Here is a 288,358-nt window from a genome sequence, read left to right as displayed (position 1 = left end):
TTCACTTGGTGCAGCAATTTCTTTTCCTTTCTTTTTCTTTTGTGTGTGTGTGTGTGTGTGTGTGTGTGTGTGTAGAAGTACAGGGATTTTTTTTTCAGTTGGTATTTGAACAGTAATTGTAAAAATGTAAAAGGTATGCTTCCTACCCAGCAAACACCCTGGATCTAGTTAGCAACTTGATTATTGTGGACAGAGAATTTAATTGTGTTACCATGGATCTATAAGGTGCTTTGATCCCCCCAGAGACTAGATTTATTTTTGGATGTTGATGTAAGGCAAATTCCACCTTCTCTTTTATAATTCACTTACTTGGCCAGGTTCGTACCTCACATTGCAGTGAGTTTGATCTCTTCCCTGTAGTGAACTAGAATATAAGACATTGTCTTTTTAATAAGGAAACGGGAGTACTTATTTTTGGTTGGCCACCATTGGCCAGTGAGTTGAAGGGAAGGAAAACTGACGCTGAGATTTGATTACTAAAAGTCAGTGGTTGAGTATACGAAATGGGACCCCAAGAGCACGACTGTGGTCCTGGTATTCTTACTCTTCCAGAAATGGGATCCCAAGAGCACGACTGTGGTCCTGGTATTCTTACGCTTCCAGAAATGGGACCCCAAGAGCACGACCGTGGTCCTGGTATTCTTACTCTTCCAGTTTCCACCACTCAGTTCACCTCAAGTTCATTGGTTTTAAAGGTGACCCGTTGGGGGTATGTGATATCTCAGACTTTATGGGATGGCTGTCATGAGATAGTTTAGAATGTTGTCCCTGTTTATGCTAGAATCTCTCAATAAAGTTATTCTCTAAGTTAAATTTGCTTTACCATCTTTTTATTTTTTGCTTTACCACTTTTTAATATATTTTCTCATAAAGTGAATGTGTTTTGAAAGCTCTATGGCTATGACTTACTAGGTGTTTCTCTGATAGTTTTCCTCTGATTTTGCTGACTTTCATTTTGTATTCTGTAAAAGGTAATTCATTGGTTTTTGTATGGGTCTATATTTAATCAAAAACTTGCAGATCCATATGATTCTCAGAACCACTCAAAATATGGCAGCAAATGTACTGCCTATATCTTAATTTTTTAAAAAAAATTAATAAATCTCATAATCATCCATATGAATTTTATCCTTAGTAAAATATTAACAAGGATGTTTGGGAATTAACTTTGGATAAACTTAAATTAACATGGAAAATATGTTTTATTTTGTGTTAATGCAGCATGAGAGAGAAACTTATGGATGACAATCTCTCCAAACTGCTTGAATCAAATTTCTTTTCATTCAGTGTGCTCTAAGAACAAAGCTTCAGGCTTCCCAGGCTTATGGTATTATCTCTGTCATTTACAAAGCCCATTGGGCAAATTTGATTGCACGTAGGGTATGTGTCTCAGTGCACCGCACACTGCCCCATTGTATACATGTAGCTCCAGCACCCCAAGAGTGTTCGTAGTGAACAATAAATTACATGATCAATCTAATTATGTGTCCTGGGCCACAATTTGCTCAATTATAACATGAGAGAATTTGACTACATGCCTTAATGACAACTTCCAACCCTATAACTCTACAGAAGAAATCTATGTTTATTCATGTCATCTTATTTAATATCTATACTACTTGTCTCGTAGGAGCATTACACTGTCGATGAAGAAGATACAGGAAGTTAGGCTAACTAGGTATAAGGGTCACTCATTCACAAAGAGGTTGTAGGGTAGAAATACCATTTCAAGTTGATTGCTTGGAAACTGGAACCTATTTTCCCCTATAAACAATTTTATAAATTATTATTAAATGACAAAGTGAATTCAAAATGTTTGTAGGGGGGCTACCCCAATAAAAACGTAAAGTGGTTATAGTAAAGCCAGCTTCCAGGGAAGGGCTATGGACGGATAGCTGTAAAGCAACTGCAAGCCAATCCCAGGTGAGGGTCACAAAAAATGGACAAAGTCTTAGAAGTCTCTGATGCAGGAAGAGCCCTTTGATTTCTTGACAGGATAATGACACAGCATGAGCTAATTTCCCCTGGGAATGATAACCAGATGCGTTTCAGAGTGTTGGTCCTAAACCCCTTGTGAGATGTGATTGATACGTTTATTCCAAACGCCAAAGAAGATAACGAAGTGGGGGGATTTCCAGCTCTCCCTCAACCCCCCCCACCCCCACCTCCTCCCTAATTGGTCCAATCACAGCTTGCCTTAGTTTGAACATTTGTATTTCTCCACCAGGGGATCTCAAAAAAGAGAAGATAAATAAACACCTTCAAAAGTAGTCCCTTCTTTCCAAGCTCTACTGTGGGGAAGAACCTTGATTTTGACCCGAACCTCTTCACTTGGCCAAAAGGACCTGGAAGCTTTATTAGTGAATGGTCCTTGTTGCTTTTTCTAGTAAGTGGAGCTCCACCTCTTTCCTCCCCTCAAGGGTTTCCTCCAATGAGAATAAAGCACAATGACCCACAGGAAGTTTCACTCTCTCCAGGGAGCCATTCCCCCTTATTTTAATTTTGGAATATTTATAAACCTGATGTTTTAAATCAGGGGATGTTTGAATTATGCTAGTTCTAAAATATAGCAAGGAGATTATTCTCATGATGAGTGGTGGCTATATTGGTTTCTCTGTGTGTTCACTTGACAGATCTCTGCTATGCATTTTTCTTGCGATTTGCCTCACTTCTAGGAAAATTAAAATTTGAATGTGGAGATTCTGGTTGCGTGTTTCAGATCCCTTGACTGCTTTATTTAATCAATCAAACTTATACCAAACCGATTAATCAAAGTTATAAATTGAAAGGTGAAGTTCCTGACACATGCTTCATCACGTTGCAGATCAATGTCCCTCTTTCCTCTCTCCTGCCACTAGCAATATGTTCATCCAACACGTTCCAGGAATGTGGAATTAGCTGATCTGAGGGGTGGGCAGATCCAAAATTTTGTCTTTTTTTTTTTAAGATTTATCTATTTATTTGAGAGAGCGAGAATGAGAGAGAGAGAGAGTACACGAGAGGGGGGAGGGTCAGAGGGAGAAGCAGGCTCCTCGCCAAGCAGGGAGCCCGATGCGGGACTCGATGCGGGACACGGTCCCGGGACTCCGGGATCATGACCTGAGCCGAAGGCAGTCGCTTAACCAACTGAGCCACCCAGGCGCCCCATAAACAATTCCAGTACCTACAGCAATCCTGGAAGAAGGAATAATTAATGATTTCTTTTCCCCGGTGAATTTTGCTGTGCATGTTTCTCCATAATGATTAGAACAATGTACAGTGTCTGCTACTCAGACCTATAAGATGAATTTAATTAAAGCAAGAAAACAAACAAAAATAAAATTCTCTTTAAGCTCCCAGGAGAGAAAAAAACTATGCCAGTTTGATTTGGAAGTACTTAGTACATTTGAGAATGTAGACACCTCTTTCTATTATGATATCCCTATTTAAAATAACTATTTTATCTGGAGACAAATTGTCTCTGGCTCTAATTTGAGTCAGGAATTATAGTGAGATGTCATTCAATTAACTAGTTGAGTTAGGTAGGATATTGACCTATGAAGTAGGATACTGGCCTTTTACTAAAATGATTTTTCATACTAATATTTCCACTTGAACATCCCACCTCCAAATGGAATCTGTTCTGTTCTGTTCTTCCTGTGCACTCCTGACACCTCAAAAACTGTTCCTTCCAGTGTTCCTTATTTTAATCGAAGACCCTACCTTCAACACAGTTGTTCAGTCAAGAAACTGTAGGCACCTTAAACCTCTCCATCTTAATTAGAGAAGCTGGTGAGTAAGAGAACGATGCTTCTTATTTACCACCATGAACAAGGCATTGTGGATAAATGTTTAAGTAATTTTGTGAGTATTCACCTGCATTTTCTTAGGAAAGACACCTAGCCTTCCTAAACACCAGTTTCTTCATCAATAAATTCACAGATAGATAGACATAATTCTGAGATCCTCTAATACAGTGTTGCAACTGCACTCACACAAAGCTTTTTCAACAAAACGTTGATAATCAGTTAGTTGCCAACACTTCTTACATGTAGTTTTCCTACAGGTTGATTTCCTATTCCATATGTTTTCCAAAGTGTCCTGTATTTGATTCTATTATAGGATTTACCATTCTCAAGTACGACTTTCTGTTTGGTATCTACCCTTCAAGTAGATGCTGAGATTTTAGAAAATTAAAATTCACATGTACAGACTATGGCCTTTATCACTTTATCTCCCCTTCCTAGCATAGCAGTTATCACACAGACTGTCCCAAATAGATTCAAAAGTATTTGAATCCCTCCATTCACACTGGCCACCCTAGTCTAGGCTACCTCCCCTCCTCAGGATGCCTGAGAAAGCCTCTAGCTGTCTGCCCTCCACCTCCGTGCCTCCTTCTCTCCCACAGAGCAGAGTGATTGCCTAAAACTCTTTCCTAGTTTCCTACTGCATTTTTATTTTTTTTCCCCACTGCATTTTTAAAAGGCTCTGAAGTCCTCATAGCTTTATACCTGCCGCTGCCTACCTGCCCAGTCTCAGCTGATACCACCCTTGCCTTCACTCTTCTGCTCCAAACACACCAGCCTCTTTTCAGTTCCTCCTCTCTGTCTCAGAACCTTTGGTCATGCTATTCTATCTGCTTAGAATCCATGGGAGTTGTCTCCCAGAAAAAGATATACAGATATTCCTGGGCTTCTGGTGGGGTTATGTCCCAATAAACCCATCATAAACGGGAAATATTGTTAAGTCAAAAATGCATTTAATACACCTAATCTACTGAACATTCTAGCTTAGCCTACCTTGAACGTGCTCAGAACATTTACATAAGCCTACAGTTGGGCAAAATCATTGAACACGAAGCCTATTTTATGATAAGGTGTTAGATATTTCATGTAATTTATTGAATACTGTGCTGAAAGTGAAACACAGAAAGGCTGTCTGTGTACAGAATGGGGCTTAGGGGAGGGGGTGGTTCACCCTTGAGACTGTGTGGCTGACTGGGAACTGGGGCTCCCTGCCATGGCCCAGCATCACAAGAGAGGATCACACCCCATATCTATGGCCCAGGAAAAGATCCAAATCCAAAATTTGAAGTATGGTCTGTATTGACTGCATATCGCTTTCACACCATCACAAAGTCCAAACATCTCAAGTCAAACCATTGTAAGTCTGGGACAGTCTTTATCTTACACCTTGAGTATTATTGCATGAAATCATCTTAACAAGTAGCGCGTCGGGGCGCCTGCATGGCTCAGTCGTTAGGCATCTGCCTTCCGCTCAGGTCATGTGATCCCGGGGTCCTGGGATCGAGCCCCACATCAGGCTCCCTGCTCAGTGGGAAGCCTGCTTCTCCCTCTCCCACTCCCCCTGCTTGTGTTCCCTCTCTCGCTGTGTCTGTCTGTCAAATAAATAAATACAATCTTAAAAAAAAAAAAGTAGCGCATTAACCCTTCTTAAGCTAAAATACTCAGAAGTTCTTTTCTAAAAATGATAAGAAGTTAATGATATTTTGCACTTTGGGAGTGTATTTGCAGTTAGCTAAAAGATCAAAAATCTTTCAAGTTTGAAGCAAGATTATGGTCCACTTCTGAAATGCAGCCACTTCTGGGATAAAATATCATAGTGCTTAAACATTATTATGCTTTACACTGAGATTAGAATTACCCATGAAGAACACCCAAAGGTTGTCACTTAATGCTGTTCTTTTTAGAAATCATAAAATATGCTTCTTGCCCTTAATCGGCTCACAAGATCATATTCTACTTCTAACAACAGACTGTATAGCAACATGCAGCCTTGTTCACACCCTGTAAAGCAGCATGATATTCATGGGGAAATTTCTCAGTGATTATTTCAAATATTTCCAGGAAGGTAACATCCCAAAGAGAGGAAACAATCATTGTGGCCTGGCGCTTTCTAGATTTGAAGATTTCAGGAACATATAATAGGTTAAATAGCTTTAATAAGTGCCTTTCCACTGCCAGTAAAATTAGAGTTGGGGTTTTTTCCCCTTGCTTAGAAAACCTAGAAATAGCATAGGCAATACTGTTAGTTTATTTATACTTAAAATCAAGTGTCCTTTCATGAGACAGAATACTATCTTTTACCAAGGCATTCTTGAATTGGAGGGAAGTTATAGGAGTTAAAAGCTATTGGAGGCTTCTTTCCAGGTATTTGTCCCACTGTTTTCTAAGTACTGACGCCAGAGGGATGCTCTCGTAATCACTAAATAATGGGGACTCTCACGTGTGCATAAACAAAGGCCGTGGCTTGAACCATCGGAAGCTTCTGAACCCGATGTGAATTGTTCTAAACTCATTATTTAGAAGTGGAAATAGCAAAGACATTGACCCTTGAAGTACCTGGGAAAGAGGCATGCTTCCTATGGGGTGCTCAGAGCCCCTGTGCGCTCTGCCCTGCAAATGCAATCATGTGTACATAAGGATTAGTTCTCCTGACAACTATCTGGGTTTTGATTTAGGAACTGAATAGGACTCCACCACAAAGAGCCACTGGATCACAGACAGTGTGTTCTTTTAATTTACTTCCATAAACAGGCCAAAATTGAAGGCAGCTGTCAGCAAAAACTAAATTAAAGAGCTGCGTGTCAGAGCCACAGTTGAATCAAGATCAGTTCCTGAGGTGGGGGTGTTGGGGGTTGGATTTTTAAGCATCCAAAGAAGATATGTTGTTAGGTACAAAGCTAAGACTTTCGCTTTAACTATGGCTTAGATGCACTGTGCCTTGTTTACTTTTCAAAAATTAAATTTAGACTGAAACTAATATCATTCCTAAAAGACTTTCCTTACTTAAATGATGTACATGATCTCAAAGTATAATACAATAAATGTGCAAACCGTAACCATCCCTAATATAATTATAGCAAATACAGCCCAGTGTGCTGGGCTTGTGGGCTGTGAATCTCCTTTTCATGGCCCATCCCAACTCCTAATGCTTCTTTTAATGATTTTAATGATTGCCCTAATTCTGTCTGGTATTTTTTGCTTCTCCTGTCATCTCACAGTGACCTTGCTTCTGTGCCAGTCTGCTGTGACAGGACATGGTTATGGTGACGGGGGAGAAATGTAGGCAAAATCTCAAGCCTAGAACTTCTGATCATTCAATAAGCAGTACACACATTTATCATGTGTGTTAAAGTAAGTGCAGACATCTGCGGCTGTGTGCAATGCCTTCAAACTCAGTTAGCAGAGGTATAAACGTAATTGGGGCCAATACGGCAGAGTAGTTAAAAGTACACTGGCTGTCGAGTCAAATCTGGGTCTGATTTGTGACTTGGTCGTTCACTTCTCTGAATATTAATGTTCTCATCTGTAACATCAGGATAATATTTCATAAGGTTTTTTAAAAAATGAAATATGATCATGTATATAATGTGTTTATATAAAGCCAGGAGTGTAGAAGGTGCTCAATAAAACAGTTATCCTCGTTGTTTGATCATCAGCTCAATGCAGCAAATAGATTCTCGGGGCCTGTTATGCGTCCAGCACCGCAGAACCCATGCAGTGCTCCTGTCTGTCCTGAAGAAGCTTATCATTTAGTTCTTTGTTTTAATTATGGAAATAAGCCTGAAAAAAGTAGGGTGTTATTCCATGGGGAAGTGTCTAAATGAGCAGGGAGAAAACAAGAGTACAAGAAGAAGTACAAGAGTACTTCTTGTACAAGAGTAAAGGAAGAAAACCAGAGAAAGAAGAGGCTAGGCTGAGTGGAAACCGTGCAAGTTTTACTGCATGGAAGACACCAGAATTACAACACATCTTGGAGAGTGGGCCCTCCCCATGTGGAGTGATGGAAAGGTGACAGAAATGAGCATGGCCTTTTGGAGGAATACACAGCTTCACCAGATAGTATTTGTGCTGGTAGTAAGGGAGGATCAGCTTGCAAGGGGCAGCATTTTCCAAAATGTTTCTAGCAAAGAGTAGTTTAACAGCATAATCAAAGGTCTCTGTCCTCTGTCTCTGTCTCTGTCTCTGTCTCTCTCTCTCTCACACACACACACACACACACACAGAGAGAGAGAGAGAGAGAGAGACAGAGAGAGAGAGAGAAAAGAGTATTTCTTGGGCAAAAGACTGTGAGATGTTGGGCCAAAGTGAAATCCACGTCTTCCTGGTAGAACTTCTGGGAGACTTTAAAATGCTACCATGTATAATAGACATGTAACTGTAGTGTTTAAGGGTAAAGCATTCAGTTGTGCCCTAAGTGTCATAAATCCCATCAGTGATGAAATGCATGGTATGTGCTTCTCTCTTTTCCTTGAAGGAGCTTGTAGTGAGGGAGGAAACGTTAGACTCAGAATAGAAGAACAAAGTTAATGGGGCACAGAAATGACTCTTCTGCTATGCAGAGTGAAATCCTGATTTGAATTCGGTGGCCAGGTTTGGAAAGGCCTGGATTGCTCTGCATTCAAAGATGCAAGGACTTGGAGAAAAGGAAGGTTGGGGGGTGACCTCCTGAGAACGTGGAGCTTGTGGGGATGGGGGTGATGAACAAGCAGCGTAACAGTTTTAAGAACAGTTGTTTGAGTTAATGCAATCTGTAAAATTCTCCTCTCCTGAAAGTTGAGTAAAATCTGTGCTACACCAAAGCCTCATGCATCAGTTAGCTTTAGCAATTAACTTCTTTATCAGTCAGGTGCTTGGTTAGCTGGAGGTTGGCTCAACCAGGATGGCTTCAACTGGGATGGCGCATCTCTGCTGCATGTGGTATCTCATTCTCCAGCTCAGTGGACCAGGCTTATTCATTCACCTGGTATTGGCAAGGCTCTGAGACAGAGCAGAAGCATTCAACATTTCTTGAAGCCTCATCTTGAATGGGCATTCTACCACTTCCCAGGTTTCTGTTGGCCAATACAAGTTACAAGTGCAGCACAGGTTCAAAGGGTATGGAAATTGTCTCCACTTCTGATGGGAGGACATTTACCAAAACTGACCTCGAAAATGTGAGCCACTTGTGAAGTCACCAAAGACTTGGAGTGAGCATTAGACTTTCCATAAGTCATAGAATGGGGCGCTGAGCCAATATTACCTAGCTCTTCAGGGACACTCTGACACCAACTTAGATGTGGGTCTTATGAATATACTAAAAGTTACTATAGGATATGGTGTGCTCCTAGTTGACTTGGCCATGGAAAAATTCTCTTGTTCACTATCTAGAGTCATCTTTTAATTGTGTAAATCTGATTAATCAACCTGATTAAAATAATTTTTTAAAGTAAATTCTAACCCCCTTACCATGGCTTACAAAGTCCTCCATAATCTTCCCTCTTCCAGTCTTTCCAACTTCCTCACCTCCCTTGCTCACACCAGTTTTCTTTCTGTGCAGCCCCCAGCCTCATTCCCAACTCACTGCCATTCCACCTGGCATTCCTTGAACCCTCTACTACAGATTTTCTTGCAAGACTGCCTCCCTCCTGTGCACCACTTGGGTTTTAGCTCAAGTGTCCTGTCTCTAGAGAGGCCTTCTTGAAGCATCCTAACTAAAGTGTCATGCCATCGACCTCTCTCACTCACCCTCCAGCCCATCGCTCTGTTTTATGTCCTTCACCGAACATAGCGCTATTGGAATTTATCTTTTGTATTCCTTTGTTCACATGTCCACCCCCACTCATGTGTTAGCCCCAGCAAGGGTTTCTGTCCTCTTCATAACTCCATCCTCCAAACTAAAACAGTAAATATTTTTGACTAAAATAATATTTAGTGATGACAGTGGCATTAGTTTTATCTCAAATGATGGAGGCATGTTTGTGTTAAGTAATTTAGCTGCAGTCACACAGATGGTGAGTTTGATCTTGGACAAGCCACTTATCCCCAGTTTGAACTCAAGACTCCCCAAGTCCAAATCCCATGCTTTTAATACCTGTGCCAAACTTTATGAAGTTATCATACCTCTATTATGTGTACAAACTGAACAATTCTACCCCACTCTCACTTCAGCAATAATTGACTGGATAAATTGGTATAAAGGGAAATACTTCACTCCCATGTCTTATTCTGGGTCTGAAGGGAAGAGGACCTAAATATTTTAGGTTGTCATAGAACTTTTCTTTTATTAAGGAAAACCTGTGGCGGAAGGCAGGGAGAAGAGGAAAGAATGTAAACTAAGACATTTTGAGCCCCTGCCATTTGTGAGGCATGTTGTAAGTGTTATGGTGATTAACGCCCTCATCATTTGTGACAAACACCACTGTACAGATGAAGAAATAGAGATCTGGAGAGTGAAGAAATACATGCAACTTGGACTTGGTTGTTCTATATAAATCCAAAGTCCATAAATTTTCCATGGCACCACTGGCCTAATGAGTGGTAGCCATGTTCTTACAAGTCAAATGTGAAGAGTTTTACTGTCAACACCACCTACATTTCTTCTTTTTCACTGACATTTGAATATTCCCAGAATATAATATGATATTTCTTTATCAAAAACCTAACTTCCCTCTTGTTCAGTAATAACAGAAAGTTATGCCAAATTAAATAGAGCCATATTACTTCAACAGGCTCACCAGAAACAAGCCAAAAGGCTGGACAGTGCTCAGCAGTGGATGCAATTTTGAATCTCCCAGGCAATTAAGGAATTTATTTTTCCCTAAGGCCATATAAAACATGAGCCATCTTCTCTTTTATAAAATAAATCAAGCCAGGTCTGTGTGCCAGTTTTACCTAGAAGTCTACAACTGGTCCCCACTCAGTAAAGTTCTTTCTTTAACTAAAACCCAGGTCTGAAGCTCCTCCTCCTTGCATGGAATGAGCACCAAGGAGCTACACACATGTGTCAAATGACCAGCCTAGAACCATCAAAACTTGAAATCAACATGGAGGAAAAGTCTTTTTGATGAAATATCCATTTTTGTGGTTTCTCAGGATTCCCAGTGAAGGTTTCCCTGTATTTAGAGATAACTGAGTGCAAATTGGCCTTGGCAAGGCTCAAGCTCTCCATGGAACCAGGGCTTGCAAAGCAGTGGCAAAGTGAACGTGATTTCAATGCCGTTCCTCAGAATTATCACGAGAAACGGGGTCGTATAAAAGGAGTCAGTCTGCAGTTGACAGCATCTCTCCCTGTCAGCAGCTTCTTGTTTCCTGACGAAGCATCCGTTTCCCCATCCTTCTGGGAGCAAAGCTCTTACTTCATCCACAATGTCTATCTTTTGGCAAGCTATTCACTCTGGACTTCGACTCTTTTGAAACCATTTCCCTTCTTCATCAGATTTCCGAATGAAATGACTTCCCTGCGAGTGCTCTCCTGGCAGCCTTTCTCTCTTAGCGGGTCCCATGCAAGACACATTGAGACATTCTGTTCCAGCCAGAAGATCACCCATGACAATAAGCAGCAAACGAAACTCAGATTTGAAGGCATAGAAGGGGGATGAAACACAACATTGTTGGCTGTTTCCCTGCCAGAACCAGCTGTTCCCTTCTTACAGTCCACATCCACACTGATAACCCGCAGAACTCTCCAGAGCTCTCTGCCTACAGCCAAGTGCCAGGCTTCTCTGGTGCTCTGGAGCACCCATCACACTTCTCTTCATGCAGGATTGCTATAAAACCCAAAAGGTACCACACGCTCTCTGCTCCTTTCAATGCAGTACCGTTCTTTCTAGGGTTTCTAAACACATGATGCTACAGTTGTGCTCTTCAAAGATCTTGCCTAACAGACAAACTCAGGGTTTGGTGTCTGGAGAAATGATATTGCTTTGCTGGTGTGTCTATAAAGTCTAGTCTTGATTTTTCCTATAAAGGATGGCATCATTTTGATCATGACTTAAAAGAAAATGCCATGGTCCTTAACCACTTCATCATCATCCTTCCCTGGTTTTTGAACTGAAAGCTGTCCTTGGGGGCTAAACTCTGTTCCCAACCTCCAAACCACTCAAAAAGAACCTAGATCCTTTCTTCGTGAACAAACAAGCCATGTGAATCTATCACATCTTTCCTTCTGGTCTGTACTTCAAATGTACCCTCCTCTCCTTCCTTAGCTTTATTAAAAAGTCTTTGGCCCTTTCTTGAACCATTTTCCCAAACATGTGTCCTTCTCAGGGGCAGGCCAAAGCTGCAGGTTGACTCAGCTGGTCTAGCCTTTGGTACAGCTTATCTCCAGACAACTTATGGTTTCTATTTTCTTCTGTAGTTTTCCAATTTTAGAATCTAAAGTATTTTGGTAGACTGGATTATCCAGATCTTGGGATACTATGCAGTTATTAAAGAGAATGTGTTCAGTAAACAGTGTGGGTACTAATGTAGAAAGCTGCCCAAGATATAGTAAGCTATAAAATAAAGGAAGTCGCAGGAAAAGGAAGTGGCTTATATTACACTTTTATCTAATTTGTGTTAAAATATACATGTTAATTATAAAAACAATACATCTTCATGGAAAAAAATTCAAAAAAATACATAGATGGCCACGGGTGGGAGAGAAAATTTAACTTTTCATTTTATACAATTTTGGTGTCCTTGAATTTGTACCATGAGCATGCATTTTTTAAAAAAAGAATTAGTGGGCACCTGGGTGGCTCAGTCATTAAGCGTCTGCCTTCGGCTCAGGTCATGATCCCAGGGTCCTGGGATCGAGCCCCGCATCGGGCTCCCTGCTCCGCAGGAAGCCTGCTTCTCCCTCTCCCACTCCCCCTGCTTGGGTTCCCTCTCTCGCTGTGTCTCTCTCTGTCAAATAAATAAATAAAATCTTTAAAAAAAAATAAAAAAAGAATTAGCAACAATAATAAATTGGAGGAGAAGGAGTTATGTCATAGTGAGATTGGACATAGACTAAGGGCATTTTAGCTTTTTTCTTTTGGGTCAGTAGTTCCATCTACTGTCAAAGTAGCGCCTTGTTGGTAAATGCTGACCCATGCATCTCCTTGATCTGCTGTGCATTTAGATAAACTGTGAAACTTCTTTCTACTTCTAATTCTAGGATATAGCATTCATTCTGCTCTGAAGGTGCTGCCACGTCACCTTCTTAATGGCGGTTCTTGCAATTTTCCCTCCCTTTATGCCATAAAGGTGAACTTTGCAAATCAGTTTCTTTCCTTTTTTTTTTTTTTAAGATTTTATTTATTTATTTGACAGAGAGACACAGCGAGAGAGGGAACACAAGCAGGGGGAGTGGGAGAGGGAGAAGCAGGCTTCCTGCTGAGCAGGGAGCCCGACGAGGGGCTCGATCCCAGGACCCTGGGATCATGACCTGAGCCGAAGGCAGACGCTTAACGACTGAGCCACCCAGGCGCCCCTGCAAATCAGTTTCTATCAACACCCCACTCCTGATCCATGAATCCATTCAGGGGAGTAGCAGAGGTCATTTCCTCTGCCTTTTCTAACGTGTCAGAAAGATTACCCCAGGGGCTGGCGAGCAGACCATCTGAAACCAGGCATCCCGAGTCGTGACCAGCAGAGAGGCTGAAGCTTAAGGACGGATCCCAGCAGAGCGAGAAGCGGGGACTCCTGAAAGGAGTAAGCAAACAGAGCAGGCTATCCAGGGGCTGTGGTGACAGCAGACAGTTTGAGCAGTGATTGAACAAAGTAGGGTGAGTGGTGCCAGAAAGTCAGGATCATAGAAGATTGGCAGCAGACCCCATGCTGCAGTCAGGGGACTCTGGGCTCAGAAGAGGTACCATCTTGGCTGATTATTAAGAAAAAGATGGGGGTGAGGGGTCTGTTATCAGGAGTAGAGCACAGGCTCAGAGAGGCACTAACAATAGGGCTGACTCAGGCTGAGCTGCTTCGTTGGCCAGACTCAGACACCTTTTAATCCCTCCCCACCGGGGAAGAATGGGTCATCCTGCTGCCTGAAACGAGACTGAGTCTATAGGTCAAGTCGGCCACATGGTGAGAGAGCAGAAATTTGGAAGTCAGGTTAGTCAATAATTTTGCCAACCAGGGTGGGGGGTGAGGGCCAGTTTAGGGCCATATAGCACAAACCACAAGTGGGGCCAATGTCAGCCTGCTACTGATATTAATTTAAAATTTTAGAAAAAGATAAAATCTATTCATTTTGCCTATCTTCTGCACATTTGCTGGATACTAGAACCTGAAATCCATGTCCTGAAAGTCTCAAGCTATGGAACAAAACAGACCAAAAAAAGGAAAAAAAGAAAAAAGAAAAAAAACTCTGAACAAATAAACAGAACACCAGAATGACATCCTGCAATCTTGATGGGAAAAGTGATGACTTGTGTGGAGCCCACCACGAGGCCCATCCACAGCCTTTAACCCTGGTTGCAATTTTCTTTTTATGTCTAGATTAGAGGAACACACCCATTTTCCTTAAATCACATTTAATTTGTTTCTTGGAAATTTGAATATGTTCCAAGAGAGCAACTTTCCCATTGGCAAAATCTCCTCTTTGCCTGATCTTTCTCATGTCAGGGTTTGAGGCATTATCTCTTTCACATCTCACACAGCGGTACTTACTTCTTCCTCAGATGGCCTGGATAGGTTGCAATGTTTTCCTATTTCAGCACTGAATTGTGACAGGAAGCTGACTGTTGGAAAGGGTGAAAAGAGTGGGGTGTGGGCAGGAGGTAGTTAGACTATTACATTCTTTCCTTTAGCTGCCAATAAAAAGTGTGGAACTATAGACAGTCCAACAGGGCCCTAGTAGAGCAGTTATACTCTGGGACCACACCAAACAGAGCTCAAACTCGTCGTAGTATTTATTTCAGTGATACAAACTGCAGGTAGAGAAACACAAAAAGCAGCTTTGGGCAAATTTAGCAAGCCATCTCTTGAGGCATTTGTAAATTGAACACCCAGCGAATCAAAATGTCTCCAAATGTAGCCCATATTAGAATTGGAAATAAAACTACACTCATTTAGCAAGAGTGCTTGGTACTGAAAGTCAATCTGCATTCCTGTTCAAAATCTAGCTAAATATACATAGTGCTGTCATTCCTAAGTTCCAAATGCTATTCTGACATTACCTCCCAGAATTCTCTCCTGATATATTTCCAAGACTTGTTCTTCAAGAAAAGTACCTGAGATTTTCCTCCCAATCCTATTTTCATGGGTTGTTATGGCTGATAAACAGATGATGGATCCCCTATCCTATTTAATATGCTGCTTCTTCACTCTTTTTGGCTACTACCTAGTAAGCCATTTTATTTTCATTTATTTAAACATTTATTCCATAAACATGTATTATCTGCTTAGCTTATGTGTGCAATCATGGTGCTTGGAGCAGTGAATACCAAGATACAAAAAGCAAGAGTATTTTGTACAAGATGATCACGATAAATATTTAGTGAGTCAATAACTATCATATTTTGTAGCATGTATCATAATTATAGCAATTTCACTGGTGGGGCAAAATGAGAATGATCAATTCGATTTGAACGGGTAAAGAAAGTTTTTAGAGATAAGATGCTTGCAAGTCTTGAAGGACGTGTGTAACATCTAGAAACGTGTTATGGACTGAATGTTTGTGTTCCCTCAAAATTCAAATGTTGAAGCCCTAGCATTTCCCCAACATGATGGTATTTAAAGGTGGGACCTTTGGAAAAGAGTTTTAGATGACTAATTATGAGAATGGGCTCTCATAAGGATATTAGTGCCCTCATTATAAGAGGAAGAGAGATGAGAGCTCTCTCTCTCTTGCTCATTGTCATATGAGGACATAGTAAGAACGTGGCCAGCTGCAAGCCAGGAAGAGGGGTCTCACCAGGAATTAAATTTGCAGCACCTTATGTTGGACTTCATCTATCAGAACTGTGAGAAATAAGTTTGTTGTTGAAGCCATCCCATCCGTGGTATTTTGTTATGGCCGCCCGAGCTGTCTGAGACAAATGGTAAGGGGAATGGCACTCCTCACGGAGGGAAGAGTTCAGCATTTGAAGGTGCAGGGATTTGCAATGGTGCAACCCCACTGAGCAAGGGGGGGTCCTTTATGCTGCTGCATCATAGCGGAGTGTGGGGATGTCAAGGGTCACCCCACCCCCGATACAATATACCCCATCCCGAGGGCAACACAATCTTCTGCCTCCCCCCGCCATGGTTAATTGTTGATTCTTGTGGGAATGTTGTAGGCTTCAGATGTTTTCAGGTGATTAATAAACATAAAAACACTGCTTTACAGGTTAAAAGCAGTTCCCACATATTTCCTAGCTCATCTGATTTGTTGCGCAACTGTTTGGTAAATGGAATTCTCCCCATTTTCACCTTTGGTTTGCCCAAGTCCACAGCAGTCAATCACTTCCTCCTTCCTTTCTCCTGGCATTTATAAGGAAGTGGGCTTCACGCCATCCAGGGGGTATTAGAATTCTTTCTTCACAGAGAAAAGATTCTGCCTCACATAAAGGTGAGAACCATGTCTTAGGCCCCTTTTGATCACCAGCAACAAATTACAGAACGGACATCTAAGAAGATGCTTAGTAAACTACTGAGAAGGGAATAGGCAGGCAGTCCTTTCATTCCACACCCCGAGTTCTGGTGGCTGCTGCCCCGCCCTCCGCTCCCATGCCCTGGGCGGGGCCCCACACCTGAGCACTTCCGCTTCCTGTTCTCCGCACGTGCTCCTTCTCGTGCACCTCACCGAGCTACTTGCCAAGTTCTTCGCTTCCTCAGTCTGAGAACAGCCAGGCACTAGCAAGCATTTATAATAAAATTCAGTGAGCTTTTCATCATTTAGTGACTAAGAGATAATACTCAAGCCTAAAACAGTTACTTGTAGAGATTTCGGGGGAGCTGCCTGTGTGCTGCGTGGCAACACCCCTTGCAGAGGGTCACTGGGGCCCTAGCTATCAAGACAAGGGGATTTTCATACTTGCTGCGTCACACCTAGGAGAAATGCAGGGGTCAGTTCTCCTGGTTCTGAAATTCCACTTGTATGCCATATTTCCGTTATAGTACTCGAATGTCACCTAACATTTCCTAATCTTTCCTCTTTCAACGCTCTTAGTATTCCAGATACATCTCACTCTGCATAATAGGTATGTTTCTAAAAAATGTGTATGTAAACCAAATCTAAGCTATTTTATGCTCTAGGAGAGAACACTTGATTTAAACCAAGGATCCAACAGATGTAAGACAAAAATGGCTGGATTTAATTTTTCTCACTTCATTACCACTTATTAAACGTGTTATTTAAATATTCAATATATTCGAGTAAATTAAATATATTGAATATTAAATATATTAAAATAAATTTTAAAAGAGGGAATTCAATCATTTTTATCTTACAGCTCTTGACTAGAAAGTAAAGTTCTGGAGGGAAAATAGGACAATATCTTGGGGTAAAAAGTCTGTTTTTCTTGGGGTAGAAGTCTCAGAAACTTTTCCAAAAAGCTATTTCTTTCTGTACGGATAAAGAAGAGAGGATAAAAGAGGCCCACCACACAGCTTGAACAGGCTTAAAACTTAACATACAGATGATCAAAGTATGCTGAAAAATAACTTCTTTCTTTAACTCATCTTATCTTGCTGATGGCAGGAAAAAACTCAAACTTGCCACCAAAAGGCCATTCTCCCAGTTTTAAAAAGGCTCTTTTTATTTCACTCTGGTTTAGTTTTATAAATATCGAGGCAACTCAGATTACAAACTCATTATAGGAGCTTCACTAATGTTGACACGACTGGGGAGATTTTCATTATGCATAAAGGAGAATACCACCCCAGAGGACACTTTGGGTCACCCTGTGTGAAAGGGGACCTCCCTGGCACTGGGACTCTCCCACAGCCACACTTCCCTGGCGCAAGTCAAATGGAGCTCACTTCTACACCCTTCCCTCCCCTGGCTCTGGGCTCTAGTTTCACACTTCCTGGGCTCAGGTCCTAAAAATCTTACTAACAGGGCAAACTTAAGCAAGTTATTTCAATCCTTGTCCTGCTCATTTGTAAAATGGTCAACTGCTTCGTGGGAATTAATGGCAAGGATTAAATTAAATAGCTCTCATAAAGGACTTGATGCCACTGCCTCTCAAACCATCTATGGTGAAGTTCTAGAGGATTTTAAAATTCCCAAACAGCTGTGGAAGATACTTTTTTAAAAAATGCAGGGATGCCTGGGTGGCCCAGTCACTTAAGCATCTGCCTTTGGCTCAGGTCATGATCCCAGGGTCCTGGGATTGAGCCCCAGTTGGGCTTCCTCCTCGGCGGGGAGTCTGCTTCCTCTGCCTCTGCCTCTCCCCCTGCTTGTGCTCTCTCTGTCTCTCTCTGTGTGTCAATGAATAAAATCTTTTTTAAAAATGCAACAAAATGAATTATTAGAAATCATATATATATATATATATATATATATATATATATATACAGGCAATATAGGCAATATACATACACAACACTTTTCTCTTTTTTCTTTATATAGGCAAATATATACACAATAGCAGCTCAGATTACTGCAAATCTTCTAGCCACTTTAATTTTTGTATTTATCTTGTCATCACCAGTGACAGTTTGCATGCTCTGGTTTGCTGGCCACCGTTTGAGTAGCACTGCCTTACACAGTATGGAGCACAAACACACACTCGACATTAGCTACTATTATGTGGATCAAGCCCCAGTAGAAAAAGCAGATAGAACATGGAGTAGTATGCACCTTAACTCAAGCTCAATGTCATCAGCTGATGAACAATAAGCATTCATTAAATTTGAAAGAAACATGAAAAGGTCCAAACCACAACCACACTTGTAACTTTTATCCACTTATCTTTAAAATAAAATAAAATAAAAATGCCTTAGAAATCATTTCATTTTACAAATGAGAAAACTGAGACCCAGAACTGGTAATGCCTAGCTATACATTAGAATTAGCTGGGAGAGTTTTAAATACTGCTGAACAGGTGCCACTCCAGACGAGTTAAATCAGAGTCTCTGCCACTGGGACATGGGCATGGAGATGCTCTAAAAGTTGCTCATGTATTCTAATGTGCAGGGCTTGGAAAAGATTTTCTGATAGAACCTATTGCTGGATAAGGCAGGACTCTTGTGTTCCTACCTACTATCGACAACACCAGATCACAGTTACGTGGGAGATCTCACTGCAGGGGAAGCATTTGTCATGGACGATTTAGATGAATAAACTTTGGAAAGATTAAATTTTGGACAGAGGAGGGTCTGTATTAAACAGCTGACTGATGAACCTAACTCATGACTCCTATAAAGGTACCCAACTTGCTTTCTCTAAATGCCTACTTGGGTGTTTTGTGAACCCCAGGAGGAACCATTGATTAGAAAGCCTGATGAGAAAGGTGATAGGGTGTACTCTGCATAACCTTTTAGATTCAGCTGGGAATTCAAGGCACACTTTTTAAAAGTGAGATATCCTATTTCCTCCCTATTTCCAGAATTGTGCTCAGAACTCTGACTTTTACGATGTATTATTTTTCTCATTTGGTTTCCCTTGGAAGAGAATGGAAACTCTGAGTCTTGGCCACACTTCCGTCCCATTCTGATTTCCCCATCTAGTGGGCCAGAGTGCTCCATGTACTTTCTTTAATATCAATGGAATTAAAATGCATTCTGTGGAAAATGTACAATGGAGATTTATAGACTTCAGAAACATAATAAAAATTAAGCTAAATGTTGAAGTTTTCTTAAAGGTAGAGGTGCTACATTTGATGTGCTTGCCAATATTTAGTTTGGGGGAAAAGAATTTAAACTTTCCAAGGATTCTTTTATTTTATTTGCATTCAAAATATTGGTTCCTAGACCTCCCCTGTAGTGTAGAGCTCACTCTGAGCTAGTTGGGAAGGTCTTAGGGAGATACACTAACAAGTGGAGGGAATTTGATCACATCCCTGGCAGAACTGTGTACTCTGCTAGTGCAGAAGATGGTGGCATGAAGGAGAAAAGATTCTGTAAGAATTCTGCAACCCATTTCTTGTTTTGCCTACTTCGTATTTCTCATTCAGTCCTACCTTATAGCTCCCTGTTTTGAGAGTTCTTCAGTAATTTCCCAAATCAGTTTGGATCTCTGTGTTGTGTTAATAGTATTTAAAGATTCTCCTCCATGGCACTTAACACAACTATATTTTGCTTAATGTATTTGTCCTGCTAGATTTTCAGCTCTGTGTGTGTCTTATTCTGTTTCTTGTACCGCAGTACTTAACACAGTGTGTGGTGCGGTCCTGTTCCATAAATTTTGCTGAATGAATGAATATGCTTCTTCCCACAGATACATCCCTTGCTCCCTCTCTTTCGCTCTCTCTCTCTCCCTCTCTCTCTCTCTCACACACACACACCTTGTTTTAGCGATTTTATATATTTGCCAAGAGTAGTGGAGAATATACTCATAATAAAACCCTTGTGAAGTCTTTAAGTCCTGCTTTATAAAACCCACAGACTACTCAAACTTTATGCCATTGTTACAAAATCTGAAACCACTTTTTAAGGTGGTTATAGAAGGGCTGAATCCTTAAACTTGGAGTCAGACTTGGACCAGGATCTTGGGTCTGCCACTTGCTAGCCATTTACCTAATTTCATAAAGCCTCAATTTTCACATACATAAAATGGCAAGCATTAATAATAATGAATAACATACCACGGGCTGTGGTTGTAAGGATGGACTAAGATAATATATAATTTAAAAGCTAGCAGCAGTTTTGGAACAGGGTCGGTCCTCAGTTAATGCTTGTTGAATCTGAATTTGGAAAAGAAAAAAAAAAACAGCAATGCCAATTTTGAATGGAAGTTTTCCTGGTTGCACAGGCTGTTTAAAGGTAAGAAGGCTCGGAATGTCACTCCCCATGACTGTTCCCTGGGCTCCTCAGCCACAGCTCCTGCAGGACTATCTTTTATTCCACCTGTGGTTTCTGGAGTCACATCAGAGGTTTGGGGTCATTTGAATTAATATTCCCTCTATAACAATATCAGGTAATCTGAAACTCCTATTTTTTGTCCTGATGATTTTTCAAAAATCAGACTCAAAATTATTCTAGAAACTACAGAATAAAATAATATATTGGTTTACTGTTTATGAAATTAGTTCTAAAAAGTTCACCTAATATTACACTCAGGAACTCACAAACTTTGTTTTACTTTGATCCCCTTGATTTACTTTGAGAGTACTTTGTACCTACTTTTGTTCTATGTAAGTCTTGCCTTTATCCAAAATCAATAACATTTTGAACTATTAACGTCATAACAACTTACGAAGGTTGTGACTTTACATTATTTAACCTCTTTGTGCCTAGTTTTCTTAACTCTTACATGGGAATAATAAAAGAACTTATCATCTAGGGTTGTCCTGATCATTAAATATGTTCATTCATGCAAAGCACGTTGAAACTGTCTGGCACCTCATAAGAATTTAACGAATATTTGCCACTTTAATAGTGCTGGGCTATACACGGACACACACATACGAAAGTATCTACAGTCATAAACAGTAATTACTATTTATAGTGACTTTATCTGAAAATATTACTGTATTAATTCATTGTGTTCAAATTGCATATTAAACTGGTATTTTCAAACTTTCATGTAATTGAGGACCAGTGTATACATCTTTAAAAATCTCATTAATGCACAGAAATATTCCTGAGTACTCTGGAGAGTTTCTCCAGCTGACCACCTACATCAAAATATTTCTGGTGCTTGCAAAGATGGAGATGACTGTGCCCATGCTGTCCTGTTGAATGAGAATCTGTGGGTATGGAGCCAGGGAATACACATCCTTAAAAAATTCATTAAGCAATCTCTATACGTGCTGAAATTTGAAAATATCTATTGTAGATATGACTTGTTCATGACAGTGTCATAATACCTTACTATAGTAGGTAACATAGAAAAAGGCACTGTTGGCCCAATTCACAGAAACCAAGGTCAATAAACAATTACTGAATGCCTCTATGTGTCAGGCACTAAGTGCTGAGTTTTTAAAGATATCTAAGGCCAGGTTTCTTCCCTGGAGATGCATACACTCTAGTGAAGTTGCTTTTAGTCTAGTTTCAGAAACTACTTCTTGAAATACACTCATAAAGTCTGTGTCAGATAACCAACATCCAGATCATAATAGCTACTGTGCAAATCTAATGATTCCTTTATGTAGAAATGGTATTCTATAATAAGTACACAAGCAGAAGAGAAATCCATTGATTAATCAACAAACAGATCACACAGCAGTATGTTGACAAATGTTAAGGCAAGAAGAAAAATAAAATCTCTTTGACGTGGAACCAAGGTTAACACTACCACAGAAGCCTCTCATGCGATATACCAGAACTCTGACCTACCAAAAAGCCAAGTACAGAGTTCTAGAAGGAGCACTTAGTTTTCCCTGGGGTGGGGATGTTCCCGGGTAAGGGTCGTAAAGCTAGTGTGCTTACCATTGTTCAGGGTTTCTTGCAACCTCTTATACTGAAATTATAGCTAACACTCAACAGTAAGTTGGAGGGAGCTCAGCTCTAATGGAAATCTCTCTCTTACATGTTCGAACACTTACATTTCTCTGGAACCTCAGAGATACTACTGGAGGCCACATGCACCCTGGTTCTCCACCAACTCATCCCTCCCGATGTTCAACAAAGCCCTGACTCAGTCAATCAGAAGTTTGTCAAGAACAGTCTGTAAGAGGAGCTGCAAAAGAAAGCTCTAACTAAAAGAATAAAAAAAAAAAAAAAAATAGGTCAGGTAGGTACAATAGCTTGAAACAATAAATCTTCCATGCTGGGTTGTCCTAAAGTGCATACATTTTTATAACACAAATATTGAACAGCCTGAGTCTAATAGTGAATAATCTCTGATATTTCACTTTTTCTCCTACTCCTCATAAAAAGAACAGATCTTTTTCTTATAATGTATTTGTTCTTATCTAAATCAACTGTGCTTTGTCTAGTTTAGATATTCAGAGGGACAACCAAGTGGATAGAATACACGAGACACATACTGAGCTTTCTCCAAAGCCTGAAATTTCTCTACATTAGAGTTAAAAAAAAAAATAGGAGGCATATTTCATTTGCATTTTTCACCCCTAATTGAAGAGCCAGTTTCTAATGGAAGAACATGAAATGAAAAGGTGCCAATAAAATAGCTGGGTTTCATAAGCCATGGGACTGCTTTTTCAGTACAAATAGCATTTGTGGTTTCAAACAGGGAGTCTCTGTGGCTGAGTTCAGTGAACAACAACTCAAATCAAACTTTGTGTAGCTGTTCTGACAAGCAGGAAATGTGTAAACATTCTCAAAACCCACCAAAGACTGTCAGGTAAGGGGACTGCCATGCTTCTGTTTTGCCACGGAGTGTCCCCCTCTTCGTTCCTTGCTCACCTGGTCAGTTTCTTCAATTCAGAATGTAGTCCTCTGTCATCCTAGGATGAACCTGAATTCAACATTTTATGCAAACTGTAAAAAATCATGCATATGCACACATACAATTGTCAGGCAGCACCAGCCCTAGTCTGAGCTATTGTTTTGCCTTTGAGCTCACTGAAAAGTCCTTTAAAAAAAAAAAAAAAAGAAAAGAAAAAGGAAGAAAGGAAGAAAGGAAGAAAAAAAAGGGGGAAAGGAAAGAAGGAAAGAAAGGAGTAGGAAGGAAAGAGACAAGACAAAAAAGAGGGGGGATCTTCAATGGGATGGTAAAGAGAAATATTGGACTACCCTATAGAATGCCCCTCTAGGTGTTTCTAGCTTTAAAGGGTGCTCTTTGTGTTCAAGGCAGACTCATTCTGTGACTGAGACAAAACCAAAACCCAAGTCTCAACTTTGGGGCTCTTCTTGTTCCAGCTATCTCCCACAAGGCCATGTAGAAGAGAGAAAGTGTTTATTTATTGCTCTATTATGACTGAAACCAGCATTATTTGGCAGTTATTTTCCAAAAAATTTAATGTCAAAACTTCAATTTCAGGAAACAATGGGTTTGGTCAAGGCCAAAGTTCTTTGAGAGTAACTTTTTTTTCTCATGATATTTCCATTGCTGGTGCTAGCCAAAACCCAAACTACATACCCAGATGAAAATAAGCATAAATCAGAAAACCCCAGAAGTGGTCTAAGCCTAGTGTGAAAAGTGAATGAATGATGACTTAGGTTAGCTTGTATTTTATCTGAACTAGATCCTTGATTTTTCTTTTCCTTTCTTTTCTTCTCTTTCTTTCTTTTTTTGAACTGGTTAGATCAGGATTTCTTTTTACTTCTTGTTGACTTAGACCCTTGATTTTTATACGAATAAAATTGTTATAGTACCCCCCCAAAAGAAATACCCAGAAATTTAGCCTATTCCATTAAATGTTAGATTCCAGTGACTGATGACATATCACAGTTATTTCTCCAGTTATTTCTGGTAAGGGGGTCCAACTAGGAATTGACCTTTCTTTATAATAATATACAATAATATAATAAAAGGAAACCCTGAGTCTCTACTCCCCAAATTACTTGTCTTTGGAGAAAATATGGTAGCACTTTTTGTGAGTTGTACCTTCATGTTAGAAGTAACAGAGCCAGAAATTCACTGGGTTATTACCATTTTATTTGTTTGTGGACTTGGTGACTTTTTTTTTTCTAATATGGACAGGATGAAGCACATAAAAGCATTTATTAAAGGACATATTTTTGCCTGAAAACAAGCCCTGTTTCTGCCCCCACAGGATGTTGGTGCTCTCCACAGACCTTGTGTTGATTACCCTCTGTGGGAAGTAGTGGTCAACTCTAATTAACTAATTTACTTTCAACAACTGTTTAATTAGGGCCTTTGCCCATATGTTGTGCTCTTTTGAAGATTCTTCACAATGTAGGAACTTTATTGTAATACTAAAGAATTAGTCTGGTTCTCTGACATGAGAGGACTTTGACCTTGTAGGAAGTAATGGGAATCAGTTGACAACTATCAAATTCAATAAATATATATATCGAACAACTTAGAAGGGCATTGAGCCATCCACCATGGGGATAAAGTACAGTGCCTTCAGGGAACAGAACTGAAGATGAATACCTGAAAACAAAAGTGCAATATTCCAAAGAAGCAAAATTATAATCACTGATGGTGGATTGAGAATAACAAATATTTTTTTCACTAGTAACCATGTATCGGATACTTTCTGCACTCTGTCTCATTTAGTGCTCACAAGAATCCTACACCCAAAAATCATCCTCATTTTTGGGGTCCTAGAATAAAGCCCCAAGTCCGGCTCCACGCTCAGCGGGAAGTCTGGGATTCTCTCTCTCCCTCTGCCTCCCCCACCTTGTGCACACTCTCTCTCTAAGGTAAATAAATAAATCTTAAAAAAAAAAAATCACCCTCATATTGTAAGTAAGGCAACAGAGAGAGGGAGAAGGGTTAACCGGCCATGGTCAGAGCTGACAGGCTGCAGATCTGAGATTTAAACCAGGAAAGTTTTAGGGCATGGCAGATGTACATTAAAGAGGTGCTTCCCAAAGATGTCTAGAGGAATCCCCAGGGAAGCTGGTGAAACTGCAGATTCTAACTCAGTGGGTCATGGGTAAGGTCTGAGAGTCTGCATTTTTAACAAGCTCTCCTTAATACTCATGCTACTGACCTTCCAACCACACTTTGAATAGCAAGGACTTAAAGGGACAATGAGGATTTCAGTAAACTAAAATAATGGTGAACATATCAGAGGCTATTGAGAATCAGAGAGCATCAGCAAGTTAATCAATGACATGGAGCTAATAAAAAAAAGAGAGAGAGAGAGCTTAGGATGGGCCCCCAGCTGGCTCTGTCAGTAGAGCATGTGACTCTTGATTTTGGGGTTGTGAGTTTGATCCCCATGTTTGGTGTAGCAATTACTGAAAAATAAAATCTTAAAAAAAAAAAAAAGCTTAGGTTCCAGGGCTAGACTGTGACTATAAATCCTTTACTCTTTCTCCCTTAAGCAGTTAGACTATGTGATTATAAAACACAGACATAGAGGAAGTAATGATTAAAATTGGAGCTTAACAATTGTCTCTTAGGATGGTCCTATCCTGGCTAAAACTGAATCCACACCACATTGATTGCCGTCCTTGAAGAGCAGAGCATAGGAAATGCAGTGTGCCTTTTAAACACTGCAAAAACTCTACCATCATAGAGCGGGTAAGAATGAACGCATTACTGGGGTGAGCTGAGGCGTTCTCCCCCAGAGGAGGCATGACGGGCAGGAGCAAAGTGCAGAGTCAGACTCTGTGGTTTGAATCCCAGCATCACCCACTTACTGTTTGACCTAGATTGAGTTACTTAACTTTTCTGTGCTTCTGTTTATCTGTAAAATGAAGATAATTATAGCACCTGCCTTTGAAGATTTTTCCAAGTATTACATGGGATATCATTGAAACGTGCTCAAAACACTTCCTAACATGTAATAAAAGCTAAGTGTTTCTATTAGGCAGTCTAACCTTGTTCTACCCGATTTGCTGAACACAGAATTAGCTCTGACATATCAGTGGAGAAGGAGCAATGGTAAAAATGAACCAAATTAAGGTAGAGGAAAAAAATCTTTAAAGCTCAGCTCTGCCAGTAATTCGCTGGCGTTGGACAATTCACTATATTTCCCTGGGCCTCGGCTTCCTCACCTGTAGAAGACAGAGTGTTGAGTGCACTGGAAATTTCAGACATTTCTCCCAGATATAATAAAAATCTATAATTCTATTATAGAATGGCAAAGGAGAGGAGAGACATGGGAATAAGAATTACTTGCAAATCTTATAATAAGGTTGTTCAACACCACTCCCCAGATTCCTAAACCCTCCTCCCACCAATTGAGTAAGTCTAAAAGAGACATAAAAACTAGCATTTTAATAAGTACCTCCTGTGATTCTGATGGATGTTGTCCCCATTCTTTGAGAAAAGCTGTCCTAGGTAATACAGGGGAAAAAATCCAGTCTAGAATTGCAGTTTTTGCAAATAATCCTTATATATGTGATCCAGATATGGATAAATGAAATATCGAAGGTAATGATAGCTTCTATTTACTGAGCACATACTCTATGCCATGCATGCAATAAATATGAGATATTTTATGTGTCTGTGTGTAAAATACTCGGTTTTCATAAAATCCCTGCAGATGTTTTAAGCTGGACTTCAAGTTATGTGAGCCTATTAATTTCCTTTTTTTTTTTTTTGTGAGAAGAGAAGGGAGGGAAGGGTGAGAGAGAGGGAGAATCTTAAGCAGGCTCCACACCTAGTGTGGAGCCAGACATGAGGCTGGATCTCACAACTCTGAGATCATGACCTGAGCCGAAATCAAGAGTGGGATGCTTAACCGACAGGGCCACCCAGGAGCCCCTATTAATTTCCTTTTTATTTAAGCCATGTTGAGTTGGGGTTTTGGTTCCTTGCAGCCAAAAATACCCTAACTAATTCACATATTTTATTCCAGTCACTGCAGGTTTAAATGAGTTTCCCCAAAAAGCTCAGTGACTCATGATAGAGGAAAAGAGTGTCAGGCTAGTAAAGTTGTGATAAGTTTGAAAACAGATATATTTAAGATGCTATGGAAACACTGGGGAGGAATGGCAAAACTTTAGGAGAGGGGAGCCTGAATTAATTCTTGAAGAATGAGCAAACACACTGAGTGAGAAGGGCACTGCAGGCGAAGACTGGCTTGTGCTAAGGCACAGATCCAAGAGAAAGCTGGGCTTACCTGCCTGGCTTGGTAGTATAGATTATCAGCAGATCTATTCAGGCAACAAAGAATGATTTTGTCTCCTCTGGGCACCATGTGGCAGATGTGTCTGGGATGATACTACCTTGAAGCTGACAGAACTGAGTTCAAGTCCCAACTTTGTGCCGTAATAGCTGTGTGAGCCTGAGTAAGGTCCTTAGCCTCTCCAAACCTCCATTTCCTTGCCTGAAAAGTGGGGTAAATGGTGCCTAAATTGCCAGTAGTTTAAAGCTGGAAGATAATGAGTATAAAGTGCTTAGCACATCATTTTTATTATCAGTTCGATTATGATTGCTATCTGTGTGCTAAGAATGCGAAGAGAATAGGACATGGTCCCTGCCTTTGAGATGCTTAACATTTAGTTGGCAAGAATAAAATGCAAGCAAATAGTTTGCTGAGAATGGGAATGCACCAGAGTATGAGAAGCGCACTCTTTTTGACTTAATTTGATTATAACAAATGATTAATTCATTCGAACATAATATGAACAGGTGATCAAGGTTTCATTTGAGATCGTGGTTTCCATAGCTGCGTGGAGAATTGATTGTAAGTAGAGGCAGCAGAGTGGGGAAGAGGCCGTCGCTGTGGAAGGTGATGAGAGAGGGTGAGCTAGGAAACAATGACTGGGTAAAGAAAACTCGTAAATTTGCAAGATATTTAGGACAATTGACTGGATTTGGATTTCATAGCTGAGCTACAAGTCTTGGGTGATGCTCGTATTTCCAGTTTGGGCATATTTCATATCGATGTCATCCTGGAGAATGCAAAAACTGAGAGGGAGAGCTAGAATCCTCATTGTCCTCACCTAATCCTCCTGACGCTTGGCGGGCAATTGATTATTCCTTCCCTGCAATCTGCGTTAGTAAAGTTCAACTTTTAGCATGCTGCATTATAGCTTGCCATTTGTGTGTAAACTTTTCTATATTCGGGGTTTCTCAAAGTTCAGTCCTGAAACTAGCAACCCCAGCATTATGTTGGGATGTGTTAGAAATGCAGATCCTTGGGCCCCATTCCAGAGCGACTGACTCAGATATTCTGAGACTGGGCCTCATGGTCTGGGATCGAATAGCTCACCAGGTGATCCCGATCCAGGCTGAATTTTGTGGAATCACAAGTCTACAACCTTCAGCACACCAGGTGATTTGTAACGTCCTGGTTTGTGTAAGAGGAAACATCTCCAGCTCCAGCAACCTTGTACCAGTTGCCAAGGAGAAGAACCATGGCTTTCTGATGGAGGGCAGTGGGGCAATGTAATGGAACCTTTCCACAAATTCAGGTAAGCTCCAACTGGGAGAACTGCAGTGAGTTTGGGAAGCTCTGTAGCTGATCTGGCACAACCTGGGTCTTCTTCCCAAGGCAAATTGCAACACCCAGAGTAGCCATGATATGTACTGCAAAACTATGTCAGGATTAGTCTGGTATCAAAACTCCCAACCCCATTAGGAGAATAATTGGGGCTGGTGGAATATGTGAGAGGTAATCAAAAGGAAAAGTGTCCCTCCAGCATGGTCTTTGTGCACACTGGGCCATTCCACTATTCTTACAGACAAAACTCAAACTCCAAGAGGCAAATATAATAGCCCGTCATGCCAGGTCAATAGGTAGAATTTCAAGGGTCAACAAGCCATAGTCTTAAAGGCTCCTACTACAACTAGGCCACCAGCCAGATGCTCAATTGTCTACTGGTCTCTGTGACACAACTCCATGCTTCTTGGAGAGAATGGGGAAGGTTCCTCGGCTCTTAGGGGAAGAGGATTAATCCCATCGTGACCCCTAGGTCTCAGGTCCCAACTACCCCGTCTGACTAAACGGCGTTTCTGGGTGGGCTGCAAAGTTTAACAATTGCTATAAAATCCCTTCCTGTCAGTTTTCAGAATAAAACCCTCTGGACAGAAGTATTTTCTTTCTCGTTAAATAACTTATTTCCTCACTGAGTGAGCTCTTTTGTCAAAATATTATTGAAAATATGTAATTTAAATTGCCTGTCCCTGCAGATAGAAAAACTACGGTTTGAAGATCTGCCTTCTCTAGTGACAAGAGGCTGTGCTGGACTATCTAGCTAACTGCAGCTGCTGATCATCGACGGTGCTTAGTTTCTTACAGTTCATCTCCTCCCTGACCCTCTAAGCTAATTACTCTCACAGCCCTGCTCACAGACATCCACGGGCAGGAGCTAGGCATGGAGGACTACCCAGAGGTTAAATGGGAGACTTTTCATTGGTTTGTTTTTCTCTAGCCTTAATAGGAATTGTTCAGTGCAAGTAGCCATCCAGCTAATTCTGACCTAGTACTGTGGATCATCCACAACAGTTTCCTCTACTGCATTGTCTTCCATTCAGCACTGTGGCCATCACCTCCGGACTCTCAGAATACACTAAGCTCTAACTGAGTGAACTTGGGCAAGCTTTTAATCTATGCAACCCTCATTTTCCTCTTCTGTAAGATGAGAGCAGCTGTGATGATTAAATAAAAGAATGCATGTAAAGGTTACTGTGGGATCTAGTGCATGGTGATGGATGATGATGATGATGATTGTAGTAGACCATTTTGATGCTCCCCCATATTGCCTGGGATCCCTTTATACCATTTTTCCGTGCTTTTTCCCAGAGGCTTTTAACCAATGGCTGTTGGATGTGGAAATATGGAAGCCCCAGGAGTCACTGGGACCACAAGGATACTCTGGAACTAAAGAAACAAAAAGTATCACAGAAATGAAGGAAAGTGATCCTCCTTGTTTTAACAGAATGGCTTTGGCATAGTTTTGTTTTGTTTTTGTTTTTGTTTTTAAAGATTTTATTTATTTATTCATGAGAGACAGAGAGAGAGAGAGAGAGAGAGAGAGAGAGGCAAAGGGAGAAGCAGGCTCCCAAGGAGCAGGGAGCCCAACACGGGACTTGATCCCAGGACCCTGGGATCATGACATGAGCCGAAGGCAGACACTTAACCATCTGAGCCACCCAGGTGCCCGGCTTTGGCATAGTCTTGATACTTCTTGACTTTATGGTGATTTACAGTGTCATTTCTCACATCAGTGCCAATGCTAGTGTGCATGCCAGCTTAACCTGATGAAGGAAGCCATAACCTCATGAATGACCCAGTAGCTTCAGGACCCAGGGGAGGGTGGGGGGGCGGCAATAGTAGGGGTAAATCATTGGTAGCCACAACTAGCCATGTGGGAAATTTGATAGAAATTCAGAGGACTTTGTGAACTCTATAAGTTTTTCCAGTATAACTAAGGAGTTTTCAAAGTGACCTAAAATTCCATTAATAGTAAATTAAAAAAACAATCAGAAAAATGTAGCATACTACTGAATCAGCATGAATTTTCTTCATGACTTACAAGATGTAAGAGTGGCCGCCATAAATCTTCCTACCTTCCCACACCTCCCTCATCTCACAGGACCCCAGAAGAGGAGGCAGGAGGAAAGGTTAGGAATCCTAGGTGGGCTGGCCAAAGGAGAACTCCAGATTCTTGCCCAGATCCTTCTTGTCCACTATAATTTAGCTGACTGAGAACTGGTCACCAAGAGTCTATGGTATGAAGTCGGCCCTCAGCAGTCTGTCTTCACATCTGACCCTTTCATCTCTATCCCTACCTCCTGTCCCCCCATTGCAGAATACTCTGTGTGAATTATCAGTCTCACTGGTGTGTGATATCAGGGAGTTTGCAATAAATTATTAATGCTGATATTTATTTTTCTATATCTACTCAATCCAGCTCAGCCCTACACAACCTGTAGAAAATCTAACTGCAACTCCTTTTTATGAGTTTTCCTCTCTTCCAATGACTGTCTAAGAGTCCTGGAACTTCCCAGTAAAAGAAGTCTCCAAGTCTATGAATTCTATTCTGCCATTTCCAAGAGACCACGCCCTTGTGGCTCATTTAAGGGCACTTTCCTATAGCAAACCTGGTCTCTAGGACCTTCCAACCAGGCTCCTAAAGCTATGGTACTCAATGCCGTAGTTCTTAATACCAGTTCCCCAATATGTGGTCACCTTATCTGACTTCCTGTCACCTTGAGGGTCCCATGTGCTAACCCTCTTTCCTCCAGCATGATTTCATTCACCCCTCAAATAGAATCATCCCTCTCTGTCCAACCCTTAAGACCACCTGATTTAGAAAAATCCAGCTCTAAGTTTTCATAATAATAATAAGAATAACAACAGTTTACATTTTGTGAACACTTCTATTTCCAATACTGTGGTGAAAACTAAAGTTACAGCGAATATATTAAAGAACTTACTATCTAATTTAAAAAAACAGAAAATATGTGGAGAACTATAACACATGCTACTACGTTCTGTCGTGGTAAAATTAATATGGCAAAAAAAAAACAGTAGTGTCCATTTTTTTTGAGAATTTACTATCTCCTTTGCATTGAGCCAAGCATGTCCACCTACGTAGTATATACCTCTTCCATTTATTCCTCATAACAAACTGTTTTAGGTACGTTTTGAGGTTTATGAGGCACAGAGTTCAAGTAACTTCTACAATGTCTTCAGATAATAAGCGTCAGTACTAAGACTTGAATCCAGATCTACTGACAAAATCTGCTTCATCTTATCCCAGTTCCCACCCCACCATGGGCACCGAACAAAGAGTATTGTATTCAGTCTTGGGGCCTAGGGAGAGCTCCCTCATGGAGAGGATGAAAATTATATTTTAGAGGAGACCAAAAGAATATTTAGGAGTTAGCCAGGCAAAATGACAAGTGTGTAGCTGTGTGTATGTGTGTCTGTGTGTGTGTGCACACACGTGCACACATTGGCAGTGGAGAGGGGAGATAAAGGGTTTCTGATAGACTAGCAAGTGCAAAAGTCCAGAGTCAACAAAGTACTAGTATTCATTACTAGTGCTGTCTGCTGGTACTTTAGAGATACAAAAGATTGGGAACTTCAAAAGCTTAAAAACTTAAACTGCTCTGAGGGTTATAGGAGCCACTGATAGGTTTTTAAGAAGGAATTAGCAAAATAAGATTTATCTTTTAGAAAGATTGTGTTGTATACAGTGTGGGGAATGGGCTATAGTTGGTATATCTGGAAGTGGGGAGTTCTCAATCTTCTCCCAATTGTACATGTGTCTTGCATGCATTTTAGTGTATAACTATGGTAGTACACTGTATCTTTGTGTTTTATCTTTGTGTACTGGATTCATTTATTCAACAAATACTTACAGAGTGTTCTCAGTCAAGGGCATTGCAAGAAATGAGAATTACAGACCATCATCCCTCATGAATACAGATGTAAACGTATTTAGCAAATCAAATTTAGCAATATGTAAAAGAATAATACATCATGACCAAAAGAGTTTTAATCCAGGTACTTAAGGTTGGTTTTGCATTTAAAAAAAATCAAAGTAATTTACTATCTTATCAGAAAAAAAGGGAAGAAATCATATGATTATTTCAATGAATGCATAAAAATATTTGACAGAATTCCACACCCACTCAGAAAAAAGAAATTTAGCAAGCTGGAAATAGAAGAGTATTTCCTCAACCTTCTAAGGACATGTACAAACATCCTGTAGCTACCTAATATTGGACTTAAAAAAAAAAAAAGACTGAGCACTTCTCCTCTAAGATTAGGAAAAAGGCAATGATGTACACTCTCACCACTTCTATTCAACGTCGTAGTGGATGTCTTAGCCAGCCCAATAAGAAAAGAAAGAGAAATAAAAGGTATAAATATTAGAAAGATATAATTAAAGTGAGCAAGTCCAATCACAACTGCTGGTCCAGATGTTTCTGCTGGCACAGAACACCTCCCCCCCCCCCACCCGGTGTCTGGAATAGAGCAAAACAAATGCTTTCTCTCTAGCTCAAAACCAGGAATCACCAAAAACAATTTGTTTTCACTCATCAGGGTTGCAGTAACTTTTGCTATTTTGCCTAGAATTAAGTAACCTCTCCAACTCTGATCCATAATTGAATTCTCAGGAAACTTGACTGTCTTAGCAGCCTACAGGATGCCGCATCAATGCTCTACATTTTTGACACCATTTTCATGGGCTCTAGAAAACAGGAAGTGGCAGATATTATAAATGTTTTTGTAGGACAGAAGGTAGGAAGTAAAACCCCCCAAAATGCAGGAATTTTCCACCTTGGTTAAATTTCTGGGGGTCCAGTAGTCTGGAGTATGCAGGGATTTTTCTCTCCAAAGTGAAAAATAAGTTGCTATACCTAGTGCATAGTCACTATATGTCAAAGCTAGTGATGTCATTTGTTAGACCTCTTTAGACTTTTGAGACAACTTAGAACATTTTGGTTAGTATTCTGACCAATGTACTAAGTGACCCAAAGGTCTACCAGTTTTGAGTAGAACCTGAGAAAGCTCTCCAGCTTGTCCAAATATAGACCAGGGGAACTCAGTGGAACCAATTAAATCAAAGCATTTTTGGAAAGATTAGATAGTTGTTTGAAGTCTCTAGTAAGCCCCAATAAGAGAATCACAGTAGAGGTTAGGAGAAAAACTATGCTCTTCTACAACTATTCCCCTTTTGAAGAGAAACAGCTCTTGGTTTGCAATTGGACACTGATAGAGAGTGACTGTGGAAAACAAGATGTCTATAGAACCCGAGCTATCCATTAAGGACTGGGTATTAACTGTTACACCAGCAGATAAAGTTGGTCATGTTCACACCACTCCATCTTCAAGTGGAAAGGTAACTGGGCAAGGCTTTGAAATTATAAAATGCTTGAACAGTTAGCTTGCATTTCCGTTGAAACCACTTCTGTGGAACTACTATCTCTTATGGCCTCATGGGGAATTCTATAAAATGGATGACCAAGAAAGAAGGAAATTGAGCTTAATTTGAATATTGTCCTGCTTCATGTGCTGGCATCAGCTTGAAATGACCAGGAATATCCTTGGATGAGATATGGGAGCGGATATCCTAATAGATAGAATCTTCTTACTATGCCTCTCTTTGTACAGTAGTTTGGGACTGTAAAAATGGCCATGTAAGATATAACTTTGAAAAGCAATCTTAATATTCAGTGGGAAAAGCTATTGTTGTTTTGTGTTGTTCTGTGACCTTTAATTTTTTTTTTTGACAAACAAAAACTTTCTCACTATCAGTTACAAATGTATGGGGAAATAAAAAATAGTAAAACTAATATCAATACACTGTAATTTTAAAACATTAGAAACATTGAAAATTTATTTCTTTATGAAACAAGGAAAAGCTTATCAGAAGTAGTTTAAACAGTGATCATCTCGTTGTGTAAATTATAAAATGGAGAGAGCCTTCTTTTCTTTGCGTTAGTGAATTGCCATACTCTTCTTTTAAATTTTATTTTATTATGTTATTCACTATACATTAAATCATTAATTTTTGATGTAGTGTTCCATGATTCATTGTTTGCGTATAACACCCAGTGCTGCATGCAGAATGTGCCCTCTTTAATACCCATCACCGGGCTAACCTATCCCCCCACCTCCTCCCCTCTAGAACCCTCAGTTTGTTTCTCAGAGTCCATAGTCTCTCATGGTTCATCTCCCCCTCCGATACCCCCCCTTCATTCTTCCCTTCCTACTTTTTTTTTTTAACATATAATGTATTATTTGTTACAGAGGTACATTGAACATTTCCCCTTCGCACTTAGAGTGTCATGAAGTATCTCTGAGAGTTCTTTTAATGTTTCTTATGTACTATTGTTTTTGGTCAGTATCACTTCCTTGGAATATCATCACTTCTTGTCACAACTACTTTCTTCATTTGTATCAGTAAGTTTGCCTTCACTAAGTTCCTCTAGCTATATATCTGGAGTCTCTCAAATGGCAAAAATGTCAACATTCCCAAGGTCAGCTGTTTCTTCTATAACTCCTTTTACATTTGATTTGAATTTCACTTCCAGCATTATCTTCTCCCATTCCATAGGTTGTCTTTTAGTTTTGTTGACTGTTTCCTTTGCTGTGCAAAAGCTTTTTATCTTGATGAAATCCCAATAGTTCATTTTTGCTCTTGTCTCCCTTGCCTTTGGAGTTGTGTCTAGCAAGAAGTTGCTGTAGCTGAGGTTTTGGAAAGGGTCATCTGGTCCCTTCAGAATGGGCCTGAAGTGTGAAAACAGTTTATCACATGTTAGTGTTCACTAACGGTCTCCTTTGTGGAAGAGACTCTCAAAAATAACATGAACAGGATGGTATATCGTGTGTATGTCGAGTCAACTTCATTCCCAGTCTCCCAAATGTTTGATCAGTGAACTCAGGAACAATGTGCCATGATTACAGGGATGTATGTATTTTATGCAAGATCAACAACATAGACTGCTCTCGCCAAGCCTGGCCAGATTACCCCCACTTTGGGTATACAAAGTCCGAAGACACCAGTCTGAGTCCCTAGAGACCCAGCCAGCTATCTGATAAAATGTTGATTATATTGCAGCCCTACCATTATTGACTTAGTCATTTCTGGCTACTATAACAAAATACCACAGACTGGGTGCCTTATAAACAATAAAAATTTGATTCTCACAGTTCTTGAGGCTGAAAGTCTGAGATTAGAATGCCGGCATAGTCAGGTGAGGGCCTTCTTTGAGGTCACAGATTTCTTTACTATTTTCACATAGTACAAGTGTCTAGGGAGCTACGTGAGATTTTCTACTGGAGACCTGATCACTTCCCAAAGGTCCCACCTCCTGATACCATCATATTGGGGATCAACATTTCAACATATGAATTTTAGGGGATACAACCATTCAGCCTCGGCAATCATGGAAGAGACAATAATTTGCTTTATGAAATAGGTATTTCTGGATTTAGATTTGCCTCTCCTACCAACGATGTTTCTGCTAAAAATAACAGCCACAACCTCATCTCTATCAGAGTATTCTACATGGCATAGCCTGACCAACAAACTCATTTTTCAGCCAAAGAAATGAGCCTGTGGGCTGATCCTAATGGAGCTCTCTAGTCTTACCATATACCTCATTACCCATATAAATAAGGTTTATCAAAGATGTAGTTACAGCACCAGTTGGCAATTAGCACCTTGCAAGTTGGCCTGTGGCATATATTCTGAGCCAGTGACTGAGATGAAGTGTTTTTTTCTCCCAATGTTAGAATACATGGGCCTGGAAACCCAGGAGTGGATGTAGGTGTGACACCTTCCATTATAGTACTTTATTACCCATTTGTAAAACATTTTTTTCACTGTCCCTAAAACTCTGAGCTTTTCTGGTTGGAGGATTTGGCACCCAAGAGAGACATTCTTCCACCATGGGATGTAGCAACTGTTGCATTGAATTGGAGGTTGAGACTGTCGCTTTGCCATTTTTAGGCTTCTCATGCTACTAGACAAACAGGAAACAGGGGTATGCTTCCCGGGTGATTGATCCAGATCAGGGGTCTGCACACTTTTCCATAAAGGGGTAGATAATGTATATTTCCATAAAGGGGTAGATAATGTATATTTTTTGGCTTTGTGGGCCATATGTTTTCTGTCACAATTACTCAACTCAGCTGTTGTAGTATGAAAGCAGCCACAGTCCATACTTAAATGAATGGGCATGGCCATATCCTCACCAGGCAGGATCAAGGCACAGAACCAAAAAAGGAAAGGGTCTCTTTCTCCTCTGGAGTCACCCCTATTTGATACATATAAGAGCAGATATCCTTTCAAATTCTCCCTGTTCCTGCCTGGGCCAATAAAACAGGAATTCCAACCCTTTGAGAAGTATTAGGAAGAATTCTATGATTTCCTTGCCAATTTTTCATTTCTACTTCTCTCAGGACTTGAAGAATGAGTGAGCACTGTACAAGTGTATGTCAGTTTCTACCAGCTCTTTCTTTGGGGAAGTTTCATACCTGTATGAAACTCCATATATACTCTGTGCTGCCCTGGTCTCCTCCATGTAGTAAGTTTATTGGGAGGTCAGACTTTGCAAGGGCAAGTAGTTGTGAAGGTAGGGAAGTCTGCAGTTTTGCAACTGCTTTTGCTTGTAACTGGTGGGTAAGCTTATGTTCTTCTTTAATACCATCAGTCCTTGTGCAAACATCATTGTTTATTCACTGACTTCCCTCTCGTAAACCTCTGCTACATTTCATGATACCCTGGAACAAATCTAAGACTTCTGCTCAAACAAAAGTTTCCTATAATATCTAAAGGGTCTTGTTATTGCATATTGTGTTTATATGATCCCTAAGTTTTAAGATCATTAACATGAGGATGGGAGAATATAAATTTCCCTTGTAATAGGAGAGTCAAGGATTCTGGAAGGGCAGGAACTCAATAACAATTTTTTAGATTGTCTAGACCTAGCCATTAAGCAAGGCACCTTAGATGTATTACCTCATTTAACCCTTAAAACAACCATTCAAACTTGTAACAACCTACATATTGCATTCCCACTTTAGATGAAAAATGGTAACCAGACATATTAAGTAACGTAGTACTGCTTACACAAACTAGGAAGCAACAAAACCAGAATTTAAACATAGATCTCTTTGACTCCCAAAATCCATGCTCTTAATCATTGTGTTATATTATAGTAGCAATTAGTGGAAGGGAAACTAAAACAATAGCCATGATCTCTTGTCAACCATCTGTCAACTCCGAGTAGCAGAAACTACCCAAGAAAGAGAGGCGGTTTATCTGTGGCCATTCCTAAATGAGGGTTAAGCATTCCACAAATCCAACATCTTCCTGCTTATAGAAACCTGAACGTGTACCCTAAGGCATAATTCCTCACCAGAGATGCAGTTCCTGGCCTCACCTGGTACGGTGATCCATACAAGGCTAACACAACCCATGGTAGACTGATGGAATAAAACAACAAGTTGGATTCTGATATGGAAAAATCTGAGGAGCGAGAGCTTCCATGGTCTAACATGTTAGTGTCACGTTTTACATCGTCTCTACTTTGTCTTCTGAATTCGGCGGTATTCTCATTGTCCTTTTTCTCCACAATTTCCATAATGTTAGCTATTTTTCTGTAAGTTATAGAACCATCATGGCCCACTGAAAATCCATAAGATATACAATTTATTTGGTACTCCACAATCTTCTTATACATCTTAAACACCCTCTTCCAGAGCCACTGCATAAAACTTTGTCTCCTCAAATATCTCCACTCAAAACAAATAACACCACCTACTTTTATTGAGAAGGAGACCATATGACATATTTCTTCATTTATCTTCTTCAAACTGTCCAGATATCATAAGAGGATTTTCTTTGTAAATTCAGAATATTTACCTTAAAAATAAGAAGACAAGTTGAGATGCACAATAGACAATCACAATAATTTAAGTTACTTTGGTTTATACAGCTAAAAATTCATGTAACTGCTCAGCCATCTGGCTTACACATGGAAGAGAGTAGACTTACTGAATTGGCTGGGAACAGAAGGAGAACCATCTGGTCATCTAACAAACATTGCTTGAATGCCTACTCTGTGCCAGGAACTGTAACCAAAGTCAAAGATAATGGTTTGGTCATATGGGGCTCAATACAAGAAAGGCTTTTTCCAGTTGTTCAGATTGTTGGGCAACAGAGTAGGCTATCTTAAAAACCTATAAATATTCCATTTGTCAACCAAATACCTACTGACCACATCACATATTATAAAAAGTTTTATTTTTTCCTTTTGCAGAAGAGATTAAAATAATTCAGTTACTTTTAACTCAGTGCTTCTTTGGAATGATAATTCTAGGTCCTTTCCCTGCCCAGTATTCATTTTCTACCCAGCACTCTTTATTTCCACATTCCTTTAAAAATGTATCTATTCTCAGGTTTATCTTTTTGCTGATGACTCATAATTGGTTTTCTCTAGTCCTAAGAAATCCTTAAGCACCAGTCATACTTAGCCCTGTTTACTGGGCATTTCCATTTGGATGTTTTTCTGTCTGTCCAAAATTAAAAATATTTAATCAAACTTATCTTTACCTCAAAACTCAGTGCCCTTTCTGAGACATACATTTCTATCAATAGCACCATTTTATTTTTTCAGTAATTTTGGCACAAAATCTTTTAGTGACCATTGAGGTACTATGTCCCTAGGCCTTAGAATTGGTGATCAGTCATGTTGGCTCAATATTTCCAATGTTCTCTCTCCACTTTTAAAAAAAATGTTCCACCTACCCTTCCAAGTTCACGACTCTCTCTTCCGTAGGCTAAGGAGTAGGACATACTACAAATCTCTGTCTTTCCTGCCATTTCTCCAAATAAATGAGCACATGTACTCTTTTTATTTTAAGATTTTATTGCCTATTAATTCTAGCAATTATCAAAGTGTAAATGGATTTGGACCATATTTTTCTACAGCTACTATGAATAAAAATCATTCATTTCCCTTCACCTCAGGTAGCACAAAATATTCAGTAGGTATTTTATAGAATGGGAGAATGAAAGGAAATCACTAAAATACTCGAGTCATTTGCAATTTGAAAAACTCTAGATAAGTGTGCCTTATTTCATTGTTTCTTGTTTTTACACATGACAAGTCAAACTAGACCAACTTACAACATTATTACACCTATGGGATTCCTTTCAGGAGCTGGTTCTGCAAAGGATGGGCCACAGTCTTTCCTGGATGTACAATACCCACCTCCAGGATTTATATAGATTAACATGTGCTATCAGTAATTCTGTTTCCCTGCATTGATCCATTGTTGCACTTCATTATACTAAATGGTAAGCACCCTACAGGCAGAAACTTTGTTTTCAAGTAAGCATCTGAATTCTTAGATCCTAGCAGAGGGTGGCATTTTATAAAATTGTTCAGTAAAGAAACCCTGATAATTTTTTTTTTTTTTTTTTTTTTTGCTTTTTGAAGACATTGTTAAGAAAATAAAAAGAACCACAGACTGGGAGAAAATAGGGACAAATGACCTTGCTCATTAAGCAAATGTATCCAGAATATATAAAGAACTCTTAAAACTCAGGAATAAGAAAAAAAAATAAAATAACAATAAAAATCCAGTTTTTAAAAATGGGCAAAATATTTGAACAGGTGCTTTACCAAAAAAGAGATAATAGCAAATAAGCACATGAAAATATGCTAGCAGCATACAAGTAGGAACACAATGGTATACCACTATACACTTATTAGAATATCAAAAATGAAAAAGACTGACCAAGTGTTGGTAAATATGTGGATCAACTGGAATTCTCATCCATTTATGTGGGAATGAATAGTACAATCACTTTGGAAAATAGATTGTCAGATTTTTATTTTTTTTTAAGATTTTATTTATTTATTTGACACGGGGGAGGGGAGAGCAAGCACAAGCAGGGGGAGCAGCATGCAGGAGAAGCAGGCTCCCCAGTGAGCAAGGAGCAAGGACCCTGGGAATACCATCTGAGTAGAAGGCAGGCGCTTAACTGACTGAGCCACCCAGGTACCCCAGGTACCCCAGGTTGTCAGATTTTTTATCTTAAACTTATACCTATGGTATGACCTAGTCATTTCACTCCTAGAAATCTACTCAAGGGAAAAGAAACCATGTGTCTTCATAAAGACTTGCATATGAATGTTCATGACAGTTCTTTCATAGCAGCCAAAAACTGGAAATGACCCAAAAACCCATGAACTATTTAATGAATAAATGAATTATGGTTTATTCATACAATTAAATACCTCAGCAATAAAAAGGAATGAACTAATGATACATATGACAACATATACAAATCTCAAAATAATTATGCTGAATGAAAGAAGCCAGGAATAAAAAGAGTGCATACTGTACTATTCCATTTGTATAAAATTCTAGAAAATGTGATCTACAGTGACAGAAAGCAGGTTATTAGTTGTCTGAGGATAGAGAGGGGTACTAAGAGAGATTACAAAGGGAAACAAGGAAACTTTTGGATGTGTTGTACACTTTAAAAAGAATGCAGTTCTTTATTAATTAAACCTCAATGAATCTGTTGGCGGGGGAAGGAAGAAGAAGAAGAAGAAGAAAGGAAAGAAAGAAGAAAAACCCCTGCTATTCACTATATTTGAAGATCCCTATCATGTGGACAAATACAGTCATAGAAGAAGACTTGCATTTATTAAATGAAAATCTCTGCAGATTATTGCTGCAAATGTAAAATGGACTCAATCATTTATTCATTTAACCTATACTTATTTAGGATTTACCATCTTCTAGACAGTATTTCAGGTGCCAGGGATATATGTGTGAATAATGCAAGTGAAGTTCCTGCCCTCTTGGAGGCTACATTTTATGGGATAGAGGGGTCAACATGCTTAACATACAAATAGGTTCTTTGTCATTGCCAGGAATAGTGAGGCAGAGAAAGCTGACAGGAATGATGGGGAGGAGGGTTGCTGTTTTAGCTTGGTTAGTCAGGGAAGATCTGACTGGTGACATATGAGCTTAAAAAGCTTTTGATAATATTAATGCTTTTAATTCCTAAATTTTCATTATTTCATATTTCATAATTTTTGAGACTTTGGATAGCAAACTGATATCCTACATAGTAACTGGTAATTCTTTGACCCTTTATGTGACTCACGTTCTCGATCTTAAGAAAGAATTTTTAGGGTTTGTTGGTGGTGGGGGTAAGCTATAGATAGTTAAACAAAATATATATAATTTAAAGGCCTGTGAGATTTCTAAAAGCCAAACATCAATTAGGAAACCAGTTTCAAATTAGAATCATCTCCCTTAATTACCACTTTGAAGGGAATTACCTTGCCCCCATAATAGAACATGTAGCTCCCTTTCATTTTGCAGCTGGGTCTAAGTATTCTGTTTTTTATTTACCTGTTGTTGTCTGTACTGATTTTTACATGTCAGAATCAATATGTTCATAGTGATGAATGAGGAGATCATCTATATGATCATATTGGGGCATCTGTGTTATTACCCATCATTCACTCATCCATCCAGCATGTACTAAGCACCCACTAAGCTCTGAGCACTAACAACCGCATGTGACCATGGCAATGAATCAGATATAAACCTTGAATTTGAATAACTTATTGTCTGCTAAGGATAATTACATGTAAATAAAGGAGAAATTAAATTGTCAGAGGTGTTGACTTACAAGATGAAAGAGAGGGAGAAAGGCAACTTGTCCCCATGGCAACATGTCCTCGGTGATCTTTCCATAAGCTCAAACTTCTCCCCCTCTTCCTACAATGTCTTGTACCTAGTTCTTTGGAGCTAACTAGACTTGGTGAAATCCTTTTCTGTACTTGAACTTTCTCCAGCTGTTCACCTGAAACAGCAGAGACGACAGTAAGGATTAACAGATATAAAAATTATAAAGTGTCTAACAGATTAGATGTCTAACTACCGTTAGTTCCTTTCTGCTATGTTTTATTCACCCTAAAAACCGAGTCTGATTTTATACTTCAAAGCTTTAAAAAATTATTATAAAATGCTTCGGATACAGAAGGGTTTAAGGAATAATATAATAAACTCAGCCTCAGAAATAAAACCTAATCAATAGTTGATACATCCTGTGTACCAGACCCCATTACCTCCCAGTAGTACCTTCTCCAAAGGTAGTAACTTCTATCCTGAATTTGCTATTAATCCCATGCATTTCTTTATATTTTTACTGCATATGTATTCATATATGCTATGTATGTATACAGAGTTGCTTTGTGTGTTTTAAGCTTTACATAGATAACATCATACTCTAGGTATTCTGAAAAACAGACTTTCCTGAAAATGTCTTTGTAAGATGCATCCTCATTGATCTATATAGAGCTAGTTCAGTCAATTCTCTGTTCATACTTTTTCATCATATGAACAATTCATGATTTATTTATTCTTGCCCCAGTTGGTAGACTTAACAATGCTGCTTCAACACTGTTCCAGCCACGCAAGGTGCCCCATGCAAATGTATGAGAGTTTCTAAGAGGTATGCTTAGAAGTGAAATTGTTGGATCATGAAATGTGCGCAGCTTCTATCGTAAAATCCCACTAGCAGTATATGAATCCCTACTTTCCTACATTCTCATTAATTCCTGGCATAGCATATATAAAAATGTTTTCGAATGAAAGGGTATGAATTGGTGCTTCAATATGGTTTTAATTTATGTTTTCCTTCCTACTACTGGAGTTGAGCATCCTTTCACATGCTTAGTGATCATCTGGGCTGCTTCTTATATGAATAATTTTTGCCCATTTCCTCAAAGCATCTTCACAGCAGAATAACTCACACTTTCATCTTCTCCAACTTTAAATTTGTTAAAGTTTTGATATAATGCCCTTGAAACTTTTGGAATATTAAAAAAAGAATAAGATCCTCCTTACCATCTTTGTCCACAACCACCCAATTTTCCTCTTTGTAATTAGCTTTTCTTCAGATCTGAAATATGAAAGTGCATGGGGATTAATTTTTCCTTAGTTCTGTCTATGCACTGAGAAAAAGGAATATAGTAAGTAGAGTAAAATTTAGAGTTCTGTGGCAATTTTTAAAGGACTAGAGAGACCATAACCAGTCAAGAAGCTTTCATTACCCTTGACCAGAGAGACAGGATGAAGATAAAAGAGAGACAGTGATGACTGATGCTTGCAAGTCACAAAGGAAATTGAGGATGGAAGGTCTCATACCATCAAAGAGCTCAGGCCAGGACTGTCCTTCAATATAGCAGTCCCAGGAACCAATGGCTTACGTGTGAACATGTCTATCCTCATACAGGGTGATGAACACCAAGTTGTGTGGAGATGAGAGAGTCAGCATCTGCTAACCAAAAGTTTTTCATGAAGCCTGTGAAATCATGCTGGATGTTGTTTCAAGGTTCTCTGACATTATAATGAATAATATGCTTATGACTTGCATTTATTGTCTGCTACATAGAAAATACTTTACATACTAGGTCATTGGATTTCTCAACACTCCTAACAGGGTTTTAAACCTTTCATAGATGAGAAACCTGAAGTTCAAACTGGGGAAAAGTTTACCCATAGTTCTAGCTGATATGTTACAGATTTTGGATATTGCTTGCCTTGTAATGAAGCTATAGATTTAATTGAAATTAATGGGAATGAGAGTTTAGTTAGGTATTCTCAAGTTCAAATTGTATAATTACCCACCTAAAAGTAAGAATTACTAGTTTATTGGGAAATATCCAGGTTATTTCACACCATACTTCACATGATATTTCTTTATGATGGAGTTATCGTGTCTGGTATATATAAATCTCTGAAAGGTGGATACCAGGTTATCATCTGAGAAAGATCTGACTGGAAATCCAAACAGGTGGACATTTCTAAATATGCAACCATCTTCCCCTGAATATTGGTAAGGAGAATAAGTCACTTCTTTGTAGTAACCTTCTGGGTTTATCATAAAAATAACAGAGTCTTAGATTTAGGCAGTTTGTGAGCACTTTTCCTTTCTGCAGGGGGAAAAAAAACTTAGCCCTAGGATCCCTGGCTTTCATATGCTAGCCAAAATGAATGCCTCCAGGATTTGTTTCCAGAGCTCCCTAAAACATTCTCAACTGTCCTAAACTCCCCATTCTCAGAGGCCATGGGATGTAATCTATTGTGAACTCTATGGGTCTAACTGCTGATACTAGGAAGTAGATTGCTACTTGAAGAAGTTTCCGAAACAAAAAACACAATGTGTTTATAGAGAAATTAAAACATTTGTTTTAAAAGGTGATGTGTTTCCCCTGAAACTCTCTGTGCTTTCAGCAGAATGAGTCAAGCCAATTTGGGGGATTTTATTCAGCTTTAAAACTGCCACGGCCGTGAATCCAGAGAAGCTGTTTACTTCCTTTGAAGTTTCCTTTCACTTGGAGCTGACAGGGTTTTAGCCAAGTTTGGCTTCAGGAGACCTTCAGAGATTGTTCTCTGCCCAGGTTGAGTCCTCTCTGTGTGGTGGTTTAGCCCTTGGCTTAAATTTCACGGGGAGGACCAGGTTACTTAAGTCCAAGGCCGAGTGGATAAGTGTTTCTAGCACAGGGAGAGGTTTTTGAGAGGATCATGTATGTGTATGCGTGCATGTCTGTGTGTGTTGGTTTGGTCTTGCTGAAATGAGTCCATGAGCTGTATATTGAAAAGTTAAATTGCATTTAGTATGTTCTAAACTTTTATGTTTATCAGATCTAGAAATAACTTTGTTTCAAAATGGTCATGATTATACAATGGTTATTCTCTCCATATCACTATTTTCCCATGTAATTATTAGCTGACTTGAGATAATGATGAAATAATCTTGGTAAATGGTCTAATAAAAAAATAGTGTCATGCCAAATTGACCTTGAGCAGCAATGAAAAAGTAGCACATGAAAGTGGTTAAGTGTATTACCCGAAATTCCCATTACTGTATTCAGCCATCTCGCCTTACGATGCACTAATATTTCTCTTAAATAGGGTCATGGATCATTAATTCCCTGGCCTTGAAATCTCTTATTATTAAAAGTGTTACTTAGCAACTTTTAGACATTGAAGTTAATCCAAATAAGAAAAGCCAGAAGGTCTGTTGGTCTGTTCACTCTTATTGTAAAAAACGATTGATGTCCTGTCCTGGAATATTTTTCATTTGCTTTCTTAGAATTATATTGTCTTGACTGGGATAGGAAAAAAAAGTAAAATGTGAGTTTCCTTGGCTCCCATAGATTAACGAACAAAATCACAAACATATTTGGTATTCATCTCATAAATCTGCCTTGCTGTTCTTCATACATGAAAATGACTCCCGGGGCGCCTGGGTGGCTCAGTCGTTAAGTGTCTGCCTTCGGCTCAGGTCATGATCCCAGAGTCCTGGGATCGAGCCCCGCATCGGGCTCCCTGCTCCGCGGGAAGCCTGCTTCTCCCTCTCCCACTCCACCTGCCTGTGTTCCCTCTCTCGCTGTCTCTGTCTCTGTCAAATGAATAAATAAAATCTTTAAAAAAAAAAAGAAAATGACTCTCATCTCTCCTCCAAATGTTGGACTCAGTGTTTAAATAATATATGCTATCTAATATCCAGTTAATACATGCAGTAGGCTGAAATAAATGTACTTTTTCTGCAGGTTTGATGGCACTGGCTGCAATATTTTGCTAAAAGCAATCAGATTTATCTTGATTACTCTATGCTAATTGATGAAGCCCCTAGAACTATTCAGAATGAGAGCACCACTTCCATTGTGTTCCTATTATACTTTACTACACACTTCCATTTAGGCATTTATCATCCTGTATCATCCAATCATGCTGACTTCGTGGGCGTGTGACCTGAGCCGCCAGGCGGTGCCCACACTTGGCAGGGCCCCACTCATGGTTTAAAGCTGCACTGTGTCTCTCTTAAAATTCTTAATATTTGAAGAGGCTTTGCATTTGCATTTTGTACTGGGCTCACATATATAGCTGATCCTGCTTACATGTCTGTCTGCTCTACTGGAGGTGAACAATTTGAGGGAAGGGATTGTACTTCTTGATCCAATTCAGTGCATGTTGTAGGGATTGATTAAGTTAGCCTCATTGAAAGCAAAAAGCTTTGATTACTCATAATACAACCTGATAATACATTATTACTTTGTGTCAAGCTTTGAACAGAAACTTCTTTTTTTGAGCTGGAATTTGTGTCTACATGATTCAGTCAGTGTATTTTAAGTATATCAGTAATGTCCCTGGAATGCTTTGGGTACTAAGGCATGAAAAATTAAGGATCAAAGACACAGTTGTTCCCAAGAAGGAGCTTAGAGTTAAGTGTAATAATAAAACTAACATCTGAGAATAGAAAAGTTCCTATGATTAAATTTTTAAAATCCCATATCGTTATTAAGTTAGGAACATTTCTTACTGAATAATGGGGTCATCTAGGAAGCAGTGTCCATTAGCTACCGTCATTCTCTTTATTCTACTAATAAATAATGCTTGCCTTCATTAATTTTTTCCTTTTAATTAGATCTAAAAATCTGCTTCTTTGGGATACCTTCATGCACTATTGGTAGGGATAGAAATTGTGATAAACTTTCTATATGGTAAATTGGAATCATAATAAAAATAATGCAACATATTTTAAGAAAAAAGAAAAAGAAGATAACAGGAGAGGAAGAAAAGGGGAGTATGTCAGAGGGGGAGACGAACCATGAGAGATGATGGACTCTGAAAAACAAACTGAGGGTTCTAGAGGGGAGGGGGGTAGGGGGATGGGTTAGCCTGGTGATGGGTATTGAGGAGGGCACGTTCTGCATGGAGCACTGGGTGTTATGAACAAACAATGAATCATGGAATACTGCACCAAAAACTAATGATGTAATATATGGTGATTAACATAACAATTAAAAAAAATCCTAAAAATATGCAAACCTATTCACCCAGCATTTCTATCCTAGGATTCTCTCCTGAAGCACACTACATCTATAACAGCAAAATATTGGAATAAATGTCAAATAAATAATTTTAAAATGACATAGAAAATACCTATATTATTTTAATAATATAGAGTAACTACATATAATAAAAATAAAATATAAAATAATTATGAAATCATACTTAGTATGATTCTAATTTTATTTTTTCATGTATAAATGCATTAAGAAGTGGAAATAAACATACAAAAATGCTAAAAGTTATGCTCTTTTGGGAGAAGGGATTCTAGATCATTTTTGTTTTCTTTTTTACATTTCTATATTTTAAAAAATGATTTTAGAGGCACCTGGGTGGCTCAGTCAGTTAAGCCTCTGCCTTCGGCTCAGATCATGACCCTGGAGTCCTGGGATGGAGCCCCCTGAGTTGGGCTCCCCACTCAGTGAGGAGTCTGCTTCTCCCTCTGCCCCTCCTCCGCTCGTGTTCACGTGCTCTCTCTCTCTCTCTCTCTCAAATAAGTAAAATATTTTTAAAAATTAAAAAATAAAAATAAAAATGATTTTAAAAAGTTTTAAAATATCAGTTTTCAATGTTTGAGGTTACATCCATCTTTGTTAAAAATACTAACCTAAAATTATGTACATGTATATCAAAGATTGTAACTAGAATTTAAAAACCCTTTGGTCGTATTTGAATTTTCCAAACCCTAATTAGCCCTTAAAAGCAAAGATGTTGACCATGGGAAGTTCTCTTTTATACCCGTCTTTCAAAAAGTATCATTTGGAATCAGCATCATGGGCAAACACCAACTGTCCAACTTTGCAAATCATACTGCACCGCCTTAAAGGTACAGGGAAACAACAAATCTTTCCTGGATTTGGGGAAAGACTTCAGAGTGATAAATCCCAAAGTAAATATGTATGACTGGGACTAGTGAATTGACAGAAACTGGTCTCTTTGAAAATGGTGGCAGAATCTTTCTGTGTTTTAGCAGAGTATTTTGTTCATAGCTCAGTTTTAGCACTTGGTATTTAGTGTGCCCGAGCATCTCTTCACAGGTCTGTTTCCATTATTAAACTCCACACTGCCTGAGGGCATGGAGCATGTATTTTTCATGTGCACTCCTAATGCGCAGTCAGGCACTGGCATATAGTAAGACACCATCTGTGTTTTGAGGAAGAAAAAGGAGTGTGCCAAGTCAGGTCTTATTTATCTTAAGGTGGGTATATTGCTTGACATTTAGTGTTCAACATTTAATGTCATATATGCTGTATAAGTGCTTTTTATGAACTTATTCAAATTATATAGAACCAAGTTTTGATGTCAAAACTTTGAGTAAGAGGATGGAGATATGCCTTCAATTTAGTTATGATAGACATTTAGTCCGGGAAGAAACACTTTTGTCAGGCATTGTCATAGATCATTTGGCTGCCAATTTTATATTCAATTATTACTAAACAAATATTAGCAGATAGCCTGGTATAAAAAGAACCAAGGGATTTATATAAATTCACTCACTCAGTCTCTGTTTCCTGTTGTATCAAATGGGAATATCACCACTTGTTTGTCATACCTCAGAATTTTGTATGAACCAAATTTTTAAGAATGTATTTGTGTATATGTATTTTAATCTTTATATTATATAACATATATTTGTATATCATACACGTTATATATATAAACATTTTGAATCACTGTAGAAATACTACTTGTTATATGCAAAGACATATGCTAAGTGATCTGGAAACAATGATTTAAACCCAAGATCTCTGTCTTCAGGGTATTTATAATACAATTACAAGTTTGGATTGTTCACTCTAATGGAGTAACCAGTGATTTTTTGGAACACAGAGCAGAAGTACCATCGTGAAGAATCAAGCCATCAGATCCTCCTATTCCTATTATAGACTTTATGAACCTGCACTTCCAACTGCTCAGACTTCCAGACAGCTGGGAACCTTAATTTTAGTAATTTTGCACATTTGAAACAGTGACAAGAGGCAAAGATTCTTATTGTTCTTTTTGAGTTTGTTTTACTTTGAATAACATATAATTTCCAAGGAAAACCATGGACCATAACTTTCCCTAAATTGTATTTCTCAAGTTAAGAGAGATGAAGGGAAAACAGAGAGGTGGGAGCAGTAAGAAAGAAAGAGAGAGGATGAAGGGCAGGAAGGGAGGGAATCAGGACCCTCTGGGAAGGCTCCATTAGCATCTCACCTTCGCCTGGTCTCCTAGGCTTGTGAGAATACTTGCTGCTCAACATATTTCCTCGGTGAGGACACTTGATAAAGTTTTAATATCTTTGTATAAAAGCTTTAAAAAGTATAATAAACCCTCCTAAAATCACCACCACCACCACCACCACCAAACCAAAAGGAAGGGAGAGATTATGTTTAAGAAGTAAGTTCATACGGTAGTATAAAATTGGCACCACTAAGAAATTCTGTCACCTTGGGTAAACTCAGGCATGTCCAAGATGTAAATCAAATCCACTTGAACTTGGACAGTTTGAGTTTTACCTGGAAGAACACAGAAGAAATTGCTCAGGTAATAATAGCCCCAAGATTTATGCAGAGCAGATGTGGGATGTGAGGTGGGGAGTAAACCACTCTTATCCCCCTTTTATCTGGGCCCCAATTTCCTGTAACTCCATTGTCTAGGGAGTCCAGACCAAATTCTGGACTTGCTATAAACTTTACCCAACCTTTAACTATACTCATTTTTATGTAGTTTTATATTAAATCATCCAAGGCCCTCACAGAATCATAGGGTGAGGTTGTGGTAGCTTTTCCCCAAATTATTCTGGGATGTGTTTGGATTGGCATTTAAGCACCAGTTTTACTTGTCTCAGAATGTAAATCAAAGAAATAATCATTTCTGGGTAGATTCAGACTCAAATATCTCAATACAGCCCAAGTACATATACAGCCAGTAGAATGTTATATGTTTTGATACATTTTTATAAAATGCTGTTTGTACATCAAGAAAATGTTTTATAACAAATCATGCCAGTACTACACTCAATCAGTATTGTGGAGTACAACAGAAATCATATAATCTGAGAAAAGATATTTAATAATTGGTGCCAATTTTTAGATGGTGGTCTTTTGAATTTTCTAAATTTCCTAATTAGGGTGTAGCAAATTTAATGACAAAGAACTGCACACAGGCCCCTAATTACAGTGGAGCACCACTGATATTGAGGAGCTAAAGAAAGGGTAACTAACATACCATCCATTTTGCCTGTTGCTATTCCACAAAACGCATCAGAGTTCAAAACTATAAGATGAAACACATTCAGCCAGCCTGTTTTCAAAAGCTCAACAGTCTGTGTTTTTGAAATGCACTAATTTAAATTTAAAGACACATATTTAATGTTTCCCCTTTGTAGGTTTTCAGCAGCAAACACACATGGAGTCACCATCTGTTTTCAGCCTGGTTCATTACCAATTCATCCCCTGCTCTGTATTATCAGATCAAGAAGGTGGACATAAATTTGGCCACCTGGGCACTGGTGTCATTAATGTGCAGTCCCGCCACACACTCATAAAGTGGTTTTGCTTGGAGCTGTAACTTAGTGGTGCTTCCTTTTTCCATTTGATCAATGTTGAGTTTTGCTCAGAAAGCTCTTAATAATGTAATTTCAGAACAAACTAGAGAACACCAAGAACTTTCAGGAGTCATTTGCCTACCTATCCAAAAACCATTTTTGTGTTTTCAGGGACAGACACAGACCAACAGAACAAAGCTGTCAGGAGTAGAATCAGAGAGAAGGGAGGAAAAAGGCAGAGAGACACAGAAAGACATAAACAGGGACAGAAAAATATATAGAACGCTGTTCTTTTTATTTTTTAATAAATATGTGTATAGAAGAGTTCAGACTGTTTCAATATAATTTCTGAGTATAGCTCATGATTGAAAATGGATGATTCCACTTTTGCTCTTTGTTGTAAAGGAAACCCACAGCTATTCATCCCAAGTCACTTATCACAAAATAAAGGTGTCACACTTAAAACAGATGTTTTACTTCCCTAATTAAAACTTTAATTGACCAAGTGTCACTTTGCAAATTACATTGAATTGAGAACTAATCTGATAAATTATGAGTTAATTAAACAGATAAATTGCCCTGATTCCCTTTTAAACATTGAGCAAAATCACAGACACACAATTATCTTAGATATATGATAGGAAGTACTTTAACAATCACATCCTTAAGAGGAATTTAATGTAATTGAAATATTATACAAATAACATAAAAATTCTCACTCCTGACTCTCATAAAAACTTTCTTCTTGGGATTCTGGACTGATTCAAATTTTAATAATCAAAAATCAGAAAGAAAATACTGGATCATTAACAGAATCCTTTACTGAAAAGCTACATATATGCAATTTTGAAGAATAAAAAGATGGTATACAGACCATGGATTCTTATCTCAAGGGATTTACAATCAGTTGGTGAAATAAAAATAATTAGCTTGTTGAAAAAAAAGTTACAACACTTTATTTAAAAGTGATATTAAGTCTTGAATTACACTTACAGTAGAAATTTAAAGGAGAGTATCAGTGATAAGTTTACCTCCCTCCTTCAGGGAGGTAAAGCTCCATGAAGGAGATGATGGCCAAGGGGAACCTGGAGAAGAATGGTCTATTAGTCTTGTAGGGCTGCCACAACAAAATACTATAGGCTAGATGTTTAACAATAGAAATCTATTTCTCATAGTTCAGATGGCTGAAAAATCCAAGATCAAGGTGTTGGGAGGTTTGGTTTCTCTTAAGGCCACTCTCCTTGGTTTGAAGATGGCGGTCTTCTTACTGTATCCTCACGTGGCATCTCCTCTGTGCACACATGCTTCTAGTGTCTTTTCCTCTTCTTTTTTTTTTTTTAATTTTATGTATTTGAGAGAGAGAACAAGGGTGGGGGAGCAGAGGGAGAGAAAGAATCTCAAGCAGATTCCTTGCTGAGTATGGAGCCCTACGCAGGGCTCCATCTCACCACCCTGAGATCATGACCTGAGCCAAAACCAAGAGTTGGACACTTAACCAACTGAGCCACCCAGGCGCCCCTCTTTTCCTCTTCTTATAAGAAAACATACTGGACTACAGCCCCACTCTTATGACTTCATTTCACCTTAATTACCCCCTTAAAGTCCGTATCTCCAATACAGTCACACTGTGGGTTATGCCTTCAACATATGGATTTTTGGAGGATATAAGTCAGTCCATAATAGATGGGATTTGGATGTGAATATATTCTGTGGGGTGGGTGGTCAGTGATGTGATGTAACAGTCAAAGATTAACCTCCTTAACAAAGAATAATTATAAGCTGCCATTAATAGCAGTTTTAAGCTTTATTAAAGCATAATTGACAAAATTTTAAGATATTTAAAATGTACAACATGAGGATTTGGTATACATATATGTTATGAAAGGGTTCCCCTCATAGAGTTAATTAACAAATTCAGCATCTCACATATTTAATTCCCCCTTTTTTGGTGAGAAAATTTAAGTTCTACTCTCTTAGCAAATTTCAACTATACAGTACAGTGTTATCAACTATGATCCACAAGAAACACATTAACTCAGACCTTACCCATCTTATAACTGAAAATTTGTCCCATTTTTACCAACCACTCCCTATTTTCCCTACCTCTGGCAAACACTCTTCTACTCTCTGTTTCTATGAGTTTAAATTTTTTATGCCACATATAAGTGATACCATGTAGTATTTGACTTTTTCTAAGCTTATATTACTTAGCATAATGCCATTTAGATCCATCTATATTGTCATGTATGTTAGGATTTCTTCTTTTCTAAGGCTGAATAATATTTCATTTTATATATATACACATTTTCTTGATCCACTCATCTGTTGATGGACACTTAGGTCGTTTCCATATCTTGGCTAATGATATGTGAATAGTGCTGCAAGGAACGTGGGAGTACAGATGTCTTTTTGAGAGAATAGTTTTGTTTCCTTCAGATATGTACCCAGAAGTGGGATTTCTGGAACATATGGTAGATCTATTTTTAATTTTTTTGAAGAGCCTCCATACTGTTTCCATAGTGGCTGCACCAATTTGCTTTCCCACCAGCAGTGTACAGGGTTCCCTTCCTCCACATCCTTGCCAGTGTTTGTTATCTTGTGTCTTTTTTTATAATAGCCATCCTAAGACACATGAGGTAATAGTTAATCGTGGGCCTTTGGGAGGCTTTGAGGGGATAACTAGAACCATTTTAATGGAGATTGTGAAGAGATTAGGCTTTGGAATAAGTTAATATTAGCTAAAAATGAATGTGAAGGATTTTCAAAATTTACTTGGGATTAACTTCATTATTCAACATATATTTTTGTTTTTTTTCCTAGCTTTATTGCATTATAGTCGATATATAGATTTTATCATTTTAAGGTGTACAATGTAATGGTTAGATATATGTCTATATTGTGAAATGACTATGACAATAAGTTTAGTTAATATCCATCACTTTACAGTTATAACTTTTTTTCTCATGATGAGAACTTTCAAGATCTCTTATAGCAACTTGTAAATATACAGTACAGTATTATTAACTATAGTCATCATGCTGGACATTATATCCCCAGAACTTATTTTATAGCTGGAAGTTTGTACCTTTTGACCACTTTCATTCATTTTCCCTACCCCTACCCCACCCCCTGCCTCTAGCAACCACCAATCCATTCTCTGTTTCTATGAGTTCAGGTTTTTTAGGTTCCACATGTAAGTAAGATCATTAAGTATTTGTCTTTTTCTTTCTTACTTATTTCACTTACAATAATGTCCTTAAGTTCCATTCATATAGTTGCAAATGGCAGGAATTCTTTCTTCTTTATGACTGAAAAGTATTCCATTGTATGTACATAAACATTTTCTTTATTCATTCCTCAATGGACACTTACGTTATTTCCATGTCATGGCTATTGTAAATAATGCTGCAGTGAACATGGGGGTAGAGACCTCTCTTTCAGTAGTGATTTTATTTCATTCAAATGTTATACCCAGAAGTGAGATTGCCATATCATGTGATTGTTCTATTTTTAATCTGGGCGAGGGGGGACCTCTATAGAATTTTCCATAGTGGTTGAATCAATTTATCCTCCCATCAACAGTGCACAGAGTTTCCCTTCTTTCCACATCTTCACCAGAATTTATCTCATTTGTTAGTTTTCATGATAGCCATTCTAACAGATGTGAGGTGATATCTCCTTGTGGTTTTCATCAGCATTTTCCTTATGATTAGTTACGTTGAGCATCTTCTCATGTACCTCTTGGCCATCTTTGGAAAAAAATGATCCTTTATTCATTCATCTAGATCCTTTGTTCATTTTTTTAACTGGCCTATTTCTGCCATTGAGCTGTATGTGTTTCATATATATTTTGGATATTAATCTCTTATTGGATATGTGTTTTGCAAGTATTTTCCTCTCCCACAGATTGCTTTTTCATGCTGTTGATGTTTTCCTTTACTGAGCAGAAGCTTTTAGCTTGAAATGCTCTTATTTGTTTATTTTTGTTTTTGTTGCTTTTGCTTTTGGTGTCAAATCCAATTACTGACAAGTCCAATTTCAAGGAGCTTGGCACATATGTTTTCCTTTTTTTCCCCCATATGTTTTCTTCTAGGAGTTTAACAGTTCCAGAGCTTATAGTCAAGTCTTTAATCCATTTTCAGGTATTTTTTGATGTATGGTATAAGATGGGGATTCAGTTTCATTTCTTTTCATATGGCAATCCAGTTTCCCAGCACCATTTATTGAAAAGACAATTTCCCCATTGTATATTATTGGCTCCTTTGTTGTAAATGAATTGGCCATATATGCACATGTTTATTTCTGGGCTCTCTATCCTGTTCCATTGGTCTATGTGTCTGTTTTCATGCCAATATAATACTGTTTTAATTACGATAGTTTTGTAATATAGTTTGAAACTAGTAAGAATGCCTCCAGCATTGTTCTTTTTTCTCAAGATTTTCTTTGGCTATTTGACATCTTTTGTGATTCTATATACATTTTAGGATTGTTCTATTTCTATGAAAAATACCATTGGAATTTTGATAGAGATTGCATTGAATCTGTAGATCACTTTAGTAGTATGGATATTTTAACATTATTAATTTTTCTGTTTCATGAACATAGGAAATCTTTCCATTTATTTGGGTCTTCTTCAGTTTCTTTTATCAGGGTCCTACAGTTTTCAGTGTACAAATCAATCATGTCCTTGGTTAAATTTATACCTAAATATTTTATTCTTTTGGATGCTATTATTAATGGGAGTGTTTTCTTCATTTCTTTTCTTTCTTTCTTTTTTTTTTTTGAGAGACAGAGATCAAAAGCAGGGGGAGGGACAGAGGGAGAGGGAGAGAGAGCATCTTAAGCAGGTTCCACACTCAGCATGGAGCCTGCCTGGGGGCTTGATCTCATGACCCTGAGATCATGACCTGAGTCAAAATCAAGAGTCAGATGTTTAACCAACTAAGTCACCCAGGAGCCCCTTGTTTTCTTCATTTCTATTATTTATTTTTCATTGTTAGTGTATAGAAACACAATTAATTTTTGCATATTGATTTTGTATCCTGCAATTTTATTGAATTTGTTTATTAGGTAAAACGGTGTTTTTTTGGTGGAGTATATCAGATTTTCTATGTATACTATCATGTCATCCACAAAGAGACAACTTTACTTCTTCTTTTCTGATTTGAATGTCTTTTTTTTTTTTCTTGCCTAAATGCTCTGGCTAGGACTTCCATCACTGTGTTGAATAAAAGTTAGGAGAGTAGGCATCCTTGTCCTATTCTTGATCTTAAAGGAAAAGTTTCCAGCATTTTGCTGTTGAATATGATGTTAGCTGTGGGTTTGTCATATATGGGTTTATTAAATTGAATACATTTCCTCTACCCAGTTTGCTGAGAGTTTTTATCATGAAAGGTTGTTGTATTTTGTCAAAAACTTTTTTGCTTCTATTGAGATGATCACATTATTTGTATTCTTCATTTTGTTAATGTGGTGTATCACATTGATTTCCAAATATTGAATAACCATCTTGCATCTTTAAAATAAATTCTGCTTGATCAGGGTGCATGATCCTTTTAATGTACTGTTAAATTCAGTTTGCTAATATTTTGCTGAGAATTTTTGCATCTGTGTTCATCAGGAATATTGGCCTCTAGTTTCCTTTTCCTGTAGCACGCTTGTCTGATTTTGGTATCAGGGTAATGCTGTACTCCTAAAATGAGTTTGAAAGTTCTCCATCCTCTCCTATTTTCTGGTAGAGTTTGAAAGTATTAGTATTCTTTAAATGTTTGGTAGAATTCACCAGTGAAGTCATCTGGCTTTAGATTTTTGTTTCTTGGGAGGTTTTTGATTACCAATTCAATCTCCTTACTAGTAATTTGGTCTGTTTAAATTTTATTTTTCTACATGATTCAGATCTGGTAGATTGTATATTCCTAGGAATTTAGCCATTTCTTCAAGATTGTCCAAGTTGTTGGCATGCAGTTGTTGATAGTAGTGTCTTATGGTCCTTTGTATTTCATTTTCATATGTTTCAAGAAATCTTTTGATTTCTTCACTGATCCATTGGTTGTTCAGGAGCATGTTGTTTAATCTCTGCATATTTGTGAACTTGCCAGTTTTCTTCTTGTAATTGATTTCCAGTTTTAAACCTTTGTGGTGGGAAAAATGCTTGATGTGATTTTCAGTCTTCTTAAATTTATTATGAATTATTTTGTGGCCTAACATATGATCTTTCCACAGAATGTTCCATGCGCACTTGGAAAGAATCTTTTTCTGCTGCTGTTGGATAGAATTTTCTGTAAATGTCTGTTAGTACCTCTACCCTAACATGTAGTGTAAGTCCAATGGTTCCATAATGATTTTCTATCTGGACAATCTATCCATTGTTGAAAGTGAGGTTTTGAAATCCCATACTATTATTGTATTTCTCTCTATTTCTCCCTTCAGATCTGTTAAAATTTGCTTTATATATTTAGGTGCTTCTATACATAGTAGGTCTATAAATATTTATAAATATTATATCCTCTTATTGGATTGACCCTTTTATCATTATATCATGATCTTCTTTGTCTCTTATTACAGTCTTTGGCTTAAAGTCTATTTTGTCCTATAAACTATAGCTACCCCTGCTTTCTATTGGTTTCCATTTACATGGAATATCTTTTCCATCCCTTTACTTTCAGTCTCTGTGTGTCCTTAAAGAGACACTGAATCTCTTGTAAGCAGAATATAGTGAGGTTTTTTTTAAAAAAAACCTTTTATCCATTCGGCCCTTTTATGTCTTTCGGTTATAGAATTTAGTCCATTTACATTTACAGCATTGTTGATAGGTATGAACTTACTATTGCCATTTGTTCATTGTTTTCCGTTTTATAATTCCTTCGTTTCTTTCTTCCTCTGTTCCTTTGTGATTTGGTGGTTTTCTGTAGTGTTATGTTTTGATTCCATTCTCTATTTTTTGTATACCTACTGTAAATTTTTGTTTTGTCGTTACTATGAGGCTTACATAAAATGTCTTGTAACAGTCTATTTTAAGCTGATAACTTCAAATGCATACAGAAACTTTACATTTTTACACTCCCCCCCCAACATTTTATGTTTTTGATGTCACAATTTTTGTCTTTTTACACTGTGAATCCAGTAACAAATTATTGTAGTTATGGTTATGCTTTTCTTTCAATTTTAAAGTAGTTATGTGATTTATAAACCCATGTTACCTGATAGTGTTTTGAATTTAACTATATATTTACCTTTGCCAGTGAGTTTTATACTTTCATATGTTTTCCTGTTACTAATTAGCATTCTTTTATTTCAGTTTGAAGAACTCCCTTTAAAATTTCTTGTAAGGTCAGTCTAGTGGTGATGAACTCCTTTAGCTTTTGTTTGTCTGGAAAACTCTCTCTTCTTCAATTCTGAAGGACAGCTTTGCTGGGTAGAGTATTTTTGGTTGGTAGCATTTTTTGTTTTTTGTTTTTTCTTCAGTACTTTGAATATACCATCCCACTCCTTCCTGACCTACAAAGTTTCTGCTGAAAATCTTCTCAGAGTCGTATGGTGGTTCCCTTGTACATAAAATGTTACTTGTATCTTAATGCTTTTAAGATTCTCTCCTTATCTATAACTTTTGACAATTTAATTATAATGTTTCTTAGTATGGGTCTCTTTAAATTCATCTTATTTGTTCTCTGGGTTTCCTGGATCTACATGTCTGGTTTTTTCTCCAGGTTATGGAAGTTTTCAGCCATTATTTTTTTGAATAAGTGTTTTGCTCTTCCTCTCTCTCTTTTCTTTCTAAGAACCCTATAATGCATATATTGGCACACTTGGTTGTATCCTATAAGTCCCTTAAGCTGTCTTCACTCTTTCATTCTTCTTTTTTCTCTTTGCTCCTCTGATTAGATAAATTCCATTGCCCTGTCTTTGAGCTTGCCTAGCCTTTCATCTGTTTGATCTAATCTCCTATTAAGCCCCTCTATTGAACTTTTCAGTTCAATCATTGTATTCTTTGGCTCTTTGATTTGTTTGGTGTGTTTTTATATTTTCTATTTGTTGAAATTTCTCACTTTGTTCATTAATTGCACTCCTCCCCTCAGCATATTTATACTATTATTTTGAACTATCAGGTAAATCACTTATCACTATTTTATTAAAATCTGTTTCTGGAGATTTATCTTGCTCTATTGTTTGGAACATAGTCCTCTGTTTCTTCATTTTCCTTGAGTTTTTGTGTTGGCTTCTGTACATTAGATAAAATAGCCACCTCTCCCAGTTTTGATAGAATGGTCTTGTGTAGGAGATGAACTTCATCAATTTTCCCAGCCCAAGCTCTTGGTTATCTCTCAAACATTTGTGATTGTCCAAGTTGGCTTCTTTGTTCCTAGTCTCCCTCAGAAGTTGAGAGGTATGCCAAGGCCCATCAGTGTCCCAAAGGGGAAGATCACATTCATCATCTTAGTGCAGGCTGACTGGAAGCTGGACCCTCAGGCAGCAGCTGGGAAAGTATGTAGTTTCCAGGAAGAAATTGGGGGATGTCATTTTGCCTCCTCCCTCTGTGCTGGGAATTACAGCCATGATGGGAGAAGGGAGTGTTTCTGCACCCATTAAAAACTGCTTCTTACATTTCTTTTTTTTTTTTAAGATTTTATTTATTTATTTATTTGACAGAGAGAGTGAGAGAGCACAAGCAGAGGGAGCAGTAGAAGGAGAGGGAGAAGGAGCCTTCCCTCTGAGCAAGGAGCCCGATGCTGGGCTCGATCCCAGGACCCTGGAATCATGACCTGAGCTAAAGGCAGATGCTTAACCGTCCAAGCCACCCAGGTGCCCCTTTGTTACATTTCTGTAGTGGTCACAAATACAAGCTCCATTAGCTGTCAGTGCCCAGAGACCTGGAAGCTTGTCCTTCATGCAGCAGCCATGAAAGCTGTGGTGCCAGACATGTATATAAGCTCTTTCCAAGGAGATACTGGTGACTTAGAGTGGGCTGGAGGGAGAAGGTGGAGGGGGTGTCCACCAGCTTCTCTAGTCTCCATGAAGTCTTGTTGCCAGCCCCTAATGACATGCTAAATTAGAAGCCTGACCATCAGGCGTAAGCTTTTAAAGTATGCAGATAAACCCTTTTCGGGGAAAGGCTGTGAGATGGGCATTTTTGCCTGTTTCCTCTGAACTGAGCCCTAGGAGAATAGCCATTTAAGAGCTCCTTTTTTGTTTGCTACAGTCCTGTGGGATTTATGAATGGAAGTTCCATTGGTTATCAGAGCCAGGCAATCCAGGGACCTGTCTCTCAAGTGGCAGCACAACACCTGGGGTGCAGACGTGTACAGGCTCTTTTCAGGGAGATACTGGTGACTTGTAGCTGGCTATAGGAAGGCGGCAAGGGAGGTGTCCACTGGTTCCTGTGATCTCCAGGGAGGATTACAGGTAGCCCCTAGATGTGTGCTAAATTAGAAGCTTAACCCTCAGGTAGCAGCTTTTAACATGTACAGTGGACATCTTTCAGGGAACAACTGAGAGATGAGCGATTTTGCCTGCTCCCTCTGCACTAAACCATAGGGACATAACCACAGTCGGTATTCACACCGGTTAACAATTGCTTCCTTGTTTGCTAGAGTCTTGTGGACACAAGAGCTAAGTGTTTAGAGGTCCTGTTACTCAACAGGAGTCTTAAAAGTTGGGGTGCTATATATGGGTTGAACCCCTCCCCTCCTCATGGAGAAGCTGAAGCTTGGATCTCCTTCTTGGTTGTATGGTGCTATGGTGGGAGTGGGGTTTATGGTGAATGTGTGTCTCAGTCTTTCCTACCCATTCCAATGTGGATATTTTCTCATTTGCCCAATGTGTAGGGGTTACTCAGCTAGTTTCCAGATCTCTTTCTGAGGTCATTACTCTCTAGCTGTACATTCAGTGTGTCTATGGGAGGAGGAGAATTCAGGAGCCTCCTATTTAACCATCTGGTTGACTGTCCACTAATGGAGTTTATAGATTGCATACTCTTGTTATATAGGGTAGGTATGTGGAGAAAACCTATAGGGATTTTTGCTACCTTGACTATCTAATGATATTATATGAATCCTTGGAAATTTGACAAATTATTGTACTACCATCATCAGGATGTCAGTCTCTGCCATCAAAATGAGACACTTCATTAAAAGTACATATCAGTGTTCTAATTCTAAGCCTAAGCAAGTTGATTATTTTGCTCAAATATTCTTTTGACTTTTTTTGCTTTTCTATATCTACTGACAAGGTTTTGACTAGTAAGTAAGATACTTTTTTCTCCTCTTTTTTTGTTTGTTTTTATGTTTTTTTTTTTTCTCAGTCCCAAGAAAAAGTAAGCTGAAAAACTGCATTACAGAGTGATGCCAGTCCATGCTAAGGTCACAAATAACCCCAGAATTTCAGTAGCTTAATACAATAAGGGTTTATTTCTTATTCATGCAAAGTTTGAGTTAGGTTTGGCAACCACCCAAGGAAACTGTTTTCCATGAAGTGACTCAGAGATCTAGGTTGCTTTCATCTTGTGGCCCTACCTTTATAGTCAAAACCAAAAGAGAAAAGAAATGCAGAACAGACACGTGCTCCTATATGCCCTAGCCCTGAAGTGACACACATAATTTCCAGCCATAATTCCACTAGTTAAAATCAATCACAAGGCCCCAACCAACTGCAGGAAGATTGAGAAATGGGATACTCCTTGTTGATCAAAAAGGAGAGAACTGGTTATGGGTATGACGTCGGTGTTTCTACCATTTACTTTTTCCAGGTAGTATATATAGGAAAAAACAAACTTGGGAGAAGCATGTGTAATGGGAAAAAAGTTTAGAAATGTATTTATTAATTTGAAAATGTAATGAAAGTCCTTAGAACTTTAATTATCCTATTTTACACAGTAAACGCTGAAAAAAGTACTTTAACACTTATCTTGCTTTCCAGTTAAATACCACGATTGTGTATGTGTGTGTAATACCTAACTCTGTTCAAACATGTATGGTCCTACATCAGAGGGCTGTTACAAAAGTACCTCAATAATTACAAGTTTAAAAAAAATCCTCATTGTTGAAAATTACAAACCCAAGGACCTATAATTCACAAAATGCTTGTTTTGTTGTTCACTTGATATAGTTTATTAAATTTGAAAGAAATAAAGGAAAATTCTTGGGTCATTGAGATAATTATTTCATCATAAATGTAGATGAAATTGGTAGGTGATAGGGTAACCTGAAATTAAGTATCATTATCACATTTGTGTAGAGTAGTTTCCAAAGTTTTTTGAGCATTGACTTATTTTAAGTTCTTTCTACACTGAAAACATTTTCAAGGAGATTATAAAGTATTGGTTAGTTTCACTCTTCAAGTGTACAATGAGGAAAACAATTTGAGAAGACCAAACTCCTCAATTATTACAAATTTTTCCTAATTGTGCTTCCCGTCTCTTGATATTTTTATTCTAAAATGAGGAGGAAGGAAACAATGTAAACTTTAAATCCCAGCTCTTGGTCACTGTTAGCAACTATTTGCTCCTAGTTTTTCTCCCTGGACACTTTTCCAAGTCTCTTTACTGGTTCAGGTCTAAGAGTTGGATGCTTTTAAGGCTCTTTTTTTCTCCTTGGACATTCTCTCTCTGCATCAGCCAATAAGCTTGGTGCTCAGTGCCATTTACACACCGATATACCCCACAATTATATCTCTGGAGCTGAACTTTTCCCTAAGCTCCAGATTTAGATATATCTAACACAGAGATATCAAACATACATCTCAAATTTATCATGTGAAAAACTGATTTATGTATTCTCCAGTTTTCCCCATCTTCCCCATATATCCTGTTGCATAAGGCAAGAACATAGGGGACATATTCATTTCCCTCTTTTCCTTCATGACTACCCCCTACATCCAGCTCACTCGCAAATGTGTAGGCTCTTCTGCCAAACTACATCCTGAATCCAACCACTTCTCTCCTTCTTTACTGCCACCTACCAGCCCAAGTCACATTAATTCTCATCTGATTACTGAAATAACCTGCTAATTTGTCTTTCTGCTTTCACTCTGAAAACCAACCTTCCACACAGGAGCCCAAGTGAATAGGTTAAAGGAATCAAATCATATCATTCCCCTGCTTAAATCCTCCAATGATTTTCTAAGCACTTAGACTAAAGCTTTTGCCATAGCTTTCATGACCCTTCATGACCTAGCCTTTGAATACTCCTAACCTCATGCTGGCCCCATGCTCCTTCTGACTGTACTCTAGCAACTCTTCCATTTTGTCTGTACTTTGATCATGCTGACTCTGTTTGCACATCAGGGCTACTTTGCACTGGCTGTTGCCAGTGTCTGGGCTACTTCTTTCCCAGATCTTCATATACCCAGCATCTGGGCTTCATGCCAAAGTTCCCAGAGATGCCTTTCCTGACACTCCTGCCATTATCACATTATCACATAACCTGCTCTATTGTCTCCATAGTGGAGGAGCTGGAGAGGATACGCGACATTCGTCTAAAAATCATCTTTCATTCAAAATGAACAAGCCAAGAACAGAGGCACTGCAATCATTGCCTGCAAAGTTTTACTCTTTGTAAAGAGTAGGCATTCATTGTCTACTCAATTTTTATAGGCTAAGGCAGGAAATGGAAGCCAAACTCTAAAGGAAAGAAAACATACCAAGATAATAGTGAGCACAGCTAAGGGTTAGAGGCAGCCTCTCACAGAGTTCATCAGGACAGTCCACCGACCAGCAGGTCATCCACAATATCCATACTGCCACCTGTTTTTGTGCGGCTGGCAAGCCAGCAATTTCACTTTTATGAAATGGTTGGGAAAAAATTGGAAGAATAATATGGTGAAACATATGAAAACTGTATGAGATTCATATTTAAGTGTCTGCAAATGAATTATTACCATACAGTCATACCCACTTGTTTTCATACTGTGTGGTGGCTTTTGTGCCACAGTGGCATGGCTGAGTTGCTGTGACCAAGACCACGTGTCCTGTAAAGACTAAAGTGTTTACTCTCGGGTCCTTCATGGAAATTTTGCTAACCCCTCTTCTCAAAAACAGATCTAGGAAGAAGTCTTGTGGCTGAGTCTTAGAACTAAATTAGCAAGAGGAAGAAAGGAAGCCAGTAGAAGAGAATCAAATAAAATTTGAATGAGCACCTGGGTCGCATGCTACCACAGAGACTGAGGTTAGAAAACCCGAGGAGTCAGTTGGCTAATAAAGGTTATAATCCCAGACTTAAAACTTTACTTTTCTGTCTTTAAGGGTACCTAGGTGGCAAGGTTTGAAAAGTAGTTCATGGAGTACTCCAGAGTGTTTCTGACAGAAAACAGTTGTCACCATCTTGGGCATGAAGCTGACCTGGGAATCCAAAAGGCCATAACTCCCCTGTCAACTTCAATCTCTTGGTAGTGTTTCTTTGGGACACCTTTGTTGGGAAGGATTCTGAGACTTGTGTTTAGGTCGGTAGTGCTTAACAGTGTTTTCTACTGTGGGGGGGGGGGCAGGGGAGTGGCACATGGCCATTTGTTGTAATGATTCATCATAGATTAACATGGGAACTTGTCTAAATCTTTGACACATTTTTCAGACTGTTCGACCTCTCAGATTTTATGTTTATCACTTGCTTTCAAAGTCATAGTTACCCTTATATCTTTGCCTTCATGATTCAAGGATATCAATCATTATGGTAAGCACATCCAAGTGTACCTGAAAGGAACTCTTCAAAATTTTACAGTGTTCATCCCAGACCATACAGTGTCTTTTCTTGATCCTCACAAGCTACATGAGTGAAGAGAAAGTTAAAAGGGTATTGTATTTCATGTAAAAAATTACAAGATCTTATTCTATAAGAAACAGGAAGTTATTTAAATAATGGAGAGCTCTACCAATATATCAACAGGAAAAAGAAGTGGTAGAAATATAATCATTGGAGTGAAGCTTTGGGCAAGAATATGTAGGATAATGAAGCAGTCTAGAAGAGAGACAAAGAGAAACTTAGCACAGCCACAGCACCAAGAAAGTGAAGAGGTGGGGAGAAATTCAGGAGATACTTCTGAGGTAGACTGGCTAGAATCTGGGAACTGTTTAGATGTAGGGAACAATGGGAGAAAATGATGATTACAAGAGTGTTCATGTAACCAACTATGTAAGTAAAGATTTTATTAACGATTAAATGGGAAGGCAGAAAGGGGAATTGTTTTGTGGGAAGATGTCAGTGATTATGTTGATTATTTGCTTGCTTGCTCCTGGGTCTATGTCCTTCCCTACAGAGGGAACTACATTACTCAGGCTCCCTGGTTTCCAGTCAGGTTTGGTTAATGGCAGGTGTGGGTAGAAGACTAGCGGTTGGAAGGTAGGAAGAAGCCAGGCAACATTTCTCAGGGTGACAAGATCTGTTCCAAGATTTTAGCTCCCACCAGATAAGCATTCTGTCTTTGGTTCCAGCTTCCTCTTTGGTCACAGCTCTAGCCTCAGCTACAGTTCTAGCTCCAGCTGGGTGGCCTTACCTTCTGGCTTCAGGACACTCAACCTCTTCCTGTTACCGCCCTTGCCCTAGGGGTGATAGTGACTTCCTGCTTTTGTTAACCTGAGTGGTCTTGTCATCCCCACTTCAGCTTCTTGTCTCCTTTATTACCTGTGTGACCAGTTCTCAGCATTAAACTCCCTGTTTGAAATACTTCAACTGGTTTATTTCCTTGACTGGAGCCTGACTGATATGGTAATAAATTCAGTTTCAAATACATTGAGCTTAAGTGTGTGGCTCCCTAGTCAAGATCTCTAGTAGGCTCGGAAATCCTTACCAAAGACCTGGAGACAGAGAGCTGGGTTTGGAAATCAACAGCATGCAGTTGGTATCTGAAGCCAGAAGGTCATATTTCCCAAGTTGAGGAGATGAAGAGATTAAATTTAAAAGATTAAATAGTGGGCTCACCTATGAAATGTCAGTACTTTGAATTTAGGCCAAGGAAGAACTCGAAAAGACCAAAAGAAATAGGGAAGTAGAAAACCCACGTTAGAAATGTCATAGAAGTCAAACGAAAAATGAAATTTCTGAAAAGTGCCCAGTAAAATCAAACTTGGTGGAAATAGCAGGCAGGACACACACAAAAAGCATCGAGGCAAACAAGGCAAATGTTCTCTTCATATTTAGCAAGGGGAATGTCATTGCTCCCTTTGTGAGAACAAGGACAATGCAGTGGTGGGGAAGAAATCAATAAGAAGGGAACAGAGTCAAAACCATCAATGACCATAAACTCCTTTTTCAGGAGAGTGGACAATGAAGACCTTGAGAGAAATAGTACCTGAGTCACGGGGAGAGGAAGGGCTGAAGAAAGGTCAGGAGTGGATTCTGAAGACCCCACAAAAGTAAGAGGGGATGAGGCCAGATGCTTGCGTGCAATAGTTATTCCTTTGGAAAGAAGGGGGAGGATGATGTGATTGGTCGAGATAGAGACGCATTTATAGGGTTACTAGTTCTCTTTTCTAATGATATTATCAAGTAGTATCGACTATGCACAGACTTCTAACAGGAACAGAGCATTATTCACTTTTTTCTCTCCTGCTCATAGCTCTCCTTTAAAAAGATAAAAAAATCTAGAGGAGGAATCACACGCCTGAGGCTAAGTGCTAGCTTTTCTCCAAATGTTTCTAGCAAAACATGAAAATTTCATGTATACAGTGATTGCTGTTAGCCTCTTAAAAAAGACATTCATAGAACTGACTTTTCCTAAGTGCTAATCTGTCAAACGTTTGTGATTAGGACATTTTATATTTGAAAATTGCTAAGAGAATACAATATTAACTATAGTCCCTATTCTGTACCTTGCCTTCCCCATGATCTAGTTGTTGTATAATTAAGTTTGTACCTTTTGACTAGCTGCACCAATTTCCCCGACCCAAACCTCTTAATTGGCCAAGTTGTGATCCCATCATTTACTTCTACAGATGCTAAACTCCCTGAAAATACTGAGGGAAAAACCAGTTTCATACATTTTATATATATGTATATATGGTATAGCTACTTTTGGAAAACCACCAGATCTTCTTTGTATTACCCTGAAGCTATAAATTACACTGTAGTATGTGTCTCTGTAGTGTATTTGCTTATAACTGGCTTAGAAATGAAGCAACTGTAAATCAATTCCCACAAGAATAAAAATTTGGGCAAATAATGTCCAGGCTTCAAGCAATAGATTGAAGGGAACTGATGTTTCCATAAATATATTGTTAACAAGAATGGAAGGTCTTTTAAATAAAATATCAAGAACAGAGGCAATTAATAACAGGTAATTTGGGTAGCAATTTAATATATACCCTGTGCTGACCATACTTTACACATTTTACCTAATTTAATCCTTAAAACAAACACAGCCCTATAAGTAGACAATACTGTTACCTCCATTTCACAGATGAGGAACAGAGCCCTAGAGAGAGAATCTATCCCAGGCTACTCTGGAACTCGGGCAGCGTGGCTCTAAAATCTCAACTCCTGCGTCCCCTGGATGGCTCAGCCATGTGTGCAACTCTTGATTTTAGCTCAGGTCATGATCTCAGGGTCATGGGATCGAGCCCTGCATTAGGCTCCATGCTCAGCATGGAGTCTGCTTGAGATTCTCTGCCTCTGCCCCTCCCCCGGCTTGCACATGCCCTGTCTCCAAATAATCTGGAAAAAACAAAACAAAACAAAAAGCTCCTAACCACTCCACTCTAGTGTAATTTATATCTAGCTAGTTCCTAGGTATAGTTACTAACAAACATTGGTTGTTAAAAATTTTGCCTGCTTTTAAAGGATTATTTAGGGGTAGAGTTGTCAAAGAAATGTACCTCTAAAGAAAACTTCCACAACGAATAATTTCGAAGTTTTTTAATGCACGAAAAGAACATCTCAGAAACAGAACAGGTACTGACTTATTAACGATGAAGCACTATATAAAGGAGCCCCCTCCCCACTTAGGAATCTAGTGTAAATAGACGTGAAAGGTGGTGAACACTTTAGGATTAAATGCGAACCCTAAAGTTGTATACAACATTCATATATGGCTTATTATCTCATAGCAGTAATATTCTAACAATGCATATGACATTTATACTCACTGGTAAGATGCTTTTGACTCAAAAATTAAATGCTGGAGAGGTAGTTTGGCCAATGCACAGTGAGAAAAAAGGCTTTGCCTTGCTTGTTTTCCTCAAACATCTGTAACCATTTCACTTTCTTCTAATTTTCTTCTGGATTAGCCAGGAAGATAATGATGCTTTTAGAAGAAGCCAATTCAAAGCCTCTAAGAAGGGATTCCCCCAACTACACAACGATGTTTTTGAAACAACTGGTCCGCAAGTCCCCTGGAGAGTCTCCACAGGGCTCTTCTGTCTGGGAGAGGACACGGATTCTGGCTCCAAGGAGACCTGTTAGGATTTGACCAGCAGTTACAGGGATGCATCCTGTTTTCTCCTCGAATGCTATGCATGGTCTCATGATGGTAATTTCTACAGTGACCCCAAGAGAAGTGGTAGGTACCCTGTCGTGGTAAGTCAGGGATGGCTTTAAATAAATATGTGTATGTGTGTATATATATTGAAGTTTGAAACAAAAGTGAAAAATTAGCTAGCTGGTAAAACAGCATGATGAGTACTACAAGGGACTACATGTCATGCCTCATGTTTTCAGTTGTGTTGTATGAAGTCATCACATCTTAGACACAAAAGGAGTTTTAGCTTCTGCCTGTCACCTGCTGCTTTATCTGCATGAGGAGACACAGAGTGGGGAAGGTCTACGGATACACAAAGTCCTTGACACTGGTCATTTGAGCCTATGTACAAACTAGCTTAGCCTATTCTTACAATGAGAAATAAGCCTGAAAAAAAAAAGTTAAATGTCAAGGGGCAACACAACATTGGTCAATTCGCAAATCTAGAACAGCCATGTGCTGGACAATGGTTAGGAACCACTAGAAACAAAGTGACATAGTATCAGGTATGACTTGTTACACATCAGAAAGCATAAATATACATTGTAAGAGGTTTATATGCAGCCCCACAGAGTATGTACAATTAGAGCTGCTGGGGAGTTGAGCAGGAATTCCTGGAGCACCCCCCACCCCCAGCTCAAAGCAGATCTCGGCAGACATTTATCCTTGCGAACGAATGCACAATGTGAGAAATCAAGGTCACTAGTGAAAGAGCACTTGGCCTGCTGAGTGTCTTCTTTCCCATAAATATGCACAAGTCTGGGTCCAGGGGTGGTCCATGGCCTCACAGCTCCTGCCCCTCGTGGAGCCAAGGCCCATGCTGGACCCCTAACTCCTGCTTCCATGGATTCAGGTCATGGGCTCCTGCCTTCACGGGCTCCAGATGCAAACAAAGCATAAATAAGAGAGACCACGCTCGTGGCTCCTCCATTCACAACGTTACTGGGAACAGGTACTGGTCAGAGCAGCACAAAGGCCGCACGCCAGGATCCAGGAGTGGAGAGGAGCTTTGTGCACTTTTGCAAAAGCAAACCCCCTCCCCAAAATCTACCCTACGTGTCTTTTATTTTACTGGTTGGCCCTGTCTGTAGCTAGGAAGACACTGTGTTGCTCCTGGGCTCTTTCTATCAGCTTCCTCTTCTTTTTCTTGTTCTTCTTCTCCTTTGCCTTTGGGGCTCTCTTTCCTACACCGGGGGAAAGAGAAATGAAGACATGTCAGAAACGGCTCCTTCTCTAGGAAAGAAAACACAAAACATTAAGAGTTTTACACAAAGCCCATCTGGAAAACATCACCTATGGAAAAAGCAGCCTCAAAGAGAAAATTGTTCACATTAATTTTGATGGAATAATAATAATTTACTAAATTGGATATGCTGTCTAAAACAGAGACTGATCTTCCTGTTATAGGGAACTGGCATATTTAAAAACCTCCCAGCGGCCTGATCAGTCTTGCAAATATCATCCTGCCACAAAAATTCCATTTATTCCCTCCGACTTTTAACAATGCTACCCTTTACTAGACATCTTTACATCTTTCTACTGCTCCACATGTTGGTAGGTCGAAAGAAAATAAGCATCTATCTACAGTAAATATACCAGAAGTTTCAAACTCCCTTCTCCCTGCCTCCCCTCCCCCGCCCCAGGCAAAAGAAATGTCTTGCTTTTAACATCATTCCCTCCCTGTTCTCCAAAGACCAGTGTATGAAATGACAGAGGGGGTATACTTCATTTTCTATCAAAATTCATGAGGACAGCATTCACTATGTGGCTTAGGGCTTCATACACAAATCCCCTAGACCAGTTATTCTTACTATTGTGAACAAGAAAAATGCTGATTTGTTCCCGAAGAACTGAGGAGAGGCGTCTTCCGCCACCTAATCCTGTTCCTCCTCTTTGCCCTCCCCACCAGGAAGCCCGGGCCAACAGTGAAATCGCTGAGGTTTGTCTCCATCAGGAGTTTTTGAATATAGTTTTCCCTTTGCCTCTGCTGTATTTCACTTTTTGTGTTTTGTGGTTATGGTTCATAGTTTTTACAACGTCTCAACATTTCTTTGCAAGTATATATACATAAGATCGTGAGAGAAATGAACAACAGGCATTTGCTTTAGGTCCATTGCCCTCTTTGGGTTCTAAACACAGGAATCGTGGGATTTTTAGAGCAGAAAAGAGCTTAAAGGTCACTGAGGTTTGCAGAAATTAAGTCATCACCATACACCTTCAGAACACAAAGATTCTTCCCTCACCAGGCTCCACTCTCCTCTCCTACCCACCCTTCCTTCCGTTCTACTTGTGTAGTCCTACAAAACTTTTCTGTGAAGTGTAGCTCTTCGACACCGTAGTAATCAGTACCACAAATTGGACATTCAATTCTAATGCATGCTTTCCAACCTTCCAAGACCCTTTATGACAGAGATGTAGCTGGGCAGCTTTTCTGTCGAGACGATGGAGGTGGCAGCTCATGTAGGAGATGTGAAAGAAACAGACCAGAAATTAGGCAGCTAGATCCCTGCCTCAGGAGAGCAGAGTCATAGTAGATTACAGGAGCCTGGGAGATTTCTAAACAAGGGAGGCATTTCTCATTTTGTTTGAAGATGAAAAACAGTCACTTGGTTGGCACATAGTTGACAATCGACAAGTGTTTGCTAAGTAAAACTTTATCACAAGATAACTTATTTTTAAGAGGACATGACATTAAAATAATCAGAATATGACTGTGCCCTCACATTAAATCATGAAGGTCCCTGAAGTTAATTTCTGGTTCTTATTAAATTCTGGCATTAATGTTTTAATGGCATCTTGCCATCTTTAAACATAGTTAATCCTACCCAATGAAACCTTAGTCCAAACCATCATTAATCAAAGAAGCTGTAAAGTTACAACTATTTTAGTAACATTAGATTGAATGATGAGACACACCTAATGAGGGCAGACAGATGAAACACTTAAAATAAAATTGCATATTTAAAAAGAAGTTTCAATTGTAAAGTTTTTGAAGATCTCCTTAGTTCTAGATTTTCTCTAAACAAACAACAAAAACCTTAGTCAAAATCATTGCTGACTACATTGTAAAAATGAGCTCATGTTTAATTTATTTAAAGCTTGGAGTTTCTTTTAAAAGCAAATTGAAATTGAGTAAATGGAAAAATAATATTAATAGATGTTTAAACGTGTTAAGATAAAAATATACTAAGTATTTGTTCAAGAAATCTTTTCCCATTCACCATTTCAATTTTTCAAATGAAAAATGTGCAGTACGTTCACTAACAGAAAATCTATGCTAAATGACTGGAAATTCTTATTTTAAGAGAGGGACAATTTCATGCCCCTTCCTTAATATATCATTCTGATGTAACTGTCAATAGCAAATGGTCTTTGGATTTGCTGGCTGATATAATATTGTGTGATAGGAAAGTTTCTTAGTATTTGCATAAAATAGTTCATAGTGTGGCCAAAATTTCAGCAATGTTTCTGGAAACTTAAATAAGTTTAAGTTGTACAATTATTCCATTGGCAATAAGTTATATGGTACTGGTTTCAACTAAAGATGCTTGGAAGACTGAATTACAACCCTAAAAATTTTCCTCAGAAGTCTCTTTTGAATGACATCTCTGGGCTATTGGTTCATTGCTTGGTTTTGTTTCTGGTCAGCCCCATTTCTCATGTAGGATATATTGCAAATACAGAAGAATTAAAATGGTTAGCCAAGATCTGACCACAGATAGGCCTAAATTAACTGAAAATATTTTGTGGTCCATAGTAGGCTATTTTGACTTAAAGCCCAAAGTAATAAAAAAAATATTAAAATATAACCTAAGGTACAAAAAAGGTCTTGTACATATTTTCTTCTGAACTCTAAGATTTTTTTTTAAGATTTTATTTATTTGAGAGAGAGAGAATGAGAGACAGAGCGTAGGAGAGGGAAGAGGGTCAGAGGGAGGAAGCAGGCTCCCCGCTGAGCAGGGAGCCCGATGTGGGACTCGATCCCGGGACGCCAGGATCATGACCCGAGCCGAAGGCCGTCGCTTAACCAACTGAGCCACCCAGGCGCCCTGAACTCTAAGATTTTTAAACATAAGAAATCGGTAAGATTAAAGCTAACAGAAAATACATATCCCCGTTTTGATCTATATATTTGAAGGTAAGTTATATTGGACATACAAGTATGCTAATTTGTGTTTTTCCATTTCTCTACACCTGCGGCTAGGAGATTAGATTTGGAGAATGCCTTCTAGAGTTTCAGATTATTTCACATTCTTAAGCACATTCACCCTGACAGGAAGCATTTAAAGGTAAGTATGATGCCAGTCACCCAAAGAGAAATTCTAGTCATGGATTTAACTTTCTTTTTAGTTCACGAGCAACAACCTGGAAAATGTACTGCCCAAGATCAGCAGAAAAAGGTTTGAGTTTTATGATGACATTACCAGCCTCTAGCTATGTCCAACTCTAAGGATACATTTGCATATCTTTGTCCTGAGTGCTTTAAGAATACAGTGGCCTTGACAAGTCACTGCTCAGTCAGTCTCTTCAGCGCTGCTGTACAGATGCAAGAAGACCGGCTCAGATATCACAGTCGTTAAGGAAAGCAGTGGGGTTCAATAGGGAAGGCCGAAGGAAAGGGAACCAGTAGGTAAGTGTGGTCTTGTAACTGAGATGTTTCCTAACACATCATCCTTGTGACTCTGTTTTTACATTTATGGAATGAAGATGCTATGATCCTCTTTCAGCAGAAAGCTGTATAAAATATCACGAGCAAGGTAAGATCATCCTCAAAATGAACAAAGTTAGAAAGATACCATCAAAACCACACTCTAAACAACATAATTATATTGATTTGCACACATGTGGAAATGGTCCAACAGGATAACCTAACAACTCTTCTACAGAGAAAGGTGATCAGCCCCTTATGGAAATACTCCTAAAGTCCAGCTGTCGATTACTGCTATTGAAATCAGAAATAGGATAGATTATTTTCCAGCAAGATACCAGGCAGACTCACAAATTACATGAAGCTGTGAAAATACGGACTCCACTGCCAGGCAGGCATGAATTTCATTCTTTCCTAAGCCCCAAAGTCGAGGAAAGTCTTCAAAAGGTTTCTCCTCTCACTAGGTTTAGGTAAGAGTTTTTTCATAATTGGAACAATGGTTCCGGAACATCCATTAGTAAGGTACAAAAGTTGTACAGGTTTTCCATAAAGATTACTAAGTACTTTGAGGAAGACTTTCTAATGGTAAATGCAATGAAAGAAAATTGAATAATTCAGTAGCTGTGACTATGAAAAAGAGTCTCTCCACAAACACATACACACACACACACAGGACAGTAAGCCACAATTATGACAAATGTAATTTCCGCTGTTAGAGCCACAACTGTGATGACAAAGGTGATCATCTGAAACCAGGACTATTTTCTGTTAAATTTTAATGATAAATTTGTGATGCTAACTTGAAACCCGGGCTTCACTATATTTATGAAATTCACCAGGGAGATTTGGGGATCATCTCGGAGATCAGGCCATTCTTCAAAGCAGCTGAAACCGAGGGACAAAAAGTCTGAAATCCACCAAGCTGGGGAACTTTGTCATGCTTCAGAGGATACACTAGAGGTGGAGCAGAGAAAGCTGCTTCCACATCTTCACAAGGACTGAGTTGTAGACAATGAATAGCAATTGAGCTATTTCTCTTTTTCATGTGGGCAACTTGAGTTTGCCCAAGAATGAGTAGCAACAGAGATTTATTTATTTAAGAGTGATTGATGATTCTCTGGAAAAGAGCCAAGTTGGCTCCTAAATATTTTAAAAGCTCATATAAAAATAGACAAAAGACTTAACTATAATCCATAAGGGAAATAAAAACAGCTAATAAATATATGAAACAATCAAATCTCACAATTAAAAGTGCCAAATAAAATGAGTCGCCACTGCCAAGATTCTTAAAAGTAAAAAGTGAGAATGTGGTGAGACAGGCATCAGGATACATTATGAGAATATAAAATTGATACAGTCTTTCTAAAAGCCATCTGGCAATGTGTACAAAAGCATTAAAATATTCATAACTTTTGACTCAGACCTAGGAACCCATCCTAGGAAAATAATCTAAACGTGGACAGAGATTTATGCATAGAGATGTTTACTATATAACTCTGAAAAAAATTATAAATTACCAAAATGTCCTACTACACAATTTTTCATGACCTCTTTTTATGATTACTAAAACAATAGTGTTTTTTAACTATGAAGTATTTGTCTCTTAAGGCCCAGTAATTAAATTTGTTGCTAAGAGAAATTGCATGTCCCTAAATTTATCATAAATAGGTATAAGGAAAAGGCTGTAATACAAAACATTCCTCTTCTAGTGGTAAGCAGACTTTTGAGTGGAATGGTCAATCATAATTGGATCTAAGATACAAAAGCTTAAGAACTACTGAACTACCTCAACACTTCTGGCATTAAGAATGGATGTTAGTTCACAAAGTTGTTTTCATCTAGAAAGGCATCCAAGTAGGCAAATACGATGAGCATGACCGGAATCTACCAGTGTATCTACCCAGTCTAAGATAAAAATCTTCCCCTGTCTGTAATAGTTCCAAATAACATATTAATGGCTATTTTACATCAGCTGAGCCTCAAGAGGAAAGGAAACTTATTAACTGAATAAGTTAAGCACGTGTATCCACTCTATCTCCTTATTTATAGTACAAAGTTCTTTAATTGGTGTTTTTAGTGACATTTATCTGGTTTCTTAAAATAACCTCTTTTCCACTAAAAATATTACAGAGAGAGAGGTCTTTAGAAAGGACTGGCAAATCCATCAATGACTGTTTTCTGTGATCAAACTGTCTTTGAGAACAAAATAATCTAAAGACAAACCAACAAATTTTCAAGTATTGAAAAATAACAAGCTATATGCTGAGGAGATTCTACTGGGCCATCTTGAACGTCAAGTCATAATGTGAAAATCTTCCAAGTGGTCAGTCATTTCATCTTTATAAAAGAGCATGTGCTTCAAAAATGTACACATAACCTGGAGATAGCCTTGTGAGCAGAACAACTACTTGCAACTTATTAGTGGGGAGTGACAACCATCCAAAATAAAAAATAGTTGACAAAATGGACTTCTCCAAATATGCAAACATGAAAGTCATTCAGAATTCCTATGTATATTTATGATCACTTGTAAAGAACTAATTCAGTAAGCCAATTATGACTGTGCATTACTGTTTTATTTGTAAAAGTTTGTAAAAAGAACAGGATGAAATGGCTTTCAGACCTCTCCATTCTTCCTCTATAAGGCATTTTATTAGACATGAAGTCTATCTTTTGTTGAAAGGAAGCCCCAGTTTGGTTTTAAAATCTTGTTTCATGTTCAATATTATGAAATTGGAAGAAAAGCTAATCCTAAAGATCACCTGAACCTTTGCGAATAAAGATTCCTGGACGTGTTATTTCAAAATTTCCCCATTTTATAGCTCTGAAGAAGAATGTTCGTGTGCAGACTTCTAAAGGGGTAATAAGACATTCCCAAAACCCTACAAACTCATTTGAAGTGGCAAGGACCACAGAAAAGTAATTTGAATGAGATTTGGGTATCTTCCATATAACGTGGGCCATTCCATTTAAGTTCTTAGATACCTGGTACCTCAAAAAAAAAAAATCAGTTCAGACAAGATTCCATGGAGTTTAAGACAGGTGAGAACAAACAAACAAGGAGAGGGGGGTTTCAAAAATACCTACAGTTCTTTTCATAATAACTAACTTCATTGAAAAGTTTCAAGGTAGCAGAGACACGTTACACTCAACTTCACTTGTGTGAGAAAATAAATATGTAATTCTACCACAAGGGGGCAGTGATTCACCTTTACTGTAAGTATCCCTGGCGTAAAATGTGAACAGGGGCGCTCTGGAGCTCTCACTTCTTAAATACTTTCTTTTAACCCCAGTTAGAGGCCTTATTTCTTTTTCCTTTAAAGCCAAAGTAAGCTCTATAGTGAACTAAAGAATAGATAGCAAAGTCCAAGTGCAGCACAATGAAAAGTAATCATTGCTCTGCTGTTAAGAAGATGTCAGGGTCTAGGGAGAGAATGAGAGAAAAAAGTCCGATACATCTTGCTTTTCAAACAGTGATTTAGGAGAAAAGCATTCCTCTCACATTCAGGTTGCAATTTTATGGGGAAGTGAATATAAACTACTTGCTAAGAACAAGGTCCACTTCTTGGATCTCTCATTGATAAGAATAGAGCTGTCAAACTAAAAATGATCTTCATTATCTTCTGGTCCGGGGAGAGCCCATAGATTTAATACCAACTATAAAAGCTGGTTGTCAGGTGCCATTTGCTGACAAAGGGCTCTGATCACGTTGGCCTCCCAGGATGAGCATCAGCTGGCCGTGCTGGGAAGGGTGGAGAAACAGAGAGTATGGCAGGTGTTTACTACCCTGGCTCTAGCGCTATTCCACTAAATGGTGAAGATGCAAAGTGAGGCACAGAAAACCTAGAGCATCCCACCCACTTTCCTACAGCTTCCTAGCAGCTGAGCTGGATGGGCAAATAGGTTCCAAGGTCTCTTTCTTATATACTTTTACAGCTTTAAAGGTCACTGGATAAGGACACAGTTTAGAGTTATTTTTCAAGAGAGGCAGAAAAGTATTAGAAGAAACATCTTTCTCTGAGCCTCATCATAACTGAAAACCCTTTTATGAATTGCACCAATATCATCTGTAACCTAAGACTGGCTGTAAATGTACACAGCATCGATTCAACACTTTTTCTTTTAGCAAGGTGCAATCTAGAAGTTTCCTAGGTAAGGTAGTTGAGATGGTGGGCATTCCTAATATGTACAGTGTACTGTAAGTGCTGCACATACCTTCTTAGCTGAATATTGTGAAAAAAAATTCAGTACTCAAACCATTCTGCTGGAATGTTTCATAGCTACATACCCTAAACTTACTCAAAATTTGCAGAAAACGATGAGGCTCATTTGGCACTCTTCAGTTAAGTCAGAAAACTCTGCACTCAGTTGCAGAGAAAATGATACAACTGATTTCATTTGATTAGGACCAATGGGAAAACCAGAGAATTTCAAGTTCCTCCATAGCTGACTTCATACTAGACCAGAAGATACCTTTTAAGATAATTCCATTAGAATAAGAGGATTTAATACTCTCTTCTTGGTCTTCAATCAATAACCATTAAATTTAAAAAAAAAGTCCATTATATTTAGGACTATCATCATATGGCAAGCATTTATTTAATTTGGATTCCACACGATTTCTATGGAACTTAAAGACCTACTTACAAGTAAAATGAATTAGTAATTTCTACATATTAGGTAAATCCGAGAACTGGCCACGAGTCCAAGCCTACCGCTCACCTAAGTAGCAAGCCTCACATAAAGACAGCCAGCACAGGGTAACATAAGGAAATGCATGTTCCATGGAGGATCATAAGTCATCCCATCCCTCTGCCTTTGAGCACTTCAGACCTTCCTCATTAAAAATTTTATTACCTTCTGTTGCAATTTTGTTTGCAAATCATAGCTACTATGCAAATAACTACACTTTAATGCCTGGTTAAACTCCAGGTCTTTCTAAAAATCAAGTGGCAGATATTCATTCAAACTTCACTAAAAGAGGAATTGGAGCAAAGATATATGGGCTAGATCTAAACACTGAATGTGGTGAGGAACCAAACCCACCTGGTCTTCATCATCCATCATAAAATGAACTCTCTTGCTTTTCCTGGACTCTATCCACATGGCTTTGGCCCTCAGCTTCAGCTTACACATGGTCTACAAAGGTAACCCTGGCCCCGAGTAAACCCCGTGACCTTTCTCTCAGCTTACCTCTCTCTTATAACACCTCAGTCTCTTGGCTTGATTGCATATTCCCCCGAGAGGGATTCAACATGGAAGCCTGGCCAGCCCACAGGATGGGTCACTCCCAGGTCTAGCCTGGGTGGGCGGGGGGGGGGGGGGGGGGAAGGGGGTCACATGACACTAGACTGAGCAGTCATCTAGGATACATGGTTAGGAACATCAGTTTGGGTGTCAGACAGGCCTAGGTTCAAAGCAGAGCTCTTCCTCTCAGAAGCTAGTGATCTTGGAGGAGTTACTTTTGTCAGGCTTGGTTTACTCATTTCTAAATGGATAATATCAAAGGTACCACCTATGAGGGGCAAAGAAAATGTGCGTCCAGTTTCAGATACTATACCTGGCACATGAATGCTAATTATAGCATGAGGTGGTGCCTCATGTGTATTATTTCTAATCCTTTTGCCAGCCTGCAAGGTAAGCATTATTTCCATTTTGCCAATGAGGAAATAAGTTTAGAGAAGTTAATAGCTCAAAAATCACATAGCTCGGCAATGATTCAAACCAACATCTGGCAGGTTCTAAAACCTGTACTCTTTCCACTATACTCTGGATCCCTTGTGCCCAGCAAAAGATCTTTGATCTCATAATCATTTAAATAGCTGCTGAACAAACAAATTAATAAGTAAATACTAGGTTGAAGAAAGGTATCAACCTTCCCAACCAAGCCCCAGGGTTCCCTTGGGCCACATTAAGTTCCCCAATAGGCCTGGCCTACAATGTATATTTCTCATATTAATTATTCCCTGGGGTTAAGGCATTCAAAGCCTCAGTTTCCTGAGGTCAAGCAACACATTTAGCATTTCCAGCTCAGTATCAATAGTGTGCCCATAGCAAAGCCCAAGGGAAGAAAACACAGGATGTTTCTTTTTCAGCTGGGAGTTGGAAGTTTAGACCTGTGGTTCCAAAAGCCAGGTCATGGGCCAGACACAGAATCCTCCAGGGAGGTTTTTTAAATATAGCTTCCCCAGCCATACACTGACTCCTGAGTGAAACCTTCAGGACAGAAAATCCAGAATTGTTAAGCAGCAGAGGTGATTCAGCACAAAGTTAAGATTACATGCAAGTCTGGAGCATAAAACTCTGCAGAAAAGAACATGGGCAGGAGAGAGAACCAACTTTGGAAGAGGGTGTGAGAGCACTTCAAAAATAAATGGCCACCTCCTTCCCAGCTGAGAAATAACTTTCAAATTGTGAAATGAAGCAAACTGCTTTGTGCTGGGATTCCCTTGGTTCTGTTTGTGGTGATGCCCCAAGAAAGCAGCAGACATCAAGCTGCACCCAGGAAAAGGGCCCCTATCTTTACGCTCAAGCAAAGGTATAGATCACTCACATTACAGCAGACCCATTTCTCCTGTGGCTATATTCCAGAAACTTGCTTTTATTCTACTGAATGTCTCAATTCATTCAATTAACAAGATTCTGTTCTGAAAGACAATCTAGTTAAGTTTACAGAAATTCTAAAGAGTTGGACAAAAACATTTAAACTACTGTAAAGTTGGGGGCTTCTTCCTAACTAGGATATAGAGTTGGCACTTCAAAAATTGGAAAGAGAAAAGTACCCTCCAGAGTAGGTGACACAAATATTGTGTCAAATATTTAATACCAGAGGTATAAAAATATTAGCTGTATAACAGGAAGGAGGCATATTCCACGTCTTTTTTTTTCTTTCAGAAAGCACTCTGAGCTTCATCCAAATTATTAAATCATCATCTGGTGTTAGCTGTGTGCCACGCACTAAGTGTTTTACATATAACTCATTTCATACAAAAAAATACTCCTTTAAAATAGATACTATCTTTAGTCCTACTTTGCAGAAAAGAAAACTGAAGATCTTAGAGGTAAGGTAACCCAAGATGACAGAGCCAGTATATGGCAGAGTTCAGATCTGGACTCAGTCTGGTCCGTAAGCTTCCCGCCTATCCATCGTGCCATTCTCTCTCTCATCACCTCTGTGGTATGTGATGTGCTGAGAGAGAGGAGAGGAAGAAGGAGGTCAGTGTTCTAACACTCTTCCCTCTAATCAGAGACGCTCACATGCCCTATGAACAGGTCATTCACAGTGAAATGGCTGGACCACTAAATTCATAAAATGAAGGCTGGGCCCATCACTGTTTTGATACAAGCCCAGGACAATAAAGGGCATTTTTTTCTCTGTTACTCTTGCAGGACACAGAAAGTAAACAAGTATTTGCCAAAATGAATAGTCTCTATCTACATGTAGAGACTAAACAAATGTTACAGTCATTGTAGAATCTTTGTCAACGACCCAAGTAGCAGCAATGGATCTCAATTAGAGGGAAAATACTGGACAAGTAACTCTAAATAACATGTTCAACACACCTAATGATTATTAGAGATGTCACATTTCTAAGGTTTCACAAAGTCTAAAACCTTGTTATCTTGAATCCTAATATCTTTGTCTGGGACTGCCAGATAGTAAAAGAGCAGAACATGGGTAATTACTTTTATAAACATCCTAATGTTTAATAAAAAATATTTTACTCTCCAGAAAAAGTATACTGACTGTTAAGTACATAATACAAACCAAAATCAAAGGAAGCTACTGCTCATGGACACACACAAAAACTATGTGCAGTATTCCCCAAGCACTGCTTCCATCACTATATTCCAATCAGTTTTATTCAACAGAGGTGTCAAAGGAAAACATGAGAAACCAAAAGTTTACAATTAACATGAAAAAAATGTAAGACCTAGTGGAAACAATTTTAAAGATTTATTTATTTAGTTATTTGGGTGGGGGGAGAGAGAGAGAGGGAGAGAGTCCTAAGCAGACTTGGCACTGAGTACAGAGCCCCACACAGGGCTCGATCTCATGACCCTGAAATCACCACCTGAGCCAAAACCAAGAGTCCAGTCTTTAACAGACTGCACCACCCAGGCGCCCCAAAATGATTTTAAATGAATCATCACTGAATCAGAGATCCAAGAGGAGATTCACATTCCAAACTTCTATACCTGAGGTAAGGATATCACCAGGAGTTCCACCATAAAAACTATATAAAGAATATCAGTGAGCAATTACATTAAAAAAGACATCCTATTCACCATCTGAGCAGAGCAGCAGGCTCAGGACCTGTACTGAAACATGAGCCAAACCCACCAGTGCAGTTGAGTTTAAATGCCTGTTAACAGTTGAGGGGCGCCTGGGTGGCTCAGTCAGTTAAGCGTTGGACTTTTGATTTTGGCTCAGGTTGTGATCTCCGGGTCCTGGGATCGAGCCCCGCCTGAGGCTGCATGCTCAGCACAGAATCTGTTGGAGATTCTCTCTCTCCCTCTCCTTCTGCCCCCCCCCCACCCCGCTGCTCTCTCTTCTTTCTCTAAATAAAAATAAAATCTTTTTTTAAAAAATGCCTGCTAATTTACACCACACACACAAAGAGACTCAAAATGGTTGAAAGACCTAAATGTGAGATAGGAGTCCATCAAAATCCTAAAGGAGAACACAGGCAGCAACCTTTTCGACCTCAGCCGCAGCAACTTCTTCCTAGAAACATCGCCAAAGGCAAGGGAAGCAAGGGCAAAAATGAACTATTGGGACTTCGTCACCATAAAAAGCTTTTGCACAGCAAAAGAAACAGTCCACAAAACCAAAAGACAACCGACAGAATGGGAGAAGATATTTGCAAATGACATATCAGATAAAGGGCTAGTACCCAAAATCTATAAAGAATTTATCAAACTCAACATCCAGAGAACAAATAATCCAATCAAAAATGGGCAGAAGATATGAACAGATATTTCTGTAAAGAAGACATCCAAATGGCCAACAGACACATGAAAAAGTGATCAACATCACTCGGCATCAGGGAAATCCAAATCAAAACCTCAGTGAGATACCACCTCACACCAGTCAGAATGGCTAAAAGTCAGGAAACGACAGATGTTGGCAGGGATGCGGAGAAAGGGCAACCCTCTACTCTGTTGGTGGGAATGCAAGCTGGTGCAGCCACTCTGGAAAACAGTATGGAGGTTCCTCAAAAAGTTGAAAATAGAGCTACCATATGATCCAGCAATTGCACTACTGGGTATTTACCCCAAAGATACAAATGTAGGCATCCGAAGGGGTATGTGCACCCCAATGTTTATAGCAGCAATGTCCACAATAGCCAAACTGTGGAAAGAGCCAAGATGTCCATCGACAGATGAATGGATAAAGAAGAGGAGGTATATATACACAATGGAATATTATGCAGCCATCAAAAGGAATGAAATCTTGCCATTTGCAATGACGTGGATGGAACTGGAGGGTGTTATGCTGAGCGAAATAAGTCAGAGAAAGACATGTATCCTATGATCTCACCGATATGAGGAATTCTTAATCTCACGAAACAAACTGAGGGTCGCTGGAGTGGTGGGGGGGTGGGAGGGATGGGGTGGCTGGGTGATAGACATTGGGGAGGGTGTGTGCTATGGTGAGCGCTGTGAATTGTGCAAGACTGTTGAATCACAGATCTGTACCTCTAAAAGAAATAATACATATGTTTAAAAAAAAAAAGATAGCAGGAAGGGAAAAATGAAGGGAGGGAGATTGGAGGGGGAGAAGAACCATGAGAGATGATGGACTCTGAGAAACAAACTGAGGGTTCTAGAGGGGAGGGGGGTGGGGGATGGGTCAGCCTGGTGATGGGTGTTAAGGAGGGCACGTTCTGCGTGGAGCACTGGGTGCTATATGCAAACAATGAATCATGGAACACTAACATAATAAAATAAAATAAAATAAAATGCCCGCTAATGGTTGAAAGTCAGGGACACTGAAACTGGAGTAGGGTGGGCAGAGCACTGCACATTTACTATGCTCAGATACAGCATCCTACTTGGCTTTCAGTAGTTGAAGCATCACCAGATGAGGGGACCAGATTGAAAAGGTAAAAAAAAGGTGGGGGGGCTTTGAGGAAAGACTAGGACAAGAAGGCGTCAAGGCTCACAGGGCATATAAAGACGTGTTTAAGAAACGGAACTGCACTCTACCTTTCACTATGTTGCTAATCAAAATTAGGTGAAGCTACAGCAACAAAGCTATAACATCATTGCAGTAACTCCTTTATTAGGGAAGTCAGAGACTGAGTTACCAAGAACAGATGTGAAAAAGCTTTCCTGCTTTGCCATTTTCAAAGATTAGGCAACCAGTTTTCTGAGAGTAGTTCATACAGAACTCAGTTGGAAGATAACAAACGAATAAGAAATTTCTGGAAATTGCTTCAATTCCATATATGATCCTAATATAAAACTGACAAAATGTATGGGTAATAAATGCTAAGGGTTAATATTACATTTTGATATCACTTCATTAACAAGTATTTTAAACTGCTTTAAGTAGCATTTTCCAAGTCTTCCTACAGAAAAATTCTAAACCCCACCAAAATAATGCCCAGGGCTCATCATTTGAATGTTTTATTAAAAGCTAAATTGGTTGTAGCATAAATCAGGTCTTTCTTTGAAAGACAACTGCAGCCATATTTTAATGACCCTTCAATTTAATCTTAAATTCTAGGTCACTGGCAGTTTCACTAGCAATGAAATAGTCCACCCTAAAAATTACTGTGCACAGTTTCTCTGAGGTGTATGTGTATCTGTATTCATAAGTGCATGTATATCTAAAACATATCCTTCCATAAACTATACCTGGATATACTGATTGAGAAGACTGTTTACTTACACTTAAATATGTGTGAACCTCAGAACGTAAAATTATATTTTTAAGATTATGACCAAATTACACATTTCTTTAAATATGAGATTAAAAATTCTGGGGAATTAAAAATTGCAAATGCAAAATAAGTAGCAAAATTTCTATGCTAAAAGCTTATGGCTTAGAGTCATAACTAATCAGCGCTATTTTTCTGGCTCTGACAAAAAAATATTTTGCACTGAACAGCAAAGTTCTTCTAAGGGTCCAGTTTTCAGGCCATGAAATATGGAAAAATAATTCCTATTAAGGGCAGAGCATGACTTACGATCTCTTTCCCAGTTCCTATATTTACAAACAAAATATGGAAAGAACCAAAAGTCTTGTATGGCAGGAGGGAAGGAGAAATCATTATTATGGCTTCCATTCAACTCAAATACAAACTGGTCTAGGGGACCATTTAATAAGTATCTCACTTAGATGTCAATCTCTAAGGTCATGCAAATGACAGGTACGCACTTTATTCATGATAGGGCTTTCAAAGCCTTACTATGACGCTACTTGTTAGAATTTATAAGTGGATATAAAAATCACTTTGTCACAGATCCTATTCTAAGGATTTCCACTACAGAAACACTGAAGAGACTAATCATAAAGAGTTCCTGAAAACATAATCCTCTAGGGAAGTCGGCAGTGGAGAGATTACAAAAACAAAATGGCAACATTTCGATCATATGCCATTTTGTTCTAAGCCTTAAAGGTAAAAGACAGTATGATGACTATAGTTACTATTGTATTGAATGCTGGAAATTTGCCGAGACAGACTTCAGGTGCTCTCCTCACACACGTACAGAAGGTATAGGAGTGGTAACCGTGGGCACCCTCTCAACTCAACAACCGCAGGTCCTTGGTGACTGCTGCAGGGATCTTGCAGGAGCTGCTTGGGGACTGTAGGAGCAACTCCAGGTTCAGAGGCGGGGGACAAAAGCAGGTGGCAGTGGTGGCTGGAGCTGGTGGTGTGCATGCGTTTGGCTGCTGGGAACCAGCTGCACGTGCCTGGTTAGTGGCTGAGGCCAGTTGTGAAAACACACACACACACAGTGGTGGGAGCCAGGACAAGCAGCAAAGGCTAAGGCCAACTGCAGATGCCCTAGGAAGCTTTGGGAGCCCCGGCTGTCAGTGTTTACCGCTGCGGCTGCTGGGTCTGGTCCCTGGTGCACAGCGGTAGAGGCCGGTGTCAAGAGTCAACCTGGGGGTGTGTGGGTACACAGCTGCGGGAGCGAGCTGCAGGCGAGCTCAGTGGTAGAGGCCCGTGACAGGAGCCAGGGCTAGATCTGGGTCCACAGGCAGATGCAAGGGCCCTAGTTATGTGCATGCCCTCCTGAAGCTGAATGGTCCCTCCACGGGTGTACATGGCCAGTGGAGGCCAGTGACAGGGGACAGGGGCCGCTAGCTGCAAATGAGCCCAGTGGTGCAGGTCAATGACAGGAGACAGGGCCAGATCCGGGCCTACAAACAGCTGTGGGGGCCTTGGCCATGGGTGTACACATGGCAATGGAGACTGGTGATGGGCATGAGCCCAGCAGCGTTCAAGTGCACAGGTGGAGTGGAGGGGCTAGCCCCAAGAGCACACAGGGCAGTGAGGGTCACCTGGGGATGTTCTGAGCTGCTTTCTTGCACTCACATAACCACAGAGGCTTGGGACTGGCTTTCTGTGTGGGTCCCGGGCTTTTGGCAAGGGTGGAGGGCAGGAAGTGGGTAGGAACTCGGGCAGCTGGTATCAGCAAACATGAATACCTGTGGCGCAAAAACTGGGGAAATTTGCGGGGGTCTAGGTGACCCTTGGTTTCTTCAGTGGTGAAAGCTACCAGTGCCATCTGCAGAGCAGCTCCCTAGGGACTGTGGTTCCTCCCCCATGTGGCTGACCCTGGTAGCCCCTGCTTTTCCCCCTTGCTCCTAGCCATCTTTATGTCTCAGCTTTGCCCGTCTCTGAGCGGGATGATGGAAGTGGGTCCTTCATGCAGCACCCCAAAAGCCTGGGGACGCTGGGGAGGGGAACTCTTTCTAGCTGGGTCTTCTCTCTTGGCTCTGAGCAATGCAGTCATGGGAGATGGAATGCTAAGAGCAAAATGAAACTTCTTCCTTCCCCCTTTGATCACTTACTTCCAAGTTTTTTGTTGTATGGGGTTGCTGAAGTTTCTTAAGTGGGCTCTAGAGCTCTCCCAGAGCTGTTTTTGTTTACAGATCTGTGTAGAGAACCTGACGATGCCATCAGTAATGGCCTATTTTATAAACTGAGTGGTGGGTACAGGGATTTTTCTTCTATCATTGTTCTTTAAACTGTACATATAAATTATATGTACCTCTTGGCAGCTGTGGTATTTAAAAACTACAAAATAACTGTAAAATGTTAAAAAAGAATACTCCTAGAATTAACCAGTTAATTAACCACATACCTACGTGTGTGTGCACGCGTGCGCACTCGTGTATGTTTTAAACAAAAATGTTTCCATTATCATGAATGCTAATCAACTACTTGGTTTCTTAGGATATCTTACAATGCTTTCTTTTCAAGAAATGAGTACACTGGCATCACACTTTGTAATTGTTGCATATTTGAGTATCTTTATGTCCCTTCACCACAGGAACCCTCAGTATCTGGATTCAATCCATTCCTGAAAACATACTGAATAGCACATTTTTGGGTAGTGGAGCCTGTCTTCCATTTTGAATGGAAAAAGTATTTTATTTCCAGTTTATGTAACTATCCCAACTAATTTCCCAGAATAGCACTAAAATCCTTAGTAAACATCTATGTAACAATCCAGCCAAGGATTTCTGAATAAAAATCATTTAGATAGCCAAATTACCTATGTAGTAAAACCAAACTCCTTGTTAGGTGTGTTTGTGTTAACCAAGCAATAGCACTCTATGGTATCAGAAAGCTTCCACACTTGGGAAATAAAGTGAACAGTGACACTCTGGTAGTGGGACCCCAGGGTATCATGTTCTTCCTTCCTTGTCTGCATATTCCACTCCTTCCTCCAGGGGTGAGTCTGTTCCTCTGCTCCCTTTGAATCTGGGCTGGCCTTGACAACTTGCATGACAGAGGTGATGTTCTGGTGACTTCTTTCCTAAGAAGTCCTGCAGCTTCCTTCTGGGTACACCCAACTGTGAGGAAACCCAAGCAAAACACATGGAGAGGCCATGTGGATAGAGTGAGGCTCAACCAGCACCGACTATTTCAGCTCTGCCAGCCCAGGAGCCATGCATGAGAGTAAGAAGCCTCCAGATGCATCCATCTTCAGCAAAGGACACAGCAGAATGAATGCTCCCAAGTGAGAGCCTCTAAGCACAACCTGTCATCCCTCAGGTCATGAGAAATAATAAAATTTCTTCCATGAGAAGTAATTATTTTAAGCTACTCTCTTACCAAGTTTAAGCTACTAAGTTTGCGATGTTTGTCATACAGCAATAGATAACCAGAACATGCATTTTCCTATTAGGAAAACCATGGTGGTGAGAATGTCCCACACATCTTTCTTGTCTGGACTCACACCCTGTGAGCCCATTATGATAGGGTTTCATAAATCTGGAGTAAAATGTTTTGCAAGTAATTACAGCCAAAATTGCAAAAGTGGCAATTCAGGTAGCATGGTGCAGCATAAAGGTAACTTGGCTGGGTTACAGGATTATCTAGTTACAACCTTCATCTTTCAAAAGGTAGATGCTAGTTCACTTTTTTTTTTTTTCCTTTTGACACCAAAACTGTAAGTCTCAGGACAGCTTGATTTTTACTTTTGTCCTCTGGAGGTAAAGTACTTTCCTATAGATGCCTGTGGAATTTTCTCGTTATCCCTTGTTATTCAAATGTTTTTGCCAAGCTGAGCTGATCATCTCTGGCCTTATAAACCCGATTTCATTTTTCAACTGAAACTTTTTATTGTTAATTTCTATCAACTTTTCCACCATCATTTTCATCAAGTTATCTTTGTTTTCTAAAATGTGACTAGTTTCTTAAGATCTTCCTTGGTATCGTTATTCTATTTTCCAAACAATCAATGCTATACTGGGCTGCTGTGGGCTTAGCCTGCCTTCAGGCCTCCATCTCACCTGACCTCACCTTTCCTGGGATCACGTTGTCCGTTGATCTTAGCCCATGCCCCTACTGCTTTCTAACCCAATTTATGAAGAGGTCTTCCTTGCATCCTACTGAGAACAAACTTCTTTCCTAAATTTTCCTTCTGTTCTTCTCATGCAGACATATCGGGAATCTGAATTTTGCAGTTTTTGAATGGTTTTCCTCTCATTCTACAATTATTCCATAAATTCCTTTTTTCCCCTCAAAAAAAAGGAAAGTCTACTCAGATCTAGGACTTAAATTGTGAGGGCTGCCTTAAGACCCTGTCTCTCTGTCCATCTGGGTGTTAATTAAATTCCATTTTCCTCCCAACTCATGAATAGCGCTTGATCCGCCCATTCCCTGACCTAATCCAATGTGTAGGAAATTTTCTCTGTTGTGACCATGCTCAACTAGCATGGAACCTTCTCTTACCTACTGTCTGGATTTCTAACACACTGAAGGGAAATACGTTCAATTATGATCTTTAACAGTCATTCCCAACAGGGTTCTTTCCATCATCCCCCCGACTTAAAGCACTTAAAGGAACCACCCTTTCCGGGACACAGTGTGCCACCTATTTCTTATGCATTTATTTTCAGCTCTCAGGGAGACATGGTCATCGGTAACATCACATAAGTGACCCTCAACTTATGTTTTTCAGTTTAGTCCTTCTGGTGTTTATTTGTTGGGACTTCCTTCTGGATTCTGATAATAGGTAACAGTGTTACCCGTTCCATCCTCTAAGTATTTTAGGGACAAGCCCATCTAGACACCATTCAGAGCCCATTGAACATTAATCCTAAATACGTTCAAATACTGAAACTTAAGTTTACATGACTGAGAACAGCTCTCAAGTCCAATTGTTTTATTTACATGAATGCTAAGTGTCAAATTCTAAAAATCTCCTGACTAATCAGAATTATTAAATGCAGACGAAAAAATTATCACAGTGCTGGACTGGACTCTGAGGGTTCATCTACTTCCTCTATCTGCCTTGAAATATGTCTACATCCATTTATCCTGGGCAAAGTATTTTAGAGACCCAAGAGAATGCTTAAGTATTTTTAACAACCTTAAGTACCAAGGAGCTCTTGATTATTTGAACTCCAAACCCTCTTCTGCATTTAAATAGCTTCTCAGAGAGAAAAAAAAAAAAAAATCATTGGCTACCAGGTTCCATATAATCTTTACGATCTTTATATCTTATTAGATCATCCTTTACTACCCTTTTCAAAAGTAGAGTTAACAGATGTACTGCTTAGCTGACAAAGTTTGCATAAATAATTGGCTTTATGTAAACACATACTCCCTATTCTTTTTTGAAACGTCTTATTTTAAACAAGAAACTAAAAATTTAGTCTTGCCAAATTATATAAAGCTTTCTAGCCTAACCTTTTGATTCCCTTTACTAGAGGTACTTACATTATATAAAAGTAATGCAACTGGGAGAAATGCCATTCCAAATTTTTATGTATGGAACATTTAAAAGTGGTGAGTTCCTACCATGGATACTTTCCAACAATCATCTTAGTTCAGGAAAGCAATATAGCACAGAGGTTAAGGACATGTTCTTTGGGGACTGAGAGCCCTGGCGTAAACCTTAGCTCTGACACTTTTGATCCAAAGCCTCCCAGCTGGTCTCTTCTCTAAGCCTCAGTTTCTCATCTGTAGTATGTGAGAAATAGTTCTTACTGCATTAAAAAAAAATGGTGTTATGATTAAACCAGAGAATGAAGTTTTAGCCCAGTTTATGGTGCAGAGTTAGCACTGAATATATGTTGGTGTGTTAGCAGAAAGGGTGGTGTATCACTGATGATAACAAAAGATTAGCAATGACAGCCAGAGAGAAGGAATATATCTTCTTAGCCTTCCTTAAACCAACCACATGAAACAATCTCACTCGGAGCACAACCGCAGAGGAGGTTTGACCACACGCCCCGACACAGTCCTTAAGCCGGGACCCTGGCTGTGCCGTCCCAGCTCCGGCCGCCACGCGCTGTTCCTTTTCTGACCTCAAGAGCAACTTGAAATTGCTCCTCCCGCCTCTGATGAATGGTAACTGCTGCTTTGGATGGGATTTACTTTACATCCTCTTCTGTAAACAGCTTCGATAAAGTAATATTTTGTTGTTTTGAGAGGGTAAGTGACGCTACAGAAGGACTCCTGTCCAACAATGTGAGCATAAAGCAACAAAAGGAAAACACCCAAAGGAAAACCAATGTGTAAAGGAGATAAATTCACTTCAGGATGGATGTTTACCAGAAAAGAAATTACACCCACAGTTCTCTCAGTTGGGGACCAATGGCAAGTTACATGCCCCCTGTTTAGCAGCTGAAAGCCAGCCAAATCCTGTGGCTTGCTGCCTCATACACTTTAAATAGATGAACTTGCAGAACAGCACCCAAGTAAGCAAATACGGTGCAAGTGGCTCTCAGATGAGAAGAGGGAGAGAGAAGACAGAAATTTTTCAATAACTGCAAGCTTGAAGAGATTATGCAGATAAATGGGTTTAGCTTTGCTAATGTAGAAAACATTCAATTAAGTTTCCAAAATCACTGAAGGACACTTAAAACTCCCACCCTCCCTGTGTCACCTTACAACGATCTAGGCTAAGTTGTAGAAAACACAGAAACCTATGAGCTTCATCTTTTCAATAGCTACTCTGCTTCTTCTATTTTTTTTTCCACCTACCCAAACAGGTTTCCCCCACTATGAAGAGAAATGCAAAGCAATTCTGTCTAGACTATTAACTCTTTTTAAAGAAGCTATTAGGCAAAATATCTGCTGGAGAGGAAAAATGTTGCCAGTGGGGATTATAAGGCCCAGTTCAGCTATATAATATTCACAGAAAGAATCCATGTATCTTCTTTCCTATTTTGAATATTCTGGGTGATTCGGATATTCTCTTTGGCTTGGGAACCACTTCGCTAGTACCATTAGGATTGCTTTCAGTGGACTGATGTTATCAACATCACTGTTAGTTAACATTACATATCCAGGTACTGTGAATTTTGCATGGGTCAACCCGTTCAGTATTCATTACAACACTGAAGGTAGGTATTATCATTTTACAAATGGGGGGACTAAGGGTCATGAAGGTAGGGAGCTGCAAAGGTCACAAAGCTACTAAGTCAAGGAGCCAGAACGTGAACTCCAAGGCTTTGCAGTGCCTGGTGACGTAAGAGCTTCAAGAGTCAGAAATAAAGTAGAAGTGGAGCACTGGAAACTAAGTTTGGAAGAAGAATGATGATAAAAGAGGATCTAAACTTTCCAGGCTCTCTTGGCTAGACCTCAGTCCCTCTTACCGTAGACCTTTCCCATTGCCCCCAGTTCTGGAGCCGCATGGATCCCGCAACTTTGAACTTAACTGCTGATGAACATTCTAAGTCCGCTCACGCATCTGACCCAGTAAATTTCCCTCATGACACCAGGCTACCACCAGGATTTTTCATGATAGGCAGATGCATTCTGAACCATAACACTAAATAACAAAGCACCAGTGCACTGAAATTAGTCTTGCTTTATGTAAATGATTTCCAAGTATGTTGCTTCATCTCTAAATAAGTCGTCTAACTCACCACAGGTACTCAGTCAAGCCCTATTAAATGTAACAATTCTGATCCCACACTTGGAGAACCTGGACGATTGTCGGAAGGGGACATACGTGATTCCCTGGATCAACGGCAGAGCCAGGGGTTGAGGCTGGCCCTATTACCAGACACTTGGCTTGACCACCGTGTGTCATTTTTCATCTCATGACTGTATGATATGGTTCAAACCCTAACTGAACTAATTGACATGCTTAACCACCAAGTAGGATTTTATAATCCAATTTGTTTCTCATCATTTAGGCAGCTGTTTTAACCAAACTGTGCTAATTTGTTTCAGGACATAAAATCCAGCATTCCTCTACTCAGGCTGGAAACATAATAGCACTTTCCCAGTGAATAAAAAAGCTTAGATGACTCCCATAAAAACCTGTGACATGAAATTAAGCTAATTACAAGACACAAATTTAAGGTTTAAACCACTTAATAATTCTTATTAATCTTGCACTAAAAAATTTGAAACCAACAATGAACAAGAGTTACTTTGTATAAACTCTCTTCAAATTAATGCTATTTCCTTTGTAGTAAAAAAGAAAAGTTAATATAAAGTAGGTCTTTATTCTTCACATATCCTCCAAGTTGTAGCTTTGCAGTACTTATGGTTCCACGATACCCAAAGTCCGGTAATGCCCTTGGTAATCTGAGATCTGTAGTACACTTGTGACACAAGCCTCCCTTATTTTCCCTTTAAATGCTGTCAAAGCACATGAAAGTTATCACTCCATATTACTTTATGTTTGGAGGCTTGGTGCTTACAAAATTAATTGGATCATTTGTATCCAGTCACAGAAATATTGTACTAAAAACAGAAAAGTAAAATACAATAAAATTTGCAGAAGTCCAATTACACAAAATGAGGGACTAACAATTAACATGAAATAAGCAGCTGGCTGAAAATTTAAAGTGATCACACTCACAGAATAAATGCAACATGTGCTTTTAAAAAAAAAAGAGGACTGTATCACTAAACAGTTAACCTAGAAATTTTAATAACACTTCATAAAGTTGCATATTTATTTCAAGGTAATACCAAAGTGAGATAAAAGAGTCTAGTCTTGGGACGCCTGGGTGGCTCAGTCTGACTCTTCAGGTCAGGTCATGATCTCATGGTCATGAGCTAGAGCTCCGCGTTGGGCTCTTTGCTCAGTGGGCAGTCTGCTTGATAGTCTCTCCCTCTGTCCCTCCTTCCCTCCTCCTCTCTCTCTGGTGATGAATAAACCTTAAAAAAAATTCTAGTCCTAGATAGTAAAGAGATACTCTTCTAGAGTTGGTCTTAAAAAAAGAAAAGAAACGAAAAGAAAAGAAAAAAAAGACCAGGCAAGAGACCTTAGTCAAGGTGGGCAAAGAGCGAGCAGCACCAGGTAAAGAGAAGGATCAGGCAACCAGCTGTGAAGGTAGAATCCCGTGGAATCGGGAACAAAATGGCCAGGGAAATAAGAATAGAGGAGTCTGGGATGATTTGCAGGTTGTGGCTAAAATGAGCAGGGACGTGATGCCAGCCTCTGAAATAGGGCAGAGCAGGTGGAAGAGCCTGTTTGAAAATTAGGAGTCATTTCAGGCGTTTCTAATTTGCAGTACATGCGTGAAAACCAGGTGGAAACAGGAAGGTCAGGGGCTGCGGTCATAAAGGCAGCTGAGAGGGAGTGGATAGAGGAGGAAAGCGTAATAAAGAAAAAGTCGTAACAGATAAATAAGGTCCTCCAGGGAAAGGGCGAGGACTCAGGAATACTGGTGTTGCCTTGAAAGAAAGGGGTGTGTTTTTCCCCTGAGAAAACATGAGTAGGCACAGTGTCTGAAGATAAACAGGCAGGAAGAAAGGTGGGGCAGTCACCTCAGCTGTAAGCCATAAGGAGACATCCTCTTCTGAGAACAGTCAAGGTTGGGGTTACCAACTGTGCCAAATGAGAGAGGTAAGGGGGTCCTGAAGCGGGGCTGAGGAATTAGCTACGATTGTGAGGACACCTGTCCACACGGTCTGGGATTTCCTCAACCTGAGACTGAATCAGGTTGGAGATGATGAGGCTGAGTTGCAGCCTCTCTTCCTAAGCCCGCATATGTCGTTCAGTCATAGAAAGACTAATAGCCTTGCTGCAACCTCCTCGTGAACACCACCTAATGGCGTCTTCACTTGGGCGTGCATACACCTCCGAGTTGACGTGGAGTTTATATGAACCATGTCACTACCAATATGAAAAATCGGACGGCATAGTTTTTCCAGTATTACAACCTACTCCGTACACACGTTGGGCCTGCTGTAAAAGTAAATACAGGCTCACATAAAATAATCAACTTTTGAAAAGCATTGGCCAAAGAAATTGCATATATACTTATATGAAATATACATATTTAAATTATTCTTTCATTTACTTCCATGCTCATAAAATATGGTCTCAAATTTATCACCCATGTAAAAGATATATTTGTGTAAAAATTTTGTTTTAAGTACTACCACATTAACAACTCTAAAAAAAAATGTTGAATCCCATGAACAGCTTTCTGGAGGAACACATATGCCAAGTTTTACCTCAAAGGAATATTTTAAATTCATTTTCATAAAACAATTTTTCAAAAAAAAAAAGTTGACATGCCCTTAATTCTATTTGTTTTAGCTGGCGCCACTCAAGACTCAGAAAGCTTACAACAGAAGCTAAAATTATCATTGTACAATGCAACAGGTTATAAATTCAGCATTTTTGTGCAACTCTGTACTCATTTCACTCCATCTAAAAATTAAAGACCTTATACTTGGACCTGATAACGTAGTCATAAGTATCCAACTGTGATAATTTCAAGACTCTTTGCCATTGTGGAATTCTTGGACCATCATCTTAAAAAATTACCACATAATTTTTTTATATTCCTTTTTCCTAAGCTTTTAAAGGAATTCATATACTCTTTGCTTATCATAAGCAAAGGTTATAAAGACATTTCAGAAAAGAGGAAATGACACAGAAGACATGGAAAAGGGAACCCCTCATTAACAAGTAAATACAATTGCAAACAGATGAAATACTTTTAAAAACATAATAAAATTATGCTTTAAAATATAAAACATAGTCCTGGCAAGGTGTGGTAAGGCTGATACACTTTGCTGGTAGCACAGGATACATAAAAGTCCTTTGAAAAGCCATTTGGCAATATAACTTTTGGCCAAAAAATTCGTAGTCTCTTATACAGTAATTCTACTACTCAATCTATTCTAAGAAAATAATCCAAAATACAGATTATGTTCATAATGATAATCACAAAAATATTTTCTTATAACTTCAGGATTTTTTTCCTTATTATAATACTAAGACAAGGTTAATTACACAAAATTTTAAAGTACAAAGGAGGCACATTTTTATACATCCGCATTCATTTAGATACCAACTACCTACTTCTATGCAAGGAACTATTAAACACTGAAGATTGAACAGTCAGTGTGACAGTCCTTCCTGTCATAAATTAATTTTAATTCCACCACCAAGAAACAACCACTATTAATAACTTGGTGACTTCCAGTTTATTTTTCTGTTTAATATGTTTACTACATTTTTTTGGTTGGCTGATACTTATGACGAAGAATGCTATTGATTTTTCCAACGTGATCCTTTTTTGCTCAGGAGCCTTACTGAGAAAAAGAAAAAACTCTTTCCAAATGCAGGAAAATCTTAAGTGTTCAACTTTATAATTTAGGCACGGTAAAAAAGGCCATAGGCTTATAACATGCAAGGCATCTTCTCATTTCTATAAGATGGTTATACATATAATACACATATTTCTATATTATACATATGTGTAATATATATTATATATAAAAGATTACATGTATGTAATTTAATATATATTTTATAAAATACTCAGATTTGACTATGCCTAAAAATGTTCAGATATACAAAAATTATATACTATGGTGAATCTTTCAGCTAATAATTTTAAAGCTTATTTCAGAAAAATATATACAATAATACAAAAGATACCCATCATGAGATAAGGCTCAAAACGGATGTACTCTAAATATTCACCTTTTAAGTGTTATAACCTCATGGCTTCCTACTGGGTCCTGAATTTGTGAGAAGTCCTTATCCCTGCCCAACCTCTCCCCCGGGATAACCCCCCACCCTCGGGAGGATTACCAAGATTTGTGGAAACCATGACCAGGTCCCTCCAGAAATGGCAATGAGAGACAAATGCCCAAGCAAGCTGGGGCAGTAACCCAAGCAAGTGGCAAGAATCAGACAGAAAGCCCTGGGACCGATGTACTAGGTCCACAGAATAGCACTCTACTGAATGACAGAATGGGTGCCCTTTGCACCTCATGAATAAAGAACCTAGGTTTACATGTTTAACAGAAAGAGCCAGGAATCTAGAACAATTCTACTACCTTCTGGAACCTGAAGAGCTCTAGTGTCCTAGCAAGCCTTCCAGGGTCGGCTGAAGTTGTTGGTACCCTCACACTAACATAAGTAACCTTGAGCACACAAAATATGTTAGCTATGCGCAGACACTCGGCATTCTCCTTTAAGCCCCACAAGCCTGAAAGGTAGATTCTGTCATCTGCCTCACTTTACAGAAAAGAACTGTATCAGAGATGTGTCTGAGGGCCAACATGTTAAGGAGTTGCAGCCCTGGAAAGATGATCTCAGGACTGTCCAACTGGGAAGTACTGGCTCTCTTTACTCCCTTGCTATTCTGCCTGCCATCATTTGAGGGCTGAGAAAAATAGAAACAGATGGAGCAGGTGGCCAGCAATGGAATCCCAGGCTGTGGTGGCATCAAGGTTGGAACAGGTTGACATCAACTGGAGATGCCAAGTCATCAAGGAACAAAAGACAATCCACATGCGAGACACCAGAATATTTACCCCTAGATACCTAAACTTGGCAATTCTACACTATAACCTTTCTGTAATGTTATTCTCACCAAGCCTTTTAGGAACTGGGTATTTCACCCGTATTACAGGGAGCACTCCCCCTCTGTATAGTCAGCTGACCAGGTAAGAAAATATACAGAGAGAATATGATTGAGGTATATGAAGACTGATATTTCTTGTCTCTGCTTAGAATCCTGAACCTGTCCACAATAGGATACTTGAAGTGAAATTGCAGTATAGTGCTTTAACAAACAGATTCTTATAACGTTACAATTTAGTGTAATTTACAGTTTAAATTTCAAGTTAGAAGAGAGAAAACACTTAATAGGCTTGGGAGTTTTATTGTCACAGATAAAAAATTTTGGTTTGGCTACATTGAACATTGGTTCTGCATGTTTATGAATTCAAATATTTTGCTTTGGTTTAAAGTCTTCATGGATTCAGAGCTTGAAAATATTAAGAAATTAGTTTAAACCATTAATGTTCAAATAATTTCTTTCTTGTGACAGTTTACATCCACCATTTTCCTAGGCAAATGCTTCCTTAAAATACATTATCCTAAACTTTTCATTTCTAAATTCCTGCAGAATTACTTAACATATTGAAATGAAAGGTTGTCTTTTCAAAATACACGGTCTCTCTGCCCACAACACTATCAGCACAGAAGGTCATTTATTAAAGCTACAATATCCCACCCACTTAGTGAAAATAAATACAATAAAACAGGCCATAACTCCCCAGCCCATCAACCCAACGGATTAAAAATTGGGTAGCTCACCTGATTGTGGCTGTAGAAATGTGAAAAGTATTTGGAAGCTAAACATGAAGCACAGGTTCAGGAAAAAGGAGTCCTTCCCCAGAGGCATATAACCTCTGAAGAGACAGGTGACAGATGTGCCTACAGACCAAAATAAAATAAAGATCTGGCCAGCCAAGCTGAGAAGGAATTTAAACACCACAAAAGCTCATGTTAGCACATGTTGGTGCCAAATGTATCCTGCAATCCTTGAGAGTAAAGAATTTTGATGAACTGAGGCAGTAAGTCATGTAATTGAAATGAGAAACTTCCCAGCATCTCCCTCTGTCTGCCTACCACCTCCAACACTGCTCACATTTTGCCACAGCACAGGCTGACTCTGGACTGTGGCCACAGATTTGAGATTATGCCGGTATTGTGTTCTTAACGACCGGGGATGGGGGGGGGGGGGGGAGGGATGAAAACAAAACCTTGAATCAGCACAAAATACATATTTGATCACTCCAAGAGTGAGGGCAGGTCTCAGGAAAGCCCAACGTGTCTACAGAAGATGAGGAAAGGGGTCGGGGAGAAAGGAAACATGTTTGCAAGCAAAAATAAGATTGTAACTCTGGCTTATTATTAACTCCAGCCAAGCCTAAACAAACATTTTTTTTCTTCCAGTTATGATTGAGTCATATGGCCACCGGCAGGAATTGTTATCACTTCATTTTCTGCAGAATGTTTCAGAAACTTGAAACCTCCCACACTTTCCCCATGTGAATACTCTGGATTTTTAAACAACCATGAAGTGTTTGCTTCCAAAATTGAATACATTTGATGGCCTGGTAATACAGCTGATCCATCATAAACTGTGGTGAGGCGGTGGGGCTGAAAAAGTTACTAGACCAAATGGCACAATGATTAAGAAATTCATTATGGGGTGGGGTTATACAGAACAGCAATTTTAATTAAATTAGCATTCACGGTGAGGCTGTCTCTGTGTCTTTGCCTCTGTTTTGCTGTTGGAGATGGAGAATGGAGAACATCTTCAAAAGCATTGCCTGAAATGCTAAAAGTAGCATTTCGAAAACTTATTGTCATCTTTGTGTTACTGATCCCCATGAAGGATGTGCCCAGCCATACACGAACATGCAGCAAAAGATGCCAATTACGTTAACTGCCAAGTATTTTGTCCACATTCTATTAACATAGCAAGAAAAAGAACTATCTAGAATCTCAATGTCCAGTGCGTGCTACAAGCTTGGTAGTAAAATCAATCCTTGATTTTTCTGTGGCTGTTTTATAAACAAAATGCTGATTTTATGTGCTTTCCACTATATAGTTTTTGTCCTAAAAAACAAAAAACAAAAAACCCACAATTGCTTAATATCACCTTTGAACCAGAGACAACTTTAAGGAGAGCTCTCCTACCAGCAGATCCAAACTGGCGACCTGTAAGTCAACAGAGAACATAGCTTCCTCAATGTTTTAGTTTGTAGCCACCTGAGAACCTTTTGATTTCACTATTGTAACATCATCTTCAATGTCATCTACAAACAATTTGAAAGAAGTCATGCCTTTTTGCCACTGAACTGACTAGAGAGGGCTTTGTCCCGAGTGGACTTCCTCCCAGGCTAGTCTACTCCTTCCTGCATTTGGGGCTAGTCCTTAAATTTTCACAGAGATGGTCATTTCTGCTTAGCAGATAAGGTGCTGGATTTCGCCTAAAAGGAACTTAAAATGTAACACACCAGGTTTCATAGCTCCATCCAAGTTAAGTATACGTGTTTTGTAACTGACGCTAGCCAGAAATGCAAATGATTTCTACAAAGTTCTAATCCTATTATCAATCCCTTGAGACACACCCCCTTACCCTTTCATCTCTCCCCTGGCTATGGTTCTACAATTTATTGCATGTTTTAAAAAAGAAAAACACTAGTAAAGATACCCTAGATTCTGGTTTAGGAGCCTCAGGAGATGACACTGAGGTGTGGATGTGAGCGGTTTTCTAATTAAAAAGTCAGATCGTCTGTTTCTCTTAGAAAAGCTTTAACTCTGTGTCTCGACATTGGAGGCCTTGGCTCATAGCGTCTTGGTCCAAGGCTGTTCAGGATTGGCCTCGACAAAGCCCTTCCTGAAGTAGGGTCTAGTGAGTAATGGAGAGTCAGGATACCAAATAAAAAGGAGACTATACACCTTAAGTAGGTGCAATTTTTATTAAAAGAAAAAAAATACAGGCTTCCAGTTACCAAATGAATAAGTCACAGGAATAAAAGGCACAGCATAAGGGATATAGTCAATGCTCTTGTAACAGCATTGTATGGTGACAGTTGGTGATGAGCATAGCGTAATGTACAGAGTTGTTCAATCACTGTGTTGTATACCTCAAACTCCCATAACACTGTATGTCAACTACACTCAGAAAAAAAAAAAATTACAGGACTTGGAAAGCTGAAGACACAAGCACGATTTTGAAAAAGAATTCATTATATAGAAAAAGCAATTTGAAAAGTTTTGACAAAGAGATGAAATGAAACAGAATCAAATACACTGAACTGTTTCAGCAATTGATGAAACAAATCACAACTCCTTTCTGAGAAAGTTTTGTTTTAAGCCTTAATATACACCCTTGATGAATGTCTTCAGCAACTGACATCAATGCTTTTTTATGGTGTCTGTGTTCCCTGCCTTTGGCAGTTGGTTCTTGCTTTCATTTCAGTGGCTTTTAAACTTTTTCAAATCTTGAATCACCTCATCCTTATGGCTCATGGTTTGTAAAATACCTACTATAATGAAAAGCCATGCAGAAAATGCAAATTTTATCAGTCCCTCTCAAGACTGGATCGGGGAATCCTTACACCAAGACGACAACAATTATACCCAGACCCTGGAATAACTATTTGCAATTCATCTGGGGCTGTGACATTGGTCACGGTCAGAATCCAAAAAGGAAGCTGAGAACAGAGCTGGTGGAAGCCACTCTCCTACATTCTTTATCTAGAAATTATCTTCTGTGGTAGCCTTACTCTCAATCTGCATAAAAGTCTAGGAACTTGGGTGTACAAAAAGTCTTGCCAGATCTTTGGTCTAGATGATGATGATGACATAATCTAACAGCTCCAACAGCCTAATAGTGAACACACACACACACACACACACACACACACACACATCACTGTAACAAGTAGATTCGAAGTCATTTATGTAAAGGTGGTTCCTACATACTATATATAATAAACACAGACCATTTTTGTGTTTTGGGTTTCATCTGTAAAATCCATTATGACAACCCCTGCCAGATATTTCGTGGATTACTGAAACTATAAAATACAGTTAAGTTTACATCATCATAGATACCACTCCGACAAATGTTCATGTCCAGTGGATATGGGTGGCAGAACACAAATAAACCTAACCAGTGAGGAATCGGCATTTTGTTGACCCCCATTCTGTTCACACATAGAAACCTGCTTGGTTTCACAGTTTGCAGAACTCAGTAATGCTGTAATTCTAAAGTAGTCCTTAACTGAACACTCTATAAACAATGTAGTAAAGAAGTAAATGCTTTATAGTGATTAATCTGGTAAATTATGCCCACTGAAAACTGACGAAGGAAAAAACACAAAAAGGGAAAGACATTTGAATTCAGTTATATAAAGGCACAAAACACAGGGTTTTTAAGAAATTTAACATATATAACTTTCTCCCAGGGCCACAGAACTGCCTTCAATGACCTGACACCAATTATCTGACTTCAATTAAACTATCACCATCTGTAAGAGTTTTAAAGTAGGGATGTTTTGTGCCAGGCTTTAGAGGTCAGAATTCTATAGTAACTTAAGGGAACAACTCAGAGCAAAAAACTTAGAGAATAAACTCTAAGTGTCCCCAGAACAACCCAGTCTCCCCCAGAACCATCCAGAGTAGCTGGGCTGTTCATGGTTACTGAATAAAAGTGGGATGTCTCTTCCAATTCCAGATCCTGTTTTAGAAGCACTAGTGACAGAAGGTTGCTGGCCTCCTGTTAGGAGGGGTAAATGTACTGGCTGAGCAGTTAAATGTCTTATTTCAGCCTACGTGAACATCCTGAAAACCCTATTGCAGTACCATGACCTAATGCCCAAACTTAAAATTCTGGCATAATGATCTCCTAAGAGATACAATGTTATTACTTAATTATATAAAATATCAGCAAGTTTAATTTCCTCTACATCATAAGTATCAGAAATTAAGATCTAAATTTGAGTCTTTGGATTCTAAAATTCTTCGACTCCTGTACAGAATTAGATTTGTAGCCTGAAATAACACTAGGAAGTGCTATTTAAAAACTCAGTTTTTTCCTTTGTTGATAAATGAAACAATATTTTGTACCTAAAGTACTAAAATCTTTTTTGCCCCCTTCCTCCTCCCCCCCAAAAAAATCCAGATAACAGGACACAAAAGCTTTTTCCTGGTGACCAGGAACTATATATTTTCTTTCTCTAATTCATGGATTAGGGTAGTTTTGGCTAATAGCTAATTCTGACTTTGTTGTTAAAAGGAACAGATGCTGAAACATAAAAAGTTTGAATGCATGGACAAGCTAGTTTTGAAACAAAGGTATAAAATGAACTTAAATTGTGGTTGCTTTCTGGATTTGAGCTATCTTTGTTTCTCACTGGGCTTCTATCTCCAGTAGCGTACAAATGCACTAATTTTCTCAATATGGAAAACGCCAGCATTAAAGCCAAATAAAGTCGGGTTTAACATAATTACACTAGATTTCATCAAAGCAACTTGGCACTCATCAAAATTCAATCCCAGTTAGCTGATGAGATTTCATCAGGCTGCTTAAGAAGCAGGGAAATAAACAAAAGTGGAGAGACAATGAAAACAATGTGACAACTGTCAAACAAAATGCCGAGCGCAACATTGAACATTTCCCTAACTGCAGTGCTGAAACCACTAATTCTCATCCCCCTTCCCCCAACACACACACACACACACACACTCTCATGTGCAAATGTATATAAAGGGAACAAATGACCACATATGTTGAATTTTCAATCCTCTTTAATTATGCATTCATTGCATAGTACTGATTATGGAATCATTTGTTACTAAGTACTAAAAGTTGCATAAAAGATGGGCAATTGGAGGGCTGTATGTTTTTTTAAAAAAGTTTTAAGATATGGGTGCTTAAGAGGTCACCACCCTTGTTTGAACTCCTTTAAGCAAGTTCTTAATAAATGTAAGCTATTATAAAAGGAATGGTTCAAATTAGGCTACTAGCAATGCTACAGTTTTGCAACTAGATATGCTCACATGTCATCCACCTGGTGGTAAGTTTCACGTAGTGGTTCTTGGAATATACAAGTCTTATGTTTCTGATAAAGGAGCGGCAAACTGGTAACAGCAAGGGATTGCACTGCTTCAAACAGTGCTACAGAAGCTAGCCAAATCACGCTTAACTCAAAGCATATTTGAGGACTGTATCAGGTCAATCTGTGCGCTCAGACTTGACAATTACACCAAAATAGAGGAAGATCTGAAATGCAACAGACACTTGACATTTGAGGCAGAAATTACGTTAAATTACTCAAGTTAGCAATACCACTCTCAACCTGAAAATACAGGGATACTGCAAGAAATCTTTGCATACACGCAAGATAGAGGCATGTGGTTTCCTTCTCCAGGTTTTGACATAAAATAAAAGAGAGAAAGGGATGGAAGTCGACATAATATACATCTTCCAGGGATTAGCATTTAGTTGCTTTTTTACCATTTCATTCACCAGAGGGTTATTCAATTTAGAATTTTCAGGAAAGAGGTGGTTTAGAAAATACTCTTCTATCCATAGGTATTTTGGAAAAGAGACTTCATGTCAGCCAAAGTCTGTTATACATTTTATATTTGTAGTCCAATTATTACTAATTCAAGTTTCTAATTGTGGTTATTATCTCAGACTAGACATTCTAATAACTAAAGTAAGACTGTATCAATGACTAAAAGTGACCATAGGACTGTATCACCAAAATTGAGCAGAAAAGATGTGAGACCTGCCAGAATTTTCTCCTAGAAGAGAATATCTACTGAACAAAATGTTAAACAGGTACTTCAAGGTGCAATAAAGTTGTGCTTGGAGCATATCATGTGCTTACCCACCTTATACCATTTTAACTTATAGTTTGTAAATCTGAATGAAAAACTATAAATTAATTGGAGAGAGGTTTTTTTGTTTTTATTGGACCATCATTGTGCCTTGCAGAGTCCCCTGCAAACAGTAGATATGTTGTTGAATTCAATCCATGCTAAGTGTTATACTACCATTCCGAGAGAAAATATTGCAAAAAGGTAAGGCCAGTCACCATGGAGGATGTATATGTGATAACATGAACAATCCTAGTTGTATTACCTCTGAGGAATTCCCAGAGATTATTATGGGCTGAGAGACAATGAGGCCACGTGGAGAAAGAGCTCTAAGTTTGATGTCTAAACAAGAACCGAGCTGTGCCTTTACCATTTACCGGGAGCCTGGGTAATTCACTGGGCACCTCTGCACCTTGGCTTCAAATACGTAAAGGAAGGGATATAAAGGAGTGCATCTTAAAGTTTTGTTTCATAAGAAGATATGCTCGTTTTTCAAAGGAAAACCCATGCTGAACCTCCAAAATGTAACAGAGAAAAAAGTAAATCTACTCTCATTCAACCAGGGGTGAGAGGCCAGATCCCTAACCTGCTTGGCCTCCTTGCAAGCTGTGAGAAACCACCACACACGGTTAACACTTCTGCAACATAGGTTTGAACTGCACCAGTCCACTTACGTGAGGATTTTTAAAAATAAATACAGTACAGCCCTGTAAATGTATTTTCTCATCCTTATGATTTTCTTATTAACATTTTCTTTTCTGGAGCTTACTTTGTTGTAAAAATACAGTATAGAATACATTTAACATACAAAATATGTGTTAATCAACTACGTTATCAGTAAGGCCTTCAATCACCAGTAGGCTACTGGTAGTTACGTTTTTAGGGAGTCCGAGGTTAAACATGGAGTTTTGACTGTGTGGAAGGTCAGTGCTCTTAACCCCTGCATTGTTAAGGGTCAACCCGCACCATTTTTTCCTGCAAAGAACCGAGTGTGACCACTCTTCAATCTAGGTCTAGAGCTTCCTTCCCTTCTATAAGTTTCTGCAAGATTAAATTACTGTTACAAATGGGTTTAAGAAATTGAATTTCCAAAGCAAAAACGTCTTTAGATACAGTGAGGCAACACACGTCACTGAATTTGTTAAACATCTGTACCCATGTTCCTAACTTCAGGCTCATTACTTTATCACTCAGGTGGCTAGTTGTTATAAACTATGTATCAAAGGTGATACCCAGGGTTCATTTCTTTTTGAATACTCAATTTGCAGTTTATAAACAAATCACCACAAATGGGCAGAGGTTTCCTCTCCCTGTGATAATTTTTCAGTCTGTCTCAAATTTGCCCCAATGTTTCCTGTTTGCTTCCTAATACATGTGTTGTTTCAACAGATTCCCCATGTTTATGTAAAGGGTAGCCTAGGCACATCCCATTTTGTCACACTTTTGCTCGTCCTGTCTTCCCCCTTCACCCTGAACTCATTTTTACTTATTCAAATCCTCCCATGATTCCAGGTCTATATTCTGAAGTCTCACCTCAGCCAGCATTAACCTGTCCAAGTCACCCTGCAAACTTCATCCTTTTCAACACTGGGGGCCTGCTCTGTACTAAGTCCTGTGCTCATCAGTACACTCAATGGCTGTCCTAGCCATTTTTAGAATTCAATGTTTCCATCTTACCAGCTAGACTAGACTGTAAATGAGAAACAAGTTCAGCTTAGAATGTGCTGCCACAGCTGTTAGCTGGAATATAAATTAACCTATACCCTCTCTGCCCACAAAAGTCTATTACAACCTTCTACATAAATAAAAAGGCTTCAAGTGGAGACCACAGAAATAAAGATGAACGGACAATAGAGAAACAGAGTTGGGTAGATGGTTATTTAAAAAAAAAAAAAAGCAAATAACAATCCACATTTTCTGAGCCTTGACTATTTTAAATGTTATTTAATCCTCGTTACAATCCTATGAGGCAGGCATCTACTATTATCCCCATAACATAGATGCGAAAGCTTAGAGTGATTAAGTAAATTTCTTAAGTTTGCATACTTTCAGGTGGTTGAGGAAAGATCTGGGTACTAATCTGTCTGAATGTAAAGAAGAGACACAAAGATAGGGCTGAGAGCCTGGGTAGCTGGGAGGCTAGAGATGCCTTTAGGAAGGACAGACACCCCAGGAGAAATTAGATTTTGGAAAGACAGCAAGGAATGTTTTAGCTACGCTTGGTTTGACATGCCAGCAAGACATCTAGGGAAAGATGAGTATCAATAGCCAAATTGGTGGGATTGGGGCACAAAGGGAAGATGATTTCACAGCTGAAGCCATGAGATGGGTAGAAATCAAAGGAAAGTAAAGAGGCAAGAGTAATCCAGCTATGGGAAGAATGGAAAATATAGAATTAACAGAACTACAGCAAAATGTAGAATAAGAAGACCTATTTCCATATGTGCTGATTTACTCCTTACAATGATCCTGCGACGTATTATCCCCATTTCATAGAAGACTAAGCTTTGGGAAATAAATTTAACCAAAGTCATTCAACTAGTAAGTGATGAAAACCGGATTTATCAAATTTAAAACTCTTTCCTCTGTTTTTCCATGCTGCCCTCCGCCGCCCCCCCCCCCCCCCCCAGTATACAATCCTCTGCCATCACTACAGGTATAAAATAGAAGCTAGATGAATTTTTGTCAAAGACATCCAAGTGTGTGTTGGGGGGTTGGAGGGAAGACAGGAGAAAGCCAAGAGCAGGAATCATCAGAGGATTAGAATTAGGGAGAATACACAATACACTGTTTTCTATGCTATAAACACCACAAATTGATAACGATACCCCTGAACCCAGAATTTAACTCAGAATCCTTCTCAACCCAACACCACGCAGTGGCTAGTAAACAACATGCTAGATAAAACCACCTTAGATTATACAACTGAAATTGGGCCTTGTAGGAACATTTTTGTCTTTGATATGAATAATTTTTAATGGCTATACTTTAAATTTTCAGAGTACTTTGAGCTGGCTTGTAAGGGAAATCCATCAGGAGATTAACATCATAAGCTAGAAAATAGGGAATAATACATCCAATAGTCTTGGTAAATGGCAAAGGAAAGTAGCAGTTAGAAAGTAAATATAGTTCAGTTAGGGTGAATGCAAAATGTGCTTAGATTTTACAAAAATAGATTGCACTAATACAAACTGGGGAATAGCTTGGCTTAGAAAGTTGGCAGAAAATATAGAAGGGTCACAGTGGACTGCAAGTCAAGACCAAATCCTGCACCCTTTAGGAAAGCAAGCAGAACAGAAAAATGCATAAACATTAGAACCCGTAAGTATTCTCTGGTAATTCTCCTACAGTCAGACTCTGCTGAATGCCCTGCCCATAGTTTGGGATGGGAAGTCTACTTCCTTCCACCTCACCAACACAACCTCAGCCACTTCCATTTCACCCAGCGTTCTGCTAAAATACCTCCAAGCTCAAGTGCCCTATGGCTCTCCACAGTGGACTAGGTAAAATGAAAAATCCTGTCCTCTCCATAGAGGCACTTCACAATCAGTATGCAACTGATATTTTTGCTGTGAGCTGTTGTAACTGCCCCTGACAAACTCAGCCACAGCCAGGTTCTTCTGCTCATCCTCTCTGGGACACAGAAGGCAGTCTTTGGCATCTACATCTTTCCCCATAGTGTTCTCTCAGTCTAAAATGAGCTCCTCCCTTGGGGCGCCTGGGTGGCTCAGTCAGTTAAGCATCTGCCTTGGGCTCAGGTCACGATCTCAGGGTCTTGGATCAAGCCCCACGTCAGGCTCTCTGCTCAGCATGGAGTCTGCTTCTCCTTCTCCCTCCATGCTCTTGCTCTCTTTCAAATAAATAAATAAAAATCTTTTTTAAAAAATGATCTCTTTTTTTAGCGTGTTTTCCACGCCCCCCCTTAATATAATGTAAATGTTGTTCTTCAGAAAGCATTTCCTAGCCACAACAGCTAAAAATGCTATTTTCTATAATATCAGAGCCTATAACAATGCCTATATTTACAAATTCAACCTTGCTTTTTTTGTTATTTTGTAATGTGCATTTTCTTCTTCCTTGAGACTATAAACTCTTGTTTGTTATCACTCTCACTCTGCCCATTTCTTCAGAACATAGGAGTTAATAAATGTTTAAATAATTGATTTGATGAACCTACAGACGTGGAAATGGAAAAATCATGGGTTGGTTAGAAACTCAGCCCCAAACTTACTACCTGAATTATATTGGGGAAGTAGGCTCAAAAGAGAAATCAGAAGATACCTGACAACATATTTTAATAAAGTCAATTACACTTAGTAAGCATTTACTCAAAATCTGTGTGGTTCTCTCATATCAAATAGTTTTCACAGATTAAAATAATTGAAGGCCAACCTTGGAGAAGAAACAAAAAAACAAAAAAGGCTATTAAAAATATTAGTGCAAGGTTTGAGATAAATCACTGGAAATAAATAACTCATCTAAATAGGCAATTCCTGATTTTTTTTTAAGTTTTGAGAGAGAGAGCAAGCGAGCGAGCAAGCAGGCATGCGCAAGCAGAGGGAGGCGGAGACAGAATCTCGAGCAGTCTCCCCACTGAGAAGCCTGAACTGGGGCTTGATCTCAGGAACCCAAGATCACAACCCCCGCTGAAACCAAGTCGGGACACCTAACCGAGCCACCAAGGCGCCCCTGCAACTCCTGATCTTACTTAAGAACATCTTACTATATAGAAAAGACACCACAGTTATTGACAAGTTCAAAGGGTAACTGACCCTCTATACAAATACACATTTTCTGGATTCTCTAGATACCATGAAGTTCTAAATGTATTCAATATTTACTAAACCTACTGGACAATTGTACTCAAATATAACTGATAAGTCAACCTAAATCCTGATTCCATATTCCATATTGCCCAGGCCAGTAGAGAGTCAACTTTTGCAATTATGTCTTCAGCTTACATTGAGGAATAAACACTCCCAAGATGCCTTCTGTCTTCTGAAAACATATGCTGGGGATACGGATATTGGTAAAGACACTGTCCACCATACCGTTTATTACTCTGGATGTGATTCCTCATTTGAGAAATCTGTTTAGTGTTTGTCTCTCTACGGAACTGAAATGTTTCCTATAAGAATCATTAATTCTATGATGCAGGTCCCACCCTACCTACACACATACACACACTTTCATGTGTTGGAAGTTGGAATGGGTACTCATGTTTGTGTATATGTATGTGCGTGTGTGTATATAGATATATATGTGTGTGTATATACACTCACACACACATGCATATATGTATATATTAATATGTTTACGTATGTATGTTATGTGCATATACATATATATGATAATGGATTTTCCCCCTAGGAGCTATTATTAAATTATGTTGTATTTTATAATTAATCATTTATTTGAAATTAAGATAGAAAGAGCCATATCTAACTTTTCCTCTTTGCCTTAGGTAGGAAACCCAAGGTCAAGTTTTGGCTCAACTGTTTCAACCAACATATATTCATATGGTCTATTTTCTTTATTAGTCCTGAGCTCCTAAGTTTTTCCTAGTTCTGATGTCTAAATTTTGTTTATTGAATATCTTTTTACATTGTTATTAAATCCTTTGACTAATGGAGGGCATAAGGGCATAGCATCAATTAAATGTCTCTTGACTATACAAGTTCAAATATCTAATTCCTAGTGTCCAAAGTCCTCAAATAGAAGAAAATAATACTGACACGCAGAAATAGTAGGTCCAAGTATTACATACACAGGTCAATTGTAAAGCAAAACCTACTGCCTTTACATTTTTAGTTTAAATTAATGGTAATAACTTTTGCCACCTGAAACTTTTTGCCCCGCTCTATTGCACAGAGTAATTTTATCATCTTAACCACTTCTGTATGATGACAACATGAGTCATGCTGAGATTTTAGTAAAACTCTGTCATTATTTCCATTGAAATGTTTTCTTTCTGCCTCCTGATCCTGGACGATATCCGCAACTACAGCTCTAGGTCAGTCTAGTAGCTGACTAAGTATTTACAGGAAATATCCATGAGTAAACCGCCTGCGCCCTCTTTATCAACATCATTTAAAGATTCTAGAGAGGTGTCTGATGAGGAAAGTAAGTTGTTCTAGGAAACCATTAGGGGATTTATACTTCAGAGTTCTTATCTCATAGGGGAAAAAAAACTCCCCTGGAAACGGGAGGGCGGGGGGGGAGGAATCTTAACCACTGACACCATGTGTGTCCTATTAAAGTTGTTTTTATTTTAGAGTGTTGTAAAAATTGCTTTATATATTTTACATTAAGATCAGAGTAGCTTACTGCTGTGTTGAATTCATAAGAGAAAGGCCCCTTTGGAATTTTCCTGCCCTTGCCTTGTTACACATAGAACATCATGCCTTCAGTGGTGTGTGTAGTTGAGAAATCCTTTTTACAAGTACCCATAAAAAGAGACTAGGACATGTTGCTCCGGACTGTAATTAAATGAGGCTAGTAGAGCTCCCAGATGGGAAGCTGTAGACAGTCGCACAAAGGTGTAGCTTCTTTCACTTGCTCACTCCCCGGCCCCTCGGGCAAGCAAGGCTGGCACCAAGACAGGCTCAAAATGAAACTGGCAGGGGAACGGGCCTTCTAGCCCTTCCCTCAGACTGCAAGTCATCAGTGCTTTGCATACCCTTAGATTTTTAGGTCTATGTCCAAGACCGTACTTTGTTTTGCCCTCACAAATTTTCATCTTCTCCAGTGCATACTGCGTTAGAGCCCGCTTCTCTGCCCCTCTCCTGCCCTAGACACTTACACCCTCTGAAATGTGAGAATGAGTAAATCTGAAAGAAATCACTGCTAAAAAGCAACAAACGCAAAAACACAGACAGGTCCCAATGGTGATGCTCCAGGTTTTATATGATGCCAATCCACTCTCCAGGAAACGAATTTTAAAAATTAAAAAGGGATAGGCAAGGGGGCAAAGAGGGCGGGAGCACTTCCCAAGACATCGCCTAAAGGCTCATTGTGCAGACCACTGAGGCAGGAAATTTGGACACTGTAGCTACTAAGAGAAACACTTAGAGACAGGTGGATCTTCGTTAAATGTCCATTTTATATAATAAGTATACATTGACATTTAAAATGTGGCGGCTTATGGGTGACTATCCCTGTTTATAATCTCCTTAAACATTACTATTAGCTGCCATGTATCCAGAGTACCTGGGAAATACAGTACAATTTGCTTAAACTAACACAAATAATCAGCTATTTAGCAGAGCAAACAGAGAGGCAAAAAGAACCCCCTCTTTAGATGCTCTCTTCTTCACAGAATAACCCCAGTACCCATGTTCCTGCCAACTCTGAAATTTTTAGAAGAGGTTTTTCTCTTATCCGTTCTCTTCCAAACTACTCTTAAGGCCGGCATGTATAAAACAGACCACATAAATTGCAACTCAAGTGTAAACAAAACGTAGAGAAATAAAGAACATATGTCTAAAGCATATTTTCTTGACCCTATCCTCCTGCAACTGTGCTTATTTCCTGCTCTCAGTTCAATCCATCACGATCCACAACCATCTTTAGTATTATCTAATACCTAGTCCGCATGTTGCTGTCAGTTTATATACAGAAAACAAAGATTAGAGGGGTCTTTTTACTATTTCTTCTTAAAAAGTAGATGTTTGCAGAGATTAAGTTTCTAAGTTGCTAAATGATATCTTCTTTTGTTTCCTATCAAGTTAAAAGCCACTTAAAAAAAAAGTAGATGAGGGTCAAGTAATGTCTTGTAAGAGGAAGGGGTTATTTTCAAATTGAAATAGTTTACAGTAGCACATTCCATGTTTAAATTTCAGCACAGTTCTGAGAAAATCTGAGGGCTTAAATAACTGCATCCCAATACTAATAACTGTAGCACGGTGAGTGGAGGCAACCACAAGCAAAAGAGACAGAAAGCGATCAGAGTATTTGTCAAAGCATCACCTAAATTACGCTATCAGTCTGATTGCTTGACTGGGTCAGAAAGAGAAAAGCCATGCTGGGCACAGAGCCCGAAATGTGGGGGGTGGGACTCAGATCCCCAGAGCTGCCATGCAGGCCAGGGAATGAGGGGGCAGAGGTGAGTGCTGAGTGTGACTCAATCCAAGGTAGCCTCAGGGGCTAGCCCAGAGGGTGACTCCAAAACACTAATGATGGAAAGAATAATCTGGAAATCACACTCCCCCCCCCCCCCCAACGAGGACCAATGACACTAAAATTAAAGAAAGAGGGTCTTTGTAGGAGCGGCTGAATCAAAGCAAAGCCAGTGGTTCAATACTTTGGTGTTTATGAAATGACCCTCAGGCTATGTTTTACTCTTTCAAGTTGGAAGATATTGGGAGGGGGTGGTAATGGCAGGGCACCAGGTTTTTTTGTTCTTGTTTTTTTTAAGTATTTGTAGAGCAGCATTAAGATGATGTGTCTGGGTTGGGGGAGAAACAGTTTAAAGTTGGCTTCTTTAACAGACAACCTTAGCTTTATCTTGGATTTTTATTATCAGGAACAAGGAACAAGGTGGGTTTCCTAGGCAGCAAGTTCTGGTTCTGGTTCTGCTCTTGGCCCTAACACTAGAAACTTGCTATGTATTGCCTTGGACCAGTCAGAGCCTCTCCAGATTGCAGTTCCTTCCTCTTCCCTAATGTAATTTGGGAGAATCAAGGACATTCACAAACAACCATTGCGTCAATAGCTTAAAAAAAAATCTTCCCTTAGCTCCTCAGACGGTTTCCTTCATTCAGATCTCTGACCAAATGTTACTCCCTCAATTTCTCTGAATACCCCACGTAAAATAATACACTCCCATCTCAATCTTTCACTAGATTATCCCGCTTTATGTTTCTTGCCAGTCTCCATCTCCACATGAAATTATGAATTCCCTCACTTACTTCTTTATTGCCATGATTCCCACTAGAAAAACTTCTGTAAAGACTCTGAGTAGTATCATGTCTAGACCAGTGATTAGTACATAGCAGTGCTCAATATCTGATAAATTAAGATTGTCATGGGACCTTAAAAAACAAGGAATGCCATACACATGGGACAGAATATTATGTTGGCCAATCCTGAAGATTAGTTACCCAAATGACAACAATTCCCTCTGACCTTGAACATCTTCTGACTCCATGCCTCAGCACCATGATTTTGTTCTTCCATTTGTCATTTAAATATAATGGCATGTTTATATTTTTCTATTAATAGATTATCTAATGTACAACATGGTCCAGACTAGAAATTCCTCCCATTTGAACCTCCAGGTTATATATGAACAGAATAAATTAATCCTTCCAGAATGAATCCCATTAATTAGTGTGCTCAAGTGGGAACGAGAGGACTGCGAGACAGGTCTGGGCGAGGAGTACCGTTTTCATGTTTAAGTAGTCCTTTCTTTTTTGCCCTGGTTCTTTTTCCTGTTTGCCTCCTTTTATCACAGTCTTTCATGATCCCCTCTCTTTTCTTTCTCTAGCCTCTTACCACCTTTGTGGCTAAACCACAGGTCACAGGCCGATTTAAGGAGTCTTGCTTAGTCCGTGAGGGTGGACTACCCGTGAGGTGGCAGGATGAGGGTGAAAAGCTGCCACATGCTAAAAGCTTGGCAAATGCACGGTACAGCTACTGGAAAAGCATTCAGTCCTTTTGTCATGAACAACGCTCTCGGGCTTATGTGACAACCACAAAACTTGCCAGTATCTTTTGGCAATTTGTCTTAGAATCATTGGATTTTAGAATTGGACTGGATCTTAGAAATACATCCCCCGTAATACCCTCAATTTACAAAATGAGGAAATAGAGGCCAAGAGAGGTTAAGTGACTTGCCAAGGGTCACAGAATTAATGAGTTGACAGGGTGCAGAGACCCAGATCTCATGATCGCCAGACCAGAATGTCAGAAAAGCCCCCAAAAAACTCTGCAAGCAGGTCATCAGAAATAAAAGAAAAAGATAACTAATCAAGAAGAAAAGTTTGGGAATGAACACTGAGTAATTTCAAGCGTAAATCAATCCATGACTTAAGATATTTTTTTGAAAAAGCAAATAAGCAGGCAATAATTAAGAAAAAAATAAGCTAAAATACTGTTTTTTTATCTTATAGCCATTTATTGTCTTGTTTTTAATAGATTTCAGTGTAATATCTTATACACTTAGTGACTATTCCATTTCGCTGACCTCTAACTCATGCCTTCCAGTAATCAAAAGCAGCTGATTTTAATGTGCTAGTGCTTTAGTGTGAAGGAGGTTAAGGCTGCATTTGTGTGCAATCAGGTTAAGATTGGCTCCAACAGGAGAGAAATCCATACATATGTTGAAAAGATCTGAAAAATGCCTGTATTCCCAACCTGATTACGACTACATTTTTGCATGGTTTGTCAAAGCAGATCACTGAAATCAAGTCAAGATGTAAAATGGGATAAGGTGGTTTTCTTCTCCATTCTTCCATTAATCACCATGACCTATGGAAGAAAGGAACTTTTCCCTCTCTCACCTGAGGCAAGGTGGGATACTCCACTGGAAGTTATGCCAATTTTATCAATTGGTGCTCAAGTTCCAAAATTAATTTTCTACTTTTCCTTTCCTACATTTGTAAACAGAAGTTTTTATTGGAGAGTAACTTTCCATTTCTATCAACAATTCTATTTTCGTTTTCTTTTTACAAAACATAAACCAGTCAACAAATTCTAACTCCCCTTTTAAACCTACTAACTTTAAAGGTTATATAAATATTTAATTTATTCAACGGAAAATGTAGATACAGAGATTAGAGTGATAGCTGCTCTCTCCTAGTAAATAATATTTGGTACAACCTAAATATGAGCTAAATCAGAGTTCATTGCCGGTTCACTTGTCAAAAAAGATATTAGCAGATGACACACAAACATTTGTTTTGACATAATTTCAACATTGACAGTATCAGGTTATGTCTTCTATGAAGACAGTATACTGTTGCTGGAAGCAAAAAATATATAAAAATGCAATAGAGATTAGAGGTTAACAACGTCGCTGTTATCTACAAAATTCTCCAGCAAGACTGGGGCTAGGTCAAAATAATTTTGGAGGGGAGGGGAACGTGCTGGTTCTTGTTACACATAAGCATGTTTGTTATAGGAGCATTTTCGGGTTAATTTTTGCTATTAACGTAAACCACAATTGGGGGACCACATTGCTGGAAGAGGAATGGTGGGGGGTAGTTACATAAACAATATACAACAAAGAAAGTCTTTATTTCCAATACCTGAATACATCAGGTTTGTTTTTAGGCACAAGGTTGCAGGTTAAATGCTCTCAGCTATCCAAGAAGTGGCTTATTAGTTTTGTAAGAAAATATTTTCTTTTATTTTGACTGAAAAATACTCAGTTTAACTGAACAAAACCATCCTTGTTAGTGAAAAGCAGACCCAAAAAAACTTTGTTTCAAAGACCCAGCAAAGAAAAGCAAAACTAATTCAAGAGGGAAAGCTGCCTTCCTCATGGTAGCTTCTGAATCTGGATCTAATAGTTCTCAAAGGCCGACCGGAGTCTTCAAGTCTTAAAAGCTTTGTCTTCCTCCATGGATCACAGACATCCCTATGTGGAAGGCCGATAGGAATATAAATCCATTTAAGCAGATATATATTCTCTTTCTGGGCTACAGCCACAGAGCTGGAAAGCTATGCACCAACAGTGAGAATGAAGGCAAACAAACGTTTTGATTATTTTCAAGGGCAATTTTCCAAACACCACTTTCTTTTTTGCTTTTTCTATTTTGCGCACTAGAAAAATCCCCACTTCATCTCTGGCAACATAGCATCCGTTAGTGTTAAAATGAGAAGCGATGATGCTTTCAGAACCACAGCAACAATGCTAAAAACTGCATTTCCCCATCCTGACTTGGCTTCCTCCAGCACCTGAGCTATGTTCGCTTCTCCTAATTTGTAAATGGGCCGAATCCTGTTATTACAGAATAATTACTGCAAATCAGCACAATTACTACAAAGACATGAATAAACACACACATACCAGTAGCTGTTTTCTACAAATTATTATCAAAACAAAGGGAACCGGCTAATTGTGGTAACATTAAGACAACATTTATTCCTCCCAGTGTTTGGGCAAGTTTATTTTAAGTTGTCATCTTCAACTAGTAACGATGCAGATGATTTTACAGATTTCATAAACCTTTCTAATCTAAACTCTTCTCTACTGAAAGTTGGCCGCTTCCCTCAGAGCAACATCTGCAAAGGCCTGATTTCCTAAGAACCCGCTTTTATGGTACATCAGCAACACACACACACACACACACACTCTCTCTCTCTCTCTCTCTCTCCTAGAAATCTCATTTTAGAAAGCTCATTTGTCATGCACTCTTCTAAATCATTTTCAAGGCATCATGAAAATGAAATACTCACTTTATATTCTTCACAATTTAAGCAGTTGTCTCTAAAGTGAGTACAGTGTGAAATTTTACCCTGTCACTGATGTTATTACTAGGTTTCCTTTGTGGATAGATGCTCTGGGGGGAGGAGAATTCAGAAAGCACACAGCCCATGCAGGACAGGAATTCTCTAAACTCACCTCCTGGACAATGCCTCATGGCCATCTTACATCTCCTGGATTCGGCGATGGTTGGACATGGTATCGTATCCTTTGCTGGCTTTTTAACAATTTGCCGTGTTCTGGTTTCCAGACCCCATTTAAATCCACATGTGCGATTATTTCTGCTACAAGTTCCCCATTCACTCCAATGACCAACTTCACATCCTTCTAATAAAGAAAAAAAAAAAACAAACACAGATAACTTGGTCTCCATTTGCCCCGCTGCCATCAAATTTATATAGCTGTATTTCCCCACACCCCCCTTCAGATAAATTAAGTTGTACAGCCCACAAAGACCTGTATTCTTTTTGGATGCTTCAATTCTTTGAACCATAGAGTTACTTTCATCTACAATAAGCAACTACCACATAAGTAATTTAAAAACTATTACTTTGTATTTGTCTTAGTTCATTTTTTGAAGGACTGCTATTGGTCCATTCTAAAGACACTGAAATATATAACTCTTTAAAAGATTCAACAACTAAAACCTACAGAAAAAGATCCTCTTTTCAAACAATGACAGAAGACATACTTTTACGTGTTAATTCTGAATGCCCTCATAGTAACTCACAAGTATGTTAGTTTTATTTCGGAAGTCAGTACTTAGTGAAAAGGACAGGGAGCTTATTTTGCATTTTCTGGTTATCTCAATTCTTTCAATACGTACCTAAAAACCACTGTATGTACTCATTTCCTAAATTGGTGCTCTATCTCACTATAATTAGATACGGTCAGATATTTGAAAATGTTTGTTTATATGTAAAAGCTTTTAGCATCTCCTTTTGTAAATTCATATGGTAGAAAACACAGCTATCCTCCAAACCCCTGAGGTAGATAATAAAAGGATAAAAATATGCAAAGTTAAACCTCACCAAATTCACTATTAAAATGCCCTAGCAGATAAGGACCCGGGCCTGGAGTCCACACACAGTATTTTAGCATTTCTGATCTCAGCAGGCATCGTGGTTACTCTGAGATTTTTTCAAAGTTGTTTAAGATTTTTATTCACGGAAGTGTGTAGGACTCTATTTGTAATTTTTTATATTTAAGGATTTTGTAAGAGTTTCCACTTAATATTTATAATGGGGGTGGATCTTGCCTCTCAAAAGCAAATTCAACATTCTGAATATTCTGTTATAGTGACTTTTTTAATAGAGTGTCACCTGTATGAATGTACAAACCCACACATAAACAGGAACATAAGTACACATTTCTTCAAAAACCTGTCATTTAAAGGTGTTCTCTGCAAACCTTCAAATATATAATTACAGACTCAACAATATTTCTGCAGAAAAGAAGTCCTTACTTTTTTTTAAGTCTCCATTCTAAGGTGCTGGAAAGTCTCGTTTATAATACGTAATTCTGTTATAGATCATATCAGATGTATAATATGTTAAATAAAATTTGGGGGTGGGGACAATGCCATTACACCTGGAGATTAGATTCATTCGATTAGGTATTCATCAAAATGTAGGTACTATAGATCTTTACCTTTTCATCAGTTGTATAAAAATATCAAAGTGTTTTTCAAACACTACAAAAGTATAAAATTTATAAAATGTATATTCCTAATTATTCATGAGCAGTGTACACATGTATATTAAGTTATGCATTCTAGATAAATTCAGTAAAACATTGTTTTAATATACCTTGGCAACATGCAATCATCAACAAAATCAATTTTGCACAAAAAATTTCTTTCCAATTTTTTAAATGGCTAAACAAGAAGCACCATAATTAAGCTACATAACAAAAGTGACAGAACAGTTAACCACATGGTACTGCTTGTAAATTTTGTTCTTTTACACAAAATGCTTTTCTCTAACAGTTATTAATAATTTAAGGTAAAAAAGGTTATGTGTTACAGATGATAAAGCCATACCAGCACTTAAATAGTTGAACTAGGCAACACACAACTAGCAAATTTGTAGCAAGATTTAGTAGACTACCGATGTCCTGATGCCCCCAAAATTCAGCAAGTCAGCAAAGAACTTAAATAATTTTCAGTTCTAATTAACAAGAGAACCAATTTGTTTTTAAGTTGAATATATCCAGCATGCATTATTTTTCAAGAAACAGGTGTTAAAATAAAAGTTTGAAAGTTACATGAAAAACTACTCACCCACACATTCCATGGTTTCATCTAATGGTGCAAAACCATCTGGACATTCATCAAAGCAGCGGCCTCTATGCAAATAAAAGCCTACTTTGCACTTGGTACAAAAGTCTTTGCTAAAGCAAGAATCACAGTTTTCTATTCTGCACCCTAAAAACAATTTTAAAGAAAAAAAGAACATTTCAGTCAAAGAAATTTACTTGTTTTGCAAATAACACTCACAAATTTACCAGTTAGCTCCATCGAAATTCTAGTAGTCAAAGAAATATGCGTTCAACTCATTTGTTTGCTAATGCCATCACATTCTAAATCACTCCTACCTCTTCCAACAGCTCACCACATCAATAGGCTGACAGCATTCCAGCCTAGGCCTTAAGCAGCATAAGACCCTTCAGAAAATTTTGCAACTACAAATGAGATGAAAACAAAGGATTAAAAAGAAAAAGCAAACACGCCCACTACAAATCTCATTGCTGCTGAGATTGAAATCTGTTCTGCTCTTCAAAAAACCTATAGTGAAAAACACAATGGGAATATTCTAATCAGTATCTTCTGTTTCAGGACAGTAAATTAAAATCCTGTTTAATGCTGGTCAGTGCTGGCATTTACTTTCAGCAGAAGGTGTCTTAACTTGGAGGGGTAGTGTAGGTCACTAGTTTGCAAACCTACAATGTGCCAAAGGCTTTACATGCATTTCCATTTAGTCTTTATAATAATCCTACGAGGTGGGCGGTGGTATCCTTATTTTGCAAAAAAGGAACCTGAATTTAAGAGAAAGTCACACAGCTAATAGTGGCTGAGCTGATTCTGAGAGGCCCCCAAACCGATTGCCTTCTAAATCTGTAATATTTTCTCTATAATGCACTAACAGAATATCACTAGTTGCAGTTTGTGAAAAAGAAGTGCTTTTTAGGTCTGCTAGGTCTGGGTTTGAATCCCAGCTCCGCTTTTAGCAGCTCTGTGACTCAGGACAACGATAGGCCTCTGAGTGTCTATTTCCTTCTGCATAAAACAGGGACATCACTGACTTTACAAGGCTGTTGAGAAGATTTGTACTGGCATATGCAAATCAACTGGAGATTAGAAATATGTATTTTTCCACTAACCCACACATTTTACAACAAAGTGTAAAAAGAAGAATGAATTTATAGGCTAAGTATCCTAGGTCAGATTCCCTGGTAGGCCAGTAACATCTGGACCAGAGAGAATTGGCTTGCACAGGTGAAAATATATTTTCTATATTTCTATATATATATACTCTCTCTCTCTCTCTATATATATAGAGGTCAGATTCGCTGGTAGGCCAGTAACATCTGGACCAGAGGGATTGGCTTGCACAGGTGAAAATATTTATATATATATATATATACTCTCTATATATTTTATATTTCTATATAGAAATATATATTTCTATATATATATACTCTAAATATATGTATTTCTAAATATATACACTCTACTCTTCAAGTACAGGAAAGAAAAAGGAGGATTAATTAAAAGCTCAGATTTTTAACAGATTATAGTACATATTACTTATAACAGACTTAATTGATGGCAATTAAGAATACATAAAGCTCTATGAAAACTCCATGGCAACACTTTTATTCATTTAACAAGCCTCTGAATGCCACTACTGTATTTGGTCCTTTAATGATTCAGAAAAAGGCTTAAGATGGACTCTTCCTGTAAGCAAAGAGATAATGGAATAAAAAATAGAACCAAAACATGGAATCACTGAATATTTTGAAAATTGAGAAAATAAAAAGTTTTGTTGAGATAGATTATATTTTAAATAATGACAAGGTTCTGGACCTATAAAAAGAAAATGGCAATTCTTCACCTTTCAGTTTGGGGTCTCACAGGTCTTCATGCATTAAATGGCCACCATGAAGCAGCTAACTCAATCTGTGAAATGTTACCAAACTTACAATTGGAAAACCAACTATGTATGGGTGAAAGTCCATAGTCAAATTACACTACTGCTCTTTTGGGGAGGATGGTGGGTAAAGAAGAACAGTTTATCACCCCATAAAATGTGCATTTGTAATCTTAAATGCTGTAACCTATATTGTAATGAAATGGTGGTCTATAGCTGGTCAGTAGCTTCTTAATCATGGTCAAAACACATGACCATCATGTCCACAAATTGTTGGTTTTCTTGCCTTTTTAGAAAAGCAAGCAGCCCTTCCTACTAGCCGAATTATTTTCCAAGAAATGATAAACATTCCAAAACAGAACTAAGGGGGGAAGAGAACAAAGCATTTATATTAAGAAAAGAGGACTGTACACTTTATAGATCAGCTGTTATCTACAAAGTCTGAGTTTTCTTTAAAACACGAGTTACACCAGTAAGCTCTTTGGCCTAAAAGTTATAGCAATAAGCATTTGGAAATAATGTTACAAGGTCCTCTGCTAATCTTGACTGCTACTTGCAGCGCCCTAATTTCTTTCTTCATTTCATTCCATGGCCCTAATACCAGTTCATAGAATGTGAATTTCTGAAATACCTATCATTGTCTGTCAAGTCCCTTAGGACTTCTTCAGGCGTAAATCCTGCTAAAAGAAAGCTCGATTATTTGTCTTCAAATTTAAGTAGAATATCTGACGCATTCAAATTGTAGACTACTTCAGACATGAAAAAGCACGAGGTGAATTATGAGCAATGGCTGAGAATACGCTCTAAGATCTATCATTAAGTGAAAAAGGCAAGTTGCAGGATATAGAGAGTATGGTACAAGAAAACCACACGTGCGCTCATGAAGGAGCTTAGAGAAGTTAATTTGGGAAAGGGGTGGTGGAGTTTTGAAATAGGTTAAAAATTATCTATTTCTGAATCATATGAATCTTTTGTAATTGTAATGCATTTATGTATTAAAAGTAAAACAAGTTATTTCAATGACACCGTGACTTGCTTAAATTTACAGAAAATAACGCTATAATATAATGTTCTGAAACAAATTCTTTTGATTCCAACTGGCAAGAATGAATCAAGGAATAGTACTCGATCCAAGTTTTTCAGAATTGGAAATTCTGAAAAATTATGTACATGAAATTATACCCCTTATAATGTTGAATCTACCTTAGCCTCAAAATACCCAACTGTTTGGCCATCTCTTGTCCAGTATTCTTTGTTTCCATACGTTCAAGGGTGCTTTCCGTTCATTCAAGTCATTAGGGGAAAAAATCCCTAAATATTTCTTATTCACAGAGCATTTAAACAAAAGCTTTGACTGGCACCAAGTCGTAACATCATCCAAAGCTCCGCTGACCTTCCTGGTCTCAGTGACTCCACCACAACATAAAAACCGGTGCAGGCGGCCCACAGCACTCAGCAGCCTCAACAGACACAACTCATCTAATCACCAACACCTTTGAACTGAAAGCTTTTTAAAGCAACCGCACAAACCACCTAGCCTGACAATCTGCTCCTTGACGTGCTTCTCAGAAACCTTTTCTCACCATCTCCAGCCCCATCCACAGCTCCCTGTCCCATTCGACTACTTCTCCTAGAACTCACTCTTCTGCTTTGGAGAAAACCACTGTGGAGCCTCATAGTTCTAGGCTTTTCCCTCCAGCCTGTATCCACACTCCCAGAAATTTCTTCAACTGGTCATACTTAAGCAATTCAGATTCACATCAACCTTATTAATTCCTTTTTAGAAAAGTGAAACATTCTCATTATAAATATTCAAAACAGGTAAAGATACAGATATACTTTTTTTTATTTTTTTTTATTTATTTATTTGACAGAGAGAGACGCAGTGAGAGAGGGAACAAAAGCGGGGGGAGTGGGAGAGGGAGAAGCAGGCTTCCCGCCGAGCGGCGAGCCCGATGTGGGGCTCGATCCCAGGACTCTGGGATCATGACCTGAGCCAAAGGCAGACGCTTAATGACTGAGCCACCCAGGTGCCCCGATACAGATATACTCTTATTTACCTGAACGGTACATCAGGCCTGCTTCCCAGAAATAGCCATTGTATTAATGATCTGGGAAAACCTTTATGTTAATTTTATCAATAAATGAGTTTTAAAACACCAAGAGGATCATTCAACAGACTGGTGAACTTTAGAAAACCCTATACGGCTTAAGAAAACAGGAATACCAAAGTTTGCTAAACATGGGTCTCTATAAAAATCTGTACTTTAAGGCCTTGTTCAGAAATAAGACCATGGTTTAGCCAACTTACATGCCTCTAAATTACAGTGCCTCCTCAAAAATGTAATCCAAGCGAGCACTGCCAATATTGGTTTAAGTAAAATTACTGTTCAAGTGAGACTGTGTCCAAATACAATCTGATGGGGCTGTCATTTGGTGAGGGGAGCTCACCCTGGCCAAGAAACAAAGTAGGGTAGGTGCCCTCTCCTGCCCTTGCGTGGTATCCATACAGGCTCCATTATAACATTTTTCAAATTATACTTAGTTCAGTTCAACAGTCCATTCCAAGCATTCTCCAAAAATGGAGCACTTGCCAGGTATTGTACCAGGCCCTGAGAACATAAAATTATAATACCCATTCCCTGTCCTGGCGGGGCAAAAGCCAAAGGGAGGGGGCCACGAGGCACTCACAAACACTGCAACATAGCACAGTAGATGTTAAAGGCATGTGCCGTGTGTGGTAGAGATAGAAAAGACAGACCCATTTCTGTTCTGCCATTAGTTTTTTGTTTTTTGTTTTTTTTTTCCTTTCAGTCTGTAAATTCTTTGTTTCTAACACAGTGCCGGACACATGGTGGAGTTTCCATGCTTGCCAAGTGAACTAACATAAGAGCCATTTAAAAACTCAATTCCTTTATATTTAAAAACTCATTTGAATGCTTAGTATGAGATCGCTTGCACATGCCCTGTAAATATCTTTAGAAAGAAAAGCCATGGTGGCTGGAAAGGACTGCAAATCTCATTGGAAGAATAAATAGTCCAACACCTGAAAACAATTATAATAGAGAACATAAGTATTGAAGTGTGGTAGGTAATACAGGTCATGGAAGTTGGAACCTCAGCTGAGCAGGTTTGAGAGAGACAATGGGAAGAGTAGAGCCGTGGCCAGGGTGACTCCATTCACAATCACACAACAGAAAATTCACATGGCACGTGATGGACCTGTGAAGAGTGGCTTGAATGAGCCGGAGATTAGAATCAGGGGATGGTTACTTAGGTGTAGATTGCTGTAGGTGGAGAATTTCACTTATTTTACTTCATTTCAAACAAAGAAGTTAAATTTTAAATTACTTGTACGTTGTACAAGTATTTAAGTAATAATTAATAAAAATGAAGTTAGTTTCAAGCTTAAGGCTTGGTCTGACTAGCAGTGAGAGGTCTTCATAGATTCTTGAGCATGAAAGCAACATGACCAAGATGGTACCTGGTTTGTCCCCTGATTTCAACAGATAGAAGTGCCAGGAGGCCAAGCATCATGCTGGGGAGCTAAAAGGCACGGAGGAGAAAGCAAGGTTCCTGCACTTCAGGATCCTGGTCTACTAAAAGCAATGGTACACAGGCAGGCAATGAGATAGTAATGCGATTACTCTTTCATATATACAGAGTGAGCGGGGGAGTGCATACTTTCAGGAAATTAGGTTTCCTGAAAGAAGGAAGAGAGCGGGGGTAAGGAAAACCACCAAGAGGCTCAACACTAAGATGTAACGGTCATGGGAAAGGGAGTTACAATCAATCAATACAACTGACAAACTGGGTGGAAGAGATGAAAAACTAAGAAGCCAAAGATCCCCAGTCACCCTCTCTTCCTTTGGTGTTCCAGCCCTCCCGGGGCTTTGGCACGCCGAGAGAGTGAGTTTTGTTTATCTTTCCACCAAAGTCTAGGTGACAAGAACCATCCATTAACCGAATAGCTCAGAATGGCCAATCATATAAACAGCAGAAGAATTAAAACCTTAAATTAAAAGCAGAGAAAAACCAGCCTTTGTTAAACTCAACTGTGAAAATGTAATTCTATATACAGCAATTAAATATTAGAGAAAGGGAAGCAATCGGTGAAGTAGAGAAGACCTCAGACCCATACAGATGCATCCTTTTCTATTATTTCTTCATAATCATCAGGGCTGTTGGGTGGGTACAGGCTGCCTGAGCACACCATGAAAATCTGACTGCCTAGTGTCTAACTGCCCTTTATTGGGCATCTCTATTCAGCATTTCCATTCAGAATGTAACAGATGCTGACCCCCACTAGGGTTATTTAGTCTTCAGACTGGAGTCATAAGTATCAAAGAGCATCAAGCCAGACCCCTGAAAACCCTAGAGCTTCTCCACTCAGTGTATGCTAAAATTTTAACAGAAACTCATGGGACAGGTTGTTCCAAAAGACATTCAAAATTAGAGTGTTAGCAATTTCTCACATGGGAAGTACTAAACTGTGTAACTTAATATGAGTTTTTTTAATTGTTTAAATATTTTTAGGCTTCTCTAACAACTACAAATACTGCTGTTTAACCTTCCTTCTCAAAACTTGCAATGGCTTATGTATCCCTAATTAAAGTTTTTAAGCTTTATGTTACCAAAATCATGCATTTCTAATATGTACTACTGCAACAATCCCATTAGGCTAGGGACTGTTGAAAACTATGACCTAAAATTTAAAATTACATTTTTTGTAGTATGGTCTAAGTTACACACAGCTCATTAGAAGCTTAGGTTTCAACCTAAAATAAATAAAAGATTCAGAGGTTTCAGGACTCAATGTTTCATACTTACAACTGAACTATTTGTGTGATGACACAGAAAACCAGCTCTACTGTTAAAAGAAGATCCAGTGTAGAAATCTGTGTAAAACCCATCGGAATGGGGTTAAGCCAAGATTGCCCTTACTAAGTTAGGAGAATTAGCATAGGGTGAAATTCAACTGCATCAAGTGCAGAATAGGAGACTTGGAACAGGAGCCAAAGGCAGGAAATAAGAACTATGTTGAGAATATAGTGGCCTTCCAAATAGCACAATGGTTAGCACATCTGAGGTTAGGATTTTGGCTCATTTACTATTATATGATTGTGGGCGAGATGGCAAAACTCTGCCTCAGTATCATTATCTATAAAAAGAGGTAATATCTCAGGATTGAGAGAATTCAGCAGGCTTGACAAAGGTGAGAATTTCAACACAATATCTACTGTGTAATTAGTGATCAAAGAATGTGAGCTATCATGAGTAAAAATTTACCAACTAGAACAGTCCAAGATGGTGGATGAAAGGAAGCACAAACAAGATCCAAGGATACTCCACGTGTAGTGGACATGTAGGTACATATATATATATAATCATTTTAATAAATCTTTATATATGTGCACTACTCAAATGAAAGACATTATCCAAACACCAATACCTGTAGTCAATATAATGGCTTTACCTTTGTTTAGGTCATTCAGCTAAAGAAATGGAATATAATCATTCATTGGTTACCTACGTAGAAAGTCATCTACTTCAAACATTAGGAACCAGAACTCAGGAAAACAGAGATCCAAATGCAATTTTGACCTTGGTAGAGAAAATTACATCCTCTCTGTGCCCTACTCCCTTCACCAACAGATAGGAGGGAAGAATACTAGACCTAACCATATCAGATGATTGTCTGGAGTACCAAATTTAAGATGAGAACAAAAAGAACAGGTGAAAAGTACCACGTAAAAATTGTATCACTCCCTAAAGCTAAATAAGCCCATCCAAAATATTGTTATACCGTGTATCACAAAATATTCAACAGATACTGCTTGAAAAGTGCAGCACCCTGTACTTTTAAGTACAATGAAGATGTTCAATTTTTGAAGTGTGCTAAAGGTGGTCTATCATAGCCATTAGGGTAGTAAATTACTACAAGGGTAGTAAAATTCTGGACTTGGTTGGAATTTTAATCAAGTTGCAATTTAGCTAGGAAATGGAGTCCAGTCAGAAATTTATGTATTGTTTTTCAGGTAGCGATAAGAGTTCTATCTTATATGCCAAAGTGTCCTTTATTTCAACTTTGGAGGACACATATACTATCAAAAGTAACTTGTTTTCTCCTGACTCAATTTACAGTGCTTACAACAGTTCATTTAAAAAACAAATACCTAAAACTCAAATTTGTGAAATATGTTGGTAGATGCACTGTAATATTTGAATGTTTAAGAATTTTATCTTGCCCCAAAAAAACCCCAACTATATCTTGCCCACCCACACAAAAAAATCTGAAGAAACACTGAGGTTTGTGTGAAATCATGCGATCAAACAATGAGTAACTATAAAAATGTTGGCTCCATTTCTCGTGTATTCAAGTGATGCATATTTGAAGTCATTCTCAAAATAACTTAAAACTTGGATACATTTGCCTTGAATACAAAACCAAGTGTTTAAACGGACTTTGTCCACTTAAAGCAGATCAGAAGGGAGGACAATTACCTCAAAATAAAATAGGGAAGGAATGTGATAAAAAAGTTTTTAAAAATCATAAAGCAAATTAATGTCTCTTATCAGCTTTTATTTTCCTACCAAGTAGCAGATCTCTCATCTTGGTTACTCTTTGTGCTTCTCCTTTTTTTGGTAACTTGTCAACCTTTCACGTTAAGGTAGAACCAGAGTACTTTCATAAACTTCAGTCCTGAGACTTAGTTGAATTTCTCCAAATGTTGGAGAATGCATCTCTCTCCACCTAACAAAACAGGATAGTATACAGAAGCTAACACAGGTCTTGCTTGCCACTCAACCGTCATGCAAGGAAAACAAGAACAATCTCTCAATCCCTTCACACTCCAAAATCAGCAGACTTTTCCTCTAAAGGGCCAGGTAATAAATATTTCAGGTTTGGTGGGCCATGCAGTCTGTCTAAATTACTCAACTCTGTGGTAGAGCAAAGCCAGCCGTAGACAATATGTAGGTGCTTAAGTGTGGCTGCTTTCCAATAAAACTTTATTTATAAGTACTGAAATTTAAAGTATTATTTTTGTGTTCCCCACAAAAATGTGTAGTCTTTTTTTGATATTTTCCCCAACCACTTAAGAATCTAACAGCTATTCTTACAAGGGCCCCACAAAAATGGTGGCAAGCCAGATTTTGCCTGTGGGTCATAGTTTGCTGACTCCTAGGCTGCAGAATGATTGAAAGCCATGGGGCATATTGAAGGAAAAAGGAAAAAAGAAATAGGTTTCATTTTTAAAACCCCAAATGTTAGCTTTTAAGCTTAGGGAGGCATAGTGATGTCTTATATACATCATCTGGCTGTGTTCATAAGACAAATACCAAATGAATAAGAGGATGCTGGAATTGAGGTATCACAATGTGGGAACATTTTTAGTTCCATGTTTCTCATACTAATACTGATAAATCAAGAAAGAGGACATTTTTGTCAATAGGTCAAAATTCCACGCTGTTTTAATAAGCTTTTATTTTCTTGATTACATATGGCATTGACTTATCAGTGAAGGGCTGGCTGGAGAGAAAGAAGAGAGAATAATTTTACCAAACAATACTTTTTGGCTAAGACCTGCATAACATTTATGCCTCGCCCTATGGTCTGATATACCTGCCAACTGTTTGTGAAGGTAGCTTTGCTATCTCCGCTTACCCAGTTTGATGATAAAAGTAGACAGTTTCATCCATGCTATGTAGGAGCAGCAAACCCTCAGGCTTGTCAGTGGACTTCTCAGAACTTGTTACCTGCTCTGTAAATGGGGATAACACTGCTTCAGTCCTAGGACTGATTACCAGGAGCCAATGAAAGGATGAATGTGAATGCACTTTAAAAACTAAAGTGCAAAATAGAAGCCTTATTTGCACAAAGGAAAACCGAGCACAAGGTAGCATCTGCCTTTCAAACAGAATGATACTGTCAAACTTGGGTCTAAACTGAAATAAGAGGCTTAATTCAAAAGAACTACCCCATAAGAAAATTAAATGTAAGCTCAAGAAATAAGACTTCCTTTATTAAATAGCAGAGCAGGCTTTTTACTTTCCAACCATTAGGATCCTAACTAAAAATTTAAAAAAAAATTCTTCATTGATGAGTATTGAAAATTACAAAGCCATGTTTGCCACAGAGAAGAAAATAGTTATTCTAGCTCTCAGGATATCTATTTGATATAATCTAGCTTCTAGAATAAGGAGAGAGGAAGTGTGGCCCAGTAGTTTTCTCTAGAGGGTTATGTAATACGATTAATACAGGGTTGCTTACAACAAAGCTATAGGGCTTCGCTGCCATGGACCAGCATATGAAACATCCCCAGTGTGCGGGGAACAACCATTACCGGAGCTCTTGGTGGCATCTCTGATGTGGCCACTTCTTAAACCCTTGATGGCTTAGCCACACTGGGGAGACAGGTCACAAGGATCAAGATGGCTCTGCTATGGCCACAGGAGGACCACTGTCTTCTTTCAAAGGCCAAGTTGGTCATGTCATTTCCCTGCTTTAAAATCCTTGGCAGCTTCCCTTTACTTCCAGGATCAGTTTAAACCCTTGATTTTAGAGCCCAAGATCCTTCCGGCTGGACCTACCCTGCTACTTCCCTAGCCTCATCGCCACGGGTACCTGACCCCGGCCAGGGCGAAGTTCCCTCTACACTCCCCAGGTCCTCCCAGCATCCAGATACCCGAGACAACAATTCTTCTCTTGTGGTTGTTATATGTTTGTCATAATCCTCGCATCAAATGGGGACCCGATGAAGAAAACGGAACGCTTCTTCTATTCTGTATCACAAGGCCTAGCAAAAGGGCTTGACATAACAGAGGATGACAAGTGTTAACTGTGGAATGACTAAAAAATCTACTAAATTTCTATCAGCTTAGAATAAACACTGAAACAGAGTCCACCCTGTATATTTTAATGCAATAGCATGATTTTGGTATAAAAATACATTATAAAGAGCTCCATTTCCAAATTAGACAACAATCTTTATGTACTACATTGAAGCTCTTTATGTCTTTCTTTTTTATCTTCAAGGAACAAAAAGAATGTGTATTCCTTAACTGTAAACCATGCAGAGAGGAGCATTGGAGGAAGACTGTACTTCGCAGAAACTAGACATAAAACAGATCAATATTAAAATGGTAACTGCCAATAGTAGATATTACTGAGATTTCTTTTATAGATGCATGACAGTTATTAGAATTAGAAATTATTACCCAAGACTGTGCTATGTAATTTGTGTAAGCTTGCAAAGCTAGTAACTATTGTAGCTCAAATCAGAGCTAAGTTCCTGCTAATCCAGTGTTCTTTCAAAGATGTGATTTAACCACAACTTGATTTTTTTCTTTAGAAGGTAAAATCTAATGTCTTGAAATCCTTAACGGGGTTTAAAACACTGACAACACTGACCATTTCAGAAAACAAAACAAAACAAAACAAGAACAAAGACTTTGAAATTTTTCTCTACTCAGGTTTGTAATTGTACATAATAGTTTCATCTACATTACATGATTTTTGAAGGAACAATGTAAAAAAAGAACATTCTACTGGTGTATCTCAGTCTCTGGCATCACACTGTTCCTGGCAAATTGTGTGACTTTGGGGAAGTACTTACTTAGAAACCTCAACATGCACATTTTTTGGTGGGCTTGAGGGAGATGAGGCAGAGAGAGAGACAGAATCAATTAGGTCTCTTTCAGATCTATGTGATATTTTTTTTTTAATTAAGGGAACTTCTACATGCCTGATAGAAGCCTTATAGGGTTGTGAACACATACACACACACACACACACACACACACACACACTCATTCTGGATGATCAGTGAAAGTATTAATTGAATAAAACATCCTCTCTTTTAGGCACTACTTGAAATATGCTGTTATTACTTGTTTTCTTTGTCACAACACATTAAGCTGCTACTTCTCTTTACCTGAACTTGACCTACAAAATGATGAGGCAGGAGATATTTCACCATACACCCAATTACATAGAAAAGTATCACCCAGTTATCTTCATCATCGTCTATCCTCATCATTATACTAAAAGAATAATAAAGATGGTGAAAAGAGCTGTTCCATGATGAACAACCTTCCTGGTTGCTGCACTGTACCACTATCTTTCTAATCATATTTCACATCTCATCAAGAAATTAGTTTACCTTTACATGATTTTAAATGCTAAAACTAATTAATAGGAACGTCTTCATTAAATATAAAAGTAGCTTCAGGTCTGTGATTCAGCAGTCTTACACAGACCTGTACCTCTGAAACAAATAATGTTTAAAAAAAAGAAGAAGAAGAAGAAGATGATAGTAGGAAGGGAAAAATGAAGGGGGGGAAATCGGAGGGGGAGATGAACCATGAGAGATGATGGACTCTGAGAAACAAACTGAGGGTTCTAGATGGGAGGGAGGTAGGGGGATGGGTTAGCCTGGTGATGGGTATTAAAGAGGGCACGTTCTGCGTGGAGCACTGGGTGTTATATGCAATTAATGAGTCATGGAACACTACATCAAAAATTAATGATGTCATATATGGTGATTAACATAACAATTGTTATGTAACAAATTGTTAACATAACAATAAAAAATTTTAAAAAACTAATGATGTAATGTATGGTGATTAACATAAGATAAAAAAATTTAAAAATTAGCTTCAATTTTTAGCTTGTATGTTCCATAAATTTATAAAGCAATCCCTCTTTAAAACAAACTGAAAAGCACTTCAAGAAACATGTAGTCCAGTAACAAAGAACATGGGTTGTCACCAGACATGCATTCCAGTATCGACTCTGCTCTGTATCCGTCAGTGACTTTGAATGAGCTACTAACTTCTCTAGCCCTCCATCTTCTTGCCTCAAATAGTCAGGAATCGAATGCATAAGCTGTTGAAGAGATTTAGCCAAAAAGAAAGTGCTAAGTGTGTATTATTAGTAATAAGTACAAGGAGTCTTTCATGGAAGAGCAGTTAATATTACTGAGCCCACCCTCCTACTCTGAGAGACCCTGAGCTACCTAGGATTGATATCAATCATCCAATTCATACGTATTAAGCACCTTTTAGATGCCCAGCCCTTGACTGGCTGGCCTCAGGCAATTAAACTGTGGTTCTGTTGAGGCCAAGCCTGGGTACAATCCCCTGAAACTAAAATCAATTAATAAATGCTTTGTTCTATCCCAGTCATAGGTGCATCAAAACAGCCAGCTCTCTTGCAGGGATGGAATTCTTGAGAAGCAAGCATTAAGAATCAAGAGACTCAGCAGGTAATGACATCTCACTTAAGTTCTGATAAAGGGGCAGGAGGGCCATCCTCATGGTCCCTTTAAAGAACAATTCCTTAACCTTATTAAGTTATGGTCAGTTTATTAACGAGCTGGTAGCAGCTCTTTTGTAATGTAAAAACCACTTTAGCCAATGAAACTTCCGCAGCTGGAAGTAACCTGTTAACTAAGACAGTGTGTTTTCTGCAGAGTGGCCTGTAGGGCAAAGTCCCTCTTTGGGAAAGAAACCAGTTTAAGAGAATGCCTTTCAAAGGGTGCTAATTAAAAGTGAGGACCTTCAAAAAAAGATATTCTGACGCTTAACAAATAATGTGTTTTGTGATTTTATTTTCTCCAAGAGAAGCAGTATGGTATGGTTAAAGAAAAATAGCTAAGTGAAATAAATCAGACAGGGAAAGGCAAATATCGCATAATCTCACTTATATGTGGAATCTAAAGAAAGAGAAAAGGAAAAAAAAAACAACTCAGGAAAAAAAAAAAAAAAGATCAGATTTGTGTTTACCAGAGGCTGAAGGTAAGGTGAGGGGGAATTGAATGAAGGTGGTCAAAAGGTACAAAGCTCCAGTTCTAAGGTAAGTACTAAGGATGTAAGGTATAACATGATGACTAATACCAACGATCTCATCACATTTCTTTTCCTTTATTCTTTGTATTTAAATGAAATGATGGATGTAACTAAACATTGTGGCAACTGTTTCATAAAACGTATAAGTAAAATTATGCTGTACACCTTAAACATACACAGCGCTATATGTCCATTATATCGATAAAAATGGGTTAAAACAAAACGAGAAACACAGGTGTTAGAATAAGAATCCTAGATCTCATTCTTAGCTCTGCTTCATATGTGTGTCCTTGGGTAGGTTTCTGAGGCTCTCTGAGCTTGTCTTTTCAATGATAAAATGTAAACATTTACCTACATCACAGGGTTGTTGAGAGAGCATAGAGCACACAGAGCTAGGATTACTGGTTATACTGATGATTAATGGACGTAGAGAAGGGCACATATTTCCTTAAGATATCCTCATGTGCTTAGGTGGTACTAAAACTTGTCTTTTACTAAATACAAAGTGTCCTATTCCATCATCAGTGACAGGTGGAGAAACATAATTATTACACTGTAGCAATTCTCAAAGTGGAGTGCCTGACTCAGCCAGCTCAGCGTCACCTGGGCACTTGTTGAAAATGTTAAGTTCTTGGGCACCATTTCAGATCTACCAAATCAGAGGCTCGGGGCATGGGCAGGGAGGTGGGGGAGAATAGCACCCAGTGTTTTCACAGGTGTTAAACACCAAATGCCCCCTAACTCTTCACTGTCTAGCCACCCAAGCTAGATGGGTGGAGAAAATAAAGTTAAGTTACACAATTTTCATAATTTTTCAATTATTGTTCTCACCCAATGGCTATGTCCCTTCTCTGACCCTTTTTATGATTCTGTAATATACCTAACCCCATTTGTCTCTTGTGCTTTAGCAGCACTTTGGGTAATAGGGATTATAAAATACCAATGTCTGATTCTATAGGAGTTTCGCATGCAACCCAACTGCATTTTCAGTCCATCCATAAGCATCTTCTAAAGATATTCTTATTTATTTTACTTGTCATATAATCCCACAAATACTGATATCATAGCAACATATTTGTTAGAGGTCTGCATCTTTACAGATCTTTAAGCACACATCATATAGACTTTACGGTTCTCAGAGTGATTATATACCTCCCTCTTGCAGTTCACAATTGTTCAGATTTGATTAAAAACATTTTAAACATTTCTGTTAATTTTAAATACCTAGACCTTTTTCCAAATGCATCATTAAATTTCATGATTCAAAAATGTCAGGTGTTTCTAAAAGCACTCAAATTTGACATGCAGTAATTCTTTAAAAACACCTAAACACTCGTCTTGGAGTTCACAAATTAAGGGATGGTTTTATTTAACTATGAGTTTTCTTAGATGTTCAAAATTGCTAGTTTTTGAACCTATGTCATTTCAAAAACATGTCAACATTCTCTTAGCCTAAAACACATTTTTACAAAGTGCCAAAACGAGGCAGAATCATTTTGTTGCCGGAGGATGTATTATTTCCTTAGTATAAAAAATGAACTGGTTCTTTTTCTGTCACTTCAGCATATTTCTGACCCTCCTCCTGATAGATGAATAAAATGAAACATTGACTGTTGGGAGCTAGATGATACTTTATAGGTTGCTGATGCAACAAGCGTTCTGTTCAAGGCTAGTTTTCCCACTTAAGTTTTGGGTCCTGTGTTCTTCCGTCTCTTCAGTGATCTGGTTTCCTCAATTGTCCCTCTCCTTCTCCACCTCATCCAACTCTTTCCCAATCAAGTCTCCTTCCATCTCTCTCTCTCTCTCTCTCTCTCACACACACACAAACACACACACACACACACACACACACCCCTCCTAATCCAAGAGCCTTCTTGCTAGCATTACTTTTCAACCAGTGCAGCAATGAAGAAAAAGGACTACCTACAAGCACAGTGGCTGCTTGCCTCAGACTCCATGTGCTCCCTCAAACCACAGCAATCAGGATAGTGCTCCAACAGAACAATGAACTTCTCCTATTAATGTCAACAATTCTATTGTTTAAACAGTTCAACTCTGACACGGACCACTTGCTACTTCTCATGCCTTCTTACTTCTTTCTTCTGGGACATCAGTGTCTGATTTTCTACTTTCCTGGTGACTTCTCCACAGGCTGTCCTTTGCTTGCTGTTAAATGTCAACCTTCTTCAGGCTTTAATCCTCAGCACTCTCCACTCCTCAGTTAATATGCTCTTTTTCCTGCCAATGACTGAGATTAGACCTCCCTTGAGACATCTAACTTCTTACATCTAACTGCTCATTGGGTACCTTCCCCAGGATATCTCATACCACCTTGAGCTCAACATGTCCCAAATCAACCATTCTCCACCATAATGGCCTTTCTCGCCCACACATACACCATTCCTCCCATATTCTGCACCTGGATAAATTTCACTGCCCAGCTCCCAAACCAAAATCATAAGAGTAATCTCAATTTCTCCCTTCATCTTTAGCCAACATCAAATTATCAAGTCCTATTGATTCTTCCTCAATCTCTCTCTCCATCTCCCTGTTTCCACTATGACCATCTTCATTCAGTCATTCAACAAATATTTGTTGAGCCCCACTGAGTGTCACGTTATTCTGCATAGTATGAGCCTGAAGACAACAGGCCCAAATCCCTTTCCTCTTGGAGCTTACATTCTAGTGGGAGAGAGTAACAAAACAGATAAGCAAAATATACAGTACATTAGTTACCCACAGTGCTAAGAAAAGAAGGGAGGGAGTCATGGATCAGTACATCAAAAACTAATGATGTGATGTATGGTGACTAACATTACATAATAAAATAAAATTTAAAAAAAGAAGGGAGGGAAGGAGTAAGAAAAGGGGAAAGGAAGGAGGGATAAAGAAGGAAGAAAGGAAATATTGGGATAAGGAATGTTAACATTTTAGACAAACCAGCCAGGGAAGGTCTGATGAGGAAACAGCTATTCTCATTTTTTTTTTTTTTAACCTGGATCCCTCTTGCCAACTTCACCGCTGACTTCTCTTAAACTCCTCTTTCTTGCTGCCAAAAGAATAGTAGTTCCTGACCTTACCATTCTCTTACTTGAAATCCACTACTTGTGGCTTCAGGAAGCTGCTTAAACTGCCTAAATTTAGCACGTAAGGTCTGCTCCAGGGGCCACCACCCCGACCAGCATCATTTCTGGTTATGCTGTGCAGCAGGACCCACCACCAGCATTTTACTTAACAACGGATGATTGTTTGTCTCCCCACACCTTCGCATGTGGCTTTTCCCCCTGCCTATAATGCTTAATCCTAATAATTCTGAAAGCACCCATGGTCTTCCTGAGCATCATCTCCCTCATTGCTGAAATCCACCCAACGTTTAGAAAGTGTATTTTACCCAGTTTCGGTAACTTCATAAAATAAAAATCCCACAACCCATTTTGCACACTTCTTTGAAAACTGAGAAAATGTGTACGTAACAGAGAACTGGCACAGAAGAGAAGTGAATTAGCACCCTTTATCACACACTACACTGAGTAAATTACTTGTCTCACTAGAGCAGGGTTTCTCAACCCCAACTCTACTGACATCTTGGGCCAAATAGTTCTTTGTTGCAGGGGGCTGTCCTGTGCATTGTAGAATGTTTAGCAGTATCTATAGGCTCTATCAACTAGATACTGGTGGCATCCCTCCAGCTGTAATAACCAAAAATGTCTGCAAACATTACGAAATTTCCCCTGAGAGAGAAATCACGCCTGGCAGGGAATCATTACTCTATACCATAAGCAACTCAAGGGCAGAAACTATGACTCATTATTATATCTCCAGGTATCTAGGACAAAAGCCAGCACACAGTAGGTGTTCAATAAATGCATATAAGAACTACAATCCTGACTTCTAGTACCAGAGTATTTTTAACTCTTTTCACAAGGTATGTAAATGTCTATTTTACAGCTTCCTTCATTCAACATTACATTGTGAGATTTATCTATGTTGCAGTATGTTGTGGTAGTTCATTTCCACTTTTACATATGTCCTTTTTTTTAATATATTATGCTTTCTTCAATGTTCTAGTTTTTGGACATTAGGGTTACTTCCAATCTATAGTTGGTATGGGCAGTGTCATCAAGAGTAATCTTTTATATGTGTCTTGGTTACAAGTCAAGATGGTAGTTTTGTTGGAGGAGGAGGAAGCGGAGTGACTGGAACGGGACACCACGAGGGTTCCTGGGGCGCAAACATTCCTCTTGACCTGTATAGTGATTGCACATGTGTGTCCATTTTGTGATAATTCACTGAACTCTCCATTTACATTCCTGAACACAGAATTCCTGTGATATTTCATTTAAAGTTTTTTTAAAATCACTAAGAACAAGACAGTTGTGCAAATAGAGGGGGAAAAAAAGCCAGAGATTCTGGTAAATACCATACAATGCAAATATTCATGTGAAAAATAAATGAACCCATCCAAGAAAATCACATTAAACAAAAAATGCATTTTGGTACTTTCTGTCAATAGCACCCATTGTTAGTGAGATGCAAGGGAAAAGGTCTATTAGTTAAGATGTGACCTGGCACAACTTTTCTAGAAGGCCATTTGACAATATATAATCAAAAGTCTATAAAATATGTAATATGGTTACATGTCAATCTTATCTCAAAAAAGCTGGAAAGCTGTATTACGTTTAAAGCTTATCTTATGCAAATAAATCAGACAAATGTATAAAACTACATGTATATGAGAGAGACTATATGAGGATATTCTTCATATAACTGCTTAGTGAAAAACTAAAGTTTTAATAGGTAATTAAATATATTAGGATATATCCACTCAGTACGATATATGCAGCCATATTTAATGACATTAACAAAATATTCATAATCCAATAAGTTAAAACAAGTCACAAAGCAGAACAATGATATATTTGTGAGGGAAGAAAGACATAAACACATGTAGAAACAAATGGTTGAGACTAGAAGCCAAAATGTTAACTTTTGTTATCTTTGAGTGGTTTTTTTTATTTTTGCTTTTGCCTTTTAAGGTCTTTGTGCTTTCTAAGCTTTCTACAAGGAATATTTATAACAATGATAATAACAAAGGAATAAAGCTTTTTCACGTAAATGAGAAAAAAATGAGAAATCTCAGCTAACAGAATCAGACTGACAGCTCTTAGTGTCCATTAGTGTATGTATTTTTCATAATATGCTTCAAGTGATTAGTGAATTGGTTTTCACAGGCACGTCTGATTTTATAAGCTTTACACTGTTTGCACCAAGAAGCCAACCCTAGCCAGTACTTCATAGAGCAAGTCTTCCTTCAGAAGAAGGATGTTGTTTTGCAACTGAAATATTACTCTAGTGATTAGAAAACAAATGAGCAAGTTTCATTTCTAGAAATTTTTGTAAAGCTACTGTTGCTTGAAGTATAATTTTCTTCTCTAGGATAAAACAATAATCTCTTAAGAAAGTGAGTAGGATTTCAATTTCTAAGTCTTTGACAGCTTTTCCCATTTAACTCTGCCTCCTCTCTTCTGAATAGAATATAAACAACAATGGAATATATGCAAAGTACAGGGGGAAAGCAAATAATTAGTATGAAAGAACCACAGCCATCCAAAGTCACAAACTGAGAATTGAGAAATAATTTTCCACTTTCACTTTGATTCACAAGAGTCTTGTTAATAAGCCCTTCCTGCTTATACCAGAGAAGTAATGATTTCCTCTAGGTCAGTAAACTGCAACATTGATCGCATTCACTTAAATAAGTATAACCAGAGCAAACCCGTTCTCACACATAAATTCACTTTTCAAGGCTGATTTACAGTCACTGCTCTCCTTTCTGAGAACAGGGGTAAACTTAGCCAAAAGCGTGTTTGTGAAACCTTGCCCGGACGTATCTCCAAAGATGACCCTGTTGAAATGCTACGCAGTACTGCTGAGGTGGCTATCCATACCAGTTTGCCTGGGACAGTCCTGGTTTACACCAGTGTCCCTGCATAGTTATTAATAGCTGCCCCTTTGACTTGCCAATATCCTAGGGTTGAGTAACACATGATATAGCCAGCCTACTGTCCATACACAGGATGTATAATGCTAGCCTTAGAACTTGGAGTAAGTGCTTGGAGACATCTACACTCTAACCTCTTCTTCCTTGGGCACTGAAGGTGTGGAATGAAAAATGCACCGAATATTCAGACTCTGATCCCAAAACACAGCCCCCAACCAGGTGGTCTAACACAATCTGAATAGAAATCCATTTCAAGGTAGAGATATCCTTCCATGAAAGTTAAAAAAATTATGGGAGACAATTTACTAGATAGTCCCCAAATCACACAACTTAAAGACAAGCTACGTATTTGCAAGCATTAGCCAGCCTGTTGATACATGGTGGGAGTTCTGACTCCGTAATTATTAATCCAAACAATTCCGTGAAATAGAAGTAGATCCGAATTTCCTCTGAGCCTATTTCTATCTCTGTTAATGGCAAAACTAATCACCTTGAAACCTTAGGATCAAATATGATTCTCTCTTTTCACTCTTTGTAATTAGTTACTAAGTCCTATTGATTCTATTTTTTTTTTTTTAAAGCTCTGGAATTCATCACCCACAAACCTTTCACCAGAACCTGATTTCTAAGTGCAGTTGTCATAGGAGCCTTCCTCTACTCTCCGTCCTCCTCCAACTCATCCCCCGCTGCTGCCTCGAACATCCTCAACAGAGCAACCTTCTCAGTCCTCCCCTGCTCAGAACCGGCAGGCAATATCCAGACTCCTCAGCCAGGCACTCAAGACTTTTATCAGCTCTCGGTTTCAACCACATCTCCTCCTAAGCTCACACGGTTCAGTGGTTCTCATCCAGGGATAGTACTTCTCCACTAGGAGGTGTTCAAAACTGTTTGGGGACATTTTTACTTGTCTCAGTGACTTGTGGGCACAAAGGACCTTTCATAGGCAGGGACTGAGGATCCTAAGTGTTCAGCAACATAGATTAAATCGCCTTGTCAAATAGCACCCTAGATGAGACTTGTTCCCAAGCACATTATTTTTAGACATGTGTGGTTCCTTCTTTCTAGAATCTATTAATTCTGCCTCCTTCCAAAATAATATTGTCCCTGGATGATTCCATTCATTTAAAGTTGTTTTTCTTATCTAAAGACCTTGGTTGGCTTCATAACTATGTATACAGTAGTAACGGGAGATAATTATTCCCATAACACACTGCTTGCCTGCTGACATAGCTTAGTGTACTGAATTACGGTTAAACTTCTTATCCATTTGTGATTTCACTCCATGTCGTTTTTTTCCCTATCCCCTCTGTGCCCTAACATTTAAGCTCCTTAAAGAAAGGGATGTTTCTGTGGCATCTTTTTTTTTAAACTCCAATTTCTACTGTTTACCTAAAAGTTGAGAATCACTGTATAAGTGATTTTTGGATTAAAGGATAAAAATCATTCCTGCATGCCTATGTACAGAATGCCATTCCTTAATGTGTAGTTAAGTACAAACTTAATTCCTTTTGTGTAGTTGTTAAACTTAGAACTCGGGGGGGCGCCTGGGTGGCTCAGTTGGTTAAGCAACTGCCTTCGGCTCAGATCATGATGCTGGAGTCCCGGGATCGAGTCCCGCATCAGGCTCCCTGCTCAGCAGGGAGTCTGCTTCTCCCTCTGACCCTCCCCCCTCTCATGCTCTCTCTAATAAATAAAAATCTAAAAAAAAAATAAAAAAATAAACTTAGAACTCAGAATACTCAAAGGTAAACTAAATATTTTAGTTATATCTTTTATCAGTAATGGTGCTTCACAGAACCTTAAATGTATTAAATTCTAGATTATACTAAACAAGGGATTACAAACTCAGATTAAAAAAAAAAAAAGGAAAAAGAAGCCATAGACACTGCAGTGAAGTAGAGAGAATGTACCCAATATAAAGATATTTAAATTCCTCGGGGATTTTTTGGGGGCGAGTGCTAAGTATGCTTTACAAAGATCTGCTAACAAGCTTGTTTCGAGATGCTTGTTATGCAAAAAAAAAAAATAATCTTTTTAAAAATGTGCAATATACTTCTAGACAAAAGATGAAAATGCTCTTATCCTACCCCACTCAAGTTTAAGCTTAGACTATTTCTGTAGCATATTAGAAATAAACTTTCTTTCATTCAAAATTTTAAACTTAGCTCCCCTAAGTTGCATAAACAGTAAATAGTAGACAAAAGTCAACTGCTCACTTGCACATCTGTTCATATCTGGGGCTCGGTGTCCATAGTAACCGGATGGACAGGAATGCAGGCACTCTCCATACTGGCGCATGCCTTCTCTTCGAAGAAAGAAGAACAACTTCTGTTGACATCGGCTGCACCCATTGTCCTTTGAACAAGACAAACAACCCTTGCAAATGGGATTTGATACATAACTAGCTGTAAAAGAAAAACACAAAACACAGGTTTAAATAGGAGTATGATCAAGACGTCCGGTCAATAAAACGTGGTGAGAAGACAAGTGTCTCTTGTCCTACTTGAATCATAGAAATGTTACACAAAATATTCCCTCACCCCCCGCCCACAAAAAAGGCTAATACACAACCAAACTTAGAAACAAAGAGGAAACTCAGAGTTCAAACCGAAACTGAATGGCTCACAGAGTTAGACCAGACAGAGGCAGACCTCACGGCAGGGTCTTGAATCCAGGCCAAGAAATATGCTTATGTAGACCAGACACTTGGGTCTCTTTATGGAGGATGGAGTAGTGAGGGCTGTTTGCACATGCAACAAATACTTGAAGCCCCCACCCCAATTTGCCAGAGATGAAGATTTCAACCACAGATTAGGGGCATAGGGTGGTTGAGCCCAGTAGAGAGAAAATATAATCCATGAGACACAAAAACCCCAAATCTGCAATACATCCAAGTATGAGATCCAAGTTCAAATTATCAATGTAGTATCAAATCACTAAATCAAGATACTAACATAAAAACATTAATCCACGAAAACCCATGAAGAAAAAAGCATGAAACTGCCCTAAGGAAATGTTCTACAATCCTGAGACCTGGAACTTGCATGGAAAGCCACCTTCACACCAAAATGAACCAATCACAGGGATAAGCAAACCTCCATGAGGAAGAGTCACTAGTCTCAGAGAGAGAGATCTCACACCTAAAGAGTCAGAAGTAACAGAACAATCTGAAAGAATCTTAAAAATGATTATCTTCAGAATACTTGAAGAGATAAAATAAGGACTAGAAATCACAAGGGAAGAAGCAGTATCATCTAATGACTGTGCAATAAGAAAATTCTAAAACTGAAAAAAAATTCTATGAACAAATTGAATAGAAGGTATTTAACTAGAAAACAGGTTTAAATAACTGTAGCACCAACACAGTAAAGATGAAAATGTGGAAAAGGTAAGAAGCATGTAAAAAGAAAAAATTTTAATATATGATTATTAGGTGCTACAGAATCAAAAAATAGCATGAGTAAGACATATTATCCAAAGAGATCATGGCTACTCAAGTTCCAGATTTAAAGAAAGAGAAGAATTCTTTAGATGAAAACTTCAGAGATCTGAGTAGATCAATAAAAACAAGTCTGCATCTGAACACAGCAGATTTATACTAAAGAATGAAATCAAACCAGAGAGAAACATCACCTAGAAAGAAATTTTTACCTCTACCAGACATCTCATCAGAAATAAGGTGTGTTAGACAGAATATTACCTTCAACTTGCTAAGGGAAAATTATCAAACTATAATTCGATAAGTAATTAAATGATATTTTAAGAATGAGGGCAAAATAAAGGTATTTTCAGCCAAAATAAAGTCAAGGAACTTATTAATCACTCACCAAAAGAATAAACTGCATATATGGGAGAAAATAAAATGGAACACAGAAGGAAGTAGAATGTAATAAGCAATAGTGATCAAATCAACTGAGAAACAGGTTTGTCTATGAAAAGTATCAGTTTTTAAGAAGTATTCATTTCCAAGGTTTAAAAATAATACATATTTTATATTTAACAGCAGTAACATGGAAGACTCAAGGAGGGAAAACAAAGTTAAAGCATTCAAATTTTCTGTATTTTGAATGAGGAAGAACAATATATATTAAACTTCCTTAAGTTAAATGTACTTGCTAAAATTCTTGGTAGCAACCACGGAAACAGTAATGTATAACTTCTAAACCACTGACAACCACAGATATAGTAAATGTATAAAATAGGAATAGGAGGTAACAGGATCCAAATGTCTATGACCAGGAAAATGGATAAATTATCGTATATTTTAATGATAAAAAATTAAACTGGCACATACCTAAACAAGAATGGAATGAAACTTATAGACATTATATTGAACAAAGGAAGCCAGACCCCTCCCCCCCAAAAAGTATGCTCAGTATAATTCTATTTATACTGATGTCAACGACATGTGAAGCTAATCTGTGGTGACAGAAATTAGAACATTAAATGCCTTTGAGGGTTTGGGACTGACTGGAAAGAGGTACACAGGAAATTTTGGCAGGTCTATTTGTTTCCTAGGGATCCCTTAACAAATGACCACAATGTGGAGGCTTACACACCAGGAATTCATTCTCTCAGTTCTTTGGACTGAAGTCTGAAATCAAGGTGTCCACAGGGCCATGTTTCCTCTGAAGGCCCTAGGGAAGAAACCTCCTCTCCCCTTCTGGTGGCCCCAGATGTTCCTTAGCTTGTGGCAGTGTATCTCCAATCTGACTCCATCTTCTCTATATACCTCTGTGTATCCTGTCTCTCATAAAGACACGGTCTTTGGATTTAGGGCCCACCTTAATCCAGTAGGATCTCCTATCCATCCTTACCTTAATTTTATTTGCAAAGCCCCTATTTTCAAATAAGGCCACACTCTGAGGCTCTAGGTGGACATGAATGGGAGCAGGCGTTAGGGGTGCAGACCCTAGTTAACCCACTATAGGAGGTGATGGAAATATTCTAACCTTGACTGGATATTGGATATACAATGTATCTATTTGCAAAACTTACCAAGCTGTACATTTTTTAAAAGTAATGTGCATAACTTATGAGTAAATTGTATCTGAATTTTTTAAAAAAGAAAAAAATGGGTAGGAAGGCCATACACTAACTTCAGGATAATATAATTGTCACTTGTGATTACATCTCTTTTGAAGATTCTTTAAATTATAGTGGATGCTCATCCATATGATATGCTTTACTTTTATGGTTTGTGGGTTTTAATTTTTAAATTTTATGTTTAAATTTTTTATTGTTATGTTAATCACCATACATTACATCATTATTTCCCCCCTCCCCCCGTGGAAAATTTTTTTTCATCAATTTTTTATTGTTAATCACCATACATCATTAGTTTTTGATGTAGTGATCCACGATTCATTGTTTGTGTATAACACCCCGTGCTCCACACAGAACGTGCCCTCTTTAATACCCATCACCAGGCTGACCCATCCCCCCACCCCCCTCCCCTCTAGAACCCCCAGTTTGTATATACCACATCTTTTTTATCCATTCATCTGTCAATGGACATCTTGGCTCTTGTTTGGCTGTTGTGGACATTGCTACTATAAACATCGGGGTGCACGTACCCCTTCAGATCCCTACATTTGTATCTTTGGGGTAAATACCCAGTAGTGCAATTGCTGGGTCGTAGGGCAGCTCTATTTTCAACTTTTTGAGGAACCTCCATACTGTTTTCCAGAGTGGTTGCACCAGCTTGCACTCCCACCAACAGTGTAGGAAGGCTCCCCTTTCTCCGCATCCCCGCCAGCATCTGTCATTTCCTGACTTGTTAGTGGTTTTTTTTTTTTTTAATAACAAATATCCCATTGGAAGGACAGGTGGGATAATACGAAGTAAACATTGAAATACCATCTGAAAATGGATATATGAACCTTACAGAGTTTACTACATCTAATGATAAAAAGAGTAATTTCAAAGAAAATACTGTTTCCAGCCCTGGCATAAAATTAAAAATGATACAATCTGACATCCCAATATAATTTCTAAAAATATGAAAAATTCATGTAACTTTATGACTTGCTTGGTATAGTGATAAGATATATTAGGTCACACTGACTTTTTTTATTTAAAGATTTTTTTTTATTTATTTATTTGAGAGAGAGAGAATGAGAGAGAGCACGAGAGGAAAGAGGGTCAGAGGGAGAAGCAGACTCCCCGCTGAGCAGGGAGCCCGATGTGGGACTCGATCCTGGGACTCCAGGATCATGACCTGAGCCGAAGGCAGTTGCTTAACCAACTGAGCCACCCAGGCGCCCGATTTTTTTTTTTTTTAAGATTTTATTTATTTATTTGACAGAGACACAGTGAGAGAAGTAACACAAGCAGGGGGAGTGGAAGAGAGAGAAGCCGGCTTCCCACAGAGCAGGTGGCCCGATGCGGGGCTCGATCCCAGGACCCTGGGATCATGACCTGAGCTGAAGGCAGATGCTTAATGACTGAGCCACCCAGGTGCCCCCACACTGACTTCATTTTATCAGGCTAACCCACAGAAGAAATAAGAGAAGGAAGAGAAGACTCAGCAATTATTGAAATTTCTAGCTTTGAGGCCTACATATTTTTTGCATATACAATTAGTACCAAGCCCTAAGTATTCAGACTGGCAACTATACAACAAAGTACTCAGTATACCACAACTTGCCTTATAATGATTCAACAACCAATGTATTTATAGCTACTTGGTAGCATATCTATATAGGTTTTAGGCCCCAAGATGCTCTCGCTACTTCTCCTGAGCTCCCACAGCCCTGATTTGATCTTGTAGCTTCTCTTCTAGGGAGATCCCAAAACAGGAGTTTGGCTCTTTTCTCGAAAGATAAAACAAAGAACCACCAAGGCACTCAGAACCAGGAATAAGAGCCAAGACTTTGAATTGGCCATTAAGATCCACTTCTTCCTGCTTATATCCCAGGACTTTGTTCTATCAACTGTTCAGCTACTTTTATCTGCATACTGAATCCATTTTATGGACATTCTCTTGCTTGCAAACCTGTTGACGCTTCCCAAACAGTTCCTTATTTACTAGCTTATTTTCTAAAATCTGCAACTGTGGAGGAGAAAAGAATCAATACAGATGAAAAGTTACTTCCTCAGATATAATTCCTAATAAAATTTTGGGAGACCGCTTTCTAGACACATCTACATATATGTAACATAATTTGCATTTTCACAACTAACCATAATTTCCATGTATCCTAACTTGCTCAATTTCAGTCAAGTGGTGCGAGCATCTCTTCATAGCAATAAGACCATCACTTTTTTTGAAGAATCAGTTCTGTCTTCTGCCTCTATTTACCACAACCACTCAGTTATCTCCAGCACGCCCTTTTCTGAAAACCACAACCAGTTTTCTAATCCTTAATTCAAGACCTCATTCTCAGTTTCTTGTCCTCACAACTCCTGTAGCCTCAGTCATTTCAGAAAGTTTTACTCCTCCTCTGGTTTCCATGATAATATCTCCTATACACTTAATTCCAACTCTCGCTATTCTGATTTCCATTAATCCTCTCATAACTCAGGCCTTTATTACTGCTAAGACAGTTATGGTGCCCCTACCCCATACCCACCTCTCTTTTCATTCTACACTGTTGTTGAGTTGATTTTCCTGCTTTTATGCTCATTGTAGGATTTTGTTACACCTTATTCTGACATGGTAATATTGATTTATAACACATTTTCACATAGATGAAAATAAGCCTATACTATTTACAATTGCTCCAGCTGCCTTCTGACATTATTATTGGTGTCCTGAGCAGGGTGTAATAGGTAAGTTTCAAAAACTGGAATACAGCTCAGCTTCTCTAAGAAAGGGGTAAAATTGGAGAGAGGGTAGGTAGGGTGCAAAAAGCTGGGTGAGAAGAACCGAACTGGAGTCCTCTGTAGCTGTACGATGGACAAAATGGCTTTGGCGTGGGGTAGCAGCAACTAAGGAGAACTCTATTTTCAGGGTTGTCTAAGAACATAACCCACCTTAAGCACAAAGACCCTGTGGCATGATATTTGAAGCGATTGATGTCTCTTGTGAAAGAGCAAGCCTTAAATAGGAGCAACCAGGAGACTCAAGTGAGGGCAGAGGTGCTTGGCTGGAACTGCATCTGTGGGAGCCCCACACGGCAGAACCCCCTGCAGCAGGTCTGTGAGTGGTCTCCTGGCTGCCTTCTGCTCTTCACTTTAACTACAGATCTGAAGAATTATATCAAGGTTATCCAAATCCCAAATTAGCTTCGTAAGAGATAATTTGGAAGTTACATACATAGCAGAATGGTTTAAAAAGGCTGTCACCACAAACAAAAGCTGAAGCTATACTTTTAGTTCCAAAGTTAAACCAAGAGCTCTTTATCACCATAAATCACACTCTATCATAACAAGTATGGAGAAAAGAGAATTGCAGAACTTAGAGATCAACATAAGTCAAAGCCTTTTTGTTTTGTTTTTATGTATCAGAAGCTAACTTTCATCTTGACCAGGAATATTTCAGAGTCAACAAATTGTGCTCCACATTTTTTTTTAAAGGTTTTCTTAAAATCATTAAAAGCTAGGCCTTACTTACTTGAGCCTTTACTGGCTTAATGGAAATGAATCAGGGAATACTTATCTTAGTCCCTATCAGATATCTTTATAACCCCACAAATGAGGAATTCTCTTAAAGCAAAAATGATGTAAGCCACATCCAACCTAAGTGATCTTCCCATGCCCCAATCTTCTCTAGCCATTAATAATGCTCTTCAACACTGAAGGACAAGGGCACATGTAATTTTTTGCAACATGAAGCTTCATGTCCTAAACCTCAAGCAGACTTTTAAGTTTAATTAACCACTGTCCAATGCCAGCCATCCTAGTGGTCTCTACCGTGTAAATCCATAACTTAATTCAACAAGAACATCTTCATCCATCATATGACCATACCAAGCTCAGTATCTAAAGCCAGGCAAAAATAGACTTTTTAAACATGACTATAATTTATTTGGTCAGGATCCTAATAAGTTAAGTGTCTCTGCCTATTGCTATGAGATTTAATTCAAGTGTGCAGGTGAATAAACAGATCTTAATTCCCAGCTTTGATGACCATGTTTATTTGCTCTCTCTAAGTTTTCCAACTCTAAAGCCTGCTGAGATCCAGAGTCTCATCATTCCAACCAAAACACTTTTTCTAAATCTAGACCCACCCAAAATTCTAAAGATGAAATATTTCAGATGAAACTTTAAAAATCTTCAAAAAGGTGTTAGGCAGTAGTATTAACACAAATCTACAAATATCTCCTTGACAGAGAAAGGAACATGTGGCTATAAAAAACAAGAATTATCAGGCAGAACCCAGGTAAGAATACCTATATTACTAACAAGTATATGAAGAGAAAAAAACAGTATTATTTAAGTCTAGTTATTTGTGTTCTTAAATTGCAAAGTAAGTTTGGTCCTTTATGAATCCTGGTATTTTAAGTTTGATCTTTTGTTAAATTAAATCCAGTTATTCACATTTTATTCCATAGTGTCTTTTATGTAGGTGTTGAATGTCCATCTGTTTCTAATATACTCCTAACACTTTTAAAAAGTGTTCCCCTAAAAAAAAAAAGTGTTCCCCTATTTCAGGATTTAGCCCTTGCCAAGAGAGAAGAAACCTAAATTCCTTCTTGGTGAAGGCATCCATTCCTGACAAAAGGTACAAATTTTGAATTCTAAATAATGGGACTGAACAATGGACTGTTGGCCCCTTGACTCCATATTTGCTGGTTAAATAAGAGTTCAAAAGATTTTTGAGTTAAAGCTTTTTATTTTGAGGAAACAAAATTTGTTCAGATTTATAGGACATGAATATGAAATCTATTACTTTTAACCATCAATAGTAGCAGTTATTTTTTTGATTACTCATTTTTTATTGTTATGTTAATCACCATACATTACATCATTAGTTTTGGATGTAGTGTTCCATGTTTCATTGTTTGTGCATAACACCCAGTGCTCCATGCAGAACGTGCCCTCTTTAATACCCATCACCAGGCTAACCCATCCCCCAACCCCCTCCCCTCCAGAACCCTCAGTTTGTTTCTCAGAGTCCATAGTCTCTCATGGTTCATCTCCCCCTCCGATTTCCCCCCCTTCATTCTTCCCCTCCTGTTTTTTAAACATATAATGTATTATTTGTTTCAAAGGTACAGATCTGTGATTCAGCAGTTTTGCACAATTCACAGTGCTCACCATAGCACATGTGCTATGGTTCAAAAGATTTTTAAAGATAATTACTATCAACTTCATTGATCAAACTTAGGGCACCAATAACAAGAAACCTGCTTGTTGTATTCTATACAGATCAAGTTGGGCATGGATCCTCCCACTAGAGCTTGGCAACATTAGGAGAAAAAAATCCTTTAATCATGGGTACTACCAAGCTCAAACCCAACTAAGCCATCAAGGTCATGAATTAAGGATCTACAAAAGATTTGACCAAGATGAAAAAGGACTATCTTAGAATACTTTACTTAGTTTTACAATAAGTTGTGAATATTTATAGAAAATAACATCATGGAACATGTAATCTGATCTTTGATATAAAGACAACAAATTTTAATACTCTAGATGATTATAGTCCTCATGTCCAAGAAAATAGATGTTAAAATTAACCATGTTAATAAAGCTTAGAGATAAATTTCTAAAATGTCCACTTAACATGAATTTATTCTAGGAAAAAAAATTGAGAATAAAGGCAAACTTGTACCAAAAAATCCCAAAATTCTATAATCTCTAGAATTAAACCATATTTCTCAGACTCTTTTATGAGTTCTATAGGTAACAATATTTTTAAGTAAAAGGCTTAAAAAATTCAATTTCTCAAAGAACTACTAGCTTTAAGAAATCCACATTAATTGGCTACCTAAAAGTTTGATAATTACTTGATAATTAATAATTCCATTTTACCCACCTAAAATAGCACAATTAGGAATGAAAGACTCAATAGGCTCCTATCTCTACAAGTAATTCTTGGGAAAGTAACATTTCTAAAAATTTATAAGACCCCCCCCAAATATGGAAATCACCTTTAGATAGGAGTATTTTAATGACGTTAGGATTAAAGGTCTTTAATTCGATGATCTTGCTTGTCTTACAAAAGTATGTATCTCACTGTACCAAAACTCAAGGCTACCAGGAGATTTTAAAATACAGAGGGAGAGAGCTAAATAGAGTCAAAGATTTATATTAACACAGAGTGTTAATAACTTGAAAAAAAAATGAGGTGACCACAGTTATAATCTCATTACTTGCCAGCGCCATTTGAGCCATAATCCTCATGGATTGGCACCTCAGAAGCACATTTTCCACCACAGTTAACTGTGGCCATAATGTGGTTCACTGGGCAGGAATTACTCCGCCCCCCCACCCCCTGCCAACAGAGCAGGGAATCAGAAAGCCTCTATGAGGCATGTGTCATGCATGCTTTAAGTGGGACAACTAAGATGTCACAGGAAAGCCCAGAACAGTCAATAACTGCAGGTCAAGGAAAGATGATGAACCAAGACACAGTTGCAAAACAAATGTGGGACTTTACACGGGTCTGTTTGAGAGTACAACAAACCTATCCAAAACTTCACAAGACACAGACATCATTAGCAGTTAAAACAGTCTGCCCAAAGTGGAGGAGTGAGCAACTCAGGTAGAACATAAAAATTCAAAAGAATTAAATGGGATTTAGAAATTCTCCAAAAACATGTTTCCAAAATGGCTGTGAATACTCTGAGTAAAAAGACAAGTCACTCATATGGAAAAAAGTAGCTATGTATATATAGACCTGGATTAAAAAAAAAAAAAAAAAAAAAAACCTAAGTCCTCAGTTAAGCATATACAATTCCCCAAATGAAGTATTTCCCGTAATTAAACTCACTTTGGAAGCCAAGCCTATAAGAACTATTCCTTTTCCTCCCCTAAACACTTTGACACAAAAATCATAATGCATATCCCTATACTTGATGTTAATTCTGACAGATAACGGGATTAGGGGGGAATGTACAAGTAAGGCTCAGAACACATCACAAAACTAAGCTACTACAGTGGGCAAATACCGCCACCAGAATCATAAGATCTTCAGCTACTACAACTGCTAACGCCAAGAATTTAAATTAGTTGATGAAATCAGAGAAAAATAGAAGATGGGTTGAGATTGCTCATTTTTTCAGAGATATATAATGTTTTTGAAATAAGGGAAGAGTCATATGTTGTATAAAATAAGCCACCTGCTTGAATCTGTGAAAGAGAAAAAAAATGTATTCCATAAAACTATTCTAAAGTGAAAAGAAAAGCAAGCTTAAAGTTAGAACGTATGTGATCCTATAAGCCGCAGCTAGAAACTGCTGTGTAGTACAGATTACTCATGCCAAGTGTTGGCTTGGGCTTTCACGACATACTTAAGCAACCCCATGGAAATGTTGACAGACTGTTGGTGCTAATGGTTAACTCCAACTTGAGATCTAAATATATACATTTATGAAGATTGTGAAACCACCACTCTTACAGGGTTCCATGTTTACATAAGAAGATAATCCAATTACTTAAATAGAGAAAAACAAACTGCTCACAGAGCCAGAATTTTATTCCATAAAGTACTTAAGTACATCTTATACTAACACTATTTCAAAATAGTTTTGCATACTTCGTAAATACTATAACATAAGTGCCATAGTATCTGACCTATCTAACTGCCTGTAGAAAAAATCTCCCCCATTCTGAGTAGAGTTTTTAAAAAAAAGGGGAGGATGGGTATGGGTAGATTATTCAATATATATTCCCATTCCCATCATAGATAAGTAATCGAACTATCCCTCATATACCATCTGCATCCTAGAATAGAAACTAGCTTGGTAACTTCTGTTTATCCGACTTTAAATTTAAAATAAATGGAAAGCAAACTGGATGGCTTATTTGGTGTCATAAACCCAGCCCTCAAGAAGAATCTGTGTCATAACTAACCAGATTAAAGACTCCATGTGTTTTAGATGTGGAAACTTCCATGGGTCATACCATTGTGTTTTAAATTTGAGAATGAACACTCTATTAGCTACACTGTCCCAGAGAAAGGTTTCTTCAAGATAATAAAAATTTAAGTTGCATTAATGAAAAACACACTAACAAACCCTTAGGGTTGACAAACACTATGCAACAATTATTCAAGACTACACTGTGATGCAAAAAAAAAAAAGTGAAAGCTTTATTATATTCAATGTAGGTCACTCTTGGTAAAAAATCACATAAACAAAAATCAGAATGATTCACTACTAAATCTCCAGACCTACACAAGATACAGTTCTCAATTTTTAAATCAATTGTCTGCATTTAACATTTATATACAGTCTATTTTAAAATGCTTTGTAGACATGCCTGACTGCAATCCCTACTTTAGAGCCAGTTCAAATCTGCTTCACCAGTCTTTCCTTCTAAGAAAGTTCTACCTATTCAGAACAAAAAGCAATGAAAAAGAGGAAAGTCAAAATGGGGGGGGGAGGGGGAAGAAAATTGAACTTTGGAGAATATGGTACGTGACAAATTGTAGGCTACATGCTTTCATATTTTTTGAAAGTCATGCTTATTACTCATAATTTCTGTTTATCAAAGTGAATAAACAGATCAGAGAGTTTAAGAAACTTCCAAGGTCATACAGTTTGTTAGTGACAAATTTGAATCCAGCTCTCTCAAAAGTCATGCTTTTTCTTTCCCCATTAAGAGATACATGTACAGCTCCTAGGAGAAAAAAAAATGCATTAAAACATGATTGAAATGGAGTTCTTTCAAATTAGGCCATACCCTTGTAATTTGCTCACTGTGCCTGCGCTCTGTTTTTAGCTGCAGCAAAATAACCAAAGTTCCTTTTGATGATTAGTCACTAAGAGCACTATACTAATTCTTTCCTAACATTACTAGGAATATATTAAGTCTCATAAACCAACAAAATTAAGATGTCATCCACGAAAACATTTCAGAGGAACACTGTTGATACAACACAGAGGAAACTGAGTTACAGGTTTCTTCTGGCAGAGGTTAAAGACGATCTTCAGAATTATAAATGGAAAGTATTTGTTTGGGCATACAGCAAAAGGCCAGCACTTTTTCAATAGGGATCTTTACTTGACAAGTTCAAAGGGGGTGGGGGGGAACCTACCTAAACCATACAATTTCCTGCAAATGGGCCACTCCCCTCACTGTCTTTGAAGACAGATGGTGTCCTGGCCAAGGGGCCTTTGAAGTAGTAACACAGCAGGCATACCTGTGTAATTAGAATGGCTGGGGACACCAGTCAAATGATCAAAACTAGACTTTAAAGATGTGCTGAAGTGGGGAGGTATGGACTAACATTCTGACACAGAGGAGAAACTTCTGTTCTAGATGGATCTGGAGGGCAATTTGCCGCGGCTCTCTGAACCACAGTTCTCCATTTCCTCCAGGCCTTGAAAGCCAAAAGCAAATTGTCTATTAATGGAAAACTGTAAAGAGCATTTGGTCACTCTCAAAGTGGCAAAAACTACACGCATATGTGTTTACAAAGATGTATATATAGCCACAGACATGAATATATACCTACATTTACATATGTATATACAAATATATGCATATACTATTTTTTTCTGAACCATTTGAGTACAAGTTGCAAACATTATGCTCTTTTATCTCTATATTTTCTCAGCATTCAGTATTTCCAAAAACAAAGACATTGTCTTACATCAGCCATATCAATACTATTTTCTAATCCATAGTTTATATTCAATTATTCCATAATGTCTTTCATATCTATTTTTTTTCCTAGACTAGAATCCCATCCAAGTTTATGCACTGCATTAGGTTGTCATCTCTTTAGTCTCCTTTAATCTGGAACAGTTCCTCTTTCATGAGCTTGTATTTTGGAAGATAACAGGTCAGTTATTTATAGAAAGTTTATTTGGGTTTGTCTGATACTCCCTCATGATTGGCCATTCTTGGGATAATGTACAAAGTGATGTTATCTCCTTTCTTGTGCATGCCAAGCGGCACCTGATGAATTTGGTTGCATTACTCATGATGTTAACCTTGATGCCTTGGTTAAGATGGTGTCTCCTAGGTTTCTACACTGCAAAGTTACTATTTTCCCCTCTATAGTAAGTAATTTTTGAAAAAAAATACAGTAACTTGTATAAATATCCTGTTCATCACAATTCCACACACTAGTTATGGTATCCGTTTTTTATTCTTGCCTAAATCAACTCTCATTCTGATGGCTCTCAAAGGTGATTTTCTAAATCCATCATTCCTTCTCCACGGATTAGGGGGCATTCAAATGTTAGGAGGAGCTTGCCCTTCTCCTGCAATGGTTTGTCTGCTTGTTTATGTCAGCAGGGAATCATGGATCTTATTCAGTGGACTAACATCTGTTACTGTTTTTAATGCTCATCTTATTCTAGATTTGTTCAGTATGAGCCCTTCAAGGTGCTGTGGTTTTTAAATTGCATTTTATGTTCATGACACCAAGTATTTGGGAGTATGGGGGAAGATTTGATTTATCCTGGAAGAGCTAAGAAATAGGTGGTAATAGGAGCTGGGTGTTAAAGAGAAAGCAGAAGTTTGCCCATTGAAGGAGGCTATCCCAAAAAGACAGAGCAGTATGTGCCAGATGTATGCACAGGGTTGGGGAATGCAAGGAAAAAATGTTTAATAGGTCTGATAATTCTTGGCTTATTTTATTGACAATTTATCTTTCAGCCAACAGCAAAAAACAACAAAAGGAGCCACTGAGCACTTAACTTAGATTCAAGGAAAAATGTGCAGAGAACACAAATTATGATGTTACCATGGAGTTTATAACAGTAGGATACAGAAACTGTGACTCCAGAAATATAATTGAAGACTTTAAGAATGTGTATTTTTTTCTTAAGTTTGAAAGGAAACAGGTTTGAATTTGCAGCCAATGTTTCTAAATTAGAATAGGTGTTAAAAGGCTATTTTTCCAAATAAGAAATCTACAGGGGCATCTAGATGTCTTAGTCAGTTTTGCATCTGACTCTTGATTTCCGCTCAGGTTTTGATTTTATGGTCGTGAGTTTGAGCCCCACGCTGGGCTCCACACTGGGGATGGAGACTACTAAAAAAAAAAAAATAAAAAAATAATCGCAAAGGGGAAAAAATGAGTAACATTCTATAGAATTCAATATGGTTTTATAGCAAGTTCTCCAATAATTTCAAACATTTTAAGCAACATGTACTAAAGGATACATTCAGGAAAAAAAATAATCACAAAAGAATTGTGAAGAAGGCTAAAGTTTCCTAAGGTTTATGGAAATTTTTTAGAGCAAAATTAAAAGGAAAAGTTAAACCCAACTATTAAGATGTGGGTAATATTACATAATATTACATAAAAGAGATAGACAAATTTTTATTTTCTGCTTTCATTTTTGTAACAGTTAAAAATAAAGCCTTCAAAGTGAAGGAAAATCAAGCACAGCTTAAAAAATATTGAAATAAAAGATAGGCAGGAAGATGCTAATAAATTATATCTTTATATAGTTTAACTATTGAGAAATTGGTTCCTGAAAAAATAAAACAGGATTTTTTTTTTTTTTTTGAGAGCGAGCGAGCGAGCAAGCATGCAAGCAGGGGGAAGGGCAGAGAAAGAAGGAGAGAGAGAATCATAAGCAGGCTCCATGCTCAGTGCAGAGCCCAACACGGGACTAAATCTCATGACTCAGAGCACGACCTGAGCCAAAATTCAAGAGTTGGACACTTAATCAACGGAGCTACCCAGGCATCCCATGAAATAGAAATTTAAAGAAGAGAGATGGATAAATGTTTGATTTTCAGTAAGTTGGAAAACTGAACTTCAAAACCTCCAAATTCTAGAAGAGGCTTTAGGATAACAGGGTTGTAAACACTTATAGTTTAAAACAATTATTATAAACATCTATCCTGGTATTTATAAGTCATTAAGAATAAGCTCTATCAAAACCTCATTATTTATAAAAAATAATTCCCCCTTTCTCTCCCTATTATATCTCTATGCACACAAAGATCTATGGATAGGGAGAAAGTATGGAAATGCACACATATACATTTTTGATAATTTGAAAGTTGCGAGCATCACAATACTTCACATGAAATTTAGCATACACCTTTTGAGAATAAGAACATTCTCTTATGTAATCACAATACCATTGTAGGACCTCAAAAATTTAACATGGGTAAAATAATATTACTAGTATGCTGTCTATATTCATATTTCCTGAGCTATTCCAAAATTGTTCTGTTTTTCCCATCTATCCAGAAACCAATCAAAGGGGTGGCTCAGCCAGTTAAGCATTTGCCTTCAGCTCAGGTCATGATCCCAGGGTCCTGGGATTGAGCCCCACATCAGGCTCCCTGCTCAGCAGGGAGTCCTTCTCCATCTCCTTCTGTGATCTCTCACTTTTGCTCTCTCTCAATAAATAAAATCTTGGAAAAAAAAAACCAACAAAGACTATGAACTGCATTTGGTTTGTTTCTTTAGTCCTTAGTCCTTTCAATTAGGAATACTTCACCCACTATTCTTTGTCTTCCTAGACATTGAGATCTTTTAGAGTCTAGGCCAGTTGTCTCATAGAATATCTTCCAATCTTGAATTTGAATGACTATGGCCACATAATTAGATTTATCATTTTGCCATCATTAATATGATACTTTAATTCAGGCAGGGATCATCACCATCCTAATACCATTAGGTGAAAGTTTTTTGGAAAAATTTTGCCCAGGAGATTACTTAATTCCAAAGGGGGAACTATGCCTTTATTTCATAAGCAGAACAGAGCACACCTAGTTAAAACTCGCCACATTCAGGCCAGGGACCAAACACTGCCCACAACAGGCAAAGAAAGCTGCTACAGACGACTGGCCTGAAGGATAAAGCGGCCAGCACACAACAGCAGAGTGCATGCAGCACACACTGGAGACACTCCCTGAAGCAATAGGCTCTGGGGAACAGTGGCCACTAGACTTCAGGGCACCACAGGACCTCTTCTTCCTAAGTTCATTACCCTCAAGAACATGAGATATAGCTGATTTTCCTAACACAGAGCAGGCATAAAGAATTAGACAAGATAGAAGAATTTGTCCCAACTGAAAGAACAGGACAAGGCCACAGCCAGAGATCTAAGTGAAACAGATATAAGTTAACATGCCTGATACAGAATTTAAAGTGATGATCATAAAGATACTCACTGGACTGGAGAAAGGAGTGGAGGACATCAGTGAGACCCTAACACAGAGATAAGGAATAACATAGCACAGATAAAGGGTTCAATAATTAAAATGAGAAACATGCTTGAAAGAATGAACAGCAGGCTGGAAGAAGCAGAAGAACAAATTAATGACCTAGAATACAGTAATGGAGGGTAATCAAGCTGAACAAGAAAGAGAAAAAAAAGAATTAGGCAAAATGAGAAGAGACTTGGGGATCTCAGTGATTCCATCAAACGTAGTAACATTCACATTATAGGAGTCCAAGGAGGAGGAGGAGGAGGGAGAAAAGGGGGCAGAAAATTTATTTGAACAAATAATAGCTGAAAACTTCCCTAATCTGGGAGAAGGAAACACATATCCAAATGCAGGAAGCACAGAGAATTTCCAACAAAATCAAAAAGCAGATCCACACCAAGATATAATTAAAATGGCAAAATACAGTGATAAAGAAGAAATATTAATAGCAGCCACACAAATAACAACAGTTACATATATGGGGAAGCCCATAAGGCTATCACAGAATTTTTCAGCAGAAACTTTCCAAGCCAGAAGGGAGTAGCATGATATATACAAAGTGCTGAATGGAAACTATGTGCAGCCAAGAATATTCTATCCAGTAAAGCTATCATTCAAAATAGAAAGAGATAAAGAATTTCTCAAACAAAAGCTTAAGGAGTTCATGACCACTAAATCAACCCTACATGAAAAGTTAAAAGGGACTCTTAGAATGAAAAGGGAAAGATAGTAAGTAAGAGAAAGAAAAGTAGAAAGCACAAAAACCAGTAAAAATATGTATCTCTAAAACTCAGTCAAGGGACTCACAAAATAAAAGGATGTAAATTATGACACCATATACCTAAAATGTGGAGGAGAGAGGAGTAAAGAATGGGTTCAAACTTAAGTGACCATCAACATAATCTAGATTGCTATATACAGATGTTATATACAAGCCTAATGGCCACCACAAATCAAAAAATAGTAACAGATATGCAAAAAATGAAGAGAAAGGAATCCAATTATATCACTAAAGAAAGCCAGCAAACTGTGAGAGAAGAGAACAAGAGAGAAAAGGAGAGAAAAACTACAAAAACAACCACAAAATAAGTAACAAAATGGCTATAAACACATACCTATTAATAATTACTTTGAATGTAAATGGACTAAATGCTCCAATCAAAAGAGAAAGGATGACAAAATGGATTAAAAAACCAAGACCCATCTGTATGTTGCCTACAAGAAACTCTGTTGAGACCCAAAGACACTTGTAAATTGAAAATGAGAGGATGGAGAAACATCTATTATGCAAATGGAAGTGAAAAGAAAGTCAGGGTAGCAATACTTATAGCAGACAAATTAGACTTTTTTTGGAGGGGGCAGGCGCAGAAGGAGAGGGAGAGAGAATTTTAAGCAGGCTCCACACTGGGCTTGATCATGATCTGAACTGAAATCAAGAGTCAGATGCTTAACCAACTGAGCCATCCAGGTACCCCAACAAAGTGGACTTTAAAACAAAGACTGTAACAAGAAACAAAGAAGAATACTATGTAATAATAATGGGAACAATCCAACAAGATACAAAAATTACAAATATTTATGTACCCAACATGGGAGCACCCAAATACATACAACAGGTAATAACATAAAGGAACTAATTGATAATACAATAATAGCAGGGGACTTGAACACCCCACTTATATCAATAGATCATCAAAACAGAAAAACAAGGAAACAATGGCTTTCACAAACAGAACCAGATGGATTCAACAGATATATTCAGAATATTCCACCCTAAAACAGAATACACATTTTCAAGTGCACATGAATATGTTCCAGAATAGATCAGATACTAGGCCACAAAACAAGCCTCAACAAATTCAAAAAGATTATGCATCTTTTCTGACCACAACACCATGAAACTAAAGTCAACCACAGGAAAAAATTCTGGAAAGACCACAAATACACGAAGGTTAAATAACATGCTACTAAACAATGAATGGGTCAAACAGGAATAAAATTAAAAAGTATATGGAAACAAATGAAAAATACAATGGTTCAAAACCTTTGGGAAGCAGCAAAAGCAGTTCTAAGAGGGAACCTTATAGCAACACAGGCTTACTTCAAGAAGAAAAATCTCAAACAACTTAACCTTACCCCTAAAAGAGCTAGAAAAAGAACAAAACCTAAAACCTGCAGAGGGAAGGAAATAAAGATTGGTACAGAAATAAATGATATAGAAACGAGAAAAATAGAACATGTCATTGAAACCAGGAGCTGGTTTTTTGAAAAAAATAAAATTGATAAACCTCTAGCCAGACTTATCGAGAGAGAGAGAGAGAGAGAGAGAGAGAGAGAGAGAGAGAAAGGACTCAAAATTACAAATAAGAGGAGAAATAACCAACACCACAGAACTACAATTATAAAAGAAGATTATGAAGAACTATATGCCAACAAATTGGATAACCCAGAATGGATGAATAAATTTTTAGAAACATACAACCTACCAAAACTGAGACAGGAAGAAATAGAAAACTTGACAGACCGATTACCATCAAAAAACTCCCAAAAAAAGAGAAGTCCAGGGCCAGATGGCACCACAAGTATATTCTACCAAACATTTAAAGAAGAGTTGATACCTATTCTACTCAAACTATTCCACAAAATAGAACAGAAACTTCCAAATTCATTGTATGAGGCCAGCATTACCCTGATACCAACATGAAATACACTACAAAAAAGAACTACAAGCCAGTGTATCTGATGAATGTAGATGCAAAAATCCTCAACAAAATATTAGCAAACTAAATCCAACAATACCTGAAAAAAAATCACTCACCATGATGAACTGGGATTTATTCCCAGGTTGCAAGGATGGTTCAATATTTGCAAATCAATATGATACACCACATTAATAAAAGAAAGGATAAGGACCATATGATTTCAATAGATGCAGAAAGAGCACTTAACAAAGCACAACATCCATTCATGATAAAAACCCTCAACAAAGTAGGTTTAGAGGAAACATAGTAAAGGCCATATATGAAAAACGCACAGCTAACATCAGACTCAATGGGGAAAAACCAAGAGCTTTTCTCCCAAAGTCAGGAAAAAGGCAATGATATTCACTCTCACCACTGTTATTTAACATGCTATCGAAAGTCCTAGCCTCAGCAATCAAAGAAATAAAAGGCAACCAAATTGACCAGGAAGAAGTCAAACTTTCACTATTTGCAGATGACATGATACTATATATAGAAAATCCAAAAGACTCCACCAAAAATACTGCTAGAATGGATAAACAAATTCAGTAAAGTCACAGCACACACAATAAAAATACAGAAATCTGTTGCATTTCTATACACCAATGAAGCAGCACAAAGAGAAATTAAGAAAATACCATTTACAAATTTTATTTCTATTTTTCTAAGGTTTTTTTTCTGTAGGTACATAGAAAGTAGAAAGTTTTTTTTTAAATTTAACTTTAAATTCCAGTGTAGTTAACATACAGTGTTATATCTGTTTCAGGAGCACAGTATAGTGATTTCAACAATTCTATACATCACCTTTTTCTCCACCTCCTCACCAATACCTGTTAATTCTTGTGTTGTTGAGTTTAGACATTCTGACAGGTGGTATTTATCTTTCTCTGATTTATTTAGCTTAACATAATACTCTCTGGCTCCATCCATGTCATTGCAAATGGCTAGATTTAATTCCTTTTTTATGGCTGAATATTCCATTGCACGTATATATGTGTGTGTGTTTGTGTGTGTACCTGTGTGTGTTTCCTTCACTATGCAGAAGATTTTTATGTAGTCCTAATAGTTTAATTTCGCTTTTTTCCCCCTTGCCTGAGGAGACATACCTAGAAAAATGTTGCTTTGGCTGATATCAAAGAAGTTACTATCTGTGCTCTCTTCCAGGATTTTTATGGTTTCAGGTCTCACATTTAGGTTTTTAGTCCATTTTGAATTTATTTTTGTGTATGGTATAAGACTAATCAAGTTTCTTTCTTTTGCATGTTGCTATCCAGTTTTCTCAACACCATTTGTTGAAGAGACGGTCTTTTTTCCCATTGCATATTCCTTGCTGCTTTGTCAAAGATTAATTGACCATATAGTTGTGGGTTTATTTCTGGGTTTTCTGTTCTGTGTCTATTTTCTATGATGGTACCATACTGTTTTGATGACTACAGTTTTGTAATACAGCTTGAAGTCTGTAATTTTGATGCCTCCAGCTTTTTCTTTTTCAAGATTGCTTTGGCTATTTGGGGGTCTTCTGTGATTCCATAAAAATTTTAGGATTCTTTGTTCTAGTTTTGTGAAAAATGCTCTTGGTATTTTGATAGGTATTACATTAAATGTGTAGATCACCTTGGGTAGTATAGACATTTTAACAATATTTGTTCTTCCAATCCATGAGCACAGAATATCTTTCCATTTCTTTGTGTAATCTTCAATTTCTTTCATCAATGTTTTAGTTCTCAGAATACAGGTCTTTTAACATCTTTGGTTAGTTTTATTTCTAGGTATCTTACTATTCTTTGGTGCAATTGTACAAATACCATATGATTTCACTAATATGTGGAATTTAAGAAACAAATGATCATAGGAGGAAAAAAAAAAAGAAAAACCAAGAAACAAACTCTAATTATAGAGAACTGATGGTTACCAGAGGGGAGGTGGGTGGTGGGATGGGTTATATAGGTATTGGAGATTAAGGAGTGCACTTGTTGTGAGGAGCACCAGATGTTTTATGGAAGTGTAGAATGACAATATTATACATCTGAATATTACACTGTATGTTAACTGGAAGTTAAAGACTTAACATTTATAAAACTCAACACCCAAACAAATAATTTAAAAATGGGAAGACATTAAAAGACATTTCTCCAAAAACAAACAGACGACCAATAGATACATGAAAAGATGCTCAACATCACTCATCAGGGAGATACAAATCAGAACTACAAGGAGGTATCTCCTCACACCTGTCAGAATGGCTACACTCAACACCACAACAAACAATAGGTTTTGGTGAGGAGGTGGAGAAATGGAAACACTCCCGCACCATTGGTGGGAATGTAAACTGGAGCACCCACTGTGGAAAACAAGAGAGAGTTCTCAAAAAGTTGAAAATGGAACTACCCTATCATCCAGCAATTGCACTACTGGATATTTACCCAAATATAAATACACTAATTCAATGGGTTACATGTTCCCCTATATTCATAGCAGTATTTATAATAGCCAAGTTATGGAAGCAGCCCAGGTGTCCATCAATTGATGAATGGATAAAGAAGATGTGTCTGTGTGTGGGGGGGTGTGTGTGTAGATATATAATGGAATATTATTCAGCCACAAAAAAACAATGAAATTTTGACATTTGCCAGGACATGGGTGGAGCTAGAGAGTACAATGCTAAGAAATACATCAGAGAAAGACAAATACCCTATGATTTCACTCATATGTGGAATTTAAGAGACAAAAAAGTGAGCAAAGGAAAAAGAGACAAGCCAAGAAACAGACTAACTACAGAGAACAAACTGCTTGTTACCAGAGCGGAGGTGGGTGGGGAGATGGGTAAAATGGACAAAAAGGGAGTGTACTTGTCTTAGATGAGCACCAGGTTCTGTATAGTATAATTGAATCACTATATTGTACTCCTGAAACAAATATAATACTGTATGTTAACTATACTGGAATTTAAAGGAAAGGTAAATTTTTATAAACTTTCTACTTTCTACAGTCACACAGAAAAATCTTAGAAAAATAGACACAAAAATGTTAACATGGTTAAGGCAAGGAGGTAAAATAAGTCCATCTTCTTATACAGTTCAGCACTTCATAAATGTCTTGTGATGAACCATACTGCTTTCTCAGTGAAAATGATGTTATTTTGGAAATAAAAGGTTAACAGCAATTATTCAATTATTCTGCCTTAAAATGTTTTAAAGAATTTAAAGAATTTGGTTTTCAAAATGATTTTGGTACCAAATTACAATGGACCCCTTCTCTCCATTTCTTAGTTTTTACTTTAAGTTATCCAGAGTTTCACATGTGAATTGAGAAAAAAATAAATCCTTCACTTACATCAATGATTTACATGAAAGAACAAAGGACATGTACCATTTCAACCACTTGCACTGAATGCGCATGCTCATCCATGCAGAGGAACTAACTGGGCAGGGAGGAGTTACTGTATCTTTAAAAGACACATAAAATCCTAATTTGCTTAAAACACACACAGGAACCCAAAGGCCTTAATAACCTTAATTACAATTTCCTCCAAGTAGAACATTTGTTAAGCCTTAAATCCCTTTACTGAGTTTATTGCCAATAATTAGGCAAAGTACACAGAACTGAAAGTGTGTGCATGTGTGTGTTTAAGTTTAATGGAAACAAGAAACATTTGTGTCGTGTAGTCACCATTTTCAAAACAGAATGGAAATATTTAAGATGGAAAAGGAAGAGAGATGGAAGAATTGAGAAGAGGTGAAAAAGTATTTCTAGATTAGCTCAAGGTCCAAATAGAGCATTTGGTTCCTGTCCACCCAAATTATTTGTTTTAATTATCCCTTAAACTTTCCAAAAACATATTTCGAGGGAAAGCTGAAACCAAGATTGATTTTGAAAACTACAGTGCTACATTAGCAAGTAATACTTTAAAACTTGTTTGCAAAATGTGGTTCTCAGCCCTGCAGCAACATTATCACCTGGAGGCAGAATCTCAGGCCTCACTCCACACCTAGTGAATCCAAATCCATATTAAAACAAGGTCCCTAGTTGATTCCTACACATTGCTTTAAGGCATTCAGATCAAAGTTCTGAATATAACACCCCTACCACCACCACCCCAAGAAAGTAATATTGGGAAAACAAGTCTCTGTACCTCAAAACACAAAAATTATCTTTGTGCATCCCTATACACAGATTAAAATGGATTCAAAGGGGGAGTTTTAGAGATCTATCAGAAACACCTAAAGTCACAATTGAAGTAGAATCTATAGCCCGGTGATAGGTATTAAGGAGGGCACATACTGCATGGAGCACTGGTGTTATACGAAAACAATGGATCGTGGATCACCACATCAAAAACTAATGATGTATTGTGTGATAACTAACATAACAATAAAATTATAAAAAAGAATCTATTTTATTCTCTCAATCTTAAACTGCAAATTGGAAATGGGTTGATGTGCAAGAGAAATCCTAAGGGCGGAAGATTTATTTCCCAGGGTTATTTGTTGACCCTGTTCAACCTACAGTGTGGGAAACTACTAGTTCATGAAGTGCAATCATAGTCAAGTACAATCTACATAAAAAGATCTTCCAAAGAGTTGAAAAATGTGCTTTAGAGTACACTAAATAAGGGAGAGAGATTAGGAAATATAAAAGTTAAGGTTTTCAAGTTTTCGTTCATTGAAATTTGCAACCCTCATATTGGAATTTACCCTAAATTTACAACCCACACAGATCTGGCACCGATCAGAGTCTAATGGGTCTTGCCACATTGGATCAGACTCACAATCCTTCCTGTCCAGGATCCTGATGATGGCACCAGGGGACATGCTGTGGGGAGAATAGCTGCTCTTTGATGTCAACCTCAAAGGTTAGGAGTGTACCCAAAACATCCTAGTTCCTTGTAATAACCCATTATGAATCTGTAATCCACAAATTTAGCTAAATCATTTTTGAGGTTATTTATATTTTCCACCCCTACTTCCTCTTAATCAGTTCCATAAGTTTATAACTAGTTGGATAAGGTGATAGTTTCTAGTCCCGCTGCTTACCCAATCTTGAAACAAGGCAGTGTTCCTACTATCAATACTATTCATATCCTTGACATCAAAAAACATGGCCATATCTCTTTCCAGCACTTGTATCTATAGATTCCAATTGTTTTTCTTTTCTCCTCATGGACAGGCACTATGTATCTTGACCCTTTTAGAATCTTCCTTGCATCTTCTCCAATTTCAGGATATATCTTTTGCGGGGAGCCGGGGGGAGGTTATCAGTCCATCACAGGGAGTGGGTATGCTATTAATTTGTTTAAAGAGAAGAGAATGTTCTCTGCTTGATTTCAAAATTCATTTCCTGATGATTTAAAACCTCAGTCAAAATTCTCAGGGATCCTGTAAACCCTCACCAATACTAATAACTTCAATATAAGCTAGAAACTTAATTTCCCACACTTATAATTCACCTTTTTTGTTTTGCCTTCTTATATTTGTCCATTATGGTGAACATAAATTCATCTGCCTGTTTCTAGGTCTGTATGCTCAGGTAAGCTCAAGAGCTTGCCCTAAATCTCTCCTCATTGGTTTGGCCTTCTACTACCTGGTAGAGATCAATATTAACAGCCAAAAGTAGAACCTCTATACTCTTACAAAATAGTAAACTAATTTAAAATTACACTGATCAACAATCTTTAGGATGTCCAGCTTGCTACATGTTTCCTTTGCAGAAAAATGCCCCCACATTACCCCCGTGATTCCCAGGCTAAATTGGTTTGTGAACCATAATAGAAGCAGCCTAAATACACTTAACTATAGTTTCTAGATATAAAGTTATATCACTCTTTTCTGAAATACATACATATTTAGATTAAATTCTTTAGGAAAAAAACATAGTAGGGGCACCTGGGTGGCTCAGTCGTTAACCATCTGCCTTCAGCTCAGATCATGATCCTGGGGTCCTGGGGATCGAGCCCCGCTTTGGGCTCCCTGCTCTGCGGGAAGCCTGCTTCTTCCTCTCCCACGCCCTCTGCTTGTGTTCCTGCTCTTGCTATCTCTCTGTGAAATAAATAAAATCTTAAAAAATCTTATTCTTCCCAGCAGGTGATTTAGATGTCCGTAGTACTATTCATTTCACAGTCTAAAATCCTGTCACACACAAAAAAACAAGTGACCCCACTCATGAGTATGTTGCAAGGACTAACCTTGAGAATTTTTTTACTCTCCACTATCTGAACCCATGTGGTAAAGTCACAAGAACTTCAACCACAATGAAGATTTTCCCCTTGACCAAACTTTAATTAGGCTCCTCTGAGCCTCTTTTTGAGTAGACCTTGATCTTGGACCTGTCCTTGCTGGGCCTGCATAGCCCAGTGGTAGCAAGAATTGCTAAGTTAGCTTAGAATTCTCATCAATCCTTGATACCTGATCACATTCCTCATCCTCCACCCTTAATATCTGATCCCCTTGGCCTACCTTCAGCAAGAATCCTTTAAGTTAGCAAGAATATTGCCCTACCCTCAATATCTTTTAATTTTGTCTCCACCAACCCCCGTCCCTACCCTAATCCTTGACTGTAAATCCCCACTTTCCCTTGTTGTATCCAGAATTGAACCCAGTTCTATACTGAAGTCTCTTTTCTTCTATTGCAGATTCCTGAATACAATCTGCTTTTACAACTATAACTATTGTCCTGTTCTAGTTCTCTTTGACAACCACAAACCAACTATCAGCATCCATGATAACTTTTGAAAGTGAGGCTGCCAAAAAAGGAAAGGTACTCTCCTAGAGAGGTACATTCTCCTAACTTCCACCACCCACTTGGGTGCCCAAGAACCAGAGAGGAAATTAAGAGAGTTAAATGGGAAGGTTCATCCTGAGGTTGAAACCTGGGAGTGATGAGATGGCTATAGAAGGTCTCCAGAAAGTATCCAAGAACATCCAAAATGGTCATCTGCAAAGCAGAATAAAGACATCTTCTGACATATAGGTCTCAAAAATATATATCCTTTGTACTCTAAGTTACTGAAAGATATGCTCCACAAAAGCAGGAAATTATAAAAGGAAAAAAATAAAAGATGGAATCCAGGAAACAGGGCATCAAACACAAGTTAGAGACAAAAGGAATGCCCAAGAGGATGGTGAAGGGAAATGGCAGGATGAGCCCCAAGGAGGAGGCTGTAAAGCAATCAGTCCAGATTGCAGAAGATCAAATGATCCAAGAAGTTTCTTCAAAAGGATATAATTAATAATTATCTTCTCACATACTAGGAAGAGATTTAGGCAAACTGAATAAAGTTTATAGTTGAATTAGGGATGCCTATAAAAAGGAGAAACCATCTCCAGAGAAAACAAGTAACTCAGGATAGAAAATGCAATAGATATATATGCCCTATGTAGCTCAGCCATGTCTGAATGGTTTTAAGAATATAAACATGAGGTATCCATCCTTCCAAAATTATGCTCTAACAATACTGGGAGGATGGGGAGGAGAAGCATGCAGTGAGGAAGGAAAGTAGTGTAAGTGGGCTAAATCCTTACCTCCCATAGTGGAAACTGAATACATAATGCTCCAAACTAAAAAGTAGAGGAGTAATAAAAGCATGTTATGAAAAGTCATGGACATAAATACCCCCAAGATTCTAGAAGAGTTCAAAGTATGGAATGAATAAGTCACAGGGATCAAAGGTACAGCATAGGGAATATAGCCAAAGGTATTGTAACAGGGGTGTGTAGTGACAGATGGTGAGCTATACCTATGGTGAGCCGAGCATAATGTATTGTATTGTCGAACCACTATCTTCTACACCTGAAACTAATGTAACATGGGTCAACCATAGTTCAATAAAAAAAATAAAAGACATCAAAGCACTTGGGGAAGAAGTGGCAGGACGGCACTGGGGCAAGGACAGTTTTTCAAAACAAGCCTGGTAGAATTATTCAACTCTAAAATATGTGTGTATAACTTTGATTTAAAAAATTTTAAAACAAAAAAATCTTATTCTTGTATTTGTAGTGAGTGATTTACCTATACTTAGGAAATTTTCTATTTATGGGATGAAATTAGAAGAAATTTCAAACTAAAGATTCAATTGCATAGCATTTACAAAGTTAAAGGGAGAGAAATACACAGCCGAATGTTAATTTTCCGTGGGCTGTCAGCAGTTAATACAATATTCAAATTCCAGATTTTTTCTAATTGCTACCAATTAGAAAAGTAACAAAAAACCTTTAGAATCTGAAGGCTCATTTGAGAGTATTTTGCTTCATTCAGCAAATGAACAAAACTTATTTGATGTAGAGAAAAACAATACATAATTTGCCATAATGTTTTTATTCACTTAATTGTGGATAAAATCATACCTTGAATTCATATTTATATTTTCTTACTAAAAGGGGACTTTGCTTATATATTAGCAGAAAATAAGTCTCAAGACAGACACACAGCTCACCTTATTTTATGATGAACCCTTTTGGGGTGGTGAGGGAGCTCTTGCATTTTCCTCAAGTGGGGGAATGAGGGAATCAGATCTCAGTTTTCGTGATGCATTCTTATATAAAATATTGACTTTACAAGGAAAGAATGCCTGTATTAAGGATACATGGCATTTGTTATAAATCCTTCTCACACTGTGGCATATTAACCAATACTTCCCAAACTTCCCTTAGGTCAACACAAGAGGCCTCAAGCAGCCAACCAGATTAACTAGGACCACATCAAGCAAAACCAGGCCACACAGAAGTACTTTCCTACATAAGAGACAAAACAATACATGTATGATTTCAACAGTTTCTCAAGCTGTTCCAGTGTTGGCTGACACTTACAACTTTCCAGACTTAGCAAAAATACGGACTTTATCCAGGCCTGAAGAGTTTCATGTTCAATAAGAATTAAATCTCTTTGTTCCTCTTTGCCAAGATGTCTCAAAGTCTTCTACAAGAATGGGAAAGGAGGTAGGGACATGATAGAAAATCCCAATAAAGCATTAATAATAAATTAAATTAAATTCATGTATTACTGAATGTGAAGATTTTTTTTTTTTCTGTAAAACATGAAGAATCTAAAAGTGCTAGTACCCTGAATTTCATCCCTTCATGATCATTTAGGGAATCTGGCTTTTATATTTAATTCATACTTCAAGAAAACAGACTTCATGCCAGCCCAAGAATTGCACATGTTTAAAATAGTTTTGAAAACTGATGTATGGTGGTATATTTAAGTGTAGGCAATGCAATATAGATTTTAAATATAAATACAAGAGCTGTATCAACTTCTATCAACTTGATAGATTTATTATGTTATTTCTGGTCTGTGAACCTCATGGTCAACTAATATTTTCAAGCCTAACAAAATGAATTCAACTCACAATGTTATAGTGAACTACCTGACACTGATTCTTGCTACTAACAAAATACAACTCTTCCCAACTTATCTCTTTATTGGATCTTCTGCAAAGCTGGCCCACACTCCATGGTAGCCTTTCCCTTTTGTGGGCTTCCCTTAGTCTTTTAGTTTGAGTCACATTAGAGTCCCATGTTTACATGCTGCTTTTCAACTTCCCTTTGAGGGTTTCTACTTTTCATACTTTTCATTCAAATCAAGCTGGATGAGAAAGACCACAATCACCTTTCATTTATTTTTTTGTTATTCTCTGTGATGGGGGACAGTATCAGTCTTAGGAAGTTCTAAAGTACTTGCTGATTGAGTGCATGTTAAAGATAGGACAATCACAATTTTCCTGCAAATATGGTAATCCCTTATTGATACGTAATGCTCTTCTCAGGATTTTTTTTTTTTAAGATTTTATTTATTAGAGGGCGCCTGGGTGGCTCAGTTGGTTAAGCGACTGCCTTCGGCTCAGGTCATGATCCTGGAGTCCCAGGATCAAGTCCCGCATCGGGCTCCCTGCTCAGCAGGGAGTCTGCTTCTCCCTCTGACCCTCCCTCCTCTCATGTGCTCGCTCTCTCTCATTCTCTCTCTCTCAAATAAATAAAATCTTAAAAAAAGTATTAGAGAGAGAACCATGATAGCTCATGCACAGCAAGGGAAGCAGCAGAGGGAGAAAACCAGGCTCCCCACTGAGCAAGGAGCCCAATGCAGGGCATCTTACCTCCATCCTGGACTTCCAACCCTCATCACAGTCAGTTACCAACATCTACAATCTTCACTCTCTCATGTCCCCTTCAGTCCCTCTTCTGCATTTCTATGACCTTCTTTCTCACTGCAGAATTTGGGCTTTCCACAAGCCTACACGCATTCATGTTTCCAACTCTCCCCTCCATCTGATCCTTCCTCCACTATACTTCCAGAAGGATTTAAAAATTCGATTAAAATATTATTACTCCCCTTGTTTAAAAGTCCACTATAGTCTATACTCCTCCAAAACCAAGCCCAATCTCATCTCTGAGCAGTATTTCATCCCTACACAAAACACCTAAACTCGAAGCTTCCACGCTTTGCCATTAATCCCTAGAATACTTTCAACCTCCATTTGACCTTATTTTTCTAGTTACTTTATATTCATAATTAAAGGGTCATAGACTATTTCACTCATTCATTTATTCATTCAAGAAACAGTTACGATTGTCTCTCTACTATATAGGACATAGGAAACTGTGTCTTTTACTTATTTTTCCCTGACTTAAAAAGGAACTTGAAATCCCCTCCAGGAAGCTGCTTCTGATACTCTTAATCACTTTGAAAGGTTTAAGGGCCACCGTTAATATGCCCCTGAGACATGCTGGACTTTTTAAGATTTTATTTTTTTGAGAGAGCGCGCACAAGCAGGGGAAGGGGCAGAAGGAGAGGGAGAATCAGACTCCCCGCTGAGCAGGGGAGCTCGATGCAGGACTCGATCCCAGCATCCTGGGATCATGACCTGAGCTGAAGGCAGACGCTTAACCAACTGAGCCACCCAGGCGCCCCTGGACTGTCTATTACTATATTTGTCACATTATGAAATTAACCAGCTGTATGTCTGCCCCAGTGGAACATAAGCTCCTCAAAGACAAGTATCATCTCCTGTATATTTTGATGTGCCCACCTCAGTGCTTCCCATCTAGTATAGACGCTTGCTATTTAGGTAGGAATATATTGCTAAAATACAGTGCCTCTCAACTAACAAGTGTAGCACACATACCTTTTACTTGGCTTGTTAGAAAATAAGGTTCCTAGTTTCCAGGAACAAACAGTCTAATCTAACAAGATGTGTATTCACAACATGTAACATTTAGTGTAACATTAAATAATAAAGGGAAAAATTTGTAATGTTTGGTCGCAATCATTTTGAACAAGTTTATGACAATGTTTTATAGATCATGGATTTGAAAGGCAAATCCACTGTATCCCTTTGCCAAACCAATCATTAACCAATTTACTGAGAGAGCTTGACTCACTTGGATATGTAAATAAGCTTCCCCCCACCAAACCTGCCCCTTCCACTGCTCTGAATCTCTACTTCCTAGTCAGGTATCAGCTCCTTAGGTATACTGAACAGATTCTATAAATGAGAGAGTCAAAATTTATTATAGTTCTTGCATTCCTTTTTAAAACATCAACTTGAACTGAATGTAAAGCCTCTCCTCCCTTCCCCATACCCAAGCAGGAAAAGTCTAATTCCCCAACAGCTTGGAGTATATAGGGTTGGATCCATTAACTCCCCAGTGTGCTACAGAAGGAAAAGGGCTGCATCTTCCACTTAAAGGATATGGTTCTATCCCTCTTTCTCGGTTGGTCTTAGTGGTCTCAGGAAGAAAAGTGATGACTTCATCACCATCATCAAAAGGAACACTGTTGTGGAGGGGCTAACACCCATACCAACTTCCTTAGGCTTCAGTCCTCCCTGTACAGATCACACCGCATCTTCCAGCAAACACTGGGTCCAGTGAATACCTCAATAAAAGCATTAGCCAGCCCCCTTGCCACTCTGCTACAAGGGTCCTGTCAAGACCATAATCCCGAACCTCATCCACCCCATAATCATACACACAGGCTCTGTCTTCAGTGCCTTCTAGAGGTGGGTTCCATCTCCTCTTTCTTTAGACAGCCGAGAGAGCAATAGTGCACTACCTAAGGAAATTTCCCACAATGGCAAGAAAGGCTACCTCCCCTTTCTGTCTTAGCAACAAAATTTAGAAGTGATTTTCTTGAAGTGCCCACCCTTGCATTTGGGAAGGAGAAACTCTTTTCCTTCATCACCAAGCTCCCAAACGAGTATGACAGTTTGTGTGAAGGTATAAACCCATACAAAGAATCAGAATTGATATAAAATAACAGCTGTGCCTGAAGAAGGGTAATGAAAGGGGACAGGTTTTTCTTGTTCTTTCCTGAAGATATATTTGTGTATAACAAGTGTAACTAAAATGAGAATAAAAGAGAAAGATGGAGAGAGGAAATGAGGGAGGTAGACTGATTCCTTTTAGTGAAATGACTCAATCATCAAGTTTTCAGAGTCTTAGTACTCATATTACTATTTATTAATTTACCCTTCAGAAATAGTGAGAAGAGCTTCTCTTCATGGTTAGTGCAAAGGAATAAAATTATATCCCTTTAATCAAATGCAGCAAATTCAGAATAGAGACAAACATCATAGTACTTAGGCATCCCTGAGGAGCACACCATGTAGCCCCCGGAGCCCATTCTAAAAACGAAGCTTAGGAAACACCAGCTTCTGGTTAAAGTCAATCAACCCAGAAACAACAGAGTCTTTGTCAAGGAAACCTGAGTTCAAGTGCATGAGGATCAGATAAAGCACAACACATGGCATCTGAACTAAAATGATATGCTTTGATTTTAGATTAAAAGTTAAGAAACCCGCAGAATGCAAACACTTAAGAGAAAGGATGTACAAATAAAATTAAGATTGGCTTCCTCTCAGATGGTGACAGTTGAACAGAAAAGTGGTAATATTAAAGGTGTCGCAGAACAGCCCTAAAAACATTGTTATTTGTAAATCCACAATATATATAGTTCCATTTAAATAGAACATTGTGTTACAGTCACAGGTAGTAGGTATTAATAACCAAGTGTTTAGAAAATACATTGTTTAGGAGACTACATGTATTAAAAGAACTATTAGTTTGGAAAAGTACATGGCCCTGCAAGTGGTCTTGAGGGCCTGTATCCTATACAGGGAGGAGGAAGTTGTGGATGGAAGGAGTTATGCAGAGCTGTGTCTCAATTACGGCTATAAAACCAGTTACCCAAATTCTTTTAGAACCTCTTGTTAGAAGCTACTCAGATTACCCAAGATAATAAAAAGCCAGGAAGCATAGGGCTCTTTTGACCACACATTAAACATGAATTAAATTACTGAAATTTCATGGTGTATAGCCCCAATATGGTCGGTTTCTGTGTTTAAAAGAAGGAGAACTTAACAATTTTATACACTGAGGATACTGCTGAAGGAAAACAAGTTGACACAGACTTAACTCCAGAATTCTCTCCAAACTTGGAGAAAACTTGGATTAAGTTGCCTCAGTGAAATAAAATTTATATTCATCTGAAGACATGCACAGGGTTATTCTTTAAAGCATTGTTTGTCCCTGCAAAATACTGGAAGCAACCTAAATGCCCATACAGAGAAGTGCAAGTCAATAAATTATGATATAGCCACACAACAGGATACAATGCAGTCATAAAAAATAATGAGGAAGATCTCTAACCTGATAGGATTTCCAGGATATACGGCTAGGTTAAAAAAAAAAAAAAAAAAAAAAGCAAAGTGCAAAAAGAGTGTCTAATATATTTGGAACTGATTTTCTCTAAGTTCCCACCCTTGCCTTTGGGGAGGAGAAATACTTCCCCTTCATCCACAAGCTCCCAAACGAGTAGGACAGTTTAATACCTCGGTAAAAAACGAGAAATAAGAACATATACATGTCTGCTCATTTGGGCAACAAGATACAGAACATCAATAAACCAGAAACCAGTGAGACTGGCTACCTGCTGTTGACAGGTGAAATGGAAGGGAAACGACAGGGGAACATCAACGGGATAGAAAGGAGAGGGTGTGCAAGGACGTGCAGCTCTTTGTCCTGACCTGCAGAATCATGCTAACGCTTGACATACTCAAAAATTAAGTTGAAAACAAGGATGGGGAAGAGGAAACCACCCCCCACCACCCCAAAAAAGCCAAAAACAAATCAATCTAACTGAATTTCAAATGACTACAAGAACCACCCTGAAGTGGGAGGGGAATTAACCCAAGTAACTTTTGGACACAAAATTTTTAAAAACCTATCCTTAAGCTAATGACAAAGAGAACTCTAAACAAATGCTCATTCTTAGTACATTTGAGCTCTCCTGGTCTTTTTGACATGTTCCCATCATTTTGTGAAGACTTCTCTGCTTTCTGGCATAAGATGTCTCAGGCTGATTTTTTTTACTTTCTCTGACCCAGTCTTGGAATAATTTCTCCAAGGAATAGGTACATATATTGTGCATGACAAGTTTCTTGTAGTTAGAAAAGAGATTTAAAATATGGAAAGAGGGAACACTAGAATGACCCCTGAAGGGTTGGATTAGAATCAGAAGCCATAGCAGCAGGTAGTCATTATTTTTAATATATACATACATGTATATGGACACATGTGTACACACACACACACACACACACACACACATATTTCCTAGCCAGAGGAATGTACTTCCTGATATGATACACTGAAAAGAAAAAAACCCCCACACATTTCTGTCCTATCCCTAGCAAAAATGCAAAACTTCAATCTAATCACAAGGAAATAGACAAATTCAAATAAGGGAATATTATACAGACTAACCAGCCAGTACTTTTTAAAAATGTCAAGCTCATGAAAGACAAAGTCTGCAAATTGGTCCAGATTAAAGGAGAATAAAGAATCATGAAAACTAAAGCAATGCATGATTCCAGATTAGACATTAGACATTAATGGGAAAAAATCTGAATAAGTCCTATAGACTACATAACAGTGTTGTATCAGCATTAGCTTCCTTGTTTTAATAAATGTACTTTTAAGTTAGGTTTTTGTTTTTAGGAAGTACACATTGAGTTTTTAAGAAGCATGACACCAGTTTACTCACAAAATTTCAGGAAAAATGGATAACATAGCAAGTGTGAACTTTGGTAAGATATTAATATTTGAGGAATCTAGGTAAAAGGTATATAATTCTTTACAAATTTTGCAATTCTTCTATAAGTCTGAAATTATTTCAAAATAGTTAAACAATATAACAAGTTTAAGCAAAAGAAGCAATAACCAATTTCAAAATTATAATTACCTATAAAAACTATAACAATACAAAGTAGTTTTGTGGAAGCTACTAGTTTTTCCAAAGAACCAAATGTGTGTCACTTCTATATTCCCTAGAGCTTTGAAGTAAATCATGAAAACCTGACATTTCTTATACATTGTCTGATTACTTGAAAGACCAACATGCTCAAACATACATTTTCCTCTTAGATTTCTCAGTAGAGAAAATATCTAATTAAACATCTAGACAATGTTTTTCATTGAATAACTATTTGTTAAACAGATAACATCTATATCTGGCTTATCTAGTTTATTCAGTGCCAACAACAAACCACCATACAGACTTTACCCAATGGGCTTTGCCAAATGAATTACCAATCTTGCCAATTTGCATAGATCCTGCATGGATTCCCACATGCAGGCAGAATATTCAATACAGTCAAAGAAATGAAAACCATTCTTGATTAATAATTTCAAAAAACTTCTGTATATATCTCCATTACAAAGGCATTTTTATCTGGGAAAAAAAGTAGAGAGCTTGCATTATAAAAAAATATATACACACACACATATACGTATATATATCCATGAGTTCGGTTATAACAATTCATTCCAATCACTACTACCTATTGGGTTTTTTTTTTTTTTTGAGATATAATTGGCATAAAGCACTGTATAAGTTTAAGGTGTGTAATTTGATACATTTATATATTACAATGTGATTATTACTGTAGCATTAACTAACACCTCCATACAGCATATAAACTTTATCCATTAGAAGAGATGGATCAGGATAGGTGTACTTTTGGGGGAGTGAATTTTAACTAGCTCTTTTCAGAGCTGAAGAGAAACAATGAGGGATCTTATTTCTTTGAATTTCATCCTTCTCAAAAACAAAACCCTCCTGGATTTTTCGATTCACTCCCTAATATATTCTTACCTGGTTTTATATTCAATAGTCCACAAGTGCCTTTCTATACATATTTATATACTGTAAGTTTCACTATAACCCTCATATCCTTCAAAGTTCTTTGATGGTCCCCAATACCTCCAACAGCCTCTTACCCTCTAGTTCCAGCCTAGTGACTCATGTAATTATATATACCAGAAGTCCAGTGACTTGCCATAGATGGACCCATTCTATATATTCGACCATCCAGCAAAGTAAAGTTTCAAGTTTCTAACCTGATACTCAAGAAACCAACCATCCAGTTTGCCTAGGACTGATGGATTTCACAGGATGCAAGATTTTCAGTGCTGAAACTAAGATGATCTCAGGCATGTTGGGACATTTGGTAACCCTAGCTCTGTAACCTAGCAATTGACCTCTTGACCTCCCCAATGTACCTGCTTCTGATGCTCCTATTCTTGGGCTCATCCTGCCCCCTTTATGTCCGTATATCCAAGTAAAACTTATTCAAGGACTTCTCCAAATCCCACCTTCTCAAACATTTCCTTTTCTCCAATTCTGGAAGTAATTTCTCTTCACTAAATTCCAAAGCAACTCAACTGTTCTCTCATTTTATGCCAACTGTTCTCTGTTGGGCAGAAAGAGGTCAGATACTCCACACTCCTGATGTTTCCTTCTTCACAGCGGGATATCTATTCACATGATACTATGCACCTTCCCTCCCTCTAATTCTTCTGCAAGAAAGGGAAAGGGAGTTCTCCATGAGGATTTGGGGACAAGGAACTCTTCATTGCAGACCAGCAGAACCTCCTCCATCTTTTCCTCTCTGGAATTTACCTGCACTCCTAAAGTGTTCCAGAAGCAAGAGTCCTGTGTTCACACACACTGTCTGTGCCTGTCTGGCTACGGCATGTCTGAATCCAAGGAATGAGATTAGGAAGCTCATTTTTACACTAGATCAAAACCATGTTTTCTAATACCGGCTTTACCAGTAACAAAAATGATTTGTCATCTAAAAATCCTGACCTTTTGTCACCATACAACTTGGGTAGATAAGAGGAATGCTATTTATTGACTACCACCCCCATCTACACTGTAGGGTCCTATAACCGACCTGTATTGTCTCCGTAGACACTATGCAGTGCCTCCTAACCCAGTGAGTAGATACAAATATTTTACTATTGATTTTTTTCTCAATCATGACAGAGTGGAGTCCATTCAAATCCTACAGCCAGTGCTTACAAGCAAGGTCATCTTGGGTAAGTCTCCTAACACCTGGGCCTTATTTTTTTTTCCCCAAATGAGGAGTTGCTACAGAGACTCGTGATCCACAAAGCCTAAAATACTTACTCTCTGGCCCTTTATGGACAAAATTTGCCAGCTTCTCTAAGGATTCTTGTGAGGATTACAGATCAGATGCTATCTATTGCTAGTGCCTAGCATATTTCTGGCTATTATCAATTTAAATCCACAGTAATATTTAAAGTAATATTTTAAAAATAAAATTTCTGTGGACATACAAAATTAACAGCTAAAATACCCTATACTCAAATATTCCATACCTGGAGGGGAAAAAATCCCACAAAAAATTTTTTTTAATTTGCTATAAATTTAGAGGCTCAGGAAGCATTACCAACCCCAAAACTCTTACACTGCAAAACACCTATGAGACGTTTATCAGTCTTCCCTAGCATAATGACTTGAAAGAAATAAAGGATACACTAAACTTTTTTTCCACTAAAAGGAAATTTGAAATAGAACATGAGCAACAAGGTAAGTATATTTACATACTTAATATTCTTCAGTGGATAAGAAGCAAAGGGTAGTTATGGGAGCTATTCCAGACTCAAAGGACTTGTGAAAACTAAGTCTGACCAAAACACCGCAATAACTCTTCATGCACTTAACTGACTCCTTTAATATTATGTTAAGTGCCAGGGATCCAAAATAAAGACAGTCCCTGTCCTTGTAGAGTTCAGAGATCAGTGAGGAACACAAACATGCATTTAACAGGGTTATCTGAATTCTTCCAGCTGAAGTTCATACACTTAACAGAAATGACCCTTCTCCCCTTTACTCAGCTCCAAGTCTGTTTTGCTTGGTAGACGGGATGGAGGAAGATTTTTTTTTTTTTTTTTTTTGCAAGGGAGGATTCTAGGACAGATAAAAAGATGAAACAAGGAAGCTTGTAATGTTGCCCAGCCCCTTGAACTGGATTTCAATTCCCAAAGTTCAAAAGATGAGGTATCAGAGCTGGGTGAGCTGGTCGAGGAAATGGTGGAGACACCCAAGCAGAATTTACTCATACGACCAAAGTAGAGCAGAGCTTGGAAGGGTGCCTTTACCTCTGCATGGAAACCAGCCTGTCTCTGGTACCCAGCAGGTCGGCAACTTGAGAAGTTTCAGAAGTGAGAGATTTTGGTCTTGCCTGGAGCTTGCACTGCTAAGAGCAGTGGCCATGATGAGGCATCCCCAAATGACTTCATGAGCCACAGACATTGACTAGTGGCTAAGTAAGGGAGGAGAGCCATGATGGATGCCATATGGTAACTGCATGTGATGCCCAAAAATAACTGGAGGAATTGATGGGGAGTGGAATGCACAGTCCTTTTATCATTCCTCTGCTGGTTTAAATGTGTTCCGCTTATGTAAGATACATATGAAATTAAAACCAATACATTTTGGTAAGTGCTATATGTACAAGCTCCTATGGAAAACCAGAGGAGATGCTCTAAAACCAGCCAGTGGAGGCAAGTCAGAAAGAACTCTGAGAAAGACCAGTTCTGTTTTTAAGAATGTAACAAGGAAAGACATCTCTTGTTAGGAAATGGTTTTTTTACATTTTTGTCAGTTATTCAGTTTTCCTTCTTCTGAAGATATAATAATGGGATACGTTTCATCAAGTGTCTCTAACATTCACTGAAATCATTGTATGGCATCCCTGAAGAATTGCCAAGCATTTTGCTACGAACATAGCAATATTCTCTAAGGATCAAGATGGCTTTTTTACGCTACCAGAGGAAAATTAGTCTCTCCTATGGACTGAGTTCAGTTTCATTGTTAAATTATCTCACAGGATATGCATCCAAGATATATTTTCAAACTGGAACAGGCATAACCTGAACCAGTCTATTTATAAGTCATGGTATTATGGGCTTGAATCTACCACCAGCTTAATCTTTCTTCAAATCATGGCTATAAAGAGGGTACTTAAAATATCGCAAAGATCTTGCATCACTAATGGATCATCATTATATGGTACAGAAAACTTGACTCAGGAAGTTATAAGAATAAACAGAAGGAGTCCATTATAAGCTTTCCTTTCTTGTGGTGTGTAACTAAATGGCCTTATCATGCTACCAGCTAAAAAAATTATGTTTATTACTTATTATTAAAAACACTTTGAAAACTACAGAGTAGATGGTCAATCCATTTTAAAAGAAGAGGCCAAACCTTGTCTGGTTCTGCGAAAGCCCTTTCAGGACAAGAGGAATACAAGTATTAAGTGTCACCTGGGTGAGAATAAGAAATGACATAAAAATCAGAGAATGAAACTTTCTACATTCAAAATTCAAAATCAGCCACAAATGAAAAAATAATATTTACTGACAGTGGGAATGCTAAAAATTGAAGCTTGGGGTAATAAGTAGACTTTGTGCTGTCTTTGCTATCTCCCTCCCCCCTCTTCTTCTCTCCCTGTAAATGGTAAAGGAATACAAAGTGACCTTGGGTCAGGAGATCCATCAAGCTGCCAAGATTACGTGCAGTCTTTTGAAGACAGTGACTAACTTCCCTCATCCCTGGCACAAGTAGAAAAGAAAAGTGACAGAATAAAATAGGATTGGTGCCCCACACTTTGCTCATAACAAGAGTGGTTTAGCAGCTATATTGGTGGCTTAGATTGACAGAGACCAGTGAGGGAGAGGGAACAGAGGGGAGGTGGTCACCCCATACACCAACACACAGCTTGTACAAGATGTAGCGCTCTCCCAGGGGTGAGACCACATGCATACAAGGTAAATACATGTTCTCACCCCAATCCTGCCTCCTTAACTCAGAAACTTCAAGTAAAACACCTTGTATACCCTGTCCTAATTCCAAAATTAAGATCCTTTAAAAAAAAAAAAAAGGAAAGGAAAGGCGAAAGAGTAAAAAAAAAAATCTATTGGTCCTACCAAATTTAGGCCTAATCATAAACATGTAATAACATACATGAGGGATAGACCATATGTGAACTGAGTATCTACTTATTCATCTTCATTCCCACTAAATCATGAACTAACTCCTCAAGGGCAGACACTCTTAAATTTAATCACTGACACCTTAATACAATTTCTTCTGTATGAGGGTTGTTGTATTTTATATAGATGAATAAATGACTATCTTCCAAATCAGTAGTTCCCATTTCCGTCCTGTATCCTGGCCACATATCCTAGATATTTAGTGAGCCTTTTCCCTTGGCTGCCTAGGATTTCAAAGTGAAGATACTAAAATTAAAAACAAAACAAAACAAGAAACAAACAAATGCAACTACTTCCCCCTATCAATTTTCCTGTTTCTTTTCAAAAACACAGTATCTTTTATTGTATATTGCAGCACAAATTCTTGGTCACTGCTCTTTCATTCCCCAGATCCAGTAAGTCACCAAGTTGAGAGAATACTTGCAAACCCTTCAAGCATCTCTTGTCACACAATACCCCAATAGGAGGACCCTAGTGCGCTAATTACCTTGTGCCAAGATTACTGTGAAAATTCTAGGCGGCTTCCCTGATTCCAGCTTCCTCCCCTCCAAACCACTCATCTTCCCCATGCCACACTTCCATCTCCCAAGATGGTGGCATGGCTCGGCAACAGGGGCCAGGTCTTATTCAACTGAGTATTCATTCATGTGTTTGCAATAAAAGCATTCCATTACCTCAGACTGAGGTGCCACATGAACATCAATTTATGTTCAAAATTAGACCTCTTTGGACTCTCTGGCATTATTTTCTTTAAATACAGCCTTATGAATCTTTACAGTCACAAAGGAACAGAAAGCTTACTTATTAAGAACAAGGCCTTGGGGCACCTGGGTGGCTCAGTCGTTAAGCGTCTGCCTTTCTTTCAGGTCATGATCCCGGGGTCCTGGAATCGAGCCCCGCATCAGGCTCCCTGCTTAGTGGGAAGCCTGTTTCTTCCTCTCCTGCTCCCCCTGCTTATGTTCCTGCTCTCACTAGCTCTCTGTGTCAAATAAATAAAATCTTAAAAAAAAAAAAAAAAGAACAAGGCCTTGTATGGAGTTTTGCAATTCACTTGTATTCTGGGCTTTCCAGACCCTTGTTAATCTTTAAAAAAAAAAAAAAAAAGATAACAAAAAGCTGCCATTTTTAAAATGGGAAAAAAAAAACAACAGATGAAGAAAAGGCGGGTGTGTGTACTTGATGCCAGTAGGTAGGGCGTGGAAAGGCATGGGGAGCAGAAAAATGCAACACCAAGTTGTACATTATTTATGCAATTCCATCATAATTAGAAAGCTAAAAACTACAACCCACTGGCAACACCCTGCGCTGAGTCACTGTATTCTTTGTGTACATTTTTCTAAGAGCAATCAAAATGGTAATTGTAGGACTAACTTTGGCACATGAAATCACTCTCTGCGCGGATGTGGAACGCGATGGGAAAAGTAATCTCTCATTAAACCAGAAACTGCAGTTTATGTGGTTTAAAACATGCATCAGATTGTTCATTCTCAGGGGATAGATCATAGTGCTCCTTAAGGACAGAAAATGGAGATAAAGTATTAGTTCCTTCCACAAAATACTTAAGAAATCCATGAGGTTCTGTGTTTTTCCCCCACTTGTTCTAATCACATATGGAATAGTGTTCCTTCAATGTATCTTTAGTACCACCCTTAAAAATGCCCTTTTCCCAAAGTAGGATCCCAATTCAAATAAAGTATTAAAAGCCATTTTTAGAAAAAAATCTGAGAAATTTGGTTATGACAGATATTAGTGGATGCTGAAGAATGACTGTTAATTTTGTTCAGTGTGCTGATGGCATTGTGATTCTAAAAGAACCATATTTTATAGATCATGAAGTACCTTATGGTAAAAATAGGACATCTGTGATTTGCTTTAAAATACTTCAGCAGGGGGGCACCTGGACGGCTCAGTTGGTTAAGTGCCCAGAGCTTAATTTCGGCTTTGGTCACGATCTCAGGGTCATGAGATCGAGCCCCGCAGGGAGCTCCATACTGGGTATGGAACCTGCATAAGATTCTCTCCCTCCCTCCCACTCATGCATGCTCTCTAAAAAAATTAATACTTCAGCAGGAACAAAAGATGAAGGACAAAGGGAGCATATTAGAGGTTGAGTCCGAGTGATGGATATGTAGAGATATCTTCTACTTGAAATTCTTCATAAAAGTTTTTTTTTTTTCAATATTTTACTTATTTGACAGGGAGCACAATCAGGGGGAGTGGCAGAGGGAGAAGCAGGCTCCCACTGAGCAGAGGGCCCAAACTGAGGCTCGATCCCAGGACCCTGGGATCATGACCAAAGCTGAAGGCAGATGCTTAACCAACTGAACCACCCAGGCACCCCAAAAAAGTTCTTAAAGTCTACTTGTTCTCCTTTATGTAGAGCTCAAATAATGATTGCAGCAGCCTAGCTGAGAAGTTACTGGGGCCAGAGTAGCATTAAAGTAGAGAAAGATTTGCTGTGACCAGACTATGACCAAAGCTATGTGAAAATCAGTCCAGAAAGCATCCTAAATATAAGATCTAGAAAACATGTACGTTATCTTGAGATAACCTCAACATGACCAAGCAGACTCCTAGACAGAAGCTAAGTTTTCTTTTCTTCAGGTTTTGACTGAAATTACCAACTTTTCCCCATGAAGGTTGTTTTGCTTCCTCCACCCCCCACCATAACACATACCATTTTACATTAAATATTGAAACCTATTGAAAATTCCCTCCAGGCAACCACGTCTTCCACCCACATCTTCCCCATTTCTCACTGGGGGGCGGGGGCGCGGAGGAAGAAGCTGGGGACAAGAAGATTGGATCCTTCTCCAAACAAACAATGGAGACAAAGACCAAATGCATATCTAGCAGTGGAAGGGAACTTTAGAAATCTGGAGAGCTTTTCTGAATTATATGGTTATCTTCAAATATACTGTGGCTTGTAGCTGCTTCTTCGAAAAGTAAGGGACCAGACGAGTACAAGTCAAAGATTTGGTGACACTTCCTAGTGAGTTTCAACTCACTTTGTGTTTTCTTGCTGTTTCATCTCACTTTTGAGTATAAATTAGACCACAAACAATTAGTCGTTTCCCCATCAACAGCCCAAGCTTCCAGTGAGCCCTGGTTTTCTCCTGCAGTTCTGCCACACTTAAGATTCCTAGACCCAGAACCTGAGCTCCCCCCTCAGACTGTTGGTTTCAGTTTCTCTGGATTGGAGCCCAGGCCCCCAGGTCATTAAATGCTCCCCAGGTAAGTCTCACCATTTTCAGATTTCAGAACCACAAAGTCTATCCATGTGCTCGCTAGCGTAAATTTTTCTTGATACTGTTAAATATATTAGGAAGACAGAGACAAAGGCATCCTGTGAATCTGTGCATACCGTCCTCCGAGCATTAAAAAGCATCTTTAATTCGTATTAAAATCCAAAATTTTTATTAAAAAAAAAACAAACACAACACAGCTTGGTACAATTAGCCTTCTCTTCATACCAAGTAAACCACCACTGGAGCTGTGCTGTCCTCACAGATAGTACCGCATACAAGACAAATTCACCTCCTAGTATGAAAATGTGCTAAAATCTATAGCAAGAGAGATGTTCTGTCCTCTCTGTAAAAGTCTGACTATATTTCAAGATGTGGCTCCTAGGACCTTCTCCTCTGCACATGGCAGTAGAGCCCGGGGCACAGCCTCTGGACCTGTTGTAACAGGGCTCTTTATGTTTGGCTGGATTCACCAGTTTATTCTACCAATTTTCGTGTCCCCCAGACAAGACCATGTGTTCACTTTTCAATTACCAGTATCTAGTACTTGATAAAATTCTTTGCTCTGTGTCTACTTGGGTATCAGATAATCATCTCTCTTCTTGAGGGGCTTCATTCAGCTGATGAGCCCACTGGTGTACACAACAACAAAAGAAACAGGAGACTAGATTCTGTAACTTTCTGGGACCTTTCCCTTTATTCTCTTTCACTAGGTCTCCTACTTTAAGAGTTTCTAAATTTTTTTTTAACAGTTTCTAGATCTTCATGTATTAAAATCATAGCACTTTAACAATCTGGCAAGTAAAGTAAAAACTGTAAGTTCTAGTATCTCCTCTTGTAGCAATTCCTCACTGCTTAATAGTAATAATTGTTTGCATTTGAGAATGTACTATATGCCATACTGTTTCATATGCTTTTCATGTGTTCACTCATTTAATATTTATGAAAACATTATGAGGTACCGTTATTCCAATTATACCAAGGGTAAAAGTGAAGCACAGAGAGGTAACTACCTTATCCAACATCATTCAGCTCCTAAGTGACAAAGCCCGGATTCAAACCCAGGCAGTCTGACTTTAGTGCTTAGGACAAAAGAATGCTTCATAGGTGTTTTTCTTGGGCTTAAGAGGGGGAAAAAATGTTTGAAAGATGGTTTATCAAAGGGTTCCCTTCAAAAGGAGAAGAACTGGACAATGTAGAGGCACTGAACTCATCCATCCAGCCTCCACTGGGCTGGCCCGGCCCCTCCCCTCAGCCCCAAGAGTGTCCCAGGGCCCTACTGAGCTGCCAAGCACATCTACCTTTTCTCACTGTTGGTCAGATATGAAATAGTAGAAATAAGGGATTAATCAAGAATACTGAGTGTCTGTTGCTGGAAGGCTCTGAAGAATAGAAAAATAGAAGTCATGATTGTAGTCCTTAAAAAGGATCCAGTTAGAAGGGCTGTATGAACAGGCAGTAAAACACCTACACTAAGAGGCAGGGTAAGTGTTAGAAAATATACATATTAAAATTTCCTGCTTTAATCCATTAACTTTTCAACTTGTGTGATCACTGAAGGCATCTGATTTGCATCCTGTGGGCTAGATTTCAAATGGAAGGAAGATAAGTAGAAAAGGCATTTTAGAAGGGAGGAAACAAAACAAAACCTTACATAAGCAAATGCTTTGGAACCATAAATGCTGTTCAGTTGGAGAAAAGAGTAAACACTTGATGGTCTCAGACGGCTGTAGAGGCAGGTTGAGTCCAGATCAAACAGTGCATGAAATATCACACTAAGAAAATTAGTCTCCAGGCATCAAGTTCCTAAAATCTGAGCAACAGAATGACAGGACCAAAGAGTAACAATAGGAAGACTAATCTGGCTTGAAGTGTAAAACTAATGGAAAGAGGAGGGCAATAAACAGAGAAAAATCACTTAAGAGACTTTTGCAATTATCATGACTAAAATATTGATCTGGGCCAGAGCACTGGCAAGGAGAAATTCAACAAAGTGTGGATTTGATTATGAACCAAAAACTAACAAGTGTTGATAATACAGAGTGTAGGGATCTGAAAGAGACAGAGTATTTTAAGATGTAGTCAGAATTTCCAACCTGGGGAAGAGAATTGAGGTATCACTAAAATCAACATTGAGCAAGATGACAGTGTGGTGTTGTGGGTCCCACTTGTTTAGCTCTGGCTGGGGGAGATCCTAGAGAGTATTCACTTTTAGGACAAGTTGGCCAAGAAAGTGGAGAGCTCTCCAGCATACAAATGAAAATACAGGACTTGTCGGAGAGATGTTAAAGTTATCAAACAATTTTGGAACGCCCCAAAGTACAAACTGAAATCAGGTTTCTTTGCAACATTTTAGAAGACATTAAAGAATGAAGGCACGGCAAAAAAGAATTCTATGGGGACATAATTTTCCCCAAAAAATTGGACAATGAAAGGAATGGCAAGAGCAAAAATTTTATTTTAAGGGTTGCAAAGTCAAAGGATGTTTTTATCTTCTATGTAATACTGAAGATACCTAAAAACTTTTCAAAGTCAGAGGGGGCAGTGCCAGGGAATAAGAGGCAGAAGATAAAAATGAAACAGATCACATCCGAGCAAAAAGCCTAGGAGAGGAGACCAAAAGTACAAGTAGGAACAACAGGCTTCATTTCACGTGAACTAGGAGAAAATTAATTTAAAAGAATAGGTGACTAAACAGACACATGAAAAAGTGCTCAACATCACTCGGTGTCAGGGAAATCCAAATCAAAACCTCAATGAGATACCATCTCACACCAGTCAGAATGGCCAAAATTAACAAGTCAGGAAACGACAGATGTTGGCAGGGATGCAGAGAAAGGCGAACCCTCCTACACCGTTGGTGGGAATGCAAGCTGGTGCAGCCACCGTGGAAAACAGTATGGAGGTTCCTCAAAAAGTTGAAAATAGAGCTACCCTATGACCCAGCAATTGCACTACTGGGTATTTACCCCAAAGATACAAATGTAGTGATCCAAAGGGGCACGTGCACCCCAACGTTTATAGCAGCAATGTCCATAATAGCCAAACTATGGAAAGAGCCTAGATGTCCATCAACAAATGTATAAAGGAGATCTGATATATATATCACATAAATATAATATATATGTGATATATATATACACATACACAATGTATTATGCAGCCATCAAAAAATGAAATCTTGCCATTTGCAACGACGTGGATAGAACTAGAGGGTATTATGCTAAACGAAATAAGTCACGTGGATGGAACTAGAGGGTATTATGCTAAGCAAGGGTATTACGATGTGGATGGAACTAGAGGGTATTAGGCTAAGCGAAATTGCCATCAGAGAAAGACAAGTATCATATGATCTGATATAAGGAATTTGAGAAACAAGACAGAGGATCATAGGGGAAGGGAGGGAAAAATGAAACAAGACGAAACCAGAAAGGGAGACAAACCATAAGAGACTCTTAATCTCAGGAAACAAACTGAGGGTTGCTGGAGTGGTGGGGGGTGGGAGGGATGGGGTGGCTGGGTGATGGACATGGGGGAAGGGTATGTGCTATGGTGGGTGCTGTGAATTGTGTAAGACTGATGAATCATAGACCTGTACCCCTGAACAAATACATTATGTTTGAAAAAAAAAAATAAAAGAATGGGTGACTAAAACCAAGAAGTTTTTAAGTTGAGTAGGACATGGCAACAGGAAAGCACACGTATGGTGAAAATGAGAAAAGATTAGTGAGCACTAAGTGGACAGCTGTGTTCCTCTCGGTGAAGTAAGCGGCAAGGTTGTTATCTGAGGGCCAAGAGAGTATGGAATAAAGACCAAGACTGCAGAGAACCATTTGGAAGGTGTGGGAGGAGGATGCGATCGAGTCCAAAACCAATGATGAAAAGGATCTCCAAGACGTAGTAAATCCCACTTGTGGGCAACAGTACACCAAATACCCCTTAGCAGTTTGAAATTTGCATCATAAAAGGTCGAAGGGGAAAGCAATAATAAAGACCTACACACCTGCACACCAATGTTCATAGCAGCCTTGTCCACAACAGCCAAATTATGGAAAGAGTCCAGATGTCCATTGACAGATGAATGGATAAATATGTGGGGGGGTGTGTGGGTGTGGGTGTGTATACATACATACACACACACACACACACACACACAATGGAATATTACTCAGCCATCAAAAAAATGAAATCTTGCCATTTGCAATGACGTGGATAGAACTAGAGGGAATTATGGTAAGTGAAATAAGTCAGAGAAAGACAATTATCATATGATCTCACCCATATGTGGAATCGAAGAAACAAAACAGAGGATCATAAGGAAAGAAGAAAAAAAATAAAACAAGACAAAAATCAGAGAGGGAGACAAACCATGAGACTCTTAATCATAGGAAACAAACTGAGGGTTGCCGGAGGGGAGGGCGTGGGGGGGATGGGGTAATTGGGTGATGGGCATTAAGAAAGCACATGATGTAATGAGCCCTGGGCGTTATAATATAGAACTGATGAATCACTGACCTCTACATCCGAAACTAATACATTATACATTAATTAATTGAATTTACATTTAAAAAAAAAGATAAAAACCACAGCGTGGAAGATTTTTATGGAGCAAATGTGTCACCCCCCTCCAAAATTCATATTGATACTCTAATCCCAATGTGACAGTATTCAGAGGTAGGGCCTTTGGGAGGTAATTAAGTCACAAGAATGAAACCCTTGTGAGTAGGATTGGTGCCCTTCTAAGAAGGGACCAGTGACCTGGCTAGCCTGCTCTCTACCATGTGAAGATACAACAAGGAAATGGTGGAAATGGCTGCCTGCAACATGGAAGAAGATGCTCACTGAAAAGGAGCATGCTGGCACCCTGATCAGATTTCCAGCCTCCACAACTGAGAAATAAGTTTCTATTGCCTATAAGCCACCCTATGATATTCTGTTATAGCAGCCCAAACGGACTAAGATAAGGTCTACCAATATGCTTACAAGAAGAAAAAAAAAAAAAAAGGCGGGACCTGTGGTTACGAAAAGGTCAAAGAAGGAGGTCAGTTAAGGGATAGTAAAGAAGGGCTGAGCCATATAATTGTATTCAAGAAGATACAAATTTGAGAACTGAGAATGAGAAGGGTCTTTAGAGTCATTTCAATAACTGAAGAGAAAAGGTGACCAAAGACAAGTTCTCAAGGGTCACCAATATGTTACCTATGGGTGCTGAGTTGAGAGGAACCCTGTGGCCCATTAGAGAAGCAGCTCGTGGAGGATGGTAAAGAAATGCCCTGAAGGTCCATGCATGGTACCAACACGCGGAAGGCAAAAGTGACTGTAGACCACAAAGGAGGAGATGGGCCAATAATGGTGATGAAAATAATGGCTAAGACAGAGCAAAGAGAAAGGAGAAGCAATCTTTCCTCTTCTAAGGAAATCCGGAGAAATGAAGGGAGGGGGACTTCACGAGAAGACTCCAGAAAAGAGGCATTATGGCCTGCAACCCAGATTTCATGACAGCTCAGTGCCGGTGCTCCTTAAATGTGGGATTAATGAATGGCAAGCAGATGGAAAAAGTCATTGTACAGAAATAGGAGCGACTTTGCCATTAACATTGCTTTCTTCTGACACCTAGGGAATGGAAGTGACAAAGAGGGAAACCTGTGGAGGTAAGGAGCGGTGTTCTTAAAGAGAATTAGTCATGGGGCGCCTGGGTGGCTCAGTCGTTAAACATCTGCATTCTGCTTGGGTCATGGTCCTGGGGTCCTGGGATGAGCCCCACATCGGGCTCCCTGTTCCATCGGAGGCCTGCTTCTCCCTCTCCCACTCCCCCTGCTTGTGTTCCCTTCTCGCTGTGTCTGTCAAATAAATAAAATCTTAAAAAAATAAAAAATAAAATAAAGAGGATTAGTCAGCGCAGGATAAGCTCTGCGTCCCGGGCAACAGTGATGGGTAACAGATGAGGGAAGGACCGGCAGCCTGGGAAGCAGAACAAAACCAGGCAGTTGGGGGATCAAGGGCTTTGCTCGGAGTCAGGCCCAGCTCTAGATCCTGGTCCCATCACATGCTAGCTCTGAGAACTTCTGGCCTCACCCCTTCGCGCCCTTAAACTGCCGCCTGCGAGCTTCCAAATCCATAGCAAGTGGCGGCTGCAAGGAGCAAGTGAAATACTGAATACCCGTCAAGCACGGGGCTGGGACATACTAAGTATATACAAACTACAACAAAAATAAACTGTAGCTAGCATGACTAGGAGGGAGGAGGCACGGAGGCGGCTCAGACAGAGGCTTTGGAAAGTGGAGGCGGCGGGGGATGCCAGTGCGGGAGGGAGAGGAAGACAGGAACGACTGTACAACAGCAAACACCTTGATCAACGGGACCTCCAAACCTTAAGAATCAGTGTAGTCGATTTGTCGATTTGTCGTGGGAGGTTTGTTTTGATTAAAATGCTTGCTCTATTTACATGTAATGGTAATGTTCTGTCACTCTAAAATCCTGTCAAAGCCTCCGAGAGGCAGGGGCTGGGCTGGTTGGTAGAGAGTGGTTTAAACCTCCACTGTGGTTTTTCTTGCTCTGACAACCTAAGGATCTTGTTTCATTGCCTTGTTTCTCCAATGCTGGCAAACAAGTCGTAATATTTTGTTCCTAATAAGGAACAAAACAAATGGGTTTCTAAAGCTCTTTCTAAAATATTACATTGCTCTTTTTGCTAAAGGACTACAGGGAAATGGTAATTTTAGTTTGGTGAGAATTCTTACTAATATACTTTGGGGTGGGCATGGGGGGACTAGTATCTTGGTAAAAAACCAAACAGTCTTAGCACCTCTCGCCCTGCAGCATGCCAACATTCTCTCAACCCACATTTAATATGGAAGAAAATTAAAGAGATAACCATGACAACTTGGCTGAAGTCATTGTGACAGCCAGTCACAAAGCGGAGGAATGTGAAAGCTGGGGCGTGATCAGGGCTGTCCGTGCAGGGGTGAGGAGAGGGGGTCTCTGCACGACGAGCCAGCGCCAGAGAAAAGGAAATGAAAGAGCCACTTGAACGAAACATTGTTGTCAGGACCAAGAATTTAAGGGATGTTACATGGATAAAACCCCATTTGAATCGTTATCAATAGCAACTTGAGAGAAAAGAAAGGCTCCATTCCCCCCTTCTCACACACACACACAATTTTTTAAACACAAATTAAACACAGAAGTTTCTCTCGATTACAAAGCCCATGTATTAGACCCCTGAATTCAAAATACGAATGCTCTCAGAATATTCATTCCTTTTTTTCCTTTATTATGGATATGGAACCATACATTCAAGCTTATGAAGTAGGTTTCATTCATATTTGCAAATACTGAAACTTACAAATATTAACACTTATTCCTGGGACGCCTGGGTGGCTCAGTCGGTTATGTGTCTGCCTTCAGCTCAGGTCATGATCCCAGGGTCCTGGGATCGAGCCCTGCATTGGGCTCCCTGCTCCACGGGAAGCCTGCTTCTCCCTCTGCCTCAAATAAAATAAAATCTTTAGAAAAACAAAACAAAACAAACAAAAAAAACCCCAAGTATTAACACTTATTCCTTAGGGGAAGAGTCATGAAGTATGGGGGAAGAAATGTCTGTTCCACACGTAGCTGCCACACAAGCTTAGCTCAAGTATATTCACCTTTTCTAGACATTAAAAGGATAGCCATCTTGTCTCTATAGGTTACACTGATATATACATCTTAAATGGTAAAAGATTTTTTCCCTACATCTACCTAAGTGAGTTGCAGGGGAAAATATGTGAACAATTTGCTAACTGCTTACCCTATTCAGATTGCCATAGAGTCAGGACCCCAGTGTGTGTGTGTGTGTGTGTGTGTATATATACACACACACACACACACACACACACCCAAATATAAATGGTTGGAATTAAACTGTGTAATATAAAACACAGCTACATTTTAAACCTCCCTCTTAACCTTGCCATCTTTATTCACTGAATTGGGGAATCCCTGTATCTCAGGTTCACATCAGTAAATATTCAATAAAACGTGAAACACCGCTTATCCTGAAGAGGCAAACAGCCAAGACAGGGAGAGTTAAATGCTAAATGACCCCTATTCCAGACAGCGCACCCAGCAGCAACCACTGCTGGGGGCAGACTCGCTTGCACACATCTCCCGGAGTATGGAAGCCATTTGTTAATGAGCAGCCATAATTTCGGCCTGGGGCCTTATGCGAAAGAAAACGTTTGTACATTTGCAGAACAGTATAATGATTTCACAAATGCAAAGATAAAATGTGTTATCATTTATCTTGGGTTATAATATCTGGGGTTTGATTGCCTTGTGAAATGTCCAAATCAAGAACAATTACAGATTTTTCTCACTCCACATACATCATGAAACACTTAACAAGTACTTCTTTAAGACTATTCAAATATTCGAAAGAAAGAAAATGGCCCATTCAGTAGGAGACAAAACCATTAAGATGTGAATAGGATACGATGTACAGAGGATAAATAAAGAGAACTCAGACTGGCACTGAGAATGGTCATGGGTCATTTTTTAAACCATTAGTCAAAAGAAGGAACAATCTTCTATCCTATCCAGCCATGTCAACTTTTCCCTTGGGTTAAAATTAGCCCCTTGAGACAAAAGCATTTTTGCAAAATACTACGCTACTGACCACACAGGCACACCCATGTTCTGAAATGGTTCGGGCTTCAAGTCCATGATTCAAGTCTGACCCAGTGCATTGGTGCAGTTCTGCCAAATTATACATGGAATGGGCAAGAATTTATTTTTTTTTAAGATTTTATTTATTTATTTGAGAGAGAGAGAGAGAATGAGAGATAGAGAGCATGAGAGGGAAGAGGGTCAGAGGGAGAAGCAGACTCCCTGCCGAGCAGGGAGTCCGATGTGGGACTCGATCCCGGGACTCCAGGATCATGACCTGAGCCGAAGGCAGTCGCTTAACCAACTGAGCCACCCAGGCGCCCTGGGCAAGAATTTAAACATTCATCCTACGAGTTCCCTTTCCCAATATAACTGTCAAGGGCAAACTGCATTATAGGCTTTCTAGAAATAAACCATTTGAGTGTGCAGACAAAACACTACGTTTTTACCTAATCAGCAGTCTTAATTTAAAAAAAATCCTGGTCATTTACAAGGATACTATTGATTCCAAGTGTCTAGAGAGGGGGAAAAAAAGTCAAAAAAGGTAAGGAGAAAAAAAGAGGAAAAGGGCATGAGCCAGCGCCAAGAGACACGAATGTTTAGCAGGACACAGGAAGCAGGAAGCCGTTTGTTGGCCAATGGTCACCTTGTGGGAGCAGGGCTGGCACTTAGAAATATTTTTATCACCTTCCTGCCCTTCAGTATCACTTAATACAACCTGTGGGCCTTATCCAGGATACAAAATACTATGAACAAATGTGGAAGTTAACCATGTACCAGAAAACCCTATTCAAAGCTTTCAATCTTAATAAAAATATTTAATTGCAATCTTTAATCCTGCTTACGGCAGAGGCCATGCCAAGTATATTAAGGGGAATGTGGGGCGATTTGTGACCTCACGTGTTACTGCAGAAGTGCTATCTTCTGAGAACGATGAAGAATTTGCACACTTCATCATACTTGCTCCTCAAAACCCCTCAGGAAAATTCCTGAAAGGCTGCTGGGCAGCGTGCTTCCGCTCAGAGAATAACTTGGTAAAGTTGATGCAATTTAAGGGGAAGCCCACTCTATTTACAATATTCACCCAAAGTCATGGAACAAGGGATTGATGCCATAAAGATTTTCCCTTATTATAAAGAGAAACGATCTACATTTAAGGGATATGCTTATGTGTATTTGCTAAATAAGTCTGCAGAAAATTGATGACGGCTAGAACTTTTTTGTTATTATGTGCTAGGTACGACGTTAAACACTCTTGAGGTACCACACTCTAACCCCTACAATTACCCTAAGGAGGTAGGAACTATTCACATCCACCTAACAGATAGGAAAACTGAGGCCAAGAAAGGTTGAGCGACTTGCCAAGGACATAGAGCTTAGACCTGAGATGCTATCCCTTCATCACCCTGCCTCTCTTTATATGCCTAAAGTCAGCTTATAAGAAAAGTCCTGAGGGACGTCAAGGAAGCAAATTCTAGGGCTGGGAAGAGAAGCGGAGCCCCCCTTTCAATATCCAGCTTTACATCCCCTCGAGGCTGCATGAGAACTCGATAGTTAGAAATACCAAAGTCACAAAAAAACAAATTTTAGAAAATCTATTAGACGCAGGAAAGATATATTTTCTAAGTTCCAACATTTCAAATCATTTTCACCTACCTGGCATCTTGGCTTTCCAAAAGGACTCCTTTTCCAGAGGTACCACTAGCTTAAACTTTACCTTTAAATCCTTGACATTTAGAAAAAGCACAAGCAGCTCTTTCCATCGTTTTTTTTCTTTTTACCCCAAGCTGGGATTTACAAAACTTAAAAAAAGTGTTCTATCTTGTCCATAGTTCCATAATCTCAGGAAAACAAACAACAAACACTAGGCCACCTACTTTTTCCACTATGTTCAGTCAACATTGAGAAATTGTCAGCACCCTCCAAACCACGTGTTTCCAGGATATATTTGTTTTCTACCTACTGCATTTTCAAATATAATTTCCACAGCCCAGAAAAGCCTTCCAAGTGAAAACAAATTGCTTTTACACTCATGCATTCAAGTGCTAAAATGTTAGCTTTCACAAGATTTTGAACTTGAGGTACAGTTCATTATAATACTGTTTAATTTTAAAAAGAGCTTATAGAATAAAATTCATAATTTTGAATAATTTGTCCCTTCCTTCATAGGCTCATACTAAGTAGCTATAGTTTAACTGTTAAAAAATGAGTAACAAGAGCGTGAACATACAGATTGATGAAATATAGTAAAACGTTACATTTTTATTCTCGGCTATGGGTATGTGACTGTTTATTTTAGGATTTTTATGTTTCTGATTATTTCCAGTTCAGCAAAATTAGAATTGGAAAAAAAATTTTAAAGTAACAAAAGGGGGCAAGGTGGCATTCATAAAATTCCATTTGGAATGAACAAAGAAATAAAGTGCAAGCAGGAATAGATGAAACCATCTCAGGAAAACTGCTATCACCACTGGGCAATGGTGACCAGGACCTGACGCCTGGCTGGGCTGGATCATCTGTTCCTAGCTCCACAATCTCTGCATTTAAAAAAAAGGGGGGGGGAGCAGCACAATATACTTTATGAGATCAGGAAGAAAAGTTGCCCACACCTACAAGCCTACAGGGACAGAAGAATCACTTGGGGGAAAGAAAACTGTTTCTCAGTTGCTTTTTCCTGGGCTCTCCTTTACTGACATGAACTTTCCGATCCCTTCCCGGGAGATGAATTACAGTGATGGCTACAGCAATATGCCACAAACGAATCAAGAAGCGAGGAACCCTCTTACACCATAAAATCAAAACCACATGTAAGGATGTGTGCAAGAGCTGAAGAACGCTGCAGGGTTTTCAGCAATGAGCAGAGCTGCTCTCCCCCCTCCCTTGCACCCCGATCCCAACAATAACACATTTGGCAAAGAGACTCACGGAAATGTTGAGAGAATAAAAACTGGTAGCTAATATTTTTGAAAACTCACCTAAATATTAAAAGAGGATGCCTATTACTATAATCTAGACAGGGTGTCATTGGCAGTCACCGAGTTGAGAGCTGTTACAGAGGCAGTTTGTGGGGGGAGGGGGTAGAAATCAACACACTAAATTTAGTACAGTGGAGGTTTGGGGTTTGGGGCTCCAGCAGCAAGAAAAAGAAAAAGGCCACAAAGACATTTGTCTTACTAAACTGGCTGCTTCTTGCTGTATACAAAAAGATGTGGGTACTAAGAGATGCCCAATAATCGAAAAAGAAATATTTCATATAATACTACCTAACTGCCTAAAAGCCTCATCAGTAAAAAAAAAAAAAAAAAAAAAAAAAAAAAAAAAAAAAATAGTGCAGAGAGAAAATGCGTGAATGTTCAGAGAGTAGGACAGAAGGGCCCAGGCTGATCAGGGCCAGGATTTGGAAAGGATAGGACAGAGTAGTTGTGAATATCATCCCAGCAAGTGAAGACGACACACGGGGAGTTTTGTCTTAAGAGACAGAAGGAAAGGCAAAAAGGACAAATTCATTCTTTTGACACGAAGCCCAGAAAGATTCAAGGACGGTAGTCACAGCGAGAGGCGACGCCCATCCAGAAGGAACTCAAACCCAGGACTCCTGCCTCAGAAGTCAGCAGTTTCTCCTAGATCCTCACCGAAGAACTCAAGTCACATGCACAAAAGTTCTGGAAACCTACTGTTAGCATAGTGCCTGTAGCTAACAACACTCCATTAAAATTAAGATGTAATTTAATTTGCTCAAAATTTGCTACGAGAATAGATCTTATGCTCACTTTTCTTACCACAAAATAAATAACAATAAGGGTGGGAGAAAATTTGCAGAGGTGATGAACAGGTCTGTGGCCCTGACCAAGGTGATGGTTTCACAGGTGTATACATATCCCCGAACTCATCAAACCATATACATTAAATACGTATGGATTGTACAAGCAGGGTTAAGTAAATTTAAGTTTGGTAACTTCTACCAAACTAAGCTGTGTACATGTTAAAGTAGCAGTTTGTTGAATTTTTAAAAAGTAAAAATGCAATAATATAAAAAGGAACTTTTTAGATTTTCAGCAGGTGGAAGATTTCTAATGTAACTCCTTTTCACAGGGAAATAAAAACTATGTAAAACTGGATAATATAGAAAGCTAGGAAATTGAGCATATGAGGACTTAAGAGATCTAGATTAACATGTTTCTATATAACTCTTTACGATAAGGTACATTTTGCACCTTCCTTAGCAACATTTCGGTTTCTCTAAGCACACACATTTTTGGTTCTTCCCCACAAGCAGCTAGTTTGAAGGAAAATCTCCTTCTTTTGAGAAATTCAAACTTACCTACGATTTTGAGCAAACTTCTACCAAGGATGTATTCCTCAGCGCCATGCTAAATAATGCCAGATCAATAAAATCGCACTTTTCTCTAATTCCTACGTAGTTTAGCAGTAACTTAGGAGTTCGTTGGAATTAGAATGCATTTTTAGAGGACACTATCTCAGGGAATCTTTCAAAACCATGAATGGACAATTTATTGGAGGCTTACTTGTGGTTGCAGCTCTGAGCAAGAAGACATCCAGAGCAAGCAAGTGGAAAATCTAATTAGCAGCGGCTAACGGTCACCGCACGCTCCCCCGGCGCCCGGCGCAGCTCGGGGGCGGGGCGGGGCGGGGGGTGGGGCTTGCCGAACGGCCTCCGATTCTCGCAACAGAATCCGCCAGGTGAGCACCATTGCCCCCACTCCGCCAGAGTGCCACTGAGTCACAGAGATGGGAAATGAGCTAACCAATGCTCCAGAGTCATTAAGAGGTGGCAGAATTCTTGGCGAAAAGGTTTGGACCAAATGAATAGAAATATGAATTTACCATTGAAAGGGTTCTTGGGACAATTTAGCCCCAACCTTTTATCTTAAATAGGCAGAATGTCTGGTCAAAAGGTGAATCTAAGTTCTCTGTCCCTCTGTCGTCCCTGTCCCTGTCCTGCTGTCTGTCCCTCGCTGTCTATACCTATCCCTCACTCTGTCTCAGGTGCTCCGTCTGTCCCTGTCCCTCGCGCTCTCTCACTCCGTCTATTCCTGTCCCAATGCCCCTGTCCATCTCTGTCCTTGTCTATCACCCTCTGTGCCTCCCTATCCCTCTCCCTGTCCCACTGTCACCCCTGTCTCCCTGTCCCTCTCTCATTCCATCTCTCCCTCTTCTCCCACCTATCTCTTCCCCCCCCATGTGCATGTCTGTCTGTCCCCCCATGTGTCCATCTCCCTCCCTCTCTGTCCATATGTTTGTGGCCGTCTGTGTCTCTCTGTGCCCGTCTCTCTCTCTCCATGTCTCTCTGTGCCCGTCTCTCTGTCTCTGGGGGGGTCTCTGTGTGTGTGCGTGCACGGCTCTGAGTCTGAGTGGGTCTGTGTGTTTGTGAGCCCCCCTCTCTCTCTCCCTCTGTGATTCTGTGTGTGTGAGTCTCTGTGAGTCTCTCTCTGCATGTGAGTCTGTCTGTGTGTGTGTGTCTGTGAGTCTCTCTCTGTGAGCCTGTGTGTGTCTGTGTGTGAGTCTCGTGTGTGTGTGAGGCTCTCTCTCTGAGCCTCTCTGTGTCTGTAAGGCTGTGTGTGTGTGTGTGTGTGTGTGTGTGTGAGAGAGAGAGAGAGAGAGAGAGAGAGAGAGAGAGAGAGAGAGAGACTCTCCCTCTGTGAGTCTGTGTGTGTGTCTCTGTCTGTGAGACTCTCTCTGAGTCTGTGTGTGTGTCTGTGAGCCTGTGTGTGTGTGTGTGTCTCTCTCTCTCTCTGTGTCTGAGTCTCTGAGTCTGTGAGTCTCTCTCAGTGTGTGTCTATGAGTCTGTCTGTCTCTCTCTCTCTCTGTGTCTCTGTCTGGGAGTCTGTGTTTGTGAGTCTCTCTGTGAGTCTGTGTGTGTGTGTCCGTGAGCAAGTCTCTCTCTGTGAGCGAGTGTGTGTGTGTGTGTGTGTCTGTGTGTTTGTGAGTCTGTGTCTGAGTCTGTGAGTCTGTCTCTGTGAGTCTCTGTGTCTCTGTGAGCGGGGGGTGTGTCTGTGAGCGAGTCTCTCTGTGAGCGAATCTGTGTCTGTGAGTCTCTCTCCCTCTCTGTGTCTCTCTCCGTGAGTCTCTCTCTCGGGGGGGCCTCGCTCTCTGTGAGTCTTGCGCTCTCTCTCTCTCTCTCTCTCTCTGAGTCTCTCTCTGTGAGTCTCTGTGTTTGAGTCTGTGTGTGTGTGTGTGTGTGTGTGTGTGTTTGAGTCTCTAAGTCTCTGTGAGTCTCTCTGTGAATCTCTTTGAGTCTCTCTGAGTCTCTCTCTGTAACACTCTGAGTGAGTCTCTGTCTCTGAGTCTCTCTCTCGCTGAGTCCCCGAGTCTTTCTTGCCCTCTGAGACTCTCTCTGAGTCTCTCTCTCTCTGTGAGTCTGTGTGTGAGTGTGTTTGTGTGAGTCTCTCTGTGAGTCTGTGTGTGTGTCCGTGAGCAAGTCTCTCTCTCCCTGTGAGTCTGTGTGTGTCTGTGAGAGAGTCTCTCTCTCTGCGTCTCTCTCTGTGAGTCTGTGTTTGAGTGTGTGTGTGTCTTTTGCTCTGTGTGAATCTCTCTGTGAATCTCTCTGTGAGTCTCTGAGTCTCTCTCTGTGAATCTATGAGTCTCTCTGTCTCTCTCTCGCTGAGTCTCTCTCTCGCTGAGAGTCTCTTTCTCTGTGTGAGTCTGTCTCTCTGTGTGAGTGTGTTTGTGTGTGAGAGTCTCTCTCTCCCTGTGAGTCTGTGTGTGTGTGTGTCTGAGTGAGTCTCTGAGTCTGAGTCTCTCTCTGTAGCTATGTGTGTGTATGTGTGTCTGTGAGCGAGTCTGAGTCTCTCTGTCTCTGGGAGTCTCTCTGTGTGTCTGTGAGTCTCTGAGTCTGTGTGTCTGTCTGTCTCTCTCTCTCTGGGAGTCTCTGTGTGAGTCTCTTTCCGTCTCTATGTGGGTCTCTCTCTTCTGAGTCTCTCTCTCTGTTCTGTGAGTCTGTGTGGATGTCGTGAACGAGTCTCTCTCCCTCTCTCTCCGTGAATCTGAGTCTCTGTGTATGTCTGTGAGCGACTGTGTGTGTGTGTCTGAGTGACTTTGTGTGTCTGAGTGACTGTGAGCGATTCTGTATCTCTCTGTGAGTCTCTGTCTCTGATTCTGTGAGTCTCTGTGAGTGAGTCTGTCTCTCTCGGTCTCTGTGAGCGAGTCTCTCGCTGAGTCTCCCTCTGCACGTCCCACTGCGCTCGAGTCTCGCTCTCTCGCTCTCTGTGCAAGTCTCTCTACGCTTCTCTGCGCGAGTCTCTCTGCCCAAGTGTGTGTGCGCATGCGCGCACGCGCGTAATGAGAGAGAGAGAGACACACACACACACACGGGGAGAGATTTTATCTCCCGGTGTGTGTGTCTCTCTCTCCCCGTGTGAGTCTCTCTGTGTGAGTCTGTGCACAAATCTGTGTGTGTCTGTGTGTGTTTCTCACTTACTGCATGTTTCTCACTGTGTGTGTGTATGTATGTGATTCTCTCTCCCCCCGGTGTGTATGTGTGAGTCTCTCAGTCTCTCCCCCCCTGCCCCCGCTGGTGTGTGTGTGGGAGTGTGCCTCCGTGTGTATGTCTCTCTTCCCTGTGGGTGTGTCTTTCCATGTGTGTATGTGTCTTTCCGTATATATGAGTGTAAGTGTGACTGAGTGTCTGTGTTTGTGTGTCTGTGTGCGTCTCTGTGAGTGTGTCTGCATCCCCGAGTGTGTGTGTCTATGTGCATGAGTGTGTCACTGAGTCGCTGTCTCTGTTTGTGTCTGAGTGTGTAAGAGTGTCTGAGTGTAAGAGGGTGTGCCTGGGTGTGAGAGGGTGTGCCTTGTGAGAGGGTGTGCCTGTGTGAGAGGGTGTGCCTGTGTGTGGTGTTTTGCTGTCTCTCCCACTGTGGGGTGTGTGTGTGTGTGTGTGTGTGTGTGTGACACACACAGTTTGTGGCAGAGCTAGTGAAGAGTTACTCTCTAGGTTCGTTTAGGGCAGAGAGCGGCCAACAGCCATTCCAGCCAGAACACACACACACACCTTACCAATGACTTTAGAATCTAAGTAGGAATAAAGAACGTAGATTTTATACTCTCTAGGTCTCAACTGGGTACTGAGCCTGTATGTGCGGATCCTCTAAGAGATCATAGAACCGGGACCAGCCGCTGCCCCAGTCCATCCTGCTCTCACCGCCTTCTTGGTGGAAAGGCACCCGCGGCTAGCAGCCGCTCAGCCTCCGCCCTCACCACAGCCGACTGAGGCCTCCGCAGCAGCAACCCTCACTCTGCTCTTACCCACCCTCCTCCACACCCAGAAACCCGACACTTCCAAAAATATTAAAGACATTAACCTTTTCATAAAAGGATTAAAAATCCCTTAATAATCTTAACCAAAAATGCTTCCCATCATCAACAGTACAATTTCAGACAATACTCTCCCCTCGGGGCCTAGACATTTCTAGAAGGAATGCACTAGGTCCTAACCCCAAACCAATGTTTCCTTTACTAGGCAAGCAAAATAATCTATTGAACTTGAGCATGAAGGAATTTTACTTTATCAGTAATAAAAGTGGACATTACTTCTCTGCGTCAATTAAGACATTCTTAAAGTTCAAATATATTGGGCATAATCAGTAAGAAAAAATTTCAGTATTTTCCAGTTAGAATCATGTAACTAAAGAATGATTGGATATGGCCTAACATCCTGTTAAAAATAAAATTTTAGTGTAAAATACTGTGCTATAACTTTGGTATAGGCTTTCAAAACATCTGTAAGAAATATCAGGACCACTTTATAAATAATTTTTTTAGATTTTAAAGATTATAAAGAGCACACATGCACAAGCTGGGGGAGGGGAAGAGGGAAAGAATCTTCAGGCAGACTCCGTGCTGAGTGCAGAGCCCTATCCCACAACTCAGGAGATCATGACCCGAGCTGAAACCAAGAGTCAGACACAACCAACTGAGCCACCCAGGTGCCCCAGATTTTAGAGAAAGAGCAAGCAAGCATGAGAGAGAGAACGAGCGCTCATGCACACACGGCGGGGGGGGGGGGCAGAGGGAGAGAATCCTCAAGCAGACGCCCTGCTGAGTGCAAAGCCCATCGGGGGGTTCAATCCCAACACCCTGAGATCATGACCTGAGCCAAAAATCAATAGTGGGATGCTCAACTGAGCCACCCAGGCGCCCCTCATATTGAAGAGTAATTTGTGTCCCCAATTTCATAAACTCTTCTAGAGCATCATTCATTTCTTCCCCTCTGAACCCAGAAGACATTTCTTATCTGCCTTATTCTTTTGTCATTCTTGGATTTTTGACAGACTGCTATTGATAGCCTGCATTTATTTGTTCAAAAATATTCTGATAACTACAGCAGACTAAGCATTATACTGAACATTGATGACAATGTGAACAAAGCTCCCACTCCTTGGGAGCTTATGTTCTAAAAGCTGGATGGGGCTTTGGATTGGATAGAATTGGATAGGGCCATGCAAGTTTTTCCAACTTTATTGAGGTATAATTGGCAAATAAATGTGTAGTATTACTGAAGTGTACATGACGATTTGATACACAAACACATTGTGAAAAGATTCTCCCTGTCACGTTAATTAACACATTCATCACCTATTTACTGTTTTGTTTTGGGTGAAAATAAGTTCTACTCTCTTAGCAAGTTTCAGTTATAAAAATAGTGTTAACTATAGTCCCATGTTACACATTAGATCCTTAGGACTTACTCATAACTGAAACTTTATTTCCTTTTACCAACCTCTCCCTATTTACCCCACACCTCAGCCCCCTGGAAACCACTTTTCTACACTATTTCTATGAATTTGACTTTTTTTTTTAAGAAGCCACATAAGGGATGCTATGCAATATGTGTCTTTCTCTGGCTTATTTCACTTAGCATAATATCCTCCAGATTCACCCATGCTGATGCAAATGTCAAAGTCTCCATGGCTTAACACAGAAGAAGTTTGTTTCTTGATCACAGAGTCTGGTGTGGATGTGCAGCTGGGAGACTTCCACAGGCCATTCTGGAACCCAAGCTTTGTTCGTCTGGTGGTCCTGCCATCCCCCAGGGCGGGTGGGGGCGGAGGGAGAGCAGAGAAGTGAGGCTGGATCCTCTGCACCAAGTCGGCTGGCTTAAGAATAGAGCCTTTCCCATAGGAGGTTAACTGAGGCCAGGTTTAGAAGTAAATATATCACTTCTGCACACTTTCTACTACAAACCCCAGGCCCATAGTCACACCCAGGTACAAGGGAAATGTACTCCAGCTACATGTGCAAGAGGCAAAAGAAATGGGTTTTGCTAGATACGGTGTTCTCTGCTACAATAACAAAATTCTAGCATGTGATAGAATAGAGGAGGCTGGGACTAGGTGCAGTGAGTGAGGCTCCTATGGTGCAAAATGCAAGGAGTCACTCCTTCTCAGGCTTAGGCGAGCACACCTTAGATCTGTGCTCCTCACAGACCCCCCTTCTTGCCTCACCCTATCTTGGCCCCAATAGACAGTTTAACTGCAGAAAATCAAGAAGGCAATGTGCTCCTTTAGATACAGAGACTAGAAAGGGAGCTTGTTATGAAAAGGAGGGAGAAAGATCTTTCCAAACAGAGGAAGCAACAAGTGCAAAGGTCCTGAGGCAGGAAAATTGGGTAGAGGGTTTGAGAAACAGGAAGAGACCAAAGGACAGATACCAAAAGGAGAGTTGGAGACATAAGCAGAAACCAGGTCACATGGAGCCTTTGGGTCTGAGCAAGGAGTTTGGGTGTTATTTCAGGTATCACAAAAAGCTCTTAAGCATTAAAGTGGCAGAATCAAAGGCTCCGACTTTTGTTTTATAAGCAATCCCTCTGAGCACCCTGTGGAGAACGGACCACAGGAAAAGTAGCTGGAAGGCTACCGACATGTTTTGGGAGAGAGATGGTGATAACACGGTCTACAAAATGTCAATAGACTTGGAAGAAGGATTCAGAATATACTGGACAGGGCTTATAGAAATCCAAGGTACTGCCCAAAAATGAGAAATAAAGGTTTAAGCAACCAAGTGGATATTAATGTTTTGTGGAGCCAGGAAAAGAATATTCTACTTAAATAGTGAGTTCCTTGGGGGAAAAGGAGAGGCTTCTTTCTATTCTCAAAAATAATCCAACAAGGGGTTTTAAAGATGTATTTGAGAGAGAGTGCGTGCACACACAAGCAGGGGCAGGGACACAGAAGGAGAGGAGGGAGAGCATCTCAAGCACACTCCCTGCCGATCACAGGGCCGGATGTGGGGCTCGATCCCACAACCCTGAGATCATGACCTGATTATATTTGTATACATATATATAATTATATACGTGTGTGTGTGTATATATATATGAAAAAAATCAAATTCAAGGCAATAAGCATCCCATCTCCCACCTAAAAAAATTGGCATCAGTGCAATATCTGGAGAATAATTGGCAGTAAAATCAAAGATTTACCTTTCTATCTTGGTGGTGAAGAGTATGGTGGAATCCAAATGCCTAGACTGAAATTCTAGCTCTAACATTTACTAGTTCTGTGAATTTGTGCCAGTTATTTACCTTCTGTGCCTCAGATTCTTCCTCTGTAAAATGGCTAGAAAAGTAGAGCCTACCGTATAGGGTCATTTAAGGACTAAATTACATGTAACAAAGAACTATGCTTGGCACAAAGTGCTCAATAAACGTAATGATTATAGTATATTATTACATCCAGTTCTGTGCATGATTCTTAAGGGGAAAAGGTTTAAAGGATGTTCATATCAACATTTCAACATTAAAAGTTTTCAGTATTGACTGCTCAAAAGTAAGGAAACAGATTTTTAAATTTCATGGTGAGCAACTTGAAAGAAAAATGGCGTCTGAAGGACATGAACTACCAGCCCTAATTGGCGGATATGGCTCATTTATTCTCTTAAAAACATACAGGTTGAAGGGGGTAAAAAAAAAAAAAAAATCATTCCCAATCTTTCATTAGTAAAACCAGCTAGGTGCATTCCAGTTCTGTTCACCTGGCTTGCAATGTAACCAATTTCTTCGGCTCACCATACTTTTTGCTCTCTTAAAAGTACCATAAAGGCACTTTACTTGGAAGAAAGGCATACACCTACAGTGTTGTATTTCTCCAGCAAGAGGCTTGTTCTTGCGAGCCACGTATGAAAGGTGTTTTATGTTCAAGATTTCTAGCAGGCTCTTTAATATAATCTTCCTCATAGACATGTGTGAATTAAATTTTCAACTTCACTAAGCTGTTAAATGTACATATTATAGGTATCCTTCATGGAGTCATATAAAAGGCACACCAATGGTAACTTGACTGGTAGCAACAAGCTGGTTTTAAATGGATATGGGGAAGATTCTATAATTAGAGCCAGCTGCATCCCCTAAGTAGGAGGAATGTTAATTTTTTTTATAACTTTACTGCCACTTACCCACTGAAGACATAGACTCTAGACCCTTTCTTGATATGTCTGCAAATTCAAAACTACACAACCGAAAACCTGCTATTGACGCCCCTGGAGAGCACATTCTCAGTGGCTAGCTGCCATTCAGGTAGAGCTTGGGGGAAACTTTAATCCTTCTCAGGTGACGTTACTTGTATTCTACAACATCCAGTTGATCTCCTCAAATATTTTCCTTCCTCCCTCTCTAAGCCTTCCAGAGTGTTTAAGTAGCACAAAGTACTGTTTTTCTACCCAATGAGCCTCAGATTACACCAGGCTGAAGCTACTTTATGTTCACTCAGGAGCTTCTCTGAAAGCTGTTAACAGAAAACATTATCAGAAGATGTCTAATAGAATTCAGGTTTCCAGAAGGCTTGCATTTCATTCCTGTTAGCAGAAGCCAGAAGGACTGTTTTGATGTCATTTGACCACTAATGTTTCAGTAGGCAGAAACTATTGCAAGATTTTGCCTCCTCCATCTGACAGGCAATGGCCTGACACAAATCAAAGCATTTTATTTGCTTGCAGTGAAGTTAACCTGCTGGTCAAATATGCATCCTCTCCTTCCTCTGACCATTGGCAATTAAAGGGGAAGAGTTAAGCATATTGCCCGCTTTTCCTGTAAGAACTGTTTTGGGGCGCCTCGGGGGCTCAGTTACACGTCTGCCTTCGGCTCAGGTCATGATGCCAGGGTCCTGGAATCGAGTCCCGTGTCAGCATCCCTGCTCAGCGGGGAATCTGCCTCTCCCCACTGCCCCTGCACCCTCTCGCTCTCATGTGCATGCGCGCTCTCAAAATCTTTAAAAAGTAAAAATAAAATGCAAGAACATTTAAAATAATGTTCTAGTAGCCCTTTATATATAGCAAATGAGTATGAATACAACAGTATTGGATGCCACTCAAAAATCAAAGGCTACTAATTTAAAACACCTCTAACACCAGAAGCAATATACTGTAGACGACATGAAGATTATAATGTTCTGTAAAGGATGCTCCCAGGTCTTGGAGTTCAGTCAACTTCAACAGGAAATCAGCAAAACAGATTTTTCAACTCCAGCTTAACAATAAGCCGCCAATGTGATTCATGGTTGTTTGAAAAAGTAATAAACACACTCGGGTGATTCTTTGGATTCATACAGTTTCCTAGAACTTCAGAGGCAGGAAGGAATTTGAAGTCTCCTAGTCCAAACCCTATAAACCAGGTCTAAAGCATCTTCACCCCCCAGGGCCACTATGTGCCCAAGTCCAGGGACCCACTACTATTATCCTGTATGCACACAGTCTAGTGGAAGTGGGACAGCCACACACATTCTACTTCTATTGCCACTACTAATTATTATATCGGATAATTAATAATACTTATTCCACAGGGTTGTTATGAACATGAGGACATAAAGAACCTAAAGGTCTAGCACAGGGTGGGACTTGCTATGGACTAAAAAGTGTCCCCCCAAAAGAGATGAAGTCCTAATCACCAATACCTATGAATGTAGACTAACTTGGAAATAAGGACTTTACAACTGTAATCAAGTTAACATGAGGTCATTAGAGTGGGCCCTAATCCAATGTAACTGGCATTCTTGTAAGAACAGAGGAGAGACAGCCATGCAAAGATGGAGCAGAGATTGGAGTTAGGCAGCCACCAAGTAAAGAATGTCTGGGGCTTCCAGAAGCTGCAAGAGGCCAGAAAGGATTTCCCCCCTCTGTATCTCAGATGGTACATGGACCTGCTGACCCCTTAATGTTGGGCTTCTAACCTCCAAAAATGTGCATAAATTAATTTCTGATCTTTTAAGCCACCTGGTTTATGGTACTTCATTACAGCAGCCCTAGGAAATCAATACAGTATTGGAGTGTGTGCTGCCAATGCACTTCTGAAAGTCATGACATCTAGAACAGAACACTAGTGTGGGCTGGGAACCTTCATCTTCCTCATTCTTCAGTCTAGGTGACTATTCCTCCTAATGTAGCCAATTACTTTTTGCAACGGTATCACATCATAACCGCAGGAGGAGTAAAAAAAAAAAAAAAAAAAAAAAAACAACGCTAACCCCTTGTCTCCAACATCCTAGTCCTCCATAGTTGCTTCTTTGATCTTGAGAAACACTCCCCGTTTTGTTAGAATTTCATTCATAAATTCATTTTGTTACGCCCAGCCATCGGCATCTTTTTGTAACCCATCAACCAACATTTAAATTTCCTGTTCAACTTCATATCATGCAAAAGTGTGGTTGGTAATACCAGCTGTCTTCAACCTAATCATTAAGAAAATATTGTTCCAAAGCTGACGACAGAGTCCTTTACTATACCAGAGATCCTCAAAGTGGACAATCCATTACTCCCCACTCTGTCAAATATAATTCAGTAAGTAACATTTGATGATATACCTGCATTTCTCTACCTTTCCCAATAGGAATTTTAAAGCCTATTATGTTTTCCTAAGTGCAAGCTATTGTTAACGAATTTTGGTCAAACACATTTATCTTCCAGTCTAGTAAACCTAGTCAAAAAAGCAAAATATTTGTATGGTATAACCCATGCTGTCTATAGCTGCATTGAAATCGGGCTTTCTTATAATGAAGTATCCAAAAATTGACATCATGGTCGTGTAAGAATTGAGAAATAGGTCTTCCTTCCTTTGTCAGGAATTCAGATTAAGCTTCAGTATCTATAGTATTGTTTGTATTACAAACATTTAAAATGATGACTCAGGGGCGCCTGGGTGGCTCAGTCATTAAGCATCTGCCTTTGGTTCAGGTCATGATCCCAGGGTCCTGAGATCAAGCCCCGCATCGGGCTCCCTGCTCAGCGGGAAGCCTGCTTCTCCCTCTCCCTCTCCCCCTGCTTGTGTTCCCTCTCTCGCTGTCTGTCAAATAAAGTCTTTAAAAAATAAAAGTAAAGATAAAATGATGACTCAGAGGCATATGATGCAGAATCTAATGAAGTAATGTTGTTTAATATTCTGCTTAGAAAGTATTATAATTTGAGTCAATAGCTGTCAACAAGAATTTCTATTTAAGTACCTAGTAGATGCCAGATGCATTACAGATGTGCTCATCATGATGTGAGCGGTCTTTAGAGGTCCCTCTACACTCACTACAGTCACTGGCTTTACAACACTCTTAAGAAATACCCTGTTAAAAAAAAAGAAAAGAAAATACACTGTTGTTGGAAAAAGCAATTTCCAGCGATTATCAAGAAAGGTCTCTTCCATTAATGGAATTTCCTATGAGCCTTCATTTTGCCCATAATTCCAAAAGTTAGGATAAATCACATCCTTTTTCTACATGACAGGCCACAAGTCTTGAATAGGAGTGATTCTGTTCCTGCTCTTTCTTCCCCTAAGTTCAGGCTCTCCCATCTCTTCAAAACTTTCTCAAAATTCAGCAAGAAGAGGACTACTTGAAGCTTGCCAAAGACTTTACAACAGTTAGTACTGAGTCACTTTTTTTTTAAAGATTTTATTTATTTATTTGAGAGAAAGAATGAGAGAGAGAGAGAGTGCGCACATGAGAGGGGAGAGGGTCAGAGGGAGAAGCAGACTCCCTGCCGAGCAGGGAGCCCGATGTGGGACTCGATCCCGGGACTCCAGGATCATGACCTGAGCCGAAGGCAGTGGCTTAACCAACTGAGCCACCCAGGCGCCCAAGTCACTTTCAAATCAAAATCATGTTCACCACCCATAGCAGTTGCAAAGGACTATTTTATTTCTGCATAAGGGAACTGCATTATACCAAATTCATAATTTTGGACAACTTTCAAGGGACAATTTCCAAGCCCTAGGTCACTTTACAGAATAGTATTATTTAAAGGCAAGACAAAAAATAATCATTCATAATTGACAGGATTCAGTCAAGAGTCACATCAGCCACCGCATGATTTACTGACCAGCAGAAGTTGTGGTCAATGGCTTCCCAAACTCCACAACCAACCTCAACCCACTAATCATGCTCCCGGGAACCACAGCTGTCCATTATCAAACATCTGAGTTTTTAAATTACTTTGTTAAAGTTAGGAGACTAAGTTTCTCTATTATACTAACCTGATGGAAGGACAGTGACCACAAGATATCTTTCACCAGTAGAAGGAATGCTATGGATATGACAGCCTTAATTTCTCGCAAAACATTAGACAGATTCCAGATCCTTAAGTAGAAAATTTTAAGCTAGTTTGCTCGTTCAGCTCACCCAACCTACAGTTGTTCTCCGCCACTTCCTTTTATCTACTTAGAAGAGCGCAGAACACCCAAGAGTTCCTCAAAACTCCCCCTATAAACCTGACCTTTAAACACACATACATACACACACACACACACACACACTTCCAAAAACAAAAAACCTCTAAAACCTCAAGACTCAAGCATCAAAAACTAGCATTACTTCTAAAGTATTCTTCTATCTACAAGAACTACCAAGAAGGCATGACAAGTCAAAGACCAGGACTGCCTTAATTTATATCTAATGATGGTTAACTCGGAGCCCCAGGTGCAATTCTTCTCAATCCACTGGGCTGCCAAGGGTTTTTAACTCAGTGCAGAGTCTTTAAGGCTGAATGATGGTAGTGGAAAGGAACAAAAAATACCAGAGTTACCCCAAAAGGCTATGGTGGGGGAGGCACAATGGGTACAGGATCCACCATCTGGTCATAGGGATATTAACTCCACTAGGATTCAACTCAACTGAAAACTGGTCTCAGGGGGGGAAAAAAAAGTGTAATGTGCAAAGTCATAATGATGATCTAGCAAATCCCGCACATTAAAAGCCAGCTTTTATCTACAAGGAGGCACTAGAACACAGCAGGTAAGGTGAACAATGAGAGGCCAGAGAATTTTTTAAATCTTCCATCAGACTTCATTACATGAGGAAAGAGAACTTTCTTAAACAAAAGAAACACTGGATTTTCAAAGATCAATTATTCTCAAAAGGCAAAAATTCGAGAGATTCATTAAAAGAAATGGATATTCTCCATAAAGATTAAAGACTTTGGCAAACAATTGGCAAGTATTAATTTGCAGTTGTTTTGGACAACTCCAAGTTTTAAGTTGTTTGAATTTTCAGGTATGCACTTCATGGAAAATTTTTTTATATAAAACTAATGTTTTCCAAAGTGATTGTAGTAGAAGCTGGAATCCACCTCTAAGTTGACACAAGCTTTATCTCACAGATCTTAAAACTGTGAGGTTGGTTAAGTTTGCCTTTCGGTGAGGCTTTGTCAAAAGGATTAGGGACCCAAACCAGAAATGCCCCAGTAAGGCCGAAAGCTCTTTATTTGGTCTTTTTTTCTCCTTCTGTGTGGATATCAAGATGATCACAGCATCAATCTTACTGGAGAAAGCACACTAGTTTTCCCACCTGAACCAACGGGACAAAACAAAGTAAGCACACATCCTACAGACCATGAGAGAACAAAGCGCAAGGAAAAGAATGCAAAGTGTGCCCTCTATCGGTCTGTGAGTTTTAATCGCCAAAGGGCTGGTTGGCAAGTTGTATCCAGCAATAAATAGGTGAGACACGAAGCCCATCCTGGTAGAAAAACTATAAAATGCGCTGACCCAGCAGCAAACACCCAGCAGCAGCCCCCTGGACCTGAAGAATGTTCAGACTGGTTCTGACCAACCTGTGAACCAGCAGCACGATATAGAGGAGCCATGTCCATGCCAGCGTGGGTCATCAGCTGGGAAACTGCAACAGCAATTTCTAAAGACTCTATATTCCGTTTTTATTATTAACGAGATAAAATTAGACCATATGAGAAGAGGATTTTAACAAAAACCTTATTCTGTATTGTTGTTCTACAGACTTTTTTTTAGAAGAATGGAGAGAATTAAACATCCATTGTCTTTGAGTAAGGGATCATTAGCCAAGTAATTATTTACCAAGTCTTGAGATAGCACTTCTGATATTCGCTCATATTGTGTAATATATACACAGCAAATGACTGGAAACGGACACCCGGAAAATAAAATTTTAGAAAACAAATGTGCATATCAATTTGAAGCAGCCATTTGGCATCAGGCTAGTTAAGGTCTACCTATTACTTTAACCAATGCTTCTTAACCTATTGAAGGAAACAGATGAACCATGTCCATTTTGAGACTTCAGAGAAAGCTTTAGGATCCTCTCTCTATACCCTAAGAAGAAAGGTTTTGCTTCTAGTTTGAGGGGATTCACAAAAACCCTGGCTCCATCTCTAGACCCCAAGTTAAGAAACCCTGCTCAAAAGAAATGTGCTCAGTAAGCTAGTCTTTAATTGCACTTAAGAGCCTTCAAGTGATGAGAACTGAAAGATTCTAAATAAATTTTAAGGGTTTTCCCCCAAGCAACTAGGTAAGAAGGAAAGCTACCTATAATTAGTTTCTCTACATTTTAAGAGTAAAAGAATATTTAATAGCTTTTCTCTAATCTTGCTTGGTTATTCTGATTATGACGGTATACCATGTGAGCATACATAAAATACATACACGCACACACACCTACGCACACACGTTTACACATCTGCTCGAGCGCACACCTACAGACGCACGTAATTGTTCTGGCAACTGGAATACAAGGAAAGAGTTTCCTAAAATTTATACAAAAATAATTCTTTAAAAAACAAAGAATAATTTTAAAAAATTGAGCAATACAAGTATGCAAAAAGAACTTTTTAACCAGATCCCACTTGTGGTCCTATACTTCAGTTACCCCGCCTATTCAGCATTCAGTTATTTAATATTATTTTATCAGCATAATTGGGAGTTGTAGAAGTTGAGGCTCAATAAAAGTCTGTGGTTCAAAGAACTCCTGAATGGCTTCAAAGGTTGTTTTTCTTTAAATGAGCATTTATGTTGGACATGTCCTGTGTACAGGAAAAGCCAGGGAATTCAGGAGAACTACATTCTAGTTCTAGCTACTTTCCACTCAGCCATTAGTTTTTAAAAATCACATTTCACTTTCCAATTCTGTCAAAATGGTTGCACCTCCTCCAAATAGTGAAATGTCAATGCTCTCCCAGAAGGCACTGCACAAAAACAAAAACCACCTAGGTCCTCTATTGACACCTACAGAAGAATCTGTACACACACACACACACACACCCGCATCCCTCCTTGATGATCTGCATAGTTCTGATATACTCAAGTCACAAACACAAGAATGCAGGTTGAATACTTTTCCTGCTCTGTGTGTGTTATTAATATCATTGCCTTTTAGGAAGAGAAATACCACTTTTATTTTCCCCTAAATGATTATTCCTCTGGACAAAGTGTTTGGGGATGAAAAAAATCCTTGGTTGACCCTTTCTCTGGAAGTGTTTTTAAAAATATAGATTACCCCACCCCAGAATTTCCCTTTCCCTGCCCCAAACTCCCCTGCCATGTGGACGGCTCTATCATTGAAATAATCAGCTGGTATTTACAGAGACACCAACAGGCACTAGGGTGTTCTGTGAAATTCTGAAGATTATCAGAAGAGACTTCAGAATGAGGGCTGGGCGGGGGAGGCTTTTTATATCTCAATGGTTTTTGTCTTTAAAGAATAGCAAATAATGAGATTATGCCTATTATCTAAGAATGCATTCAAACTTAAACTATGTGCAAAGAACTTAGAAATTTTTTTAAAAAATCTTCTCATTAAGTCACCAAATTTATTTTAAGGGCAACCAAAATCTCACGATGACTTTTTGTTCAGCCACAGCTTGTGGAGAAGCACGTTGTTAGGCCTGCTTTGGGGATACAGAGAGGAATCAGAAGCTCCGCCCAATTGGAGTTTGAAGTATGGTAAGAAGACATTTGGCAAAATAACCAGAATAAAGGGGGAAATAAGAGCATGCTTGAAGAGTCGCCCAGAAAGCTGAGAAAGCTGTGAGGGAAAAATGGACTCTGGCTTCAGAAAAAGGGCAGAAAATTCCAGGGGGGGAGGGTGGCTTCCTAAAGGCAGTGACTTTAGCTGGGCATTTGGAAGCTCAACAGCTTAAAAACCTCAAAACACATGGTGTGTTTGGAAATGGAGTAACCCGGTAAAGCTTAAGCACGTAGCGCTTCCAGGGTGGTGGAAAGTTGGAAATGAGCTGCCATAGGTGGTGCGGGCCGCCTTGAAAGCCCTGCGAAAGAGGCTGGCACGGATTCTGCAGTCAGTGTGGAGACCTGGAGGGTTGGGGTTTATTAACAGAAGTCACATGATCAGATCCGTGGTTGAAAAACCTTCAACATGGCAGCCTCATAAAGGATGGAGTGAAGTAGATGCTGGGAGATAAGTCCGTGAGGGTACCTTTGGGAATGGAAAGGCCGGGGTGGATATAAACCTTTCAGAGGTAGACTCACTAAGACTGAATGAACCAATGAAAGAGGCAATAGGGAAGACACAGGCTACAGGGAGGCTTTCAGCTTCGACTCATAGAAACCTCATGAATGGAAGAGACACAGGCAGAGAACACATTTGGGAGAAGGCACAGATGGGGACAGGAGTTGTCAAGTTTGCGTGTGTGTGGAACAGAATATCTAACCATACAGCGGTAGTTGGGAAGTCAGAGGGGATAGAACCTGAAGCTAAAGAGAAAAAAATTTTTTCTTTGTTAAGTTGAAGCTGGAGTTGAAGGACTTCACATGGAAGTAACAGTTGAAGATACAGGGGTGGGTAAAATCCCCCGAAGGGAAAGAATAAAGGAAAATAAACACTAGTCTACACCTCCTCTGAATGAGGGGACTAAATAAGAGAAATGGGCAGAATATGGAAGGCAAAACTAGAGTATGAGGTCGCTAGTCAGAGGAAGAGACTTTCTTTTAGAAAGGAGGGCTATAGCCAGAAAAAGTCATGGAGGGCTGCCACCATGTGGGCCTTGCAAGGAGGCAAATATAAGGAGGACTGTTAATAAAAATCTTTTCAATAAAGTGGTGGATGCAGAAGGCATATTGTAACTGATTAAAGGGTGAATGGAACAGGATTGTTAATAGAAGGGAAGGGTACAAGTGAAGAAAAAGGGAAGGGATTGGAAAGCAATGTGAGGAAGAAGGAAATTAAGAATTTTAGCATTGGGGGAAAGCAGTATGTTCTAAAAGAGGGTGACTGGCATGGAGAGGTCCTAGAGAAGAGCAGAACAGGTAGGGGGCAGGCCTTGGGAAGAATAAAAGCACACTCACCTTACTCATTCCCTCTCCCCCTCCCCCGTCCCACCATCCAGTCTGAGAAAGAGGACAAGAGAGCAACTGGAAAAGAAGAACGAAAATCCTTTTTAGTTCCAAGGATCTGATTTTCATAGTCATATCATCTCCAACCCCTTTCTTTCCACACCCACGAACACACATACACCTATACGTATATATCCCATCCTGAGCATAGATCTAATCGTATGTATGTGTTCTCTTCAGCATTAATTAGCACCTTCCATATTTATTCCATAAATTCCCATTAGCACCTTCCATATTTATTCCAGCTAAAATTATGGAAATGTATAAATATGAACATGCAACACTGCAGATAATGGGGAAAAATGACATTTTGGAGGGTAAAAAAAAGTTTAAAACAATTTTCATCCCAGGGCTTATCACCCCATTTTAGCGGAGTGGTTATCAAGTATTATATCAAATGATTTGTCTATCATTTATTTCCTGCACTTAGGAGGGGTAGGAGTGCTTATCCCCATGGGGGGTGGGGATGAGGTTTAAAAGGCAGTCAGCTGGAAGGAATGAAGTAAAAAGTATCCTGGGTAATCCATACACTGGCCAATTAGTCTCTTAATAAATCAAGAGGTGGTTTTGCATTAAGGAATTAGAAGTGTCATTTCCAACTTGTGATTTCTGCAAATATTGGATTCTACCCAAGCTGGATTTATAAGCAGATAAAGCCAGAATTAAATGGAGGCCTGGGAGAACATCACCTATTCTGAATCACTTCCAAATTTCAGTAGCTTAATAAAAGGTTGGTTGAGACACAGTTTTTTTAACCTCTGTGCCCTGGTAAGATAGTAGGCAGAAAAACTCAGAATTATGCTAGAACAACAAAACAGCCCATTAAAAGAAGAAAAGAGCGTATTTACATGCAAAGTTAAACATCACAGGAAGTTTTCAGAAACACTCTGGAACTTTAAAAAGGTAATATAGAAGACATATTTTAAAGTTTTCTCATTTAAGTGTAGGTAAATATGTTCCATGTGACATATGTATTTTTGAAAGAATACCAATGAGAAATAAACTATCATTAATAGTACTTGTAAAGCCAAATATCTCCAAATCTCTTCATTAAATTTTAATTTATCCCTAATAGTATTTAAGAGAGGATGTTTAGGCTTTTCACCAACCTCAGTTATGAGAAACATACCACACTGTTTGTGATAAACACTTCAGTTTCACGGAAGAAGCCAATTCTAATCTTAAGGAAAATGAGAGGTTACAGAGGGAGAAGCTGAGGCTTTACCATGGAAAAGTCTAGGCAGGAAACTTTTGTCATACTATGCCCCCTACCATACAACCACCGGAAACACCAATCACATATCTGGGAGCCTTACTGCTTTTTAAGGAGTTTTATCAAGAGGTTTTCATAGATCCTTGGTTAAAATGTGATTGGGCATATAAACAATGGAGATAGTAAATTAAGTCACTGCATACCAAGCTCAAGAAATCCCAAAAACCACAATAAAGTTATGATTTGTCTATCCACCTTTCAGTAATTCAACATGAAATGTGGCTTATAACTATTCCAAAAAAATGAAACCAATCTACCCAGTGTACCATTACAAATAAATCTTAAGTGGTTCCAAGACAAATATAGGCAGTGAGGTTTCACAGTAGCTAATAATGACCATGCTTTTGAATGAGAAGGTGGGGTGAGAGGGCCAATGAGTTACAACTGTTACCATGTAGACAAAATGTGAGTTGTCATCCAGTTTTTCAAAACGTTGGCATGTGCTTCCTCTCTACACAATTTTCATTCTCTATTGTGTTTGTGCCTAATTAAAAATTAATGCTACCAGGACCTATTAGTGATTATCAAATACATTTTTATTTTAGGATTTTGTTTTCTAAAGAAGGGGAAGAAGGAGCGAGGTGGTGCTGTTTAGGATGGTCTCCCCCATACTAGGTTTGGTCAACAGTAGGGAAGGTTGACATTCTCTTCTCTCAATCCTCTGGCTTCTATTTTGAAATAGAACATACAGTTAAATGATATATTTGTTCTCTATTCCAAACTGGATGCAATTGATTTTAACTGACTAAATTATCTAATCTCTGCCAAGAATTTTATTTCATTAAGAAAATGATATTACAGAGCATCTGAGATCATAGAGCAGACTAAACATAATGCCAAAGGAGTTCTGAGAATGCTCCACAGTGAAGGTCTGATTATTTGCAGATGGAATAAAAAAAAAAAAAAATCAGCTCGCAGGCATCAGCCTAACCAATCCTAGTATCACTGCTGCCTACACAGTAGCAAAGCCAAGAAAATAACTGATCTTCTAAGCCACAACACTTTTTTTTAAGGTACTAATCACTTTTCTCCTTAGAAAGTAATATTTAACTGCCACTATCCAAAACAAAGGGAAAGGGGGAAATGTTGGTACCACAATAGGCTCTAGTATGTCAACTGTCACTGCTGACATGATTTGGCTAGTGGTCAAGCGTTCACCAAGGAACTAATTTAAATCAATCTCCTTTGGGCAAGCCAATTGTTTGGTAAGTGCAACAATTGGTGTAGAATCAATCAGTGAACATGAGATCAATTAAAACCAGCTTAAGTTTGTGAAGAGGGACAATTCACACAACCTGAGTTAGATCTCTATTCATTTCAATACTCTCACAATGCAATCCTTAAGCTTCCTTGCAAAACAGAAAAGCTACTATCACCCTATGCCGTCTAGCCAGGCCTTCAAGTAGTTCCACTTTTAATTAAAAACACAGTACACCCTTTGTTGGCACAGATAGTGTGGTCACTTTTAAAAACCGTATTTTAGCCAGAAACTTGGAATTTGGGAAGGGACATCTGTTAAGGGGAGGGGGGACGCAAACTTTGATAAAAAATTTTTTTTCTTTACAGCCTTACCAATTTATACATAGTTGAAAACAGTTGAATTTTATTAAATCGAAAGGTTGCTTGGCAAAAGTTACTATTGCACACTTTAGAATTGGGTTTCTAAGTGTCAGCACTTGGGGCTGTGGAGGGTAATTGCTAGGAGATTTTGCCAAAGCAGCTTTGAAATGAATAGGTTTTGTGTCAGATACCTAAGAAGGCACAGGGCCAACTTTAGAGATGGCCCTGCCGGGAAGAGCCTGCAATACCGCTTCTGGCCGCAGGGGTGCTGTAATGTCTTCTCTCAAACAGCACTGCGGGGTGAAGTTCTCCCAAAGCCCTGCGTTAGATACCTCCTCGCTCCGCCACAGTGGGACAGGCAGTGGGGACAGAAAGACCTCACGGAATTGGCCAGTCATCTAATAATCAACTACTTGGCAAGGCGTCTTGGGAATTTCTCTATCTGAGCGAACTTTAAGCATCTCCGTTGTTTTGGTTTTTTTTCCCCAACCAAGTAGACCGCACGTTGTGCTGGTAAGAGGGGCTGGGGGCTACAGCCTCTCCAAACACTTTTGACCACAGCGTAACCAAAAATTGCCAGATCTGCGACTAATACCTCAAAAGAAAATACCAGGTGGAGAAAGGAGCCAGTGGGGAGGAGTGGAGAAGGAGATGGAAAGGGACCTTTTCAGGACGAGCGTCAGTACTAAACTTTTGCGGCCTCCGGGAAGAAATTTTTCCCTAGCATTTTTCTGTGAAACTATTTTTCTGAAAATAAGCATTTTCCGAATGCCAGGAATGAGAAAAAGAAAAGAGCAGACTTCTTTAAAAAACCAGATTCGTAGCGTCAACTGGAGAGCAGAGGTTAAGGAAATCGCACACCACCAGTTATCCGAGCTCTGCCCTCGGGCCCGCCAATCTCCAGCCCTCGGGTATGTGGCAACAGTGTAAGGACATCCTAGAAAGCAATGAAAAGTTAGGGCGCGAAGAGCTCTCTCCCAAATCTGGGTGCAGGACCGGAGATGCCATAGAACAAGTTCTAAACATATATCACAGGTCAAGTGCGACGTTTTCATCCCAGGGGGGAAAAAAAATCAAAATCTGTTAACTTCGAGACAAATTCTAACCGTGCAGAAGTCCAAATTGCTAGACGAAGACAGATAGTTCCAAGGGGGGTGGGGGGGGTGGGGAGGAGACTGCTGGGCACCTTCCATGCGCCGGGTAACGCACGGACTGGGTGTGTGTTGGGGTTGTGTTTAAATCCCCCCAGAAGACTTCATTGTGTCTAGCAGCCCTTCCCCTAAAATGCAGCTGAATTAGCTGCAACCACAGCAGGACTCAAATAGGCGCACAGTAAATCTGCCGGAAAGCTAGCTCTCTGAAGTCTTTCTGGAGGCTTCCACTTGCCTTCCCCGCAGAGCACACAAGTGATGGAGATTGAGGGAGCGGTTAGAAAGCCGCAAGTGAATTTCATTGAGAGCAGAAACAGCTACTTTTGAGGGAAGTATATGGAGAGAGGAAAGTCAGGCCTGTCCCCAAAACATCACTCCGCGCGGCAGCGCTCCCCAGAAAACCCGCGTACAAGTTGCTGCTTCAAAGCAGAAAGTTCAATAAATCCCACGCAGTCTTAGGTCCCAGAAAAAGAGATCAATTTTGCCCTTTCCCTGTAAATGTAGGTCCTCCCCCTTGACTTGGTACCCCTTCTCAGCTCGGTCTCGCTCTCTCTCTCTCTCTCTCTCTCTCTCTCTCTATCACACACACACACACACACACACACACACAGAGCGAGCGAGAGAGCGCGCTAGGCCGTGTTAAAGATATCTGGGGCGCACGTGGGTGGGGAAGGTAGACACAGATGAGCTGCAGTGGAGATGGTTAAGAGGACTAAAAAGAGAGAAAGACAAAGAAGCACAAGAAACAATGGATGCGCGATTAGAAAGGAGAGCGAAAGAAAGTTCAGGAGTAGAAGCGGGGCAGCGAACCGGGTACAAGCACACCACTTAGCCCTGAGCGCCCGCCGGCCTCACCCGGCTCTCCAGCACGTCTCGCTCCGGCTCGCAGCGCCTTCTGAGGACAGAAAAGACGGCGTTCTGCGGAGCTCAGGGGCCGAGAAAGTGCAGAGCAGTGGCGCGCGCGAGCCGGGTGGAGGGCACGGTCTGCCCCCCGGAGCCCTCAGCGCCCCCGCACGAGGGCCGCGACCCGCCCCCACTCCGACACCACGCACCTCGGGCGGAGCAGGACTCACCTCGCTTACTGCGCCTCCATCGGTTGCCTTGGCAGTGGCTGTAATCCATACAATTCAGGATGATGAGGGCAAAGGAGAAGAGGCGAAACTGCATCTGGGCGGTCGGCCGGGGCAGAGGCGCCTCTCAAAGTCGGGGAACTGGATAACTCATCCGAGGAGCCGGCGCCCACTGCGCTGCCAGGGAAGACGCAGAGGGCGAGTGGCCACTAGCGCGGCCCCCCCCCCCTCGCCCCCAGCACTGGTCAGTTCGGCGCGGTCAGCATCTCTCAAACCTTGAACCTGAGAGACAAGGAGGAGAAACAGTGGAGAGCACCCCAGGGAGACAGCCGCCTCTTCGCGCGTCCCAATTTAAGGAGAGGAGGGAGGGGGGCGGGAACCCACTGCTTGGCACGAGCCGCGGGGCAGTTTAACCCCGAGCGCACAGCTGCGGGCGACTTGGAGGGGAAGGTGATTTACAATCAGTGAATTAGCAACCTCTGCCGAGCTGCAGGCTCCGACCCGGGGGAAAGGGCGTTGTGCCGCGGGCCCAGGGAAAGGAAAGAGCTCCAAAGGCAGCAAGGGCGCAGGGTTCAAGAAGCCCCCCTCGGCCCTCGGGTCCCACGGTGCGGCAAGCTAGTGCCGTGGCCGCGGTGGCCAGACGCGGGTCGCCTACCGTGGCACTTACGTCTCGGACGGCTGTGCGTGCCTAGGCGCGGCGCTCCATCCCGGGCCGGGGAAGCGAGACGCCTCGCTAGCACGTGGGCTGGGGAAAAGTTTGCCGAGAGGCGCCGGGAGCGCCCGGCAGCTCCGCGATTCCTGCGGCCACCGCGGGTTCACAGTGCTTCCACGGTCCTCTGGGCTGGCGGTGCCTAGCAGGAGCGCGGCGGAGAGGGCGCGTCAGCAGCCTCGGGGATGCTGCGTCCCCGCCGGTGAGTGCGGTCCTCGGGCGACCGGCACGACCAGCTCTCACTCTCTAGGTCCCTATCCAGTTGTGCGGTTTCCCGGGCTCTACTCCACAGCCACTTCACAGCTATGATTTCTCCCTTTCCAAGCTGTGGGAGACAGAACGCTCCCGCGAGGCCGTAGGGATGTGGCGAGCGCACTTTCCGACGGAGATGCAGCCCGGCTGAAGCTCGGGATGCTTCTATAAGTAGGTGGTGCTGTGGTCCAAGGCATCTGTGTCAGGCTGCCTCGGAGTTCCTGGGTCCTAAAGCCAGAAACTATCGGGTTTCCCTGAGGTCCTAAAGAGCGCTGACAGTTTCCAGCGAGCCCAACCCCAGACAAATCCCCTCCGGGCTTTCCTGGAGTGCGCGGCTAAACTGAAAGCTGGAAGCCGGGGCTCCCCCGGACAGCGATGGGCGACGGAGCCCAGCGGACTTCACCCCCAAGGGCTCCACGGTGGGTTCCAACCCCCTGCCTTGACCTTCCTGCAGGAGGATCTGACCGACTGCCGGCTTGTCCTAGACCATACTTCCTGAGATCCCTCCGGGGACTGATGCTTCTGACAGACTGAGTTTGAACTTGAGCCGCATCCTGAGGGATACCACACCTCTGCCACTTTTTAATTTACATCTCGTCTTTGTTTTATAGGAAGATCTGTTAGCACGGCTGAAATTAAAATGCGCACTCAGTGTAGCGAGTGAAAGGGGTATTTCCAATAGCTTTTGCTTATCCTCAGAAGTGTTGTTTCTTGACTTTGTTTCTTCTCCAGAAAAACTTACAAAAACTTGTGGTCCCTTGCTTATTACAGGACTCAAGAAATTGGGACCTTGCTTCTTTAAAGAAAAGTTCACTTTCCACTGAGGTATTTCTCAGTCATAATCCTCGACTCTCCCTCCACCCTCAAAGACTTCTGACTTAAACTTCTGGGTGCCCTGGGTTTGGGGACTACTGTTTAACGAAGTGTTACATGACATACACTTGATGCTACCTGATTTTTTGATTTTTTGATTTTTTTGAAGCTACCTAATTTCATTTTGTTGAAATTTGTCCTGCTTTCATTACTGTATGAATGAAAGTATTTACTCCTTAGGCAAAAGATAAGTTTGTTTTTTTTTTTTTTACTGCTAACCGTGGCAGAATGAATGTTTGTAGATATGACCATATGCTAGCATATCATACCACTTAAATTTCCTTTTCTATGCTTTCAGTTTCAGGAGATGTTCAGAAATTTAGAAACTTGATACAATCCTGTTGAAACAATAAGACTATTAGAATAGTCATGTTTATTAACTATTCCATTATTGTCTATCCATAACTATTTTTACAGATATCACTATTAAATAACAATATTTATGTGCTAAGAACTTCAGTGCTATTTCCTTTATGCATGCTTGAGAACATCTAAGATAAATCTGAGTTGAGGTCACTGGTCCCATTTCCTAGATAAGAAAATTCAGCCCCTGAGACTGGCCCACAGGGCACAAATAGAGTTGACAAAACACATTGCAGGAGCAGTGGATCTGTTTCTCAGCTTTCAGAGTCTTTGATTTTTATCACAGAATTGGAAGTGACTGGAAACATTTCAACTCAGGGAGTGGCCTAGCATTTAGCCTGATGGCTGGATATTCCAGTAGATATTCCTCCATTATCATAAATACAACTCACAGGATGCACACACCAAATTTATTGCACTTCTAAATAAGTTAAGTCCGTGGGAGAATAAAGACTTCTCTAAGCCCTCTGCCTTTCTGTACAGCTTTGAGACCCCTTCAAGATCAGTGGTTATCAGTGTCTTTTAGAATATTTATTTACTTTTTTCTTTTAAAATATTTAAGGGCAAAATGAGCACAAGATCAAGTAGATCTAACTCTACCATTAACCACCTTGGGGTCACTTTTGGCAGTTTCCTGGATCTCAGTTTCCTTGGCAGTATTCTTAAGAAATTAGAACACGATCTCTTCCATCTCTGCCGTGCTCTGGTTCGCAATCAATTTTCTGTTTCTATCAAGAAGTTTCTGCTTCTATGGGGTCTAACCACTGTGAGGACAAACTCATCTTTGATAGTTTCAAGGTAGAAAGATGTCATTCATAGTTAAATTACAGACCCCTTTCAACCTGTCTTCAAAGATTACTTTCCATAATTTCAATCATTTAGGTTGCACAGTTGGAATTTTTTTAACCCTCAGAGCCTTTTCAGTTTAGTGAACTCCTAGATCAATTTCGTTTAAAAAAAAAAAAAAGAATTTTCATAGCGCCCCTTCTGTTGAAGACTGGTTGGTGCTCTTAAGATGAGAATGGGCTCTGGGAGAAAAGAAGAGTCTTAATTCCTTTGTTTGGGTGCTTGCTGCTGGTCTGTCTCTGCTTTTTAGAGGATACCACTGAACCTCAAAAATCTGTCACACTTAGTTCTTGGGGTATTTAGAGGCTCACACTTAATCTCTCAGGGGCTACTTTGTTGATAATGCAGACTTTTATTTTTTGCCATTCACTGAATATTTTTCCTGATTTCAAGAACCCAGGAATGTTCTTGCTACTAAAAAATACAACCCAAGCAGATCCTAAACTATCATTAACTTTAATCCCATATTTCTGCTTCCTTTCATTTCTAAACTCTGAATGTGTTGTCGTTGAGCCTCACAGCTCACAGTTTCTCCATCTTGGAGACTCAGTGGACTTTTTCTTCAAACTGAGTTTAGATGGTGGTTTCATTAAACTAGCTTTATAAATAGATATGTGCCTGGTGTCTGTTTACAGAGAAGCATACTGGTGAGATTGACTTCATACCACTCATTGGCGATAGAGAAGGTCAAGTGAGGGCAGGGTTGGGAAATGATGTTATAGATGGAAGGCAACTTGAGTACTTTACTTTCTGACTTGTAACTCATTGATACAGCTAAAATTCAATTCTTAATTAAGAAGATGCAAGGAAAAGGCTCTCCCCCAGCCAGCCAATTCTCCTAAGAGACTACCAGTTATCTGGATATAACTTTTTAGTTTTTGAGTATACTTCCAGAGATTTGCTGTGCTTATCAAGAAAATGTGTGTGTCTATGTTTATATACATAGTATATACAATATATTCTTCCCCTGTCTTCTATGCAACTAGTAGAAAACTGTATTCACTAATCTGCACCTTGATTTTTTTTATGCATCTTAAAGTTCATTTGGTATCAGCTCATAAAAAACTTCCTTGTTCTTTTATACAATCACATATCATTTCATTGTATGGTTGTATTTAACTAGCTCCCTACCAAAAGACATTTAGGTTGTCTTCATCTTTTTCTGTTATAAGCAGTGCTTCAGTTAACCTTTTCATGGTTCATTTTACCTTTGTGTTATAGATTCCTAAAAGTAGCAAAGTTGGATCAAACAGTTGGATATGTGTGTGTGTGCATTCTTAAAGTTGCCTCCCACAGAGGTTCTATCAAACTACAGTGTATAAAAATGCCCATCTCCTTATATGCTGGCCAACATGTTCCCATACTTGATAGTCCTAGGCAAACAGTGATACCTCAATAGTTTCAATTTTTATTTCTCTTAAATAAAATCATTTTTAATATGCTCAAGCTATTTTGATTTCCTTTTCCATGAACTCTCCAAAGGTATCGTTTACCTCTTCTTCTATGTTCGTGGTCATTTATTTTTGCTTTGTAGAATATATACACAAATATGTATATATGTAAATATATGCACATACACACATAATATTGTGATTTTTGTTGCAAATGTTTTCTTAGCTTTATGATTTTTGTCTTTGTTTTTAATGTGTATAATTACTGCACTGCAAATTTTAATATATTTTTACGTAGGTAAATTTGTCAGTGTTCTCTTGTATAGACTTCTGTTTGTGTCATACTTGTAAAAGCTCTTCCCCATGCCATTTTTCTTAAATTTTCGTTTGGGAGTTTTCTAATCCATTTTTTTTATGTTAAAAACCATAAGATAGTGATTTTATGAGTGTATGATGTGGCTACATTATAACAGATTTAAAATTTTCTGAGCCTTTCTTAACTATTTATTTATTTTTTTTTTAAAGATTTTATTTATTTATTTGAGAGAGAGAGAATGAGAGACAGAGAGCACGAGAGGGAAGAGGGTCAGAGGGAGAAGCAGACTCCCTGCTGAGCAAGGAGCCCGATGCGGGACTCGATCCTGGGACTCCAGGATCATGACCTGAGCTGAAGGCAGTCGCTTAACCAACTGAGCCACCCAGGCGCCCACTTTCTTAACTATTTATATTCACAGATTTGGTAGACTTAGGCTCTGACTCTCATTTTCATTAGCTAATGGACTTAGAATTCTCTTATCTTTTATGCTATCAGATATTCATATTCTCAGATCTAAAGTTTCGCACTATTTTGTTACTCATTGTTGAAATTTGTTGATGTTGTACTTGCCCTTCCAGTCTAGAAATTATCCATTAATAACCACAAAACAAATTATGGCATTTTTGCCATTGTATCAACATGGATAGTATAATTTTTTCCTGTTAAATGTAAGCTGAATATTTTGCTAGTTGTATGTGATAGCCTATGTTCATCTATTATATTGTGTATGAAATAATTAAATTAGTTAACATGAAAGATCTTCAGAAGGTCACTGACCAGTCCTTATCCAAGCTAATTTGTTGTTTTTAAAAGCTACACCATAATCACTTATTTAACATTTGAAAAATGTGTAAATATATGACTTCTCCAAATGTTAATACAATGTTCTGCCACTTGAGAACTCGTCTGTAGACTGATGTGATAAGGCTTATTTCTCATTTTGCTCTCCATCCTCATGGAAGAGATCCAGGAGGCTCTCTTCAAAGGAAGTCCAACTCAGACCAGCTCATAAGAGAAAAACTCAAGATTTGATCTGACATTTTACAATTATTTCCTTTATTTAATCTTGTGTGCTCTGAACTCTTTGAACTAAAGTAATATGTGTCATTTCCATTATTTTCTGTGTGAATGTGGTTGCTGGAAGGAAGTGTTACTACACTTGGCTAATGACAAGAGACACAAAATGATTCCCAGCTATTTTAAGACTTAGACTCAGTTTCATAAATATGAAGAGAATGTTTTATTTGACACTCAATTAGCCATGCTAATTGGGATAAACAATAGAACAGGTAATCTCTGAGAGCAGGAAATATCCTTCCCAGAACTCTTTTCAGAACAAGTATCCGAAATAGATATGCCTCTCCTAAGCAATTGGTTTGTCTTTAACTTACAATTATAATGAATTGCATTACTGTGCAAGAACAAATTTGTGGCTTACCATCAGCAAGTGTACAAGACAGGCAGGCACTTTATGTACTAGTCTCGTTTCTTGCTCCATTTTGTTTCTAGTCTTATTTTCCCTTTTTCCTCACTTAATTTAATATACTTACTTTGCTGTATTACATGCATCTTTATAAGCCACTTTTTTAAAGGTTTTATTTATTTGACAGAGAGAGAGAGAGAGAGAGAGCACAAGCAGGGGTAACAGTAGGCAGAGGGAGAGGGAGGAACAGGCTCTGCACTGAGCAGGGAGTCCGACTTCGACTACAGGACTACGTGAGGCTCCATCCCAGGACCCCCGGATCATAATCTGAGCAGAAGGCAGATGCTTAACCAACTGAGCCAACCAGGCCCCCCTTTATAAGCTACTTTAACTTTGAAACAATGTAGAAAATTTAAAAATAATAATACATACATTATAAACATGATAATACAAAAATATATACACAGGTCAGAGAACCAATGTGGGGGTTCTTCTAGTTGCTGAGTGTATCTGCTCAAACTATTCATTCCAGAATAGGAAATATCCATGGTGTGAATCTGGGGACACACTAGGCCCATTGGGAGATGGACCCAAGCCAAAATGCCATTAATTACCCAGTCTTCATAAGCCCCTTCTCTTGACATTTTATTTTATTTCATTTTTTATTTTATTTTGTTTCAATTCAATTAATTAACATATAGTATATCATTATCTCTTGACATTTAGGTGTTAATAATTTAATGTTAGTCCTCCAAAATCGGGTTATTTCCACTTTCCCAAAACACAGTCATCTGAGTAAATGGCCCCAGGTCCTGTTGGGGAAGGCCAGGAGAAAGACTCAGTGAGGATCCTTGCTCAAGAGACCTGACCTCCTCTACATTCAGGGAGCTCTGGGGCTGTGAAATGGCTCAAGTCTGGGATTGGTTAAGGGGCTGTGACTCTGTATTGTGGTGACTCAAGTTCGGTTTCTGTAAGCCAGACCTAAGGGTTCTCTGTTATACAAATCAAGTAAGACTTTCTTAGTCTGCCTATCTATTTCAGTCCTAGGGAAAAAGTAAGTTATAAATGCCAGCTACAATCACATGACTAGTTGCAGAAACAGATAATAAACACTTCCTCCTTGATTGGATATGAATTTCAAATATCAATATTTTGTCATCTTTTATTCCTCTGCTATCTAACATGTGTAAATTGTGTCAACCTTACATCACAGTATTAAACCACAAAATATGAAATGAGTGTGACTCAGCTAAAAGAATGAATATCACCCCAAGATGAATAAAGGGGGGCACCTGGGTGGCCCAGTCATTAAGCGTCTGGCTTTGCCTCAGGTCACGATCCCAGGGTCCAGGAATCGAGCCCCTCATCGGGCTCCCCACTCAGCGGGAAGCCTGCTTCTCCCTCTCCCACTCCCCCTGCTTGTGTTCCCTCTCTCGCTGTGTTTCTCTCTGTCAAATAAATAAAATCTTTAAAAAAAATGAATAAAGGAATATGTGAGACTTTGTGTATCCTCTTTTGGGAAGAAGGTCAATATGTTTCTGTGTGGGTAGGTGTGTCATGTTCTGTGGAAGTATAAATTTGCTTTTGTCTTCATCTGGGCATTAAATGTGGTCAATAGAGGTGTGTGGATGACAGATTGTCAAGAGAATGGGTTATTTTGTTTGTTTGTTTGTACTGTCACCGTGGTTAAGTTGGGAACAGTATTTCCCAAATCCCCTGCCATGTAATGAATTTGAGTTAGAGCTGGCTAAAAGAGGAATCTACATGAAATTTGGGTGACGGAAAGAAAACGGTGGACAAGACTTTCTGAAGGTCTTTCTGTAGAAAGATAGGGTAATGGACAGAAGCTGAGGGACCACAGTGGGTACCAGCTTGAAACTCACTTTTCTACATATAGCCCTTCTTCCTCCTGCTGGTGGCTCTGCTGACCCAGAGACCCCAGGCCCATGACTACACAACTAGCTGTAGGGACACCAGATTTCCAGAGACGTCTCCACAAATTCCCCCTTTGCCATAGCACTATGGTGGCTTGGCACACTTGGCTTGTCAGATACATTAGTGGCTCCTCTGATCTTCCAGTTCCCCTTCCAGATCTTTATTTCCTCAGTTTCTCTCACAATTGTGTGAGATCTAACTTCTATAATAACTCCACCTGTAACACCCAGTGAATCTGCTCTCCTGACTGAACGATGGCCGACATAAATATTATCTATTGATTTTCCACGATAAAAAAAAAAAAAAAATGAGGGACGCCTGGGTGGCTCAGTCGGTTAAGGGGCTGTCTTCGGCCCGGGTCATGATCCCAGGGTCCTGGGATCGAGTCCCACATCGGGCTCTTTGCTCAGCAGGGAGCCTGCTTCTCCCTCTCTCTCCCTCTGCGTGTGCTCTCTCTGTCAAATAAATAAAATCTTTAAAAAGAAAAATGAGAACTTACTCCCTTTTTCTCCTGTTTCTTCCCTACACATCATGCCCCCATCTTTCAAGTATGGTTACATCAATATTGAGTGGTCATGTTATTATGACTGATGTTATTCAGAGCCATGTCATGTAGTGAACTGTAACTGTGGTTACTTTCCTGTGCAACTTTTTGTTTTCTCTGGAATTATCATTACCTTGTTTTCTCTTCTGTAGAGTTTTCTGTGACTTCCCAGAAATTTGATGCAAACATGCTTTGGGTGTTCTTAATCACCTCTTAATATGTTTATTCATACCAAGTAGACCATCAGCTTCATCTTCTTAAAGTTCCTCTTGAAGACTCTGGTGTGCATCATCTGACCTGGTTACCCTTTGGGCCGGATACACAGTTGTCATTCTGGGATGTCCTCTCACTATCTTCCTGGGAATTCCCTTTCCCTCTCACCTCTGGTGGGTTTTCTGTTTCCTGTGTCCCACATCTTCCTCTTTCCTAGTTAATCCTTCACTGTGGTGAAGGACGTTCTCCAAGGGTTTCCGGAAAAAAAAAATTGTATAGGAGTACATTTTTTGAGACTCTGTATATCTAAAAATGTCCCTCTTCTACCCTCACAACTGGTTACTTGGCTGAATATAAAATTTTAGACTGAGATTATTTTTCTTTAGTAGTTTGGAGACATTACTCTGCTGTCTTTTACCCTCCAAAATCACTTTAACAAGGCCAAAGCCATTCTAATCACTGATTCTTTTTTATGTTCCTGTCTGTAGTCCCCTCCCAGAAGCCTGGAGGTCTAAAATTTCATTGTCAGTACTCTGTTGTGGATCTTTTTTCATTATTCTTGCTGGAGGTCTGATGGCCCTTTAAGCCTGCAAATTCACGTCCTTCTGTTCTGTAACTGATCTTTGGTTATTTTGTTGGATGAGCTCTCTCCCCCCATACACATTTGCTACCCTCTTTTTTTTTTTTTTTTTTGGAATATCTGCTATTGTCCAAATATTGAACATTTGAGTGGTCTTTTAATTTTCCTATATTTCCTCTCCTATTTTTCATCTGTCTGTCTTTTTTCTCTACTTTCTGGAATATGCCCTCAACTTTATCCTTCAAGTCATATAAAGAATTTTCCATTGCCCTTTTCATTTTTTTTTTAATTATAAGAACTCTCTCTTTTTGAAATTTTCTTTGTGGTACCCTAGTCTTGTTTATTACAGTTGCTTTTCTCTGTGTTTATTTTGGTCTTTATCTTTCATCTTTAAGGATTTTCTTGATATTCGACCATTCTTGGCTATCTGCTTATATTTTAAAATGAGAGATTAAAAAGCTGATTTAAAATTTCATCACTTGGGTGATGCTTGTCAACTTGAGATTTACTACACAGGAAAAATGCACCAGAAGTAAACTGACTGAGACATTTTGTGAAAGAAATCAAAATATAATTTATTTAATTATTCTCACTAGGATTGGTCAGATTTCCCAGAGAAAAGTTCCCTAATATTCTGCCAAGGGGGAGGGTTGGGGGTTAGGCAGTTGTCTTTATTCCTCCTTTCTTTGAGAATTTTTCCCTTTTAGATGAAATATTTTACCTTAGATTTAGTAAGGTTTCAGGAGAGTGCAAAATTAAAGGCATAAAAGTATTCTACTGTTATTTTTCTCCATATGTTCTTTTATTCACTTAACAAATAATTATTGAAGTCCTATATGTTGACACTGTGATGGGTGCTGAGGATACAGTAGTAAGAAAGGAAGACAAGATCACAACCCTTATGGAGCTTATATTATATCTTACATTATATTATATAGATATTACTGGGAAGGGATAAACAATAAAAAGTAAATAAATAAACAAGAGATTGTCTTTGCTTCCCAAAGTGTTTATGTGATTTTTGTACTTTTTATTTTGATACAATTTCCAAAAAACCCCAAATACCCTTTTCCAAGTATCACCAATTATTTAAATTTTACTACATTTGTTTTATCATTCACTTTATCTCTACAGCTATATGTAATTTTTTGAAACCAGTGATGAGTAAGTTTTAAATATGGTCTGTTATTCCTAAATACTCCAGTGTATACTTCCTGAGAGCAAGAACATCTACTTATATAACCTCGACATTATCAAAATTAGGAAAGTTAACATTGATGTAATATCATTATCTCACCCCAGCCTATATGCAAATGTTCTCAGTTGTCTAATATGCCCTTTATAGCCACTTGTTCCTCAGGCCAGGAGAGAATCCAGGATCACATAACTACATTTAGCTGTCATGCCTCGTTGTTCTCTTTAATCTGAAACTTCTTTGTCATCCATGGTCTAGATATTTTTGAACAACAGTCAACTTTTTTTAATGTCCCTTGGTTTGGATTTGTCTGATATTTCCTCATAACTAGATTCCGCTTATGACCTTTTTAGGAGGAATACTATAAAATTAATACTGTGGCCTTATCAGGGCATCATATCAAGAGGAACATGATACTGATCTGTCCCATTACCCATTACTTGGCTAAGATGTTGTCTGTCAGGATCTTACATGGTAAAGTCACTATTTTTCCTTTTGACATTAATGATTAATTTGTGAAATTTGGGGACTATATAACTATTTTCTCCCTCATCAAATGTTCACTCACTATTTTTGTCATCCCTTAATGATTCTAGTCCAAATCAATTATTACTCTGACAATTGCTAAACGGTGACTTTCTAAATACATTATTTCTTCTACATTTATTAGTTGTTTGTCTATTATAAGAGAAAGCTTTCTCTTCTCCCTGATCAATTGATTAATATCAGTATGGACCCATGGATTCTTATTTTGTCCAATGGTATTACTATATTTTGATTCTCAATTTGTCCCAGATTTGGCCTGTGGGAGAATCTTAAGCTGGGTTCTGTGTCCTTTTCACATGTTCCAACATTCTTCAAGTATTTTTTCAATTTTAGGCACAACCATAACTTCCAGACTTATCTTGTGTTTTCCCTGTTCCAGCCCTGCAATGAACCTTTTCTCCAAAAAGCCCTGATTCTATTTAGTGGAGAATTATATTTGGAAACCAAGGTCTGGGTGCTGGATTTATGCAATGCAAGGAGTATCATAGCTTCTAGTTTTTCTCGGCATCAGAGTTACAACCGTGAGTGAGTTCTTTATGTACATTCCCATTCCAATCCAACAACACAGTTTATTCTTGCCTCCCCCCCTTTCCTTGCTTGTAACTTACTCTGCAACAGTGATAAATGTAAATTGGAAATAAATATAAAAGCAATTACTGGTGTTGTGTGAGTATCAAGAAAGGCTTTACAGAGATGTTGACATATGATCTTGGTTTTGAAGGCTGAATAGGATTTTATCAGGGAAGCAAGAAAGGGCATTTGAGTCAAAAGTGATAGAAAACAGAGACATAAAGGGAAATAGTTGTCTAATAAACCAGTGTGCTACTGGGGTAGGGTATGGAGGGAGGGACAGAAGATGAAGGTTTAAACTGGCAAAATGAATCGCAGACAGATTGTACGTGAATGGACTTCCATGGTAACAAAAAGGAATTTTATCAGTATTAAGAGAGGATTTTTTTTTTTAAGTAGGAGGTGTAACATATTCAATTCTACCTTAGAAAGATAATTATTTCAGCAATGATGCACTTGAGGGAAACCAGTTCAGAAGGTAGTTATTATATACATATTTCATCATATCTGGTATATGACTATATTATATAGGCTAGATTTATACACACAGAGTTGATTTTCATGGTAGTTGTGTTCTATAAAGTTGCCATGAACACTAAACCATTGTTCCTAAGAGAAATACAGTGTTCGGTTCCTGAAAGCCTCTGGTCACATTTTATCAACCAATCAATACACAACCCTGTTTTATGTGTGTTTCTGTTTAAAGACACTTTATTTAATATCTCTTGTTAAGTCATTAACATGAAATTCACAGCAATAGCTCTAGAACTCACACCTGAATGAAGTGTAACTAACACATGTATTTTCTCCACGAGACATTACAGCTTTCTTGCATCAGGGACACTAGACAGCCCTTCAACTATATGCTTGGGACCCATTAGAAACAGTGAAATCACCACCAGAAAATTCCCCAAATATGAAAAATCTGGTACTAGACTGCAAAAAGATACTTGTTCACAGTAGGAGAGCTGCAACAAGAAGACAGAGTATCACCCTGTTCAACCTCATCTGGGAACATGCACATCAGATGACTTACATTTTTTGCCACTCTGCATATCCACAAATGTGTAAGTGACAAGAATATTGATTTTGAGGTTATAAATAAATGTTCGTGAGTAGGCAAATTTGCAAATACAGAATCAACAAACAGCAAGTATCATCCATATATACATACATACCTATGTATGAAACTAGACCCACGCAATGTTGGGGGAAACAGCAAGGAAGGATTGGTCAGTTAAATGTGGCAACAGGGAGAGGTAGAAGGCAAGGATGATGCTGGAGTTTCTATTTAGGAAAACTGGGTAAATGTTAACAATATTACCAAAAAATATAATCCCAAAAAAGAATCTGGAGGAGAAAGAGTATAATTTTGTAAATGTCGAATTTTAAAACATGGACAACATCCTGGGAGAGCCAGCAGGTGATCAGTGACGACATGGAACTGAAACACTTTACAAAGGCCAGAGCTAGAGAGAAAATCTGATTATCGGGTAGACATAGAATACATTTCAAACTAAAGGAATAGAAGAGATCGCCAGGGTAGGGAAGCAAAAATGCAAAGAAGAAAACCTTGAAAAAAAATGAAATGTAAGGTATGTAGAGGAAGAGAACCAATGAACAAACCAAGGAGAAAATTGGGGGGGGAATCAAATCTAAGGGGATTATAAGAATAATAAGGCTAGTAAATGTTCCTGAAGGAGGAGAGGAAGTAAAGGAAATATGTATGCAAACATTTATGTAATACAATTCTAAATAGGCAAAATTATTTGAGTATTTCGTACCCCTCACCTGTATCACACTGTAATTTTTATCATGCTTTCAGATGGTAGAAATAATTTAAAATTGGAAAGACAGATGTCCCAAAAGTACACCAGAGTCCAAATGGACCAAGATGACAGTATTTGGGAGGAATCAGAAGCACCTTATACCATCAACTGCAAGAGTCTGTGAGGCCATCTCAGAGCCATGAGGAGAATAAAGCCAACAGCAAGAAAAGAAAAGCCAAGGAAAAGAAACAGAGTCTAGATGACATATTTTTTTTAGAGAGAGAATGCCTGAGAGAGATAAAGATGTTCATCCAAGATCATGAGAAGTTGATTCATGACATCACATCAAAAAACGTAGGTTTGGTAACTGCAGTCTATCCACAAGCAGAGTACAGTGAAAGAATGGGACAGAAAACTGGGAGAGAACACAACAGAAAGAATCCGGAATGATGAAGCACAGACCAGGGTTTTCAGAAAGAAGACTTCCAGTTCCCAGCAACGGTAGGCTACATTATTTGAACCAACTCTTCTGCAGAAAACAACTAAAAAAATGCTGAATATAATAAATATCTTTCCAACAGCCACAAAGAGCTAACAAGATAGTAAGGAATAACAGGCCAAAGAACCCAGGATGTTAAGTGAGCACAAAAACCACTTTTCATCCTGAGGCTATTTACCCAACATAAAAATGTGAATTTCCATTTTCTCCGGAAAGGGTGGGTTTCTTGTGCAAAGAGAAATAGAAATTCAAACTGAAGGTAGATACTAATTGAGGAATTAAATAGGAGACCCTCCTCACAATAACCTGGTACCCCAGCCACACACTTAAGAGTCAGGTGGTTCAGTAGTAAACCAGCCCTCAGCACATCTTGCATCTAGATTTATGTCACCTGGGTGGTCTAGAGACACTCAAGCCCTGGCAGAAGCAAATTTAAAACTTGCCTGGGAGTAAAGCGCCCTCATCCTGAATTCACATTATTCCTACAAATGATTTTTCCAATACAATCACCAGCACAGAACAAAAGAGAAGCAGACACATACACCCAAAAGAGTCACTGTGGACAGGAAACTACAGACAACATAAAGAGACCCACAAAGACTCCAAATATCATTATAAACAGACAAATGATAAAACAACTATGCTTTAATGTGTTAAAGGAAAAAAACAAGCTTGACAATATCTGCAGGGGAAAGGATTGACAGTGAGTGAGATAGGAAGAAAAGGCTAAGGACAGTAAAGTTTTGGGGAGAAAATAACAGATTCTCTTTGCAACCATACATGCCTCTATAACGAATAAAATCCATAACTACACCATCATTTTTACCAAAATGCATTATTAAGCCCTTACTATGTAGCAGATAGCTGTTCTGTATGCAAGTCTGTTTTTCATTCTCTCTTCCTCTCAAACAGCAACCGAATTTTCTTTAGTAACACACATACTCTGTCCATTCACAAGGAAGGCCCACCTTCCTCCAGGCCCCAAGAGTGGGAGGTAACATAACCCTCCTACCTGAGCATTTGAAGCATTCCATTTCCCTACTGTTTTCCAAGGCAGACCAATGAAAGAACTTTTGCTGGAACTGCTGAGGTTGAGAAACTGGTAGGCTGTGAGTCTGTGAGGCCATCTCGGAGCCATGAGGAGAATAAAGCCAACAGCAAGAAAAGAAAAGCCAAGGAAAAGAAACAGAGTCTAGGTGACATATTTTTTTAGAGAGAGAATGCCTGAGAGTGGGGTTGGTGGGGGAGAGGGGGAGGTTTAGGGAGAGAGAGACTCTTAAGCACGGAGTCCTACACAGGGCTCCATCTCACCACCCTGAGATCACAACCTGAGTTGAAATCAAGAGTTAGCCACTTAACCAACCCAGGTTAAGCCCCTAGATGACATCTTTTAAATACCTAGATTCTATGCCCATAGGCCTGACACTTTTCCATTTTATGAGGCAGTACATTCGCTTTTCCTGCTCAAGCCAGTTTGAATTGGGTTTCCATAACTTGCAAACAAGAGTCCTGATATACAAGAACTAGATTCAGAGCCCTGCTCTAGTCACCAAGAATAAAATATCTGAGAGAAAAAGAGTCAGTTAATTAAGGGGAACAGAAATTTTTTAAAGAGGAAAAAGATTTAAAAATTCAGATAATGAGACTGATCTATTGCCAACCCATCCTAAAAATAATCTCCTCCTACTGAATTTCCATAACACAATAATTATCCTTTTCTGGTACTTAAAACATTTTACCTTATATTGTAGCTAACTTTGTCTATCTTTATCTCTCCTGCAAATCTGCATACCCCGGGGAACAAATAATCATAGGATTTCAATTATAAACTACCCTGGACAGACTTAGTAGAATTTTCTTATTTCATAAATTGAGGTAAGGACCACGACTGTTTTATCTTGGTATCCTAGGTGTATTTAGGAAGCAATATTGATTAACTGAAGGAAGGAGTTAGTGAAATTAAAAGAGAAAAGGGAATAGGAGAGAAGAGAAATTGAGAAAAAGTGAGAGATATAATAAATAAAATGTATGTATTCTGGGAAGAAGAGAAGAAGAGAGGTTGGAAGACAAAAAGAGAACAAGAATAAGAGAAGATAGAAGAAATTAGGAATATTGAGCAATATTTGTATGAGCCCCCAGTTGTGAGCCATATTATAATGCTTATCTTTTAGAACTTTGACACTTCTAAATTTTCTTTGCTTATGCAAGTAATACAATTTATTTTTTTAATACCTTGAGTGCACGCCAAACAGCAGAAGGAAGGAACTCTGGATATATTCTTCAGGGCTGGAAGAGTCCTGATTTAAATCATGGAGGTAGGATGGATTCTGGAGGCACCCTACACCAACTGGTAATGGATTTATAGAACTTCTTTGTGATTATCCTGGGAAATTGTATTGTGATTTTTCAATTATTTGTTTCCTCTTTCCTTTATGGTAATTATTCATCTTACCCATTGCCATGGAAACTGCAGTGACTTCTCGTGGAAGAAGTACCCCTCCCTGACCCACTGATGTCAGTCTTAGCCAGGTGATTTGCTTTAGTCAACAGCATGTATGACTCATGCCACCTCCAAACAGAAGCTTTAAGAGCCATGGTGAGAATCAAATAAAAGCTGCTCCTTTATCCAGGATCCTGGAATAAGAGGATCACAGGCCACAGAGCCAGCGCTGATCCTCAGACACCTTTGTTATTCTAAGTTACTGAGATTGAGGAATCATTTGTTACCAAAGCAGAGCTGACTTATACATCAGGAAATTGCCTTTGATACACAAACAGCAATATTTTTTAAAGTAAATTCCTGAGTTACTTTGTTTCCAGGACTGTATGCTCTGAGATAAAACTCGTTCAGGGAAAAAAAAAAGTGCCATGTTTGAAATATAATTTTGTCTATGTTTTATAAACCTTTTTAATTTCTCAATACCTATGTGGTACATGAAAGACAACTACAAAAATTGATCCATAATCTGTATAATCACAGATCCACAATGCCTGAGAGTGTAATAAAAGAAAATCACCATATATCCTCCCAGCAGAGACTTAGATTGCTTTGTTCTCATGCAATAAAAATGGACTTTACTTTTAAATGTTAAAAAAAAAATTATAAGGCAGCCTGTGTGTATAGAGAAGACCACCCCTTTCTTCACCACTACCACCATAAAAATATTTACAGACTATAAATATCTTGGCTTCAGGACCCAGCTGGTCATCTGATAGTTCAGTAATAGTCTCGGTGCAGAAAGAAAAATATGTTTCTTGGTTTTAGAGGAAGGAAAAGGAAAACAACTCCAATAGTTGCATTTTTTAATTCCAATCTGCAAAGGAAATGTTTTCTTTCATGAAAAACCAGTGAAGCAAGACTCGCCTGAATTTTTATATAAATCTTAAGAAAAAAAAAGCAATGTACTATAAGGTAATACCACTTCACAAAAGATGGGATTTTCATTGAAAAGGCAGATAATAAAGAGCACCAGAAATATAGAATGTACATGAGCACATATAGGCTTAGCCAACCTGCTATATAGCCCTCCTCAAAAAACCGAAATTGCTTTTCCTCTAAATCTAAAAGAGAATAAATTTCATTTTCCCCTTTCCTTTCAAATCACAGAAAAAGAAAGTAAAAACTGGAGAAAAGATAAAGGGATGGCTTTTATAAGTCATTGGAATTTGAGTTTCAGAAACATTTTGCTATTTTTTTCCCAAAAGGCTAGATACACATAAAAATAATAAGAAAAATATGCTGTTCACTGCATCCTGAATCCTCATCTTTCAAACTGGACCTGTTTGTGAGTGTCAGTTAGATCCTGCCAACCGTAGAAGCTGTATTCCTGCTGGAAAGTCCTAGCACGAGAATATCAAATGTCTTCTGGAGCAGACCCATTGCAATTTGCTAATATTCTTAAGGTGAGAGGTCCAATTCAGTTTGCCAACTGCACCCACCAAGTTGGTTTTGGAAGATGTGGACTGTTGGGTGTTCAGGAAGAGATTTTTTAGATTCCCAAATGTTTTCTATTTGTTTGTTTTTTTTTTTTTTTAAAATACTCATCCATCAAATGAGTGGGTTAGATTTCCTTTCCTGTTTGGGAAAGAATCTGTTCTTTCCCCCTTTTCGGTGGCAATTCATTACTTTTACAAGATTAATCACTGGCCATAAATCTCATGTGTCTAAGGTACTTGGCCTGCTCTTTGCTGCGTCACTGTAAAATATTAGTAAATCTACTATAACAGATTGTGTCATCCAATGTATGCATTTTTGGAAGTGGCAGCCAAATGTAAGTAAATTGAATTGGCTGGCTTCTAAGAACCAGAGAGCTGTATGAGGTAGTTTGGACTGAGTACAACCTCAGCCTACCTCCATTCTGCTCTCCCCCCTTTAGAAACAAGTTCTTTCATTGCAAGCCCCTGATTGCTGGAAGAGTGGTCTTCGTTGACCATGAAGGATCATTCTGCAGCCTGATGAACTGGAATCTGGGATCTTCCATTGCTTTTCCCTCCATCTCTCATTGCACAAACCCTTGTATCAGCTTTCCCCCCCAATGCAGCTGCTCTGCAGATGTGCATTCTCTCCAACTCCAAGCACAACAGCTCCCCATTAGGTCCAGTCAGACTTCTCATAATATTTTTGGAAGAAGAGAAGGTATCCCCTTTTTCCCTGTGTACTCCTTTCTACCCAGGCCATCATCTGGTGCAGAGGCCACCAACTCAAGCTGCCATTCAGGATCAAGTGGAGAACATAAATGAGTAAAGTGAGTAGGTGGGGACTGTGGGGAATTACAGATTATACATGTCTTATCCAGAGAGGGCAGTCACTACTGAGCTCTGGTCATATTTTTTCATGTAAGCATTTGATCTTTATTTTTTTTTAAGATTTTTTTTTATTTATTTGACAGAGGGTGACACAGCGAGAGAGGGAACACAAGCAGGGGCAGTGGGAGAGGGAGAAGCAGGCTTCCTACGGAGCAGGGAGCCCGATGCGGGACTCAATCCCAGGACCCTGGGATCACGACCTGAGCCGAAGGCAGACGCTTAACGACTGAGCCACTCAGGTGCCCCAGCATTTGATCTTCTAAGACCAAACCTTTTCTTTTTTCAAGAACAGTGGTGTATCAGTCAAGATTCAATCAAGAAAACTATACAAATCAAATTTTTATGACATATCCCAATTTCCACAGGTAGCTAACTTAAAATTTTAAATACATACATGCATGTGCACATTGTTTACTAAATTAAGGCTATGGAAATCTACTTTGTGATAGTGAGTGACACTTCTTCCCACATGTAAATGGACAGAGTTGACCTCTTAAAAGATTTTGCCGAAGTGATAGTCTCAACTTTTCAGGATTGCAGGACACATTCAGCTCAGGCTACTTTACTTTGTGACCATTCATTTATTTACTCATTCATCCATCAAACATTTATGGCAGTCCTCTGCTAGGGAACAGGTATATGAAGAGAAATAGGACACCGTATCTGCTTTCAAGGAACTTACGAACTACCGGGGAGTCTGACATATAAACTAAATTAACACAGGTATAGGAATTTGTTGAATGCAGAGACAAACTGTCATTGGATTGTTTTCAAAATCAGTTCTCAAGACTACAGTGCTGCCCAATCTTCCACCAATCTCCTGTGCTCCCCTCCCCAACCCACGCACTCTTCATATCACATATGCGAATTACTGTGCATGCAGAAGGGGTGGGGTGTGTCTGCTGACTGCTTCATGCCCACTAAACTCCATGTCTCTACCAAATCGTCCATGTCAGGAAGTCAGTTATCCAGGCCACCTTCTCAGACATGTGGCGTACGTGAATGAGCAAACACAACTGAAAACAGAGAGAAATAGTGTTTCTTGTTGCTCTCATTTTTCTCATCCTGATTTCTCCCTTATCCCTTATCCCCCGCCCCCCCTTACCTAGTATTCACTGCTCATCTGCAGGTAGAACATAGCAAAATGCCTAGCATAACTTCTAGCTATTAGAAGATAATGGAATGAAAGTCAGTCTCTCTCTAAAAAAGCAATGCGTGTGTCATTCCCTTTGAGATGTCCCACCTTAAACCCTAAAATGTAAATAGGCATTCAAATATACTAGGACTGAGGAACGGCATTAAAATAGAAGGGTTTTCAGATGTCTTGGAGTTATCCTCTCTCTGTACATTACAGCTGAGTTTTGGGGTCTCTACACAGTTGAAAATCAACAAGTCAAGAGTTTTTACTATCATCTGGAATAAATTATAAGCTGTAGCTAAGGAATAGCTGGTGTTCATTGAGTACCTTTTATGTTTCAGGTACTACGTTAGAGGATTTACACTGTCCAACTTAATAATTTAATTCTTACAATTTATAGGTAGTGTTACCCCATTTCCAGATGAGAAAACAGACTTGGAGAAACTGAGTAACCCATGCAAAGTCACACACTTGTCAGTGGCAAAGACCCTGGGCCCTTGCTCCTCCCCACTAAACCATACTGTTATTTAAAAGCAGACACGGAGTAGATCCTTGCTCACTTAGTTATGATTTTTCATGTAGAGATCCCTTAGTAGCCACCTGATCTTTACACCAAAGAAGTAAAGAATGCCAGAGAACAGATAATTTCAAAGACAATTGTATCAGACCAATGTCTCCTAACCAGGCTGCATGGTCATGGTAAAGACAAAGGGTAAAATGCCTATGAACTGTTTTCCCTGAAAATAAGCAGAACCTGGTAATAAGTATAATCATAAGATAATAATGGTTAGTCTCTTGTAACTCATTGCAGGAGTAAACTGGCATCACTAAGACTGAAGATGGATGAATTGGACATACATGCATTTTACAATGCAAACAGACAACTTGTCATTGGTTGTTATCAACATCAACCATCAACACCCCAGTATAGTTCAGCTTCTCCACAAACCTCCTTGGCCCCACTGCCTACTTACTCCCACCCACTACACAGGTTATATCCACTAAAGTAGTGCATGTACTGAAGTAGTTACCTATCTGCTGTACGCTTTACACCCAGTAAGCTCCATTATTCTGACAAATCCTGAGTGCAAAGAAACCAGGCCCACAACACCTTCTTTGGTCCTCAGTTCTGCACTGAATAAAACATATTCTACAGCCAACCAGAAGGTTGAAGAGGGTCTGGTATGGACCAGATTCCCTCCCACCCATTTCCCATTAGTCCATAGTCTAGACCTCAATGAGATAGGACCTGGGTATCCCTAATGCAACCACAGAAGGAAATAGGGGAGTAAACACTAAGCCTTAATTTTCAGTGTGAAAAGGCTCAGCAGGAAAAAAAAGTCAAGACAAGAGTAGAGCCTGGCCCTTTCCCTATGTCTCTGAGGCAATAACCAACTCAAGCTTTTTTACCAGATTTAAAAATCCTTCTATTCAAGATTTCCTTCACCCTTCTGCCTGTAGCATATGCCCATTGATTTGCACTATTTGGAATAATGTAGCCACATGATGGGCTCTTGTCTGGGATCCTCCCTGAAGGAGCCCATGGTGAAGCACACTTCTTTCCGTCTAGTGTGCCTACACTTGCCGTTGGACATTCTGCTTCCAGACTCTGTTGATCTGTGATGATGAAAGAGACTTAAATGAAATATTCCCCTGACCCATTATAGGACCCCCATCCTTTGCTCCCAGCCTAGACTCTCAAAATTAGGGGATGTTGATGGCATTTTTCCAGGATATCTGTCATTTACTTTATGGAACCATTCTACTTTCTTAAAAGGGACAGTTGTAACCCCTTAATATCTTCTTTTCATTTGGTCCCATCTGCAATGGACCTAGCAAAACTTCATGAAAGCTCATACGATATAGTCTTCTTTCAAATTTTGTGTATATCTGGGCTCAGTCAGTTGAGTGTCTGCCTTCAGTTCAGGTCCTGATCTCAGGGTCCTGGGATCTAGTCCCACATCAGGCTCCAGGCAGGCTCCCTGCTCAGTGGGGCATCTGCTTCTCCCTCTCCCTTTGCCCCTCCCCAACTCGTGCTCTTTCTCTCTCTTTCTCTCTCCCTCTAATAAATAAATAAATAAAATCTTTAAAAATTCAAATTTCATTAATATCTTCTTTATTCTTTTATTCCTTTGGTCATTTCAGTTGAGGATGGGAGGATTCTATGACACTTATGTTTATACTACCATTTTCCCCTGAAGTCTTTGAGATTTCTTCTGTTTCCTTGCTTAGAAAGCCATACCCAACCCACCTCTCACCTTTGAGAAATTTTGATTAAAATATTGATTTCCATTAATTGCAGTTTTCTGATGCTCAAAGAGGACTTTTGTACCCAGAAGATACTATTTAGAATTACAGGGGATTCAGGGCACCTGGGTGGCTCAGTTGGTTGAGCGTCTGCCTTCAGCTCAGGTCATGATCCCAGAGTCCTGGGATTGAGCCCTGAGTAGGGCTCCCCACTCAGCAGGGAGTCTGCTTCTTTCTCTCCCAGGCTTGTGGTCTCTCTCTTAAATAAATAAAATCTTACAAAACAAAAAAGAATTACAGGGGATTTAAATATTCAATATAATAAATTTCCCAATTTAAAACCAAAATTGTCCTGAAGGTTTTAAATCTACATGAATGATTCTTTTATTACCTATAAATCTAGTACATTTATGTAAAACAAGAACAATAATTTTCAGGAGAATCTAATTAATGTTTGGTCAAATAATGTAGAATAAGCCAAATTCTACTTAAACTATTTAATTTATGGACTTCCTTCAGTTCCCTAAGCATTGTAAACTGCATTTCAGATTAGTGTATTTTCTTTTAAGTGCTTGATCAGGCAGGTATACAGCACTTCTAGACAAATCCATCCTAGCATTTACATAACTATTTTTAGTTTTTCTCAAATTCTTTTATTTATTTACTTTTTTGAGAGAGAGAGCATGTCCATGAGTGGGGGAGGGGCGGAGAGAGAGGGAGAGAGAGAATCTGAAGCAGGCTCCATGCCCAGTGCGGAGCCCAACATGGGGCCCAATCTCACGACCCTGAGATCATGACCTGAGCTGAAATCAAGAGTTGGATGCTTACCCAACTAAGCCACCCATGTGCCCCTCAAATTCTTTTAAATATTTCAATAGTCAAGTTAGCGAAGAAAATAAAACATACCTTTTCAAAGTAAAAAAAACTTCCAAACGATGCAAATAATAAATATACACTATTTACCCAAGATGTAATAAATAAATAAGTAAATAAATAAGTATTTCAATAGTCTTTTAGAATTTAGGCAAATTTTCTTAACAACTTTCAGCTTAAAATAACAGACCAACTATCAATCTTTTAAAGTTGGAATCACAGCGTTAATTTCTCAAATTCTTAACATTTCAAATTCTCTTTAATACAACAAACTATATAACAGTATGCACAGATTATTCTGGGTTAACACAAAATGAGTTGAACTATGGGTTTGATTTCCTCATCACCTGAATAACATAATTAATAAGATGAACTCAAGAGCTACATATCAAACTCCAGACTCCCAAACCAAAAGTGTACATTCCTTACAAAACAGCAATGGGAACCCTGGCAAAAACTGACAATATATTAGGCCACAAAGAAATCGTCAAAACTTTCTACAAAATGAAACTAAATAGACCATGTTATAGAGCCAAAATATAATGAAACTCAAAATGAAGAATAAAGACCAAATAAAAGAAAACCATTGGTTTAGAAACTTAAAATTACTTTTCTAAATAATTATTGGGTAATAAAAATCAAAATTGCAATAAAATAACATTTTTAATAGCAATAATTGATACCAATACATAATAATCTAACAACATCTCTTACTGACTCCCCTTTTTGTTGTCATTTATCTCTTGATCAAGCTTTTGCATTCATCAGTAACTTTAGTACCTGGCTGGCTGTTTTCCTATCACTTATTTTCATCATTCTTAGTGAATTTAACTTCATATAAATAATTCATCCAACACCCAGATATTTCAGTTTTTGTCTTCCTCAATTGACTTCTTGGCTTCTTCCACCATTAAAAAAAGAAAATTTCTTTCTGACTTGCAGTGGAAATGCATTACAAGAGTATCCTTCATTGTATTACATCATTCATCCCATAATAAGTACTACACTAAGATAGTTTAAATAGGTCCTATAAGGTTGCCTAACTCTATCTATCACTACCTAGTTATTATATCTATTTTAACACTGGCTGCTGAAAGTACAAGTATTTTATTAGCAAAATAAAATGAAATTAAATACTGAAATGTAACTGAAAAGACTCTTAATGATCATTTTTAAACAAATACATTAAAAACCCATAAGCAAATATCTGCTTTCTAATATCACAATAAAATTACTTTAAAACACAAACTCCTCCAGCTTCTATAGTCTCTATTATGCTGGATGCATAGTTTACATTATTATATAGTTATTGGCTGATTGACGCAATCAGCGTTTGCACATTAGTTACATTTATATACTAGATGCTTCTAACAGTGTCTAAGAATAGTAATGAAAGGGGCACCTGGGTGGCTTAGTGGGTTAAGGGGCTGACTCTTGATTTTGGCTCAGGTCATGATCTCAGGGTCCTGGTATCAAGCCCCCTGTTGGGCTCCCTGCTTGGTGGGGAGTCTGCTTGAGGATTCTCTCTCTTCCTCTGCTCCTCCCCCCTTTCCCTCTCTTTGTCTCCCTCCCTAAAATAAATAAATAAATCTTTAAGAAATATTGATAAAGACATATAAGATCATACCCATCCATAAGGAGGTAACAAATTGGAGAGAAAAGAATAGCAAAGATGAAAAATAAAAGGATAAATAACTGATTTATGGCATGATATTGAGTTTAAGTATATGAGGGTACTAGGTAGGGCTTCTATTAATCTGCACATATCAATCACTATCTGAATTACCTAGAGAGGGGATTATTTTTCTTATACAAGAAAAAAAAATATATGGCTATAGATAAGCAGTGCAGGGCTGGTTCAGTAGCTCCATGGTGTTATCAATATCCCAATCTACTTCTCTCTTTAAGCTCTGCCTCCTTAGCATTTAGCTTTCATTCCTTTGATCATTTTATAAGCACAAGATGATTGCTTCATCTGCAACTTCTAGTCCAGGTTCTAGAAAGATGAAAGAGATAAAACTCATAGGATTATATCAAGATGCAGAAAAAAGTATTTGACAAAATTCAACATCCTTTCACAATAAAACTCTCAACAAACTTGAGTACAGAAGGAATGTAATCAAAGCCATATACGACAAACCACAGCCAACATCATACTCAATGGTGAAAGGCTGCAAACTTTTTCTTTAAGATCAGAAATGAGTCAAGGGTACTTTTTCTCATTACTGCTTTTCAACATAGTACTGGAAGCCCTAGCCAGAGCAATTAGGCAAGAAAAATAAATACAAGGCATCCAAATCAGAAAGAAAAAAGCAAAATTTTCTGTCTGCAGCTGACATGATCTTGTGAATAAAAAATTCTAAAGACTCTACCATAAAGACCTGTTAAAATGGAAAAGTGGTTGCCAGGGAACTGGCGGTAAGGAAAATAGGAAGATGTTGGTAAAAGGCTACAAGTTATAAGATGAATAAGGTCTGAGGATCTAATATATAACCTGGTGACTACACCTATAACACTGTATTGTATAACTGAAATTTTCTAAGAGAGCAGAACTTAAATGTTCTAAGAAAGAAAGATAGATTAGACTGGAGGAATCCTTCCACATTGTACCTATATTATATATCAAGTCAATCATGCACGCTTCAAATACCTTATAATTTGTCAATTATACTTCAATAAAGCTGAAAAAACTTTTAGAACTAATAAGTGAATTCAGTCGTGGGATATAAAATTAATATAAAAAATCAATTGTACTTGAACTATCTGAAAAAGAATTAAGGAAAACAATCCCATTTACAACAGCATCAAAAACAATAAAATGGTTAGGAATAAATTTAACCAAGGAGGTGAAAGACCAGTACACTGAAAACTGTAAAACCTTGATGAAAGAAACAGAAGACAAATAAATGGAAAGATTTCCCATGTTTATGAATCAAAAGAATTAATATTAATATTGTTAAGATATTCATTCTATCCAAAACCATCTATAGATTCAATGAAATCTCTATTGAAATCCAATGGCATTTTTCACAGAAATACAAAAACAATTCTAAAATTTGTTTGGAACCACAGAAGACCCTGCCTAGCCAAAGCAATCTTGAGAAAGAAGAACAAAGCTGGAGGTATCACACTTCCTGATTTCAAACTATACTACCAAGCTATAAAAAGACTGACACATAGATCAATGAAACAGAATGGAGAGCCCAGAAATAAACCCATGCATATTCAACTAATATTTGACAAGGGAACCAAGATTATTCTTACAGCTCAATAGCAAAATAATAATAATTTGATTAAAAATTGGGCAAAGTGGGATGCCTGGGTGGCTCAGTCGTTAGGCGTCTGCCTTCGGCTCGGGTCATGATCCTGGGGTCCTGGGATCGAGTCCCACGTCGGACTCCTTGCTTGGTGGGGAGCCTGCTTCTCCCTCTCCCTCTGCTGCTCCCCCTGCTTGTGCTCTCTCTCTCTCTCTGACAAATGAATAAATAAAAATCTTTAAAATAAAAATTGGGCAAAGAACTTGAATAGACATTTTTCCAAAGAAGGCATACAAATGGCCAACAGATATATGAAAAGGTGCTCAACATCACTCATCATCAGGGAAATACAAATCAAAACCACAATGAGATATCACCTCAACCCTGTCAGAATAGCTATTATGAAGAAGAAGTAAGTGCTGATAAGGATATGGAGAATAGGAAACTCTGGTGCACTATTGATAGAAATGTAAATTGGTAGAGTCATTATGGAAAACAGTATGGGGGTTCCTCAAATAATTAAAAATAGAACTACCATATGATCCAGCAATTCCACTCCTGGGTATTATTGAAGAAAATTAAATTGCCATCTCAAAGAGATCTGTACATTGCCACACTAGTCACAATAGCTGAGACATGGAAACAACCTAAGTGTCTGTACATCAACAGAATGAACAGAGAAAATGTGATGTGCATGTATATATACAGCAGAGTATTATTCAGCCATGAGAAAGAAGTAAATCCTGTCATTTGCAACAAGATGGATGAAGCTTGATGACATCGTTAAGTGAAATAAGTCAGAGAAAGAAATATACTATATGATATCTCTTACATATGGAATCTAAAAAAACAAACACACAGAGACAGAATTAATTGGTGGTGGCCAGGGGGTGGGGTTGGTGTGGGGAAATGGGGAGACGTTCGTCAAAGACATAAACTTCCAGTTATAAAATGAATAAGCTCTGGGTCCAGGTGGCTCAGTCGTTAAGCGTCTGTCTTCGGCTCGGGTCATGGTCCCAGGGTCCTGGGATCGAGCCCCGCATCGGGCTCCCTGCTCCGCGGGAAGCCTGCTTCTCCCTCTCCCACTCCCCCTGCTTTATGTTCCCTCTCTCACTGTCTCTCACTGTCAAATAAATAAATAAAATCTTAAAAAATAAAATAAAATAAAATAAAATGAATAAGCTCTGGGTATTTAATATACAGCATGGCATTTATAGTTTGACTATATTATATGCTTGAAAGTTGCTAAGAAAGTAGACCTTAATTGTTCTCACTACACACACACACACACACACACACACACACACACACTGATAATTAAGTGAGGTGATGGATGTGTTAAGTAACCTTATTGTGGTAATCATTTTGCAATTATATATGTAATCATCACATTGTACACCTACTTACAAGATGTGATATATCAATTAGATTTCAATAAAACGGGGAAAATGAGGAAAGAAGCCCCCAGGAGGAAAAGGTGGTGCCATATCTATATCACAAAAGCAATTCCTAGAAATTCTTTCCTGTCTGATTGGCAAGAATATTATCACTTCTTGCTCCAAAAGAGCTGCTCAGAAAAATTTTTATAGAATCTTTTTCTTCTATAGAATACCAATTTTGATTGGAATTCTATAAAAGAAAAAGTTTGGAAGAACAGATGTTAGGTAGATGACCATTGGTTTCTGCAATACTGAGAGTAGAAAGAGGGAGAAAATTCTTGGAAAGGGTTTCATGGAGAAAATGAAAAGAGAGCTTGATTTTAAAAATGGCAGGAGCTGAGTATCCATATGAAGACCAAAGGAGTTTACTTCGGTGTCATGAAGAGCGTGAACACAAGTGGAAGGCAGATTTGAATGTCGAGAACAGATTAAGGCAAAGACTATGCTGGGAGCAATAAGAGGAGGCTGAATTGGTGGAGGGAGTTCAAGTTGTGGAGATCTTTGACAGGAAGACTTCGGACTTGACATGAAGCATATTAAGGATCTACTAGAAGTTTTAAAGCAAGAGGAAGAATGTATTTAACTAATAGTTTAAGAAAACTTTCTGTGGTTGCAGGATGTGGTACAGATTAAAGAGGAAAGAGATCGGATCTATTTGCTTATGAAGTCACTGAATGATATCCAAGTGCTTTCACTGCAACAATTATGGTTGTTGCCCAGCTAAAGTTCTTAGAGTCACCCCAACACAAGTGTTCCTTGACTAATGGCAATCACCCACAACGTGCTCACTAATCCTCCCAGAAAATGCTATTCGTTCTTAAGACTTCACTAACAGTCATTATCAGAACAATACTGTCACTAGTATTTTCCAACATGTGAGATATTCCCTACCTTAGACTGTGGCAATTGAGTTTTGAGAAGGAACTATAAATGGTGATTTTTAAAAAGCAGGCCAGAGGCACCTGGGTGGCTCAGTCAGTTAAGGGTCTGCCTTCAGCTCAGCGTCCCATGTCGGGCTCCCTGCTCAATGGCGAGCCTGCTTCTCCTTCTCCTCCCTGCTCGTGCTCTTTCTCACTCTCTCTCAAATGAATAAATAAAATCTTTAAAAATAAATAAATAAATAAACAAACAGGATGAGAAATTTCAGGCAATGGTTAGTATTTTAAAAATAAAAACAAAAATAATAAAAAGCAGGCCAACTTTATTTTGGTCAACATGCTCAAAGTTAAGTGTTGACAGTATCCATGTGTAGAGAAGTGTGTGAAAACTAATTTTTATGCCAGTGTCCTTTTCAAACCCTGTGCATCAAAACTCTGGTTTAATAGCTTGCCTGACTCACTCTTCCCTTCCATCCCTTGGGCAACTCAGATTTCTGCAGTAGCTGGAGTTTAGCCCCACCCCCAGCTTGGGAACTGATCTTCCTCCCTACTATTAGAGGATTCGGGAATCATAATCACGTAGCTCAGTGACTCAGCAACCCAGCATGAATTCAGCCTTGCTTCAGGACACAGTTAACCTTGGGTCCCTTTCTAGTGATTAGGTCCTTATCATGTTTTTCCTTCTTGAACACTCCGTTGTGATGCTTGACCCAATACTCATCCTTCCAAAACAGGTCTTTCCTGGGTCCCATCAGTCCTCCTGAAGGCCAGTGCCCTAACCCTGAGTCCCAGTGCCCTCCACCTTCTGCTAAGCCTTCCTGATGCTTCTTCTCTTCTTGTTGACAGGTCTAGCTATTGCTAATTGCCAAATCCCCAGCAGCTCACCTGCTGTTTCCTATTGCTTAGACTTGTCTGGTCTCCTGAGTCAAGCCCATTGAACAGCTGACTACAATCCTGATTCAGATATGTCCTTTATTTTTATAAAGGTTCACATCTCACAACTAGTCTTTTAGCCTTTTGCTTATGGAAGGATTTTTCCCAAAAAACATTAATTCATTTTTATTGTTTATATTTTTTCCCTCTGTTACCATTCCCAGCAGGTAGCCAGGCTCATAGGATTTCCCTGATACAGAGAGAATTTTGCTGAGAAGTCAGAAGCCATCCAAAAAAGATGGCTTTTTTTTTCTTTTCTTTTCTTTTTTTTTTTTTTTGCTTTTTGGAAAAACTTACTGAAGAGCTTACTTTAAATATCTTGAATGGGTAGAACAGAGAAATGAGTACTCTATGGGAAGTAAGAGGAGTGGGGGCCTGGGCCCATCTCAGGGGAGTGCACTTGGGAGTTGACAAAGACCTCAGAGTTTTGGCTGCAAGAATTACCAAGAAACCTAGGCCTGGGAACCCCCAGTGCCTAAGGTTCCCATACCCCAAATGTGGTACAGATGCGGCATAGACACAGAAAAATGAAGGGACCATTGCAGGTGGGATAAAGGCATCCTAACAGTAACACCTTTAGTAACAGTGAGAGGAGGGGAAGCAATAAGAATGAGATGGTTCATTCCTCCAGCCTATGTGATAGGGGTTCAAAGAGGAATTCAAATTGGCTTTTTAAGTAATCCCAGATAGCATAACTATAAATATGACACAAACCCTACCTTCAAGGAATTTTAGGATAAATGTGGAAAATAAGACAAAGTTGCCTACATAATATGCATATATATCACAGTGTACATATATAATACATAATATGTCATAGTACATAACATAACAACATAACATAATATCTGTAACATTAAAGAGATTTAAAAATTTACCTCTGATTAGAAGATTCAGAAACATCTTCACAGAGACCTAAAGAGACTGGTAAAATTTATGTAAGCAAAACCCCTCAAGTTGGGAAAGAATAAAGAAGTTAAAGCAACATTCAGTGGGAAGTCCATTTGGCTGGGACTTAGGATGCCTCAACCGTCATGGGAGGCAATAAAGTCGGAGATGAAATGAGACATGTTGACACTCTGTTCTGCCAACAGAGAGAACAGAATACGCAAGTAAATAGAAGAACTGTGTTAACAATGTGGGAGACTAATTCCAGCCAGTAGAGCCATCCCACACTATGTCAAGAATTAGCTAGAACAGGGCACCTGGGTGGCTCAGTCGGTTGGGCATCTGCCTTCTGCCTTCAGCTCAGGTCATGATCCCAGGGTCTTGGTTTTGAGCCCGCATTGGGCTCTCTGCTCAGCGGGGTGTCTGTTTCTCTCCCTCACTCCGCTGCTTTCCCCGTTTGCGTGCTCTCTCTGTCAAATAAATAAATAAAATCTTTAAAAAAAATAGAATTAGCTAGAACATAAATACACACTAATGATCTTTTAACTCATTTATAACAAATGGTAGAATCAATCAACATAAAACAAGATTGGCAACAGCTAAATTGTGAGATCTTCAATCTGACTTGGGGAAGTTAGGCTCAGTGAAAACAGAGATCAGAAGGAGATCCAAAAATTACAGACAGAAAAAGTTAAATTGGCATACTCAATATGGACAAAAAAAACACAATCCTAATTAATGAATCAAATTTTAACCATTACCTCCAAAGACTCTAAGGTATCTGTGCTGTTTATGTTATGGGGACTCTTTGTCTTCCTCCCTGTCTCTATGGGAAATCACACCTATTGGACACATTATCTTGAACTCCCCCAGTCTTTGGCCTCCTTTCCTAGGGGGACGCTGAACCTCCCATTTCCACCAATGACACCACCTACACAGGGAGCAACTGGCTTCCCCCATCTGGCGCCCTTCAGGACTGCGGAAAATTCTGTAGCAAACTTGGATATCACAGTGGATGGCATAGACTCACTCATGATTGGTTCTTCTTTACTGAAGAGTTATCTTTCTGTGCTGTAGTGCACACTACAGCCAGTAATGATTGTATTCCTTTTCAATCACAATGGGTATATGAACCACATCTTCACAGGGACGGATCATATAAGGACAGTAAAATATCAAACATTCATCAGAACTGCCAGGGTAGGGGGTAAAATTAAATCGGGAAAAAAGGTACCCTAAACCTAACATTCCTATTTGTTCTCAGCCTTGGGTACAAATTGGAGAAGGCCTCCACTTGAGTTGGGGCACCTGTAGATCGACAAACATCACTAAAAATCCACTATTTGAGGGATGAGTGCTAGAATATAGGGGCCCAACGGGTCTCCTGGTTCAAAACTCTAACATCATATAGCCTCCCTTACAACTGCTCTGGACAGTCTTTATCCTGGAACCCAGGACTGGTGGGGCCCCTGTTGCATGTCCTCAAGCACTCTCACTGGTCCTTGTTTAAAAAAATACATCTGACACCTGGCAGTGCGCAGGGTGTGTCAAGGAGAATATCAAAGATCTGAGAGTGGAAAGATGACTTGGGTTGCCAATGATACCACTGAACAGATTAGGGTTTGCTCCTCTCACCCCTGCATACTTGAGAGGTCCTCCCATGAGCCTTCTATCTTTCAGATAAATTCTTCATCTTCTCCTTATCCCTGGATGAAAACCTTTAATGTAAACACCAGCTGCCAATTTCACGGGGCTCCCTCCCCGTATTACACATCTGCATATAACCCAACTAAGCGTCACTCAGATTCTTGTGCTCAAGCAGAGGGCTGAGGCATGGATCCCGGTCAACCTAACTAGGACTTGGGTTGGAGAGTCCGCCTTAGGACAGATTATTAATGCTCTAGACCGTACTAGGAGCAAAAGATTTCTCAGGCTCCTCGGAGCATCCAGTATAGCTATCCCCGCCCAGGCCGCTACCACTCCTACAGCTGTAGTCGCTCTTTCCCATTCTATTTAAACAGCCCATCTCATGAACAGTTACCTACAAAATGCAACCTTTGAATTAATCATTCAGACCACAGTGAATCAGGAAATCCTCCAACGCCGTGATGCATGGGAAGCGGCGGTCTCCTGGCTGGGGGAACATCAACAAGCCCTTTGGACCCGTAGCCATCTCAGCTGTGATGTGGGATATCACTCCATGTGGAGCACCCCTGTCCCCTTCAATAGCTCCCCTCTTTGGGAGGATGTCCAACAGCTTCTACAGAGAGCATTTCATTCTCCTCTGGGCCAGGACATTCTCAGCCTTCACGGTCAGTTACGTGAACAAATGGTTCAATTACGTGAAGAGGCACAAAATGCCACGCTTGCCCACCTTAATGATTCGGCTCATTGGCTCACCCCTCAAAGCTGGTTTTCAGGACTAGACCTCTGAATATAGATTCTTATAGGTCTTTTCTGTTTTCTTGCAGTGCTGAAGGCCCTTGGCTACATGTTTCATAGAATTCTTCCTGCTGGGGGCGCCTGGGTGGCTCAGTCGGTTGCACATCTGCCTTCAGCTCAGGTCAGGATCCCGAGGTCCCGGATGGAGTCCCCACCTGCTCCCTGCTCGGCGGGAAGCCTGCTTCTCCCTCTCCCTCTGCCGCACCCCCCTGCTTATGCTCTCTCTCTCACTCTAATAAATAAATAAAATCTTGGAAAAAAAAAAAAAAGAACTCTTCGGGCTGAAGCGATGATGACCCTCCAGCAGCAGTCTCGCTATCAGCCGATCCCCAAACCACCCCCCCTTATAACCTTCCCTTCCAACTTGAACTTACGTAAACAAAAACGGGGGAAACGTGGGCGAGCAGGACCTCAGCGGGTAAAAGAGACAAAAAGAACAAGAACACGCAGAAATGGCAACAGCTCCAAGCGTGTGGCAAGAGCCAATTATTCCCGCCCTGGGTCGGTGCAGAAAACAATACATGCTGGACACAGCAATGATGGTGCTTAAGATAGCTAGGCCTGCTGAGCTCAGTTCCCCTAGCCCCTGCAGCCCCTTAGATAATGCCCCACGAGGACCCTGCTAGTAGTCACGCACACGGTTCCCTGCTGCCCCTCACGTGACTGCTTTCTTGAGTTGTTTTTCCCTCCTTGCTTCCGCATACTTTACATTCTACGATACGATAGTAGGTTTTGATGATAGGTAATAAAACCGAGAGTCCACCGGACTCGGGGCTTCAGCTCGGCGCCTGCACTTCTTTCCTGGGCCTGGGGCTGCAGCCCCTTTGGGCCTCTCTTTGTTCCAGATTATTGGATACTGAGTAATCATTTCGTCTCTGGACAAGCCAGCTACGCCGCCTAGCTGCATTTCGCAAACCAGGACTGTAAAGATTTTGGTGGCGGAGAAAACAAAGGAGGTGATGACACCAGCTTTGTCTTCCCACTGCGGCCCTCCGTATTCTCTCTCTCTCTCTCAGCCCTTTGCTCCCATTTCCACCATCACCAACTCTCCCAAATCACAGCTCGCCCATTTAACACACACACAGCACTAAGGCTGTTTGCCGCTGACGACGAAACACACCTATTTCTCTTCTTTCCCTTTGTCAAGGGCATCTTGCCACTGTGTGTGTGAGGGAGTTCGGAGATGGAGGTATGCTACAGAGCTCCAGGGAGGACCCGTGAGACAGCCTGGAACCTCCAAGTTGGCCCATCATCGTGATCAGGGTAGCAGTTAAAGGTCCGCAAGCAAAGCAATTTTAACGACGACCCCGTCTCTGTTTAGTAAATTGCCACATCACAGCGCTTGGCGGGGCCAGAATATACCCTTTATTAATCCCATTACCAAGACTCGGTCCCTTTAGAGCAAGACTTAAATCCCATCCCAGCTCTGACACAATAGAATTCTCAGAAGCAAAAACTTCTCAGGGAAAGAGCAATAAATCAGGATGCAGCTTCTCCCGGAGTCCTGCCAGCAAACGTATTCTCCAGGCAAATAGGAGCTGGCGGCAAAAAACAAGTGAGCTCAGGTTTCCGTGTGATGCGATTACTACCTTGGGGGAGGGAGAGATGGGTGGATGGGGAGAAAATCTGACCCTACCTTGGACTTAAAAAAAAAAAAAAAAATCTGGCATTTTGGCAATCCATCTACAAGCGCTTTCTGAATGCCAAGTGCATGGTAGAACCCAGCCAGAAACAGAGACCTCCGGTGCCTTGTGATAAGCCACTGTTTCACTCACTCGGCTTTTCAATAGTGTCAGGTGAACAGAGTCTTGCGCTGCAACCTTAGACCGGGGCGAACAGCAGCTGCAAGGCAACCAAACACCCGCCGGACCACAGAGCCGCACAGTCAGGCTGGGGGAGGAGGAGATGGGCCTTTCTTCTCTTTAAAGAAAGATCTTGCTACTTTGCCCTTTTCCTTAACCTTTCCTTTTCTGCTGTGTACGCCAGTCAGGTTTATCAGTTGGTGGGCCAAGTTGGACCAGCAAACGGCACACCTTTGCCTGGACAGTTGCACCCTGGGGGGTTTCCAGGGAGGAGGACCTTGACTGCCACACCACTCAGCGTCTCTTTGTACTCACAGTGTCAGGAGCGCCCCTTTGGAGCCCAAGGTCCTGGCCTTGGACCTTGGCTGTGTGTTCTTGGGCACCGCACTTCACCTCTCTGAGCCTCAGGTTCCTCATCTGTATGATGAGGATCATTATACTTGCCCCTCAGTGCTTTGTTAGAAATTAATAAGACAATACATAAAATGCTTTGTTAGAAAAAATTAGACAATACATAAAATACTTGCATTAGCACATACAAAGCCCTTGAACGGCAGGTATTTAATGTAGGAATGTACAAAACAGATGTGGGAAAACATGGCTTTTATTTTACCTGGAATGTGCTTTAAATACCTTCTTGTTCATTTGGTCCTTCCACGGATCCATCAGGAGTCAACCTCTCTGCCTCTAAAAAAATCGTGCCCAACTTCATGGAGTTCAATGCTTCTTGCTCTGTGTTCCCAAAGCAAATTGTTCGAGCATCTCTCTACACTGCAGCAATTCCTGCACTGTTGAATGTAGTCATTGCCTTGTCTGTCACCCTCTCCTGCCATCCCCTGAACACTTGAAAGGCAAAGGAGAAACTGTTCGGTTACAAGAGGGTTACAAGCACCTCTGTGGCCAGACTGCTTGAGACCAAATCCCATTCTCATTTTGCCCATTAACTGTCTGCCTCAGCGTTCCCTCTGAAACTGGGTGTGATAATAATAGCACCTGCCTCCCAAGGTTAGCTTAAAAGAATGCTCAGCACCACAGAAGTGGTAACTTTTATTATTATTCTCCTCTGCATCCCCCAGAGCCTGGGAGACAGAAGGTGATTGAGGCATGGGTTTGGAGGAACCAGGGAATCACTGCAAATTACAAGGAGAGTGATCCATACCTTTCCTTCTGGGCAACACATCACACAGTGATTCAAGAGTGGCTAAACTGATATCCAGAAGATTTGAAAACAGGATCTTGAAGAGATATTTGCTCACACGTGGTCATTGCAGCACTATCTACAATAGCCAAAATGTAGAAGCAAACTGGAGGTCTACTGATGGATGAATGGATAAGGAAAATGTGGTGTATACATACAATAGAATACTATTCAGCCTTAAAAAAAAAAAAAGAAATTCTGTCATTTGCTACAACATGGATGAACCTTAAGGACATTAGACTAAGTGAAATAAGCCAGTCACAAAAGGACAAATACTGTATGATTCCACTCATATGAAGTATCTAACATACTCAAACTCATAGAAACAGAAAGTAGAGGGGCTGGGAGAGCGGGAAATGGGGAGTTGGTCTTCAGTGAGTATAGAGTTTCAGTCATGCAAGACTTTGAAAATGTTCTAGAGCTTTGTTGTACAACAATGGGCATTGAGTTAATAATACTGTTCTGCATATTTAAAAATTGTTAAAAGGGTAACGAAGCAAATATAAGTCATGTATTCTTTACCACAATAAAAAATATATAGATTTAAAGCCAAAAAAAGAACTAAATTGGATATATCAAGCTCAGCACTACAATCCTCCCTGTGCCCAGCCCCACTCTGAGGTAAGGGCTGGTCTGCATGGGGCAGTCAAACTTGACACAGTCATGGCTCCTTCTTTATGATGTGCACCAATGTCTCCATGTCTGCACAAAGGTAAACACCTTTGTGCTTTCTGCTAAATGCCCACTAACATCATGTAAGAATGCCTAAGGCATTCGAGTGGGAAAACTGTACAGAATAAGCGATGCCTGGAATAGTAGGATAATGTTCAACTTTCTATCTACTCAAGGAGTTTGCTTTCCAAACTAGTCTTCTGCTAAATAGCCTGCTTTTTTCTTCCCTCATAGCACTTACCTCCACTGGCGTTATATAATATATTCACGGGTTATTGGGCTATTGCCTGCTAGTAGAATATAACTCCATGAGAGCATAAAGTTGGTTTTGTTCACTACTATATCCCTAGCATGTAGTGATGCTCAATAAACATTTGTTGAATGAATGAATGAACAAATGAGTGAATGAATGAATGAATTCCTTGTTAGAGAAGAAACAGGAAAAAAAAATAGATTGTCCTTAGCTTGGCCAGCAAGGTTTAGGTGCTTATGTTAAATAGGAAATTGTCTTTGGAAGGATAGAATCCCTTTATCTCTTTGCATTGCATCATTTTGCCCTCTCTAGTCTGGAGGTGCAGACCTCAGTGCCCCTCTGCAACACAGAAAATACGAATTTAGTTATGATTTTTTAACTAGATATGTCCAGGACACACTGAACTTTATAGACTTTTATGAGCTAGATAATTACAGAAATTGAACTGAGTGACAAGAACTCATTAGGCACAGGGATGGGAGAAGGAGAAGCACTCAGGGAGGGCCAAGAAGACAAACGTCATGACATTGTCACCATTTCAACAAACTCTCAGATGGCATCCCTTGAACCTGGGTTCGGGAGCAAAGAAAGACACGTATCTAAAACACATGGACTCGGAGTATTATCCAGGTATTCGTTCAGTCAGCCTTCAAAAATTGAGTCCTCACCCTGAGTTAAAACTCTTCCTCTTTATTTCTTTATTTCTTTTCAGAGTTAACTTGAAAAGTTAACTTTCTACCACCGACATCTGCTGGGTTTAGAAGGTTTAGAATCCTGAGGTTTCAGAGTCACTCCCTATCCCTATGCCTGCTTCACATGCTCATTAGGAGGATGAACCACATCTTCCTCATTCTGACCTGTGGAGACCCTGTGTGGATAGCCATCAAGAGGGTACTGTTCATACTAAAACTCAGTTCCTCTGAGCCTGCATGTCCATCTATATAACATCTAATGTCATCCCTCCTGCTGGCCCACCGAGGAATATTTTTACATACTTCATTTGGGTCTTATGAAATTCTGGGCCAGAGCCCTTTCCAGAATGTTGATTGGAGAAGCTACCAAAGCTCCTGAGGAAGAAGATACCAGTGGCATTTTTTCTCTTTATTTTTCTTTGGAACAGTCCCAGGGAGAAGATTTGGGGGAACCTTGGTTGGGCCTAGGATCCTCCTGCATCAAAAAACAGCAACCTAAACTGTCAGTAGCTGACTTTGCACAGCAGTTTCAAAACCAGAGACCGAAATAACCGCCAGTGAGAACCTACTGACAGCAAGATTTCACGGCATTTTTCCCTATTGTGTAACCCAACCTCCCTTCCACCTTCGCTCCAGAGATCATGCCAGGGCAAGGGATCGTTTCCCTTTTCCTGACCCAAGCAAGTGCCCCGGGAGTGCCTCTGTAGTTTATAAAACTCCTCAGTCATATTGGATGTGGCAGGACAAAACTGGGGAAGAATGAGAGCAGGAGAGGAGATCTGAGACTGTGAGTTCTCTCCCAACCTCCCTCCTGATCAGGGTGGCTCAAGGAGAGCTCAGGGTCCAGGAAAAATCACAAAGAGGAAACGTGGTTATACAAGTAAAACCCAGATCAAATGCAGCGTCGGTTGCAGTGTTCAGGGTACGGATTCAAGAAAGGTCAGCAGAAAGCTGCCGGCAGATGTGAATGAAGAAAGGAAAAAGATTTTGTCTCAGAGGTGGCAGTGGGGAGACCCACGGAAGAATGGTGTGTATGTTCATAACGTTAGTGTATGACACTAACGTTAATGATGATAATGAGAGAATGGTAACAGCTACCATTCATTAAGCACCTGCGCTGCAGCACCGTGGTGAGTTCCTTCTATACATTAACTTATTCAGGCACGAGGTAAGGTGCGCAACTGCCTTTAACTCCATTTCTTGGGGTTAGAGAAATTAATAACTTGAGCATGCTCATTCAGTTGCAGAGAAGAGCTAGGACTTCAGCTCAGGGCTATCTGAAGCCCACATAGCTATCCCAGCCCCTAGGAAGCTTTGGAATGAACTCCAGATGGAATCTTCAAGTTCTGACTTGGACCCTCCTTCTTCCAGCTACCTGCCTATTGAGCATGCGCAGGGGGAAAGGCGCATAAACCAAGGAGGCCATTCCCACTTATTTCTCACCTAGGGGTGGCTCTCTGCTGCGATTCCTAAAGATGGTGTAGACTGACCCCTGGGAGGGGGTAACAGGTAGCAACAGGAGGTCCATAGAGGACCAAGGTGCCTATGCCACACTCCTGCACAGTATTTCTGCCTCAAGACTCCTGGCCGGTGGGTGCCCACCTGTACTCAATCTTGATTGCTTCTTTAATTTCCCATTACTGAAAGCTCAATTTGTCAGTAATTCTTCTGTTTCTAATAACCCTTTAGCCCCCCTCAGCTTTTGCTGACTGCCCACACGCCCTCCCATGAACACTGCTCCCTTCAGCCGCAATGTGGAGAACAGCTGAGTGGGAACACTCAGGCGAAGCCAGCGAGCCCTCAAGCCATGCTTTCTTGGCAGCAGACTCTGATTTGGCAACAGGCATACAAGGGCTCCAAAGAACACAAATATTCCCTTTTTTTCCCCAGCCGCATTAATGGATAAGTGCTTTAACAAAGACAGGGATAGAATGGAGACCGGGAAGAAAGGAGTAAAGAGAGACTTTTGACTAGGTAAGAATCCCACGTTGGAGCTCATCCTCTAGGCTGGGAGGACAACTTGTCCTCTGTCCTTCAGACTCACCCAAGCAAGGGTCTTACCTCCTACATTCTCAGCAGCTGCTCTCACATGTTCAGAGCTCCACACATTTTGGTTTTCTGAAGTGAAATCAGAAACCGTTTCTCTTCCCAAAGCTACCTATAATCATGATGATGGCAGTGATGATAGCTGTGGGGTATTCAAGACCCTGTGCTAAAGACTACACGATGATGATGATGAACGATAAGGAGAACTCACAGTGTCATAGTTTACCATGTACTAAGCAATGTTTTAAGTGATTTATATATATTAACTGATATACTAATACATCAGTTAACATATAAATCCATATAGCAAAATTATGAGGTAGGAACTATTATTATCCCATTTTACAGATGGAGACACTGTAGAGCGAAGAGTTCAAGTGACTTGCTCAAGGTCATGACTGTGAAAGGTAGATAGTTATCCCCCAAGAAACTAAGATTCAGAGGGGGTTAGTAACCTATTCAAGGTCACACAGTGAGAAAGTGGTGAAGCTGAGTTGCAAACCAAATCTGCTAGACTCCAAAGCATATACTATTAGCTACTATGCTTGATTAACTCTAATTCTCTCTATAGATATAAAGATACAGATATATATATAGATACATATATACATGTGTGAATGTGTATACACACATATATGCACACACACACACACACACACAAACATATCCACACAACCTATAAAACTGAAGTTTGATGAAGCCAAACATACAATTGGGTTTCTATCCAAGAATTTGGGTGGAAGACGGTATATGATAGTATTTCTTACTGCCTTTGAAAATTTCACATCTGAGGGGTACCTGGGTGGCTCTGTCGGTTGGGTGTCGGCTTTCGGCTCAGGTCATGATCCCAGGGTCCTAGAATTGAGTTCCGCATCGGGCTCGTTGCTCAGTGGGGAGCCTGCTTCTCCCTCTGCCTGCTGCTCCCCCTCCTTGTGCGTGTGCTCTCCCTCTCTCTCTCTCTTTCTGACAAATAAATAAAATCTTAAAAAAAACCTTTCACATCTGGGTCTATATAGAAAAGGATTATATTTGGAAGTGACTTAGGCTACATGGAAAAGGCAGCTGAAGCTCCCCTTTGACCCTGTCCTGCCACCTACGAGCTAAAAGGATCAACATTTTGGCACGCCTGAAATCCACCCTGTTTTGGAAGCTCTACCTTCGGAAATTTTCCAGGCATGTGAACAGGAAGTGAATTGAGAACATACCTTATCATCTCTCTTCTCCCCTTCTGACCGTTTCCATTTCCCTGCTCTTTCACCTGCTCCAAATTTCAGTGTCCCCAGGAAGAAAAAGAAATGTGTTGAATAAAGTCAGAAAAACAAACACACCTCACCACCTGAAAGATCCCAGTCATAATTTTCCTTACTCTTGCTTCTTCCCCCAGGAAAACAGAACAATAGTAATTAAAATGGAAACATTAGGAGGCCCAGAGCATATTGCAAGCACCATTTGCCCTGAAGACTGCCAAGCTGCAGAAGTCACCCCCCCGCCCCCCACCCCCCACAATGAACAGAACTCCTGTCTTGCAGCGCTGTTGTCCAAACCTGCCTGCTGAGCGCCGCACAGGCGTGTGAGGCGCTGGGTCTCCCTCTGAGCCAAAGTGGCGTGAGCTGCACCACATGGGCATTATTTCTTTCCAGAACAGAATAAACATTGGCGTACATATCTTCATCGGGAGCAGGCGTGCCCTGGCAGAAGGGCACGCTGTGTGACTGGCAGCCAATCCTCTTTGGCTTTCAGTTTTATGTTTCTCAAATTCTAATTGACTTGCAACCACACCAGGAGCAGTTCTGCTTCATTTCTGGGTTACATAAGGCTGCTGGCCCTGGGGCACATGGCTGTGGAGTTGTCTGGAGCTCAGGCGTGGAGCGAGTGAGCGCAGACCCAAAAGGGACTCCATGCACCAAAAAGGGAGAAAAGAGGACAGTGACCATGAGCCTTCACTTCCCTGCGTTTTCCGCTCCGAGGCTGCGCGGTGATAGATGCCAGGTCAACCCTGCTGCTCCTCATGCCAGATGCAACATACATGTGTTGTCAAACTAGGATTAGTTTGTTATTTCTCCTTTATGTAGGTTAAGCTTTTTAAAGCAGGGGTAATTAAGATTATGACTAGACGAGGAATGAAAGAAGTCACAGGGCTTAATGAGGGTATGGTAGTTACCCTCGAATGCAAAGGGTAGTAAGTTTGCTTTTATTGGTATAAAAAAAAAGAGGGCAATAAAAGATACCCAGATAGACAGCGCCATCCACCATCCACTGGTAGGACTGAGAGCACACGCGAGCACTAAGGTAACTCGACGGTCACTTTTGGAACATTTTTGAAAAGGGTTTTCTCCCCACTTCTCATTGGCTCCTTCAATCCTCTGTTGTTACTGATTTCAGAATACTAAAAACATAGAGCTTTACCCTCAAAGACAAATTTGGTACAGACACTTTCTGCTCACGGGTGTGAGCTACCTGCTAAAAGAACTTGGTGGGAAACAGAAAGCCCGGGAGGAGAAAGGGAGAGCCATCAGAGACGTTGTGCGAAGGCTCTCTGGGTGATTCCATCTGTAAACTGCTCCAGTGGTCAGCTGGCTGAGCTTTCAGCTGCTCTCGTAGGTTTCCTCCTGAAGAGATACAAGAGACTCCCATCCTCCTCACTTCTGAGGCCTCCTCTCTCTGTTCCTTCCTCCAACACAGCCACCAGACCAGTGGCTCTCAAAGGCCCACTTGCTCGTCGTGCCCTCCCCCTGGTGAAATTCCTTCCCAAGGGCACAGAAATGCCACCCCGAGGGGCATCTCCTGTAAGTAATACTTGCACATTTTCAAAGATGAGAATCTTCAAATCAGCACTGTATACTGACTGACAACACATTGAATGTCTATCATTAGTGGATCAGTTAAATAAACCATGGTTCAACCATATAATTGGAAAACATGGAGCTGTAGAAAAGAATGAGACAGATCTGAATGTGCCAAATGTGCTGATAGGGGGCAATCTCAAGACACAAGTTTGTATCATATGTTCCTGTGTGTTCAACAAAGAAGAAGAAAGAAGACACTTATACATAGAATATTTATACAAAGATACACGAGAAGTTAGTGATCATGGTTGTTTCCTGGGAGAGGGGCTGTGGAACTGAGTATCTGTGGTGCCACATTTTCTTTTCATTGTATGCTGTTTGCAGATTTTAAAAGTATGTGTAGATATTACTTGTATAATAGGAAACACTAACTAAAAGAACAAGAACAAAACCCTCACGTAAAGCACTTCCTCACCATCTAATGAAGGTACCTCATCACTCAGCCCAGCCTCCCTTTGACGCCTTCTCTGCTGGCTCAGCTCACACCACGCCATTTGCCACTGTCTGACATGTTCCTGCTACCCGAAGATACTCCACACATCAGCCCACAGCTGCGTCTCCTCGTGTCTGTATTGAGAACAATGACAGCGTCCGTCACATAAAGTTTTTTGAGAATTAAATAAAACATGACAAGTGCTTATAACAGTGTCTAGCAAGTAAGTTCTCCATAAATGTTAGTTGCCATTATTTTGTTTTATCCTAGGGCAGTTCTTCTCTATAGAAAGGCCTTGTTATGTTTTGTGTCTGGTGAAAGGCTGCTTATAGTCTCCGGCCTAGCTTGAAAGTCATCCTCACTGTTCTTCACAATGTCTGAGTGCTTTGTTCATACCTTTTGTGTGGCACTTTTCATCGTGTATCATATTAATAACATACATGTCTGCTTCAATTCATACCTTATGGGCTAAACAGAGCAAGGTCTGTGACATATATCATTTTCTATAGTCTCATATAGTTTCTCTGCAATTATTTAGAGAATTTAGTGTAATGAAAGCAGTACAAAAATCCCCAGAAGATAAAGCATGTGGGTATTGCAGCAATCAAAATCCCCTCAAAGCGTGTCTGCTAACGGTTTCCCCACCACGTGACACTAGAGGGACCTTCTGAAAAATAAGGATCGGCATTAGTGCCAAGAGTCTCCCCAAGGGGATCTGAGTACTTCACACCATTTTGGTTGTCAGGCTTCACTGTTCACAGCTCATTCCTTCTTGCCAGAATGCTGGGCCAGCTTTTAGTACTTAGTAATATAGATTGCGAGCTAATGGTTGGCTGATGTTTAATTTAAAAGACTGTGCATTAAAAGCCATAGAAGGAAAAAAAAAAAAACCAGACTTGAAAAAATCATTACAGGAGAAATCTCTTGGCTGATGATCATCTTAGAATTGAGTTTCTAATATTAACACAACAACGCATTCAATTATCTTCCATGCTCATGTGAGAAAGAATATATTATTCAGAAATATAAAACACAATTCCAGAGGTAAATTATTCAGAAATATAAAACACAATTCCAGAGGTAAATTATCTGAGTGTCTTGGACTGATATATCTCCATGGATAACGTGTTATCAGAATCATCCCTAAGTACTTGTTTTAAGACTCGGGTTCCCAAGCCCCACCCAAGGTGGAATCTCTGACAGTGAGGACCCGAGAATCTGCTTTTTCACACAGGATACCTTGTTCATTCTTAAGCATATGAAACCTTGGAGAGCCAGTGATTTATAATAGCATTAAGACAATTTGACTTTAATAAGAAAGTTCAGCAAATGTAAAGATCTCATGAAAAGTCAAATCCCTGAATATCTACTGTATGCTGCTCCCCAGCTTACCTGCTCCTTAGGCAGGGGTTCTGTATCTTTGGTTCTGCCAGGCATCTTGTACGATGTCATGCTTGCAAAGATGTCAGGTCTAGCCAGGTTCAGACAACTGTGGGGAACTGGAATGTGGCTAGCTAGCAGTTGATTCTCTCTCCCCTAGGCTCCATATTGAGTTTCCTAATTCTAATTAGAACCTCTCTCTTCTGGGCTTCAGGCCTGATTAAGGATAATGGTCATGGGAAGGAAAAGGGAAAGCAACATCATGTGTCTTGGGTCTCAAGTAATATGGAACCCAGATAATGAAATTAAATCACAATTGTACTTGACCTCTGCATCTGTTTGTTTTACATTTTTAAATGCCCTTCTCTTGAGTAGATACAGTTGCCTTGCTCAGTCCTTCTTTCCATAACCCTTAACACATGGCGTAAAGATAATAATCAAAAACAACACACTCTACTCAGCACATTCCTCTTCCCCCATAGTAAATAAGTCAGCTCAGTATGACTTGAGAGTCATTGTACTTTATGAATGAATCTACATATTAACAGAGATTTACTGCAAAACGTGGAAAGAGCATTTGTTTTAAAGTCCGTATCTATGTTTAAGACCCACTTCACCTCTTCTTAACTGTATAACCTTAATAAACCAAGTCAGCTCCACTTTCTGAACCATAGTTCTCTTGTCTGTAAAATGAAAGTAAGGATGCCCACTCCAGATTGTTGTGGTAAGGATAGAAGAAGTAATATTGACAAAGAGAATATTGTCTAGCACATAATAGGTGTTTAATAATATCTCATTGATTCAATCATCAAATGACAAAGCATCCTTGATTTCCTACTATATGGTATTAATGGACTGCGCTGCTATGAGAAATACTAAGAGTAATACAGATTGTGCTTGAGCTACCAGTGTGCTTTTCCACAAGATAAGAACTGAAACCCACAAACTATAGCAATATTGTATAAAAGTTATTTAAGTAATACAAAATACATCATAAGGCAGTATGTGATCAATTGCTAGAATAGGGGTTTAGCTAAAAAAAAAAAATCCAACAAATAAGAGTAGTGAAGAAATAATTTGGAGACCAGAAAATCAATTTGCTAAGATCACCTTGAATGTTACTGAGACATTTGTGAAAGTATATCTTTATTCACTCAACAAATATTTCCTGAGTGTGTACTGCAGCAGGCACTGTAGGCTCTGGAAGGCAGTGATAGACAAGACAGAAAGATCCCTGTCACCATGGAGCCTATATTTTAATGATAGGGGAAAGACAAAAAAAAGAACAAATTCATGTTCAAAACTAACCTAAATCTAGGTAGTGAATGACAAATTCTAGGGTAAGGCATTACAGAGGGACTAGCTGGCAGTTACTTTAGATATAGAGTCAAGGAAGACCTCTCTCCTCAGAAAATGTTTGATCAGAGACCTAAATGAAGTCAGAAAGTGAACCAAGAAAAGACCAGAGGGAAGACAAAGAAGCAGCAAGTGCAACAGCAGGAATGAACTTGGCATATAAGATCCCGCAGAAGACCAGTGTGGCTGGAAGGGGATGAGCCTGGGGAACAGGCACAGGAGACGTGGTGAAAGATGAAAGTGGAGGCCAAATCACAGGACACCCTCTCAGCCATCAAAGGAGGGAATTTGACTCTAAACTGTGATGTGAGCTCATCGCAGGATTTTGAGCAAGTTTGTATCATTATGTTCCTGTGTGTTCAACAAAGAAGAAGAAAGAAGATACTTATACGTAGAATATATCTACAAAGATACACGAGAAGTTATGAATGGTATAGTTTAGTAATTTCCTTCACAGAGGAGGGAAACGATTTCCTTTACACAATCATGTGTGGAGCACAGACTTTTGAGGGAAAGAGAATAAATATGAGACCAGTTAGGACACTAATAATGGCTCTAAGAAAGAGGACATGGACTTAGGCTGTTGGAGATGAGAAAGAGAACTAAAAACACAATAATTAAAAGAAGAATTTAAAGAGATTATCACAAGGAGAAATGATGAAAAACATGGCAAACTGGTGGACAATATATGAAAAGTAAATAGGATACAGAAGAAATGAGTTAAAGCAGGCTGAGAAGTAGGAAGCTCGGAAAGAGATTATTATTTGGGTAATAGGGTATAAACACGGGGAATCTGGAGCCTGTGCTCTTGAATTTAAATCCCAAGTCTACCCCTTACTATCCATGAGCCTTTGGAAAGGTTACTTACCACCACTAAGCCAGTCTCTTCATCTGTAGAATAGAAATAATGATATCTGCAACATGGAGTTGTGAGGGTCAAATGAGAAAACATTTATTTCCTAACACATGGTAGGTTCTCCAAAAATCTTTGTTCATTCTCTTATACCTCCAATTGAATTTAAACTTTATTCATCTCCTTTTAATAGCAAGAAACTTCTAAATACCATTATTTAGAAACATGTGTAACTTCTTCATGGAAACTTTATTGCAATTGCAGTGGATCAACAATTATATTTTTGTTACTTACTCTAATCACCAATAATCCAAGGAGAATTCTAAAAACTGGCTCAGCTTTATGGCAAGATGGGAGGTTTCCAGGCAAACAGTGTGGTGTGGTCAAATCACCTTAAGAGGAATCTCTGTGCCCAGTCCTATTTACCAGATGGCTCAGTCTTAGGTCCACTGAAATTGTGAACTGTTAGCAAGCACACTGCGGGGGTAATTTTGATTGTCTGGGACACTGTATAGGGGGAGGCAGGCTTTAAGAAAATCAAAGCATAAACTCTATAGGGCTTTATGGATTAAGGTCACAGCCCCTCAGTGAATACATAATGCCCTAAAGATGATTCTCATTTGCTCATCCAAAAGGAGAAATGGACCAGCAGAAGGAAGGTGGCTTTTATTTATTTCCATTGTGCTGTACTAAGTGAATCCAGGACTCACTGCAGTTTCCTGTCAGGGCCTCCCATGTAGGACAGCTTCCTATTCATGTAGCAAGTAGGAAAATGGAACAGTTTTCTAAAAATGAGAATGAACCCTATTAAGCAGTTGAAGATGAAATGTCGATTCAGTCTCCCAGTATGAGATACAGCTCAAGGTTTGGTCTTTCATAATGCTGGAAATACTTTATTAAATACTGAACACACGGCCAAACCAAAACAGAATACTGTTGGTATAATATTGGTGTGAGATGCAAAAAAGAATTTTGCGTGGGGCATTGTGGAGAAGGGAAGGTGAAAGCACATATGAAAGCTCTCACAAGTTAGTAATGAAGGAGGCAAGTGCTTCTAAATCAATCAATAGTTTTTTTCCTCTCCCCCAAAGACACTAATGGTTAACTGAAAAAAGTGGCCATTGAATCATTGACTGAGAAAGGATCACCACAATATGTCTAGTTACCATACTATACATAATTACAAAAATTTTTATTCTTGTGATGAGGACTCTTAAGATTTACTCTCAGCAACTTTCAAATATGCAATACAGTATTATTAATTATAGTCACCATGCTGTACATGACATCCGCATGACGTTTATAACTGGAGGTTTGTAACTTTTGATCCTTCAGCCATTTCACCCATCCCCCACCGCTTTCTGGCAACTAGCAATCAGATTCTGTCAGATCTTACCAATGATCATTCTTTCTGTAGCGTAAGTGATAAACTGAATCATGGCAAGAAGCAAAAATGTTCTCTCTGACTCTTAGGTATTTTGGTTTGAACAATGGAGTTTCAAATCATGTTCTTGATTCCTATGAAGATTTTAATGAAATGATGGAAAATACAAAAGACTGGTCATATCTTGTTCAAATAGAACTAGATTTTGCTCATCCATCTGCATAGTCAGCAGATATACTGCACAAGTGTAAATTTTGAAAAATTCTACTCAGTCTATAAACTTCTTATCAAATAACATGAGAAGGTCTTACCTGCTAAATGTTCTACATATCTTGCACATAACACTACTTAAAAAAAAAAAAGAGTAAGGTCTGCTTAGCTGTAATATTGAGACTTTCATAATGAAAACATTGGTCACTTTTCAAAATGTGTGAAATGTGTAAATGTATGAAAGCCCTTAATGAGATTATTGACTTTATAGAAATGGAAGAAGTTTGTCTCCTTAGACATGGGCTTTCAAGATGAGTATCATTGTTGCCAGCCATAGGTAACATGTTAAAATATTAGCTTGCCATAAAATCATATTTTCAAAGTGTGGCACAAGGAGAATGTCCTCTAGGGGCACCTGGGTGGCTCAGTCTGTTAAGCATCCTACTCTTGGTTTAGGCTCAGGTCATGATCTCAGGGTCCTGGGATTGAGCCCAGAGTCTATTCCACTTAGGGGGAGTCTGCTTCCTCCCTCTCTCTTTCTCTGCCCCTCCCCCTGCTCATGCACACTCGCTTTCAAAAATAAATAAATAAATCTTAAAAAAAAGTATATCCTCTAATTTGCAAATGCTTTGAGGGTAAGAATGGAAAAAAGACTACAGTCAAACAGAAATGTATATGCTGTTCCTTTGAAACTGATGGATGATCTTTGGGGAGGCTATAAGGAACCTAGGAAAAGGTGAAATGGGCACAGGAATTGTTCAATGTTACATGTAGATTGCAATGGAATTCATACAATGAAAAAAATGACTCATTTTTTTTTGGAAATAAGATTGCTTTAGAACGCACAAAATGGCAGCCAAGTTAAACAGGACTTTCTCATTTCTTCATTAAAACTGTACCTTATTTGGAATCCAACTTTAATTTCACAAGTTCAAACTACCTCTATGCTTTTAAAATCATTTTCCCTGAGAAACAGAGGTTTCAGTTATGGTGACATGATTAAGAGTGTTTTAAAATGTTAGACAATTTAGATATAGACAACCAAATGATTAACTTCTAAGTGGTTATCTGATTAATAAGCAGCTGGTTTATCAAAACAAGTCTGTGTATTCAAACTGAATGGACATTTTGGGAGAGCTAGAAACTAATTCTTCTAATTCTAAATCTAAATCTAAAAACCTGGTGTTACTAGTCAGTGAAATCCAAAGTATTCAATGCTCAGATTCTTTTGTTGAAAATATTTAGATCATCACATTGGACTGATATCAGGAATCAATGTGATGTGGGTTTAGTAAGAGCAGAGCTGCAAGTGAAAGTGAATTTTACATTTGACTATATTTACTTTTGCTGCTACATAAGAGAGAGGAAAAAAAATAGGATGCCCTAAAGAAAAGCTTACGGGCAGTTCAGAGAAGTATTATTGGAAAAGGAAATTGAAAGAGTAAAAACACCCTACTGGATCATGAGACAGAAAGAAACATCTCATCTTTTTTTTTTATTAGTTAGAGGTAACATCTGTTTAATTAGTATGGATCTTACAAATACACATTAATATAGCCTGATATTGTTTAACATCTAATAAGATAAGAATTAAATCATAGTATCAGAACAAAGAAATATTATCAAAATACTGTTAACTTTTCCTATGGTTTTTCAATTAGTCCTATCACTAGTTATTAATTGCACTGTTAACTAGTTCTATTGCTTTGGTTTAAATAATAGCATTTATATAAAAGAAAAATAAACAATACAGAATTTAATATAATTTCAAATCAACACACATTTTCATATCTTTATGTTAAAGTAATAACAAATTATTTATTATATATTATATATGGCTATAAAAAGTTGCTTACTATCTCTCTCCCAGCCAAAAGCTGCTCCTGCGCCCACCAGGTGCCCCCAGGAGCCCTCTCCAGTCATCCTTCTTCACACAACTCCCTGTCAGCCCGACCAATTTCCGAGAGCCTGGTGATCGACACAGAAATGGTCCCCTCTTTCATGAATTTACAGACTAGCAGGAAAGAAAAGCATCAAACATGTGATTACACAGAAAGGGTGTGGCCAGGAAGAACGGGGCTTTCCAGAGGACAAGAGATAGCACAACCGCCAGAGAAGGCTCCCCGGTGGAAGCCACAGCTAGTCAGCTCCCTGCAGGCTGAAGGGAAAACCGTTTGCAAGCCCAGGTCTCCAGCACTCACTGGAATGAGTCCGGGATTGCAAACCAGTTGCCTGCAGGACAGATTTAGGCCGAAGGCAATCTGGGACCGTTAAACTGTTCTCAAAAAAACTCAGAATATATATACATATATATTTTAACCAGGAGATTTTTACTTAAAAGCCTGGTTTCTAGCCCCTTTGGAAAAATAAGAAATTTAGCAACAGCGGTCCTAAATCCCACATGACAGTGATCAGCTGGACACGAGTAGCCACTTTGACTTTTCCAGTTCACATCCTCCCCCTTGCTCCCAACTGCTGCCCTGCACAGGTCACATCCCTTCCTGCATGTGGTTACTTAGAGTAGAAATATATTTCTTAACACGATGAGAAAACAGAAGGACTGAGTGTCCATGTATATCTAGTTCACTTCATTTATTGAGGTCTCTTCAAGCATTTGAGTTTGCGATGTCCATCATAAGCTACTGTCAGATAAAACAAAGATCTCTTTATATTTAAAAATTAGAGGGCATTTTTGCCAAAGTAGAGGTCTCCAGCTGGAACTCCCTTTCTTCTAGCCTTATCCTGTGTTCCGTTCAGCTTATGTCCCTGAAACTAGACTCAGAATCACTCTGCCATCTTCTGGAAAGCATCTCCTGTTCCAGGGACTCCAGGTGTCTTGAATGTGTGCTTTAGGGTGCTGAGATAATCCAATGAGGTGTAGGAGGAAAATGTTAGCACTTCCATGTATATTTATTTTTATCTTAAGAAATGAAAGAAATGAAGATTTGTAAACATGAAACATACAGCTTGACACTGGTATCTTCACTCCTTCCATGTACCAGGCTGTTATGGGTCTAGGTATCCTCTTGCATTTTTTTCAACTTCAATACCTTATGATATATTCCAGGTGGTGAAGTTTGCCCAAATTTCAATGACAACTGTAGCAGCAAAAATGGTACCATAACTGATGTCTTAGGTGACTAAGTCCAAATATACTATGCTGAGTCTCCAATCTGCGGACCCACTATCACTTTTTCTCGGTGTTTTCAATGGCTCTCTTTCCCTTTCCTTTAGGAAGCTGCCACCACCTTATACTCATTGTTAAACAGCCTCACCCCCCAAACTTGCATTAGTTTAGAAAGACTTCCCCTAGATATACCAGTCCAGGTGGGAACTACCCTACCCTCTCACCTCTCTGAACAGCTCTGATAACATTCCTGTTTAAGTCCTTTCCTTCTTAAGAAACTAGTTATCACCTATCACTTTTGCTTTGTGTTCAGGTAGAACTGAGTTGGTATCCCAGCTCCACACTATATTCCTGGTCAAACTATTTAACCTCGCAGAGCCTTGGTTTTCTTAACTAGAAAAATATCGTTCTTTCAAGGTTGTTGAGCAATTATGTTAAGTGCCTAGCACTTTACATACAACAATAAAATAATTATTATAGCCATGTAAGATTTATCTGCTATGATATCCTACTATTCCTCTTATCTAAGCTTTGGACACCTAACTTGTTCTAGAATAATTTCAGATAGAGAGAGAGATTGATTTCAACTGAACCCAAATAGCACAGAAATACTTCCAAATATCCAGGTCTTAGCTAGCTTACCATTAGAAGATAATGAGGGGCTCGGAATGAACTTTTTCTTGCTGGCTAAAGTCTACAGGCATTCCAATACAGTATTAAACTTATTGATTTTAGTTTCCACCTGCTCAGCTTGCATCTTATTTCCTTGACAGCAGGATTAAAAGAAAAAGAGCAATGAGTAATGGAATGTCTGGGGCAGATTTCGGACATGGGAGATAAACTCCAAGTGTCTAAACTTGCACATATATTAGCCTATATCTCTTTCTGATCTTCCTAGTAGAAGTACATTCCTTTGGTTTATCCTCACTTGATCTCTTCCATTTTCCTACTGAGGACTTACCGGACTCTACTTCAGTCATACCCTTGATAGCAGAATGAATTCCATCAACTCTTTCGGTGGGGTGTCATTTGTCAACTGGAATAAGGGCCTCGATTGTGCAGAGGAAGCCCTGAATATCGATAGACAACTCCCCGCTATCAACGCTTCACTTTTGCCTTGTGCCTGATACCCCCGTCCGGGTCGCTAGGTGTCAGAGGTAACATTCCTCTTGGAGGTTTCAATACCCTCTGTTGTGACCCCTTGACTCTGCTTGATGACTTCCATGATTTGTTTCGATATATTGAAGAAGGTGAGATTTTTAAGCTTACAGAGGGGAAAAAGCAACCAATTGGATGCCATTTAGTACTCAAAAAGAAATGGATTGAATATCAGTTAATTTAATTCCTACAACTCCACAATTTACAATATCCTCTGGGTGGGCTGGCTGACTTCCTGACCCCATTTACTCTTACTTTCACTTTTTATTGTGAAATATGTCATCCATAAAAAAGGGTGTGTAAAGAATACATGTACTTTTAAAAAAAACATTGTAAAGTACATACCAAGCTCCCTCTCTGGCTCTTTCTCTCTCTCTCTCTCCCCCCCACACACAAACACACATTACAAAATGACAGAACATTAATATCTCAGGGGACCGTCCCTTCTCTTCCCTGTATATAATCACTATCCTAACTTTTGTGATAACCGTTATTAGTAGTTTCATCACTTACATATGTTATCCCTTAATAAGGTAATTTAGCTTTGCCTGTCTTCAACGTTTATATGAATGGAATAACAGTGGCTTTTATTTTGTGGATTGCTTATTTCATGCCATATTCTCTTTGTGAGATTCATTCACATTGATAGAGAGGTATAATGAGTTATTTTTCTCTGCTGCATGGTAATCCATTGTATTACTTTACTATGTTGCAGTTTCTTGTATCTAGTCTACTGCTGGTGGAAATTTGATTTGCCACCTGTGCCTTGCTCCACTTCCGCCTCTGTGTCATTGTCCCAGCCTAGGAGACATGTTTTCTCCCCATGTATTTAATTCTCTCAAAATATGAATATTGTTCTTCCTGACTCTTCCTCACCGGTTCACTGTCCATTCGGACAGATCATAGATGTTGAGGCCAGACATATTTAGTTACTGAGTTACTAATGAACACCTTCATTATTTAATCAAATATTTTGAGTACTTAGTGCTAGGAACTTAGACTCAAGACTATGCAATTTAATATTCAGTAGAACTTACAAATATTTTCTTTTACCAACACTGTTGGGCCCATAATAGTGTTCAGTTAGTACATGTTAATCACTGGTCGACAATAATAACAACAGCATGATAGTGGTAATAATAGTAGCAGCTAACATTTACTATGTACCTTTTATGTGTAAGGCACTGTTCTAAGAGTTTTAGAAGTATTAAATTGTTATGAAACTTGGACTGCATCGCCCGATGGAAGAACCGAGCAGCACCTGTAGATCTCAGAGGATAGGAGGTTTTTTTTTTTTAACATGGGCAGGCTCGGACGAGAGTGATCGCCAAAGATCTGAGCCCCAAGCACAAACAAAGGGGGCAATTTATACACTTCTACTTCTGCATATTTGGCCCTTGTGGCCAATGCGTGAAGCAGGGCTGGGAGAAGGACTCGGATTGGCGCATGGGAAGCAGAGCAGGGAGAAGAACCCAGAAGAGCCCCAGGGCAAGGACTGGGACTCTCTCCCTGGCTCGGTCAGCCATCTTAGGACACAGATTTTCCCTATCAAAATTATTTAATCCTCACAGCAATTCTATGAGATAGGTACTACTATGCTAATCCTCATTCTATAGATGAGAAAACTAAGACCAGAGAAATTATGGAATGTGCTCAAAGTCATACACTAATGTGTATTAGAATAGAAGGAATAGGGCGCCTGGGTGGCTCAGTTGGTTGAACGACTGCCTTCGGCTCAGGTCATGATCCCGGAGTCCCGGGATCGAGTCCCGCATCGGGCTCCCTGCTCGGCGGGGAGTCTGCTTCTCCCTCTGACCCTCTTCCCTCTCATGCTCTCTATCTCTCATTCTCTCTCTCTCAAATAAATAAATAAAATCTTAAAAAAAAGAATAGAAGGAATAATAGAAACTTAAAGATAGTCAGTTTAGTTATTCCATGCTGATTTACGAAGGCATAATCATAATAATAACAACTAATAGTAACAACTGTTACTTACTGAGTATCTTCATTGTGCAAAATCCTAAATTGAGCCCCTTACATGATCTCATTAATTCTCATAACAATTCATTGTGATAAATACTATATTTCCAATTTAAAAGCAAAGAAACTGAAGCTTATAAAAGTCAAGTAACTTGCCTAAATATCTAGTAAGTGGCATGCTGGGATTTGAACCCAAATACGTCTTACCTTCACATTTATGATATGCCCTAACACCCTGCTGTCTCTCTGTAGATTTTACTCAGCCTTTGACATTGGTTCCTTTCTGTCTTAAATCTTAATTTTTTTCTTTTTTCTTTTTTTTACTGCCTCTCACCATAGGGTGTGATGGAAATAAAATTTATAAAATTCAACATTCAACTTGCATTGGTATCCAGGGAAGAGAGGTCATCACTGGTTGAAGTCGCAGTATTGGATGCTCCACGGAAATTTTTTATCCATTCTCTTCTGCTCTCTATCTCACCATAACTGATTGGATGTAGCCCAGAAAGAAAAAGTAAGTGTGACCATCAGCCCTGCTCAGTAAGACTCTGAGGAATATCAAGACATTCTCTTGTCCCATTAGCCTCTTGGATGATTCACTTCTTGCTTGTTTCCTGAGAATGGAAGTTACCAGTTGGATCCCTATCTCTTCTCTGCTACACTGATTGTTCTGATTAGTGAAAACTATACACCACACAATGCTTTTAAAAACATAGTACAGAAAATAAAATTATAATAATAAATCTTTTTTTATTATGTTCAGTTAGCCAGCATATAGTACATCATAAGTTTTTGTTGTAGTGTTCAACGATTCATTAGTTGCAAATAATACCCAGTGCTCATCCCAACACATGCCCTCCTTATACCCATCACCTGGTTACCCCATTCCTCCAACCCCCATCCCTTCAAACTTCACTTTTTTCCCCAGAGTCCAGAGTCTCTCATGGTTTTCTCCCTCTCTGATTTCTATAAGAGTTCCAGTTGTTCCACACAGTCCTGTACACATGGAATCACACGGAATGGTCTTTGATTTTAGCCATTCTAACCAGTAAGTAGTGGTATCACGTTGTAGCTTTAATTTGTATGTCCCTAGTGATCAATGGTATTGAGCATATTTTCGTGTGCATATATACCATCTGTATACCTTCCCAAACAACAGTCTGTTCAAATCTTTGGTCTATTTTTTAATTGGACTGTTTGTTTTCTTATTTTTGAGTTTTCATTATATAGTTTGAATCCAAGGTCTTTTTCAGATATGAGATTTTTCTCCAACTCTTTGGCTTCTGGTTTCATTTCCTTAACAGTGTCATTTGCAGAGTAAAAATGTTTTTATGAAGTCCAACTTGTCAATATTTTTCTTTTACGGATTGTGATTTTGATGTATCTAAGAATTCTTACCCTAACTCAAGGTCACAAAGATTTTCTCCAGGGTTTTCTTGCAAAATTTTTATACTGTTATCATTTACATTTATGCCTATGATAAATTTTAAGGTAAAATTGGTATAAGGTGTGAGGTATAGGCCAAGGTACATTATTTTTGCTTATTGATGTTTGTTACAGCATGATTTTTTTTAAAAGAATGTCCTTTTTCCATTGAGTTGTCTTCACACCTTTGTCAAAAATTACTCTACCATATATGTAGGGGCCTATTTCTAGACTCTATTTTGTTCCATTAATGTATGTACCTGTCCTTCATGAATACCACACTGTCTTGATCACGGTAGCTTTAAAGTGAACCTTGAAATCAGATAGTCTCAGTTCTCCAACTTTGTTCTCTCTCTCTCTTTTTTTTCCTTCCAAAAGTGTTTGGCTCTTCTAACTCCTTTGCATTTCTAAATACATCTTAGAATTGGCTTGCCAGTATCTAAAAAATATCCTGTTAGGATTTAAACTGGAAATTGCATTGAATCTAAAAATCAACTTAGGAAAAATTAACACCTTAATGATATTGAATTTTTCAATCTATAAACACAGTATATATCTCCATTTATTTAGGTCTTCTTTGACTTCTTTCACCAATAATATGTAGTATTCTGCATACAGATCCTGCATATATTTTTGCTAGGTTTGTAACTAAATATTTCATTGTTTTTAGTGTGATTCTAAAGTGTACAGCTTTTATTTTTATTTTTTATTTTTTGTAAAATGTACAGTTTTTAAAACTTCAATTTCCACTTGTTCATTGTTATTATATAAAAGTAAAATTGATTTTTGTGCATTAAACTTGTATCTGCAACCTTGATAAACTCATTTAAATAAAGACAATTTGTTTCTTCCTTTCTGGTCTGTGTGCATTTTATTTATTTTTCTTATTGCCCTGGCAAGGATTTTCAGAACAGTGTTAAATAGGATTGATGAGAGAAGACATCCTTACTTGTTGCTAAGCATTTGTCTTTTACTATAATGATGTTAGCTGTAGTTTTTTATATATACTCTTTATCAAGTTAAGAAAGTTTTCTTCCATTCCTAGTTTGCTGTGAATTTTTATCATAAATAATTGTTGAATTTTTTCAAGTGCTTTTTCTGCATCTGATAAGACGATTGTGTGGTTTTTCTTCTTTGATCTGTTAATATCATGAACTATATTGATTGATTATTGCATATTGAAATGGCCTTACATTCCTGGGATAATCTCACTTGGTCATGATATATAATCATTTTATATGTTGCTGCATTTAATCCAATAACATGCTGTTGAGGATTTTTATAATTGTGTTCATGAGATATATTGGTCTACTGTGTTGTTTTCTTATATGCCTGTGTCTGCTTTTGGTATCAGAATAATGCTGACCTCATAAAAAGAGTTAGGAAGTGTTTTTCTCCTTGTCTATCTTCTGAAACAGCTTGTGAAAACTTCATATGACTTCCTTCTTAAATGTTTTGTATAATTTGCCAATAGAAACAATTTTCTTTGTTGGAAGGCAATTTAACATATAAATTTAGTTTCTTTAATAGATATAGAGCAACTCAGGTTATCTATTCTTTTTGAGTGGGTTTTGGTAATTCATGTCTTTTGAGGACTGTGTCCATTTAATCTGTTATAGAATTTATAAGCAGAGGGATATTCATAGTAGTCTTATCCTTTTAATTTCTTTAGGTTCTGTAGAGATACCCCTCCTTTCATTCCTGATATTGGTAATTTGGGTATTCTCTCTTCCTTTTCTTGGTCAGTTTTGTTAAAGTTTGGTCAGTTAGAATGATGTGTTCAAACTGGATGCATTTGAAGCAAGAATCCCCAAAGATTCTGATATTAATGATTATAGATGGGTCTTTAAGAAACCCCAATCTATGACATATAACATATTCACTATCAGTAAGACTTAGCAAATTCAAAGTAAGATTTATATTTGAAGAAAGCTCTTGTGATTTTCCTATCTCTAACCTATCTCACCATCTCACATCATCTCACTTTGTTAATTCAAAAAATCATTTAATTATTAGAACAAACTTTACCTGGAAAATGCAATAGCCACTTCAAATGAGTAAATGGTGGGTTTTCATCTTCCACTAACAAACCTTTCTAGGGGGCCTGGGTGGCTCAGTTGGTTAAGCGACTGCCTTCGGCTCAGGTCATGATCCTGGAGTCCCGCGATCGAGTCCCGGGCTCGAGTCCGGCATCGGGCTCCCTGCTCGGCAGGGAGCCTGCTTCTCCCCCTGACCCTCCCCCCTCTCATGTGCTCTCTCTCTCTCTCTCTCTCTTTCTCAAATAAATAAATAAAATCTTTAAAAACAAAACAAAAAAACAAACCTTTCTAAATCTCTTTATATTTCAAATAGTTACTGACATATAATATTGTTACATTAAATATCTTAATTATTAATTTTTCTTAATCAAAAGAAGTTACTATGGTTCATGTGATCTTGAATTTAAAATAAAATTATTTCAGGAGATAACAAATGTTTTCCAGATGTCCTTTAAAATTTATGATTGATTTATATACTCATGCTGACTTAAGAAAAACAAACAGGGCTTAGGAAATGATTCAAACATCCAAGCTATTAAAATTCAGATGCCAAGATAAACGAGTTGAAAATGTGCAATGCTCATCTTCTTTCTGGAGGCCCCAAAATTTATGACTAAGTTATTCCTATAAGTCTAGGACCAATTACTGCTGTTTCCATAATGTTTAAAGCAATCCTGCCACAGTACTGGATTCAAATGGATTAATCTATTTTAAGCTATGGCTGCAATTATCAAAATCTGGCTTAATAAAATAAAGATAGTGGAATAAAAGAGATTCTAAGAAATATTTATTAATTTTCCCTTTTTATTTTAATAAAAATATTTTTCACAAATAGAAATTTACCTTGAAGTCCTCTAAAACCAGATTAATTTTCCTATCCTCTCATCCCATTTCAAATATTATCAAAGCATCTACACGCTGCCCTGTGAAACCACGTCTCTAATATACTATATAAAGTTAGGGCAATCATATATTCCAGCTCAGATAATAAATTATAAAGTCAACCTATCTAAAATGAGTTCGAGTCAAAGCTATCAATATAAAATTAAATATTCATTAGAGCAAGTACTAACTTACCAACACTAAATGCAAAGCAATTTAAAGATAAAAAGAATTAATGCCTTTTGCTTTTAATGAAATGATACATCATAAGTTGGTGTATATAAGCACTACCAAATAACAAGATGGAGTTTTTAAAGTACTATTACTAATATGTTTAAAAGAGTATAACTGAAAGAAGAAAGTTGAGCATAAGCTAGACTCCGCAGCATAAGGATCAAAAGATGTCTGTTTTGGTCCCTACTCTATTCTTGGCACCTAGCACAGCACCCAGAATAACTTTTGTCTGCTGACCGTAAGTCTAGTGGTTAAGTACATGGGTTTGGAGGTCAGACAGATATACGTTGAAATCCTACCTTATCTAGGTAGATATATACTAAAACTTTCATTAAAGAGAGGAATATCTAGTTTATTTTTCTAAGTCTTGAGACATGAATCTGAAAGACCCTAGTTCTAAAAATCAAATATGTTCTCAAAAGTTAGGATTACAACATGAAAACCCCTAAAAAGTTATGCTTTAGACTTTAACAGCAACTCATAAAGAGGAGTTTCAGTATTTATAGCATGTTATATTAAGTAATTATCTGTGCAAAATGTTCACTTTAAGGGGGATGATACTTTGGGACATATAAGGTCTCATATATTTGTTTAAATTCAGCCTCAGACACTGATGGGAGAATAAATTTAATAAAAAGTGGAATTATATATCAAAAGCCTTATTACAACTGTTTGTGTACTTTGGCTCATTAATTCCACTTCTGAGAATCTACCCTAAATCAAAATATAGAGAAATTCATTGAAATACCACTTGAAACAATTACAACAAAAGGAACAACCTAATGCCCAACAATAGAAAAACAGAACCAACATCAATTATGAAAAGATTTTTGACAAAGAAAACTGTTTTGTTACACTGCAAAATCAGAAGTGTATAATAAAAATTATGTATGTAGTATGCATTTAACCACATAAAAATATACACAGAACTAGCATTAAAACTATCTCAATTTAAAGATAAAGACTGTCAGATCAGGTTAAAATAAAAGGCAAATACTTCAGATAAGAGGAGCAACTAAAAAAATAACAGACAAAGTTTAAAAGTAAAAGACACCTTAGAATGTGTTAGGTAAACACATATAAAACAGTTGTCAAACATTAATTTCATAAAAAGGACAGTTCAAGGAACAAAGCATTAAGTGGAATAAAAGGTACAAATACATGTGTACAATAATACATTATAAAGACCCATAACTGTATAAAAATCTGTATATCAAATTACACAGTATAAAATTAGTCACTAGAGTATATGTGAAATATTTAGAAATACCCTTTACATAGAAAATTTCAACATGCTACTATAAATTCTGTCATATCAGACAGAAAAACAAATAAGAACATAGAGATTTGAATAATTAATAATTAAATTAATGATGCACTCTGCAAACACTTTGTATAATTTGAAAAGCACCTAAGTAAAATTAATATACTGACCTCCACTAAGCCAAAAAGAAAATATAAGTAAGTTCTACAAAAATAAATTATAAAAGGCTAATTTTTAAATTACAAAGCAATACACTTATAAAATAATGGAAGTTTAAACAAAAACATTTCAAAATTAACAGTGTTTCTCCTATTTGGGTCACAGTCTGTGGAATATAGTCAAAGTTGTCCAAAGGGACAATTTCATAAGCTTTACTATTTAAAAAAATGAATAGAGGTAAATGAACATTTAATTCAAGAAGCTATAAAAATAAATACCTATTAAATTTTGGACTTTCCCAATGCTAGACTCTGTTCTCATTCTGTTGCAAGGTAATTTCATCCATTCTTAAAGTTTCATTTGTCATTTATATGGCAATCAAAATAAAACTTAAAAAATCCAGAACAGAAATTAACCTTCAAAAAGAAAGACAAATCAAAGAGTAAAAGAAAAGTTCAGGGGCACCTGGGTGGCTCAGTCGTTAAGCATCTGCCTTTGGCTCAGGTCATGATCCCAGCGTCCTGGGATCGAGCCCAGCATCCGGCTCCCTGCTCCGCAGGAAACCTGCTTCTCCCTCTCCCACTCCCCCTGCTTGTGTTCCCTCTCTCGCTGTGTCTCTGTCAAATAAATAAATAAAATCTTAAAAAAAAAAAGAGTAAAGAAAACTTCAGAAAGTAAAAGTACTTTTAAACAACTTGCTGAGAGGGAAAAGAGAAAGGTAAGAAAAGTTACTATAGTTATGAAACAATTATCATCTGCTACTACAGATGATAAAAGAAAATAAGATATCTTAAAATCAAAAACAGAATAGACAGAATAAAAATTTCAAACAATAGTTTAAAAGACAGTCAGCACTTCCAGTTTCTGCTCTAACAAGCAAAGAGCTTGGAAGTTATGTCTCCCACCTTCATACCTTCATAAGAAGAAAAAATCTGAACAAATGTGGCTGCCACACCATGAGGATACTCAAACAGCCCTGTGGAGTAATCCATGAAGAGAAGAACTAAGGTCCCTAGCCTACAGCCAGTAGCAATTTGCCACCTTGGAAATGTATTCTCCAGCACTCCTCAAGCGTTCAGATAACTACAGTCCCACCCAACATAAAACTTCAATCTCATGGAATGACCTGGAGTTCTAAGCTCATTCTGAATGTGACCTACAGAGACTATGAGAGATAAATGATTTTGTTGTTTTAAGCCACAAAGTTTTGGGCTGACTTATTATGCAGCATTAGGTTATTAATGTACTATTTTGATAGGCATGTGACAGAAACATAGGATCATTTAGAAAAAAAAATCACATTAAGAATAAAGAAAAACAGAGATATTGGCAGAGAATTTTTCCAAAACTAAAGAATGTCATCTTCTATTATCTTCCATTGGCTCAAATAGTTCAGTGAATTTTAAGTAAGATTAAAAGAAAAAAAATCATACCTAGACATCATAATAACACTACAGAACATCAAAGATAAAGAGATCTTTAGGGAAGCCTAACAGAAAAAGAAAAATGATCTTCAAAGGATCAAAACTTAAACTGACAGTAGACTTTTTCATAGCAACAATGCATCCCAGAAGTCTGTGAAATGATGTGTTCAATTTTGCCGAGAGAAAGGAACTATCAGAATTCTGTACCCAGAAAGACTATAACCAAAAAGTCATTAAAATGGAGGTAAAATAAAAATGTCTTCAGAGAAGAAAAAACAGTGAGTTTGCTACCAATAAAATATTACTAACTGGCACAAAAATAAGCACATAAAATAGAGAGCCCAGAAATAAACCCACGCTTACATGATCAATTAATCTATGACAAAGGAGGCAAGAATATATAATGGGGAAAAGACAGTCTCTTTAACAAATGGTGCTGGGAAAACTGGACAGCTACACGCAAAAGAATAACTCAACCACTTTCTTACACCATACACAAAAATAAACTCAGAATGGATTAAATCCCTATATGTAAGAGCTAAAACCATAAAACTCCTAGAAGAAAACATAGGCAGTAATTCTTTGACATTGGCCATCACAATAGTTTTCGATCTATGTCTCTTCAGGCAAAGGAAACAAAAGCAAAAATAAACTATTGGGACTACATAAAATAAAATACTACTAAAATAAAACAGCTTTTGGTGCAGTGAAGGAAACTATCAACAAGACAACCTACAGAATGGGAAAAGATATTTGCAAGTGATATATCCAATAAGGGGTTAATATCCAAAATATATAAAGAACTTAGACAACTCAACACCCAAAAACCCAAACAATCAAATTTAACAAAGACCAGAGGACCTGAATAGGCATTTTTCCAAAGAAGACATACAGATGGCCAACAGACACATGAAAAGATGCTGAATATCACTCATTATCAGGAAAATGCAAATCAAAAACACAATGAGCTATCACCTTACACATATCAGAATAACTAAAATCAAAAACACAAAAAACAACAAATGTTGGTGAGGATCTAAAGAAAATGGAACCCTCATGCACTGTTGATGAGAATGCAAATTTATGCAACCACTTGGAAAACAGTAGGGAGGTTCCTCAAAATATTAAAAATTTTAAGATTAAAAATTAAATTTAAAAATAATAAGAATTACCATATGATCCAGTAATTCCACTACTGAGTATGTGCCCAAAGAATACAGAAACACTAATTCAAAAAGATATATGCACCCCTAAGTTTATTGCAGCATTATTTACAATAACCAAGATATGGAAGCAACCTAAGTGTTCATCCACAGATGAATGGATAAAGAAGATGTAATGTGTGTGTGTGTGTGTGTATATACATACATACATACATATATATATATATATATAATGTAATGTGTATATAAGTATATGGGGGGGTGTCTGTGATGGAACATTATTCAGCCATAAAAAAGAATGAAATCTTTTTTTTCATGTTGTTGCCATTTGCAACAACATGGACAGACTTAGAGGGTTATCATGCTAAGTGAGGTAAGTCAGTCAGAAAAAGACAAATACCATAAGATTTCACTTAAATTGGAATTCAAGAAACAAAACATATGAACAAATAAAAAAAAAAGACATAAACCAAAAAAACAGACTCTTTTTTTTTTAGATTTTATTTATTTTATTTGAGAGAGAGAGAGAGCACATGAGAGGGGGGGAGGGTCAGAGGGAGAAGCAGACTCCCTGCCAAGCAGGGACCCTGATGCAGGACTCGATCCAGGGACTCCAGGATCATGACCTGAGCCGAAGGCAGTCGCTTAACCAACTGAGCCACCCAGGCGCCCAAAAACAGACTCTTAAACACAGAGAACTGGTGGTTGCCAGAGGTGAGGTGAGCAGGAGGATGGGCAAAATAGGTGAAGGGGATTAAGTGTACACTTACCATGATGGAGAATGAGAAATGTATAGAACTGTTAAATCATTATATTGTACCCCTGAAACTAATGTAACACTGTATGTTAATTCTAATTCACTAGAAAAAATATTACTAAAGAAATTCCAAAATATGTTCTTTAGTCACATGGGATGGGAACAGTGGTGGAATGTTTAAAGTACAAGAAGGAAAGGGTTATACAGATGAATTCAATCAAATCTTGATAGTATAAAATAACAAAACTAATGTCTTTCTGGATTGAAATTAAAGCAAGAATAAGTTAGAATTAAAATGCATGACAATAATAGGACACAAATGGGAAGCAGGTGACTGGAATCAACTGTGCTAAGGTTTGTGTATTGTTCAGGAGGGGAGTAAGGATTTTTTATTAAACTTAGATCTTGATAACGCAACATTCATGTTACAATTTCTATGAAAATCCTTGGAATAATACCTCTTTTATTATTTGAAAGATATGGCATCTACTAATAAGACTAATGTAAAATAACAGAAAAATATCGCTTGGGAGAAAAGACAAGAGAGAAAGAAACATAGAAAAAATAGAATAATAAGGAAACACAAAATAAATGTTAGAAAAAAATATCCAAATATGTGTGTGTGGTAATTTAAAACATATATATTTATATGAACAGATATTTATATATAAAAATATACTTATATATCATATATACTTACACATATATGGTAATTATATCTACATATAGTAATTAAAATAAATTTAAATGGACTAAATACATCCATTAAAAGACAAAGATCATCAGAATACATTTAAGAAAAGAAAAATCTACATCTAAAACAAGACTATAAAAAGTTTAAAGGGAAAAAGTTGAAAAAAAATCCTAGGAAATAATGACCAAAAGAAAACTGTGGTCATTATTTTACTGTATTAATATTAGACACAATAGATTTTATAATAAAAAGCATTATTAAAATAAAGAGTTTCACTACATGCTCTTTAATGGAAAGTTAACAGTTCTAGGCTTCCATGCTCCTAATATTATGACCCCAAAACATACAAAGCAACAATTAACAGACTTCAAAGAGAGAGGAAAATCTGCCATAACAGTGGAAGATTTTAACGTAACTATCTCAGTAACTGGAAGATTTAGTAGAAAAAAATTATGGATATAGACAATTTGAATAACATAATTAATAAGATTCATCTCATGTTAGTCTAGAAAATGCACCCAACAACGGCAGAAGGCACTTTTTTATCAGGCACACAGGAAGCATTTACCAAAGGTGACCACATACATAAAACAATTCTCAACCAACTTGAAAGGATTGTACTCACAGACCTTCTTCTCTGACTACAATGTGATTAAGTCAGAAATCAATACTAGAGTGATAAGAGAATAAAGACCTTAGAAACAAATACCCTTCTATGGTCATTTGCTATATAATAGGGATGGTTGCTGCAGAGGATCCATACCTAACATCATACACAAAACCCATTCCAGATGGATTTCACAGCCACATGTGAAAAGCAAAACTATAAATTTTTTAGAAAACAGTATAGAAGAATATTTTTATGACCTCATGGCACAAAAGGATTTTTCGAACAAAACACAGAAAGCACAAATCAGAGGAACAGATTAATTCATATGAAGGCTAAAATTAAGAACTTGTATTATCAAAAGACTCCATACAGCAAGTGAAATGTAGATATCTGCAAAATATATAACCAACAAAGGATGATATATCAATAATATATGAAGAACACTGTACTTCAATTTTAAAAAGAACCTAATAGGAAAATGGAGGGGAAAAATGAATTTCACAGGAGCAGAAATGAAAATACACATACAACAGGAGATGTCAATCTAATTGATAAATCAGAAATATGCAAACTAAAATCACAATGAGATAGTATTGATACTCACTAGACTGGCACAAATTTATTTTTATTTTTATTTTTTTAAAGATTTTTATTTGACACAGAGAGACACAGCGAGAGAGGGAACACAAGTAAGGGGAGTGGGAGAGGGAGAAGCAGGCTCCTTGCTGAGCAAGGAACCTGTTGCGGGGCTTGATCCCAGGACCCTGGAATCATGACCTGAGCCGAAGGCAGACGCTTAACAACTGAGCCACCCAGGCACCCCTAGACTGGCACAAATTTAAATGTCTGCAATACCAAGTGTTAATGAGAATGCAGAACAAAAGGAACTTTTATCCACTGCTGGTAGAATTAAAAATTAATACAATCAGGAAAAATTTTGGTATTACTTACTAAAAAAGAACATATGCAAAGACTATAAGCCCACCAGATGCCCTATAAGGAGCACCTGAAGACAAGTATAAAAATATTTATAGTGACATTGTAGTAACAATAAAAACCTGAAAATATCCATTAGTGGTGAAATCAGTAAGTTGTGGGATATTTACAAAAGGGATCACGATAGAGAGTGAAATGAGTTAGGCAAAGTTATGTGCATTGACATGGACATAATCTCAAAAATACAGTGTCAAGAAAAAGGAAAGTGGCCATAGAAAAATGCATACAGTAGGATTCATTCATATGAATTTCACGGAAGGGAACAACCTAACAGTGTCTTCTTTAGTGGTGCACATGTTGGTGTAAAAACATTAAAGAAATGCAACGGGATGGGGTCAACATAAATGTCTGAACAAGGAGAGGTACAGATAGCAGGAACATGGAAGCATCTGGTCTATTTCTTGGCCTGGGTGATGAGTACATAGAAATCTGTTTTATTATTCTTTTAAATCTGCACACTTCCAATTTTTTATCTTGTTTAGATATGTGCTATATTTTACAAACACATAGTCAAAAATCCTTCTTTCTTTTTTCTTTTCCTCCTACCCTCCATCCTTCCTTCCTTAACTTTCCTTTCCTTAACTTTCTTTAACTATCATTTTCTTTCTAAAAAGCAAAAACCCTGAATAAACTAACGTATCCCCCTTTCCTTAACTTTAACTTTCATTTTCTTTCTAAAAAGCAAAAACCCTGAATAAACTAACGTATCCATAAGTGCTCTTAGTCGCAAACAAAAGAATTCACTCTAAAAAGCTCAAGCAAAAATTAATTTGTCACTTATATTATGTGGTCACTGAATTTCTTAGATGACCAACTATCCCAACTTGGAGACTATGTAGACAGACATGAGGCCCATGTTATTCTGCTAGATGGTCCCTGTGGAGCTGCTACTTCAGCAGCCACAGCAGTGTAGAGACTGTAGCTGGTCACACTGGGCAGCGGACATTGTCACAATATTCTGTCTCTGGGATTTGTACAGTTCCATTCCCATGAGCATTGGAATGGATTTCTGCAACAGCTGCTTCTTTGTGATGGTAGTTTCAAAGTGATGGGAAATAATGAACCTAAGTCAGATGCTGGAGACGCTGCACCCAGCAAAATTCTGCAAGGAATAATTCTCATCACATTTATGTGAACGTCATCTTCCAAAGTTGTGCAGTGCAATCATCGGAATCTGCAGAAGCTCTGGTAATGTTTGCAGGTGAGTTTCTGGACTCTAGCTTTAATTTTAAAGGTGTGAACTCCGGAAGTGCTTAATTCTCCAAAGACAAGAAAGGTGTTAGAATTTGTCAGGTGGCTGCTAGGGACTGAATTGTGTTTCCCACCAAATTCATATGTCGAAGTCTTAATTCTCAGTACTTCAGAATGTAGAGGTGATCATGAGCTCTGGGTGTTATGCTAAACTGATGAATCATTGAACGTTATATCAAAAACCAGTGATGTACTACTATACCTTGGCTATTTGAATTTAAATTAAAAATAAATAAATAAATAAAGAGGTGATCAAGTTGAAATAAAGCCATTAGGGTAGACCCTAATCCAATGTGACTTGGTGTCCTTATAAGAAGAAGAGATTTGGACACACAAGAAGACACCAGGGACGCGTACCCTTGGAGGAGAGATCATGTGAAGACAGCCACTGCAAGCCCAGGACAGAAGCCTCCGCAGAAACTAACCCTGGCCGTATCTTGATTCCAGCCTCCAGAATGGTGAGAAAATAAATTTCTGTTGCTTAAGCCACCCATCTTTGGTGTTTTGTTATGGCGGCCTTAGCAAACTAATACCATGGCCAAAACAGAAGGACAAGTGTTCACTGAGACTACTCCCAACAGAAAAAAAAGGAAATAAAAATTATTTTCAAGTCAAAATAGTGATTAGCTTTGGAGCGGTTTTCACTGGGATGTTGGGTAGTGGATGCCGAGATGTGTATGCGTGTGTCTGTATATGCATACGATTTCATTGGGCTATATGCTTTAGGCTTGTGTACTTTACCATATGTATAATTTACCTCAAATAAAACGTTAATTTTTTTTAAAAAAACGACCACAAAAATGCTTGGCACCAGTTTTACTGGTAAGGTCTTTCACAGTTTTTAAAACTAGATATTTCTCAGACTATACAAACAGAAATTTTTAAGTAAATTTGTCACAGATTTTGTGACAGAATTTGTAAGTAAAGCTATTGAATTAATTTTATGAAATTAGCGCAACTCTTGAGACTGAGGCCAAATAAAAAACTGGACCAATTTTACTTAGAAATGAAGATTTTTAAAATAATAAATTATTAGCAATACATTTCATCAGTACCTTAAAAAGTAAATCTTTCACCAGGACAGTGCAGAATTTATTACAGGATTGCACATAGTTCACTTCTGAGAAATTTATTAATGTATTCTACCACATGTCAGTAGATGTCAAATGGCATTCCACACAGATTCCTGATTTTAGAAATGAACAAACTAGCAAAAATAGAAGTAGCTGTTCAAGATTAAAAATATACATAGTAAAATAAACTGAAAGGATACCCACCATCATTACTACTGGTTAACATTGTGTCAATCAGGGATTCCAGAACAATCAGAGAGGAAACAAAAATTGAGTTAGCATCATGGAACACTACATCAAAAAGTAATGATGTACTCTATAGTGACTAACATAACATAATAAAAAGAAAAAAAGAAAAAAAATTGAGTTAGCAGGAGTCAATGCTATTGTTTGTAGATAAAACAATAATTATATGCTTAGAAAACTAGTGAATACAAAGTCCTAAAATTAGTAGGTGTTTAGCAAAGCAGCAGAAAAGAAGATACACATGCTAAAATAGCTTTCTTTTCAATCAGCTAAAAAATAATGAAAAGCATGATTCCATTTGCTCTAGAAACAACAAACATAAAAGAATTCTAATAGGAATTAGGTAGGGCTCACATGACAAAATTAAAGCACTTCCTTATATAAAATCAGATTTAAATGTAGAAACATACCATGATCCTGAACGGACAGGCTAATTTTGGAAAAGGTATCATTTCTCCCCAAGTTAACTTAAACTAGAAAAAATGTTGGCATGTGGTAGTTTCGTAATGTGTCAACTTTCCTTTCTATTTCTCGGAGGGGTGGACAAAAGAGATTCTTTTGGGAGACTTGGAGAATAGAAGTGAAGCAGCCATTTTGTAGCGTGTACAGGTTGTCGCCAATCGTTTTCTCTCTCGGTGTGATGGCGTGCCTGGGCAGGCAGTGCTCGGCCTTCCCCTGTATGCTCCTTCAGCTGCTCTGACTCCTGGGACAGATGTACGTTTGGCCCCAGGACTGAAGGCAGACACCTACACCACACCACCAAGGGCAGAGGCAATTTGAACAGGCCCTGGTATCACTCTGTGCCCAAGGGGCTCAACTCATGATTGCGGCTGCACCTAGTCCTTGCTCTTCCCATAGTCTTCCCACCTGCTTGCCCTCTGGACTTCAAGCCCCAGATCAGAGGCAAAGACAGCAGCCTTGCGGACACTGCTTAGCAGTTCCTACAATTGCCTAAGATTGTATCTGTATGTGTGTACCTCCTAGTGTTTTTGCTTCACAAAAACTGAGAAGTATGATTACATATGAATTAAAACTTCTGAACGTTAAAAATACATAAATACATTTAAAGGCAAAACAAAAAACATGATAAAGTTTTAATGTGTTTAATACATAAAAAGCTTCCTATGAATAAATTCTTAAAATACTAACTATACAGCTGGAAAAGGGGAGAAAACAGAAATAGGTATGTTAAAGAAACATGTAATTGACTATTAGACATATAAAATCAATATGGAATATCAATTGTATTTAAAGAAATACAAATTAAAAATTGCCATCATAATCTACCAACTATAATTCACTAAACTGTTAAAAATGAAAGTCTAATCTCACTGATAATGAGAAAATAAATTGATATGAGGTTTTCAGAGATGATTTTGGCCAGATCTATCAAGAGACTTGGGCGAATTATTAATTCCACTTCTAGAAATCTCACCTAAGGGGCTTCTGGGTGGCTCAGTCGGTTGAGTGGCTGCCTTCAGCTCAGATCATGGTCCCATGGTTCTGGGATCGAGCCCCGCATCGGGCTTCCCACCCAGCAGGGAGCCTGCTTCTCCACTGCCTGCCTTTCCCCCTTTGTGCTCTCTCTCTCTCCCCGTGTCAAATAAATAAATAAATAAAATCTTTAAAAAAAAGAAATCTCACCTAAGAACATAACTAGCACTTGAATAACTAATAATACACAAAGAGATGTTCATTGCAGTGTTATGCTAACAAACCACTGCATACAAAATTGTTAGGAAATAATAGGAGATTGGTTAAATATATCATGGCATATTTGTAAGATGGAGTCATAAATCTCCATTAAAAACTATGTACTTGAAATATTAAAAATATAATGTCCATATATAATGC

General features: G+C 39.0%; 1 protein-coding gene across 1 annotated transcript; it reads right to left on the bottom strand.

Moving 5' to 3' along the window:
* Positions 1-68,086: 68,086 nt before the first annotated feature.
* RSPO2 (R-spondin 2) lies at positions 68,087-195,881 on the bottom strand. The gene is made up of 5 exons (XM_028111148.2): positions 195,657-195,881; positions 140,323-140,511; positions 118,386-118,529; positions 116,243-116,431; positions 68,087-69,886 (listed from the first exon to the last, which is right to left on the bottom strand). The coding sequence occupies exons 2-5, from the start codon at positions 140,402-140,404 to the stop codon at positions 69,771-69,773; spliced, it is 531 nt and encodes a 176-aa protein (XP_027966949.1). The 5' UTR covers positions 140,405-140,511; positions 195,657-195,881; the 3' UTR covers positions 68,087-69,770.
* Between the last annotated feature and the right edge of the window lie 92,477 nt (positions 195,882-288,358).

Source organism: Eumetopias jubatus, unplaced genomic scaffold, assembly GCF_037043125.1.
Source record: "Eumetopias jubatus isolate StellerSeaLion01/CBP00866 unplaced genomic scaffold, mEumJub1_p1.0 scaffold_4, whole genome shotgun sequence".
In the NCBI taxonomy this organism is placed as follows: Eukaryota; Metazoa; Chordata; class Mammalia; order Carnivora; family Otariidae; genus Eumetopias; species Eumetopias jubatus.
The sequence above is the reverse complement of the archived record's forward strand: the minus strand, read 5'-3'. Positions and strand labels throughout refer to the sequence as shown.

What these genes read in the sequence shown, in the direction of transcription:
- RSPO2 (XM_028111148.2), bottom strand. Translation starts at nt 140,404, where the DNA reads ATGCGCCAGTATGGAGAGTGCCTGCATTCCTGTCCATCCGGTTACTAT. An exon ending in TGAAACCATGGAATGTGTGG is followed by an intron (nt 116,432 to 118,385) that starts GTGAGTAGTTTT and finishes TTTCTTTATTAG; the next exon opens with AAGGATGTGAAGTTGGTCAT. An exon ending in CATGAGGCATTGTCCAGGAG is followed by an intron (nt 69,887 to 116,242) that starts GTGAGTTTAGAG and finishes CCCCCGGTGTAG; the next exon opens with GAAAGAGAGCCCCAAAGGCA.